Source organism: Schistocerca piceifrons, chromosome 6, assembly GCF_021461385.2.
Source record: "Schistocerca piceifrons isolate TAMUIC-IGC-003096 chromosome 6, iqSchPice1.1, whole genome shotgun sequence".
Classification (NCBI taxonomy): domain Eukaryota; kingdom Metazoa; phylum Arthropoda; class Insecta; order Orthoptera; family Acrididae; genus Schistocerca; species Schistocerca piceifrons.
In genome coordinates this window covers 150374342-150662699 of record NC_060143.1, presented here as the reverse complement: position 1 = coordinate 150662699, position 288358 = coordinate 150374342, and the positions used below count along the sequence as shown (strand labels likewise).

Sequence of the window (288358 nt, the reverse complement as noted above, 5' to 3'; positions counted from 1 at the left end):
TCCGCAATATTTAAACAGTTTTGGCAATTGCTTGGCGATTGCGAAGTCTGGCAGTCGGTTAGTAACACACTCCAGGCTTTTCGGGGCGGAATTGATGTTTACAAGTCTTTCATATTTCTCGATCCGGGAGTTCTTTGGCTACGATTATTTCAAAGATAGTCTACTTGTACAGAAAACTTGTGAGGTATCGCAAGCGCAATCCTCTGCATGGGCGTGGAGCTCTGTTCGTATTTCCGGTTTCTGTAGGCGAGTTTTGTGGCGCGGTGCGTGCCAGCTGACTGACATGCAGAGGGCTCGATTAGACCATGGAGCTACTAGCCACCTGGAAATGAGAGTTGATTAGGCGATAATTAATTAAGGCTGATAAACAGCATTTGTTTCTGTGAACAGTTGAAGGTCTTTGATCTGGTAGGGCTCTCGACCAACGTGGCTTTGAACTGTCACCTGTACTGTCTTTACGCAACATGAAGTTGCAAAGAACCTGTTGGAAGCAATGTACCGACAGCGGTGCTCCTCACAGCTCTACAAGTATTCTGCACGCAATTAAACTACTACAGGGCCTTTTTGAATGGTGTAGTGGCTCTTTTAAAAGTGTCTAGAGGTTGACAGCAACGCAGGTGGCCAATACTGAGACTGTGGCAGTGGTGGAATACAACTTCGCAAGGCTTAGTAGAACGCAATAAATTACATGTGTTCTCGTAGAAATTTGAGAGATATGTTTCTGTGTGTCTCTTTCTCTATCGACTGTGTTCCTGTTTTCTTTTCTGTGGTTATCATCAGCGGTAGTTACGGTACTGACAGCCAGTTGGAGGCGGTGTACTGATCTGATAGCTGTGAATATATCCACTCCTGTGGTCGGATCTTGGAATCTTTCCTGTAAGTAGATAGAAAGCTACAGGACCTTTACCCCTGTGGTGCACATGTCCATTGCAGCGGACAACTGTTAATGTTCAGTGCACTGGCGTTTTGAATCAGTCCCGAAGCTGCAAATGCACGTCGGCCGGTGTGACCGAGCTGTTCTAGGCGCTTCAATCTGGAACCGCGCGACCACTACGGTCGCAGGTTCGAATCCTGCTTCGGGCATGGCTGTGTGTGATGTCCTTAGGATAGTTAGGTTTAAGTAGTTCTAAGTTCTAGGGGACTGATGACCATAGATGTTAAGTCCCATAGTGCTCAGAGCCATTTGAACAATTTGCAAATGCACGCAGGGCGCAGCACTATCAGCGAGTGTCCACTGGAGTGGGCTGCGTCCATTTACAGCCTCAGAACCGATTGAAAACGTCAGAGTAGTGACATTAACAGCTGTCGCAGTGGACAAGTCTACCGGTAAGTTAATCACTTTGTAGTTATAAGAGGTTGAACCCTCCCTCGTCGATCAAATCGAGACTGGAGATCCTTAATTAAAGGGTAATGTAAAGTTGCGAGTTCTCGCCCTACACGGGAAAATCGGGTCCGACCGACCGCCGTGTGATCCTATACCAATGGCGTCAACAGGTGCGTCAAGGAGGGGCATGAGGTGAGCACATCGCGCCCTCGGCCGTTGTCGGGTTTCTTGACCGTAGAACCGCTACCATTCGATCGAGTAGCTACTCAGTTGGCCTCATTAGGCTAAGTTCACCCCGTACCAGTCCTCCCACCACGGAAATGTCCCTGGTAGTGCCGGGAATCGGTCCCGAGTCCTCCCCATGACATTTGGCCCCGCCGGCCACTCGGCGACGGAGGCAGACGACCCTTAATTACATTCATTTGATAATGTAGCAAAGCGGACACGTAACAACTCGTCCGCCAATTAACGTTTCCCATTAAATCCATTTGTCTCGCACGCTTCACATCGCAAGGAGCGCGCTGATTCACGCCGACTGCGCGAGTATGACCTCGTGCGACGCTACGGAAGCTCCGAGGACCGGACGAAATGAATGTATCAGTCGTCAACAATGCACTATTATTCAAATACACTATTGGCCATTAAAATTGCTACACCACGAAGATGACGTGCTACAGACGCGAAATTTAACCGACAGGAACAAGATGCTGTGATATGCAAATGATTAACTTTTCAGAGCATTCACACAAGGTTGGCGCCGGTGGCGACACCTACAACGTGCTGACATGTGGAAAGTTTCCAACCGATTTCTCATACACAAACAGCAGTTGACCAGCGTTGCCTGATGAAACGTTGTTGTGATGCCTCGTGTAAGGAGGAGAAATGCGTACCATCACGTTTCCAACTTTGAGAAAGATCGGATTGTAGCCTATCGCGAATGCGATTTATCGTATCGCGACATTGCTGCCCGCGTTGGTCGAGATCCAATGACTGTTAGCAGAATATGGAATCGGTGGGTTCAGGAGGGTAATACGGAACGCCGTACTGGATCCCAACGGCCTCATATCACTAGCAGTCGAGATGACAGGCATCTTATCCGCATGGCTGTAACGGATCGTGCAGCCACGTCTCGATCCCTGAGACAAGAGATGGGAACGTTTCCAAGACAACAACCATCTGCAACGAACAGTTCGACGACGTTTGCCGCAGTATGGACTATCTGCTCGGAGACCATGGCTGCTGTTACCCTTGACGCTGCATCACAGACAAAAGCGCCTGCGATGGTGTACTCAACTACGAACCTGAGTGCACGAATGGGAAAACGTCAATCTTTCGGATGAATCCAGGTTCTGTTTACAGCATCATGATGGTCGCATCCGTGTTTGGCGACATCGCGGTGAACGCACATTGGAAGTGCGTATTCGTCATGGCCATACTGGCGTATCACCCGGCGTCACGGTATGGGGTGCCATTGATTACACGTCTCGGTCATCTCTTGTTCGCATTGACGGCACTTTGAACAGTGGACGTTACATTTCAGATGTGTTACGACCCGTGGCTCTACCCTTCATTCGATCCCTGCGAAACCCTACATTTCAGCATTATAATGCACGACCGCATGTTGCAGGTCCTGTACGTGCCTTTCTGGATACAGAAAATGTTCGACTGCTGCCCTGGCCAGCACATTCTCCAGATCTCTCACCAATCGAAAACGTCTGGTCGATGGTGGCCGAGCAACTGGCTCGTCACAATACGCCAGTCACTACTCTTGATGAACTGTGGTATCGTGTTGAACCTCCATGGGCAGCTGTACCTGCACACGCCATCCAAGCTGTTTCTGACTCAATGCCCAGGCGTACCAAGGCCGTTATTACGGCCAGGGGTAATTGTTCTGGGTACTGACTTCTCAGGAACTATGCACCCAAATTGCGTGAAAATGTAACCACATGTCAGTTCTAGTATAATATATTTGTCCAATGAATACCCGTTTACCATCTGCATTTCTTCTTGCTGTAGCAATTTTAATGGCCAGTAGTGTATGTTAATATTCTCCCCCCCCCCTCCTCTCTCTCTCTCTCTCTCTCTCTCTCTCTCTCTCTCTCTTATGGCGGCTCGCCGTCGGATGCAAGTCTTTTAGGTGACGTCTTTAGGCGACTTGTGCGTAGGTGGTGATGAAACGATGATCACAACAGAACATTCAGTCCTCAAGCGGAGAAAATGTCCGACGCGCCCAGAAACGACCCGGGCACCTTCGGGTGGTATTCAGCCACGCTGACCATGCACCTACCGAGCCGAATATTATTTCCCTAAAGCACACAAATATCGAGTATCAACGAGGACGACACGGTACTCTTACAGCGACGCACCCAAAGCCCGTTCATACTTTAAGTGGCACGCGTTGTTGGCCGGCCAGTGACACAGTACTGTAAACGCCGTTTCCCTGACAAAGCTCGAGTAGCACATACAAATCTAGGGTGGGCAGCGCATTTAGCTCCGTTAACGGCATTACGATCAGAACGGATGACCGACATTTCTTACTTGGTCGTGCAGCGTCGTCGAGGAAAGAAACGGCAAAAATAGGGAGATCCGAAGAGTCAGAGCATGGCCGAGTGGTCAGGCGCTCCAACAATCGAGCCGTGGAAAGAAACATACGGCGGCGGCAGCGGCGGGAGGAAGACAATGGTGAAGCATGCAGGAAGCTGGGGCCGGACTGCGGACTTTTTAGGTCGCAGGCTGCTGCACCAGCAGTCCGAACCGCGACGCACCGCGGTCCTCGCGCCGTACCAGATCCGCATGCAGGGTTCAAAAAAGCCGTGCTAACTGGCCGGCCAATTTCCCACACGTCAAACTGCTTAAAGCGGGCCGCGAGTGGCGAAGACCGATGCCGCAAAAACCAGGAACCGATCAACAAAAGGGGAGCGAGAGGAACAGCCGTGGCGCAGCACGAGCAGATTTGCATCGCACCTATTGGCTTTTTCCGAAGTCTCTTTAAATGGTCAGCTGACAGCTCGTGCTTAAAACAACTCCTTATCTGCATCGTGCACGACTACACTCCCTACAACAGCGCTTCTTTAACTGGTTTCGTGGAACCCTGTGGATCTGTTGAAATCACTCGAGGTTTCCGAGAAACTTACACGATATCACACAAAAACTAAAAAACAATAAAAATTAACACGTCTTCGAAATTACCAAAACCGAAATACAATTACTGTTGCTTATACTTACTAGTTGATACAAATACGACACCGACAGTGGATATGGCTGTAATTTATCATAGGCCAGAAGGCAACCGCCGGCGAGTTTGATTGCTACTCAATAAATGAACACTTTTTTCAACATGAAGGGGTTGAAATAAGAAAGATATTTATTAAAGAAGCTATTCAGAGTTAAAACGTTTCAAATAAGCTCTTAATAACGATTTTAAAATAGAAAGCAGAGTAAATATAAAAAATGAGTTCTCGATTACAAACCTATTTATTTTCAAAACGTGACCTTCGTCCACGTAGGCAAAAAATACGAAACTTTCATTGTATTATCTGACTCATCCATGCAAGAAACATTTATACTAATGTTATCATTAGTACAGCTTAAAAGACAAACATTTTTAATTGTATTCTTACCACTTGCAACGACATAAATGTGCCAAATAGGATTCCCTGCTCTTGGGTCGACAAAACATAAATAACGCAACAGGTTTGACGCTGTACTTGTCTCAAGGAATCAACTTTGGTCCGTAAAGCCTAACAATGTATGTCTGCAAAAATAAGAACCAGTACCACCGCTCCCAAGGTCATTCAAATTTAGAAGCCATACTTCATCCTGTTATTTTAAAATTAAGAACTTTCGGATTAATTCTGATATAAATTCTTGGAGCAAATAAATATTATTTGAATCAGTTGTCTTTTGTTGCAAATAATCAGTTTACATAACGTTGCATTAAAAACAAAATATAGAAGGAAACCAAGGGAACAACGATAAAACTTGTTTTCATACCAGCCGCCCGGGGTGGGAGCAGTGTTAACAACCAGAGAGCAGCAATATCGCGAAACTATAAACTGCAGTCTCTGTTCATCACGATCCTGTACGTTGTAGTAAATGATTCTCTGTCCTACACAAGGCAAACATGAACTTCTCACAACATCGTTTGTCCCATGACAGTCAACGGAAAAATGATATTTCTATTGCAAATATCCCGTTTTAAAGACAAAATGACATTTAGTCAACAACGCGGTGAACAGTATGTAGATAAAAACAAATATACTACTGGCCATTAAAATTGCTACACCAAGAAGAAATGCAGATGATAAACGGGTACTCATTGGACAAATATATTATACTAGAACTGACATGTGATTACATTTTCGTGCAATGTGGGTGCATAGAACCTTAGAAATCAGTACCCAGAACAACAACCTCTGGCCGTAATAACGGCCTTCATACGCCTGCGCATTGAGTCAAACAGAGCTTGGATGGTGTGTACAGGTACAGCTGCCCATGCAGCTTCAACACCATACCACAGTTCATCAAGAGGAGTGACTGGCGTATTGTGACGAGGCAGCTGCTCGGCCACCATTGACCAGACGTTTTCAATTGGTGAGAGATCTGGAGAATGTGCTGACCAGGGCAGCAATCGAACATTTTCTGTATCCAGAAAGGCCCGTACAGACCTGCAACATGCGGTCGTGCATTATAATGCTGAAATGTAGGGTTTCGCCCGCAGGGATCGAATGAAGGGTAGAGCCACGGGTCGTAACACATCTGAAATGTAACGTCCACTGCTCAAAGTGGCGTCAATGCGAACAAGAGGTGACCGAGATGTGTTACCAATGGCACCCCATACCATCACGCCGGTTGATACCCCAGTATGGCGATGACGAATACACGCTTCCAATGTGCGTACACCGCGATGTCGCCAAACACGGATGCGACCATCATGATGCTGTAAACAGAACATGGATTCATCCGAAAAAATGACGTTTTGCCATTCGTGCACCCAGGTTCGTCGTTGAGTACACCATCGCAGGCGGTCTTGTTAGTGATGCAGCGTCAAGGGTAACCGCAGCCATGGTCTCCGAGCAGATAGTTCATGCTGCTGCAAACGACGCGTACTGTTCGTGCAGATGGTTATTGTCTTGCAAACGTCCCCATCTGTTGACTCAGGGATCGAGACGTGGCTGCATTATCTGTTACAGCCATGCGGATAAGATGCCTGTCATCTCGACTGCTAGTGATACGAGGCCGTTGGGATCCAGCACGGCGTTCCGTATTACCCTCCTGAACCCACCGATTCCATATTCTGCTAACAGTCATTGAATCTTGACCAACGCGAGCAGCAATGTCGCGATACGATAAAGCGCAATCGCGATAAGCTTCAATCCAACCTTTGTCAAAGTCGGAAACGTGATGGTACGCGTTTCTCCTCCTTACACGAGACATCACTACAACTTTTCACACGGCAACGCCGGTCAACTGCTGTTTGTGTATGAGAAATCGGTTGGAAACTTTCCTCATGTCAGCATGTTGTAGGTGTCACCACCGACGCCAGCCTTGTGTGAATGCTCTGAAAAGCTATTCTTTTGCGTACCACTGTATCTTCTTCCTGACGGTTAAATTTCGCGTCTGTAGCACGTCATCTTCGTGGTGTAGCAATTTTAGTGGCCAGTAGTGTACATATGGTTCACACAAGGCACATTCTAATTACTCTCTTCCACTTTGTGTCGCCGCCTTTACGGCAATTGAGCCGTAACAAGAAATTACATATCGTTTGCAATCGTTGTATGACGGTTGCGGCGCACATTTCATTGTAATGACTTTTTATAATAACGCCCTTCCGGGGCTTGGAATGAAGTATAAGCTGTGCTACAAGCACCCATTACTCTACAGAATGAGTGTCCAGTGAATTCCGAGTGCGTAATTCAAGTTCCTATACTTTTCTAAATATTTCATTACGGCAGCGACGCACCACCCTTATCGCTAGACTAATGGAATGTAAGTCATTGACCTGCGAAGCAGCCTGGAAACTTCCTGTGGTCAGAAGTGTAGCCACATATTCTACTTGACAGCAGTCTTCCCAGTTCATAGAAGCAGAGGCCCACTAAGATGAAACGGCGCCAATGGCTGAAGTCCCTATGCTGCGCCACAAATCCCCCCCCCCCCCCCCCCCCCGCCTGTAAAACTACTTTTCTGTACTTTTTACTGCTTAAATTACGCAAACTATACATTTTTTAAATAAGTTTAATAAAAACGAACCATTATTGAAAAACATGTCTTAAATAGACAATTATGCATACAAGATGCTACACGGAACAAACAAAATCAACCACGGTAGTAAATGAATTACAATTTGTGCAAATTTCCTAAAAAAGTCCAAAGTACAACAAAACCTAAAACCTATATCGTGTTGTTTACGGATTTAATATGGTTTATGATAAACAACTGGCCATTTGTTCCTCGTAAGTAACTAATTAGAAATAAAAGATAAAGGTCCATAATTGAGAGTTGACAAAATATTTCCCTCTAGAAATTACATTTGATTATAATTTCGCCGGCCGGTGTGGCCGAGCGGTTCTAGGCGCTTCAGTCTGGAACCGCGAGACCGCTACGGTTGCAGGTTCGAATCCTGCCTCGGGCATGGATGTGTGTGGTGCCCTTAGGTTAGCTAGGTTTAAGTAGTTCTAAGTTCTATAGGACTGATGACCTCAGATGTTGAGTCCCCTAGTGCTCAAAGCCATTTGAACCATTTGATTATAATTTCACTTTGCGTTTCCTGGTTTCGACCGAAGGAAAGTAGTTGATTATGTCACTGAAGTCAGTTTTAGCGCTTCGTCATACTCTAAACACAAGACTATAAAATTTCACTATTTTCTTTCACCCATACCCGATCTTAAGTAGTCTTTTTATCGCCCGTAATTTTGTTGAAACAGTGTTCACAAGACGCCACACTCCATGGCAGTGTCATACATATCCACAGTCCGATATGGATACTCTGACAGCGAAATGACCATATCTTCAAAAGCTCTTTCACTTAGAACTGAAGGCAGCTATTTCGATAACTTGTTCACCTGTGCCAATATGTCTCTCATATTTGTTATAAAAATCAGCTGTACAACTTTTTCGATGTAAGATACAGAGCTTATATTTAAGGCGTTTCCTCCAAAGAAATTAAAATAAGATGAAATGGTGCGAAATATGTGAGATATATTTCCCGTTTCATTCATTTTGACATCAAACTGAAGCCATACGATTAAAAAACTAAATAGTGGTGCTATGTGAATGGCGCGAAATTTGAACAAACCTCATCTTTCTGATGTAGAAACACGTCTACCAACTTTCGTTTATGTCACACAACTCCTCCTTGGTGCTGCGATTTTTTCCGTCAGTGTATAATCTCAAAAAACTCAAGATGCGCCTTCTCTAGATATTCACCTTGCAATGCAGCCAGGTTCTCCCAACGAAGAGACGACTTGGCCGAGAACTTGGCTGTAGATATCTGCATTTTGGCGTACCGGGAAAATTCCACTTCAAAAACACCTCACCTTTATTCTGGAAATGGCTTCTTCATACGGAAAAAGAGAAAGGAGTGACTGGTTGCCACGTCAGGAGAATACCGGTCTGTGACCTGTGCAGAACCAACTACGCCATTTTCTTGGTTCAAAAACTGGCCCTTGGACAACCTCCCGCGGAGCTTCGTCTTGACAGCCTTTTCGCACCCTCGTTAGGAGATTCCATTAGTACGCTCCTGTGACGGTTTGCCTCTTACGAGCATAATTTGTTAGCGCCACATCATGCAAATCCCAAAAAAACACTCTGCATCACCTTCCTAGAAGATTGTTGCGTCTCCGGCTTTTTAGGAGGTGGTGAATCTACGAGTTTCCACTACTATGTTGCTACTTTCTCTGGGGATCGCAGTGAAACACCAAGCACTCGTCTATGCTGACTAGGCGGCTGTGACATTTCATCGATGCCTCGGATCGATGGGCTTTTTCATTGTGCTCGAAAGATCACGCAACACATCGGGAGGTGGCCTTTGCGCCGCGCGGGATTAGCCGAACGGTCTCAGGTGCTGCAGTCATGGACTGTGCGGCTAGTCCCGGCGGAGGTTCGAGAACTCCCTCGGGCATGGGTGTGTGCGTTTGTCCTTAGGGTAATTTAGGTTAAGTAGTGTGTAAGCTTAGGGACTGATGACCTTAGCAGTTAAGTCCCATAAGATTTCACACATATTTTTTAGGTGGCCTTTGCACCGTCCAGAATGTCGTGCAGCATCTTGAAAACTGACCCATGATTGATTTTCATTTTTTCGACTATCGCTTCCGTTATGACTCGCCAGTCTTCGAAGAACTTCTCACGCGATTCTCAGTCCTACAGAGAGAGATGATCTGCCATTGCGTTCTTCGCTATTAAGAGCTGTTTGACAAGAAAGGAACCTTCTGCATCACCTAACCACTGTCCGCCACGTTGGCTGAATGGTCAGCGTGACGGGGTGCCGTCCTCAGGGGCAAGGTTTAAACCTAAATCATCAGGCGGATTTACATGTGTCGGTGTCCGCCCCTACAACTGAGTGGTCAGCGTGACGGGCCCGGGTTCGATTCCCGGCTGGGTCGGGGATTTTCTCCGCTCAGGGACTGGGTGTTGTGTTGTCTTCATCAGCATTTCATCCTCATCAGGCGCGCAGGTCGCCCAATGTAGCGTCGAATATAATAAGACCTGCACCAAGGCGGCCGGACCTGCCCCGTCAGGGGCCTCCCGGCCAATGACGCCAAACGCTCATTTCCATTTTACCTAACCACTGTGTTACAGATTGTCCTTTCACATTAATGTGGTCACCCGTCAGAAACCTTTTGCAGCGCCGGCCGCTAGACGTGCAAGAAGAGAGTCTGTGAGGTTCTGGAATATACCGATAGAGATGTGGAGCCATGCCGATCCCAGTGGGGTGGCCAGCTGAGCTGGATTTCTCGTTTGACGAGGTGGTCCCACAGGTTCTCGTTCGGGTTTCAATCTGGGGAGTTTGGTGGCTAGCGGAATACGGCAAACTCGTCCTGATGCTCTTCTAACCACGCACGTACATTGCGAGCTGTGACACATGTTGCACTGTCCTGCTCGTAGATGCCATCTTGACGTGAAAAAACAGACTGCATCGAGGATTGGACATGGTCCACAAGAATGGATGCATACTTCCGTTGATCCATTCTGACATCTAACGTGTCGTGTCGCCACTCAGTAGATACCCAATTGCTGTACTGGCACGCAAATTCTAGCCTTCGTCCCCCAAGAACAGCAGTCAGCGTGGGTACATGAACAAGGCGCGAGCTGAGGAGGCCCATATGCAGCGAGCAACGTTCGCTGAACGGCCTTGAGGGGACAATATCGGCAGCCCTATAGTCCATCTCAGCTGTCAGTTGCACGTCTATCGGCCGTACGCGTCTCTGCAGCCGTCGTTCACCTCTGTCGTCTATGACTCGTGGTGCACCACAGTTGCTTCAGCGCCGGTTGTGGATAGCACCATTTTACCATGCACGGTATACCTTAACCACGGCGGCACGCGAACGGTTTACAAACTTAGCTGTTTCGGAAATGCTTACACGCTTGGTCCAAAAGCCAATGATCACGCCCTTTCGGACGGCTGCACTGCTTTCCGCAGCTCCCCGACTTGGTTTAGATACCCCCCATCTATAATGCTGCCATCTGCCGTCTGTTGTTGTTGTGGTCTTCAGTCCTGAGACTGGTTTGATGCAGCTCTCCATGCTACTCCATCCTGTGCCAGCTTCTTCATCTCCCAGTACCTACTGCAACCTACATCCTTCTGAATCTGCTTGGTGTATTCTTGTCTTGGTCTCCCTCTACGATTTTTACCCTCCACACTGCCCTCCAATACTAAATTGGTGATCCCTTGATGCCTCAGAACATGTCCTACCAAACGATCCCTTGTTCTAGTCAAGTTGTGCCACAAACTTCTCTTCTCCCCAATCCTATTCAACACCTCCTCATTAGTTATGAGATCTACCCATCTAATCTTCAGCATTCTTCTGTAGCACCACATTTCGAAAGCTTCTATTCTCTTCTTGTCTAAACTATTTATCGTCCATGTTTCACTTCCATACATGGCTACACTCCATACAAATACTTTCAGAAACGACTTCCTAACACTTAAATCTATACTCGATGTTAACACATTTCTCTTCTTCAGAAACGCTTTCCTTCTCATTGCCAGTCTACATTTTATATCCTCTCTACTTCGACCATCATCAGTTATTTTGCTCCGAGTAATTATTGCACGCTGATGTCGAACACAGGCGGTGATCACATTAATGTGACTAGACCGTGTATGATAATGTAATGTTCCACCAACTCAGCACAGATTGTTGCAGCGCTATTCCCCTTGAAACGCAGAAAACGAATTACCACACGACACCTCACTTTATTGACAGATTGCGTCTTTTATGTTGGGTCCTCTAGCCGCATGCAACGGTACGCAGACGTGTACGTGGAAGCAAACAATAAATTAGTTAAGTAATTTTATTTTTGGATAATTAACACTTCACGACTATCCCTCACATTAAAAGAAGAAAAAAACATAGTTTAAAGGGTGGTCAACCACTGTCATGACATCGTTTTACTGCAGGCTGATGTTAAGTATTTACATTAAATATTCGATTGACACGGGCAATAGTTATCTTACAGCACTTTTAGGTCTATAGAAAACTTTCGACATTTTGACCGGAATAGAATCAAAAAAATTCTGAAGGTAGTAGAGACAAAATACAGGGAATAATACGTTTCCTCTACTTTTACAGAAATCAGACTGCAATTTTAAGAGTCGAAGCACATGAAAAACAGCCCTGGTTGAGAACAGAGTTATAGCCAATTCCTTGCGTTATTCAATCTCTACATTTATCAAGTAGTAAACTAGGAAGAAATGCGGAAACTGAATCAAAATTAAGTGCGAAGATAAAGAAAAATGAGGTCTGCCGATGATATTTTAATTTTCAGAAACAAGAATGCACTGGGGAGATTAGATCAACGAAATGGATAGTGTCTTAATATGAACATTAACAAAAGTAAAACAAAGGTAATGAAATGTAGTCGAATTCACGCGATGCTGAGGAATTAGGCGAGGAAATGAGAAGCTAAAAATTGGATTAAAATTTTGCTACCTGGAGCAAAATGGCTGACGATGATAGAAATAAGAGGATATAAAATGCAGTTATGCATTAACATGAAAACCTTTCCTGAAAAAAGAAATATGTTAATATTTACTATAAATATTAGTGTTAAGAACTCTTTTCTGAAACTGTTTCCCTGGAGAGTAATCCTGTACGGAATTGAAATGTGGACGCTCAGGAGCACAGAAGAGATGAGAATAGAAGCTTTCGGAACGTGGTGCTACAGAAGAATACTAAAGATCAGGTAAGTGGTTCGAGGAACGAATGAAGAAGTACTGCGTCTAACTGGAGAAAAAAGGCATTTATCGCACAACTTAACAAAAAGAAGGGATGAGTTGATGGGACACTTGGTGACGCATCACAGAATATTTCATTTGGTAATGACGGGATTGTGTGTGTGTGTGTGTGTGTGTGTGTGTGTGTGTGTGTGTGTGTTTTGGGGGGGGGGGGGGGTTGTAGAGGGAGACCAAGGATCGAATAGAGTAAGCAGGCTGGAACTGATATAGCGTGTAGTAGTTAAGCAGATGTGCGCATCACATCACTGACCTTAATTTTGGGGGATAAAGGCGAGGAGATCTTTTGTGTTGCGAAGCGAAGTGGAACGACCCTTGTCTGAAATCTATGCGAGGCTGCATGCCTTTGAGCCCTCCTGTTGTGAAGGCAGCATAAATCGACACGTACTAGTGGGAACTCCGGACGACATGAGCAGCACAGCCAGCTCGTCCGTTTTTTGGGAGACGGCGAACACGTGCGCCATGGACTTCGGCGTGGGCAGCTGCAGGCATCCCGTTTCTGCAGGAATCAGGCAGCCACTCCTCCTAACGGGTCACCGCCTCTGTGAGCGAGACGCATTTTTCAATAGGAGCCCGACGGGAAAAACGGTTTTTGCATACTGCGAGAGAAGCACTTCTTAGAAAACGGTTCCCGACGCTTCCGTCACGGTGAAAAGGTGCTATATCACTTCGAATTAAGCACGTTCTTTCCACATCTGGGAGACCAATGATCCCTAAAGGACTGCATGTGAAGAGGCCGCGAAAAGCGGCATACGTGCACTAAACATTCCGAATGCTGCTCCGTAGGTGTATCAGTAACTGACTTTCCGTTACCGTTGCATTATTTTCATTTTAGTAAGTCTGTGTCAACGGCAGTTATTGGGCTACAAGTGAAAAATCAATACTTGGAAGAAAGAGCTCAATTAAACTTGTGAGGAAGCTATACAAGCAAGATACGTCACGACAGTTATTACAACACTATCGGCCAGAGAAGAACGGGAACACTTCGAAACCAAAGACGCAGCCTTCTACATTTCTGCGGACGGAGAACAGGTAATTTTTAACGAACCTAACGCAGAAAAGTGACGTAGTAAATATGACAGCCGATAGTAAGAAAATGTTCTTACCATAAGAGAAATAAATCCAGCCTGCAGGAGTAAAACGTTGTTTATCGACGACAGAGATGGGCAAATGAAGATGGACAAGCAGTAGATATTAGACTTATGTTATATATATATATTGATGCAATGCTAAATGCAGGAGACAGTAATGCCGTTTTTCAATATGTGGGAGACAGGAAGGGCGCAAGGAAGACATCAAAGTCGCCCTGGAGCATCTGTGGGTATAGAACAATAAGGTAAGCAACAAAAAAATTCGCCCGTAGATGATGAAATAACCTTACACGTGACACAAAAAATGTAATTCTATCGTTACATTTATAAAAAAAAAACACATACTTGTGAATATGAAGACGACAAAACAAAACTGTTCGCACGGAACATATTAAACACTGTACACGGAAATACAGAATGTCAACAGCGATCGCGAGCTATGTACACTACTGGCCATTAAAATTGCTACACCACGAAGATGACGTGCTACAGACGCGAAATTTAACCGACAGCAAGACGATGCTGTGATATGCAAATGATTAGCTTTTCAGAGCATTCACACAAGGTTGGCGCCGGTGGCGACACCTACAACGTGCTGACATGAGGAAAGTTTCCAACCGATTTCTCATACACAAACAGCAGATGACCGGCGTTGCCTGGTGAAACGTTGTTGTGATGCCTCGTGTAAGGAGGAGAAATGCGTACCATCACGTTTCCGACTTTCATGAAGGCCGGATTGTAGCCTATCGCGATTGCGCGTTATCGTATCGCGACATTGCTGCTCGCGTTGGTCGAGATCCAATGACTGTCAGCAGAATACGTAATCAGTGGGTTCAGGAGGGTAATACGGAACGCCATGCTGGATCCCAACGGCCTCGTATCACTAGCAGTCGAGATGACAGGCATCTTATCCGCATGGCTGTAACTGATCGTGCAGCCACGTCTCGATCCCTGAGTCAACAGATCGGGACGTTTGCAAGACAACATCCATCTGCACGAACAGTGCGACGACGTTTGCAGCAGCATGCACTATCAGCTCGGAGACCGCGGCTGCGGTTACCAAATGGCTCTGAGCACTATGGGACTTAACATCAATGGTCATCAGTCCTCTAGAACTTAGAACTACTTAAACCTAACTAACCTAAGGACAGCACACAACACCCAGCCATCACGAGGCAGGTAAAATCCCTGACCCCGCCGGGAATCGAACCCGGGAACCCGGGCGTGGGAAGCGAGAACGCTACCGCACGACCACGGGATGCGGCGCTGCGGTTACCCTTGACGCTGCATCACAGACTGGCGCGCCTGCGATGGTGTACTCACCGACGAACCTGGGTGCACGAATTGCAAAACGTCATTTTTTCGGATGAATCCCGTTCTGTTTACAACATCATGATGGTCGCATCTGTGTTTGGCGACATTGCGGTGAACGCACATTGGATGCTTATGTTCGTCATCGCCATACTGGCGTATCACCCGTCGTGATGGTATGGGTTGCCATTGGTTACACGTCTCTTGTTCGCAATGACGGCACTTTGAACAGTGGACGTTACATTTCAGAGGTGTTACGACCCCGTATCAAGGCAGTTATTACGGCCAGAGGTGGTTGTTCTGGGTACTGATTTCTCAGGATCTATGCACCAAAATTGCGTGAAAATGTAATCAGATAACAGTTCTAGTATACTATATTTGTCCAATGAATACCCGTTTATCATCTGCATTTCTTCTTGGTGCAGTAATTTTAATGGCCGGTAGTGTAGTAATTCACACAGCGCTAGATGCGATGTGAAAGAGGTGTCACCGTCGCTGTGCAGTAGATCACAGTCAATGTGCCGGCTCGTCACTCGTCAAATCAGAGTTCGGTTCCCATATCTACCAAATGTATACTGTAAGAAAATTCGACGCTCTGCGAAGGAATTACCCGAGTGGAGCGGAAATCGACAGATGTAATGTGATGTACATGTACAGACAAACAAATAATTACAATTTCAGAAAAATTGGCAGGTTTATTCAATAGAAAGACCTTCACAAATTGACCACGTCAACAATGCGTTGGTCCACCTCTGGCCCTCACACAAGCAGTTATTCGGCTTGGCACTGATTCATAGACTTGTTCGATGTCCTTCTGAGGGATACAGTGCCAAATTCTGTCCAACTGCCGCCTTAGATGGTCAAAATGCCGATCTGGTAGACCATGCCCATAATGCTCTAAACGTTCTGTCCGGCGACCTGGCTGTCCAAGGTAGGGTTTGAGAATCACGAAGACAGGCTGTAGAAACCCTTGCCGTGTGTGTGTGTGTGTGTGTGTGCGTGTGTGTGTGTGTGTGTGTGTGGGGTGTGGCATTATCTTGCTGAAATGTAAGCCCAGGATGGTTTTCCATGAAGGGTAACAGTACGGTGTGTGAAATATCGGTGCCGGACCGCTGTAAGGGTGCCGTGGCTGACAACCAAAGGTGTCCTGCTATGAAAAGAAATGCCACCCGAGACCATAACTCCTGGCTGTCGGATCGTATGGCGGGCGACAGTCAGACTGGTATCCCACCGCTGTCCGAGTCGTCTGCAGACACGTGTTCGGCCTGGAATCTCATTGAGTAGAGTAGAATTGTTTTCAGTCATGAGTCCCTCTCCAAACTTAGCTCTAATGACCGACACAGACGGGTCTGGAGACGCTGGAACAGCGGCGGGTCATCATCCTAACTGTGCGGTATGTCGACGGTATTCTACGTCCCCTTTTATTGCCCTTTATGGCGAGCCAACCTGGGCTTACACTTCAGCAAGATACTGTCCGCCCGCATTCGGCGAGAGTTGCTGCTGCTTGTCTTCGTGCTTGCCGGACCTCATCTCGGCCAGCAAGGTCGCCAAATCTCTCCCTAATTGAGTATGTTTGAAGTATTATGAGCAGGGTCTTTTAACCAGCTCGGGATTTTTGATGAGTATAAAACTGGTGCGTATTGTTTGTAGTCTTTACGGGAACTAATGTAGTGAGAGCTAAGAAACTGTATCACCAAACTCACAAAATTTTAAGCGAAATTTATCCTGGTTATTTCAAGGGCACACGTTTAATAATAATGACAGATTATTATTGTTTTCAGGAGTAAGTAATTTTAGATCAATCAGACGTCTAGCAAAACTTTATCTTTTACGAAGCTGCCCCAATGTTAGACTGCATATAAACGTGAGGGTAGGCTAACTTCCGATAGAATACATTAGCCGGCCGCGGCGGCCGTGCGGTTCTAGGCACTGCAGTCCGGAACCGCGGGACTGCTACGGTCGCAGGTTCGAATCCTGCTTCGGGCATGGATGTGTGTGATGTCCTTAGGTTAGTTAGGTTTAAGTAGTTCTAAGTTCTAGGGGACTGATGACTTAAGATGTTAAGTCCCACAGTGCTCAGAGCCATTAGAACCATTTTTTTTGAAGGATACATCAGACTACCACAAGGGAGGTTCGCTGTACTGTGCTCCAAGCATATCGTAACCACTTCACGTCTGCGTCTACCATCCGAGAACTACTAGTGGAATAGCTGTCATCCAAAACCACTAGTCTGAGACTAGCATCAACCGGACTAGGGATGTATCGTAGGCTGCCGTTAAGACCACAAAAAAAAACAGCTGTATGTCAACTGATGCCGAGCTGATAAATGTCGTTTCATTGTATTCAGTGATGAATCCGGGTTTTGCACTATGCTGGATGACCAACATAAGCGCGTATGGCGACGACTGCGAAGAAGTTCTATTCGTCCAGTGTCGATTACCTTAATTGATTTTGGAGAGGCGTGCGGTGTTATTCCTGGGGTCAAGGTGTGGGGACAAATCGGGTACGACTTCAAACCACGGCTGGTGGCTCGTAAACTGCTAAACATGACAAGTATCTAACGGACTTGGCCTGTCTGTTTTGCTAGTCGGTTCCTATCCCGTAAAACACAATAGAGCTACTGCCCAGACATGAAGCAATTTCTTTTTAATTTGTGGTAAGTTTAGCAAGAGTAATAGGAGACAGATTTCAGACTACCTAACAGATCAAAACGAAAATTTCTGTTCCGACACTGACAATGTTGAGTGTTTATGGAAAAAGTTCAAGGCAATCGCAAAATGCGTTTTACACAGGTATGTGCCGAGTAAAACTGTGAGGGACGGGAAAAACCCACCGTGGTTCAACAACAAAGTTAGGAAACTACTGCGAAAGCAAAGAGAGCTTCACTCCAAGTTTAAACGCAGCCAAAACCTCTCAGACAAACAGAAGCTAAACGATGTCAAAGTTAGCGTAAGGAGGGCTATGCGAAAAAAGCGTTCAGTGAATTCGAAAGTACAATTCTATGTACCGACTTGACAGAAAATCCTAGGAAGTTCTGCTCTTACGTTAAATCAGTAAGTGGATCGAAACAGCATATCCAGACGCTCTGGGATGATAATGGCATTGAAACAGAGGATGACACGCGTAAAGCTGAAATACTAAACACCTTTTTCCAAAGCTGTTTCACAGAGGAGGACCGCACTGCAGTTCCTTCTCTAAATCCTCGCACGAACGAAAAAATGGCTGACATCGAAATAAGTGTCCAAGGAATACAAAAGCAACTGAAATCACTCAACAGAGGAAAGTTCACTGGACCTGACGGGATACCAATTCGATTCTACACAGAGTACGCGAAAGAACTTGCCCCCCTTCTAACAGCCGTGTACCGCAAGTGTCTAGAGGAACGAAGGTTCCAAATGATTGGAAAAGAGCACAGGTAGTTCCAGTTTTCAAGAAGGGTCGTCGAGCAGATGCGCAAAACAATAGCCCTATATCTCTGACATCGATCTGTTGCAGAATTTTAGAACATGTTTTTTGCTCGCGTATCATGTCGTTTCTGGAAACCCAGAATCTACTATGTAGGAATCAACATGGATTCCGGAAACAGCGATGGTGTGAGGTCCAACTCGCTTTATTATTCATGAGACCCAGAAAATATTAGATACAGGATAGATAGATGCCATTTTCCTTAACTTCCGGAAGGCGTTCGATACAGTTCAGCACTGTCGCCTGATAAAGTAAGAGCCTACGGAATATCAGACCAGCTGTGTGGCTGGATTGAAGAGTTTTTAGCAAACATAACACAGCATGTTGTTCTCGATGGAGAGACGTCTACAGACGTTAAAGTAACCTCTGGCTTGCCACAGGTGAGTGTTCTGGGACCATTGCTTTTCACAATATACAGGGCTATTACAAATGATTGAAGCGATTTCATAAATTCACTGTAGCTCCATTCATTGACATATGGTCACGACACACTACAGATACGTAGAAAAACTCATAAAGTTTTGTTCGGCTGAAGCCGCACTTCAGGTTTCTGCCGCCAGAACGCTCGAGAGCGCAGTGAGACAAAATGGCGACAGGAGCCGAGAAAGCGTATGTCGTGCTTGAAATGCACTCACATCAGTCAGTCATAACAGTGCAACGACACTTCAGGACGAAGTTCAACAAAGATCCACCAACTGCTAACTCCATTCGGTGATGGTATGCGCAGTTTAAAGCTTCTGGATGCCTCTGTAAGGTGAAATCAACGGGTCGGCCTGCAGTGAGCGAAGAAACGGTTGAACGCGTGCGGGCAAGTTTCACGCGTAGCCCGCGGAAGTCGACGAATAAAGCAAGCAGGGAACTAAACGTACCACAGCCGACGGTTTGGAAAATCTTACGGAAAAGGCTAAAGCAGAAGCCTTACCGTTTACAATTGCTACAAGCCCTGACACCCGATGACAAAGTCAAACGCTTTGAATTTTCGGCGCGGTTGCTACAGCTCATGGAAGAGGATGCGTTCAGTGCGAAACTTGTTTTCAGTGATGAAGCAACATTTTTTCTTAATGGTGAAGTGAACGGACACAATGTGCGAATCTGGGCGGCAGAGAATCCTCACGCATTCGTGCAGCAAATTCGCAATTCACCAAAAGTTAAAGTGTTTTGTGCAATCTCACGGTTTAAAGTTTACGGCCCATTTTTCTTCTGCGAAAAAAAAAAACGTTACAGGACACGTGTATCTGGACATGCTGGAAAATTGGCTCATGCCACAACTGGAGACCGACAGCGCCGACTTCATCTTTCAACAGGATGGTGCTCCACCGCACTTCCATCATGATGTTCGGCATTTCTTAAACAGGAGATTGGAAAACCGATGAATCGGTCGTAGTGGAGATCATGATCAGCAATTCATGTCATGGCCTCCACGCTCTCCCGACGTAACCCCATGCGATTACGTTCTGTGGGGTTATGTGAAAGATTCAGTGTTTAAACCTCATCTACCAAGAAACGTGTCAGAACTGCGAGCTCGCATCAACGATGCTTTCGAACTCATTGATGGGGACATGCTGCGCCGAGTGTGGGAGGAACTTGATTATCGGCTTGATGTCTGCCGAATCACTAAAGGGGCACATATCGAACATTTGTGAATGCCTAAAAAAACTTTTTGAGTTTTTGTATGTGTGTGCAAAGCATTGTGAAAATATCTCAAATAATAAAGTTATTGTAGAGCTGTGAAATCGCTTCAATCATTTGTAATAACCCTGTATATAAATGACCTAGTAGATAGTGTCGGGAGTTCCATGCGGCTTTTCGCGGATGATGCTGTAGTGTACAGAGAAGTTGCAGCACTAGAAAATTGCAGCGAAATGCAGGAAGATCTGCAGCGGATAGGCACTTGGTGCAGGGAGTGGCAACCGACCCTTAACATAGGCAAATGTAATGTATTGCGAATACATAGAAAGAAGGAATCTTTATTGTATGATTATACGATAGCGGAACAAACACTGGTAGCAATTTCTTCTGTAAAATATCTGGGAGTCTGCGTACGGAACGATTTGAAGTGGAATTATCATATAAAATTAATTATTGGTAAGGTGGGTGTCAGGTTGAGATTCATTGGGAGAGTCCTTAGAAAATTTAGTCCATCAACAAAGGAGGTGGCTTACAAAATACTCGTTCGACCTATACTTGAGTATTGCTCATCAGTGGGGGATCCGTACCAGGTTAGGTTGACAGAGGAGATAGAGAAGATCCAAAGAACAGCGGCGCGTTTCGTCACAGGGTTATTTGGTAAGCGTTATAGCGTTACGGAGATGTTTAGCAAACTCAAGTGGCAGACGCTGCAAGAGAGGCGCTCTGCAACGCGGTGTAGCTTGCTGTCCAGGGTTCGAGAGGGTGCGTTTCTGGATGAGATATCAAATATATTGCTTCCTCCTACTTATACCTCCCGAGGAAATCACGAATGTAAAATTAGAGAGATTCGAGCGCGCACGGAGGCTTTCCGACAGTCGTTCTTCCCGCGAACCATACGAGACTGGAACAGGAAAGGGAGGTAATGACAGTGGCACGTGAAGTGCCCTCCGCCACACACCGTTGGGTGGCTTGTGGAGTATGGTTGTAGATGAAGATGTAGATGTAGAAGTTTCTATGGGACCGAACTGCTGAGGTCATCGGCCCCTAGGCTTACACACTACTTAAACTAACTTACGCTAAGGACAACACACACACACACACACACACACACACACACACACACACACACACGCCCAAGGGAGGACTCAAACTTCCGACGATGGGACCCGAGCGACCCGTGGCAAGGCACCTGCATTTAGTCCTTTCGCTTGGCTGTAGCTCGTCGCAACCGCCTCGACGCCTTGGAGACACTACTTGCCATATCAGCAGATAGCTCCCGTCAACTTTGTGGACAAAGTGGGAGCACATTCCAGAGCATGCATTGCTATGTATGGTGATCACACGCCCAATTAAGAACCATGTCTTGCCTTTTGTAACGTCCAGGGAACTATCATAAATCGCGGTGACTTCAGTGTAATTAGTGTTTTTGAATAAAAGTGTAATTTCCTTTCGTCTCTTTACGTATTTCTTTCACTTACTTTATGTACTGCAGTGCAGCAGTTGTTTCTATGTATGGTCCAAGTTTCCACGAGCTATATTACTTGGCAATGATACATCATGCGAAAGTTACTTTCGTCCTTAAGCTTTGCTCACCAGTGTATTTTCATTAATGTTCACTACAATACGCGCGCTAAAATGTTTTGTATGATCGGAGAGTGTCCGGTGTTAGGAGGGGCTCAATTCAATATATTTAGATGTCGGAAGATCAATGGATATTCAATAATGCTCACTTTAAAGATATTTTCTTACCAAGTTATAAACATGAATAGTGCGGTCTGGTTTGCGAGTGTTAAATACGTTAGCTAGCGCTGCTGCACCTTCCTGTCTTTTCTTGTCAGTCAACCTGTTCGCATGGACAGAGATGGGAAGTCCGGGTACCGTTCTTGTCGGAGACAAACTTACAAGACAGATCCCGGAGGTGGATTGACTCTTTGAAACTATATATATGGTTGCGTATGTTAGGGACCCAGGCATTACATCCTACAGCCATTCACCCTAGTGGGTCCTCGTTTGCCAGTAATCGATGAAAAAAAAACTTCCGTAATGATCAGACAAGGTAAGCTTTCGCGGCTGGCACTGACGTCACTTAAAACTTCCGGGCTAATAGGCCGTGGACGATGTTCAAAACTTCCTCGTAACGTTTCCTCTCTGACTGCGGGAGATATCTTCGGAGGTAAAGTGGCACACTGCAACAAGAACTCGAGGGAGCGCCGAATATAGTGGCAGTTTACAGGGCACAAAGTCCAACACGTGACGTCGGCTACGATATTATCTCTGGTAACGCCAATATTCTCGACTGAAAGTAATCGATCGTCATTCTTCTGTTACAATGTTGACATCCAAATTCTACCTAAATTAACACCTTCCTCTCTTCTGTTAAAATTATTATGGTGTTAACGCCTCTACACTGCCCATATATTCGGTGCTCCCTCCAGTTTTGGTTGCAGTTCGCACTTTACCTCTGCGGATGTCTCCCGCAGTCGGAGAAGAAACGTCAGGAGAAAGTTGTATACATCGAAGTTTTAATTGATGAAAGCATTCGTAATTTCGCATGATAGTCTAGAGCTTTAAAAATAGAAACATTGCGCCGGCTAGTGGCATAAGGTAATGATCAGAATACATTCCTCATATGCACATGGTTCTGGGTTCGATTCTCTTAGGGTACCTACAATTTTTTTTTATTTTTAAGTCTTTATGGAAATGAATTTCCACAGTTTTATATTCAATTGATTGGTTTAAATGTAATTTTATTTATTTCTTATCCTTTGTCACGTTATTGTGATCATCGTTTTAACTTTCTCATTTGCTCTCGTTTTTCTTCCTTTCATTCTTCTTTCATTTGGGATCTTTGTTTATGTGATTTTAATTATTATCATGTATTAACTTCAACTTAATTTCTTCCGTTTCATCATCTCATATTTTCGCCCACGTTATTGCATTCATTATTTCTATTCTTCATGTTGCATGAATTTCGTTTGTGCCACTGGAATTTATGTTTTAAATGTATAATGATTACCACCCGAAAAATTACATCTTGTAACGAAAATACATTCCTGACACCACTGCACAGTCGACATGAATACATTACTTCGCGGAGGTTTGTTTTAAATATCACGATAGCTAAATAAAAATAATTCAAGTCACATGAGCATAGGTTCCAAATGAAAAAAGAATGAAAGGATGAAAAGTGACAGCAAATGAAAAGCTTAAAACGATGGTGAAAATAACTTGACTAAGAATTAGAAATAAAAAAATATTACATTTAAACCAATGAACTGAATAAAAAATTTGGAAATTCATTTCGATAAATATCTAAAAATGGAATATTTACAGGTCCCTAACGAGATTCGAATCCAGAACCTTCTAAATATGGGTAATGTACCCTAGCCGTTACGCTATGCCACTAGGCTGCGCACTGGTCGTAGTTTTAAAGTTATAGAGCATCACGCAAAATTACAAGAGGTTTTTTCGTCGATTACTTGCAAATGATGGCACGCTACGGTTAATGGCTGCAGGGTTTGATAACTGAGACCCTAACCTACATTAAAAAAATCGATCCCACTCCTCGGGACTTCTCCTTTTTAGTTTTTTCGGCGGTAAACCAGCAGCACCGTCGCACTACTGAAATTCTACGGGTATAAAACTTGAGCAGCACATGAGACTATTTCATACAGTTCTCGTGTGATGTATGCTTTTGCAGCAGGAGAACTTAAATGCAGAGCGAGTGGGAGTAGAGTTCATGATGAAGTTCAGTGGACAGTGAAGCAGCATCACTGACGAACATTTAATATGATGCATTGTTGTTGCTAAATATCTGCAACTCACGAAATTTTTACTGCACTTAGCTATGAATCTAATTCTTCAACTTCAGGCAGAAACTAAAACGCATTTAATAATTTTATCTAAGATCATCATCTTTCTTTGTGTTTTTACTCAAAATACAATATTCAGCATTCAACTTCACTTCGTCACCGTTTTGACTACATTATTTAGTAATTTGGTGCCATTCATTAACTCACTTGTTTTACTGTTTAATTACTACTGCAGTATTCGCTGATCTTCTTGTGTTCCATCGGTGCTTGCCTAACAAAACCTATCGTAAACAGCTGTGGCTGTTTTAGGGCAGGAACACAGTGGTGGACGACCCTCCCCCGAGACTGTAGAGCCAAACTTTGTCGTCAGGGTCGCCCAATGGCCCGACCCCATTAGTCCTACAATTCTAGTACTAATTTGAGAACACGGACGCGAATTGTCGTGACTACATTCTCAACTAGGAAGAGTCATTTCTCTGCCTCGTGATGACTGGGTGTTGTGTGATGTCCTTAGGTTAGTTAGGTTTAAGTAGTTCTAAGTTCTAGGGGCTGATGACCATAGATGTTAAGTCCCATAGTGCTCAGAGCCATTTGAACCATTTTTGAAGAGTAACTTTGTAGCATTACTTTCTTTTATGCATCAATAACTGTGTGGATAATGCTACTTGAAATCGCAGGACTATGAGTACGCGTCAACCAATAAAACTTTGAGAAATATTCATCGTGTCCGGAAAAAAAATATATCAGCGTGGTGCAAAGATTGGAAACTAGCTCCTAACGTAGACACATAAGCAGCCATAAAAGAGGCTGCTTACACAACGCTCGTGTGACCCATGCTGGAAAGCTGCTCAAGTGTATAGGATCCACATCTGGTTGCACTAGCAGGGAGAGGGGTGTGTACACATAGAAAGCCGACGCAAATTGCTACAGATTTGTTTGGTTGGCAAGAGACTGTAACGGAAACGCAGAAAAAAATTCTGCAAGGCGCTCAGTGTCGTGTAACTCAAGAGAAGCCGCTTAGATAATTCCAGGAGTCAGCGTTCGGAGCGGAACCTGGTAATATTCTCCAGCACCCACTTATGTCCCACAAGGAGATAAAACTACACTGATAACAGCTCTCACAGAGTTGTGTAAATAATAACTTTTCTTCATGTTCCAGTGGTCGTTGCAACTGTAGGAGACATTTGGTAAATGGTGTAACGAATGAAATCTCTGCCATGCAAACTGTAAATGCAGATGTACACCTACCACAGTGAGGTTTTTTCGGCAAATTTCCTAGTGCATGCCATCTACTCTACTCGCCGACGATTCCGAAACTGATAATTCAAGAAAATGAATTCATCATCTTCCTCTATAATATAATTTCCTCTGACGATGTATCTGTGGATAGATTTTAGTGTAATGCATTGCGAATGATGCTTGAGCCAATGCAGGAGATGAAGATCGGAGTTAGAGATTTCTATTTCCATTGATTCAGGATATCAACTACACTTGAACTATAAATAAATGAAGTATCTCGGCAAACGTTAGCGAGAAGTGACTATCGTTTGGTTCTGAAGCTTTGACAGCAATTGTGATTGCAGACTAAATAATGGGAATTCAGGTTTACATTGTTATGCAAACTACCTCTCTTTTCATTAAAAACAACAATAATGTAAATAAGGTCCTACAGAACCTAACAATGTAACAAAAAAGGTAATAATCACAACACACATAAATGTTTTAGCCCTAATTTAGTTACAATTACAATTAGTTAAAACACGTTTAAATTTTACACAACAATACAATTACCCACTGATGTTGGCACACATGTGCTGAAAAAGGTATAGGCATTAAGAAGAAAAGTGTTTGCTTAACAGACGGACTTGAATTCCGGTAATAAGCAAGTAAGGCTAACAGAGTCTGATGACGTAAGCTTTAATCCGAGCTCAGTTAAAAGCAGAAGAAGGATGAATGTGAAGATGAAGACGAAGAAGAAGAAGAAGAAGAAGAAGAAGAGAGACAGCATAACTTTCGTAAAACATGCTGAAATAGGCATCTTTCTTCCAGCAGAGGCAAGATTGTAGAAACCAGAATAAGAACTAATGAGCTTCCACAAAAACTCATTTCATTTCATTACTGAAACTGAATCAATATGTAGAAAGTTCCGAGAACTATTTTTAGTAGCCAAAACTACGTACACTGTCCCGCAGCCCACAAGTCGCTACATTAAGAAATGCAGAAATAAAATACGACTAACAACAGTTCGCAAGAAGTGCTTTAAGTTACTGTTCTTTCGAGCTTCATCACCTAATGAATACGATGGGATATTAACTAACAGCGCAATGTAAAGTATCGTATACTACACACTTCGCAGCGTTTTGCAAGGAGCAGACGTGTACAATGAAAGGAAGGGGAGAGCCTGCGAGGCGTGCGAAAAAAAGTAATGAGACTGACAACATTGCGAGCGATCTGCGACGCAGTGTTGTTCTACTTGTGTAGACCGGTGTGTTCATCCCTTCGACATGCTCACTCCCAGTTTCAACTCCGTACAGCCATCACTTAATTTTCGTGAGCGCCACCAGTGACGTTGTGTTTTTGTTGTGCTTTACGAAAATTCAGAGCAGCGTTAAGCCGACAAGTTTTGTGTTGAAAGGCTCAAGGGTGAATCGAGCGAGACCCGACGTTGCACGCAAGTGGATGTTGCATCATTACAGCGCCCTGTGTGTCCGCCCCAGTAGCTGAGTGGTCAGCGTGACGGATTGCCGTCCTCTGGGCCCGGGTTCGATTCCCGGCTGGGTCGGAGATTTTCTCCGCTCAGGGACTGGGTGTTGTGTTGTGTTCATCATCATTTCATCCCCATCCGGCGTGCAGGTCGCCCAATGTGGCGCCGAATGTAATAAGACCTGCGCTATGGCGGCCGGACCTGCCCCGCGAGGGGCCTCCCGGCCCATGACGCCAAACGCTCATCATCATCAGCGCCCTGTGTCACACGGCCACTTCCACCACGGAGTTATTGACCTCAAAAGGCATTCCTGTTGTTCCACACCCCCTCCCCCCTACTCACCTGATCTGAATCCTATGAGTTTTTTCTTTTTCTTGTTCCGAGACTGAAACAGTCTTAAAAGGACGTCTTTTTGAGATTCTGGAGAACATTTAAACGACTGTGACCGAAACGTTAAAGGGCCTACCAGCGGAAAACTTTTACCGCTGCTACCAAGGCTGGGAACGACGGCTGCCTCAGTGTATAGCTGCCGAACAATAGTGCTTTTGAAGGGGATAGTATTGGTGTTCGAAAAAAATAGGAACTTTGGTAGGTAAAAGATCTGTCCCATTACTTTTCTCACACACCTCGTATGAAGAGAATGACGGCGGTGAATAGATGCTCTTTGCAAAGACAAACCAGTGCTTTGTTGAAAATTAATACAATGATCGTGATAATGACAACGTGTAAATAATACACTGTCCACGATGACGTATTCTATTAGGCGACGGGGATGGGAAGTCGTAACACGCACGGTGACAAGAGGTACTTGAGTCGGCAGGCGGGCCAGCAAATGAAGGCGAGCAGTGCGTGAATAGCGGCTCTAATGATCCGCTCAGCCGGGGCCGGGGAGCGCCTGCTAGCGGCTGACGTCCCTGACAATGAGTCACGAGGCACGAAGGCACAGTCATCCTGCGTGCGGAGCGCACGATAGCCTCCCATGCTGCACGAGAGCTGCCAGAAGGCGAGTGTTTTGCTCTCGTGAGATGCGACTCCACACGGCCACAACAAGTATTAATAACAAGGACCCACGCTACACGTCCATCAGTGTTCTACAGGGGCATCGCGAGACCATTCAACCTGCGGAAATCACACTGACAAGGGGAGGCCACGACGTTGGGAATGCGGATTTACTGCAGACTTCGTACACTCGCAGTACTCCATGATGACAACAAAATGTGTAAGCAGTAGCCGGTATTTCTCAAGCGTTACTGAGAAAATCGCAAGATAATTTCGGTCGTCAAATATATATATATATATATCAGTGCGTGGCCATTTTAACCATGAAGCGGCTTCAGCCGAGTGGTGGCATCACGGTAGCTCAGCGTGTTCGGTCAGAGCGTTAGCTTCCATTCTAATAAAAGAACTGAGCGAACGGATCATCGAAGAAACTGAACGGCTATCATCGGACGTCCACCCTGGATAAATTCAAGGAATAATATAGAACAATATACAGGGCGTTTCAAAAAGAAAGAGCAGATTTCAAACATTTATTTCTCAAAAACTACAAATGATAGAAACACAATTCCAACGGTCCTTCACTCAATATGAGTACCAAATGTTACACAACAAATATCAAAACTGTACCTCAATATGAGCACCATTTGTTACACGACAAATATCAAACCGGTATCTCATTTCTTGCCACACACGACGCAACTGGTCTTTAGTTACCGAATTCACGGCCGCAACAATTCGATGTCGTACCTCTTGAAGAGTAGCGGGCATAGGTGGGACATAAACACAGTCCTTTATGTACCCCCACAAATAAAAATCGCAGGGAGTAAGGTCTGGTGACCTGGGAGGCCACAGACGATGACATTGATCTTGTGCTCCTGCTCTTCCAATCCACCGTCCTGGAATGGTGTTATTTAGGTACCGTCGTACAGGTTCAGAGAAGTGTGGTGGGGCGCCATCTTGCATGAAGATGAAGTGATTTGAATCTTCCTGAAGTTGAGGAAATAGCCAGTTTTCTAACATGTCCAGGTAAATGGTTCCTGTGATAGTTTTCTCCATGAAAAAGAAAGGTCCATAAACTTTGTTTACCGAAATTGCACAAAAGACGTTAACCTTTGGTGAGTCTCTTTCATGTTGAATAACGTCCCTCGGAGTTTCACTCGCCCAAATTCGTACGTTATGCCGATTAACTTTACCAGAAATGTGAAACGTTGATTCATCTGAAAAAATTAATCGTTCGGCAAAATTGTCCTCTTCCATGTCCTGTAGAATTGCAGTTGAAAATTCGAACCCTTTGTTGTGGTCGTCAGGACGCAATGCTTGCAATAACTGCAGTTTGTACGGCTTCATGTGCAGACGGTTACTCAGAACGCGCCATACCGTTGTTTTAGACATGTTTAGTTCGTGACTTGCCCGTGCCGTGGATTTTCTAGGGCTCCTTTCGTAAGCTGCACGGACACGCTCGACATTTTCATCCGATGTGCGTGGACGACCCGTGCTTTTTCGCTTGCAGATGCAACCATCTTCTACGAATCTGTGATGCCACTCATAAATTTGCTTATGACGAGGCGGCTGTTTGTTGAATTGACGGCGGAATGCACGTTGCACACCAACAATGGACTCTAACTTTGCAAATTGCAGCACACAAAATGATCGTTCCTGTGGTGTCGTCGCCATTTTCCTACAAACAAACGCCAGCGCCACTGCGGATTTGCATGGAACTTCTGCGCGGACCATTGAAAAACTTTGAACCTTTCTCTGACAAGAAACGTTTGAATTGTGTTTCTATCATTTGTAGTTTTTGAGAAATAAATGTTTGAAATCTGCTCTTTCTTTTTGAAACGCCCTGTATATATATATATATATTTTTTTTTTTTTTTTTTTTTTTTAAGTGGTTGGCGTCAACCCGCTGGACCGCTGGATCGAGTTCCGCTCGTCGTTTTTTTTTTTTTAATTTTCAACAGTTATTTTCTTTATTATTTATATTACAATTGATATAATGGGGAAAATACGTGTAATCGGATGAACTTTTATTAAATTTACAATGTTATTTGGCAGTCTACTAATGTTTATTATCACAAATAATATAATATTCATAACTATCGACTAGTAAACGGCAAAACGCACAAAGTGATACTCAAAATGTATGCTTGTCCGTGATTTGAGAAATCCCTTATACCTGGAAGGAGCCCGAAACGACTTGCTACCTCCAAGTTTTGACCGGCACAGACGGCTTTCGAAAGATGTACAATTAATCGTCGCTTTCGACTTTACAAGTTGCAGGATGGTATTTTTCGTAAAAATATGGAAAACAAAAAGTTAAACGGCACCAGCTGCATTGAATAAATGCTATGTTTCCGCATACGCAAGTTCCTTTGACGTTTTCCATGGAAAAACAAACCTCGTTAACATTTTCAAAAACCTCTCTTTCAGACGATAGTTTGGAAGCAAACCATGCATAACGCAGCATTTCTCTAAAAATCGGCGCTGATAATTGGTTATGCAGTATCGGGTGTATTTTAATAGCGTCTTCCAAGAAGCAATTTATCGTTCTCTTTCGATTAAATACGAACAGTTTTGAAGACACGGACAAGCATACATTTTCCGTATCACTTTATGCGTTTGGTCGTTTATTAGCCGATAGTTTTGAATATTATATTATTTGTGATAATAAAAATTAGTAGACTGCCAAATAACATTCATAATTTAATAAAAGTCCATCCGACTACACGTATTTTTCCCATTATATCAGTTGTAATATAAACAGTAAAGAAAATGACTGTGTTGAAAATAAAAAAAAAACTTACGAACGCAACTCGATCCAGCGACCTAGCGGCTTGAACGCCAACCACTTAAAAAAAAAACATTTTGTTCTATATTGTTCGCTAAATTTGTTCAGGGCGGACGTCCGATGACACCCATTCAGTTTTTTCGTTCATCCGTTCGCTCAGTTTTTTTATTAAAAAGGAGAGCTGACGCTCTGACCGAACACGCTGAGCTACCGTGCCAGCACCGTTTGGATTGCAGCCGCTTTATGGTTAAAATGGCCACGCACAGATATATATTTGACGACCAAAATTATCTTGCGATTTTCTCAGTAACGCTTGAGAAGTACGCGCTACTGCTAACAGATTTTGCTGTCCTCGTGGATTATTACGAGTGTACGAATTTTACAGTAAATCCGCGTTCCAAACGTCGTGGCCTCCCCTTGTGAGTCGTGTGTATTTCGAAGCCAAGTTTGATGCAGTTCTTCGGGTTAGTCGATCCGGAACATGTCTATTCATCTCTGCATAACAACTGCACCCCAAATCTATTTTAACCTGCTTACTGTAGGTGAGCCTTGGTGTCTCTCTACAATTTTTACCCGCCACAGTTCCCTCCAACACCATTCATTGATGCTTCAGGACGGTCTTACTACCTGAATCCTTCTTTTAATTAACAATATTCGACATACACTAAGAAAAAACGATGTACCATGAAGAAATTACCCGAATGGTGCGGAAATATACATATACGGACAATACATGTGGTGTTCATGCACACCCGTTAAAATGATTACAATTCCATGAAAATGGTTCAAGAGAAAGATCTTCACAAATTGAGTGAGTCAACAACGCGTTAATCCACCTCTGGCCCTTATGGAACCAGTTATTCGGCTTGGCATTTATGGACAAAGTTGTTGAATGTCCTCTTCAAGGATATCGTGCCAACTTCTGTCCATTTGGTGCGTTAGATCCTCAAAATCCCGAGCTGGTCGAGCTAGTTGGAACGTTCTACCCCTAACGCTCCAAACTTTCTCAGTTGAGGAGAGATCTGTTGATCTTGCTGGCCAAGTTGGGGCTTGATAAACATGAAGACAAGCTGAAATGTAAGCTCAGTGTGTCTTGCCATGAAGGACAATAAAACGGGGCGCAGGATATCGCTAACGTACCGCTGTACTGCAAGGTTGACGCGGAGGACGACCAAAGTGCTCCTCGAACGAAATGAAATGGCAACCATCACCATCACTCCTGGCTGTTGGGCCGTGTGGGAGTTGGTATCCCACCGCTCTTCGGGGCGTCTCCACACATGTGGAGCTCACTTCCATGGGGGACGTATCGCTGACGACAGTTCTACACCAGTCAATGAGATTGCAGGCCGAAGAGGGGTATGGAGAGCCTACGTTTCAGCAAGATAATGCCCGCCCACACACAATAAAAGTTTCTACTGCTTTCTCAATCGATCAGTACCAAGCCGAATAACTGCTTGCATAAGGGACAGAAGTGCACCAACGCGTTCTTGACTTACTCAATTTGAGGAGCGCTTTCTCTTAAATAAATAATCCAATTTTTTCTGAAACTGTACTCATTTGTTTGTCTGTACACGTTCCATTCAGATAATTCCTTCGTTTTATATATATATTGTGTGTGTGTGTGTGTGTGTGTGTGTGTGTGTGTGTGTGTGCACGCATCTGTGTGTGTCAGAGTGTATCTTCATTACTTATTTGACCTATTCATCTAATCTTCACCATTCTTCTGTAGCACATTTCAAATGTTTCTATTCTCTTCTTGTCTGAACTATTTATCGTGCACGTTTCACTTCTGTACAAGGCTTCACTGAATAGAAATGAGTTGAAAAAGATGAAAATAAAGGTCTCCTCATCACAAACGTTTTTCGTGTTACTCACAGTCTGCGTTTTGCATCTCAAATAGCAAAACGGGCCAACTCCTTTCGGTGTGTCATTTCATAATTTAATTCCCTCAGCATCAACTGTTTTCATTTGAACGCATTCAGTCACCCTTGTTTTACTCTAGTTGGTATTCATTTTATCAAAACGCTATCCATTCCGTTCAGCTGATCTTCCGTGTACTTTGCCATTCCTGACTGGACTACAATATCAATGGCAAACTTGAAAGTTTATATTGTCTCTCTCTGAAATGTAAAAAAAATGGTTCTGAGCACTATGGGACTTAACATCTATGGTCATCAGTCCCCTAGAACTTAGAACTACTTAAACCTAACTAACCTAAGGACAGCACACAACACCCAGCCATCACGAGGCAGAGAAAATCCCTGACCCCACCGGGAATCGAACCCGGGAACCCGGGCGTGAGAAGCGAGAACGCTACCGCACGACCACGAGATACGGGCTCTGAAATGTCTTCCTCGGCCGGCCGTTGTGGCCGAGCGGTTCAAGGCGCTTAAGTCTGGAAACGCGCGACCGCTACGGTCGCAGGTTCGAATCCTGCCTCGGGCATGGATGTGTGTGATGTCCTTCGGTTAGTTAGGTTTAAGTAGTTCTAAGTTCTAGGGGACTGATGACCTCAGATGTTAAGTCCCATAGCGCTCAGAGCCATTTGAACCATTTTTTAACTTCCTCTCCAAATTTAACGCTTAAGTTAAGCTCCTTGACTCAAATCATTTAGATCACATGTAAGTTGTCATTTCCAGGGGACGCTCGAAAATGTCGATATGTGGACTTGTCTTTTGCGATATTTTCTCTCCTCCCCTCTACCACCTATTTACAGTTCTGAACGGAGACTAGCTCACGAACAGCGTAGTTTCCTCTGCGAACGGATTATTGCGCAGGGTGACTCTCCTGACAGTCGTCACACGATTTTTTATGATGTTTCGGCAATTATTGGGAATTTACTTCTTGCAGCGTGTAGCTGAAGTCAGCCAAAACAAATGGTCCTCTCACGACTCTCATGAGAACACCCAGTATCGACGGAAAGCGTCGGTCTGTTTCACGTTGCGAACAAAATGAATTTTAAAACGGAATTTTACGTGCCCGTTCGATATAGCGGCCCCAAATTAGTCTAGTGCGATATTCAGTTTATCAGTATGAATTAACAGGAACACTAAAACGTCAGAGATAATCGCAGGAGAACTCTTAGCCGACTGCAGAACTGTGCTGGTGGAACGTGCGTGTAGGGTCCTAGACCCAATGCAACGCCGGAGCGGGAATAGTACGCTATCTATATTGACCAAAAGGACAACATACTTAGTGTTGAAGGAGAACTTGAAACATAACTCTTCGATTAAAGAAATCCAAAGAAAACAGCTGCCATTATCTTGGTGCGTACTATGACGAGACGTTTAATTTTCCGTAGCATATAAGCTCAAAGGCAAAGCTCGTAAAGCAATGTGCCAATTAATTGCAGCCGTGACAGCAACACTCCGGCTGTCGCGGGAAGCGATCGGAGATTATCACAACGCTATATTCACTGCCATTCCCACTTTGTATGTATGTACGTGTGTGTGTGTGTGTGTGTGTGTGTGTGTGTGTGTGTGTGTGTGTGTGTGGGCGCACGCACGGTGAATATAAGAATAATTCACGGTGTAGGCAGAGTGGATGCTGCGGAGCCTGACTGGAGGTCTTGGAACCACTCCAATAAATACTTTACCATTCGTATGACTCATGCTGACTTAGAAAAGGCGAGCTGGACAAAGTACGTGGCTAAAGGATATTGGCATTAAACTTCCTTTACTTTACGTCTATGGACATAAATTGTTTTGTAAACAGATTACCGGTTTCGGTCTATAATGACCATCTTCAGATCTGTTTTTATAACAATGTCCTAATGTCCTACAGCCATAGTAGCATCGTCAAATGTTAAATGCAAAACTAGCACCAGCATCGGCAAATATATATATATGACGATGCCACTATGGCTGCAGGACATTAGGACATTATTTCTATAAAACAGATCTGAAGATCTTGATGATGTATTGCAGAATTTTATTTTATGAACTTCTTATGTGCTACCAATTTCGGCATAAAATAAATTTCTACAATACATACGGCTGTTGGTAAATTATTGCTTCAAGAAATACATGCCAGCCGTTGTCCCACGGTCCATAATGGATCAACGAAGATCTGAAGATGGTCATTATAGACCGAAACCGGTAATCTGTTTACAAAAAATTTTGTGACCATTGACGTCAAGTCACTGTTTTATTCGCACAATGTCGCAGCATTTGAAAGAAATTGGCATTGTTAATAAAATCAAGTTTATACGATGGATCCGCGCGTCGGAATAGTGTGCACCGGTCTGGCTCAACAGTACTCTCACTAGTCGCATCGATGTCCAACTAAATCAAATACGCGTCTTATAACAGGCACAATAATGCCGATCCCAACGTATTGGCCACCACCAAGCATTCTGCTCCTCCCCATCTGCGAAGAGAGATATCAGTCACTAGAGAACCCAAAGAGATTGAGAACAACCCTCTTCTACAAATCCATCAAGACATCCCCGACAGTGAGAATATCAAACTCCACTCTAGCCATCCGCACTTAATGAGCACAACAAATTTGGATGAAAACAGATTCAGTTTAGCTGATCGCCGGAATGATGAATGGACCCAAAAGGCTCTCCCTGCCTATCATAATATACCTAGGCCCACCACCACACTACCCGGATTCGACAAATCTCGCAAAATCTGGTCTACCATAAATAGATTACGAACAAGCTGAGGCAGACCTTCTGATTCATGTCATTTTTCATTTGCAAGAGGAAGAGAAGTGAAGACGCATAGGATCGGATCACCAAGTAATAGGGTCTGTAGTCGAAGACGTTGATAGGGCAAAACAGCATCTCCCAAGCGCGATTGTGGAGCTGCTATGCAAACCGTAGAACATGTAGTTTACGACTGCCCAATGACAGCCTTCATTGGTGAACGCTTTAAATTCCTGCATATTACCGAAAAGGCACTAGAATACATCAGAAACATTGACATCCGGCATTTTTGTATCTTTTCTGTACGGGCTATATGTTTTATACGTTATTTTAATGTTTGCATTGTAGAATATTTACTTGTATTTAATTCATGCGATGTATCACTCACATACACTAAATAAATAAAAATAAATTCCTTAAGATGCTGTGGTGCGGTTTGTAATTCAATTATGAACATCAGCACAAAGTCTGATGATCAGGAACTTCGTGCTGTCACTTCTCCTCCCGCTGTCAGCCAATACTGATGAAAATTTCTTCCTGAATAGCGATTCGAATGGGCTGTCTCGAGCCGAGTTCCACCAAATGAGGTTGTGTCAACGTCCTCGACAGCGCAGGCTGGTACCTGGTGCTCTGGTCTTATGTTTTCACTTCTATGTGAACTATCACGAACTCGCGAGGTCGGCCGTAGAGGAGTCTACTACTTGCAGCAATAACATACTAAGTTTTGATGCCAAGTGTTCTAAGTTTTCTAGACTGAATGCTTTTTCTATGACCTTTCAATAATGAGTGGGTAGCAGGAGTACTTGTCTGGGACCGATTCGTATGGATGTGAGCTGCTGGAGCAACGTAGCTAAGACTATAGCTCCGTACTCCACTCTCCCTCCCTCTCTCTCTCTCTCTCTCTCTCTCTCTCTCTCTCTCTCTCTCTCTCTTTCCCTCTCCCTATGAAACAGATATTCCTTTTTTGGTCTGACACTCCATGTACGCCATCTTTTCTTCTGCAACTTGTTAAACTCGTCTAAAAGATAATTTTAGGTAACATCACAACGAGGAAGCGGAGTGTTTCCAACGATGATACCATTATGAGATGGTCAGATGCGTTAACAGTGGAAAAAATAGTTTCTACCTCAAGAACAGAATACAAAAATAATGTATCACTACAGTGCTGCTTTTAAAAGGGGTTAAAATGAGATGGACAGGTCAGATTATCAGACATATTTGGTAACGATTATTACATTAGTAGAAATTAGATATCAGATATCATTAGACATTGTAGATAACGATTTTTTACGCATCAGGCAATCAGTAATGAGCGATGAATTATTCTGCATGAACGCATTTGAGTCCGCTGATACTAGTACGCATTAGAGACAAGACGTGCAATGAGAAATTAGACGTAGGTTTAACTCACTTTCATTTAAATAATTTATAACGCCTATCTTGAAGCAGATAAGTAATGTATTGTAACATCTGATTTCCTTGTCGTGACTGAGCGTCCTCCCTGCAGCTTTTGCCTACGATAGGTTAGTGTTCCTCGAGGAGGGTGGTTTGCTTCAGCCTGGAGTTGATTGGACGAGTTTTCTTACTAATCATTCTAAAATGGGGGAACCGGAACATATTTGGCGGCTTTCACGGGTGAGCATTTTCCCCATGACGGTCGCATTGGCAACATTCGTAGCACAAAACGTTCTTATTGTCCTGTCAGGAGTCAGCGCCTTGTGGAGCAGGAGCAGGAAATGGGCAATGAGAATGCCTACATTCTACTACTCACGCTGATTAGCTGGAAGTCCTATATGATGAATAATTTCGGGGAGCCGTTTAGAGCTCGAGAAATCGACATGTTCGACGACAGCCCTAGTGGGTGCTCTGGGCCGGAGTTTGTGTGTTAAAGCGGTTATTATATTCGATGTTTGGAGTTAGTGATCCTTCGCGATCAACAAGTTTACTTTTCCAGCGTGGAAAGCCTACAAAGATTCTGAAATGCTACGAGCGTCGAAATGTGCTTAGGCACTTTCCTATTTGTCTCGGTGAGAATTGCGGATTAGTGAATGTGGACTTTGTCGGTAAAAAAGTGGCCTCAGAGCAGAGCGTGGAGGCTTTAGCTAGCTGGAGGTGGTGTTCGATATTTCCTTTGTTTACGTGCAAATCTGAGAGAGAAATTTTTGTGCGATTATTTCCCTACTGCTCTTGAACTGTATTCCTGTTTCTTGTTGCGGTAATTATCAACGGCAACTGCTAATAATCATGTGAAAGGAGTGTACTGAACTGTTAGCAGTGGAAACATTCCAGTCCAGCGGCCAAAGTTCGGAACATTTCCTGTAGGTAGTTAGACAGCCGTAGGGCTTTTCATTATTGATTTCTGATTTGTCACGTTCAATCCTGTCTTGCCGATTAAAGCGAAGCTGGCGACCGTTATTTATATTGATTTGATAATTAATCTGGGTTTGCGAATAAACGTCTCCAATTAAATCCACTGAGAAGTATGTCGCGTCGCTGGTCTCGCGCAGTGTACATCGCCGAGAGTACTTCGCGCGACTCCAAGGCAGCTTGAATGTCTGAACTTGTGGAAACATGATTTCTCCCCCCCCCCCCCCCTCCCGCCAAAGAAGCTAACTATTGTGTGCTGTATTAACCGCCTATGAGAACAACTTATTACGATTATATTAAAAACCATCGTACCTCTTATATTTAGTGTTATTACAATTCTACGCGTCTGTGGCACGTTAAATGTGGGAGTGGTGCCAAATTGTGTGGATGTGAGGGGGGAGGGAGGAAGAAGAGAGAGAGAGAGAGAGAGAGAGAGAGAGAGAGAGAGAGAGAGAGAGAGAATCGAAAACCGTGGCGCCCTCTTCACCCCCCGGATCCGAAACCTAAATCCACCCCTGACTAAGTGAGGCAAGTCTTATGCACCACCTACCTGTGAACAGTGTAGACTTTGTTGAGTGTGTTATCGTGTTTTATCTGTTTGTCTACCACATTTTCTGAGGCTGAGACCGGGGATCAGCCCAGCATTTGCCCAAACGAGCGGGAAAAACCGCTGAAAAACCGTACTCACGATGTTCGATATACCGACCGAGGCAGCGTGGTTTCGATCCGGATCCGCCTCAGCACACAGTGTCGCAAGCTAGGGCGCTGCGCGTTAAGCTGTACGGGCAGGTCCACTGCACTCCACCCCTTCTATCTCAAAGTGTCAGCGCATAAACAACACGCAGTTTTCGAGACAACAGAGCGAAGGTGTCTGGCATCGGGCCGCAGCAAACGACGAGTGCCGCAGAGCGGCGCGAATCAGAAAGTGGCGGTGCGCCACAGCCACGAGCTGAGCGCCGGGGGCGGCGTCGGTGGCGGCTGCGGCCGCGGCCGCGGCGTCGGGCCGGCGGAGGGCGAGAGGTCGACGACCCCCGCGGCCGGTGGCCGGCGGCCGGCGCTCCGCTCCTACAGGAACTCCCGCCCCGGCCAGACTCCGGCCGGAGCGCGTGGCGGAAACTGCCGGCCAGCGCCAAGCTGTCCGCCCGCCACAACTGGTGGGCGACGGCTGTTTCCTCACGCAGCATTCACCTGTGGACTGGTCAGGTTTATCATACAGGGCTCTTCCGTTAACGTGTAAAAGCCTCCGACGCGACGTAGATGACGCTGAGTGAAGTAATTTGATTTCGGACACATACATAATAGGTCGAATCGTCCGCCATGTGTTCCACAGCTGTGTGGATTCGGCAATGTTTACCTTGTGGATGGTTAGCGTATTCACGCGGCTTTATACATTTCTTATGAACTATTTGCTATTACATGTATGAAGTGTACCGAACAGCAATTACTGTGGATAGAGATACTTAGAATGCCCTTTTCATATAACAGAAAAACTGAAACGTAATATTACGCGACCAGAGGCCTCGAAATCTACGCTCGGAACTTGGGTGATAATTTGTAAATATTAAAAGTAATGAGTTAAGAACTCGGTACCAACATCTTCAGATAAGGATGTTATACAGTAACAAACTGCCTATTTATTAGAGTTTTCCCGTATAAAGGCATTTGAGAAAGTGGTGTTTATGCTCCCAAACATCTACATCTACATACATACTCCGCAATCCACCATACGGTGCGTGGCGGAGGGCACCTCGTACCACAACTAGCATCTTCTCTCCCTGTTCCACTCCCAAACGGAACAAGGGAAAAATGACTGCCTATATGCCTCTGTACGAGCCCTAATCTCTCTTATCTTTGTGGTCTTTCCGCGAAATATAAGTTGGCTGCAGTATAATTGTACTGCAGTCACCTCAAATGCTGGTTCTCTAAATTTCCTCAGTAGCGATTCACGAAAAGAACGCCTCCTTACCTCCAGAGACTCCCACCCGAGTTCCTGAAGCATTTCCGTAACACTCGCGTGATGATCAAACCTACCAGTAACAAATCTAGCAGCCCGCCTCTGAATTGCTTCTATGTCCTCCCTCAATCCGACCTGATAGGGATCCCAAACGCTCGAGCAGTACTCAAGAATACGTCGTATTAGTGTTTTATAAGCGGTCTCCTTTACAGATGAACCACATCTTCCCAAAATTCTACCGATGAACCGAAGACGACTATCCGCCTTCCCCACAACTGCTCTGCAATGTTATGGCCAAATATTTAATAGACGAGACTGTGTCAAGCGCTACACTACTAATGGAGTATTCAAACATTACAGGATTATTTTTCCTATTCATCTGCATTAATTTACATTTATCTATATTTAGAGTTAGCTGACATTCTTTACACCACTCACAAATCCTGTCCAAGTCATCTTGTATCTTCCTACAGTCATTCAACGACGACACCTTCCGTACACCACAGAATCATCAGCAAACAGCCGCACATTGCTCCCCTCCCCCTTTGTACAATAAAAATGCCGCATTTCTTAAAATACCGGCTAAGATTAAAAAACAGTTTCAATTACAGTGGAACGAATTTTTATTAACAGTTTCATCCAGCATTTAACCAGTATTCATTTGTACTTCATGATAGGTTTGTTGTTTGTTGAGTTGTAGTAAAAACTTTATTCTCTGAAGGTTATGTTACTTGTGCAGAATCCCTCACAATGACCAATCCGCTATGAAGATACCCTAATTATCAGTCGTCCTACCCTACCCATATAGGGAATAGGGTTAAGTATTTTTCAGTTTGTGTATGAACGTTTATCGTAACAACTTATAAATACATCACATATATTCCTCTCCACTTTTCCAATTGCGAAAATATCTCAGGAATTGAAAAATTTTGAGACGAATTGCTTCAGTATATATCCGGCGGAGGGTAGAAACGCAACTGTATACAATTGATTTCACGTTTATAAATACTTTTATTAAATCATATTTACAATACACAACTGAGCGACAGGTCCTGGTTCCCAGTTCTCTCTTTCGCAATTTATGGCCCTGGGCCCTTCTCTTTCTTCCTTTGGGATCACTTGGAGATCTTAATATGCGAAAACCATTATTGCAATACTTAGTACAATACATTTAGTTAGAAATCTCCACTCGCATGGTGAGTGATGTGTTAAGAAGTATATACATCCTATACTTTGAGAAAAAGAAGGTGGACGTTTCAGCTCAGGTTACAGGATTCCTACACGTGCGCGGCTTTAGCGCGTGGGGCTCAGGGTGTTGCGCCTGCCAGGCAGTGCTTTTTTCATTGCGTTAGACAATTATGTGTTTACCACTGAGGAAAGATTTATTGTTTTGTTTGCCGCTCTCGCGACCTCCGCTGGTTAATTGCAAAGTACAGTACAACAAAAACCTACCGCATTGCGTCGGGAGCAAATGAGTATAAGCTTCCGAATTGCGTCGTTATCAGTAAAGGACCCAAACTTTCTTTGCGCAATAATATTTGTAAACAAAAAAAAAAAAAAGAATGGACAAAAGGAAAGAAACACAATTAAGAGCAGTTTCTACTTAGTTACAGCGAGGACAATGATTGTGTAACTTCTGTGTTTACAACAGATCAAATTTACAAAAGGTGTTCAAAATTTGCACCATCTGCTCGAATGCAAGTATTGCATGGCTCAATCATCCCTTCACGCCCAAGTCCAACCGTTGCACGTGCGGCGAGGTACGTCATCTTGTGACGCCACATGTTCAACACTTGTCATTCACATTTGGGCTATTTCCCGACGTTTGCAGCCCCAGGTGTCTCACATTAAATTGCTTGTCTCAGAGTCGTCTATGCCGCTTTGGCAGCTTTTAAACGCTAGTAAGAACCCCCTGTATAGAGTCAGCTGCAGAATCAGCTTATTCGCTGCCGATGCTGCTACCTAACAGAAAATATCGTTATCGGATTATCTTAATCAAAGATTACTAAACCCTCGAAAGATTTACGATTGTAGTTGGTACTAATTCGCGGTTTCTGCCAATCTGGTACTGTCAGTATACGGTGTAAAACCGGACATTTTGTACTCGACATACCACTGCAATTAACTTGTGCATAAACCATAAATTCTGACTTCCTTCGAACAAAATATGGAGCAGTAAATTTTACGATACTTTAGCTAAAAATGTAACATTTTCCCCTCGTTTAACGTTGTTGTGTTAAGGAAAGTTGAAAGACTTTAATAAAATTTCCACTCGAACTGATAAATGACAATTCTCTTTAAATGGGCATAAATGCAAGATAATACTTGTAACAAATAGACGGAACCCCGAATACAACAATAGTAGTTTACACCTTGAGCACGTCAAACCAAACAAGTAATTAGGGGTGATACTGAAAAGCAATATTACCAGGTACCATATTTTTCTTTCCTTTCACTTCCGACTACTTAACATAGCCGTGAAGACAAAAGTCAAGTATGTGTCACAATGTGATAGTAATGTTTGGCCTTATACGACTTCAAAACATCGTTATCTGATACCTTTGTGGAGATAGTTATAAATGTAGTCGGATCAATATAATTCTTTTACAAGAATTTTTTCAGGTATTAATAGTTTTATGGTGCTGTTACTTTTCTTCGCGCGAGGAACGGTACATGCAATGCATCCTCATTAACACATTTAACAACTCCTGTTTTGTATGAAATGACAATACATTTCTGATTTTGTGTAGCTTCAGAGAACAACGTCTTTTTCTTCCCTTATTGTACAGCCGGTTGTCGTCCTATTACCTTTGACACTGAGATGTCGCAGCACAGCCAGTTAAACCGTAAAAACAATGAAGAAACCCATGAATTTTTATCTTAAAATTTCCTTTTCATCTGACTGCTTACTTTTTTGTTATGGTCTTAAGACTGACCTGAAGTTGTAGTCATTTCCTGTGTACAAATTAGCAAACACGCTCTAAGCTTAAGCATCGACTGGAATGGTGCGCAGTCAAAAATCATCTAATTCTCCCACTACTTCTTTACCATCCCCACACTAAGTTTATTCACAAACGACAAAGAAAACAAAAATCTTAACTATCCCTCCTTGACTCTGCCACTTTTCATACAAAAAAATTCTGCTCTTCATGCATTGTCACCCAACAGTAACATAGCATCTCTTCGTCCGAATAGGCCCCGAAAGGCCCAATTGTACCGACTGATCGCCGTGACATCCTCAATCGATGGGCGTCACTGAATGCAGATACGGGGGGGGGGGGGGGGGGCACGTTGTCAGAACACCGCTCTCCGGGCCGTTGCTAGCTTTCGTGACCGGAAGACGCTAATTCTTAATCATGTAGCTCCTCAATTGACATCAAAAGGACTGAGTGCATCCCACTTGGATACAGCGCTCGGCTGACCCAGACGGTTACCCATCTAAGAGCTAGCCACACCCGACACATCTTAACTTCGGAGGTCTGTAGGGAACCGGTGTTACCACTGCGGCAAGGCCACTTGCAAACATAGCATCTCCTAATATAATATTATCCAAGATAAACGTACTCGCACCTCAAATGTAAGCTGAGAACTAAAATAAGGTACCTTTTATATCTTTTCGCGTACTTACATGAAAGAATGCAATCTTGTACATCAACGAATTCGGAAGTCTGGCTTCGATACAAGATTTAAAAAATTCGCATGACCATTAAATATACACAAAGGATAGTATTTTAGCCCTTCACAGTCATTGCAGTAATCGGGCTGTGGCCGTTTTTTTGGCCAGAGTTTCTGGGCACTATGTCTTTGGTGTTCCGGCAGCATCCGTCGTTCACGTTCTCCCTCTGGTAAGTGGCTCTACTATCGTCAAATGACGTTCAGGCATCGCACAGTACATGTAACGGAATAATTACAACTACCATCAACAAACGTCATAAAACATAAATTCAGCCTATTCTTAATTCTATTCTTAAAAAGAAAATAGCCTCTCGACTTTCTGAGTGGTGGAAATGCAGTAATAACACCTTCTGAGATCATCCTTAGAAAGATGCATCTTACAGTAAGAAATAGGACGTTCACGTAACACCAGCATTCGGGAAGACGAATAAATTTGTTTGTAGGTTTCCTGGAAAATGCAGTGCATCTATAAAGCAAATCGTACGCAAGACTACAGTGCGATCGTTCTAGAGCACTGTTTTAATGTTTTGGAGTCCGTACCAACTACGCATCACAGTAGACGTCGAATAAACTCAGAGAGGCACTAGGACCGTAGTAGGTCGGTATAGCCCATAAGAAACATTACGTGAAATGTTCCGCAAACTTAAATGGGAATCCTTGGAAGAAAGACGAAATTGTTTACGCTAAACTCTGTTGGGAAAAGTTACAGAAAAAGTATTGAAAGATCCAGTATGAGATTTCCACTCTGCAGCGGAGTGCGCGCTGATATGAAACTTCCTGGCAGATTAAAACTCTGTGTGCCGGACCGAGACTCGAACTCGGGACCTTTTAGTATTGGAAGATGAGTGCACGACCACAGTCCTGGCACCATCGTATATTTCATGTAGAGATCATGAGATTCCAGTACTTACACAGACATATAGACAGTCTTTCTTCTTCTCACTCAATACGCAAGTGGAACAGCAACGGAAACCAAAGATTATGGCAGGACCGAGCGAGGTATTGCAGTGGTTATCACACTGGACTCGCATTCGGGAGGAGGACGATTCAAATATCCATCCGGCCATCCAAATTTAGATTTTCCATGATTTCCCTGCATCGCTCCAGGTAAATGCCGCTGTGATTACTTTGAAAAGTGCACGACCGATATCCTACCCCAGCCTCTCGTAATTCGAGCCTGTCCTCCGTCTCTAACGACCGCGCAGTCGACGGGACATTGAATTCTAAACTTCCTTCCTGATCTTCTTTGATACTAGTACGATGTACCCTCCGTCCTGCACTCTGTAGTGGCTTTCGAAGTATATACGTAGATGCAGACATGGTTCCGCAAATGCTTTACTTCTACCAGATTCAAAACAATCGGAGCCGGAGGCGGTTTCGGAGGTGCAATTTCAGTCGCTAGTTCCAACCTTTTGGAGTCAGTGGCGAAGTTCCTTACCTCCCGTATCTCTATTCTGAGAGCCAGTGTAAGGTGTGTAACCAGATTCATTTTTCCCTCGCTGAGTTCCATTAACTGGGCGGCGCACGGTAAGAAATATCAGTATCAGCATTTTTGGTTGGGAGGGTGGGAGGGGTGGGGGGGGGGGGGGGTGAGTGGTGGTGCAAGGATAAGGCGGGTGAAAGAACCAAGCATCCAAACTTAAAAATGGTCTGTTTAAGAGTATAGCCGTGTATACACCCGAACTGTTCTAATTTCGTCTTCTTGGTCTTTGCACGTAACACAGAGAAATATACTGATGGTTTTTTTATTATTGTTTTAGTGGCAAACATGAATGAGCACGACACATCGTTTAAATCTTTATACTGATACAAAGATGCAATGTGAACTGAGACGAACACGTAAAATCTGTACTAGGTACGGTGAATGGAAGTCCTAAATTTGTTGGAAGGTTTCTAGGAAAGCATACCACACACACGAAGCTAATGCGAAAAATGGTACAATATTCCTCCAGAGTTTGGAACCCTTACCAATAAGACATGGCAGTAGACATCGAATGATCTCAGAGGCGTTGATACGACGTAACAACTCGGCGTAGCCCGCCGAAAGCGTAACAAAGATGTTGGAGGAACTTGAAAATGAATCTCTGGAACTAGGGCGTTCTGTTACACGGAATCCTGTAGAGAACCGGTATTCGAGGAAGAATGTGCGGCAGTCGCGCTGTCACCATCACACATCTCCCGCTGGGATCATGAGATGAAGATGAGAGAGAAAGAAGAACGTATACAGAGCCACACAGACATTATTTCCCTCGCTCAATACGCCTATAGAAAAGGGCAGAAAATCGCTAATATTTGTACGATGTACCCTCCGCCACGAACCGTACAGTGGTTTCCAGAGTGTAATCTATATTACTAAACGGCACAGCGCCAGTTGCAGGTGGTCTATCAAAATGACTCCAGAGGCAACAAAAAATTTATTTTCGACATTTCATATAATTACTGACCTAATGTAAACATGTAAAATGCGGTCATAATCCACTGGTTAAGAAATCGGTCTTACGTTAAAGGTTTAACACAACATGTGTTACAGTTACAAACTGTGTATATGTCTTGAGGCAGCATAAATCAACGCGCGCAAATAACCCAGACTACATTCATCCAGTATTTGAGAATGAGATCACTTAGTGACTTCCAATAAATATTAGACACAATTTCCAATCTTTACAAAACACTTTTCTCGTTGACACCCCTCACAAAAACATGAAAGAAAAATAAGTTTATTGCTTAGCACGTTTTCGTTATTCGTGCAGCAAAACTGCAGCATCACACATGACGCTTTAATTTATAATTTCTTTAATAATACCTCTATTGCCAACACAGTTTGCAGACAGTATCCACATAAACCACTGAATGTAGCTGCAAAATTGTATCATTGTACGACACAGAGATCGGGAGATATGACATTTTATGCATGGGAGTTACATTATTTACAGAATCGGGGATGGTGGTTACTTGTATACGTATAGTTGGCTGGCAGACCCCTGTGGCCGAGCGGTTCTAGGCGCTACAGTGTGAAACCGCGCGACAGCATCGGTCGCAGGTTCGAATCCTGCCTCGGACATGGATGTGTGTGATGTCCTTAGGTCAGCTAGGCTTAAGTAGTTCTAAGTTCTAGGGGACTGATGACCTCAGACGTTAAGTCCCACAGTGCTCAGAGCCATTGGAACCATAGTTGGCTGATCATGAATAGCACGTCCACATATGAGTTTCACATACGCAAACAATGAGTCAATTAAAGCACATGAGTAAACAAAATACGAGCCTTCGGTAAGTAAATCAGGTCAGGCATGTGGCCGTGCTGAAGACTTTTAGCAGACAGAACTGAGTAGGTGGTTCGCAATGGGAAGACACCGTCCTTAGCGTCGATTGTACTGCAAGAGTGTGCAACAGGAGTTTCACAAATACTTTGCCTCTGTAGCTGAAAGTCAGCACGTCAGAGTGGCACACAGAGTACCCAGCTTCGACATTCAGTGCAGCCAAAGACTTTTTTAAAAATCTTTTCCTGGAACTGGAATCACTGAGGTTTTGAAGGCTAACTGACGAACAACTTGACCTGTGTGACCAGTCATGATTCAAATTTTTTTCCCCGTTTTTCCGATTAGGAACAGTTTCTAGCCCTAATATTTTAACATGTATTCAACTCGCCATAGCTGATCCAGCAAGGTAGCTGCCCTTCGTGTACACTGTTTCCTACAATACCCCTCACTAGCTGCGACAGGTAATACGATGGTACAAAAGGGAAGGAAGTATTCTTAAAGAAGTCTTCTCGCAGTCCTAAGAAACTATTGGTCGCGAGATATTGCTGTGCGACTGTGTTTCGAGCTTCAACTGTGTTCTCACGTTATGACAATTTTCATCGGACTCTATCAACTAAACGACAGTGTACAAGCAGTTCATTACAAACACGCTTTTGCACTCAGCCACAAGAAAAAATGGCGAAGTCCTGCGAGGCACCAGGGAAAACGATATGCAGAAGTAATCTAAGCATTGGAAAAAAGTGACGCAGGTGAGTGTGGACACAACTGGTTTCTTCTTTGAACCTGACTATCCGTAACTGAACATTTGATAAGCTCATAAATTTGGACTATCAGTCTTTTTTACTTTGTGTCACTCCTTGTACGTGATATTTTGCGTTCAGAACGCAAGAGAAGTCGTGTACTAAGACAAATAGTCAATAATGCGAGCAGTGTAGTTACTTTTAATCATCAGACCATTTAGCACGATTGTTTTCCAGCAATGTTGCGCACGAAGCTGCAGCAGGTAGTCCTGAACATGTACGATGCGTATCTTCAAAGGTTCATCTCCCTGCGTGCCAAAATTGTGAGATAAAATTAACAATTTACGCACGGGAATGCTGCGATTCATTAGAAAGACTTAAGGTTCAATAATCGAACAATAATAATTAAAACTAGAGCATTATGATAGGTTCAACGATTCTGACCAAAATGTACGATCACACAACAAGACAGGCTTGGGGTAGTTCCACTAATTACTGCAAATTAGTCTTGTCTCGGGCACCATAGTAACGTACAATGGTACATCAGCCGGCTTAGTAGTAAAATATTTTTGTCTGTGAAATTTCACATGATTTTCAATATGAAGAAGCTATCCATGTGACAAGACGCAGATTCATAAGGTTTATGTTACATTTTCCAAAGAATGCCACTATGTCTGACACTGACCTTATTACAAACACGAACAACGATAGTTTTCATTTAAGAGGGGCTACCTACATCTCCATATTGAATGAGCCGATGTCAGCTACAAACGCCCGATGCTCATATACAGGTTGTCTCTCCTACGAGTCGTCAGGCACCCTTCCTTTTGTGTTTCCGCAGATATCTGCAATTTCGTATTTGCAGTATGTGGCTGGAGACAGCCCAAAGAAATACTGCTCATTACGTCTTTTATATGATGTCCAGTGCCGACGGAAAGCGTCGGTTTGTATCCCGTTACAAAAAAAGATTTTTAATGTGGAATTTTACGAACCTTTTCGACAGGGCGATCGCAGATTAGTCTAGCACGATATTTGTTTTTTATGTATGTTGACAGTGACAGTAAACCACGAAGAATAACCATTATCTCAACAACGATAGCACCGCCCTGACCCGCGCTGACTGCTTCGGCCATGAACCTGGAGTAGTGGTTAGTCTATGTGTTTTAAGGTTCCTGTTAGTACATATCGATAAAACGAATATCGCACTAGATAATTTGGCACTGCTATATCAAACGGACATGTAAAATTTCGGTTTTAAAACTAATTTTGTACGCAACGGCAACCAAACCCACCGTTTCTGTTCACACTAAGCGTCGCCAAGACGCGCTGAGTAATATTCCTTAGGGCTGGCTCCAGCTAAACAATAGAAAACGAAATTGGAAATATCTGCCGAAACACCAAAGAATATTCGCCTGACTACTCTTAGGAGAGACACCCTGTATAGTAACGTTTGTTAGTGAGTTCCCATGTACACTCATGCTCATAAATTAAGGATAATTGTATGTGGTGCCACACAACGTGGCACTACACAAAACTGGCGCTAATAGCATAGGCACATAGGGAACACACACGACACAGACCTGTAAGTCCACGGTATTGGTGATAAGTTTAAAAAACCGTCCCGAAGCACATGTGCTACAAAACGCCACTGTTTACTGCGCATGTTCCCCGACATCAATATGAGATATGATCACCATGCACACGTACACAGGCTGCACAACGGGTTGGCATATTCTGGATCAGGTGGTCGAGCAGCTGCTGAGGTACAGCCTTCCATTCTTGCACCAGTGCCTGTCGTAGGGGTTTGAAAACGTGCAGCGATACATCGACCGAGAGCATCCCAGACGTGCTCAATGGGGTTTAGGTCTGGAGAACAGGCACGCCACTCCATTCGCCTGATATCTTCTGTTTCAAGGTACTCCTCCACGACGGCAGCTCGGTGGGGCCGTGCGTTATCATCCATCTGAAGGAAAGTGGGACCCACTGCACCACTGAAAAGGCGGACATACTGGTCCAAAATGGCGTCCCGATACATCTGACCTGTAACAGTTCCTTTGCCAAAGACATCCAGCGCTGTACGAGCACCAATCATATTCCCACCCCACACCATCAAACCACGACCTCCATACAGGTCCCATTCAAGGACATTAACTATCTGGTTCCTGGTTCACGCCAGATGAAAGCCCGGCGAGAATCACTGTTCAGACTATACCTGGACTCGTCTGTGAACATAACCTAGGACCACTGTTCCAATGACCACGTACTGTGTTCTTGACGCCAGGATTTACGGGCTCTCCTGTGACCAGGGGTCAGAGGAATTCACCTTGCACGTCTCCGGGCGAATAAACCATGTATGTTCAGTCGGCTGTAGATTGTGTGTCTAGAGACAATTGTTCCAGTGGCTGAGGTAAGGTCCCGAGCAAGGCTACCTGCAGTACTCCGTGGCCGTCGGCGGGCACTGATGGTGAGATATCGGTCTTCTTGTGGTGTTGTACACTGTAGACGTCCCGTGCTGTAGCGCCTGGACTCGTTTCCTATCTGCTGGAATCGTTGCCATAATCTTGAGATGACACTTTGTGGCACACGGAAAGCCCGTGCTACGACCTGCTGTGTTTGACCAGCCTCCAGACGCCCTATTCTGCGCACTTACTCGCTGCACCGTACTCTGACATGCACCAACACACCTCTGCGTATGTGGACTGCTGCCAGCGCCACCGTGCGACGACCGCAGGTCAAATGCACCGCATGGTCATACCCTGAGATGATTTAAACCCACAAACCGCCCACCAGAGCGTTGTTTCGCCATGTATCAGCATTATCCTTAATTTATGAGCATGAGTGTACATACAGAAAGACACGCACATCGTAAATGCTTAAAAGGAATTGTAGCTGACTCAACAAAATGTGGATAGAAAATAAAATTAGATCAGTCTAAGCAGATCATAGATTTCAATATTACTGGATTATCCGATTGTCGAATAATCGCTGGAAACGAACGTGGAGACTGTTGTGATTAACGTTATCCATCTGCAAGGACTGAAGGTGGAACGGCCAGATAAATGTCATGGAAGTGAAGCTAGAAGTGTGGGTGATAGCCATTGTCCCAAGGAATGAATATCACCCAAGAAGGACATAGCTTACAAAATCCACGACCGACAGATGTTTAAAAAGTTGGATTAATTGATCAGAGAGAGAGATGATGCGTGATTCATCACAGGTTTGTTTCGTCAACACAATAGCTTTACAGAAATTCTGAAGGCGCACGTGAGAAATGAGATGTGCATCGGGATACAGGAAGGTCTTGGGTAATTACCATATCTAATTAGAGAAGAAGAACGTCCATCGTCCGACGTTCTGCCGGGAACGAACACAATGGAGAAGGCACGACACCGACTGCGACCTTTGCAAGGGAACTATCATAACATTCGCCTGAAGCGACTTACAGAAACCGTGGAAAACCTTGTCTAGACACCCGGATGAGATATTCAACCATTTTCTACTGAATAAAAGTGTAGTACCATACTCATTGCGTCAAATCGTTCGCTACGTAAAACCAACGAAATTCAGTTTCCAACGGTGTCGTTACGATATTTGTTCTTCTCACATTATCTGAGAATGGAATAAGAAGGGAGGAAAACGATACAGGTGCACTGTGTACCGTTTGTGACAGTCTAACAATAGGTCCATATGTCGATGAAATCTGTTAAGTGTGCGCATGTTCGCACAAAACAAATGGATGAAAATCTATGAACGGAAAAGAATGTCCATCACCAGTAGGGATGGTGGTTATCACTAAAACAATCAGTTTTCAGTTACATCGGCTTTCTTCATCTCCAGTTTAACCAGACTGTTAAAACCCGCTCCAAACAACCGGTTTCTGAAATAACAGACTTCCGTTCTTTTATTGTTATTATTTGCAGTAATAAACGTAGACATCGAACAAAGACTGAACAATTCTAAGACTCCTTCAGACTTTTGCATTATACGTTCCAACGTGTGCAGAATCAAAATATCGAATAAAATCGATAAATAAAACAAACCATATTCCGTCCGTTCTTTGTTTTTCGCGAAGAGTAATAAGTAACTGAATACTACACAAAGCATTCTTCTAGTGAGTTTAATTTTTTTGACTCTGTTCAAAAATCATGTGGTAATCGAGGATAACACCGCTATTGGAGCATTATGAATAGTCACTGTTTGAATGTGGAAACTGAGGATGGAGTACTTTACTTACTTTTCGTGTGAAATTATCAGTTCCAAGGGCTACAAACACATTCATTGCTGCTGCTGTAATCTCCCTTCTCTTTTATCATTTCACTCAAATGGCAGGCAAAGCCTTAATCATTTAAAGCAGATAGACCATCCTACTTCTCTGCTACCGCATTTCGTAAAATACTTCAACCCTAGGGTTGGTGCCATTCTGCAAGACAACAGATGTTCGTCGACGACAGTGAGGAACTACGTTATAGGTCAGACGGGAACAAGTTTGCACGCTCCACATACACGCGCCGCGCTACACGCCAGCAGTTACATTACTGTCTCAGCAACGCTATACCAATTCTTGTGGCATGTGTTTGTTGCTCGTTGTTATTAAAATGGCACTGATCGTTTTGCTGTTTCTACAATAACCCAATATTTCAAAATAATGGAAATTTTAGGAATAGATATTCATTTAAAAAGTACTATTAATAAACATAAAAATTTTAGCACTGTTGCTATGCTAAATTTATGTACCGAATTTTTTACATGTTTTTTAGAAAAATTAAAAAAGAGTGTTATAACCGAGACCAATCAAATACCAAAAAATACTTGTTTTTTCAGAACTAGAATACCGGTATCGGTTGCAACCGGTCGATTGGTTCCATTTCTGTTTCACTAAATGCGCTTTCAGAATTAACTTTCTTCATCGGCAATGCGCCAGAACACATACAGGTATTTTTGGCGTCGTGCGGGGTTAACTACCCCGTTGCATGAGAAGTTATTAGAGATTACGATATTTCCTACGATCCGAAAATGTCTCAATTCCGTTCCCACAAGAACTACTTTCTGGTCAAAATCGACTTTTCGTTGTAGGTGTCCGTCACTTTCTTGCCTCTAAATCAAGCGCTACGCCGCGAGTGGGTCATTGACGTCAATTATCACTAATGATACGTTGGTGTGGGCACACGACAGCAAGATCTGTAGCACCCTTACAAGTGCAGTTAAACGGTGCAAAACGATTAAAACCTCAACTAGAAGGTAAAATGGGGATAAAGCTAGAAGGACATACACCCACACCACACAAAACGGCGAAAATTACTTTCAGACTGAAAACGTACAGTAAAAAGGAAAAAGCAAAGGAAAGAAGTAAAAGAATACAGCAGAAAGCTGCGCTTTGTGTGTGTGAAATCTTATGGGGCTTAACTGCTAAGGTCATCAGTCCCTAAGCTTACACAATATTTAACCTAAATTATCCTAAGGACAGACACACACACCCATGCCCGAGGGGACTCGAACCTCCGCCGGGATCACCGGCACAGTCCATGACTGCAGTGCCTTAGAAAAGCTGCGCTTTGCTGATCGCCTAAAATAAAGGTTGAGTCAGACACTCCGCCAGACACTAAAACCTACAGCCTAAAAGCTTAGGCTGGAGTCCGGAAGCTTCATAAAACTTTAAAAGCTTCACCATTCTCGTCTCGTCAACAGCTAAAATAGGGGTTAGTTCCCTCAGAAATTTCCTTATGTCCTCGCATCACAATACAATATGCACTCAGTAAAAATGTGGCGTACAGTTATTTGCACATCACAGGCATCACTGATTGGGTAACACTGTCGGATGATTAGGAAAAGATAGGAAGCCATATGTGAAGTAGGCAGGCCAGTTAATCGCTGAAACAACCGATTTTCAGTTACACCGGTTATTTTCATCTGCAGTTTTAACTGTGGCTGTTAAAACCGCCTAAAATAACCGATTTCTGAAGTAATCGCTTTTCGGTTTTTAATGCTATATTTCCAACAATAAAAGTAATCGCTTTTCGGTTTTTAATGCTATACTTCCAACAATAAAGTAGACAACGCAAAAAGGTTGGAACATGCTCTCCCATGCTTTTGTGTAACACATATCAAGATACATAGAATCAAAATATTAAATTAAATAAGTAAATAACAGAATAATTACACTATAAGCTGCGTTACTCGAATAGCAATGAGAGTTTGCATACCACAAAAAATTCGGCATTGTTGTCCTACTGATTCTAATTTTTTAAATCTCTGTTTAAAATCACCTTGTAATCCACGACTATACCACTAATTCAGCTAAAGGGTGTAAACTAAGGTTGGAGAACTCTAATTCACGTGTAAAAATTGTCCGTTTCTAAGAGCCGCAAGCAGACAACAGCTTATTACGTAGATACAGGCAACAGATCAATTAATTTCTGTTTTTATTATAAAATATGAATGAATTATTATGTTTTCAATTTATTGTTCGTGCCATAACTTCCATTTTTTATTATTTCGTAGATGTGGCACACAAATAATAACCTTTTGTGTAAAATTTGTAGCGTTCTTTTTCTTTGACTATTTCGAATGAAAAAGATTATGACTACTAGAATGAGATTTTCACTCTGCAGAGGAGTGTGCGCTGATATGAAACTTCCTGGCAGATTAAAACTGTGTGCCGGACCGAGACTCGAACTCGGGACCTTTGCCTTTCGCGAGCAAGTGCTCTACCAACTGAGCTACTCAAGCACCACTCACGCCCCGTCATCACAGCTTTACTTCTGCCAGTACCTCGTCTCCTACCTTCCAAACTTTACAGAAGCTCTCTCCTGCGAACTTTGCAGAACTAGCACTCCTGAAAGAAAGGATATTGCGGAGACATGGCTTAGCCACAGCCTCGGGGATGTTTCCAGAATGAGATTTTCACTCTGCACCGGAGTGTACGCTGATATGAAACTTCCTGGCACATTAAAATAGTGTGCCGTACAGAGACTCGAATTCAGGACCTTTGCCTTTCGCGGGCAAGTGCTCTACCATCTGAGCAATCCGCAATATTCTTTCTTCCAGGAGTGCTAGTTCTGCAAGATTCGCAGACGAGCTTCTGTAAAGTTTGGAAGGTAGGAGACGAGGTACTGGCGGAGGTAAAGCTGTGAGGACGGAGCGTGAGTCGTGTTTGGGTAGTTCAGTTGGTAGAGCACTTGCCCGCGAAAGGCAAAGGTCCCGAGTTCGAGTCTCGGTCCGGCACACAGTTTTAATCTGCCAGGAAGTTTCATCATGACTACTGCCCACCGCGATGGTGGATGCCGCTGGGTGTCGGTGCGGCTACGTGACGCTGTAACGAAAGTATGTAAACGGAGCAGACACGGACAGGCGATCGCGCTTGCGACGATATGGGGTGCAAATGGGATGCATCACATTATTACCCAGAGCCTGTGAACGATTATGTCGAAAATGGCGAAGCTGGTCGAGTGTTGACGTGTTACTGTCGTGAGTAGCCCTTCACAAAAATGGTTCAAATGGTTCTGAGCACTATGGGACTTAGCTTCTGAGGTCATCAGTCCCCTAGAACTTAGAACTACTTAAACCTAACTAACCTACGGACATCACACACATCCATGCCCGAGGCAGGATTCGAACCTGCGACGGTGGCGGTCCCGAGGTTCCAGACTGTAGCGCCTAGAACCGCTCGACCACCCCGGCCGGCAACCCTTCACAGAACGGAAGTTCGGAGACCTGTGTGCTCTGTAAGGTAGGACAGATGGCAATCTGTGGCATCTCTGCCGAAAGAGCACACCGTTCATCGTACGTTCTTGAACACCAAGCTCCACAGAGACACCCCCCCCCCCCATGTGTTCATATGTTAATCCATCAACATAGTCAATTACGATTGCAGTGCGCACGGGACCATCGGGATTCGACCTTCGATAAATGGAAACGTGTCGGCTCTTCTGGTGAATCACATTTTTGCTACACTAGGTCGAGGATCGTCTCCACAAACGCCCTCATCGAGGTGAACAGCCGCTCGAAACGCGATGCGCGGCGAGAACGCGGGCTGGTGGGAGCACTATTATGCTATGGGAGACATTCTCCTGAGCTTACATGGGACATCTGGTAGCAATCGAAGACACGCTGCCAGCTGCGAACCACCTGTATTCCTTCATGCTTGATGTCATCTTTCAGCAGTGTAACTGTCCATGTCTCGGAGTCAGGACCGTGCTATAGTAGTTTGAGGAGCATTATAGTGAACTCTCGTTGATGTCTCGGCGACCAAGTTCGCCTGACGTAAATCCTGTGCAATCCATCTGGGTCGCTATCGATCGCCATCACCACGTACGCAAATCAGTGGCCCGTTATTTAAGAGAATTACATTACCTATGCGTAGACCTCTACTGCCACATACCTGCACAAAGCTGCCAACAAACCGTCGGATCCTTGATACACAGAATTAGTGATGTGTTTCTTTCCAAAGACGGACAAAAAAGCTTTTAAGCAGGTGGGTTAATGATTTGGTTCATCAATGTACGACTATATATTTACTTTTTAACGGGAAGTTGAATGCAATTGACTTTTCGTTGACAAAGCCAAAAATGCTCTCTTAAAAAATTTAAATATTAACAATTTAGATTATAGGCAAAATCAGGAACGTAACTGTTGATTTGCAATTTAAAGTTGCAATAACGAATTAATTCAATGGCGAATATTTATTGTCCAGAGTGTTCATATATAAAAGACGCATAATGTAGGTTGCAGTAGGTACTGGGAGATGAAGAAGCTTGCACAGGATAGAGTAGCATGGAGAGCTGCATCAAACCAGTCTCAGGACTGAAGACCACAACAACAATAACAATGAGTTGATCTAGAACAGAGTTCTTTCATCAGAAACAATATCATTCAAAGACGATATCAATATTCTAGAAGCCCCAGAAAGCCTACCACACCAGTTTTTTTTTTTTTTAAGTTTTAGCTAAAACCAAAAATTTTAGCACCATTACTATAGCAAATTGATACATCGGTTTTATACTCGGTTGCCAATGAACAGGATAAATACCTGTTACAACCTAAACAAATACCACAAAACACCAATATCACTTTTAACCGGTTGGTTTTTCCCATCCCATCGCTAGTGTGAGGGGAAACTGGCCATTTCAGAGGCGGGTCAAGGTCACTTCATGCCGCCTCAGAGGTCACGATGAGGTACGCCACGGCCGGATGTGTGAATGATCAATTGACTGTGCTGAATCTGGAGTTCTAAAATCTTGCGTATGCTGCAAACTGTACATGATCAGTAACTGTGACGTCGTCTGTATCCTTTTGTATGTCCATCCTTCTGGAACCGGCCGCTCACTTATTTAATAAAATGGAACACCTGCAATCGTTCTTTCGATGTTATTTATCATATAGCTACCAGTTTCGGTGATGCAGTACACCATATTCATGCCTTAACTGAGGCTGAGGGGGTGAACTCCAATCGTACATACGATCCCCTCAGTCGCCAACATACATGAACTGGTTTTTGTAAACTATAACAGCGATGTTGTGTCTACAGTCGTGGCAGCACGGTTGCAGACACATCATCGCTGTTACACTCAACGCAAACCAGTTCATAGATGTTGGTCGCTGATGGGACCCCTCAGCGTCAGTTAAGGCAAGAAGATGGTGTACTGAATCACCGAAACTTGTAGCTATATAACAAATTGCACCAAAAGGACAGCTGCAGGTGTTCCTTTTATTACATTAACCTATTCTCGCCGAGTTTTTTTCTGTTATGGTAATGGGTTTTGTGCAACTTCTGTCATCTTAATCTTTACTTTGTCGTTTGCCTTATATACGCGACACACAGGAAAGGTTGCACAAAGGTTGGTATTTTTCGTATGAGTGTTCTCCCACAAGAGAGATGAAATATCTGAAAGCAAAATACTATTTACATTCCACAATACCTGGACAAAGAAAAGGCCTACACTATGCATAGAAACAATTTAAACAGATAAACGTTTTTGAAATGAAAATTGTTTCACCAGTGAGAAAGTAAAATCTCTTTAGCGGGGAAAATAATGTTCCGTGTTATTCGGCACTTTGAAAGAAAGAAGATACAATCGATGGAAATACAAAGATGCTATTTACAGCCTTCTAAATACAAGGTATCGCAAAATAAAAACTCCGACAAACTTTAGAGACAGGTCCCCTACACCAAAACAAGAAAAAAGTATAGTAAACAAGAACATGGGCTCTAAAGTGCATACCTCAAGAGATATGGGCACATGTTCATCCTCGATACTCTGAAAAATGGCTCTGAGCACTATGGGACTCAACTGCTGAGGTCATTAGTCCCCTAGAACTTAGAACTAGTTAAACCTAACTAACCTAAGGACATCACAAACATCCATGCCCGAGGCAGTATTCGAACCTGCGACCGTAGCGGTCTTGCGGTTCCAGACTGCAGCGCCTTTAACCGCACGGCCGATACTCTGAAACACATCTCTTCTAATGCAAGCTCCTTGCTTTTCATATTTTGGGAGTTAGTATACACAGAAAAGTCTAGTAAACATGGGCTCTAAAATGCATACCTGAGTAGCTCTGAGCACTTGTTCGATAGAAGAGACGTGTTTCACACAGGCGAAGACTGCACTTGAACTATGCATTTTAGACCCCATGTTTACTAGACATTTTGTTCTTCTTTTGGTTGCACTACCAACTCCCAAAATGGGGAAAGCAAACACCTTGCACTAGAACTACACATTTTTCACTTATTTCTGGATGAGGAACCTGTCCCTAAACTTTGTCGGTGTTCTTTTGGGACATCCTGTATTGCTTGATGTTCTTGTAATTATACAATGAAGAGCCAAAGAAACTAGTACACCTGACTAATATCGCGAGGGGCCACGCGAGCACGCGGAAGTGCCGCAACACCACGTGGCATGGACGCAACTAATGTCTGAAGTAGTGCTGGAGGGAATTGACACCATGAATCCTGCAGGGCTCTCCATAAATCCGTAAGAATACGAGGGGGTGGAGGTCTCTTCTCAACAGCACGTTGCAAGGCATCACAGATATGCTCAATAATGTTCATGTCTGGGTAGTTTGTTGACCAGCGAAAGTGTTTAAACTCAGAAGAGCTGGAATTGCCCAAGTCCGTCGGAATGCACAACGGACACGAATGGATGCAGGCGATCGGACACAATACTTACGCACGTGTTACCTGTCAGAATCGTATCAAACCGTATGAGGGGTCACATATCACTCCAGCAGCACATGCTCCACATCATTACAGAGCCTCCACCAGCATGAACAGTCACCATGGATTCATGAGGTTGTCTCCGTACCCGTACACGTCCATCCGCTCGATACAATTTGAAACTAGACTAGTCCGACCAGGCAACATGTTTCTAGTCTCAACAGTCCAATGTCGGTGTTGACGGGTCCAGGGGAGGCGTAAAGCTGTGTGTTGTGCAGTCATCAAGGGTATACGAGTGGGCTTTCGGCTCCGGAAGCGGAAGCCCATATCGATGATGTTTCGTTTAACGGTTCGCACGCTGACACTTGTTGAGGATCCAGCATTGAAATCTGCGGCAATTTGCGGAAGGGTTGCACTTCTCTCACGTTGAACTATTCTCTTCAGTCGTCGTTGGTCCCGTTCTTGCAGGATCTTTTTCCTGCAGCAGCGATGTCAGAGAATTGATGTTTTACCGGATTCCTGATATGCACGGTACACTCGTGAAATGGTCGTACGAAGAAATCCCCACTTCATCGTTACTTCGGAGGTGCTGTGTCCCTTCGTTTGTGCGCCGACTATAACACCACGTTCAAACTCACTTAAATCTTGATAACCTGCCATCGTAGCATCAGTAACCGATCTAACAACTGCGCCAAACACTTGCTGTCTTATGTAGGAGTTGCCGGCCGCAGTGCTGTATTCTGCCTGTTTGCACATCCTTATATTTGAATACACACGTCTATACCAGTTTCTTTGGCGCGTTATAGTATATTTCCACGAGCAAACAAACGTAAAAGTTCTGAAATGTTTGGAAGACACTTTTCCTTTTCTTTCAATTATCAGATGAGTGGGGAACATACTGTACGACATTCGTCAAGAACATCCACTACGAATTTTGCTTTTATCATTAACTGCAGTATCATTGCACGTTCCTACGTTCTGTTGCCGTATTTCGATTTTCGTAAAATGGATGTTACCTCGTAACGTCACTTTCACCATTCAGGTGGCAATCCGCACAGCAGATAGTTCTCTTAACATACACAGTTTTGATGCTGACGTGTAAACGACAACGACCACTCAAGACAGGCACGACTCAGCACAAGAATAAAATCCCAGGGAAGCTACAGCAGATTCACTTGGCTCGAATAGACTATTCAGACAAGAATGTCGTTCATGTAAATGATGAGTCAGCTGAAGCATATTCCTGATTTTCGTCTGAATGGTGAATTCTTGACAGCACAAAATCTATTCAATTCCCATGTGAACCTATTTATTTACGCAATGATTACAATTTTCCATAGTTTCCTGGGTAGTCCTACTACAATAAAGTGACATCCGGTGGTTAACACTGTCGCTGTGAACACGCCACGCAGTCTGCGGAAACATTCTAAGCAAAAATGTAGCACATCACTATTACTTACAGAAACAATGATAGGAAAAAAAAGTTGGACTTCCCAAATGGTAAGAAATTAACATCAGTGAAAGCGAGATTTTAATGCTGGTATTCTGATTCGTGTTTCAGTGAACTTTGTTACACTCCCTCCTTGCAGCCTTGGCCGAGCAGTAAGAGAATCTGTAATCACTTCAAGAGGTCGAACATGTTGTTGGCTGTGAATATCGACAAGAAAAGGCAACTGTGTTGCTGCAGCAGCATTTTTTGTTACTGCTTGTAAATCACTACAGTCGAAGTATAATGTGGAACTACTGCGTGATTTTGTTGCCTCCCGGACCCTACAACTTCGCATGGAAAATAATGTCAGGATAGCAGAGTTAAACAAAATTTAATATTCATACCTTGGGAGGCTTTCCACGAATCTACTGAACCTCAAAGGATTTTACAGCCCACCTCCAATCCTACGAATATGTCCCGAATTCCCCATTTGAAAATCACTGTCCATCGTTGCTTGAATCGGCCATTATTTATCTGCAACGACTCCTTTTCTTTGTTCTAGTGGTTGGTGTTGCTGGTTATTACAGCATAAGTTTTGGGTTCGATTCCGCGTGACTCAGCCTTTTTTAGTGAAGACAAGTGACATGCTGCTTGAAATAAGTATCCAACGCAATTGACAAGGAAGTCTACGAAGTGACGTTGTATAGAAACGCTTCCAACAGGGTGTTAGATGCACAACATTTATTTAGCGAGTGACGAAACCACTGCAAAATTATACCCTCGGTAGCAGTTTTTATTTGCCTTGTCGTTCTCAGCAATGCTTAAACAACTCTTACACCACAGATAGTGTCGACTTCCACCCAATTCTTGTGAAACTAAGATGCTTTCTGTCTCTAACATGGCCAATAATGCCACAGTGGAGCATAATAATATCTATCTACATCCGGATCCCGCTCCAGCTACTGCCGGGTCTGGGTGCTGACGGGTCCTCTCCATTTGGCTCTGTCCTCCCACCACTTTTCTTCCTCCACTTGCTGCCAGCTCACACCTCTCCTTTTCACAGATATTCTCACTCCCATTTTCCATTGTGTTCCTGGGCGCCCTCTAGGTCTTTTACCATCCATCTTTAGTTTTTCCATAATTTTGGGGAGCCTCTGCCCATGCATCCTCTTAACATGCCCATACCATCTTAATCTCTTTTTTTTTCAATTTCTTCTCTCATACTTTCTTGTTTAAGGTCCTTTCTAATCTCTACATTCCTTACTCTATCCATTCTTGTTTTTCCCTTAATTGCTCTGAGAAATTTCATTTCCCCTGCTTGCAGTCTGCTCCAGTGACTTTCTGTCATTGTCCGTGTTTCTCCACCATAGGTGACAATAAGGAAGTAGTAATTCTCGTACATAAGGAGTTTTGCTTTTTCTGAAACTTCCTTATTCAAAATCAGGTGTTTTATTGTTTGGTAGAAATTTCCTCCCTTCTGCAACCTCCTATTAATTTCGTTAGTTATTCTTCCATCCCTAGATATTTCACTCCCTAAATAAGTGAAACTTTTTACCAATTAGAGGGTTCTCCATTCAAGGTAATATTTCCGTTGATCCCTTTCTCTTCTCCAAATACCATTACTTCACTCTTATCTTTATTTATTTTTAATCCATACCTTATCATTATTTCCTTCCACGCATCAAGTTGTAACGGTACATCTACCTCTTTATCACCCCATATTACCACATCATCTGCAAATTGGAAGCATAATAATATGATCTGTAAAAATTAGAATTGAAATAACATGTTATATAGAAAGTCAGTAAATAACTTCTCACATTCTGGGACGCGAATATTCCGGTAACAACTTCCGGTGAAAGGAAGGAAGTTTCGATTCATGGTAATGTATAAATTCCGCCTTCAATTCCTAAATAACTTTAAGTTACGCAGTATGGCATTTAGACCCTTTTCGATCCACTTTTATGCTCGAAAGAGCATATGATCCGAACTGTCTAAGTGCATAATTTAAATAGTTGTTTTGATGTACATGAAATTACCGTGCCACAGTACCGTAGCATGGGGCTACAATAGAGATGGGAAAAACCGAACGGTTAAAACCGACACTAAATGGTTCAAATGGCTCTGAGCACTATGGGACTTAACTTCTGACGTCATCAGTCCCCTAGAACTTAGAATTACTTAAACCTAACTAACCTAAGGACCTCACACACATCCATGCCCGAGGCAGGATTCGTACCTGCGACCGTAGCGGTCGCGCGTTTCCAGACTGTAGCGCCTAGAACCGCTCGGCCACACCAAAAACCGATAGTAGTATTTTGTGGTATTTCTTTCGTTTCGCTTATAACAGGTATTTTTCATGTTTAGTGATAACCGAGTATGAAACCGATGTATCAATTTACCATAGCAAATTTCCCACAATTCGAATCTGGTGATTTCTTTCGAATGAAAGAACAAGTTTACTGTTACCAGTCACTGTTTATTTACATCCACAACGCGTCTGCAAGGTTTAAACCTTCATCATCAGGCGAATTTACATGTGTCGGTAGAACAAGAACGTGTTGCGTTATTAGTCTGAGGTAACCTGTGGTACTGTCTAGAGGAGAAAGGGAAAAAAAACTATTTCAGAACATGGTTTTGGGGAGGTTTATGATTAAAAACTAAACCTATATATAAATATGAAAGTGAAACAACTAAAATAGAATACCTTCAGTGGTGCACAGGCCCCTTTCTCTATCGTAATACATCACAAGTAGAATGAGATACTTTGTATACAAAAATTGTGTCTGGAAACTATTAGTTGCAAAGAACATAAAATCTTATAGCAAAACAGAAACATTATTTCACTGTACAAAAAATATATAGCAAAACAGAACTATTATTTCAGAATAAGTTTTAAAGGATTGTGAAGGTTTTTGGTTCAACTGATGCATACAGGCCTTAAAATAAATAGTTCGAGTGGTATGCAAAACCATTCTGTGAAGTTCATGTAGCTTAAATTTCATTCTCGTTCATACAATCACGTGACCTGCTTCAAAATCTTAAGTACAATAATTATGCTGCCAACAGTGGTAAAATTACTAATAAATAACAATTCTGGCTGGTTTTCAGAGATAGAGACTGACAGGATTGCCTGAAACAGAGCTAAGTTTTGGATACTTTAGAGCTACAAGATTGTTAAACTTCAATGTGTTATGTGATATAACCAATGCTGGAGTAACATACTGATACTGTACTAAAGCTTTACAGACATATGTACTCTTAATAGTATAAAGAGATATATGTAATATCAGGCTGACTTGGGGTACATACCTTGGTTTTATTTCGGTATATCTATTGAGTTATTGTATCTAAGGAAATACGCAGATAACTAAATTAATACATAGAAAATACTCGTATGAACGGGAGGATGGAGGTAGAGAGAGAAAGGGGGGAGAGGTAAGGAGGGAGGAGGGAGGGAAGGGGGGGAGGGAGGGGAGAGGGGGAGGGAGGGGAGAGGGGGAGGGAGGGGTGAGGGGGAGGGAGGGAGGGAGGGAGGGAGGGGGAGAGGGAGAGAGAGAGAGAGAGAGAGAGAGAGAGAGAGAGAGAGAGAGAGAGAGATTCAGATACAGAGGGTGAAAGAAGTAATTAGAGGACAGCAAAGTTTTTCAGAGAAGGGGTTTCTTAAAATCAATCTGTTCCAGTTATAGGTTGGAGTAATACTTATGCCTTAAAAATAAGCAGATATATATACAGTTTATGCTGTTAATGCGATGGTATATTTGTAAACGAGACCATTCCATTGTTCATTTAGGGAACGTCACGGTAATATAGCTATTTATGGCAAATATGAGCCATCTAAAGTGGCCGAGCGGTTCTAGGGGCTAGAGTCTGGAGCCGCGCGACCGCTACGGTCGCAGGTTCGAATCCTGCCTCGGGCATGGATGTGTGTGATATCCTTAGGTTAGTTAGGTTTAATTAGTTCTAAGTTCTAGGCGACTGATGACCTCGCAAGTTAAGTCGCATAGTGCTCAGAGCCATTTAAAAAGCTGAATAAAGTTCTCGTCGATGATAGTGTGTTTTAAAGATATCATGCGACAACCCCACAGAATTGATGAAGACAAAACGACGGCGAAACAGACAACTTAGGAGAAAAAAAAGTAAGAGAAAAAAGAGAATTTTGCGTACCAAGCAAGCGGCAGTCGTAAACGTTTGTTTCATTGATTTCATCATCACATATACGATGATGAAAACTGCTGAATTTTCAACTGTTTATGGGTCCCAGAAATTTTGAGACGATTGCATGTCATGAACTTTAGGGATGGTTTTCTCAAAAGAGCGAGGAGAGGGATGGAGCAGGATGGGGTGGGGGGGGGGGGGGGGTGATGTTGATCCAAGATCCCTTAGATTCGTACATTTTAGGTTGTGCACGAGCGACCTGCCGAGTAAGAGGCGAATCGGCTGGTCGTGTCTGATACCTTCCCCCTGTGAGATCATTCGAGGCGGAGTGATAGCTCAGTTGGAGGCAGATGGATGAAAGGAAGACATCGTCTGGGCCCTTTCTAAGTTTTCACCCCAGTGTTAACACCCTCGTTGCACTCTGTCAGTTCTGCGATAAGCGCCACCAGTATTTATGATCGTTATATTTTGACATCTATAATTATATATGCTTGACAATGCACTTATTGTGATTGTACACTTCTGATAGTGCCTAGTGGCATAATACATTTACGTACTTGGAAATGCGATTAAGTCTTCCTGAAACATGGTTCAAATGGCTCTGAGCACTATGCGACTTATCTTCTGAGGTCATCAGTCGCCTAGAACTTAGAACTAATTAAAACCTAACTAACCTAAGGACATCACACACATCCATGCCCAAGGCAGGATTCGAACCTGAGAGTGTAGCGGTCGCTCGGTTCCAGACTGTAGCGCCTAGAAACGCACGGCCACTCCGGCCAGCCCTGAAACATGTTTTTTTTTTAAAAAAAAAAAGTTAAATACATAACGTATTTGGATGAGTGGTGCGTCATACCCTCCGTACTGATATCGTAACACAGTTGCGCTATGAATCCACAAAACAGATAATCATCCAAACATTCACGCCAACTGTTTAAGAAAAATCAGCAACAACTTGACATAAGTTCAACGTCCTGAATCGACTGTATCATCTCGCTCGGTTTCATAACACGAACAAGTAAAATAAAGTGAACTGGAGGGTTTCCGTTAAATGGTGTGATTTTCACCTGCTGCTGAGCACCTGACGATGACTCTCATATCTGGAGGCGAGAACGCGGAACTTGCGGGACCGCAGAAAATTGTCCCCGTCAAGACTGGAAGGCCTCTCGGCATGATCCTTGCGAATTTGGCCCTGTCATAATAAAGGCTGCGGAGAAGACCTATCTCCCCCCAACAAAACGCACGTGCGAGACGGCAGGTCCTTCTCTCAGCGGCCGCGTCCGACCGTCACGTGTCTGGAGGTGGGCGTCAGGGGCGGGACATCGGCCCCAAAAAGAGAAACACCCGCTGTCGGAGCTGACCAAGAGGAAAAGGAAAAATTCTCCCTCCCCACCCCCCTCCGGCGCAGACATTGCCCGCGATTGCATCGTCGGCAAAAGGGATTAGCGAGAATAGGTGGCCAAGGCGGCTGGGGGCTTATGGGAAGTGCCAGTGTAAGGGGATCGCGGGCACACCGCGATTGGCCAGCTGACGCCAACAAACGCGGCCCCAACAATGAGGAGCGCACCAACCAGCGAGCGCGTCGCCGAGCGGTTCGGACCCCCACCCCGGGCCGCTCGCGGCGCGCCAAGAAAAGTTGGCGACGCCGGCGCGTCGGCCACCAGTGTGTGTTGCTGCGCCGCGGAGGAGCGCCGACCAGCCCAGCCCAGCCGCAGCCGCAGCCACAGGACAGCCCCTGCCGCATCTCCAGAGTCACGGCCAGCCGCAGTCAGGTGGGTACCGCGTAGCGCGGCGCAGCGCCAAGGTCGGCCGGAAGCGCAGCGGTCGCTGCCCGCCGTCGGCGCACCTGCGCGGCGCCGGCGCCCGTCGCTCCCTCCTCACACGCGCTTCCTTAACTCCCAGCCCGCCGCAGGGCACTGTCTTCCGTGTTCAGTTCGCCCATACTCGCCCTCCCCATCGAGTCTTTAAGGGTCCTACGTGAAATACATCACGAGGGCAAACCCACCCCCAATACCGACGCTCTAAATTCATCCGCCGGCATTTCTCGACAGTTACACAGGCAGATTGTTTTCTGTACACAGTACTGCAACGTTTCAATGTGTTTCACGAACGGCGTTCACAGAACCTATTCCTAAGACATCTGTTTCGGTCAGGTGACAATTACTCTACGTATCCATGACTAAGATACCCAATTCCGATCGTGAAGCCAGAGACTTCAATGCGCGCGTGAGCGACGAACTCTAAATCAGTGCGACGTGAGACATGAATATCTCTCGGTCTTCAGCGAATTTCGTCTATGGTAAATGTAGGCAGACTGTTCTGAGGACAAAACGTGCATTTTTCCTTATTTCTGAAGACGATCGTTTATTCCGCGGTGAAACCTGATACACGACATGTTCTTGTTAGTTTTCAACTCTATTACTGCTATAGATTTTTTTTCTCTGTTAATGATAAAAAATATCATAACATTGCGCTTTAAAATTTTAGATTTCTCAACTGTCAGTGAATTTTGCAAAACGAAGATCTTGTAAATTAATGGGTAATTCCTTTCATTACCGAGTACAAAATGCTGAAATAATATTTTTCCGTGACACACGAAGGTGATTCACAGCTTCGTAAGTGCTCTGTAAAGTCACGCATTAACAGCTACTTAAAAAGGAAAATTCCTTGTAGGCAAATACTTAGTTGCTTGCAGCTGCAACGCAACGACCTGTCGACGTCTGCTATTGGGGGCTGACGAAAATTGTATAAGGCAATAAATGTATGTGTATGTGACTGATGCTGTAACTAAAAACAGTTCTGCATTTGACGCCAGGAACCGTCCTACAACCTGATGTAATGTTAAGCCATGACTTGAAGATGATAGTGTAACCGAAACTGGCCGCCTGTGTGTACATATACATTACAACAGATTTTGTTGATTCCATGACGGCGCTCTTTAAAATTTTACACCCTTTCTTTCACCTACGTTCAGGTTAACTTCCTCAACATATTCTCGTCTTGACTGAAAGGCTTGTTACAACGCTAGCAATTTTCTCGTAAGCCTCTTCACTGTAGCAGGAAATAGTAATGTATTATGTGAGTTTAAAATAACATCATTCATGCCTGGACCACAACTCCTAATAAAGCAGAGTACATGTAGAGTAACAATTTCGCGTGTACACAATTAAATACGAACTGTACTCAAAACTTAAATTTAATAAATGTGTTGTAACGTGCCGCAATATAACAGATACAGACGCTGCTGGCCAACAGAAACACAAGGACAAACGTCAATGGGATGAAGTAAACTTTCGTGTAACTTTCGATATGTCATTGTTACCTGAGGACGTCGAGACACGGTTCACTCGGTTCGAAGCAAAGTCTTCTTTTACCAAAGCCTCTCTAAGGATTTCAAACAGCACACGATTGGCCATATCACCTTCTCGTGTACGTATGCCTGTATAGGACAAATTGTAATCGAGTTGACTTCCCCATTTGTTCGAGTTCCGAATCCCATCGATACGTGTTTCCATCATCGCAGCGATCAAAAACTCAATGCACTGTATCACGAGAAAGTCCTTATAGGACTTCCCTTTTTAGCTGTGTAATACTTTGCCATATTTTCCAGAGTGAGTTTGAATCTCTGTTCAGCCTTACAAAGAACTAAACGAAATTCACTTCCGTGAGTAGAACATACCTTTTCGGAACTTCTACACCATTTGATAAAAATCGAAAAAGTACAAAGCTTGGATGACCCATTTGTAAGTACGTCTGTATTACAAGGTACTTATTTCAATCACCCAGTCTTTGCTTTGTTCATGAAATCATTGTTTTCTACAAGCCATCAGTAGACATCAACACGAGAAGAAAAACCACACCGAACAAAAAATGTTGAGAAAAGAAAATTTCTTCGCCGTTCTTCAGTTCTCACCATTAGGAAAACTTTGAGTGAACAAATTTTACAAATGTTCTTTCTTTCCATTTTTCTCGTACACCTGTACACAAACTGTAAAAAAATCCTCCACATTGCGAAAAATAAGTATTAACCTCTTTATAAAGCAGAGGTCGTAGTTACATCAAAACATACCTAACTAATATTTGTAGCAACGTTTCACAAGAAAAGATACGAACATGTGTACGTAAGTACCTTTCGCATTTCGACATAATTACCGTTTAAGTTTTGAAACTATTCATGTTTTATACAGCATAAAAGTTTATTTAAATATTGAGTGAGTATGTGTTTCAGTAACGTTAAAGTTCTTACTCATAGCTTTTCTTTTCTCTTAGTTCATATATTTTAAAACGTCTTCATTCTTTAGTTCACTGCAGTAGACGGTTAGTGATATTATTCCCCAACCGTTTATTTATTTAAAAAATTCCAGCCTCTATGTAGTTACTAAATACTACGCAGAGTCTAAAATTTCTCCGGGTAATTATTTCTGTGCACAATGTCCTATTACTAAATGAGGATCTTAGGATGAGATATAATCACTACGAAAGAGAAGATAATACAAAAAGAATTCTCGGGTTGCCATAAAAATCGTTACCCACACTTTCACTCATCATTACGTTATAAAATAAGTCAATTCAGAACTGATGTTCCCATGAATACAAGAAGCAACTGCACTGAAACGTAAAATAACAAGAACAACTAGTATATATTCATACGTTCCTACATGGAAGTTAATGCGAGAGTGAAAGAATCAGTTTCGCTCTTGCAGGATGATGTATAACGCTATTCCCCGACGTAACTTAGTTAGCAGTGATATTACTTGTGCTCTCTCCTCCTTGAAAACCACCTCTCCAGTTCTACATCCGCAGGCTATAAAGTCGACTTGCTGAGAACAGGTTTAGCCGGAAATCACCGACGTTTACGCGAAAGTTAGGACGGCAGTTGGATGAAAAGTTATAAGAATGTCTGAGGCTCGCCTGAAGAAAAAAATGGACGGATATCTTTCTGAGACTCTTTACTGTAATAGAGAACTGGTTGAATCGCTAATCACTAGATGCAAAACCGATATCTTCGCTGTAAGATTTGACAAAATTAAGTCCCATTTTCAAGCCCACGGAGACTTTTCTCTGCGTTGTTGTTTCCCTTAACTAAAGAGTTAGATGAACGTTACTTAAAAACACCTATCATGTTCGATACAGGTATAATTTCACCCAAACACCACCATTCGTTGCGCGAAGTATATTGCTCCAGCACACTGAAGTGCGGTGGCAAAGCCGGGGACTTTAATGCTCGCTTGAGAGATGAACTCTGAAGCAGTGCAATGTAAGACACTATTCGGCCAATTTCGTCTATGACCAATGTAGACAGACTGCTCCGAAATAAGGCGTGGATATCTGTTTTTTTCATATATCCTTATTTCTAAATATGATATGTTTATTTTGCGGGGACATCTGGAGAGATTACATTTTGTTCTAATTTCCAACTGTATTACTGCTGTATAGCTCTTTTCTCCGCAGATGACGAGGGGAATACCATAACCTTGCGCCGTAAAATTTTAGATAGCTCCAGTCACATTGAACTTTGCAAAAAGGCTGATGTAAATAAAATCAGTGGCAAATTCGCATCATCAGCAAGACTAGAAAGCTGAAATAATACATTTCTATGACACATGAAGACGATGCACAGCTTCGGCGGCGCACTGTAAAAGGGGAAATAAAATGAGAGGATTTCAGGGAGAGAACGGACGAATAATAGCCAGAGTACTTTACCCGCCATTAACAATAGGAAATTACGGACTATACACCCCCTACACACTGCTAAGTTGAGTCGAAGTGTCGCCTTAACAAGCAGGTCGAAAGCAATTGCAGTAGTGTTGACTACGCCATTACGAAGTAATGACCATGTGGTATGCCACAGCATGAGACACTGACTATGCCTTTTAGAGTTCAAATCCTGGCTCAACCACACAGATTTGGGCGTTACGTAGTTTTTCGAAATTTCTCCAGAACACGAGGTCACTGTATGGTTTTTCTTTAAGCTTGCTTCAAACGAGCTAGTGAAACGTATCGTACGACAGCGATATCGACACGCCCTGTTGCACAAAAAGAGAAAAATGGTAAATTCACGTTTATAGCATTTCCCACGCTGCTTAATCTCCCAGTGAGGCAACAACGATTGGCCGCGTTCACTTCTGCCGTCTCATCACTGACAATGACATAACTGCGAGATGATCTCACGTAAAAATTGACTGTTTCCGAACCGAAAAAAATTAGGTCTGTAGATTAATAAGAGATGATCTCATAGCTGTGTTAGATGTCCTGGGATATAGCTAATGTCCGTCGGATCTAGTATGCACGAGTGCGGTTCTTAGCATGTTCTCAAAACCACTGTCGCACGATTTTGGCTTTGCAGCACGGGTATCTATCCTGATGTAACACGCATTTCCGATGGGGAAGAAATTAGATCGTATCTGTTGGCCAATTGCAAATGTTACTGACCATAATATTATAGGGCTAAGAATGGCACCGGTCAGGTCGCCTGTAAGGTGCCCACTGTGAAACTACGTCCGATAGATTTTAGGTTTATCCGAAGTTCTGTACCTTTGAGAACTATTCAACAGTTAGCCGCGTGTTCTAATTTGAAGCAAGGACCCCAGGGCCTTATTATCATGCATACCAACGGTCTCCGGATAGTTAGAAAAAGCGGGACACGTGGCACATATGGATTCCAAAACGAAAGAATGACGATGCGTAATCGGTTCCGTGATCCAAATGTTGACGTCTCTACGCAAGGTATCAAGAATCTCACCGAATAATTGAGGAGATGACTATTCATCTTCTGTCACTGTGTGGCTTTCCGTTAAAACTGCGTACTTGCATGGGTGATACTGCAACACAGTGCTTTTTGGCAACGTTGAAAGCAAAAGAGACTTGAAAAGTCTCTCATTTTCCGTTTTGCTTCTCGTAGTTGACACTGATCTTCATTTTGGGAACCAAAATAACAGAAAATCTTCAGTTATACAGGGTGCCTCAGGAGAAATGGTCAATATTCATGGATATGACAGGAACAATCATTCGAAGCGAAATAGTCTAGTAAACATGGACTCTAAAATGCATAACGTAAGAGCTACGAGCACTTGTTCTGTAAATAAGGTGTATTTCACAGTAGCGGTGATTGACAAGTGCTCATAGTTCTTAAGTTATGCAATTTAGAGCCCATGTTTACTAGTCTTCCTTCCTTCGAATGATCGTTCCTGTCATATCCCTGGATACTGACCATTCCTCCTGGGACACCCTGTATAGCCTGACAGAGATATCAACTAAATTTTTGTTGTGTTCCTTTAAACATTTCAAAGAACTTATCTTTGAAACCAAGAATGATATCATATGATGTTTTAATTGTTACAATGCTTACAATTTAAATGTTTCAATCATTAATTCATGGGCATTAAAAGTATTACATATATAAAGACATATTATTATACATTAAATATGTAATTTTCATTAAAAGACCACTGAATATGTGATGATGCTGTGTTGAACTAAACTGACGAATAAATGCTGGTTTTTTCCTTATCAAACATTAAAAAATGAAAAATTACGTAAATATACGATAATAGCAGTATTCGTCTGTTCGCTGATGATGCTGCTGTCTACAGTGAAGTATTGTCGCAGGATGATTGCAAAGAGATGCAGAAGGACTTGAAAAAATTTCCACTAGGCATACTAAAGAGAACTGAACTTCATTAAATGTGGATAAATGCAATATTACGCCTATACAAAACAGAAAGAAACCGATAGCATCCGACTCAAAGATTAGACATCTGTAATATTTCTCACCGTTTAAACATTTAGGGGTTAATGATAGGGAGGTATACTAAATTGGAAGAACACACAAAATCAGTATTATGGAGGACTTCGACTTGACTGAACAGTTCCGTGTAAGTCCAGTGCGCATGTAAAATAAATCTCATACCACACGACAGGGCAACCAATTGTACTGTTCCAGTGTTTGGCGTCCTCCTCAAGGAACCGTGACTACATACATCGAATGAATTCGGAGACGAAATGCTGAGATTTTAACAGCTCTGTACAGTCCATGCGAAAGTGTAACATGCTCGTGGACCTTAAATGGCAATATTTGGAAGGATGGCGATGCAGTATTGTGTGGCGTATAAACTATGAGAATAAGAGAATTAGGAGTGAGAATTAGGAGAGAGAATTAGAGAGAATTAGGCTGCGTTCAGAGGCAATTGTTTTCCTCTCGCTCAATTTTCCTTTTTCGAATCAGCCGTCTCATGGCTGCTACAATGCAGCCCGCCACGATTTCCTCTCCTGTGCTAACCTCTTTATCTCCAAGTACCACATGCAACCTACGCCCTCAATTATTTGCTGGATGCATTCCAATCTCTGTTTTCCTCTATAGTTTTTACCTTCTACGGCTCCATCTACCACCACCGAGGTTATTCCATGATGTCTTAACAGATTATCATCCTGTCCCTTCTTCTTGTCAGTGTTTCCTGTATGTTCCTGTCCTCTCCGATACTGCGCACAACCTCCTCATTCCTTACCTTATCAGTCTACCTAATTTTCAACGTTCTTCTGTAGCACCACATCTTAAATGCTTCGAGTACCTCCTTGTCCGGTTTCCCCTCAGCCCATGTTTCACTACCATACAATGCGTTGCTCCAAATATACATACTCAGAAATATCTTCTTCAAATTAAGGTCTATGTTTGATACTATTAGACTTCCCTTGGCCAGGAATACGCGAAAGGAACAAGGCATAAAATAGCTATACTGGTGCCAAGTACCCACGCCACGCACTCTACGTTGGGATTCTTAAAAATTACACTATACTTCTTACTAAGACCTCAAGAATCATTACATCTTCTTTGGAACCCTATTAGTCTGAGAAAAGCAGGCTACCACCATTTGGTCAGACCCCCTTGTATATCCAATTCCCTTGCTAACACACACGCAGAATCGGTTCGCCTGACGGAAGCCCGAGTGAACATACGTCATCCGTTACCAACAGGAAGAGCGCCATTGACGTTCAGTAGGGCGCGTGCCGAATCTCCAGAAACAGAGCCTGTGTGTCTCCCCGATGGGACGTGACACGCGGGCCACGATGGCCCCGTTCTCACGACTGTTTCCTGCGCCCGCCAGCCCCAAGTGGAGCGGACGGCGCTGTCTTAGGCCCCGGAAGACGCAACCGGTAATCCCGCTGCGGCTATTCCAGTCATCGGGGGCGGTTGCGCACTGGCCAGCTATTTAGCCACGAGAGCTCACATGACGCACCAACAAGAGCATTCGTTCGTACGCAGACGAGTTAGTTCAGCCTCTACTATGCGTTACGAGACCTTCATATCGTTACAAAAATTTTGATAACTTGTCACCAAGAGAGAGAGAGAGAGAGAGAGAGAGAGAGAGAGAGAGAGAGAGAGAGAACGATACGTGGCAACAAAAACCCTTATGCTGATGTATCTCTGCTTCTATTAACACAATGACACTGCCCAAGAATAATGTTCAAGTCTAAAAGAGGGGACAAAACAACGACGTACGTGTAGTTGTATGGTGGGCCAGAACCAGAACGAGAAGACACGAGACGGTAATACCTCTTTCGTGCACAAAACACGTTATGTGGAACTGCGGATTAAGCTGCATTTCGAAATCTAGCATATTAATTGTTTTGTGACTATAATTAACTCAAAGCTATAAAATTTAGCCCAGGCCGGTAAAACTTTCAATTTGCTCCATCTATTTAAGCTATTTGGAAGAGTTTGGGCTACAAATTATACGAAAACTATAAATTTTTTAATCATTTCGGTATACATTTCCACTTATGAAAAAAGATGACTATTTATTTTTAGAACGGAATTACAACAACACATTCTTTTTCTCAAATATCTATCGTACTATTACAAAGCTAAATATGTATTTCGCTACGAAAGCAATAACCGTCGTAACTCAAAATTTAAAATTACATAATTCAACAATTCATTGTCTATGGTCTGGTATTATAACTTCAATAAATTTGAAATATTATGAAGATAATAAAACACCGCCATAGACATTGTAAAGAACAAGTAGACAGAGCGCTACACATAGGAATAACTAAAACTATAAGTCAATTATGTATAAAAAGGAAAACAAACATTGGGAAGACCTAAGAAAATGTGACGGGACCAATTCAGAACAGGCCAAAGACCTAACGTACATGATGAATAATAGCAACATGAAAAATGAAACTAATTTCTATATTCGGCAGTGTGAGTCGACAACCGTGCGCAAAAGAACAATTGGAAATACATTGTTGTATTATTACGATACACCTCACGAATGGCCATTCATGTGTAGAATGTGTCTTCCGACTATCTTGTAAAACGGGCGCCGAACAACCAATCCGAACTGCGACGTATGTGAAACCCTGAACAAGTTCCGCGTGTAACATTTTGTGGACTGCGAGCTTTAGGCCAGATACTCGCATTTTGCAAGAAGTCCAAAATCAACTGCAACGGCGGCTGAAACGCAAGCACCACTGTTCATTAAATAATCTCCAAACGTGTGTTAGTAATGACAATTCTCAGATGCAAGGACGCAAGGGGGCTATTTTGGCTATCACTTGTAAGTTTGATTGACGTTCTCACTTCAGTGAAGACAAGTTCTTGGACAGGTAATTAAATGATGTTTCACGGGAAGCAGTGTATTATGGTGTTCATCATTCTCAATACTTCGAACAAGAAAAAAGCGTGCAAACGCGCGCGCGCACACACGCACACGCACACGCACACGCACACGCACACACACACACACACACACACCAGAACGGGGGGAAGATGGCGAGAGACTGATACAGTTTGTATGGTATTTTATCGTTGGAGAACTTGCACTCGTAACACGGAAGGAGATCCCTTAGGATACATAATCATCAACGCAAGTATTTTAAAATTTATCTTGCGCCGGCTACGTAGCTATGTTTATCATCATGTGAGAAGCACCTGTAATAGTCCATCCAAACACGCAACATCATATTGTCTTGGATATCGAAGTCTATAGCATAACATACAAAGCGAGCCTAAGCGCAGCAATTAGCAATTAAGCAAAACTATGTGACACCTTAAAAAGTGTAAGAAGCAGGAGTACATTAAGTGCAAAGAAACGATTCATGTCATATATAATGGCCACGACCTATGACAACCATGAAAAAAAAAAACTAAAAACAAAACGATAGGACCTAGCGGAAAACAAGAATACGAAATCAGGTTTTTAACATTTCGCAAGACAAAATACGTATATTTTGCTTCAGATGACTTCCCGGAGTATTGCCCCTATCTCCTGGTACTCCTTATATACGGCAGGGTAATTATTAAGTCCATTAAAGAAGCCTTCATGATGAGTAAGACTGACAATTAAATACAAATGAAACAGGTTTCTGCGTCATTCACTCACTTATTGCTCTACTACACGTTTTGATGGTTTACACTATCATCTTCAGGTGAAGAATTGCGTGGTTACAGTCTTGGTGCTATTGTTACTGCAGACCACAGAAGCATTTTCACAGCAGCAAGCCGATTGCAACGTAACCTGTTTTGCACTCTGCCTGCTGCTGCGGACAGGCGCCTATGCTCTGCAGTATCACTGCAAATGCAATTTCGCAACTTCCCACCTGAAGATATTATTACAAGGTCGCTGTCTTCTCCCATAAGCTGTACTACTGTCCTGTCTGGCCTGTTACGATATTCCCACGCCACATTATAAGATATCCTTTAATTAATGATCAGTTTAAAACTGTCTGTGACTACTCCTTGACCTTGTACCACCGACCGTTACCTATAGTTATAACTCGTTTTTGCTTCATTAGATAATTTCTTTCTTATCGTTAGGACGGACTGACAGGAATATGATTCATGAAAGGTCCCGTTTGAAAATTTTGAAGCATGGTTAACGTAAAAAGAATGACTGTTTACTGTCGGAAGATAGATTGCGCTAAACTCATCACAGGCAACAGTCGCTACACTCATCAGTATATTATGTGCCACGATTACTGAGCGAACTCTCACACAACTCTCACACTGAAACATTATACGTACGGACGTCATAAAGCCAAGGTTGAAATTTGAACGCAGGTCTCCTGCTTACTAAGGCAGATGTGCTATTTACTACGGCACCCGGCATTGTGGCTAAAACAGATGCATGGAATACTCCAGTCCAATGCCCTCCCTAACACAAACTTCAATTCACAAATGTTCAAATGTGTGTGAAACATTATGGGACTTATCTGCTAAGGTCATCGGTCCTTAAGCTCACACACTACTTAACCTAAATTATCCTAAGGACAAACATACACACCCATGCCCAAGGGAGGACTCGAACCTCCGCCGGGATCAGCCGCACAGTCCATGACTGTAGCGCCCCTGACCGCTCGGCTAATCCCGCGCGGCTTCCATTCACACCTGAGCTCCTATTGATTTTTCTGATTCTTAAACCATCAGTATTGCGAAGGCTCTGATATTGGAATGGCACCTCAGCTTTGTATGTAATGATGGAATCCTGCCTGTATCTCAGGCATAGGTGATATACTGGTCCGATGTAATTACGTTTCCCTGGAGACGTACTGGGTATCAACTGGTGAAGAAGGGGGAAATCGAGGGAAGCCGAGGTGTGAATTGAGAGTAATTTGTACAGCGGTCTTAGTCACAATGTCGGGGGGGGGGGGGGGGGGGGTGCAGTAGATAGCAAATCTGCCTAGTAACCATGAGACCCAGGTTCGAGTACCGGCCTTGACACATATTTTCATTCATTATTTCAGCTTCTATTCTTATGGAAGATAAATTTTAGACTCAATATGTCTCCAGGAAAATTTAATTACATCTGATTAACAGCATGAATGGAAGCTAAATGTATATAAATCATGCCTCATGTGAGGATGCAATTTCTCACGGTGGGAATCATCGAAACACGTAGTGGTAAAGTGTCTGATGCACAAAAGCGAGTACAAGTGTCTGATTCAGGAAAGCGATAGTGTGTTTTCAAGTAGGAAGAAGAAGATGGGGGCGGGAGAGGAGGAAGAAGATTACAGGGTTCGTAATTTGAGCAATACTCGTAAATATTGGACTCAGACTTACGTTAAGCGAGTATTCGCTTAGCTGGAAGTTTGTCACCTGACGAGTACGCGAATCCGGCATTTCCGGCCTCTCGGCTGTTGGAACGCCGCAGCGCTCCCAGCAGAGCCGGGCCCGCCGCTCCGACCGCTCCCAGCGCCGCCTGGGCCGTAATTAACGCGACGGCGCAGGCCGCTCGTTGCGCCATTATGATAATGCCGGCTAATAGCGAGCCCCGCTGATAATGGCCGTGGGCTGCGCTGTTATCCGATTAACTCGCCAAAGGCGGGCCACGCCGCGCTTGTCTAGGCACACGGCGAAGTTCGCCGCTTCCGCTACGCAAACCAGTCGGCTGCATGCGCAGGATAGAAACGCTTGCGGACCATTACCACGCAGCCGCCCAGGACACTTGCAACTGTTACATCCTTATACACTGCCTGGAAAAAAAAACTGAAGCGCGCAAAAGGAAGGAGGAAACGAATCAAACTTTAGGGATTGAACGGGTGTATGATACTATTTCAGCGATCACAAAACACAGTCATATTGGCACAGAAATTGGCAGTACGAATAAACTTACGAGTACAACGTTGCACCCCTTCTCGTCTTGGTGCGTGCACTGATTCGGTCGGGAAGGGTTCATAAAGCCCCGTTGTGACCTCTCCTGAGGGTAAGCTGGCTCACAGCTGTTGCAACTGGTCCTCGACATGTGGATACTGGCACTGGGACGACTTGACGTCCAAAATGGTCCCACCCAGATCTGGTGATTTTGTTGGCCACGGGAGAACCTCAATATGACCCAGGCAGTATATGGGGCACATGCCACTTGTGGAAGAGCATTATCCTGTTGAAATATGGCACAACGACACTGTCGAGTAAGAGGTAACACATGAGGACGCAGGATGTCCGCGATGATCGTTGTACCAGCATAGTTTCCTCAAGCACTACCACCCGTGAACTGCAGTCACACCCGATGACTCCGCACACCACGACGCCAGCAACACCACAGTGCCTCTTCAAAACATTGGAAGAATTTGACCTCTCCCCACGTCGCCGCCGACGATGGTCGTATGAGGATAGTCCAGAGCCGAGATTCACCGCAGAACACAATATGAAACCATTCACCAGCCATCCATACTTCCTGGTCGCAGGACAGCCGTTTTTAATGTGCTGTTACCGGCAGCCTACGCTTAGGGCGGTAGTTCCCTAGCCCAGCTGCTACTAGTCTCTACCAATGGTGTGGGATGGGGTAAAATGTTACAGGGAGTCCATTACTTGTTCTCGGATAGCAGCGGCAGATGTGAAGACGTTACGAAATGCATGGCGCTCAATACGGCGATCCTTCCCTTGTGGTGGTCTGTGGTAATCAGATGTGGTCGATGCGACCCTCGACGAAGAGTATGTCTGCCGTCACGCTCCCACGCATTTCAAGATCCGAATGCCCTAAAAATTTGGATACTGCATGATTCGATCAGCTGACCAAATAGACACACACAATGTGGTCCCTTTTCAAACTTTGTCAGATGTTGCCACCGCTGTCTCACAAGAGTACGCGGTATCTCCGTGTCCTCGACAATTATCACGCAACATCTTAAGCTGTTCACGCCTCTCACGTAACCTAACCAGACCTGACAGCAACACAAAATACGAACAACGCTGATGCACCCTGAGGCACTTTGTCACAGACAACTGCAGCTGTTAATCACTTAGAACACCCGTCAATGGTATGTACCCATAGTAAGCTACAATGACATCCGACACGTCTTCAGTTTCTTAACAATTTTAGGCAGTGCATAATTCTGCATCATTTTATGTGTTGTCGTGCTACAAGACGACTAACATCCACGTGGAAAGCCACTGTTTTCGATATTTAAAAGGCTCTGACGCTTCTGTTTTTCTGCACAATATTTCGACGTCTGATCTAGAAGTGTTGACCAGTGATACTCGCGAAAGTCATACACATCAAACTCCATGTCAGACGAAAACTGTCTTCTGGACTGCGAATCGAACCTGGGACCTTTGCCTTTTGCGGGCACCGCTCTTACCGACAGAGCTACCCATCCAGGCTTGACTCACGACCCGCCGTCATAACTTCTACCATGCCAACATTTCTCTCCTACCTCCAAACTTTACAGAAGATCACCTGTCTGCCATGGTCGACCTGGCACAAAGTTTTAATCTGCCCATGAGTTTCAAAACAGCATACACTCCGCTTCAATGTAAAAGATTCGTTTTCCCCGTCATAAAATCCTGACATTTTCTCCACATTTTGATTTGATGTTCGGGTGCTACATCAAAGAACTGGTTCACACTAATTCAGTTCTGTAATAAGTGGTTTATACTGAAACGAGTTTGAACAAAATTGTTTCGTCGAGGACTTAAGTAGAATTATTTTAAAGTGATCAGTAGATACTTCAAGTAATGACCCCTACCTACAGTTAAAAAAAGAAAAATACGTTAAGCTGTCATCAAAACGAAAGCTGGTTTGGACACTAAAGTGCTTTACTAGGCATGGTAATGTTGAAGGTCGTATGCCAATGTCTCCCTCCGACTTTTTGAGCTGGTACCCAACCAGTTATAGGGGGGATCTACGGTTTTTAATGTAGTCTCTGAACCGTGGTGCAAGTCGACTGTTTTCACGTTACCAAACATTGGCGAGATGAAGTAAGTGATAGTTGACAGACAAAAAATGCCTGGACTGGCCGACTATGGAACCCGAGACTTTTCCATCGTAGTCTGGTACTTTCAACTTAAATTGATAAAAGCGCAACAAAAAGCGTCAGCAACACCACGGGCGTTCGGTTTAGGGCATAAGGCAACAGCGCTCGGAGGCTTCCTAGTCTCGATATGCGTCCCACCGTTCAGTCGCCGTTGGGACGTGGCATCCATACCAAGTCACCGCGAGCAGTCCCACATATCTCACTGACATACGGCTCAACTCCCCTCGGAAGGCACCCCACTTCACAAGAGAATGCAGCCGCTAGTCAGCATTTCACCGCTGTGTACGATGCGTCTGAATTAAAAAAAGTAATCCTATTAGAGATAATTCAGTTCAAGACTACTTACCCACACTGCCAATAGAATGCACCCAACATGTATCAGGATACGTACCTGAAAAAAAAGAATTGAATGCGTTAATAATAGACGTAGCGAATTAAAGCAAGTGCAGTATGTCATAATCTTCTTTACGAGTTTAGTTTCTTAGCCAATCCGATTAATCCCTAATATCAAATATAGGCTCCACTGATGTCGAAATACTCCCCTCTTTAAAGATACCCGTTCCCTGTTTCGTCCAATGGAAATATGTCGTGAGTCAAACAAAAAACAATACCAAATACAAGACCAATTGTTGGAAGAAGTAACCTGGTCGAGAGAGCGCTAATATCCGCGAATTACTTCAGCAGAATTCAATGGGATGAATCTTTCATTTTCAAGGTGAGGCTCGGCCAGCTTATTTTATGACTTCCCCCGTGGAGGTAATGAACTTCCACACACATTCCGTACATGTCGTTGGGCGGTTGAAATCTCAGAACAAAGAAGTGCTTTGTCTAATGTCGGTTAGCGGTACATCCCAGAAATGTGTCGATCATAAATTACTCTACACTTTATTGAACCATACTGTGCATTTGCGAGATAATGTCGATCATTGTGTTCACACGAATAGCCTTTTGTCCGTGTAAGCATGGTTGTGGTATGCATTGCTTGATGTACCGTTGTAACATCCCTGAGAGCAATTTATTTATTCACATGTAGGCCATTTATTAAGTGGCTGGGCGTTCTATCATCAGTCTGGTTCCTCCTGGAAAAGTGCGGCCGTGAGAAATTCTAGCATGTTTTTAGTAAATTTCTTCAGCTCTATTAATTTCCTCGTTTCTTGTCACAAATCGTTTTTAGTGGTGCGTAACCAGGTCTCCTTGGTATACGACTCGTCCTCCTACTATTAGAACCCGTAGAGTGCTACAGCCTCAACGGTACTGTTTCGCCTTTTCATCTAGTAATCATGAAATTATTTTCGTTGTTTCTAGACTGACTATTGTGACTGCCAGAGATCTTCATTAGAAATTTCCTCGGGTCATGTCACATTAACGATCTATATTAGAGAACGGTTTCTAAGTGTATGGGGTTGCAGGGCGATATGTCTGACTAATTCCATGTTTCGCACAAATAGAGGATATATTTATTTTTACTACTGGCTACTTTACCGACAAAGATTCCACACTGGCATTAGTGTTAAAATTTCCGTCTGCCCATTCAGATTAAAGTCTTCCGCCGTATTCCTGAAATCAACTAAAGGGAATGTCGGAATGAGATCTGGGAGGCCGCCATAAACTTGTACAATGTAAGCTTCTGCTTAGTGTCCAATGATCTCAATGTCACCTGCACACTGCTTTTTCCTTTTCTTCAAATTCTCAGTAGGTTGCCAAATTATTACAATGTGACTCGACCATATGACAGGTGTGGCATACATTGAGAATATCAGTACCCGTGCAAATAATGGTTGAGAAGTACCGCGTGTGAATCATGTTTCGGAAACTGATCAGTGTGCGCGGCAATTTCTCTCTCGCGCCTACACCGCCTCCCTCCTCCGGCATTTTCTTGCCTTCTCCAGTGACGCAACTTTAACGTGACTGTGAACCAGATCCTCGCCAAAGTTATGCATCATCACTGCGAACCACCTATACCACCGTTGCCTTATTAGGAGAATACGCGCTTATGGAGTATCAGAAAAGGTATTCGATCAGATTTAAGATTATCTAGCGATCAGATTCGTCAACAAAAGCAAAGCGAGGATAATGGAATGTAGTCGAATTAAGTCGGGTGATGCTGAGGGAATTAGATTAGGAAATGAGACACGTAAAGTAGTAAAGGAGTTTTGCTATTTGGGGAGCAAAATAACATGATGGTCGAAGTAGAGAGGATATAAAATGTAGACTGGCAACGGCAAGGAAAGCGTTTCTTAAGAAGAGAAATTTGTTAACATCGAGTATTGGTTTAAGTGTCAGGAAGTCGTTTCTCAAAGTATTTGTATGGAAGTGAAACATGGACGATAAATAGCTTAGACAAGAAGAGAATAGAAGCTTTCGAAATGTGGTGCTACAGAAGAATGCTGAAGATTAGATGGGTAGATCATACAACTAATGAGGAGGTATTGACTAGAATTGGGGAGAAGAGAAATTTGTGGCACAGCTTGACTAGAAGAGGGAATCGGTTGGTAGGACATGTTCTGAGGCATCAGGGGATCATCAATTTAGTATTGAAGGGCAGCGTGGAATGTAAAAATCGTATAGGGAGACCAAGAGATGAATACACTAAGCAGATTTAGAAGGATTAGGTTGCAATAGGTACTGGGAGATGAAGAAGTTTGCACAGGTTAGAGCAGCGTGGAGAGCTGTATCAAGCCAGTCTCAGGACTGAAGACCACAAAAACAACGACAATAGCCATCAGAACCAAGTACTCCACTCACGATGGAGAGACATAATCAAAAGCGAAAGCAGAGGCTGGTGTAGCAAACCTAAGTGCGAGTGACTTATGACGATATATATCAACGACCTGACGGCGAACATTTTTAGGTGGCCAACGCTGTTCGCACACGATGGAGTTGGTTACAGTAAGTTTACTACTATATCTCTAAAAAATAGTCCATTCCTTCTTAGGATGGTGTTACAGCATCCTTATTATTGCTACTATTTAAAACACAGTCTTAGGTTGCACAACGTTCTTTAGTAACTCAAGAACGACATGTTTCGCCCGGATAGGGCATCGTCAGGTTATCGCGACGACAGGCACAGCAGCGCAGAACAGAACCTCGCTCTCAATCTGTAAACACAGCCGTACAATATAACAGCGCCGGAAGCTCGTCCGTATTCACATGTGAATACACCAGCCTTGAGCAACCAAGATCACGCTTTACACTACTTAAAGCGGCGCTAATCTTAGGTGGTGGTATAAAAACCCACTTCATATCCTTTTCATGCAGAATACCACTAATCCGTTTGGCTATATACTTAGAGCACCACGTTAGTCTCATCGCTTACCCGATTGACGGTTGATCGATAGCGCAACGTCCCTTTGATTTCTTCACTATTACCGTTCTGGCGATGTTTGTCACTCGGGGTGGGCAAACTCAGCTGACAAACTCTCGAGGTCTGAAATGGCCTGGACCGTATGAACCAAGAAACAAAATAGTCCTTCATGCTGAGCCAGATGTTGACAAGTATAAATTTGAAAATACAAATTAGTGTGAGTGGCTTTATAAAAGTGGCGTGTGCCAACAACCTTCTTCCTGACTAACATATCAAGGAAGGGAACGCAGTCATTCTTTTCCACCTTTATAGTGAAGCGAATATTTGGGTGGGTTGGACTGAGATATTCCAAAAATCTGTTTAAATTATTACTGCAATGAGGCCAAACAAGGAAAGTATTGTATACGTATCTAAGAAAGCAGACAGGTTTGAATGCCACCGACTCCAGGTCACGTTCCCCGAAATCAATCTGATTACTGCAACGTACGCTGTGCAGAACACAGCCTGGTAGCTCGCCATGTAAAGCTGCACGTCGCCGTCGTGACGCCCTGCTGAAACTGACCCCGAGCTGCGCACGTCGTGGGCGTACGGCGGCCGCGAACCTTGCGCTGAAGGTCGGGCCGCAGTGACGCGCCGCTGGCCTCGAGGTGCGCTCGAGTGAGCGAAGACGCGCGTCGCCGCGGGGAACAGTTATCCGGGCAGGGTCAACACTCGCCCACGGCGCGTTTGCATAACAGTCGGTGCTGGGCGGTGCGTCTGACGTGAGTCACAGACCCGCTTCAGCAGGCGGCACGTGGGAGGCTGGCCGGCCGCGCCTCTGCTAAACCCTAGCCGCAAAATCGAATTCTGCTTCTGCTGCCGACGACGCTACCTGCAATGCTTAGAGCATTCTCTCATTTCACACGGGATCCCTACAACCAGAGGCTTACCGATTTTGCACATCATGCGCATGTTTATAGTACATACTTCGAGGTACCAGAAGTTGCTGCAGTATGATGTGCACCTTAAGAGTTGTCGAAAAACCAACTTTTTCGAGCCTTTGCAATAGCCGGCCGACGTGGCCGAGCGGTTCTAGGTGCTTCAGTCTGGAACCGCGCGACCACTACGGTCGCAGGTTCGAATCCTGCCTCGGGCATGGATGTGTGTGATGTCCTTAGGTTTAAGTAGTTCTAAGTTCTAGGGGACTGATGACCTCAGATGTTAAGTCCCATAGTGCTCAGAGCCATTTGAACCTTTGCAATACCATACGACGGCGCCAGCCTTCGAGCGGCGGCGTTAGCTTAACCGGGGAAGCCGGAATATTAGAAGTCTACCGTACTGCTTTCCAGTCGCATTTTTTTTCTAATCTTCCGCAAAACATTCTTATTACCACAACTAGTCGTTTTTCTGCGAAAAGGATAATTAATTATAATTATTACGGTACATGTGTGGCATGATACACTGAAGCTCCAAAGGAACTGGTATAGACATCCGTATTCAAATACAGATATATGTAAACAGCCGGAATACGGCGCTGCGTTCGGCAACAGCTACGTAAGACAGCAAGTGTCTGGCGTAGTTTTTAGATCGGTTAATGCTGCTACAATGGCAGGTTATCAAGATGTAAGTGAGTTTGAACGCAGTGTTATAGTCGGCGCACGAACGATTGGACACAGCATCTCCGAGGTAGCGATAAAGTGTGGATTTTCCCGCAAGACGATTTCACGAGTGTACCGTGAATATCAGGAATCGGGCAAAACATTAAATCTCCGACACCGCTGTGGCAGGAAAAATATCCTGTAAGAACGGGACCGACACGACTGAAGAGAATCGTTCAACGTGACAGAGGTGCAACCCTTCGGCAAACTGCAGCAGATTTCAGTGCTAGGCTATCAACAAGTGTCAGCGTGCGAACCATTCAACTAAAAATCTACGAAATGGGCTTTCGGAGCTGAAGACCCACTCGTGTATCCTTGATGACTGCACGACACAAAGCTTTATGCCTCGCCTGGGCCCGTCAACCCCGACACTGGATTGTTGATTACAGGAAACATGTTGTCTGGTCGGACGAGTCTCGTTTCAAATTGTATCGAGCGGATGCACGTGTACGGGTATGGAGACAATCTCATGAATCCATGGACCCTACATGGCAACAGGGACTGTTCAAGCTGGTGGAGGCTCTGTAATGGTGTGGGGCGTGTGCAGTTGGAGTGATATGGGACCCTGATACGTCTAGATGCGACACTGACAGGTGACACGTAAGTCAGCATCCTGTCTGATCATCTGCATCCATTCATGTCCATTGTGTATTCCGACGGACTTGAGTAATTCGAGTAGGGCAACGCGACACCCCACTCGTCCAAAATTGCTACAGAGTGGTTCCAGGAACACTCTTCTTAGTTTAAACACTCCCGCTGGCCACCAAATTCCCAATACACGAATATTATTGAGCATGTCTGGGATGCCTTGCAACGTGCTGTTCAGAGGAGATCTCCACCCCTCGGACTCTTGCGGATTTATGGACAGCCCTGCAGGATACATAGTGTCAAGTCCCTCCAGCACTACTTCAGACATTAGTCGAGTCCATGCCACGTCTTGTTGCAACACTTCTGCGTGCTCTCGGAGGCCCTACACGCGTGTACTAGTTTCTTTGGCTCCTCAGAGTATAATCTATATGTTTATCTATCTATCTTCTTCTTCCATCTACACATATAAACAATTAAAGTCCCCCTCCACACTGTGTGTGCAGTTCGATTCATCTCAGGAACTACTGAATGCATTTTCTTGCGGTTTCACCACTTCATAGACTGTTTCATGACGAAGGTTTGTGTATGTAATTTATAAATACTTCGCGCAAAATGGCTAAATTATGATGAACTTAAGTTCTCTGTCACTTTGAAAACGACGCCATTACAATCTTTAGCGATAGTGCTAACTTCCTACACAACCTACGACGCAGTACGTATCTGATATTAAAATGATATCAAGAGATTTTTCGGTATGGAGTTAATGTTTAAGGGATGTGAAGGGAAATGCTCGAAAGGGTCACACAGAAGATGTAGCTCGCGCCAGACTGGTGCTAGAGTCAGCTGCCGGCAGGTGGGCGTAGCCCGTAGCCTGCGTCCAATTTCGTTGTTGTCAAATGGACCGCAACATACAGGCGCTCCATTCGACCGTCTGTCAACTAACAAGAAAATTGAAATTTGCAAATGAAAACTGACAGAAGCAAGTCATGTGAATATGCCCCCATTTTTGTGTGTACTTCTAGAACTTATACTTTCGTTACTTTACCTCTACACCACTGTGTTCCCATTTCGGGGAGACAATATTGTGTACATTTACATACAACTAAACAGTCGATAATGGAATGAAGGAGAAAGTCTCAAAAACCATCCTAAAAATGCCGCATTCATTTCATAAACCCGTGGCGTGCAGCCCACTACGAGTAAGATGCACTTTTACATCTGTCGGATTTGTTCCGTTACGATCGAAGTGATGAATTATATTTGCAAGGAAAATCCAGTTACAAATTTGGTGTACGTTGATATAACTGGCGGTCCTCGTAGTGTTGCGCGTACGAATGCAGCAGCTACGGTAAGCAGTAACGAACTGACTGCTCATTCACTGTGCCCTGCGACAAGTGAGAAACTGCTTCAGTCGCCCCGGCAAACACGGCCGGAGGCGAGTTTCGTGCTGCAGACTCCTGCCACCTCCCCGAGCAGGCAGCCACTCTCGGGAGCGCCGGAAGCCGCGTCTCCGAGGCGCGCTTTACGGCGCCCATCCTGTTCGTCGATGCCGGCGTATTTGATGCACGCAGTAAAAGCAGACTTACGGCCGGCAGCGCCGGCCAAGGAGATGGCGCTATGCGCACTAACCCCTCCCCAACCTCGGGCCCAGGCGGAGATTTAACCTGGCAGCCCGACGCCGCCCGACGCCGCCAGACGCCTAATGCCTTTCCGTTACGCCGACTATGAACAACCTAACACGGGAACCACCAGCTCAGCGCCGTTAGTTTCGACTCAGGTCGGACTCGGCGCATACTGCTGCCATTCTACACAGTGCTTCCTTATAAGCCACAACCACGGTTCCGAACTTTTGCTTGCGCACTGCATCCATGGTACGAATTCCAATTTTCTAAAATACAGAAAAAGGAAGCTTTGGTGCTCACCATGTACGAGTAATATGAGTAGTACTTATATTCAATGTATTCATATTTTCCGAGGTTCATCCGTCATCTTAATTTTTTTTAATTTCTTGAAAAGTGTTCAACTTTTACTTCAACTCACATTCGCACTCGCAGCGATACACATGTAAAACGACTCTTCGCCACAATCTCATGACATAAACGTATTAACTGAACGTTGTCTGTCCCAAATGTCTTCATATACATCATGCTAGTGGGCGGACGTACTGTCATGGGAGTAGTCTTCATAAACTGCTCGGAAGCCAAGTCATAACAAAATTAAAGTATATGATGAGCAGTGGAATACGTGCTCATACTGGTTATGGTTGTTATGTCGTTTATACATTGGGTCCCAAGAGGAATGGCCAATATTCAGAGATATAGCAGAAAAGTCTAGTAGTCCGCAGCTCGTGGTCGTGCGGTAGCGTTCTCGCTTCCCGCGCCCGGGATCCCGGGTTCGATTCCCGGCGGGGTCAGGGATTTTCTCTGCCTCGTGATGCCTGGGTGTTGTGTGGTGTCCTTAGGTTAGTTAGGTTTAAGTAGTTCTAAGTTCTAGGGGACTGATGACCATAGATATTAAGTCCCATAGTGCTCAGAGCCATTTGAAAAGCAGGAAATTTGTTTTGACTACTGACATGTAAACGTTATCGAGGGACAGATAAGAAGTTATAGCAATATTTGTAACATATTATAATGAAATAACTTTTAAAAATGTTTATTAGCTTGTTAACGGTGGATATTACAACTGCATTTGAAAACAGCTGATCCATTCCGTTTGTCAAGTTGCGCCATAAATTACTTTCTTTCCAATCCCATTCGGTACTTCTTCTTTAGTTACTCGACGTAAACTATGTGACACCCACAGAAACATACGTTTTTCATATTAGGTTCATTGTGCTGCCACCTACTGTCAGGTACTCCATATCATCAACCTCAGTAGTCATTAGACACCGTGAGAGAGCGGAAAGGGGCGCTCCGCGGAACTCACAGACTTCGAACGTGGTCAGGTGATTGGGTGTCACTTGTGTCATAGCTCTGTACGCGAGATTTCCACACTCCTAAACATCCTTAGCTCCACTGTTTCTGATGCGATAGTGAAGTGGAAACGTGAAGGGAGACATACAGCATAAAAGCGTACAGGCCGACCCCGTCTGTTGACTGACAGAGACGGCCGACTGTTGAAGAGGGTCGTAGTGTGTAATAGACAGACATCTATCCAGACCATCACACAGGAATTTCTACTGCGTCAGGATCCACTGCAAGTACTATGGCAGAGATGGGAGGTGACAAAACTTGGATTTCATGGTCGAGCGGCTGCTCGTAAGCCACACATCACGCCGGTAAATGCCAAACGACGCCTCGCTTGGTGTAAGGAGCGTAAACACTGTACGCTTCAACAGTGGGAAAACGCTGTGTGGAGGGACGAATCTCGATACACAATGTGGCGATCCGATAGTAGGGTGTGGGTATGGCGAATGCCCGGTGAACGTCATCTGCCAGCGTGTCTTGTGCCAACAGCAAAATTCGGAGGCGGTGGTGTTATGTTGTGGTCGTGTTTTTCATGGAGGGGACTTGCACCCCTTGTTATTTTGCGTGGCACTATCACAGCACGGGCCTATACTGATGTTTTAAGCAACTTCTTGCTTCCCACTGTTGAAGAGCAATTCGGGGATGCCATTGCATCTTTCAACACGATACAGCACCTGTTCATAACGCACGGCCTGTGGTGGAGTGGATACACGAAAATAACATCCCTGTAATGGACTGGTCTGCACCGAGTCCTGACCTGAATGCTATAGAACACCTTTGGGATGTTTTGGAACGCCGACTTCGTGCCAGGCCTCACCGACCGACATCGATACCTCTCCTCAGTGCAGTACTCTGTGAAGAATGTGCTGCCATTCCCCAAGAAACCTTCCAGCACCTGACTGAACGTATGCCTGCCACAGTGGAAGCTGTCATCAAGGCTAAGGGTGGGCCAACACCATACTGAATTGCAGCATTACCGATGGAGGGCGCCACGAACTTTTAAGTCATTTTCAGCCAGGTGTCGGGATACTTGCATATTAAATGTTAACAGGCCCTTCTTTTTTTTTAAAATGTTTTTCTTGCTACAACCAGTCTGCAATATCCTCTTCACTTCGGTTTTCACCATCTACAACAAAAACAAAACAACAAGTAAAATATGTGCCTAGGCCTAGCCTCACTGAAAACACCTGCTTTCATTAGATCACTGAAGCTAAGCAACGTCGGGCGTGATCAGTACTTGGATGGGTAACCGCCTGGGTAGGCAATGTGCTGTTGGCTGCTTCCCCTTGCCTTTACGACAAAGAGAAGGACAGTTGGTGGCGTTATGTCTCTGACCATCAGTATTCTCGCCATGTCCGGGATTAAATTGCAAACCTTTCCGCAGTATCTCAAGAAGCGATAGCATGTGGCACTGCTCATAGTGATCCGTCGGGCGCGGACTTCGAGCTTGGTGGTTCCCTTGGTGCTACTCGGGAGGAGTACGCTATATTCCGGAACCATGTTTGACTCTCTCCCTTCTCTCAACATCACACAACACAAGCGTGGCGCCGTACTACACACACACACACACACACACACACACACACACACACACACACACACACACAAACAAACAAACAAACACAGACATCAGAGTCACTTACCAGATACACTTCAGCACACAACTCGCACACTTCGAGAAGGCAAGGCGCCAATATGCATGAAACGTAGCAAATACCTTTATGCTTAGGTACCTGAACCTACCCTTCAGCGCCAACCATGCCATACGACTTTTCTTTTTTTACAATGTATGTAGAATATATGCAAGTGAATCATACAGTCTAACATTAAATGAAGGGGTCGATGGAGATGAAATATATGAAGATACGATGAAATTGAATGAAATCGGTAGAATTCGTTCACAAGCGTTGTATCTGCAATCTACCGAATACGACATGATAATAGGAAGTTTGACTCTCCAGTCACGAAAAGATTTTCATTTGTTGTTATTAATACATTAATTAAATCACGGGTTCTGTATTTCTGAATAGTTAACGCTGATATCATTCCATGTCACTGTTTATTCACTGATTTCACACCCAGAGACCCATTCGTTTCATTTCACAGCGTTTAATTCAACTGAGACAGATACGAGAGGTAGGGAAAGAAAAGGCGTTTCATTCATAGCTCGGTACAACATAACAATTAGTACAAGCCGACAAGTAGCAAACGTTGACAGATATAGCAGGGAGCACGCAGCGTCACGGTAGCAACATTTCTGCACGCGCGGTCGTCCTGGGGAGCCCTTTCCCGGTAGTACTGGCACCCCTCCACACACGGCCCACGTGAACAAAATGGCAACGAGGTGCCCTCCTCCGTAGCCGTTAACACTCGCCCGCTGGCCGGCTTAGCGCAACGCGCTCGAGCAGAGTCAATCGGAGCCCCCGGCACGAGAATGCTGAGCCACGGTCTACCTGGGCCCGCGTCCGAAATCCGAGATAGGAATTCCACGGAGCGCGCTCGCCCCGCATTGATGTTTTCAGCCGACTGGACCTCATCAATGGTGGCCGCGAGGAATTCGGAAGGAGCGCGCCCGTGACGTGGCACTTTGCCGACCCCGTTTCTTTTTACAGCTCCTAGTTTACGGTACACGGCGAATAGGAGCCGTTCCGAGAGCGAGCGCATGCGGGAACTGCGCATCACCTGATCGATCGTACGGTCGAGCTCGTAAACTGCTGCGCCATTATCTTCAACGAGGGTAAGTGCGGAAGCAGCGCAATGGGAGACTATTTAACCCGCGTCCGTGGAATACAAGAGCGACAGAAACAATTTGAATATTGGCACTCGTAACACTCGAGGACTTGCAAGAGGGAAAACAACACTTTTCCTTCAGCTACAAGATGTTTCGAAAAGATTCATCCGACTTCACTAGACCATATTTTCTACGCGAATGAAGATACAAACTTACACTAAATTTTAAGTTATGCATAGGAATACAAAGTTTTTATTCGAAACAATCATCAGATTTTACAAGGGTACATCTATTACATGCATGTACATACAACTTTGAAGTATTTTTTACAACTGCGTTCAGGTTAAAAGATTTTATTTACCTTTCATAAATATTTAACGAGTGTTACATTCGAAGCAGGGCAAACATTCAGACGATTGTCAAACTCATCCCATACTTTCGGGAGCATGTCTGGAGTCAACTGCATTCACTGTTGTTGCTGTGCGACACTTCACTCAAAACTTCCACATAGACGGAGTCTTTTAGAATCCCCCAACATAAAGTCACGTACCGTGATACCAGGCGACATTGGGGGCCAATGATGAAGTGTGAAATCCACACACTCCATATGGCCAATCCATTGTTAGGGCAGTGAGAATGGGCAGGTCCGTATTCTCAACGAAAAACACGCCGCACAGTATCAATCCAACTCCATTGGTTGCAAGACAGAACACAAGACGCCTTCTGTTCTTGTGCTATCATCTTCACTCGGCGGACATTGAGTAATGAACAAACGAACTAGCAGCTCCAAGGAGACTCCTTTTTTTATGCCACAGTGTGCTGTCTGTTTTTTTCCATAGAAAGTGCTAATTGAACATCAATACAAATACTATCAGTCTTACAATGTGAGAATTATGCATCACTACAAATTGTACACAAAATGTGTTCTTCAGACAGTTGTGTATGAAGCACTGTTTTACACTTACAGAAAACGAAAGTGATTAAAAAATCATTAAACGCAGTCTTTCACATACATAACACCTCCGTGATGAGAAGCGGAAAAATTAAGTGTTAAATTTCTTAAACGAAAGTACAATGACAATACCAAAAATAATCAATCAATCAATGAATACAAAACTTGGTTTGTACACCAGCAATGGAGTCCGCAGCTCGTGGTCTCGCGGTAGCGTTCTCTCTTCCCGAGCACGGGGACCTGGGTTCGATTCCCGACGGGGTCACGGATTTTCACCTGCCTCGAGATAACTGGGTGTTTGTGCTGTAGTCATCATTTCATCATCATCACCTGCCGAGTAAGGTACCGTGCTCTACCTATTTATTGATAATCTCGGAGCATAAATACCTTTCCAAGTACAGAACAAATCATTTCCAACGCCATCTGCTGCAGCAATTAAGTTATTTTCCGAGTGTGGAAGCACTAAAAGTACGCCACGTGTTCCTCCAACGCCACGGCGAACTGGAAACACTGAGAACGCTGGCACTATTGGATTCCAATAGAGTCACAAACGGCGGGGCGCACGTTCTATCTCCGGTCACTTATCTAGAATCTGTTTCTAGATATGATATCGATAGACGGTTGCTCCGTCCTGAGAAGAGAGACCGATATCACGGTAAAAAAGAGTTGAGAGGTTATAGGCCAAGAATAGCTCGGGCAATCGTAAGGATGTTGGTTCGCGACGAACATGGTCTGGTAGCGACGTTTGCTGCAGAGTGCCGTTTGTCCACTCCGAAGGCAGAAAAAAAAATCTGCAACCAAGCCATATGCGGGCTTCTGGGCGAACTCTCGTTAAAGGCGGCTGCGACATGTGTCATCAAAATTAGAATCTGGCCAGGTCATCTGGGTAACGGATAACATTACAATCAAGTGCAATGCTATCATGGGGGTCAAAGAAGCGAAGGAGACATGTTAGCGCTCTACGTCCCACCACCATCGAGGTTAGTAAAAACAGAGCCGCCAGTTGGAAGTGGGTAACAAAGTTCAAGTGTGGCTTTGCGAACACGAAAAATTCTTGCCTTCCAGAGAAAACTTATCTGGAGGGCCGGACGTGAATTTCATCCACCTCTCCTCCAGCGTCTGTCACTTTTAAACCACATCTTTTTGTAGCAAATTAAAATAAACACATACGTAGCGAGTGTTTAAAACTTCATTCGAACATCGTCTTTACTGTAGAACGTTATTTTATCCGTGGTGCGTATATGTGAGCTCCGTGCTTCTCATCTAGTCCAAGATTTCTGAAGCGCACCAGTAACAGCCACGAAAACCGTACGTATGCATGGGTCTCATGGTGATATACTCGAATAATTTCATCTCGAACTTCCTGCCACGTCAAGTGTTTATTTATGAGAATATTTAAAGACTCGACACGGACGGAATTTTTTCAGTTACAAATACCTTTGCAAACCTTTTATTTTAGCGCCATAACGGCTTCTGTACCCCTATGTTCATCTTCATTTGAATATATTCACATTGTACACCTACAGAACATCTATAGCAAAGTGTCTTTTGCTGCTGTTCTGAACGATGAATATTTGTGTGTTTAGCGGAGCTTACGGTCGGTTATAATGATTCAAAAAAATTGTTCAAATGGCTCTGAGCACTATGGGACTTAACATCGGAGGTCATCAGTCCCCTACAACTTAGAACTACTTAAACCTAACTAACCTAAGGTCATCACACAACACCCAGTCATCACGAGGCAGAGAAAATCCCTGACCCCGCCGGGAATCTAACCCGGGAGCCCGGGCGCGGGAAGCGAGTATAATGATTCAAATGAATTAAAAAGTTGCTGCGTTTGCACCTTATGGAACTTTCATTTCCGGAAGACAGAAAAAGCGAATTTTGATTCTTCAATGTTCTGTTTTTCTACTGTTCGAATGAAGCTGATCCTCTAGTAAAGAAGATTTGCGATAAACAAGCTGAAAGCGTGTAGGAAGATTACGGAATTTCTGGCACCCTCTAACGGTAATAATGCTAGACCACGAAAGTCGCTGAATTTCATACATGTTAATCATACAAGAGAGGAAAGTAAGATTAAAGTTAAACGTGAAATTCCTGTTGTTCACATTAGAGACAGAGCACTAACTCGGCAGAGCAAGAGGGGAGAAGCAGTTTTAAGTAACCATTTCGATTCTCGCATGGAATTATTTAAGGAACATCTAAATAAATATCACCGGAGGGGATTTGATGCTGCTTTTCTTCAATATGATTCTAGTGCCTTAATCACTACACCACAGCGTTCGGTACATAATATTATTTCTCAGAAAAAGGACAACAAATAGACGCGATCACTACTTATTTGTACGGAAGCTATTTTTACGACTCCATAGTGCGTGGAAATTTGCCAGTGAAGTGAGTCCAGGTACGATGCCGGCACCATTAGAAACACATGGGACAGCCAGTTCTTCCTCGGCGACACTGATGCGCCCCAAATAACAGTAACAAACCAGTTATGGAGGGCGTTAGTGGGGACCTGTATCAGGAGGGCAATTTAATAGCCCCACAGAAACAGAAAAACGAGACAAAAGCAGCAAGAATGTGCGGCCCGTAAAGTCGCCTCTGGAATGAACGCCGATGAATAAAAATCATGTGTCCGTCTACCGTTAGGCGGTCCCGTAAATACCCAGCAGACATCTCCAGTTAATGGACGAGCGCAGGTGGCCACTTAATGCATTCTGTGGGTCAGTATGGCCGGACGGAAGCACCGTTACCACCTGACCTTGACGGAGGCATGTGACGACGAGGCTCGATGGCTGACTGACACACAGACAAGCGCCCACACCACATAGAGGACGAGTCAGGAGGGAAGATACATGCTTTGAGGGATGACAGCGATTCTGAACAATAAAACTTCGTATAGACATACGCCTTATTCCGAATGGTTCCCGAGACAGAACACGTTTAACGTACGTTGATATTTACTTACTGTATTACTCAAACATTGTCACTGTTTACAGCGTACGACTAGTATACAGGAAGTTGAGACAAATAATCTGATGCGGGAAGCTACCTCAAACTGGCCCTAAGTAAGTTACAGCGCGTGCGGGCCGCGCTAGATTTTCAGTATTCTCCCGCTTTCTTCGCGCAAACCACTAGTCCTAGAGAAAAAATGAACAGGAACTTGTTGGAAGAAATTTAATGTAGTTTAATTTCGTACTGTGACATATTTTCGCTGGAGGGTGTGGTTTTCTAGTTAATCAAGAAAAACATGTAATAGTGATATTAAATGTGTTCTATCACGGAAACCATTCGGAACAGAGCCAACGCCCATGATGTTTTTTGTTCAAAATCACTAATACTATCACACCTCAACGCATGTACCTTTCCTCCTGCCTTACCCTGCATATATATTATACTGTGGATGTGCACGCTTGTGATAACGTTGGAAGCTCCATGAGGCTACTCGTAGATGATGATGCTGTTGTATGCAGAAAATCAGCTGTGAAAAATTGTAGCGAAATGCACGAACACCTGCACAAGAGCTACACCTCAACGTTAACAACTGTAATGCACAGAGCATAAATAATCGGAAAGTCCCGTTACTGTACGGTTACACGAATGGACAACATAACCAGAGACAGGAAACAGTATTAACTATTTGAGCGTATGGGTATGGGTCGATTGAAGGTGGAATGACCATATAAAATTAATTGTTCCTCCTACGCATCACTCGCAAATGGAACAAGAAAGGAGGGTGCCTTGCAGAATACTGACGCAGAATTATAAGACACTGACTGCCACGCAATTTCTCAATCTTAGATTAAGTACTTCAGAATCAGCGGACAAAGAAGGAAACATATGTCACTCAACCGAATCAAAAACACAATAACATTGTCATCCACGTGTGAGGGCAGGGAACAATTTTACATGGCTCTATAACAAAGATCATCATTTTAGTAATGGAGCGCTTAGTGTTCCTGATTGCTAACGCACAGGTGTCGGATAGGACCTCCGAAGACGATCCACAGGTTTTACGAGGTGCGAAAATCTTTGGGCCGGCCGGGGTGACCGTGAGGTTCTAGGCGCTACAGCCCGGAACTGCGCGACCGCTACGATCGCAGGTTCGAATCCTGCCTCGGGCATGGATGTGTGTGATGTCCTTAGGTTAGTTAGGTTTAAGTAGTTCTAAGTTCTAGGGGACTGATGACCTCAGAACTTAAGTCCCATAGTGCTCGGAGCCATTTGAATCATTTTTTGGGAAAATCTAGGATGGGTTTATAAAGGGCAATCAAAAAGTTTCCGCTCGAAGGCCGTACAGTCCAGAATCGGCATGCCAATAAAGTAAAATCGGTGTGAGCATTGAGGCAACAACGCCACGGACGCACCAGATTGGAGACACCCGGTTGGTAAAACAACGTGTCTTGCTGTGACAAGAAGTCCCTAACTGCTTGCTGCACACTCGTGTCCGACAGGAATCGTCGACCCTTCAACGCCTTTTTTAAGGGGCTCAAGTTATGACAATGGCATAGGAAGAGATCAGGACAACAGGGCGGATGCTCAAATGTTTCTCACTTGAGTTGGCCGGCCTCCGAGATCGACATGGCGTGTCGTATCGAACAGCGACCGGCATGGGACTTGGCACACCGTTTGACAATGGTGGTTTTCGACAGACATGCTGCCCAGCACACCATTCTCCGATGGATGTCTGGCGGTTTATTTGCTTCGCCAGACACGACAAGGATAACACTAAATTGGACCTGTTTGGGTGTATTTAGTATTAATTTCGCCATAGTTCACGTTTATGCATTTAACACACGCCTGTTGGAAATACACAAATGTCACACAAAACCTTGCATACATGTCGGTGGTTATATTCTCGCGCTGGAGTTGAGCTACGTTGCATATACGCTGCAGCAACGCCCTAAAACGGGAACTTTTTGATCAGCCCTTATATTTTGCCACGAGGAGTCAAATGTAAAGCTGCTTCAATAAGTAAGCATGTGACCTTGATAAGCAAGTCAATAAAATAGTGTCGAGTAGGAAGAAATGAAGATTCCGGTTCGACGGGCCATCGATGACGAGATCGTTACAGATGAAGCCCCAGTTCGGAGAGGGGAAGGAAGTCAGCTGTGCCCTTTTCAAAGCAACCATACCGGAAATGCTTTTAGGCGGCTAACGGATCTGAACCCCAATCCTCCCGAATGATAGTCCAGTGCGCTAGGTAGTATCAAACAGAAAGGCTTGCACCAGTTAACAAGTCACAATGACATTATTTTAAAAATATTTCTGCACAAAGATTACCAATACGTCAGTAGAAGTAATGTCAGAGAGGAGATGGGTCAATGTTTCATTAAACAGGGCGTACATCATCATTCTCCAGATTTTTTTTTAAAGAGAAAAGAGTGCGCAAAGTTTGTGCAGCACACCTTGAATCACGAATAAAAACGACCGCGCGTGGACGCCCACCGCGACTTTTTTGAAATGAAAAGATGGACATTTCTTTTCTGAAAAAAAGTCATCAAGGGTGACGAGAATAAGGGATATCAATGCGAACCTCCCAGAAATCGATAAAGTACAGAAATTCATAACAAGAGTCAACGCTTTGGCGACATATTCGACATTCCAACCAGTGCCACCCGCGAGCTGAACGACATCCGAAATAAAGACTTTTCTGACAGTTTCACATGGTTGAATGGACATTATGTGCCTTCTACTCAAGTGGAGGGAGACTATGTACAGTATCTGAAGCGTTACACATTTCTCTATTTTTTTTATTAATCCAATCTCGAAACTTTTTAGACTGACGGCGAAAATTCGATATTTTGATAGCTGAATATATTTGTGAACTTGATATACAAGATGAAATACAAAGCGCGCACCATGTCCACGAACAGGAATACGCAAACTATGCTTCCAACCACAGCAGGTCTCTTCTGAACCGCAACACGAACTATGCAGTACCACACGTTCCTGTGTGATTGACGCGCTGTCGTTGTATGCATCCGTTGCAATGTTCAATTTTGCGTAATTGTTCCAATGAAAACACTACAAATGTAGAAGCGAATTATTTTTGAACTGCCAGCAGACACAAGCGGACATTCCAAACGCTCGTGCAACATGATTAAGCAATCCTGTCACAGCACAGGGAATGATGACGCAGCTAGAGTCATAACAGAGAGTGACGCAGCTACACTATTTCGTCCACGAGCCTAAAGCGAGAGTACTGGAATACCTAGTTTCATGTACAGTGCGCCAGAGAGGCAGCATTCCGCCAGGGAGAATTAGCCAGATCTGGTCACTGGGCAGATGTATTCCACATCAAACGGAGAGGAGCGTTTCACTGCGTTCCGCTACTTCACTGATCATCAATCACGATATCAGATCTTTGTTATAAAACTTGCCGAATTTTCTTGGCCTCTGAGATTTTGCAAAGATTCTCAGGCTCGTAAATGATCCCGTCGCTAGGCTTCAGCAGGGTCACTAGGACTCGACAAACGGCACGGCGGCACAGCAACATCGCTGGAAAGCGAAAACCGAGCCTGGTAAAGGACGCACAGCAGATATCGCCGTGGCCGCCTTATCGCTGCAAGGTCACGTCGCTCTCTAGCGAAAGCTTTCCTGCGTGCCACTGAACTGCCTCCGCGGTTCTTCCACGTTTCACTCTTCATTCGCAGCCATCTGCAACTTCTAGCACCATTTGCTCTACGGAACAACAGCAACCGCGGCGTATTCAACCGTATACTACGATGCTCACGTTTCAGCTGTCCAGCTATCAAAAATATATATATATATATATATATATATATATATATATATATATATATTTATGTGTCGTCTACCGTATAAAGAGAGCCTAGTAACACGGCCAGTTCAGCGTAGGGGACTTCCAATCGAGCGAAAATTTGCCACGTAACCGAAGAGGCCACTATATGTCCACCAATCAACGACGAGTAAGCGCAAGTCAAGACTCGTGTAGAGTCAGTGGTTGTAATTATTCTGAGACCAAGACGGTCAGTCACTCCTAGACGGTCAATCACTCGCGCTAAGAGATTTGTAGAGTGCGACCCAATCATTTCATCACCGTCATTAACTTTGTAGCGATGTTGGAGGTGAACTTACGACCATATGCCGGCAAAAATATTTTTAAAAAGTCTGTTTTTATCATTGCCTTAGTTTATATAGTTCGTGACCTAATAGCTAGAATAAAAATGCATGCTCACTAAACATTTTAAAAAATGAAAAAGACATGCTCTTTAAATTTCATTATTAAAATCATCGCATCAGAATTTATCGATTGCTTTACTTAAGTGCTGTTTTTTCGATGTTGAAAGCAAACACAGTTTGAGAGATTGAAAAGCTGTATCACTGCAACTCAGACTGCTCGGACACGCTGCCAATAACGACAGAAGGTAATTTCATCTCGTATTGCAACTCGAATACACAGAGAATATACTGTAACGTGTCGTACTTAACTATTGAAGTTTCGTTTAGCAAAATCACTTTCTCGCATTTGTTGATAGCCTTAGCACATTCGTTCTGAATGCATGTGCTGGCAGCTGTCACGACTGAAGAGCTGACGTTTACAATAACGTCTTCCCCTCAGAGAAGACACACACACACACACACACACACACACACACACACACACAGACAGAGCTTATGGAAGCACGCAATTAATGCTTCTAGTATATAAAACGAACTGGAAACTCGAAGCTTTAAGCCGGCCGGGGTGGCCGAGCGGTTCTAGGCGCTACAGTCTGGAACCGCGCGACCGCTACGGTCGCAGGTTCGAATCCTCCCTCGGGCATGGATGTGTGTGATGTCCTTAGGTTAGTTAGGTTTATGTAGTTCTAAGTTCTAGGGGACTGATGACCTCAGAAGTTAAGTCCCATAGTGCTCAGAGCCATTTTTTTCTAAGTTTTAAGTTTCAAAATTACTTTACTAATAAAGTTTTCGCAGATAGAATGGAAGCCTCCTTGTTGGAAATAACCCGCATTCGCTTGATCAGCTTTAGGTACGAAGACATAAGATTACGATTTAAAGTCTAGTTGACCACGAGCTCATTAGGGAGACAGCGTGAGATGGATTTGGTGGACAATACAGAGAAGTGAAATTAGCCGAAAATCTTTTTAACGGAATAAATTCTTTTTAACGGAATAATTCCAACATGTGCTTTAAGCAGTTTAGGGAATTCACTCGAAACCGAAATCTGGACGGGCAAGAGAGGAGGGAAGATTTGAATCGCCGCCTTCTCAAATACGACCCCAGTTGCGAGACCACTGCCTCCCCACTATTTTCTTTCTACTTTTTCTTGTTCCTTTGCACCGCATCGCGGAATATGTGTACCCCAACTGCCTGCGTCTAGTGTTATTCATGTGAAAGTGGGCGAAAGTTTTCTAAATGTTTGCGAATCGTGTAGGTAAGGCGAAACTTGGGTACCACCGTGGTATTCACCTAGTCGGATGTGAGAAACCACCTAAAAACCACATGCAGGCTGGTCGGCTTACCGACCCTCGTCGTTAATCCGCCGGACGGATTCGATTGCGGGTCGGCGCACCTCCCCGTCCCGGAAGAGGCGCTTTAACACGCACGGATATCCAGGAGGGTTGCCTTCCCACTGCTTTTGAAGGAGGGAATACGAAATTAAGAAATCAGAGCAGGAAACTGAAATAAGTTCGTCTCTACTAGCATATACCTCGGCATAGTAACTGTCAACTCTGTCCGCCTACAGCGTACCTCTTGGCCACAAAGACGTACGGTCCTCCCTGCAGGGACGAGGCGCCGTGCCGGAGCTTCATTAGCCGTTATTTACCACCCTCGGCTCAATTACACTTTGATTTATCGCCATTTTCTCTTAACGAGCATCTACTCGTTACTCCCGCGTCGCCAATATCACCGGCGTGGCTTAATTCCTCAGAGGTAACGCCCCCGCTCTCGTCTGGTGCAAACAATCTATATCATTAAACGGCGAAGACGACCACAGGTCACGTGGTCCCAGTTGCAGGATGCCTACCTAAGTGCTTCCACGGACAATAAAAATTTTATTTTCAATACTTCGTGTAATTACTGGTCGCATTAAAAATTTATGATGCTTTCATAATCAACTCATTAAGAGGTATTATCTCACGTTAAAAGTTTAACACAGTAAGACAAGTATAAGTTGGAAACTGCGTATGTCTTGAGGCAGTATAGCTCATGGCGGGCAAATTATCCAGACACTATTTATTTAGAATTTGAAAATGAAAGCACTCACCGTCTTACAGCAATCTTCACACTTTTCTCGCTAACACCTGTCACACAATAATGAAAAGAAAAAAAGTGTTGCTTATCACAGTTTCGTTGTTCACAAAGTAAAACTTCACCATCAGGCATGACGTTTTAATTTACTGCTTATTTACTACTAACTCTATTTGCTACACATTTTGCAAATAGTATCCAAATATACCAGTGAATGTACCTGCACTGTGCGCAACATAATGAAGGAGATATGATGTCATAAAGATCGAGAAGCGTGAAAAAATAGCTTCTCCTAAAACGGAGCTGCCTTATACGAGTACATGGGAGCCCGATTCTTTAAAAAATCGGGGGTAGGAGTAACTGGTAACCAACTATGCTGTAAATGAGTGGACTTGACCAAATGCTGGATATATTCCGTAGGTGCTACTACTGCACTTATTTACCGTCCACAAGTCGTCATTCCTTCAAACGTTAGTTCCGAAGAACGTAGGAACAAAGGGCTATGTTTTTAAGGACGATTTTTCTTGGCGTAGATCAAATTTAAGTAGCGTGGAGCAAGGTGTGGTTCTGACGCAGGCTATAGAACTTCATGTCTACTCGAATAACGACAGGAACGTAAAGCTCTTTGTGTATTACTGACGTGGCTGACAGCTTCGAGCAAATATTTCGTTGTCTGTTAGTGTCAATGGATAACAAGTTAAGGTCTGTCATCAGCTCCCACCAACCAAGGTGGCGCAGTAATTATTAGAATGAAGTTCAAATGGCTACTTTCCATGCTATCCCAAAAATCTCTTCCATTGAATCACCGGATGATTCGAGTCGACACGGTCATGGATGACTTCAGTCCCTACTCTTTTTCCAAAGCAGTGAATGCTACGCACACAATGGCGTTGATATCGACAGACTATTTTAATTGTTAACAGGAAAGGCCCATTCCTTCATTTGTTTTCCAAGTACCTAACTTCACTACGGGGTATATAGTCGAAGTAATCCCATACTCAAGACAATCAGTGAAGGGAAGCAGATGCAGATACCCTGAATCGCCATTCTAGGCAAACTCCTAGTGGAGGTGGTTAATATTACTCAACGGTGGCCGACGAATGCGTCTTAGAACCGATCACGTATCAACTCACGAACCCTTGGATTGGGAGTCCTACCATGATTAGCCACTGGGCCATACCCTAATTTTTAATTACACTCCTGGAAATGGAAAAAAGAACACATTGACACCGGTGTGTCAGACCCACCATACTTGCTCCGGACACTGCGAGAGGGCTGTACAAGCAATGATCACACGCACGGCACAGCGGACACACCAGGAACCGCGGTGTTGGCCGTCGAATGGCGCTAGCTGCGCAGCATTTGTGCACCGCCGCCGTCAGTGTCAGCAAGTTTGCCGTGGCATACGGAGCTCCATCGCAGTCTTTAACACTGGTAGCATGCCGCGACAGCGTGGACGTGAACCGTATGTGCAGTTGACGGACTTTGAGCGAGGGCGTATAGTGGGCGTGCGGGAGGCCGGGTGGACGTACCGCCGAATTGCTCATCACGTGGGGCGTGAGGTCTCCACAGTACATCGATGTTGTCGCCAGTGGTCGGCGGAAGGTGCACGTGCCCGTCGACCTGGGACCGGACCACAGCGACGCACGGATGCACGCCAAGACCGTAGGATCCTACGCAGTGCCGTAGGGGACCGCACCGCCACTTCCCAGCAAATTAGGGACACTGTTGCTCCTGGGGTATCGGCGAGGACCATTCGCAACCGTCTCCATGAAGCTGGGCTACGGTCCCGCACACCGTTAGGCCGTCTTCCGCTCACGCCCCAACATCGTGCAGCCCGCCTCCAGTGGTGTCGCGACAGGCGTGAATGGAGGGACGAATGGAGACGTGTCGTCTTCAGCGATGAGAGTCGCTTCTGCCTTGGTGCCAATGATGGTCGTATGCGTGTTTGGCGCCGTGCAGGTGAGCGCCACAATCAGGACTGCATACGACCGAGGCACACAGGGCCAACACCCGGCATCATGGTGTGGGGAGCGATCTCCTACACTGGCCGTACACCACTGGTGATCGTCGAGGGGACACTGAATAGTGCACGGTACATCCAAACCGTCATCGAACCCATCGTTCTGCCATTCCTAGACCGGCAAGGGAACTTGCTGTTCCAACAGGACAATGCACGTCCGCATGTATCCCGTGCCACCCAACGTGCTCTAGAAGGTGTAAGTCAACTACCCTGGCCAGCAAGATCTCCGGATCTGTCCCCCATTGAGCATGTTTGGGACTGGATGAAGCGTCGTCTCACGCGGTCTGCACGTCCAGCACGAACGCTGGTCCAACTGAGGCGCCAGGTGGAAATGGCATGGCAAGCCGTTCCACAGGACTACATCCAGCATCTCTACGATCGTCTCCATGGGAGAATAGCAGCCTGCATTGCTGCGAAAGGTGGATATACACTGTACTAGTGCCGACATTGTGCATGCTCTGTTGCCTGTGTCTATGTGCCTGTGGTTCTGTCAGTGTGATCATGATGTATCTGACCCCAGGAATGTGTCAATAAAGTTTCCCCTTCCTGGGACAATGAATTCACGGTGTTCTTATTTCAATTTCCAGGAGTGTAGGTGGGTTACCATGGCCACATTTACGCGCAGGCTATCGAGGCTTCAGGCTAGGAGCTCGCACCTAAGATTTTAAGTAACAAAATTTCTTTGTTGTAATAATGTGGTGACGGCACTCTTGTAACCGTGAAAATTGTCGCAATGGCTCCTGTTCAAACCCGTGTCATTTCAGTTGCTAAAATGTTGAGACCTTTACGAGAACGCTTTCAGGAAAATTGCAGTCTACACTGAAGTCAATTTCCTGGAAAGCCGGTTTCTTCCATCGGTAATTATATCCAAACAGGAGCCGTAAAATGTTTTACTTACTGTCGCCAGAATGGATTCGAACTCTGGAAGCTTAGGAAAACCATTTCCAGATAACGAGATACTGCGGGAGAGTAATTTGAAGTCAATGTATTTAAAATTTAATTTTTTGTTACGTTCCCTTCGGTAACTCGCATCTTCCTAACGAAAGTGTTAATATTAAAAACATTATTGTGAATGTGGAGATGTACAGGCAGACTTGCTTCAATGCGTTTATATGGTGAGAGTGAGGCGAGACTTGTTCCCCTGCTCTGCTCCCCTCCTCTCGGGGGTTTAAGTTCTCGTTTGTTTAGGCACAGAGCCGACTGCCACATTACCGTGTAGTTACGGGTTAAACTGTGACTTTCCGACAGCAGTGATTTCTGTTAGTGTTACTTTTCCGTCTCTCGTATTTTTTATTGTAATTTTTCACACTTTTCAATAGCATTTTAGGATATAACAACCTACATTCCGCCGCACTCCACCAACGTTACACTCCTCCTCGTGTTATTTATAAGCATAGCTGATACACTGTTCAAATGGGTCTAAGCACTATGAGACTTAACATCTGAGGTCATCAGTCCCCTAGACTTAGAGCTATTTAAACCTAACTAACCTAAGGACATTACACACATCCATGCCCGAGGCAGGATTCGGACCTGCGACCGTAGCAGCAGCGCGGTTCCGGACTGAAGCGCCTAGAACCGCTCGGCCACAACGGCCGGCTAGCTGCTACACTGTGATTAGTAACACGCACTGGGAAGTATATCTGCTAACTGCTGCATCTGGCCAGGTGAATTGCGTCTACGCAACGGGAGTGATGTGTTCTCGCCTGCAGAGGCGATTACTTGTCAGGACTAAATCTTATCGTTTTCTGCAACTCAACTGAAGAAGAGTTATGTGCGTTCGTTCTTCCCTTGGCGTGAACTTCTTAAACAAGTACAAAAATTTTAATAGTATGATATTGAGAATCATGACATAAACTGGTACAAAGTACAGTACGAGTTCGTGTTCAGAATACGGCTTTCAGCTGCGTTGTTTTGTCGCAGGTGTCTGAACTAAATTTTCAGTCACTCGATATAGAGACAAAACAAAATACCATTGACAGCTGAATTGGAGAATTTGCCACTGCTCCTTTAGACCATCTTCGTCTAAAGAAATTAATTTAAGGCAGACTATTTATTGGAACTGTGAAGACCTGTCGCAGTAAGTTGCTTTCATTACCTGAAATTTTAGCAGTCGTACACTGCAAATAACATTGACAGTAATCAGTTATAGTAGAAAAGTTTAATAAAGCTCATGATTTTTCAGACACAGTTCCCACTCTGATTATTGGCTGTCCTACATATCCATCCACGTTTAGGAAAGATAATCGTGAAGATACAAGATGTATATCGACAGCGTGAGACGCAAGGTACTTAGAACGCAGTACGAACGTTAGTCAACAGATGGCAGGCAGCGTTGAATGTTATAAAGCTATTTTTAGCTGTTTTTTGTAACTTACACTGTTCACGAGAACAGTCGCAATAAAATCATAACAGTAGAAACATCATATGACTTCCATGCCAATACGAATGTCGTAAAAATGATGGCGCTCAGTATAGTTATGACTGAAATCACAACCAAATTTATTGTGAAAACTGTAACTTATCAGTCACTTGTGATTTGTAGCAGCTACGTTATTTCTCGCTCGCCCCTATTATAATGCCCGCATCAAGAAATAAAGCGACGTCCGGTTACTGATCTTCTTCTTATAACATCGGTGACTGCAGAAGGTGAAAACGAAAGTGAATATGTGGGTGAGGTGGGTTTTATGAGGTGCGTGAATCCGCGTGACACGGCCAATGAAAGCTGGCTGTGAGGGCGGCGCTCAACTGTCGTAAAGTCGGCTGGCGTTGCGCGCGGCGCGTGAGCGCTGTGCAGAGGGTAGGAGGAACGGGAGCGTGTCAGCGTGCCACAGTGCCACCTGCTTGGCAGCGGACGCACGCGCCCGGTACTGTTACCGTCTTCCTGCGTCTGGAGGGGAGCCAGCCGTGGGCGCTTGCTCTACTCCGCCTACTCTGGCTCTCATACCGCCGAGTCTGGTGTCCCTAACGCCAAGCGCCGAAGCAGCGAAAGGCCGTACTCTGCTGAGGTCACTGTAAATCTCTTCTGCGGCTAGCCCCTTCTCGATCAAAGCAGATGTGACTCCCGTCAGCCACCGAAGAGTTATAATATATCATTTCGTAGGCGCCCACGTGTTCCAGCTCTGTTCGGTACCGTAGTCGCCTCAGCTAGTTGCCGGCGGCAGGGGAGCGGGGTTTCTGTTCGACCTGAAGATGGGCTGGATATTCCCTACTCATCCTGTGTGCCTGTTAGAGCCGACTAGGCTGCCTTACAGGCACAGTAGTTTCTCCACGACGGCCGTTATAGAAAGAAGTTCTTGTCGTCCTGCCAGGACGCAGCACCTTACAGAACCTCTGTAAGCAAGAAATGAGAAATGAGACTACCTAAGATTCTGCTCGTGATTCTGATTGGCTGGAAAGCCTGTACGTTGGAGCGATTGGGAGCTCGCGAAATCGAAGTGTCGGCCGAGAGCCCTCAAGTGTTTGAGGTGGAGTCTGTGTCTTATATAAGCGGTTATGACACTCGAAGAAAAGGTTGGAAGTGGTAAAAAGAAGCACTTGATTCGAACCTAAAAGAGACCAAACGAGCAAGTGATCGAAATGGCTGATGATGATGATGATGGTGATTAGTTTGGAAGTCTCCTGTTACTGATCCTTCTGATCAACGGAGCTACCTTTCCGGTACGGAAAACCTGCCAAGTATTCGGAAGTGCGTTCCCGTGCGAGGGCGTCGATTTCTGTTTAGGTACTTCCTAGTTGTTCTCTGCGAGGGTTACAGATTAAAGAATGTTGACTTGTTTGACAAAAAAAGGGCTCAGAGCAGAGTGTGAAGACCTCAGCTTGCTGCAAATGTGATTGAATGAAATTGAAGGCCTTGGCTAGTGTTAACTGACACAAATAAATGTCATTTCTTTCTGTGCAAATTTGAGCGCGGTGTTTTTGAGTGACCTTTCCATCTTGAGTTCGCCTCCGTAGCCGAGTGGTCAGCATAGTGGTTGCCATGCGGAGGACCTGCATTCGATTCCCATTACTGGCAATGATTTTTCCTCATGATGTCAAATGAGATGCTTCTTGACCGGGTAGCAGCGGCTCCACGGCCGGAAGTGGGGAGTGCTTACCACGTGCCCCTCCATACCACATCCGCATGACGCCGCAAGCAGGTGATGACATGGCGGCCGGTGGGCATCCCTTTGCCTTCACGGCGTTGCGAGGAGCTCTATATATTTTTTTCATGTTGACCTGGATGAACTGTGGTCCTGTTTACTACTGTAGTAATTATTAACGGCAATTGCTGATAGCCTTTGAAGGTGGTATGTTAAGTATTAGCGGTGAAAATAAACGGTAAAGTCGTTAGCTGTAGGAATCTTTCCTGAAAGTGGTTAGAGTGCTATTTCACTTTCAACGAACGGTTTTTGAGCTGCGAAGCTGAATGCCGACTCGTGGTCAAAGCAAAGCTGGCGACCCTTATTTTAGACTGATTTTACCTCTGCAACATTGTAGGATATTGGTTCGGATCTACCAGTAAACGTTTCCAATTAAACCCGAGGAGCAGTAAGTGATGTAATTTGTCTCACGCGTCGTGCGTGGCAAAGAGTTCCTGCATTCAGACCGCGGCCGCTAGTGGCGCTTTGCCCGGCGACACGGAAGCTCCTGCTCACGGACGAAAGGAAGGTTTCACCCTGCGTATGAAACTGTGGCTGGATCTCTGAATCTTTCCTGAAAGTAGTTAGAGCACTACTGCACCATTAACTATCGTTTTTCGAGTTGTGACGTTGAATCCTGACTCACCGCCAAAGCGAAGCTAAAATGTAAGACGGTCGTGGTCTGCAGTCCATCGTCTAAATGATGGAACCATTTTAACCACCGTCGGCTGTCAGTTTTATTCCGTATCAAATGTATGATATTGGTCACGTGTGTGCCACGTTTAAAAATGTCTGTTTCGTGTTGTGTGAGCTGTGGCTGTGGGATAAATCTCTCCATGCTAATCCCTTTTATCCTAGGCAAGCCTCGCAATAACGACAGTAACCTAATCTATTTGAACTTGATGACAGTACCCAACTCTTTGACTCACTTTACATTTTTAAGCCTAAACCCTCCCCTTCCCCTTCTCCCTAATTCGCCTGCAGTCTGACTCACTGTTCCTTGACGTCATAGGACGTGCCCCATCAATCGATCCCTACTTTGGTCAAGTTGAGCAACAACACACTTTTCTCCCCAGTTCGATTCAGAACCTTTTCATTAGTGATCAGATCTATCTGACTACATCACTCTTCTTTAGCACCGTATTCCAAAAGCTTCTATTCACATTTTATCTATATCGCTTATCCTCCATATAGCACTCAAACAGCACTACCATATTATGCCTACCCCAGATAAACACTTTCACAAAAACATTTGCTTGGAACTAAATTTATATTTCATTTAAAACATATCTCTTTTTCAGAAACGCCTTTCTTGCTACTGCCAGTTTGTATTTTATGTTCTCTCTTAATCTGCCACTGTTAGTTATCTTACTGTCCCAATAGCAAACTATTCTACCACTGCATATATCTGAGCGGGGTCTGTTCTGTCACCCATGTCTGACAGAACAGACACCACTCAGATATACAGATTTCTGAAGAAAAAGGGGGACGGCTCCTCGACGTTTGTTTCAGTACTAATACATAAATATCATCCGAACTACAACGGGAATCGAGATTTGCGAGTGGTGAGTTTAATGGACGAGGGATGCTGCTCTGCAGCTTGCGGCAAGTTGGAAATCTGAGTCGCTCATGAACCGTGCCCGGATGGCCGAAGCGGTAAGGGCAACAGCCCATAGTAAATGGTGAACACGGGTCCGAGATCCGGTACGGCACAAATTTTCAACTTTTCGCCACTGCATTACCACAATGCCCTGTGCGGCTACCCGTCACGATTTCCCACCAATTCTTTCCCATTCCTTCCCTTGTGTACATTTCTTCTTTATATGTAGTCCACCACCTTTAGTGGCTGACTTCGAAGTCTAATTTGCCGCGGCCGGCCAGTGTGGCCGAGCGGTTCTAGGCGCGTCAGTCTGGAACCGCGCGACCACTACGGTCGCAGGTTCGAATCCTGCCTCGGGCATGGATGTGTGTAATGTCCTTAGGTTAGTTAGGTTTAAGTAGTTCTAAGTTCTAGGGGACTGATGACCTCAGATGTTAAGTTCCATAGTGCTCAGAGCCATTTGAACCATTTTTTAATTTGCCCCGAATCACCTGTCTTAATTTCACAACACTTCCCCTGGCCTTGTTTTACTTTTGGCTGATCTTCATTTTGTAATTTAGATACAAGACATTATTCATTCCGTCCAAGAAATATTGTTAGGACGTTTGTCCTCCCTGACAGAATTAGAATGTGATTGGGAAACATTAAAGTTTTTACTTCTTCTCCCGGAATTTTAATCCCCTTTTCCAATTTCTCCTTGGTTTCTTTTGAAGCTTCCTCAATGTACAAATTGAATAAAACGAGCGGTAAACTAAAGTCCTGCCCCACTCTCTTCTCACTTGCTGCTTCCCTCTCAAAGCCTTTGGCTCTTATAACTGTAGTCTTGTTAGCATTTTAAGATTAGAGAAAGCTTGCGGCGATGTTGACTGGAAGTGCTCAATGTGCGGACTGAACAACTCTACTACAAGCAGGACGAAGTAATTTGGCAAAGAGCGAAACGATCTATAAACATTGGGCCTAATATCTTTACCTCGTACGCTCAGTTTCTAGCACCATACCTGATATACTCAGTTTCTAGGCCCTAGAATCGGATCTGATGTATGTATATGTTGCTCAGGCCCCCGCTATGTATCAGATGTACTGGAGTAGTGAGAGAACGGCGGCACTGAGCCGGCCGTGTGGCCTAGCGGTTCTAGGCGCTTCAGTCTGGAACCGCACGACCGCTACGGTCGCAGGTTCGAATCCTGCCTCGGGCATGGGTGTGTGTGATGTCTTTAGGTTAGTTAGGTTTAAGTAGTTCTAAGTTCTAGGGGACTGATGACCTCAGATGTTAAGTCCCATAGTGCTCAGAGCCATTTTGGCGGCACTAATGCTTTTATCGTTACGAGCTGGTTAGCAGTGGCGCTGGCACAACAGACCGGGGTCGCTGGCCCGACCTCCCGGCGGGGCCAGTGCCAGGTGTCGGTCAGACCGCGCAGTGCCGAGCAGAGTGGAGGCGTGTTACCGGTGCGTGGCCCACTGACCCGCCGGGTGGCAGCCGGCCATCTCCCAGCCAGGGTCACCACACGCCCCGCCTCCCTCCCACCCCCCCCCCCCCCCCTCTCTCTCTCTCTCTCTCTCTCTCTCTCTCTCTCTCTCTCTGCTCCCGGAACAATCAGTCCGAAGCGTCTCTCATCTGTCCGCCAAGACGTTGTGTTTCGGATTCTAGTTGTTCAAATGGTTCAAATGGCTCTGAGCACTATGGACTTAACTTCTGAGGTCATCAGTCCCCTAGAACTTAAAACTACTTAAACCTAACTAACCTAAGGACATCACACACGCCCATGCCCGAGGCAGGGTTCGAACCTGCGACCGTAGCGGTCGCGTGGTTACAGACTGTAGCGCCTAGAACCGCTCGGCCACCCCGGCCGGCTTCTAGTTGTTCTTCATTGCAGTCATCTCGTTCTGGTAAGGAAGAGAGTTGGTGCGACACTTGAGGCACTGCGCTCGCATTGCCGAGAAGTGGGACCAAATTCCACACCGGCCATCTGTGTTTAAGGTTTTTCGTAATTTATCCGATTCGATTAATGTGAATCTCTATCAGTCCTGCCTGATAGGGATACCAGATTCATCAACAATACTCAAGAATCGGGCGAACAAGCGCCTTATAAGCCAATTCTTTCGTGGATGAGTTACATTTCCTTAAGATTCTTCCGATGAATTTGAGTCTGGTGTCTGCTTCTGCCACTATCTGTTTTATATAGTTATTCCACTTAAGATCGCTCTGCATAGTTACGCTGTCTCTACCTGACAGTAGTTGATATCTTTTCGTATGTATGGGCAAGATCTGGTCTGCACTCAACAGAATAAGGACAAATAGTGGAAGATGTGGTGATTCCATGTACGAATGGAGATTAACAACATCGCCCAGTTGTGAGTGCAGTGCAGAACGACAACCTGTTCTGCACATCATACTTATGTGCCAAAACTGATCCTGGCAATACAGAGAGTTCCTCTTAGCAACTAAGTCATCAACTGTGTATTGAAATAAATGGTTGTGGCTCCGTCATGAGTTGCACTGAGAATTATTTTCATTTTATTTCTTGATGGTGAGTAGCTTCGGAAACCTGTATCCATTTTCAAATCACCCGTATCGTGTGACAATACAGACGATAGCCTATGTACAGAAACTGCCTCTGCCATGAAGATCAAAGGGGCACAATAGCCGACTCAACAACAGTAAACAGACCACATAGAAAGAACATTAGAGCTGCAGCACGCTGCAAGTTCGCATATCAATTGCGTATGTTCAGCAGTTGGACATAAGCCTGTGACCTTCTGTGCTTTGTAAATATTGTAAATTTAATCAGCTCATAATCGTGACTTTCTTTGCTATATGTTGAACAGCTGTACACGTATTGTTAAAGAAAAATGTTTCCTTGTGTGACGTGATGCTAGCCGTACGCTAGATAAAGAAATTTTAACATTTAGCCCATTTAAGCCAAGCAGTCTCAGAAGCAGAAACACGAGCATTTCATCCGTCAGTTCCTACTATCGCTAAGAGAACTGCTGTAGAAGGTGGTGCTTACTGTCAGGCCTTTCAGAAGTTCATTTCCAAAATATGCAGGAAAATTACTGCCACCACAGAAAAGTCTCTAGTCCTTGAGCAAGTGAAGTAGGCCCCAATCCATTTAGGATTACAGAAAGACCGAGCTATCAATTACGGACTGGAAATGGCTCCTTCCTTCCTTCCGGACACCGACAATCTGCTCCGGCTCCCACGTTAGTCAAGAGGGCGAGACACGGAGGCGACCTGGACTAATACGATTACGTACAAACAAGCCTTCTACCAATTCCCGCGCTCTTAGCGCCTAACGTGAGAAATGTCGTCCTATAACGTGGGTATAATATCGGTAATAAACGTAAGACTCGGAGCAGCTCTGCAGGTTCTGGCCTACACGCGGAGAAATGCAGGTGCAGTGGCTGCGGCAAGGCTCGGGGCAGCAGGTTGCGGGTAGTTCAGTGCCAAGTAACGCGTAAGGCGCGATGTACGTGGTACAGCGATAGCTGTCGGCTGGTGGCGGCGCGGCTGGAGGTAGGTGTCGGGGCCGCATTCCGGTTTCCCGTTACGCTACGCCGGGGACGCGCTCGTGGTGATGCGCCGCTCCGTGCTGCAGCCTCCGCGCCCCGTTTTTGCCGAAATCTGGCAGCGGCCAGGCAGGCCAGGGCAGGGGCACCCGTCCCGTCCTCCTGCGGTCGCCAGGCCCGCTAGGGTCTTTGGCCGCCCCGCTATCGAGTCGCCACGCCACGCCGTCCAAACACGCTCCATTCCCTCACTCTGGCGCGCTTTCGTCCTTTTGTGCTGGGGGTGCTAGGGCCGTCGCAAAACCGCAGACCGGCTCGCAGTCGCCTTTAATTAACGTCGCTACGTGCGTTACGCTCGCTTCTTGCACCTGTCGCTGCACCCCTGCCAGTCGTGTTCGACAGTCGGCTCACTCAATCGGTTGTCGCTGAACGCTTCACCGTGGCGACACGTACGCTCACGTTCCTCAACTCTACAATAAACATAATACGACGGCTATTTTTTTCCATTACCGATCGGTCGCAAAATGGAAACCGCAGTGAAGATCAAACGTGTTTTATTAGCAACACTCAACTACACATTCCTGCTGTTTCTCTACATAATCGCCGCTCCAATTTAGACATCTGCGGTAGCGTGGTACCAGTTTTCCAATACCCTCGTCATAGAAAGCAGCTGCCTATGGTTTCCGCCAGTTCCATACAACTGCAGCTCGTTGTCTGAGCCACAGTGCTGTTCTCGTAGCCATCAGTTCGTGTGAACAAAGAGATGAAAATCAGAGGGACCGAAGTACGGGGCTGTATGGTGGGTGATCGAATATTTCCTATCGAAAACGTTGCAGGAGCGTCTTCATTGCACCTACAGAGTGCGGCCCAGAATTGTTATGAACGTATGACACGTACGTCGTATGGGCTGAGGCATGTACTTCACGCTTGTCCTCACTGCGCACTTAGAACTGAGGAGTGCGAGGGACGCGATACACGGATACACTAAATACACAGGGCAACAGATTTGCGCTAAGCTTCAGCGGATTTTCACTTTATTTTTAATTTCGCGACCGATCAGAGGTTGAAAGAAATAGGCCTCTTATCAGCAAACACATGACAATCGCCAGATGTGCTCCCCGACAGTGTGTCGGGAGTCCTCCTGTTCTCGAAGTAGACAAACAGTTTTTCGGATCGACTGAGCCGCAATCTGCAACTGTTTGCTGGTGACGCTGTTGTGTGCGGCAAAGTTCAGTAGGTGTATGGGCGCACTGTCATGAAAATTTCAACATCTGAGTTAACCAATTGGTTTCTGTTCAAACACTTTACCACCAGAGGTGACGGAGGTGTGTAGCCACTGACATCCCGTACCATCACGCCAGGTGGTGGAACCGTATGACAATAACTACCGCAATGTGGTAATGTTCCTTTTCCTCAAGTCGTCCACCCATGGTTATGTTCTCCGTGGTGCAGTAAGCACAACCGCAGCTCGTCTGAAAAGACGACGTGGTGCCACTCGTGTGTCCAGTTTGTCGCCTTCTCTGCTACCGCGTCAACGGAAGCCTTAACAATGGACGCCTGCTAGCAGTCCCTAGTGCTGTAGACGTCGTCACACTCTTAGTATAACTACTTGTCTTACTGCATTGAAGCCCTATTAAAGGTACATGATGTGGCGATACAATCCTGTGCAGCTGAGCGAACAATGTGTCTGCCCTCTCGGGCGCTATTCGCATGAAGCAGTTGACATCCTGCATGGCGTGGAGTATGGCCTTCCTGACCTCATAAATCCCATACTGATATGAAACTCGTAGGACACCGAACAATGAGAAAACAATACTGCACAACCAAGCTCTAGTCTATATACGCCATGATCCTTCCACTGTACAATTCTAGCACATGCTGACAGAGTAGCCTTCTTACACGAGGCATAACACGATCTCACACAGATCGAATATACAAATGCTATTTCTCAATGAGAAACCGGCTTCGTCAGCTTTCTTTATATGAAGAATGTAGAAGACTTTACTCCTGCATACCTTGTGCAGTTGTGCTGACATGCCAATCATTTGCATGTTCTTGCATGTACGACACTTCATGCAGTTAGTCCTCGTTGCATACCGCCTGCATGGTGTTGCAGTTTTACTGGCCAACAGTGTATGCGAATGCTACCAGAAGAAGAAGGACACGTGTTGAAGAGCCAAAACGTCAAGACCGCGAGATTGCCGCCTGGTGGCCTTGCGGCACGTCACACGGCAGGAGAGGATGGCGAATCACTCTAGCGACGAAACGCGTCAAAAATAGGGGAAATCCATTGATATAAGCGACTCTGGCAAGGTGCAGATTGTTATAGCCTGGCGACTTGGAACGAGGGTCTCGGTAATGGCGAAGCTCTGCACCTACTACTATCGTGAGCATGTATGGAAAGTGGTTGAAGAATGGTGAAACCATGAGATACGACTAATTGTAGGAAGTCCATACCTCGCCACAGAACGATAAGTTTGGTAGTTTGGCCGGTCTGTAAAACAGAACAGGCGGTACTCTGTGGCAGGTGCGGTCCAGAGTACGATGCTGGCACAGGTATTTCACAGCACACTGTTCAGCACACATTGCTGAAAATGGGGCTCCGCGAAAGACGACAACCACTGCGTGTTTCTACGTAGACAAAACATCACGGACCGTGCATCAGTGGAAACATGTCGCTTGGTCGGATAAATCACGTTTTTTATTACACCACGTCGATGGTTGCGTCCACATACGTCGTTATCCAGGGGAAGGGCTGCTCGAAACATGTACTGTACCACAAACGCAGGCCGGTGGTGTCGGTTTCTTGCTGTAGGGGAACAATTATCTGAGCTATCATAAAACCTGCGGTAGTAATCGAAGTCACCGTGACAGCTGTGGGCTTCTTGAACATTACTGCGAACCACCCGATAATCTTGTCTTGATGTCTTCCCCGACAGCGATGGTATCTTCCAGAGAGATAACTGTCCGTGTCACGAGGCCAAATCGCATTGCAGTGGCTTGAGGAGCAAGATACTGAAATCAGACTGATGTTCAAATGGTTCAAATGGCTCTGAGCACTACGGGACTTACCAGCTATGGTCATCAGTCCCCTAGAACTTAGAACTACTTAAACCTAACTAACCTAAGGACATCACACAACACCCAGTCCTCACGAGGCAGAGAAAATCCCTGACCCCGCCGGGAATCGAACCCGGGAACCCGGGCGTGGGTAGCGAGAACGCTACCGCACGACCACGAGCTGCGGACTCAGACTAATGTCTCTGCCACCAAATCAGCCTCGTCTGAAGGCTACCGGGAGCCATCTCCGCCCTTACAAATCACCAGCCCCTGATTTACGCGAAATGCATGACCTGTGCGAAGATATCTGGTGCCATGTAACTCCGGAAAACTACCCATGCAAACTTAGCGAGGTGGCGCAGTGATTATCAAACTGGACTCGCATTCGGGGGGACGACGGTTCAGTCCCACGTCTGGCTACCCTGATTTCCCACATTCGGTTCAGTCAAATACCGGGATGGTTCCTTTGAAAGGGCAATCCGACGAGACCAATGACCTCGCTGTTTGGTCTCCTCCCAACCCAACCCCACGCCATGCAGAATTACTCCTTTTTCATTTCCAAAGCTAGACCAGTACGTTAGTACGCAGTTTATCACAATTGTTTCAGCTCATCACTGAGTGCGCGTGAAACCGGTGAGGGCATGAATAAAGAAGTAAACCTTTATAAAATAGTTACTGCTGGCTTTTAATTGTTTTCCACTACATGCATCTACATGAATAGTGCGCCTGTGCCCGTCTCACTCACTAGCATGTGTCCGCGGCTCGTGGTCTTGCGGTAGCGTTCTCGCTTCCCGCGCACACGGTCCCGGGTTCAATTCCCGGCGGGGTCAGGGATTTTCTCTGCCTCGAGATGACTTGGCGTTGTGTGTCTTTCATCATAATTTCATCCTCATTCACTCGCAAGTCGCCGTAGTGGCGTTAAAGAACTTGTGGAGCGGCGGCCGAACCGACCCGCGAGGGGTCTCCCGGCCACCAATGCCATACGCTCATTATTACTAGAATCAGTGATTCACTTGAACACGGTTCCGTCTAGTGTTCCTTATCGGAACAGAACCCCCCACCTACACACACGTCGAATCGACGACGAGTATGGAAAGAAATCGGCGCCGGGGAGGCAGGATGGCTGCAGCGCGTCGAACAACGGTACAGCAGACTGCGGGGCTGTGAGGCCGGAGGAATCTCGAGCGCTCGTAAAGTGGAGTGCAAGAGGAGGAGAGTGCGGAAGGGCTGCACAGTCGTGCGTCGCGTAACGGCGTCGGCGTATACGGCTCGGCAGAGGAACCTGACCTGCCTGCCGATGCCAGCCCCGCTCTCCGGTCTCGGCAGCTGCTCTGAGCGCTGCGGCATTAGCAACCGTAAACATCAGCACCACCTAATGGAGTGCCGCACAGTTGCGACGCGCCACAGCTGCGAAGCGGAACGCGTACCCTCCCCGACACTGTTTGGGTTTCTAGCAGTAATGTCCGCGAAAAATGTGAAATAGAAATGCATCGCTCAAAAGCTGTTTCGGCACCGTATTTACCAAACAATGAGGGGAACTGCTTTTCTTGTACACCTTTTCACAGGCTGGAGCCAGTATGCCTGCCAGAGCAGGAACTCCATGATTCGTCACGGGTTCTGTGGCAGGCAGCTTGCTCTCAGTGCTGTAAGAAGGTTGTGAATTTTAAAATTGTCCCGGCGAACTGACTGTTCAAACAAATTTTGGGCTTGCAGCTGGTCGTCGTTCAATATTTCGCACGATATTTCAACTGAGCACCTGCCAGTCATCTTCAGCTGAGCCGTCGCAGACTGGCGAAAACGTCCTCCGTTCCGCAATATATAGCGTACTGTTAAACCGTGACAGCAGCTACCAGCTGGACAGTGCATGGAATCCCATCATCTCCACGATTTGCTCAAATCGAAGACGACAGAGTGCGTCGACGGCCGTGGCAAACAGCAACGCAGAGGGCGACTGAGTTCCGCTATTCCAACAGCGAAGGCACTGTCGGCGGGCAGTGTGGTTCAACTACCAAGTTTTCGACGCATGCGCAGAATAGTTACAGTACGCTATATATTGCGGAACGGAGGACGTTTTCGCCAGTCTGCGACGGCTCACCTGAAGATGACTGGCAGGTGCCTAGTTGAAATATCGTGCGAAGTATTTAACGAGATGGTTGTTTAGGTTTTTATGCTAGTAACGCACGTAGCGCTCTATATGAAAATCACTGCCTGTGCTGTGTGCAGTCTGTGGCCGGTTTGCATTGTTGTTTGCTATTGTAGTGTTGGGTAGTTGGATGTGAAAAGCGCGTAGCGTTGCGCAGTTGGAGGTGAGACCCCAGCAGTGGTGGATGTGGGGAGAGAGATGGCGGAGTTTTGAGAGCGGATGATCTGGACGTGTGTCCATCAGAGACGGTAAATTTGTAAGACTGGATGCCATGAACTGATTTATATATAACTTTTGAACACTATTAAGGTAAATACATTGTTTGTTCTCCATCAAAATCTTTCATTTGCTAATTATGCCTATCAGTAGTTAGTGCCTTCAGTAGTTAGAGTCTTTTATTTAGCTGGCAGTATTGGCGCTCGCTGTATTGCAGTAGGTCGAGTAACCAAGATTTTTGTGAGGTAAGTGATTCATGAAAGGTATAGGTTATTGTTAGTCAGGGCCATCCTTTTGTAGGGATTATTAAAAGTCAGATTGCTTTGCGCTCAGAACATTGTGTGTCAGTTTAGTGTTGATCAGAATAAGCAAAGAGAGTAATGTCCCAGTACGTTCAGTTTCGCTCAGCTGTTCGAAAATCAAATAACGTAAGGGGTTTACCAGCACAGTAATCCAATAATTTTTCAAAGGGGACGTTCCAAAGTCCTCCACTCCTTCACTCTGCCTCTGTAGTAGTCGAGGAGGGAAGCTGATGGCCGCATTTCCCTTAGCCTGACGAACTGATACGGCCACCACAGGTTGTCAAAAGCCCCGTATATGCTGATTAGTATGGCGGCCACGTATTTGTTGCTGATGCTATTTATTACTGTCAATGCTTGGTTGATGGCGTCTTCTATAGATCTACCTTCCCCGAAGCCGAATTGATTGAAAGTCAGATTGCGTTGCGCTAAAAATATTGTGTGTCAGTTTAGTGTTGATCAGAATAAGTAAAGAGCGAAATGTCTGAGTACGTTCAGTTTCGCTCAGCTGTTTGAAAAGCAAATAATGTAAGAGGTTTATCAGCACAGCAATCCATTAATTTTTCTAAGGGGACGTTTCAATGCGAAGAAATGTAACGGAATGCATCTGAGGGGGGAAAACGATACAGTGCTGCTCGAATACAATATTAGTGCTGTGCTGCTTGGCATAGCCACGCCGATTAAATGTCCAGCTTGTCTGGGCGTAGGCCGGTAGTAGGGAAGGTGAATGGTCGACTTCGGTTTGTTGCGAAGTTCTAGGAAAGTGTAGTTCATCTACAAAGGAGACCGCTACTAGAACGCTTGTGCGACCCATTCTTGAGTACTGGCTCTGAGCCTTATGGAACTTAACATCTGAGTTCATCAGTCCCCTAGAACTCAGAACTACTTAAACCTAACTAACCTAAGAACATCACACACATCCATGCCCGAGGCAGGATTCGAATCTGCGACCGTAGCGGTCGCGCGCCTCAAGACTGAAGTGTCTAGAGCCACTCGGCCACACCAACCGGCTCTTGAGTACTGCTCGAGTGAGATCCCCCCCCCAAGGTTGGATTAAAGGAAGACATAGAGCTAATTCAGAGGCGTGCTGCTAGATTTGCTACTCGTAGGTTTGGTCAATACGCGAATATTACGTGGGTGTTTGAGGACATCAAATAGGCATCCCTGGGCGGAAGACTTATAGAGAAACGCAATAGAGAAAAGTTAGAGAATCGGATAACTGCACTACAATTTCGCTGCCGCCAACGTACATTTCGTGTAAGAACAGGGAAGACACGATAAGAGAAATTAGGGCTCGTACGAAAACACATAGACAGTGGCTTTCCCTCGCTCCATTTACAAGGCAGCAGGAAAGGGAGCAAATAGTAATGGTAAAAGGTATTTCCCTCCATGCACCGTTTCGTGACCTGAAAGTATGCACGCAGATGTAAGAATAGTCTCTCTTATTCTTCTTTGAACTGAGATACCAAGCCAGTTGCAGGTGATACACAATTTAAATTGGAATCTGAACCACGAAGTAGTTTGCTAAGTTTTACGTATACAAAGAATTGCCAAAAGCGAAAGAAGCGTTGACTGACAGAAAACAAATATCCTAGGGGCACCACGGGTTAACCATCGAGCCTTTCATTTTCAAATCTGAGATTCACCCACAGAGTCCTTGCAGAGTTGTATTAGCACCCATCAGTAGCATCCCAGTCTGTTGGGGGAAGTTGTTACACAAAGCACTACCACGAATACGAGTATATTCTGATGAAGACGACGATGTGTGTAGTCGTCATGTCTCCATTAAAAGAAACAAAGCAGCCGTCAATCCTGAATATCCACCGTGTTGTTGAGTGAACTGCAGTTAAATATGAACAAACAAACGCGCACACACACACACACACACACACACACACACACACACACACACAAAACAGACGCGCCTTTCGCGTAACGCTGAAGAAACAAGTTTGCTGCTACTGACTAAGGATCGGGGCTCCGTTCATTGTCTTCGTTCTCTGTACAAAAGTAACAAAAATATGTTCCCTCACCGCCATCGGAACTCATTTTTGTTTATGGAGGTCAGCTAAAATACTGGTAAAGTAAATAACGTGTGGTTGCCAGAGTGATGTAAAGGATTTGGATTTGAAGTCACTTTTGCTGCTTGTTTTACACTGTTTACTTACTAAAGCGGTGAACATCGTTCCAGTTTCCACTGCAAAAAGATCTCTGCTGGTCACCTAGTATCGAATTCAGGACTTTCGCTTTAGTGGTTGCCGATACCTCTGGACCATAGATGCGGTTAAGATAACGGTAGACAATATGGTTAGATTCTCAATACAATCCCAGTTTTTTATTAAGTTGTGGAAAAAATTGAGAGATTCAAACATGACAGTTTCAGTTTTTTATCAGACAGCACGTGCGACGTTCGATTCCCAGTCGGTCCAACGATTTTTATTGTCACCTCCGGCGAAGATGTATTTGAGAAAAATATTAAGTACCTATGTCGTTGATAATCCAAGCTAATGTGTAAGCTGGGTAAGTCAATTTACAGGGTGGCGAGGCCATACAGCCTCCCTTAAGCCCACACTTAAGGCAAACTGTTGTCTTAAAAAAAGGCGTCAGATTCAGACAGTAATACTTTTATTACCAACAATGTATTCAATTTAGGAATAAAAGTGATACAGTTTAAAGAAAATGCCAATAGTGAGTAAGAAATAAGTCCTAAGGGTCGCAAGAAATTTACTGTTTAGAGTGTACAAACGTACAGTAAATATGACCAAAATATATTTCAATGCAGTACAATGTAAACAAAGCTGAAGCTACATCTCATCGTCTGCTTTCGACGGTTGCATTAGCACCCATCAGTAGCATCCCAGTCTGTTGGGGGAAGTTGTTACACAAAGCACTACCACGAATACGAGTATATTCTGATGAAGACGACGACAGAGAGAAATTGCCTTTGTCCACCTGACACCAGTTCGTGATCTTACATTCCGTTACGGCTAAAATCGTTTCTCATGAAACCCCACTTTGTTCCTGCTCAATAACTCGACAATTCGTGTGCAGTTTATACTGAAGAAAAAAAAAAGTCCACCGCGAGATTTAGCGTTTCAGCCCGCGAAACGGAAATACGATTTAGCGAAAAAGAGGATTGGAGACGTTCTTATTTAGCCGTGTCAGGCGACGGCATTGTGTGGATGCTCCGTGCGCGGTTAAACGTACCGGGCGACCGGCGCAAGAAGCAAACGGACTCGCGGAAGAAAAGCTGGACACTTCTGCGGTCAGTGCAGGGCGATTGCAGAACATGCCTTTACGCCCTCCCCCCCCCTCTCTCTCTCTCTCTGTCTCTCTCTCTCTCTCTCTCTCTCTCTCTGTGTGTGTGTGTGTGTGTGTGTGTGTGTGTGTGAGAGAGAGAGAGAGAGAGAGAGAGAGAGAGAGTGAGAGAGAGAGAGGGGGGGGAGGGAGAGAGAGGAGGTAAGGAGAGGAGGAGGGAGAGGGAGAAAGAGAAACAGAAAGAGAGAGAGAGAGACGGTTGGAGGAGGAGGAGGAGGAGGAGGAGGACATGCGTTATTAACAAAAATTTGTATCGGACACGGACGCGAACCCGGTATTTCTGCTGTTGGCAAGCAGTCGCCTTAACCATTTACGTTATATGAGCACGCGTCCAAACCTGACTCAAATTTTCGCTGTTACAAATGTTTTCTCATAATGGAATAGGAGCACAAAGGATTGATGGAAGAAAGGAGAAGTAAGATCTAGCTTTCCGTCGACGACAAGTTCGTCGGAGCACCAGCTCGAATTAGGGAAAGATGAGGAAGGAAATCGTTCACGACCTTTCAGAGAACTCACACCAACATTCACCTACGGAAAACAATCATGGATTGCTGGACTGGAATTGGACCTGCCACCCCTCGAATACGAGTCGGGCCGATATGGGATCAGGGCTTGCTCTGCCACAAGGGATCCATACATTGTGTCAAATTTATCTAGACCATCCCAATTAACATGTTGACCAGAAACAAAACAAAAAACATAACAATCAAATATTGTTTAGCTAGCAGGTGGACATTAACCAACATGATTACCTATCTTGTAACTTTGTCATGCTGACACAATGAGTCATCGGCTCTGAACTGTTTCTCTGCTGTTCGCAGTACACAGCGGGAAGTCACACCCACGTACTCTCGGCGAGGCACTGTGAGTGAGACCAATGAAGCTGCAAACTGCTCCGCGGACTTAATTCCAAACGTTTATTGCCAGACCTGGTTAATTGTTTCCACTGCTACATTACTGTGTCAGTATAAACAAGGGTCGACAGCCTCGCTTTCACCACTCAAAATTCAATATTGAAAAGCCCTTTAGCTGTCTAACTGAAAGAGGCGATCAAAAAGTTTCCGTTCTAAAGCTGTACAATAGAGAGTCGATATGCCAAGGAGGCAAAATCGCCGTGATCATTGAGGCACAAGGTGAAAGATACCCGGTTTGGCACTAGATCGTCTCCTGCTACGTGAAAGAATTCCGTAAATGCCTGCTGCACATCCTCGTCCGACAGGAATCGTCGAACCTTCAGGGCCTTTCTTGAGGGACTGAAGATGTAAAAATCACATGGGGAGAGATCAGGGCTATACGCTATGGGTTCATATTTCTCCCACTTGATTGGCGTAACTTCTGATCTCTCCCAGATCGACAGGCCTCTTGCGTGGTATCTCAACATTCCACACCGACAGTTTCCGACAGACATGCTGCCCATACTCGTTCCTCAATCTCCAATGGATGTATAATGGTGTTTGTCCTTCGGCAGTCAGGAAAAGAATAATAGCGCGTTGGTTCTGTTTGGATGCATTTGGTAACAACGTCGTCGTAGTTCTCCTATCCGCATCTACCGCATGCACGTCGGAACGACACAATTGCCACACTAATCCTTTATCTACATGCCGGTAACTAATACCCGGATCGCAGTCGCACTACTTTGCATACACAGTGCAGCAACATCCTCAGACGGAAACGTATTGATCACCCGTTATACTTCCCGGAAAGATTGCGTGATTTGATCGCTGGACTGGAATGTCTTCACCGCTGACAGTTCAGTACACCACTTCCAACGAACTATTCGTAAACTGCCCTTAACAAATACCACAACAACAAAACAGGAACACAGTCAACATGGATATCCGTCAGTAAAAAAGACACGCTCAAATTCGCACAGAGAGAGCGCCGGCCGCGGTGGTCTCGCGGTTCTAGGCGCGCAGTCCGGAACCGTGCGACTGCTACGGTCGCAGGTTCGAATCCTGCCTCGGGCATGGATGTGTGTGATGTCCTTAGGTTAGTTAGGTTTAAGTAGTTCTAAGTTCTAGGGGACTTATGACCACAGCAGTTGAGTCCCATAGTGCTCAGAGCCTCGCACAGAGCGCAAGGAAATTTAAAGCTATCAATCAACACAGTGTGTCACTTTCGTCTAAAACTACCTCCAGTTAGCTAATGGCTCGACGCTCAGTTCTCCGACCTCTCTTTACGGAAAAAGTCCACGCTCATTATTTCACAACAATAGCTGATAAAAGCAGGAAGGCGGCAAAGTGGTTTTGGCGCCCGTGCACGCATTTGCACCGTCGAATGCTTCGTAAGCTTTCCGTACTGGAAAAGTAATCTCGATGACCAGGGAGGATCACCGACTCCAGAGCTCTGAAATGCTAACCACTTCAATACACAAATTCCGGCCTAGTAGGCTGCCGGCCGACCGCTCGATTTCGCGGGTTCCAGACCAATGTACGAAATTAATTAACATGTAGACCTTTCAACCAGTAGTAATCAGCCGCAGAATGTACACCTTCTCATTGGCCATATCCTGCTCATGCTTGCAGCGCTTCTGTAAGGTGCTGCCTCGTAGCAGGACAAAAAGAGACTTTTCTGCAATAGATGTTGGAGACACTGGTCAAGCTGGGGATGGCGCTTTTTACAAGAAGACGTACTGGTGTGACGAACAAAGCAGCATATGTGAGGGAATGGTTTGTGAGCAATAACATTCCTGAATTGGACTGGCGCGCCGAGAGTCCCAAACTGACCCATAGAACTGGTTTGGGACGAGTTAGAACGTCGACTTCACTCCAGATCGCAGCGTGGCTGCGGCTCTTCAGGAAGAATGGGCTGCCTCCTCCAAAGAAATTCAGACAGCTCACTGAAAGTGTTCCCAGCCATAAAGGCGAATCGTGCACGCACCCCACATTAATGACCGCTAACAGTGTGCCCTGATACTTTTGATCAGATAGTGTTTGTAGAGCGAGGTACAGCCATCGCGACGCTTTGAAAGCAGAATGCCAGGTACACTACGAGGATGTCACAACTGGCGGCACTGACTTTTAGTGATCGAGCCTTTATCAGAACTCAGCTGCATCCCACAGTAGGGGATAGGGCAAAGGTACGCGGATACGAAGTGCAAATGCTTTCAGTCTCGAAGACTGAGAGAGAGGGAGGTTAGGCGCAGACAGACAGACAGAGAGAAAGAGAGAGAGAGTTTTAGAGGCGTGACGAGCGGCTGGGACGTGACGGCTGACAGAGGTACTGCTACGTAAAGCACGGGGTTGCCGCAGACACAGGGCGCTGCGTACAGTTAGACCCGCGCGCCGGGCGGAACACGGTAGGTAGCGGCCGCCCTTCACACTCCGGTGTCTGCTGCAGCTGTCGCATTATCACTCGCATCGACACAGTGAACCACTGTCACCTCGAGGAGGCAGATTAGTGTGTCATGTCCCGTCGACAACGAGGTCATTAGATACGGAGCACAAGCTCCCATTCGGGAAGGATGAGGAAGGCAATCGGCCGTACCCTTTCAAAGCAACCATTCCAGGCATTTGCCTGAAGCGATTGGGGGAAATCACGGAAAACCTAAATCAGGATGGCCGGAAGCGGGTTTGGACTGTCATCCTCCCGAGCGCGAGTCCAGTGTGCTAACCACTGCGCCACATCGCTCGGTACTGTCACCTTGAGAAAGCATAATCTGCCAAGAACGCGATCGCAGACACAGAATGTATACGCAGTCGCAAAAAGAGAGTTGCGAGACGAGACGTTTGTTTTTCGTGCTTGACACGCACAGTGCGCTGTGGCAGTGAGGGGCCTAGAGTACTAGACTCCGGTCGTGGAGGTTCCAAGTCCAATCTCAAATAGGAGCAGGAATTTTTCCACGTCCTCGTCCCTCCAGTATGGTCCTATGTCCACTCAACCTGGTATCAAATGAGAGCGGGAAATCTTTACCAGAGTTAAGAGGCGGTCGGAGCGGTGTGCCAGCCCCCCCCCCCCCCCCCCCCGCGCTCTCCCAGTTCCCAGTGTTCGGCCAAATCAGATTTTTTATGCTGTAACAGGCGAGTGTAGCGTCGGTATTCCGCGCAACGTTCTCGAACTGTACATAAACTCTGTATGGTATACGACAAATTACATTGATGTGGAATATTATACACGCCTCACGCCTGTTTTCCGCAGAATCAAGTCACCCTTCAAAGAGCCGACGAACGTGGGTATCTTTGGTGCTGCCGTGTTCTCATGAACACTTGGCTCGCACTGCTCGTACAAATGTAAGGTGAGCGGGAGATCTGTCAGTCTTTCCGGCTCGCTCTGACGATGGCTGAATGGGTTACAACAGAGCAGGCAGCAGGCAAAGACTGTTTATGGCTGAAGTCTCGCAATTTTATCGATCAAGTGAAACGCCACGAGAACATAAAGATTTACGTGTAAAACAATGCTTTGCTCTCGTCCATGAGACAAAGCTTAAGCTCAGACTGAGGAAGACAAGGGAAGAAAATTGGCTGTGACCTTTCGTAGGAATCATCCTAGCATTCGCCTAAAGCTATTTATGGAACTTGCGGGAAAAGTAAACCAGTATGGCTTGACGGAGTTTTAAACCTCCGGCCTCCCGAATGCAGATCTTAACACTGCGCCAACCCGTTCAGTTTGTAAGGCGAAAATGGTACGCCACTGTGGATGAATTCCTATTCATATCATTATCTATCTGATACTCTGTATATTTCTTAGGAGTCTACATGAAAGGGCAATTAGCGTATAAAGTAACATTTCGATCCTACTAGAAGGAATTACCCGACGCGGAATATAATCATTGCACCGATTTTAGGCTCGTTTGTGCATAACCCGATAGGCAGACATGATCTTAGTTGTCTGCGTCGGTTGGAGGTTCTAAAGAAACGTTTCTAGGCGTCTTGCGCAAGGAAAGGTCGCTTTTGTCCTCGTCTCGGAAATGATGGGCTTGTTTTTCCTAATTTGTGTAATGAGTATTATCAGGGGGATTCACAAATCATTCTTAAAGTCGTGGTCTAAGTCTGCTGGGTTTTCTTAAAAGTTAAAAAGACTTACCTTGGACGTCAGGCATTTAACGCTAATTGGGAAACCGTAACGAGAGAATCGTTAGTAAGAAACAGGGAATAATTAATGAGAACATCCGTATCGAAGTCAAATGTTGATCACTGAACTTGACAGATTGAGAGGCCTCAATATTATACCATTTCTGGAGTTACTTGGGGTTCGTGAAGTCGGAAATCTTTGCGCAGCGAGTAGTCAGGTCTTTGGGATGGGCGTGGTGTTTTGAAGTCGGAAGTCAATAATTCATAATTATTTACAAAGCTGTTATTTCATTAATAATAACTGCCTGTGGATCAATGACCGGGTGAAGGCCCCTCAATTGGACGTCACTTTGGTGATTTGCAAGCCCTTAATCTACCCCACACAACGGAGGGAAAGATGACCTACAGTTTAACACGGAATCCCAACCATTTGTCGTTCATGGAGACTGCTGAAATGGTTGAAAAGCGAAGGCTAGATTAACAGCTGACTGCAAATTTCAGTGATCTGACTGGGATTCGATACCGCGACCTCTCGGTTTCCAGGTACGTGCTTTACCGCCAGTCTACCAGCCCGATTTGTTATTTCTATAAGGGAAGCTTGCAACATCTCAAGCGCCTTTCATGTATATGGGTATGCAGGAACAAAACTTATGAACAACAATTAGCAAAATTAGGCATCCTAGAATACTTGGTAAAAAGCTGTCTTCAACCCAAAAGGTTGTTTGAACACCATAAGCATGCTTCTATTCGAAGTAGTATGCCGTTTCCTTCCTCCGATCTTTCAACTGAATTGCCCAGCCAGTTATAGTGGGCCGAACTATGGCGCAGTTCGGCATTTTACACATTAACAAACATTGCCAAGGTCGGGATAGCTAAATCTCATTATCGAGAGATTAGTTGTGGTGGTTGACCTCGCCGGAAACCCGTGCTCGTTAGCACATCAGTTCCTAGATTCGGCAAGGCGCTGCGCCTCTGGATCGAATCCGCCCAGCGGATTAACGGCGATGGCCGATTTTTAGGAGGTTTCCCACATCCGACTAGATAAATACTGTGTTATAATCACGTCTTCACTCAGTTACGCGATTCTCAAATATTCGACAACGTTCTCTCAGTTTCACATGGACATACGCAGACGCAAGCAGATGGGATATTCAAATTCTGTTCCGAGGGGGAGGGGGTGAAGGGTGGCGAAATGAAAGGTATCCGGTCATCCACTAGCACTAACATTGCTAAATCGAGATTGTCACGTCGACCGTGTGATTCGCGACCCTGTGATAAGGCCAGCAGGAGGAGCAGGAGAAAGGAGATGAAGAAGAAGAAGACTGCGTGTATAGTAAAAATATTTTCAGATTATAGGAAGATATGGTGGGGACAATAAAATCAATCTAAGGACTCATTTATTTATTTGGCTATACAGACATTATAAAATCTTTAGCCAAAAATGTACCTGCATTTCCACAGCATCGGCGTGTTCATAAAAGGCCGACGCTGTTATCTGTTTTTGATGTTTATGAAGAAACCGAAAATCGCTCTGATCAAAATCATTGGCGCACAGCAGACGTGTCTGCGATTCCTAGCACAACCGCTTTATTGCGGTGTGCGTTTATTGCGGCGGGCAGAGTGTCGAACAGGAAGACAATAGCTGAAAGTAGGCAACAGCTCTCGTGCCTAATGTGCGACTTCCACCATCACAACAGCTGACAAAGCGGACTGAGCGAACCACGCATTTCACGACGCTGATTCATTTCCCACTGCCTCGGCGTAAGCTGTTTCAAGGATACGCCTACTCCGCGGTTATCAACCGTGGTAGTCAGCAATCGTCCGGCGACGTGCCTGAGTAACGTGAATAGAACATTCGGCTAACGGACTGTTGCGCTGGCTAATGGGATTGCAGCGAGAACCCTCTGATACCGCGCTGCCACCTTCCGAGCGAGCATTGGTTGCATTGCGCTCACACACACCGCAGTCGTGTGCCGCAAGCCGATAGCAACGGAAGCTCTGCTGTGTGTGCCCGCGCTGATGATTAATGGCTGCCGAACTTGCACATGACACGCTGTGCGGTGTCCTAAGATGACTCGGGTAAGTCCAGAGGAGCTATTAAGCGTTAAGCAAACCTATCATGTGCACTGTGTCGCTTGTACCTGGATCGTGAATAGTTGTAAGGTATTGTTTGCACCGCACAGTTACTAAGAATGCTTGCAGTCGTCGTTGTAGGTGTAAAATTGTTGTTTTTCGTACTTCTAATTGCAAGAGATTTGAGGACGGGACATCCTAATATTTACAATACAGGTTTCCTCATGAATCTCATATATAAGAGTATGACATAATACAATGCATAAACAATATTAGAGCCGCCTCATTACATTGGTGTGATAGTTTTTCTGTCAATTAGCCGGCCGTGGTGGCCGAGCGGTTCTAGGCGCTTCAGTCTGGAACCACGCGATCGCTACGGTCGCAGGTTCGAATCCTGCCTCGGGCATGGATGTGTGTGATGTCCTTAGGTTAGTTAGGTTTAAGTAGTTCTAAGTTGTAGGGGACTGATGACCTCAGCAGTTAAGTCCCATAGTGCTCAGAGCCATTTGAACCATTCTGTCAATTAAATAGTAAGTAAGTTGTATACTAACACGTCGCAGGTTTCAAAAGAAAAAAACGCATAAGACATCATTCCCTCCAGAGCGTCAAACAAGTGAGAACCCATGTTGGAGGTAAACTGCATCAGGTAACAGCCGAGAATGATGAGAATGGCGCGAAAGGATGGGTTTCGTATCTCCCACTCGCTCTGTAGCTGTTTCGAGCCGATGTTTCATGACGCAAAATCAGGTAGAATTTTATACGGTCTGCATACCATTCCACCTCTGCTTCGATTAATCACGGCTTTCGTAATCCGCTATGAATGCGCTTTAAAAAGAAACATTCCAGCAGTCGACCTAGTGTCGTCTTTTCTCCATGAATTCGGTGTATCACTACAAAACGTATTTCCATACACGACGAGCCAACGCCATTTATTTCCTGAAGACAAACAGTACTATGGAGAAGTACTTCAAGATGACACTTCACGATAAGCTGGAAGACGAAGATTCTTATGGTGAAAACATTCTATTGATTAATTTTTGTATGAAACGATCGGTGAACCTCTCCTATTTCGCCCAAAAACGTTACCCCCAACACGACCTTATTTAAGGCTGAATGAGGTGGTGAAAATAAGGAAGGAAGAGAGAGTTGACTAGAGTAGGGGAAGGGGTGGAGGAAGACACGGTTGCACCATAAAACGTACACTCATGGTAGGCAGCGAAAACCTCGTAATTCCGTTTTGTTAAATTTTGCAGAAGAAACAAAAACGGTTTCTTAAAAAATAAAGTGATATAGATGAAATTGCTACATGCGTAACTAAACAGTGGAAGCCTAGTTATTGACATATTAGACAAAACTTTGAAAATGAAGTTGCTGGAATTGCCAGGTTTTCATTGTCTACCATATACATACATATTCGCTCCTGAAGGGAAAGAGAATGAAGGAATAGTGGTAGTACAGGGTAGGGCATTTCCAATCTTCCCATGACCTCAGTGAGACTGAAGTGAAATACGTAGACCAAATGACCCTAGTGGATGTTTATGTTAGCCAAGTGAGGTGTCACAGTGATTAAAGACAAAGGGCTAGTTTGTAGGACGAATGACAAAAATCCCCTACGTCTGTTCCTCTCCTGACTGTACATAAAGCAAATGCCAGTAAGGGCCCTTTGAAAATACCACGGGAGACATTAAGTCCCAACCTTCAAATGGTTCAAATGGCTCTGAGCACTATGGGACTCAACTGCTGAGGTCATTAGTCCCCTAGAACTTAGAACTAGTTAAACCTAACTAACCTAAGGACATCACACACATCCATGCCCGAGGCAGGATTCGAACCTGCGACCGTAGCGGTCTTGCGGTTCCAGACTGCAGCGCCTTTAACCGCACGGCCACTTCGGCCGGCAAGTCCCAACCTTGTCGAATCAGAGCCAGTGCACCTAATGACATCGACGTCGACGGCACGTCAAATCATCTTTCTAAACCTTTCTCCCGTCTGTCAAAACATTCGACAGAAACGCGCCCTCGTAACACACGGTGTTATGCCTTTGCAGTAGAGGAGAACCGGATTTAAGCTTCTGCTGTGGGCGAAGCTACATCATACCGAATGGGAGGACACACTCCAGAAGTCGCGACTGCCTGTCCCAGAGATAAACAGCTGGCGCTGGCAGGTTTTCACTCCGCGAGGCGTTGAGAACGCTGCTCCAGGTGCGGCCCCGCCGGCTCGTTATCATATTTCCTCTTATTTAATTCATCACGCCGCGCGCGGCCGGGACAGCAACCTCGACTCCGCTATTCACAAATTCTCATTAAGCGGCGCTACCGCCTTTGCGCCGCCATTTTGCTTCATTTGCACATTCTTCTCTCCTTCAGCGCTCATTTTTATAAACTTCCAACGCCTTAGTGCGCGCCAAGTTCGTCAACATATTTCTTCGAGAAACACGAAATGAGGCAAAAAGAACAAAACAGCTGATGTCTGAAAACAGACACTCTTTAAAATATTCATTCCGGAAGTTTTGGATATCTCTTGACTTGATATTAAAGTTGCTTTGAGTGTTTCTTACTGTTGTATCCGGCTATCTATACGCACCACACACTTCGAGCGTTGTCAGCATACAATACCGGCGGCGCAGAGGTCAAAGTATTACGTTGTAGTGACGCAGATGCAGTCATTTTTTCGAAGCCGAGTTTGTGGTGTGATAGGCTTCGTAGGTAGTCAAGGCGAATTACAGGTGAGTGCATTTAAAGGTGATTCTCTTTGAAATAATTAAGCTCCACTGCTTCAATCGCCAGATCTCCGATATGGTAACGGACATCGGTTAAGCGAATTTTACATTAGTATTTTCTGCGCCAATATTTTCCTCGGTTTATTTTGTATGAACTTTCCTCTAATAATATCATATACTTTCAGATTTGTTTTCCGACGGGGTCTGCGTTAAGCAAAACACAATTTTATGCCGCACGGAGTGGCCGCGCGGTTTCAAGCGTGATGTCAAGGATTGCGCGGCGCCTCGCGCGGGAGGTTCGGGTCTTCCCCCGGGCGTAGGTGTGTGTGTTGTTCTTAGCATAAGCTAGTTGATTTCTAAGGACCGATGACCTCACCAATTTGGTCCCTTAGGAATTCACACACATTTGAACACACAACACAATTTAATCTTTTATTTCTCAGACATGTTTCGCTGAAGTTTCAGCATCATCATTGGCCTTCTATTTTCTTTATTGTTTATTGTTACCACTTTCTGTGGTTTTCCTGGGATTTTGTGTACTTCATTGTGCTTATTTTCTTTCACAGTGGGTCATTTTTTTCTGGTTTTCCCACTGTGAAAACCTGCAGTATGTAACTTTCATTGCCACTGTTTACAAACCGCGAAAAAGGGAGGCGGGACCTGAAAAAATTACAAACTGTGAAAGAAAACAAGCGCAATAAAATACACAAAAAGCCACGAAAACCACAGAATGTGACAACAAGAAAGAAAATAAAATCCCATTGATGATGCCGAAACTTCAGCGAAACATGTCTGGGAAATAAAAGATAAAGAAACGGTAAAATTGTATTTTTCGCTCAATGCGGACCCTTCCAAAAAGAAATATATTTGTAAAGCAAACATGGACAGAAGAGCTTCAACCTTAAGACGAGTATCACCATCTTTCATTATTAACGAACATAAGTCAATTTCCCATCATTAAATAGTTTTCTGTCTTAGCCAATTTCTGACAAAGTATCCTTCGTCACATGCCTAATTTCTAAATCGAACACAAACGCGTATTTCTGAGCAAGACATCACTTACTCGAAAAACTTAATGTGATACATTGTCTATAATTTCAGTGTTATCGGCACAGATGGCATATTTTGTTCATTGCGCACAATATTTCCATCCATGAATAAAGATACGCTGCAGCGTAAAACTGATGACAAATAATTGAGATCTAACGATTGTAGCTGCGATGCGGCTATTCCGACTGATTTATTCAGTAATTCCACGTCTACCGGAATGGATTCTCCTACAAAGCCACGACTAGTTCTCTGTTAGATCCTTGGTGTGTATAAAAAAAGTTCCTGTCATTGGGGCAAATTTCCGTTCAGGGACACTGTATAATATGTCTCGTGTTAATTCGTATGAACATTATGCTATTACCTTTCTTCCACCTTTTTTGTGAAAGTAGCCTACCTAATAAAAACAGTCCTCGCTGATCATTCGAACTATACTTTGCTGCAAGTAACCTACGTACTTGCATTTACCCACTACGAACTATTAACAAGACAAATAGACTGGTGTGTAAGGAATACGACAAATTAATAGATTACTTGACAACCAACATCCACAAATAAATAGAAGTAATGTTTTCGTATGTATGTTGGGCATCCGATCTAATTTGTGGAATTATAGAGGGAAAAGCGAGAAAATTATGAATATGCCAAAGGAAAAATCCAACGTTTGGAATTTATTTAGAGTAGCAAACTGAGACGTCCGACAACGTACAAAAGTGGTTGACATTAAGCGACGTACTGTTATGTTGACATGGTTATGTAAAGTTGAAACACGACTGATCGAGAAAGAGATTCTTAGAATGGAAGCGGGGAAAGATATAATAAGACCCAAAGAAGATACTCCGCGGTGAGGTTGGACAATCTGAAAATGACTATGTTGCAACGTAGTTTTGTGATCCCACAAGATAACTACGCGCGGAGGCGTTGAGCGGAGGCCAAAGCTTAATAGTGGACGCGGAATGGCTCGGTAATGACGCCTGGGAGTGCTGAAGTTAACTCAGCTGCGAGACACCTAGCGTATCAAGTCACGCCAACAGTAGGGTCGGATGCCTCCGTGTAGGCCGAAGAGAATGCTCCCACTTGGCAACGGGACAGACCGACAGGCTGGCTGGCTACCGCCGACGAGGGCGGAGCGGTCCCACTCATTGTTCCGGGTTAACTGGGCTCGCTGCCTGCGTACAGTTAAGTTGGCGCGAGCCGCCTTCCGCGTATCCCACGCTGACTCACACCGAACGTCGACGTTTGCTGCTGCTACCCGGCCATACACCGTGTGAAAATGCTGCGGGATATCTTATCTGACGCCTGTTCAGCAGCGGGCCAGAAGCGAAAGTACCGAAAGAGCTGGCTCGTTTCTGGCGCACCTTCCCCGTCCTATCTACGACATCGTGCCTTTCCTGCTGCGCAATTAAGATCCGTTTCTCACGCGATCGACGCGCTGTCGCGCACTGCGCTTTGTTAATGTGGCGGGAAGACTCCGAGCTCGAAAACAGACTTCCGCGTTAATTGAGATTCCTCACGATGATTAACACAGGGATTGCTTAACAGCGCAGTACACACTCTAATAATGCAATGAGATTTGCAGCAAAGTAAGGGTATTTATCAAGTCCACATCAACATGACTATGCACGAAGCGAGGGGAAATAGCCTATTACCGATAGGGGAGGTGTACTGTGGTGAGTGTAACAACATGAGTGAAAAACGAGAATAAAGTACCGGATGTAACACGTTATGTACTGCACAACATACAAACGTCCTTAGGGTTATCAGAGACAATAAAATATTTGGGTCATTTCCGAAATAAATCGCGAAGCTATTTAAAATTTCGCATCTATAACCAGAGCACATTTTTCGTCCTATCTCAAATACAAGATGTTCATAAATGGAAACTTCGTGGCAGATCAAAACTGTGTGCCGGACCGAGACTCGAACTCGGGACCTTTGCCTTTCGCGGGCAAGTGCTCTACCAACTAAGCTACCCAAGCACGACTCACGCTCCGTCCTCACAGCTTTACTTCCACCAGTACCTCGTCTCCTACCTTCCAAATCTTACAGAAGCTCTCCTGCGAATCGTGCAGGACTAGGCACTCCTTAAAGAAAGGATATTGCGGAGACATGTCTTAGCCACAGCCTAGGGGATGTTTCCAGAATGAGATTTTCACTCTGCAGCGGAGTGTGCGCTGATATGAAACTTCCTGGAATATTAAAACTGTGTGCCGGACCGAGACTCGAACTCGGGATCTTTGCCTTTCGCGGGCAAGTGCTGAGCTACCCAAGCTCGACTCACGCTCCGTCCTCACAGCTTTACTTCCGCCAGTACCTCGTCTCCTACCTTCCAAACAACGCAGGAGAGTTTTTGTAAAGTTCGAGTCTCGGTCCGGCACACAATTTTAATATGCCAGGAAGTTTTGTATCAGCGCACACTCCACTGCAGAGTTTAATTCTCATTCTGATGTTCATAAATTCCCCCTACAAACTGTTGGACGTGCAGAGGGCATTGTGCCAAATAATAATTCGAATGATAATCCATATACACTGAAGAGCCAAAGAAACTGGTATATCTGCCTAGTATCATGTAGGGCCCTAGCGAAGACGCACAAGTGCCGCAACACGACGTGGCATAGACTCGAACGCCTGAAGTAGCCTGGCCGGCTAGCCGCGCGATCTTAGGCGCTGCTTCCCGAGCGGGAAGGCGTGCCAGTCCCCGGCGGATTAGTGTCGAGGTCCCGTGTGCCGGCCAGTCTGCGGATGGTTTTTAAGGCGGTTTTCCATCTGCCTTGGCGAATGGGGGCTGGTTCCCCTTGTTGTTGTTGTGGTCTTCAGTCCTGAGACTGGTTTGATGCAGCTCTCCATGCTACTCTATCCTGTGCAAGCTTCTTCATCTCCCAGTACCTACTGCAACCTACATCCTTCTGAATCTGCTTAGTGTATTCATCTCTTGGTCTCCCTCTATGATTTTTACCCTCCACGCTGCCCTCCAATACTAAATCGGTGATCCCTCGATGTCTCAGAACATGTCCTACCAACCGATCCCTTCTTCTAGTCAAGTTGTGCCACAAGCTCCTCTTCTCCCCAATTCTATTCAATACCTCCTCATTAGTTATGCGATCAACCCATCTAATCTTCAGCATTCTTCTGTAGCACCACATTTCGAAAGCTTCTATTCTCTTCTTGTCTAAGCTATTTATCGTCCACGTTTCACTTCCATAAATTGGTACACTCCATACAAATACTTTCAGAAATGACTTCGTGACATTTTAATCTATACTCAGCCGGCCAGAGTGGCCAAGCGGTTCTAGGCGCTACAGTCTGGAACCGTGCGACCGCCACGGTCGCAGGTTCGAATCCTGCCTCGGGCATGGATGTTTGTGATGTCCTTAGGTTAGTTAGGTTTAAGTAGTTCTAAGTTCTAGGGGACTGATGACCATAGCAGTTAAGTCCCATAGTGCTCAGAGCCATTTGAACCATTTTTGAAATCTATACTCGGTGTTAACAAATTTTTCTTCTTCAGAAACGCTTTCCTTGCCATTGCCAGTCTACATTTTATATCCTCTCTACTTCGACCATCATCAGTTATTTTGCTCCCCAAATAGCAAAACTCCTTTACTACTTTAAGTGTCTCATTTCCTAATCTAATTCCCTCAGCATCACCTGATTTAATTCGACTACATTCCATAATCCTCGTTTTGCTTTTGTTGATGTTCATCTTATACCCTCCTTTCAAGACACTGTCCATTCCGTTCAATTGCTCTTCTAAGTCCTTTGCTGTCTCTGACAGAATTACAATGTCATCGGCGAACCTCAAAGTTTTTATTTCTTCTCCATGGATTTTAATACCTATTCCGAACTTTTCTTTTGTTTCCTTTATTGCTTGCTCAGTATTCTGCCTCAATTACACTAAGTCGGCGATTGCTGTGCAAAGAGTCTCCACGTACGCGTACACCCGTACACCATAATTACTACTCTACCACGCAAACATTTAGAGTTACACTCTTCTGATATGAGACATTCCCAGGGGGTGTCCACTGAGGGCTGAACCGCACAATAACCCTGGGTTCGGTGTGGGCGGCAGTGGGGTGGCCTATTGTGGGGTTGTGAATCACTGAGGGCTACGGCGGGGCGAAGCCTCTCCGTCGTTTCTAGGTCCCCAATTTAATACACACACACTCACAATGTATGAATTAGTGCTGGAAGGAAATGACACCATGAATCATGCAGGGCTGTGCATAAAACCGTAAGAGAACGAAGGGGTGGAGATCTCTTCTGAAAAGGTCGTTGCAAAGCATCCCCGATATGCTCAATAATGTTCATGTCTAGTGAGTCTGATGGTCAGCAGGAACGTTTAAACTTAGAAGAGTGTTCCTGGAGCCATTCTGTAGCAATTCTGAACGTGTAGAGTTTTGCATTGTCCTGCTATAATTGCCAAGTCAGTCGGAATGCACAATGCACATGAATGCTTGCAGGTGATCAGACAGGATGCTTACATATGTGTCACCTGACAGAGTCGTATCTAGACATATCAGGGGTCCCATATTACTCCAATTGCACACGTCCATCCGCTCTATACAATCAGGCAACATGTTCCCAGTAATCAACAGCCCATGTCGGTGTTGACGAGCGCAGGCGAGGCGTAAAGCTTTGTGTCGTGCAGACATCGAGGGTACACGAGTGGGCCTTCGGCTCTGAAAGCCCATATCGATCATGTTTCGTTGAATCGTTCGCACGCCGATACTTGTTGATGGCCTAGCGTTGAAATCTGCATCATTTTTCGGAAGGGTAGCACTTCGGTCACGTTAAATGATTCTCTTCAGTCGTCGTTTGTCCCGTTCTTGCAGGATATTTTTCCGGCCGCAGCGATGTCGGAGATTTGATGTTTTACCGGATTCCTTATGTTTACCGTACACTCGTGAAATGTTCGTACGGGAAAATCCCCACTTCATCGCTACCTCGGAGATGCTGTGTCCCATCGCTCGTGTGCCGACTATAATATCACTTTCAAACTCACTTAAATCTTGATAACCTGCCATTGTAGTAGCAGTAACCGATCTAAGAACTGCGCTAGACACTTATTGCTTACATAGGCGTTGCCGACCGCAGCGCCGTATTCTGCCTGTTTACTTCTCTCTTTGGTTCTTCAATATGCTAATGGTACCCTGTTTCCTGTATGACTTCATGCCCATTTATATTATGGAAATTGAAGCATTGTCGAAAATATTGACAGCGATATCTTGTCAGTATCAATCTCAATAACAGGCAAAAATCGTCGAGATTCTCGGTCCCCGGAATGGATGATCTGTCTATATACCCACTAATCAAGTTTGTACGGAACCGTCAGTGAGAAAGTTCTTCACGCACCTGGTCAGTTCTTTTTATTTTAAATATAATCCATCTCTGATTTCCGTTTCTGAGTAAAATCCACATAAAAATATTAACTAACGCCTTTCTCGTCTTAATGTGAGTGCATATGCTGCTTATGAGAGTTGTTTCGTCGTCGAACGCAGGATAAACAGTTGGTTCCCCCTTTCTAATTTCGGCGGTGCTTATTATAAAATTAGCGGAATGCGAACTGTCTCAACTGCTGCATGTGATACATGCTCCTCGACAGTCATCATTCATTCCATTCTGATGAGTTCTACACGCGACTTCCTTATCCCCTGCTAATATTGCCCAATACATTCCTTTCTGAGTGACAACTAAGACCGCAGCTCATCGGCTCCGGCAACTACCCCCCCCTCTCCGTCTCTCTCTCTCTCTCTCTCTCTCTCTCTCTCTCTCTCTCTCTCTCGCATCTCTCGCAACCTCATCCTCCCGTGTGTTTTGTAGAACCGGTAGAGCCAGTAGCAGGTGTACGCAACGGCAACTTCGGAACGTGACGTGAGCGCCTAATTTAGCGCCTGATTTGGTGGCATTCATCTTTTTAGAATAATTTATCATCTATTAGGGCTGGCCAATTTACTACTATCTTCAGTGTGACTAGACAGGACTTAAGCTTTTGATGATTTGCAGCTTCCGCATGACAGAGCCGAATATTTTACATCTTTTAGGTTCTGAAACGCGCGAATTTTCCTTAATGAAACGAAAATGCGCCGAAGATTCAGCTAAGGAAGCCGATTAATGAGAATTACGAACAAAGTCGTTTCGTCGTTTTCACTGTACAAGCAAATGAATAACTGAGATGATGATGTTTACACGTAAGTGAATATGAAGTGCGATCGACACTTAATGAGCAGTTAAGACTCTGAACCGCACCTGACCTCGAACGGTGATCTCCGACTTTCGGGGCAGTACACTAACAATTATCGAACTGCCTCCCTACACCTGTAAGGCTAGGGTTTTGAGTATGCCAGTCAGTCAGTCCGCGTGCTCGGATACCGCAATCGGTATCGCAGTGGTAACGAAAGCTTCATCCACGTTCGAGTCTCGAAAGAAGAAAGGAAGGAAGATTAGGTTTGAACGTCCCGTCGACATCGAGATCATTAGAGACGGAGCAAAAGTTCAGAAAGTTTCAAGCTTGGGGAAGGAATTGGCTGTGCCCTTCCAAAGAAACCATCCCGGCATTTGCTTGGAGCAATTTAGGAAAACCACGCAAAATCTAAATCTGGATGGCCAGACGCGCACCGGCCAGACGCGGATCCGAACCATCGGCCTTCCGAATGCGAGTCCAGTGTACTAACCACAACACCACCTATCTCGGTTTCAAAATTTCGTTCTACCTAATTTTCATATAGTGATAACCAAAGAAACCATTCAGATTGTAGATACATAAAATAGGTTCAGACAACGAACAAAAACAAGTGTGTGCTACCAGTTTTAAAGTCAGCAATTTTTTAAAAAAGAAGATAATAATAAGTTCCTAACCTTCTTGAAACACAGTAATGTCTCGAACGTTGCGCTCTTTCACGTTTCTGGTATGCGAAGAACAAGTATCTGTCAAAGTACTCAAAACAGCTTTGCGAGAAACAGTACTAATACATACACCTGTTTAATATTTTAGAAGCATTATGTATAGTTAACGGCAGCCTAATTCGTCAATGTCACATCGAAAATGATTAGTTGACTTGCATTCCGCATTCAGTAAGCTGGAACGCAGAGAGTTCATTATTGCATTGTATTATTTTGCTTGGCTAATTCCGAGCACAAAGGCACATAATGCCTGAGTTGTTAATTATGGGACAAGTTCTCGGAACTAACAGTACTTCTGGAGTGAAACTGGGGACACGGTGACACCGCCGGGTATTCTGGCATACATTACACCAGACGCGTAATTGCTGTTACGTGTTAAAGCCGTCTGAACGCTTCGCTGCGGAGCGAAAACTGAACGGTATCACGACAAGTGCACAAAAAGGGTGTAATTACAAACCAGCGAATGCAGCGTAATACAACCCTGGAGCTGTGCAACGCGCTCTATTACTTCGAAATGATGTTATCCAGAGTGTTACACATATGAAAAATTTCTTTTCTATGGCTTGATAGTTCCGCGTGTAAAAGATCAGATATCTATGTACGTGGGCTACAACCCCAGGTGTGTCCTACGAGTTTTTTCCCGTGGTAACTAACGAATAGCTAAACCCCTGCAGTGTGAAAAACACTTAGCGAAACATTTCACATTAAACTGCAGGTCCTTCTGTTGCTAGCTGTGAGAGTGAGTTGTTAGAACGAGGAAGCATACAACGTCCAATAGGCCGTTGCCTAATGAAATAAACGGTTATTCTAATCTAACCTAACCTAAGTACATTCAGAGTTTCAGAAGACGACTCCACCAAAAGTACAAGACATAGAGAAAAATTGGCCAGGTGCGGGAAGGAATCACGCTCTGGGGGTTTCGTACGAACTTAATTAGGTACATAGACAGTTCATCCATAACGCGAAACCAGAATCTCAACAATCGACACTGATACTGGCACGTCATTGGTCTCAGTAATTCCAAGACTTTCGAGAATGTTTTAAGTTGGAAGCCGGATAGCAAACAGCAAAAGAAATATTTTTCGTGTTATATAATTACTAATTAATTTTTTAAATTTTTTTCCTTTACTTGTATTGCGAAACATGCTTTCCTGCCTTCTAGGTCAATGGGTACTACCCTACAGGTTTTGATAAGTGAGTTTGCGAGTATCAAAATACGTGGCATAAACGGCCATATCTTCTGATTTCATTGACTTAGAAGCTTCAATTTTTTACACCGTCATGGGGCCGTAGACCTGAATATCTGACATATACTTAGCCTGATACGTCTACCCACTCCAGAGAAAAACGGTCTTTAACAGTCGGTTGGCCAGACAGACACACAGATAGACCGACAGCGAAGAAATCCTATAGACATTCCGATTGAGGTATGAAATAATAAAAATTATATACATCAGTGGATAGAGTATCTCTTAAGGTTTCGATTCGCGAGACGAGCCGTGATGTAGTTGTACTCGGTAGGAGGCGCGTAACAACATGGAGGCAAATGATGTGCTTCGTACTGTCGCATCGAATTAGTTCGCACATGCGTATATACAACGCAAGGAACAGATTTCTAAAGCGGGCTGCTGTCGTGCCTTCCTGGGACTTTCGTATCAACGACTTCAGCGAATCGCACGTTCACATTGAAGTTTGCTGCCTACCAGTAAGTATCCATAGTGAGCACCTGTAATGCGCGTTAAAAACTTGGGAGACAAGCTGTATCCACTGAAATGTGGACATTTTCTGGCTTGTTGTTTTCGCACAATCGTCTTTGAAACCCCGGACGTAATTACACACACACACACACACACACACACACACGTGTACGACCTTACTGGCGAAACTGTGACTTCAACAAATGTGTATGTAGTAGAGACGCATCAAACCAGTCAGAAGACTAACAAAAATAAAAAACTTACGTGGCACTCATGGAAAAATGGTGGTCAGAAGAAACAAAGCTATTTCTTGGCATCGATTTCAAAGGCGGAACTCGGTAGCTGTTTTAAACGAAAACTGGCTTTAGACCGAACTGAATTCTTCAACGATGTTTTTTCTCTCTCGTCTATAAGTTTTCCACATATCCAGTTAATTCCATTTGAACACGAAAATACGAGGGCTTGCCACCGAAGTTTTTATATGAAAACCCTTAAAGATTTTTGCATAAAACAGACGATATTAACTTTCTGCATCTTTATTCTTTATGTCTATATATTTGTTTCTCAACATAGTCACCCTGGCGACGAATACATTTCTCGCAACAAGTGACCATTTAGTTGATACCGTCACTGTAGAATGTCTGACTTTGTTGAGGGACCCACAACCTCACCACTGCTTGCACCGCTTCATCACTGACAAAGAGAAGTCCTCAGAGGTGTTCTTTAAGTTTTGGAAACAGACTGAAATCGGATGGGCCCAAGTCGGGACTGCATGAAGGGTGATCGATGGCCGTGAACCCAAGGTGTTGCAGATCTCGCAGCGCTCGTGTGTTTTCTTTCATGTCATGCTGAAGGAGAGAGTCTTCATGTGTGGACGAACTCTTCGAATTCGAAACTCGATTGTAGCAAGCTGTTTCCCAAGCACCGGCATATTTACGTTGCACACCGGCTTTGTTACACGATACAGTTCCCTGTAGCGGCAGTGGGCTGCAAATATGTTGATATGACGACAAAAGATGTAGAATATTGATTACGTTTGTATTATTTCAAAAGCTTTAAGAGTTTCCACATAAAAAACTCGAAGCCATTACTTTTCAGCATTCCGTCGTAGCTTACAAAACACTCGTTCGACCAATACTTGAATATTGCTCGTTAGTCTGGGAGCCATACCAGATAGGATTGATAGAGGAAAAAGAAAATATCCAAAGAAGAGCCGCGCATTTCGGTTCATTTAGTGCGCGCGAAAGTGTCACGGAGGCGCTCAGCCATCTGCAGTCGCAGCCGCTGCATGAGAGGCGTTCTGCATTATGGTATGGATTACTGTAAAAAATCCGAGAGTGCACGTTGCCAGAGGAGTCAACCAATATATTGCTTCCTCTTACGCATACTTCGCGAGAAGAATGTGACGGCAAAATTAGAGAGATATGAACTCACACAGCTGCTTACCAACATCATTCTTCCCGCGAACCATTCGTGACTACAACAGGAATGGGGAAAAGTGACAGTGGTACACAAAGTACCCTCCGCCACACACCGTAAGGTGGCTTGCGGAGTGAAGATACACCTTGTACAGTTATTAAGTTCTGAGACTGAGTCAATCTCTCTCGTCCCAACAAGAGACAGTAAAGTGCATGCACTGTGAGCAGAATTAAGGTGTTTGTTGTGACAGAGATACGACAGCGCGCGCGGAACCCGAGTATGTCGCAGTTTGAAGAACAGTCAAACATCCAATTCTACAGACATTAGGGAAAAAAGCTTCCAAAATGTTGCATATGATGCAGAAAGTTTGTGGCGACGTTGTACTGAGTCGCAGTGTCATTTTATACATGTATCGATGTTTTCCGCAAGAAAGAGACAGTTTTGAGGAGTCGGCCACAAACGGTTGGAACTGAACGTGCGATAGAAAAGGTTGCAATGTTGGAGCGTGCCAGTCGCTTCCAAATGGTAGACGATTTCTCAGCAACAGTAACGGTGAGCCATGGTACGTGGTACAAAATTTTGACCGATGGTCCGTGGCCGGCCGGTGTGGCACTATGGGACTTAACATCTGAGGACAGGTGTTGCCGAGCGGTTATAGGCGCTTCAGTTTGGAACCGCGCAACCGCTACGGCCGCAGGTTCGAATCCTGCATCGGGCATGGATGTGTGTGATGTCCTTAGGTTAGTTAGGTTAAAGTAGTTCTAAGTTCTAGGGGACTGATGACCTCAGATGTTAAGTCCCAGCCGGCCGAAGTGGCCGTGCGGTTAAAGGCGCTGTAGTCTGGAACCGCAAGACCGCTACGGTCGCAGGTTCGAATCCTGCCTCGGGCATGGATGTTTGTGATGTCTTTAGGTTAGTTAGGTTTAACTAGTTCTAAGTTCTAGGGGACTAATGACCTCAGCAGTTGAGTCCCATAGTGCTCAGAGCCATTTGACCCATTTTTTTGTTAAGTCCCATGATGCTCAGAGCCATTTGAACCATTTGATGGTCCGAACATATCGCGTGCTACGCAGAACGTGTGCCACGCATCCTGACGCAAGACCTGAGTGATGGTCGGATCATAGTGACTTGATCAGTAATGCTGACGATGATCCGTCGTTTCTCAACAGGACCATAACGAAAGTGTTTCCGGTGCGATCCGCAACTGAAGCGAAAATCCGCCACCTGGAAAATGGGAAAACGCCAGTAACAGAAAAAAACGTTAAAAGACAGGTCAAAAGGCACTGTACTGTTAGAACTGTGCCGGCCGCGGTGGTCTAGCGGTTCTAGGCACTCAGTCCGGAGCCGCGCGACTGCTACGGTCGCAGGTTCGAATCCTGCCTCGGGCGTGGATGTGTGTGATGTCCTTAGGTTAGTTAGGTTTAAGTAGTTCTAAGTTCTAGGGGACTGATGACCATAGATGTTAAGTCCCATAGTGCTCACAGCCATTTGAACCATTTGTTAGAACTGTTTTCTGCTTCAAATAGAATTACTAACAAGGAATTCATCCCAGATGGTGTAACATGAACAAAATCCACTACAAAGAGATCCGGCAATCTACGCGATTAATTTCGCCTTCATCGTCCTGATCTTTGGCGTGGGAAAAATTGGCTGTTGCTACACGACAACGCCCTGCACATCGCTCTGTGCTCGTTCAGGAGGAACTTGGAAGGTAACATGTCAGTCTCTTGCTGCACCCTCCGTACTCACTTGATCTCGTACCATGCGACTTTGTCTCATTTTCCCGCACGAAAGAACTCCTACATGGGCGTAAATTTCGTTCAGCCAAAGAGGTCGTGACTGTTGCAAGAGAAGCCGTTAAGTACCTCCCTGCCACCATGTTTCAGCGGTGCAAACAGCAGCTATACGAACGCTGGCAGAAGTGCTTTGCAGCCAACGGCGACATTTTGAGCGAGGATGTGGATCTGTTTAAGTCACGGCCTCGCCTTCTGGCCTTCAGGTCGAAAGACAATTTTAAACAGTAATAAAAAAAAGTATACGCCTTGTTACGCGCCATCTTGTGAGACACTCAGGTTCTTGTGGGTGCCTACATTAAAGGCGCTAGTCTCAAAACTTAATGACTGCAGTAGCAGATGTAAAGTTGTGGAGAGCGCTACAGCTGCCCTCGTGTGCTGACGCGTTGCGTGCGCGTGTTTCAGATCTCGACCAGCCATGGGTTGCACACCGCCGCCTCTGGTGCTGCTGCTGTTGCTCCTGGTTCCCGCTGCGCTGGCTCAGGTGGAAGAGGAGGAGACGGTTCTGGGGATGACGGAGGCCGCTCCCGAGGACCCGCCAGCGCCCCTCAGTGACGACGCCGACAACGATCTAGACATGTCCGACCTCGCCGCTGAGAATGGGTGAGGCTTCGCACGTGGCGCAATTTGCCAGCGTACAACCGCATCTAGCATCTCCTTCAGTGCCCTTCCGTCACGGGAACGAGGACCTCACAAACTTTTAATTTCTTATTTTCTCTACTTGGGGGATTATTGTAGACCTTTCGCGTTTCCTGACGAATACTATGAAGGAAAAGTTCTCGGGCGAACGACCGGATCATCGTGTCAGACATTCGCGATATTTCCAAAACAGTAAGAGTTGCCTGTCCAGCCTCCAGGCATCACCTCATCGGCGCACCCGACGAAAGCACCTCTCATTGTCGAATTCTTGTGAATGTCAAATACGACGATCCCGCCGTTCGTCCATTTCGTGGAGGATTGTTTATTCGATGGTCTATCTTAGCATTTTCACCACCACTACCACCACACTTCTTCGAGAGTTACTGATTAGTTAAACATTTGACCACCCAGCACATCCACCTGCTGCGACAACTCTTTGCACTTCAGTATTCTTTTTCTTTATAACAAACAGCTGGCACACTTTCCATTTCAATAACAGCCCGAGTCAATTCCTATTCACATTCGGCGACCAATGCTACGTCTTCATCGAACTGTAACACGCTGTCTACAGTCCGCGAGAAACTACTCCCACGTCGAGATAGACCTTTAAACATCAATGATGACTGGGAGCAACCTTAGTTTATACTTTTCCTGATTTTGATGTATTTTATGATTTCCTCCGACCTTACTGCTCCAGGTTGCTTCGCATAAAAAGAACGAACTACTTTTCTGTCTCTGTACGTAATTCCACACTGCCTAAGCATTTAAAAATAATATTTTGTTTTTCATTATCGTAAGTGTTCTCCAAATTTACGGCTGCAATGCAATTTTCCTTGTTTTTCCTTAATCCGCCATTTTACTATCAACTGCAATGCTAAAACTGCACCTAATCGTGAAGCGAAACGTGTCTTCTTCTCCCATCCTCTAAGGAAGGAAGGAACATCACGGTTTAACGTCCCGAAGGCGATGAGGTTATCAGAGACGGAGCACAAGCTCGGACTGGGGAAGGATAGGATACGAAAACGGCCATATTCCCTTCCACATAACCATTCGGGAATTTGCCTTAAATAGTTTCAGGAAATCACGGGAAAGTAAATCTGGAAGATGGCGATCTGAACCTTCATCATCGTGAATGCGAGTTCAATAACCTGACACTGTGCTACGTCCCTCGGCCTCATTTCTCGATAAAGTAATCAGTCTTCTAATTATTATTGATGCATGTGATAGTTAAGTGTGAAACCACTCACACATGTCCACATTAAATTAAGAACACTAGCCGATACTTCATGGAAAAAGGAAATCTTTGTAAATGCAAAACAGGATGTGGCCTCCCAACATCGGTCGAAAGTGAGAGGTTATTATTATTGTTGTTGATCTTTTCTTCAGTCCTAAGTCTCGTTTGACGCATCAGTCCACTTTAGTTTATCCTGTGCAAGCCTTTCATCTCTCGATAACCACTGCAATCTAAACGTATTTGGAGCTGCTTACTGTAGTCAGTTCTTGGCCTACTTAGAAAATTTTTACCGACCTCACTCTCCACCCCACAGTACGCTCCATACACAGATTAACTATTTCCTGTTGCCTCAGGATGTGTCCTACCAGCCGGCCTGGGTGGCGGCGGTTCTAGGCGCTACAGTCTGGAACCGCGCGACCGCTACGGTCGAAGGTTCGCATCCTGCCTCGGGCATGGATATGTATGATGTCCTTAGGTTTAAGTAGTTCTAAGTTCTAGGGGACTGGTGACCTCAGAAGTTAAGTCCCATAGTGCTCAGAGCCATTTTTTGTGTCCTACCAACCCTTCTTTTAATCAACTTGTGCGACAAATTTCTTTTTTCTGTGATTCGATTCGGTACCTCTTGGATCTAGGCATCTAATCTCGAACATTCTTCTATATCACCACAATTCGAAGGCTTCTGTTCTCTTCTTGTCCGGACTGTTTATGGTCCACGTTTCAATTCCGTACAAGGCTACACTGAAGACTTTTACGTCTATACTCCGCAAGCCACCGTGCGGTACGTGACAGAGAAGAAGTCCCAATACTCAAATTTACATTCCACGTTAAGAAATTTCTCTTCAACAGAAACGCTTTTTCTGATATTAGCAGTGTGCATTTCATGTCCTCCCTTCGATGGCCGTCATCAGTTATTTTGCTGTTCGAATAGAAAAACTCATCTTCTAGTTGTAGTGTCTCATTTCCTTCTGTAATTTCCTCGGCATCATCTGATTTAATCTGATTACACTCCATTGTCCCTGTTTTACTTTTGTCGATATTCATCTTATAACCTGTTTTCAACAGACATCTACATCTACATCCATACTCCGCAAGCCATCTCACGGTGTGTGGCGGAGGTTACCTTGAGTACCTCTATCGGTTCTCCCTTCTATTCCAGTCTCGTATTGTTCGTGGAAAGAAGGATTGTCGGTATGCCTCTGTGTGGGCTCTAATCTCTCTGATTTTACCCTCATGGTCTCTTCGCGAGATATACGTAGCAATATACTGCTTGACTCCCCGGTGAAGGTATGTTCTCGAAACTTCAACAAAAGCCATTACCGAGCTACTGAGCGTCTCTCCCGCAGAGTCTTCCACTGGAGTTTATCTATCATCTCTGTTACGCTTTAGCGATTACTAAATGATCCTGTAACGAAGCGCGCTGCTCTCCGTTGGATCTTCTCTATCTCTTCTATCAACCCTATCTGGTACGGATCCCACACTGCTGAGCAGTATTCGAGCAGTGGGCGAACAAGCGTACTGTAACATACTTCCTTTGTTTTCGGATTGCATTTCATTAGGATTCTTCCAATGAATCTCAGTCTGGCATCTGCTTTACCGACGATCAACTTTATATGATCATTCCATTGTAAATCACTCCTAATGCGTACTCCCAGATAATTTATGGAATTAACTGCTTCCAGTTGCTGACCTGCTATATTGTAACTAAATGATAAAGGGTCTATCTTTCTATGTATTCGCAGCACATTACACTTGTCTACATTGAGATTCGATTGCCATTCCCTGCACCATGCGTCAATTCGCTGCAGATCCTCCTGTATTTCAGTACAATTTTCCTTTGTTACAACCTCTCGGTACACCACAGCATCATCCGCAAAAAGCCTCAGTGCACTTCCGATGTCATCCACAAGGTCATTTATGTATATTGTGAATTGCAACGGTCCTACGACACTCCCCTGCGGCACACCTGAAACCACTCTTACTTCGGAAGACTTCTCTCCATTGAGAATGACATGCTGCGTTCTGTTATCTAGGAAATCTTCAATCCAATCACACAATTGGTCTGATAGTCCATATGCTCTTACTTTGTTCACTAAACGACTGTGGGGAACTGTATCGAACGCCTTGCGGAAGTCAAGAAACACGGCATCTACCTGGGAACCCGTGTCTCGTGGGCGAATAGCGAGCTGGGTTTCACACGGTCGTCTTTTTCGTCTATCAATTCCGTTCAACTGTCGTATTCCTTTGCCATATCTGAAGGAATAACAACGTCATCGGCAAACTTCAAAGTGTTTATTTATTCTCCACGAAGTTTAATTCCCTTTCCAAATTTTCCCTTGGCTTCCTTTACTGCTTGCTCAATACAAAGATTGAATAACATCAATAAGAGGCTACAACCTTGCCTCACGCCCTGCTCAAATACCGCTGACACACTTCCACGCCGTTTGACTGCAGCCAGATTTCTGTACCAGTTATAGATAACCTTCGGCTCCCTGTGTTTTATCCCTGCTACCCTTAAGGCTTGAAGAGTGTGTGAGGACCGAGAATAGACGCGAGTAAGGCAGCAGCTGACGGCGTTATGCAGGTACGGTGCACCGGAGGAGTGCGACCCCGAGCTGGCGGGCTTCGAGCTGGTGACGGGCTACGTGTTCTCGGCGCCGAGCGACCTGCTGGACTCGCTGCCGGGCACGCTGATGCTCACCGACTGCCTGGACGCCTGCCAGGCCAACGAGTCGTGCCGCGCCGTCAACTACGAGACCGGCCTCTGCGTGCTCTTCAGCTCCGACGCCGACATGTACCCAGGTGCGTAGGCAGCGGTCATCGCCTGCACCGACACGGTTCGACCGTGGTTTACACGACCCTCACACGATCAGCGTTTACTGCGTAATAATATTGTGTCAATATGTTGTTGTTGTTGTTGTTGTTGTTGCGGTCTTCAGTCCTGAGACTGGTTTGATGCCGGTCTCCATGCTACTCTATCCAGTGCAAGCTACGATTTTTACCCTCCACGCTACCCTCCAATGCTAAATTTGTGATCCCTTTATGCCTCAGAACATGCCCTACCCACCGGTTCCTTCTTCTACTCAAGTTGTGCCACAATCTCCCCTTCTCCCCAATTCTATTCAATACCTCCTCATTAGTTATGTGATCTACCCATCTAGTCTTCAGCATTCTTCTGTAGCACCACATTTCGAACGCTTCTATTCTCTTCTTGTCCAAACTATTTATCGTCCATGTTTCACTTCCATACATGGCTACACTCCATACAAATACTTTCAGAAATGACTTCCTGATACTTAAATCTATCCTCCATGTTAAAAAATTTTTCTTCTTCAGAAACGCTTTCCTTGCCATTGCCAGTCTACATTTTATATCTTCTAGACTTCGACCATCATCAGTTATTTTGCTCCCCAAATAGCAAAACTCCTTTACTGCTTTAAGTGTCTCATTTCCTAATCTAATTCCCTCAGCATCACTCGACTTAATTCGACTACATTCCATTATCCTCGTTTTGCTTTTGTTGATGTTCATCTTTACCCTCCTTTCAAGACGCTGTCAATTCCGTTCAACTGCTCTTCCAAGTCCTTTGCTGTCTCTGACAGAATTAAACGTCATCGGCGAACCTCAGAGTTTTTATTTCTTCTCCACGGATTTTAATACCTACTCTGAATTTTTCTTTTGTTTCCTTTACTGCTTGCTCAATATACAGTTTGAATAACATCGGGGACAGGCTACAAACCTGTCTCACTCCCTTCCCAACCACTGCTTCGCTTCCATGTCCTTCGATTCTTATAACTGCCATCTGCTTTCTGTACAAATTGTAAATAGCCTTTCGCTCCCTGTGTTTTACCCCTGCCACTTCAGAATTTGAAAGAGAGTATTCCAATCAACGTTGTCAAAAGCTTTCTCTAAGTCTACAAATGCTAGAAACGTAGGTTTGCCTTTCCTTAATCTTTCTTCTAAGATAAGTCGTAGGGTCAGTATTGCCTCACGTGTTCCAACATTTCTACGGAATCCACACTGATCTTCCCCGAGGTCAGCTTCTAGCAGTTTTCCCATTCGTCTGTGAAGAATTCGCGTTATTATTTTGCAGCCGTGACTTATTAAACTTATAGTTCGGTAATTTTCACATCTGTCAACACCTGCTTTCTTTGCAATTGGAATTATTATATTCTTCTTGAAGTCAATATACTGCGCGGAAATGCGGGGCCAAAACCGGCGCAACACTATTGCGCAATATTTATGCCCGCGATGCATCCCTATTAACATGTTCGTGGCCCCCGCTCCGCCAGGTGGTGGTGGTGGTTAGTGTTTAACGTCCCGTCGACAACGAGGTCATTAGAGACGGAGCGCAAGCTCGGGTTAGGGAAGGAGTGGGAAGGAAATCGGCCGTGCCCTTTCAAAGGAACCATCCCGGCATTTGCCTGACGCGATTTAGGGAAATCACGGAAAACCTAAATCAGGATTGCCGGAGACGGGATTGAACCGTCGTCCTCCCGAATGCGAGTCCAGTGTGGTCCGCCAGGCGTGGTAGTTCGAGGAACGGCAGGTGGCCTATGCCACGCTTACAAGAGAACCTCCCCATAGCACCACCCTCAGATTTAGTTATAAGTTGGCACAGTGGATAGGTCTTGAAAAACTGAACACACATCAATCGAGAAAACAGGAAGAAGTTGTGTGGAGCTATGAAAAAGTGAGCAAAATACATAAACTGAGTGGTCCATGCGGAGGATAGGCAACATCAAGGATAATACAAGTACAAGAGCGTCGTGGTCCCGTGGTTAGTGTGAGCAGCTGCAGAACGAGAGGTCCTTGGTTCAAGTCTTCCCTAGAGTGAAAAGTTTAATTTTTTATTTTCAGTTTATGTGACAAACTATTATGTTTTCATCAGTTTCTTGGGCGTGATTATCATCACATCCACAAGAAAACCTAAATCGGGCAAGGTAGAAGAATCTTTATACCCATTCGCCAAGTGTACAACTTAGGTGGGTCGACAACAAATTCCTGTCATGTGACGCACATGCCCTCACCAGTGTCGTATAGAATGTATCAGACGTGTTTTTCTGTGGAGGAATCGGTTGACGTGTGACCTCGCGATCAAATGTTTTCGGTTCCCATTGGAGAGGCACGTCCTTTCGTCTACTAATCGCACGGTTTTGCGGTGTGGTCGCAAAACACAGACACTAAACTTATTACAGTGAACAGTGGCGTCAATGAACGAACGGACAGATCATAACTTTGCGAAAATAAAGATTGTAAATTTTTCACTCGAGGCGAGACTTGAACCAAGGACTTCTCGCTCCGTAGCTGTTCACGCTAACCACCGAACCACGGCGCTACTGCGCCTACGGTTTCCTTGATGTTGCCTATGTTGCACATGGACTACACAATTTGTATATTTTGCTTATTTTTTCATAGTTCCATACAACTTCTTCCCGTTTTCTCGATTGATCTTTGTTCAGTTTTTCAAGGCCTATCCACTGTGCCAACTTATAACCAAATCTGAGGGGGGTGCGATGGGGAGGTTCCCTTGTTAGCGTCTTCTGACTATCGGCGCCCTCTAGACTACAGTATGTTTGTTTACAGTGCGGGTCGGATTTGTCTCAGTCCGTGCCCGGGCACTCCGCAGTGAATGTCGGTTGCGATTTAGCTGTTGATTTATCCTTCTACCATTCTGTGGGGAAACTTGTGCAGATAAGTGCATTTTCCTTTTTTCAATTTATCGTTCTTTATCTATAAAATAATTATTTTCAGCGCAAATACCCACAAATTTTATATTTATAGAAACATCTCAAAACAGACGTGGACGTAAGAGGAAATTATTTCCTGTTGAAGGCAAATTATGTGTGTAATTACGCCGGAAATAATTATAGATTACAAGCGATAAATTGAAAGCAAATGCACTTCCCTGCACATGTTTCACCACAGAATGGTAGAAAGATAAAGCAACAGCTAAATCGCAACCGGTACATTTCATTTCATTTATTTCATTAACAGGACACGGTATGCCTCATTCACCCTTGGAACAGATAACTGTAGATTATATACAGGTCATTCTCATAAAGGCGACTCATCAGTCACCCTTTTGTGTTTCGAAACAATGGCCAACGGATTCTAACTCTAATGTCTGAGCTAATGATAATGATGGTGACTATGGTTACGACTATGTCAAGGCTAACATGATGAAATAGAAGTAGCCTGAATGTTAATAACTCAAAATAAAATATTGTTGAATTTCTAGAGAATTTCGGATCTATTTCTCTATATGCTGACGAACACAAGAAACCAGTCTAAGAGAATCCTTGCATCATAAAGGTAACTGGTAGGACCATGTACTGTCATGTTTTTAGAATGTCAGTGCTTTATTCAAATAGAGACACGTATATCCATCTGCTGAATAGAATGAAAAATCTAATACGTACAGAATATCGAGAGTAAATCGAAGAAAGAAGAAGTAATGAGAAATAGCAGAAATGGGAATAGCGAGAAACTTAACATCTGGATCGATGGTCACAAAGTAGATGAAGTTAACGAATTCTGCTACCTAGGCAACAAAATAACGCATGACGTGCAGAGCAAGGAAGACACCAAAATCAGACTTGCACTGGCAAAAAGGGCATTCCCGGCCGATATAAGTCTACTAGTATCAAACATAGGCCTTAATTTAAGGAAGAAATTTCTGAGAATGTACGTCTGGAGCACAGCAATGCATGGTAGTGAATCACAGACTATGGGAAAACGAGCAGACGAGAATAGAAGCACTTGAGATGTGGTGCTACAGACGAATGTCGAAAATTAGACGGGCTGATAAGGTAAGGAATCAGACGGTTCTGTGCGAAATCAGATAGGAAAGGAGTGTCTGGAAAACAGTAAAAAAGAAAAAGGGACAGGATAGTAGGACATCCGTTAAGACACCAGGAAATAACTTCCACGGTACTAGAGGGAGCTGTAGAGGAAGACTGAGATTGAATATACATCCAACAAATAATGCCGGATGCATGTTGCAAGTGCTACTCTGAAATGAAGAGGTTGACGCAGGAGTGGAATTCGTGGCGGGTCACATCAGACCACCACAAAAAATAAATAAAAAATCCATTGTCACTCATGGAACATGCGTCATGAAACTGTGGCGCAACCACAATATTTCTGGCAGACGGGAGATGCGGGAGGAGGGGAGGGAGAAAAAAAGACGCTTGCTTATAGAGTGGCAGGACTCATGACCCTTCGATGACGGGTACGATCAGGGAAGAGCATATGCCCTTGCAAGTTTTGAAATCCTATCGAGAATACACGTTGCCGCGACTACGGCGTGGGAGAACAGCAGTTCATCTCTACAAAGAGAAAGATGTGAAACACAAAATACTCCAATGTACAGAATTTTTTTACTCACATCGTTGATTTGTAACACAAGCAGACAACAAAGTAAGCGTACTTCTCACAGTAATGTAAACTGTTTGCAAGCCCTCACCGCATTGATGATAAATGAATTAATATCGAATGACAAACGAACAGATGGAACCGGAACATTAATAAAACGGTATGGATGTGGGGCTCCGACAAAGGAATAAAACTGACTATATTTCAGTCGATGTTTATTCGCGTCGACGCGTCCAATATGATTAGGCTATTGTGTAGCTTGATGCGGTTTACAGACAAACTTTGCAATCATTTAAAAAGAAATACAACTCATAACTACAAAGTACAAACACGCTTTGTGATGAGAAACAAGAGCCCAGCAGAAGATGACTAGAATTAATATATTTACCAAATAACAATAAAAACATAACACCATATGAACAGTCGAGAAATGGCATTCTCTAAAGTATGAAACGAAAAAAGAAACTTATTCACAATTTGGATCTGAAACTTAAGTTTCTTTCGCTCGCAACGTTGCTGTTAATGAAGCTTTGTACCATTTCTCATCCACTCCCACGACTGTTATATTTACAAAAGTCCTCGAAGTCGCAAGATACCATTGTGCATATTCTTCGCGAGAAAGGCAATAGGTGCCTAAGCTATGGTCAATGTCCACAACACAAAATACAAGGAGGACGGGAGAAAAAAAAGATCCATGCACAGCTGAAAGGTATTCTCTCCGTCGCGCGCGCGCTTTTGTGTGTGTGTGTGTGTGTGTGTGTGTGTGTGTGTGTGTGTGTGTGTGTGTGTGTGTGTGTGTGTATTTCTATCGAATAGTGACAAAATAAGTAAATTCGGCATTTTCAGGTGCTGTAGAGACAGCAGCATGTGCTACAACAGGGGAACGTTTGTTTCATTATATCGCAAACAAACTGGTGGTATGCCAGGGAGCGGTCACTATTCTAAAAAGGCTTGCCTGTCACCTACAGTTCTAGTCCTAAACGCTCCCCTCGGAACGCAAGCCCCGTATCTTCGCGCTGATTTGCACACAAAGGCGAAGGGATAGGCATCCAAATTTACCCACGGCACTGCTGCGTCATGTCATGTCTCATTTCGAGTCACAAACCTTACGAGTGACTCACGAAAGGTGACATCTAAGGAAAAAAAAACACACACATCAGTAATTTTTATGTTCATCGATGTTCTGGTCTAGCACCATAAACTATTACCATTCAAAAACTGCAATATTTTAAGATGTATAGTTTTAGTTCGATGTCTGACCTGCTCGTATTGCGAACGCGCAGCGCACTAGCTTGCGAGACGGGGAGATGAGCCAGGCCCGAATCGAATCCGCGTGGTGGCTTAACTACCGTCGCCTGGTACACCGGGCAGCCTGAGTGTGTTTTTAATGAGGGCTGATCCCCAAATTCCGCCTCAGAGAATACCAAACACAAGCAGGTAAAATACCATCACATACAGGACAAAGCATATACGATTCACATACAAATGGTGCACACGACTTCGCACCCCCGTAAGTTACCTTGAAGACTGCGACGTCAGTAAGTGCATCGAGCCACAAACTTAAATAACTGAATAAAAATCTGCCAAAACCTTTAAAAAAAGACCCCCATAGAAGACTGGATAAACGCTAGGGAGAAGAAAGAAAGTTCACTTTACAAGGTTTGACACGTACAACAATGCAATCAAACGAAATTTGACAGCCGTCGGAATAATTTGGAACTTCAAGCATTACTAGTACAGTAAGTCCAAAAAAGTCTCTTGGCCTGACTGCAGGCAAAAAGCAGCTTTTCTTCGCCGCGACACTAGAGGGGCATGGTGGCTGGTCCGTTGCTCCGGCCCCTATTATCCAAGGGAAAGATCCCGGTACTCACTTGATAGCAAGCCGAATGGATCTGGGGCCGTCCTGGAGGGACTGGAACGAGGAAGAATCTCCTCTCCTACCGGGATTGAAACTCGGGCTTGGAGGACAGGAGTTCACTGCTCTACCCGGTAGCCCGCTAAGGCCACGCAAGTGTTGCTGCGACGATGAAAGCTCGGAACACTCTCAGAATGCGCCACCACCAAAGTGCTCACCAACATGAGAGTGGACGTCGATAAGACACAAAAATACAGTACAACGTATATTCCAACAGCGTATATCCCAACACGAATTGCCTACACAACAGAAAGACTACGCGACTTGATTGATAAAGCACTTGTACAGTCATTTATCGTAAATGTTCCTGTTGCTGAGTGTAAGTGGGGTTGCTGAGTGTAACTGGTGCTGACTGCTTTTGAAGGACCCGGGTCCGACAGCCGGTACTGCCAAAGATTTTGCCTTGGTGGGAGGGCCGGAACGGGGTGTGCTCAGCCTCGTGATGCTGATCGAGGAGCTACTGTCCGAGTAGTAGCGGCTCCGGGTCACTTAGAACGGTCGGCAGAGCGGTGCGTTGGCCTCCACGCTCCTCCACACCGCACCCAATGACGCCAAAGGCCGAGGATGACAGGGCAGTGATCGCGCAGAAACATATCTCACTCCACCAATCAATTCCTCGAAAACGTCTGATGTTTGTGTTCCAGTTACACAAAGGGATGAACGCCACAAAGAATTTATATCGAAGCGGAGAGCCTCCGGCGGTCTGCAAGAGCTACAGTGTTTTAACTCATCATATATCGGCCCACCGTCCTTTAAGTGAAAGACTCCAGTGCACATCAGCACAGTTGTTTGCAGAGAATATGAACCGCGGGTTTTTGCCAACGCTGTCACAAAGGCAGAAGTAAGTAAACAATTCGCCGTCGGCTAAAATAAGTGCTACACAGACTCTCTGACAAGACACGGCAATCAGCGGTCCACAACAGGCATAGACAAGCTTTGTCGAGCGGCGGGCCTGATTCAAATACTTTCAGATAGTAACTATTACCTTCTGAAAAACTACATACGAAATTTCAAGAACATGACTAAAACCGTGTACGTAGGGACGATCATCAAAATTTGTAATTATATCATGAATATTTCTTGTTTCATTCCATTTGTAAGTGAAAAAATGCCATACGGACCAAACCCATCCTCTCCTGGGGACTCCACAGAGATTTATATGGTCACATATGGGTATACTCTCGATCTCTGTAGATGCAAACTGGAACCTACAGAAGTTGTAACGGAAATTTCCAGCATGGGGTTGCCACTAACTTACCAGGTGATTGTGTAAGTTTCGTAACGAACACTATATATATATATATATATATATATATATATATATAGAGAGAGAGAGAGAGAGAGAGAGAGAGAGAGAGAGAGAGAGGCTTAAAATATACCATCTAGTCGAAACTGGTGTCACTGTTAACTCAGTTGGACGAAGATGGTTTAATACCAACTTCTCCATAGTGCAGGCAACTGTGTAAATGATGCACTCCAGTAGATATTTCACATACGAAAGATATGGATTAATTCTTCCTCAACGTCCAGGTCGCCAGGTCTACGAAGATGGAGCAATTAACATGGATGGGAGACGGAATTGATAGTGGTCTTGGGCAATAAACCACTCCACTCTTAACATGCAGGCTATTTCCCTAGTCATGAAAATTTTAAAGCAAGGTTAAGAAGGATTACGATTTAGAGATCCATTGACAACCGGGACATTAGAGGTGACACACAAATTCACAGTCGAACAAGATCGAGGAGGAAATGCCCTGGGTCCTGTTTGAGGCAGTCTTCCAGGAGCCAATCAGAATTACATTATGAAAAAAATGTATATATGCTGCGAGTCCGATACCATAATCAATGCGCCACGTCGTTTGTTAATATTCCAAGTAAGTAGATTAATCTTCAACCCTAAGTTTGGTTTGTACATTGCACTGCTTTACTACGCATAGTCCTATTGTAGGAGGCACGTGACCTCCTTCTTCTGACATTTTAACTAACTTACCCCGTCAGGTAATCTATAGTTAAACGAGGACACCGAACTACTTGACCTTTTTAAACATTAAAAATAACTAGCACATTTCGAAATTAATTCTTATTTAATGATAATGCAATCCTCTGAATAGTGGTGACGTTTATAATCAATGGAACAGGTCTGTAAGGTAGAATGGGGAGAAATTTCGAACTTTATAATCTTTTCCAAATCATACCTACGGACCATACAAAAAGAAAGTACCGCAATAAGATCGTTTTTAAGAACAAGAAAGGAAGAGGGGGTTTACCGTCCTGTCCGCGAAGAGGTCATTACGGACTGAGCACAAGCCCGGATTGGGAAGTTTGACGAAGCAAATACGCCGTGACATTTACAAAGCGACCACTTTGGAATTGGTTTATCAATTTTGTAAAACCACGGAAAACCTACATCTGGATGGCTGGTAGAACATTTCAATCGCGGTCCACCCGCATGCAAATCCAGTTTTCTAACGACTACGTTAATCTCTCTCGTTTTGCATAAAATACGTTCTGAGCACATGTAAAACCGCCGTACAAAAAATTTGTCACCAGCGACAGACATCAGGCTAATACTGCGTAACACCCATCCAATATCGACACAGACCTCTATTCAGCTAGGAAGAAAGTTCATCCGGCTGACGTCACCTGCTGCTGGTTAGATCCCGTACAGCTACCGAAGCAAGGAGCTGATTGTCACGTTTCGCCCGGTGTTCTAAAGCTGTGGATATTTTCTATGGGACTAAAAACAGGTGATTTTGTGGCCCAGAGGCGGGGGGGGGGGGGGGGGGGCGATAGAGTGCCCTAGTATTTGTCAAACCACAAAAGTAAGTGTGCAGCAACGTCAACACGGCTGTTGTCACAATGGATGTCACGAGTGTCCAGAATTTAAAGTTCCGTCGACAGCAACGTTATCAGACACGGAACAGAAGTTCGGATTACGAAAGGATGGGAAAGGAAATCGACCGTACACTTTTGAAAGGAACCAACTCGACATTTGGTCGGAATGATTTAAGGAAATCACGTAAAACCTACATCTGGATGGCCGGACGGGTATGAATCGTCGCCCTCCCGAATGCGAATCCACTTTGCTAACCACTGCGTCACCTCGCACGTTTATTGAAATGTACAAGAGACAGGAATACTTGGTCGTCAAGAATCATAGGTATTGTTCCACAAGTCAAAATCGCTCTTTCTGAACACATACTAACCGTACAGGGATGTACGTGATATCTTTAGAAAGGTTTTTTAAGCGGTTTCAGACACTGCATACCGATTTTGCGCTAAAACTTACTGTTTCTGGATAATTCACTATAAAAAGACTTTTACTATCATAGGCAAAAGGGCGTCAAATGGTTCAAATGGCTCTGAGCACTATGGGACTTAACATCTTAGGTCATCAGTCCCCTAGAACTTAGAACTACTTAAACCTAACTAACCTAAGGACATCACACACATCCATGCCCGAGGCAGGATTCGAACCTGCGACCGTAGCAGTCCCGCGGTTCCGGACTGCAGCGCCTAGAACCGCAAGACCACCGCGGCCGGCAAAAGGGCGTCATGGATGCCCAGCGTCATACCTATGTTTCACGAAGCTACGTTATTAATCACGAATAAGGGACTCCCTTTTCACATTTTCTTATTACAAATACCATTTTATTTGTATTAAAGTACTTATTAACTGGATAATTTGTTACGCAGCGCGTTGCGGTAGTCCGTAATCTCTGCTCTTCGAGCAGTTGAATTTCCCCTCAATGAATATACTTTCATCCTGTAAGATTCTTACAGTCATTAGATCGGTCAGGATTACCGACAAATAAACTTATAATAAAGAAAAACACTATTGCCATGTTGGTAAGAAACTTGAGCGCTAAACAGGGCTTAGTCAACGCAGCGCCCATGGAAATAACAAAACTCAATGAATTTGAAATTAATGCACTGCTGGCTGACAACGGGAAATACCAAGGATAACAATTATCACTGTGTGATACAAGCATGCCTATTCAATTGACAAGAAGACGCCTGCCTATTAAAATCTCATTTCGGATCACTAAAAATGTGTCGCAGGGATAAACATTTCAAAAATCAGGAATGTATCTACCCAACCCCGTCATGACTCGTGGACAATTTTATGTACCCTATTCAGGAGTAACTAAATTAACTAACATTCGGTATCCTTTAAAGAAAATGAAAAACAGAAACTACGTCAAAATTCGTTTACATCGAGATGTTGTAATGCTCTGTAGAGAATATGGTTCAAAATTATGTGCATGGAAATGTATATCCAAGGATGTATCGTATAGCCAAGATTATTATTTCACATCGTTCTGTTGACTTTTCAATATGTTTCTCTTCATTCCCACAACTATCCTTACCCCAACGACTACACTTATTCCAAATACTGTCATTATTAAAAGTTATAAAAGAGCGACAGTTTTGCACCGATCGCCTGGTGTTGAGATAAACGTCCTGGTTCAAGTCCATGGCAACGTGGTCCACCCAAATAACGATATGAAAAACACGATCAAAACACTACATAACGACCTGCAGCATTTAATACCTTCCACACAATGTGAGTTAAACGCCCCATTGGGCATCGGACGCCACTTCAGGCCTTCAATCGGCTACTGACGAGCTTCTGTGTTGTATGAGTCACTGAAGACGTGCAGCCAGAACATTATGACCACCGACCTACTGTCGGTGTAAACCCGTCCGGGCGATAGCTGCGCCACTTGGCGAGGAATGACTGACAGACACACGCACAGTGCATGCAGCATCAGTGAGAGTGCTGCCTGTGAGTAAATGGGGAAGAGCGCGCGATCTATCTGAGTTTGACGCAAGGGCAGATTATGATTGCCCGCAGGTTCGACACGAGCATTTCGAAAAGTGCGCGACTTGTTGGGTGTTCGAGGAGCGCTGTGGCGAGTGCCTTCAACAGGTGGGGAAATTAACGTGAAACCATGTCCAGGTGACGTAGGTTTGGCCGGCCACTCCTCAATACAAATGTCGGACATCGTAGGCTGGGCAAACTGGTACGACAGGACAGGCGGCGAACTGTGGCGGAACTAACATCAGACTTTAAAGCTGGGCATCGTACAAGTGTGTCTGAACACACAGTGCACCAAACTCTCCCAATGATGAGCCTCCACAGCCGACGACCCATGTATGTGCCATAGTTAATACTACGACATCGCAACTACGACTGAGTCGAGCACGTGATCATTGGCGTTGGACGTTGGGCAGTGGCAGAGCGTCGCTTGGTCTGATGATTCCCGATACCTTCTTCATCATGCCGATGGGAGGTGCGAATCCGTCGCCTTCCAGGAGAACAGCTCCTTGACACATGCACTGCGGGTCGGCGACAAGGTGGCAGCGGCTCCGTTATGCTCTGGGGAACAATCACTTGGGTATCCATGGGTCCAGTGGAGCTCGTGCAAGGCGCCATGACGGCCAAGGTGTACCGGACGTTAATCTCATACACTGCTTCATGAAGATCATGTTTGCCGACGGCAGGGGCATTTTTCAGCAAGATAATACGCCATGTCACAATGCCAGGAGTGTAATGCAGTGGTTCGAGGAACACGGTGGCGAGTTCCAATTGATGTGCTGCCCCACTTCGCCAGATCTGAACCCGATCGAACACATCTGGGACGTGACTGAACGTGGGGTCAGAGCTCATCGGCCCCCTCCCCGAGCTTTACTGCAATTAGTTGACTTATGTGTGCACATATGGTGCCAACCGCTTCAGCGACCCACCAAGGCCTCACTGCTTCCATGTGACGACGCGTCGTCGCTGTTATCTGTGCTAAGGGTGGGCCTACCGGCCGTTAGGTAGATGGGCGTACCGCTCTGGCTGATCATTGTATATGTGCCGCAGTGAGAGATGGCCTCTTGCAGTGTATCCGACTCCGTATGTCCGTTGCATGCAGTTCCCTTCGCAATGTTCATTCGGCAGTGGGTGAGATTGACCTTCTGCAGCAATTGCTGTCGAGTTTGGAACAGATTATCGTCGACAAGGCGTAACACACGTCGGTTAGGATGTTTCTGCGACCAATTTTCTTACGCCATTTTACTTGTGAACAGTACACCACTCCTTGTAGACACGTTGGGCATTCCACGTTGATACATCAAAAAACGGGCAACTGGATTCACGGTGTGGTCATGGGCAGTTCCAAATACGGTAGCTGCCTCCTACGGTTCTATCACGACTCCACGTCTACCCATCTTACTGCATCGTTTCCGTACATCAGACAACGCACACTCCGCTTCAGTGTCATGACTGAAGCCGTCCTCACATGGGACAAGACAGCTAACGTTGACGTGGACGCGGACAGGACATCCGATCTCGCGAGAGACAGCGCCTTCCGCACACGGGACGAGCTGGTCAACGTGATTTGCGCTCTCAGCGCTCTCCAGCGGCCGTTGTCGGCTTTATTTGGCTCGCAAGTCACACAGCTTCTTCACGAAAATGGATGCGCGTAAAATAGGTGCGTCAACTCTGTTCGCCATTGTCGAAGAAGAGCGGAGAAAATCGCGAAGAAGATTGTGGACTCGTTGATGAATTGAACAGCGAATTGCTGGTAGAAGAACACTACATAATACTGTAGAAAGATCTGAGCTACATACTAATAGAAGTTACTCATTAAATCGATTGAATTTTCATCCGATTTTCGATTTGAAATTGAATATAGCGAAAGTATAGTGTCTAATGTCAGTTTGCGCTTGCATAATATCCATATTCTTGTGACTACCAACACTCTGAACTAACGTACTTCATCACATAGAATTCAAAATCGACATTCGTTTCGCAATTTTATTCGGACGGAAGATGAGATTTTTTCGAAGCTGCTGACCATCATTCAAAAAGATGTTTACCGGCAACACACAAACAAGAACCAGTCAATTTACCCAGAGATAGGTATATATATTTTACAGAAAGTTTCAAAGTAGTAAAAGCTTTCAGTGTGTAACTTGTGTCTACTTTCAGACGTAAACTGGCAGTCACCTTAAGATTTAGCGAAACATTCCAGTCGTTGGTCTATCGACAAGAATTGCAGCAAATTCGTTATTCATAATAAATAACATCAAGTTTTGCGATAATACTTCTGTTAAATGAAAAAGGAAAACCTAGAGTCTTTTAAAAAATAAAAGATGACAAAAATAGGAAGGAGGTGGGGCGAACCTTCTGCCTACCTCTTCACAGCTCATCAGCTCACGTCGCTATCAAATGCCCTACAGTTTGGACACAGTAACTGGACCTCGGTATATGACATACAGTGTTCAAAGAATTCATCTACAAATGTCATTATTTGATATATAATATGCAAACTGTACAAAAAAGACGCGATTTGGACATATGATTGTGCTAGAGCGTCCGCCTGCTTAGCTATAGGTTACATACTTGCCTCCCATGCAGCGGGCCCGGGTTCGATTCCCGGCCAGGTTGGAGATTTTCTCCGCTCGTGTGCTGGGTGTAGTGTTGTCCTCATCATCACTTCATCCTCATCGCTGGCCCACGAGTCGTCCAATGTGGCGGCGACTGTAATAAGACTCGCACACGGCGGCAGAACTTCCCCGGATGGGGCCACCCGGCCGGCAATGCTATACGCTCATTTCAGTTTTTTGTGCTATAGCACTGACGCAATACATTTTCGTAGCGCACAAGTTATAACACAAAAAACCTCAACTACCGGAAGCCTTTACCTACCGACATCTAGTTCCCTGTCATCTTATTACAACAAATCGTAGCTAAAACGACGCGTTTTCGAGAAATCGTCAACTTAATTAAGCTTTGAAACAGCTTATATTCATACCACGTACTCTGTGAGAAAGAAAACCGACCAAATACGCTTTTTAACGCCATACAATAGGCGGCTCCTATGTTCTGCTTATGACGTAAAACAATGTCGCTGCCACGTTCCTCTCCCCGAGGCAAAAATCAGACATGGCAGGTTCTTACTTTCACTTTTCGCAGTGTAGTGAAATGTAGAATTCCACGCTGCGATGTCACCAACCAACCCTCGTCCACGTGCGTTTTCACGTCCGGTGGGACGACAGCTTTACGACAACGGTGAAGGGCCACGCGCCAGCTGGTACCCCTTCCAAGCCATAAGCAGCGCTCCAAATCGATCAATATGCTCTTTTAAGGGGGTGACTAATAATCTGTCTGGCGAACTTATACGGATGGCTTCACACTGCTTCACGCCGTTTCTGAACAGTCAGTCGAGTACGAATTAACGTAATCTCCGCGGGAAGGACGCAGAAGGCACTTCGTGGCTTTGCACGAAACATGTCGACAAAGACTCCCGGAGCGGAATTGGCGAAGGTTAACTCTGCGGGCTGCCTACACGAAGAACAAAATAGGCAGGCGCGGTAAGTTGGCAAACAACTGGGTCTGCTCCGAGAAGCGGGATTACGCAATCGTGAGTGAAGTAAGCGAGACATTCCACAATGCAGCGGTAAATACACCAAACTCAGGCTGAGGATCTGAAGGCAGGAGGAAGGAAGAGGCGTGGGAGTGCGAGGGGGACGGGAAGAGGATTGGGAGGAAAGGGGGGGGGGAGGGGGAAGAGCGTAAGGCGCCGACTTCGTTACTCATCTCAGACACAACAAGGGGACGACTAATTACCGACCGGCGGCGGCGTAGCTTTACACGCAGCGAGTGAATGCCCGCGCCCAAGCAACGCTTCTGCCCGTGCGAAACTTTTCCGAGCGACTGCTAATTAAGTTCCGGCGGATCGCGAGAATATGACGGCGCCGGTGGCGCCATGGTGGTGGTGGTGGTGGTGGTGGTGAATGCTTGGATCTGCGGACTCCGCTATCCCGAGAAAAGCGGCAGGGAGCAGCGACAGGGGAAGAAAGAAAGAAAGTAAAAAAAAAGAGAAGAGGAGCAAGGCAGCGACTTATCTAGTATCGCCGGCATCGTGTAATTAAACTACGTCGCCATCTGCATTCTTGCCTCCTGAAAGGCGGAGATCTCCGCGGAATTTGCATGCGAATTGCCCCTCGCTGCGATCTCTCACGCCGCCCTTGCTTCCGGGGGGGCCATAAACAACGGTGGCGCCGCTCGACGGCCAGTTCACGAAAAGCTACTGGCGGACCAGGGTCTCGTTTCGGAGAACGAGGACAGGATTAGCCAGCGATGCAGGGGAACCTGCCTGTACCCGTGGGAAAGGCACGTGAACTCGTTACAACTGCAGACGATCTGTACGAGGGTGGTTTGGTAAGCCTGGCAAATTTCCATGAAAGAATGGAAGATTTCTGTTGCGCCTTCATGATCGGTAAGCCCGATTATTCCACATATTATATGAAGAATTTCAACTATGTATAGCATACAGTTCATTTATAAGGTGCCAGGACATGCGCACTTACACGTTAGCTTACCAGCATTAGTATTAATAATAAAGGAACTGGCAAGGGCATCAGATCATGACTCTATTGAATTATGATAAATATGAGGCACTCTCGAGCAATACTCCCTGCATGTCTCCATGATTCAGCCACTAACTTAAAGCGTTGGTGAAAAGCGTCGGAAGTTGAGAATTGTAGAATGTAAAGTCTGCAGATGGCCGTAGCTCGCCGGGCCGCCGTGGGCGGCAGGTAGCGGTCACCGGAAACTCGGGACAATACGGCGCTTTTGGAGGTAGCCCGGCAACCGGAGCTACCTGTGCTGGGCAGCATGTGGCGAAGACCGAAATTTCGTTGGCCTAGGGGCGTTATAACCTACTCGATCATTGGGCAGAGCTCAGTGGAGCGATTTCGGCGATGATAGAGCGATCGACATTGGCCGAAACTGAGTATTCTTCCGCCGCGTTTTCGTACGCATGGGAGACGAGAGAATTGTGAAGGGACTTCGACTTCAGCCATCGAGCGGTACGGACTTGGAGACGGCGTCTTGGCCATCGTCTTCGAAGGGAGATATACGGTCTGTAGCGCAGCACTGCACCAACGCGTGTTCCGTACAGAGTTCGGCGGTTAGAGCTCTTTGTGTCCCCAGAAGTGAGACTTTCACCAACTCTTAACCACTTCCGACTACTTACCTAATATTCTTGATCTGGTAGTTACCCTTGCGAGGTGCCGACTATTTATCAACGCAGCTGCCGGTAATAGGGGCGCGTAATTGCAAATTGTTAATGTGCCATTCTCAGGAGTGTGTGGGTGGACAAAGAGATTCACATTTTCTTTGTAAATTTGGTCATTTGTGGGGAATATCAAATTTAAATGCCAATATTACAATCGAGTTATCGACTTCATTGCAGCTAGCTTTTACCCTGTCCCAGTAAGCTTTACATGTACTCTAGTCACACTGCAAAGCTTGCCCAGACGGGAAAGAAAGAAGGTTTGCTGTCTTCTATGTCAGCGACGGACAAATAAGCTTACACATTATCGACAGCCGTCTAAATTGGTTAGTATGTCGACTGCGTTTGAAACTGGAAAAACTTAAGTTTCGTACTGACATTCAACATTTTTATTTGAAGGGTTGGACTTCTGCATAAATAAAAAAAAAATTGGATGAGGTTCACACCGATTCCGCATCATCATTGAAAACCATTTACTTCTGGGTTAATGACTTCAAAGGTGGTCGGACACGAACTGAAGACGAAGCTCGCTCCGGCCATCCAATTGACGTCACCAGAAAGCAAACCATAAGCAAAATTCATGATATGGTAATGCAAGACTGTTGAATAAAAATTCGTGGGACTGATGAGACTGTAGACATCTCGACTAAGTGAATGCATAATATCCTGCACGGAAAATAAGCTATGAAAAAGTTGTGTGCGAGGTGAGTGCTGCGGTTGCTCACAGTCGACCAAAACCGCAAGACTGTTTGCGCCAATCTGTGACGACTGATGAAACTTGGATCCATTATTATACAACAGAGTCAAAACAGTGCACAAAGGCTGGTGAAAGTGCACGATTTTGTCAGCTGCTAAAGTGATGGCTACTGTTTTTTGGGATTCCCAAGTAACTACCCTCATGGACTACTTGGAAAAAGGCAGAACCACAACGGTACCGTATTATGCTTCATTGATGAATCTTTTGAATATTCCTTTCGTTGGAAAAAACACCAAAGTTGGCACGCAACGAAGTGCTTTTTCACGAGGATAATACACCATCCCACACAGCGGCGATGAAAATGGCGAAAGGGCATGAATTGGGCTTTGAATTCGATCCTCTTCACCAGATTTAGCCCCAAGTGACTTTTTCCTTTTCCCCATCTTGAAATTGTGATTTGCTGAGAAGAAATTTTCATCAAATGAGAAAGTGGTAGTGGCAGTCAACGAGTATTTTGTAGGTGCAGTCAACTAGTATTTTGCAGACTTTGACACAAACAATTTTTCCGATGGGATGAAAAAAGCTACAGAATCGCTTGACCAAGTCTATATCCCTCAAAGGAGACTATGCCAAGAAGAAAGATGAGTTGTTTATGAAACAAACATTTTTTTCTTTCTTTTGTATCAGACGTATAAAACCGCTCTCGTAACATTTGCAAACAGCCTCTCAAACTCCTAAATCACGTATGGAGGAGAACAAGCAAGATTTCTAAATTACGCTTGTCGATCGACATCGTATCGTGTTGACTGCGCGTACTACGTTTCGTAACTCGCAACTCAGTGCAGTGAATCACTGAACTCAGAGGAAAGAGAGAGAGAGAGAGAGAGAGAGAGAGAGAGAGAGAAGGCCAATTCCTTCAGCACAGACACTGATAAAACACAAATAGGCGTTATTTCCTCATTTAAAAAAAATGTTAAGCTTTTCACTCAATTTCCACCGGGAGCATTGAGTTTCTGAAATGGTAACTCAGTTTAAAGTATCCCATCAGGCCACAATCAACCTTGGCTGTCTGTTAAAATTTATGAACACGTTTTCTCGGTGACCGCTACCACTAACAATTTGTGACTGGTAACAAAAACAGTACTTACCGCAGCACAGCGTAAGCGGAAAAAAATCATGAGTAGGACGCTGCGGCAAAGAAGAAAGGCACTTATTTTATACGCAAATTGCAAGTGTTCCTGCCGAACCACTAAATCAACGGTTTTACTAAGTCTATGAAAAGGTTTTACAAAAACCGCTACCAATGAAAATATTTGTTAACTACATACATTATTAAATTATCAACTAGTTTCGAGATAGACGTCAGCAGGCTACAGTGGCATTATAAAACCATTTAACACAAGTGCACATAGACATTAAAAGTTTTGTTGTATAGTCTAGATCGTGTGAACACGGTGGACGAATTAAAAAATACTTTAATCTCTATGTGCACTCATCGTAAATGTTTCTGTACTGCTACCGTAGCCTGATGTTGAGGCCTAACCTCGAAACATGTTGCTAATTAAATAATTTCAGTAGTCAACCGATATTGTCAATGGTAACAATAATCGTAAAACCTTTTCATATTTGGAAACAGTCACGGTCGATTAACAGTCCCTGTCGATTTAACCTGTTTAGTAATTCTAACCACACGCCCTCAAAATCGTTTCTGATTTTTTCTAGCAACATTTATTCGACTCTCCGAGAAATAAGTTATGGTATTATCCACTCGATTGTGTAACTTAAAATGTCTAAGTTCCATCTCCCCCACTCTCTCTCTCTCTCTCTCTCTCTCGCGCGCGCGCGCGCGCATGTGTGTGTGTGTGTGTGTGTGTGTGTGTGTGTGTGTGTGTATCTACCATGGTTTAATTACATATTACCCGCACAAATCAGTCGTGTGAGCACGAGGGAGAAATTTAAAAAAATACTGATCTTTATCTTGCCGAAGCACAAATATCTCTTTCGTCTTACATATTTAGCAACATACGCAACAACAAAAAGGTACAAGCATACGAAGATCAGCACGAAGAATTTTAGAGTCACATCGAACACTTATCAGACACAAAAGTAACGTGTCAAGTGCAATTTGTGACTAGATCGAACCCAATTTGCATATGTATGAGTATACATAGTAGAGTTACACACTCAGACGTGTGCAGGAAAGTTTCACCATAAATTAAATGTGGATACTGCTACATAACAGGAATGATTTATAGAGAAACTAATTATCGCAGGGTAACGTTTCATAGCGATATGAACTGGCCTTTCATATCTACATCTACATCGATAATCTGCAAATCACACTTATGTGCTTGGCAGACGGTTCATCGAACCACCTTCACAATAATTCGCTATCATCAGCTCTCGAACAGCGCGCGGAAGAAACGAACTACCACATCTTTCGGTGTGAGCTAAAATGAACTGCAGTGAGGGCATACTGGCGACTTCGATTTATGACGCCGATGCTAAAGACGCTGATACTTCAAAACAAAATAAATACAATGGCGGTTTGAGGCACAAACCACTGGGACTCAAACGGTTAAGGAATAAATTTCCATCGCCAGTTGTACAGATGTCAGAAGGGTTTTTGTTTCAACACCACACCCGTTTCCAAAACTCAGCATTAGTTAACGCGCCGCGTGAAACTTCGATATAGCAATGGCTAATGGTTCAAATGGCTCTGAGCACTATGGCACTTAACTGCTGTGGTCATCAGTCCCCTACAACTTAGAACTACTTAAACCTAACTAACCTAAGGACATCACACACATCCATGCCCGAGGCAGGATTCGAACCTGCGACCGTAGCGGTCACGCGGTTCCAGACTGTAGCGCCTATAACCGCACGGCCACTCTGGCCGGCTAGCAATGGCTATCAGTCAAGAGGGACTGATTCAAATCCATACACAGTAAGGCAAATTTGCGTTTATCCTAACTATTCGTAAGACAGTATACAAGAATGGTCGAATGGTGTCTCCGAAAAAGTTGCACTGCACTGTACTTGCCTCTAATAATACCGATGTGAACGGGACTCTGAAAATCAACATAAATAGGGACTTCGCATTCGAGTTCTGAGTCGCAACGAAATGAAAATTTCTTCCACACCTGGAAATCTCATTACTGTATGGCAGCATAACATTACGATCCCGATCATGAAATTTCATGTAAAAACCTGCACCCAAATGGGCTTACAAGTACCTAATGGAACGCGTGTCATATTTAAGAATTAATCCGACGCTCCTTGGCAGATAATTTCATATTTAAGAATGAGAACCGCGAACTGTGAATGTTCAACTACATTAATTCTTTTTGCTACTAACTGGTTTTGTGATCGTAACTACGTCATTAAAGAAAACACCTCCTCAGATACACGTTCATAAACTTACAGATTCTCGTACGACGTTCGGAAGCCTGATACGAGACCATTAGTTCGTTTTCTGGTGGTTTCCAAAATTAAATTTTTTTAGTCATTGTCGTTTTGAGTGGAAGGTCACTCGCCAGTTTTGAGACTACGAGGAAAGTCTTGATGCTAACGTGGACATTAGTGTTAGGAAACATTTAGAGGAAACGTATCTTCTCGACATCAAACTCTCTTGTCCCGGTTCCGTAACTATTTGCCTTTAAGTTGGCTCCGCCTAAGCAGCAGTTGTCGTAGTCTCACATACGTGGCACTAAGGAACTGAATAGCAATGACTTTTAACTCCGTCGAATCCACAGACTAGAAAGTGTTGAACGTACGCAAAGTAAGGATTCATCTGTGTAAATTGGAGATCAGTCTGGATACAGCGTCAGAGAGAACGATGAAGTGTAAGTCTCTACCTCATCAAGCAAGCGCATCAGATAGTGAAATTGACAACGCAAACCATGTTAGTGTGCTCAGGACGTACAACTTTGTAAGTAATTAACCATAATTCTATAAAATATTTCCTTGCTCTTCGCATCTCTCTCTCTCTCTCTCTCTCTCTCTCTCTCTCTGGTACACAGGGAATTGCTTCATGAAGGCGCACGGTGATTATCCAGGCCTTCCCCTTCACAAAGGTGCCATCGCATAATAGGGCTACAAGAAAAGGCGCTGACGGCCGTGGCGTTCAAACAACAGCGGATACAGCGGGTTTACAATGCTAAGCTAAATGAGTGTACGCCTCTCTCGCCTCTCTGCGTGTACTTCCACCCCTCCCCATACCTCTATTCGTGGGTGGCCTGCTGTTGGTGAAACGGTTTTGTACAAGTTTTCATTTCCGCTCCAGCGACGGAGAATGAAATCAGTGTTATTTCGTGCTAATACAAAGTGATTGTTTTTCAAGAAGAAAAGCACTGAATGGAACGAAAAAGTTATTAAGTTTCCTCGCGCCTGATTCATCGCGACCTCTGCCCAGTAACTTACTATTGTAGCAGTTCTTCGCATATAATTTGTCTCACTTTCATCCAAGCACACTCTCTGTCTCTCCACAAGGTAAGATACAAACATATGCCGTGTGGATAGCGGCCTGGCTCAAGTCTGCTACTATGACGATATTCGCAGCTCTGAGTGTTCATTTCGCTGTTTATTTTATTCAAATAACTTCTCTTACGGCCTAGTAATGACTGAGTGGACTCTCAACGCAAACACATAAAAATTTATGGTTGTCATCCGGAATCTTCGAACGAGTAGACAGTGACGCTAACCACTGAGCACAGAGGTGGTTATAAATACGTGGCATGAGTGTGTGAAACTGATTCATAAAGAATAACAGCGCGTATTCGACGCGACCTTAGGAACTTACGGACCCGATCTCTCCCCAGGCGATTTCCATATTTTTGGATCCATGAGGAAATAGTCAGGCCGTAGATTTGTTTCGGGAGACGAAGTAGACGTCTGGGTACAGTCATGGTTCCCTAGGCAACCCAAACATTTTTCCATGAAGGCACTGACAGTCCTGTCTCACAGTGGGATAAATGTATTAACGGTTATCGCGATTACTTTTGATATAACACATTGTTTATTTATACCTGCCCATCTGTCTCGTTTTCATTTGACTGACCTTTGCATAAATACAGAAACTTTCCGGCAGATTAAGACTGCGTACCAGACCCGGACTCGAACCTGCGACCTTTGTCTCTCGCAGGCTACTGCTCTGCCGACGAAGCTATCCAAGGATGACTCACGACCCGTGCTCCACAGCTTTAGTTCCGCCAGTACCTCATCTCTACCTCCAAGCTTCACGGAAGTTCTCCTGCCACCTTCCGAGACTAGCACTCCTGGAAGAAAAAATATCTGAGAGACATGGCTTAGTCACGGCCTGTGGAGTTTTTTCCAGAATGAATTTCCACTCTGCAGCATAGTGTGTGCCGATCTGAAACTTCCTGGCTATTTACAACTGTGTGCCAGAGCTTGCGTTATGTGGCGGAGGATACACTATGTACCATTGTCACTTCCCCCTTTCCTATCACAGTAACAAATGGTTCGCGGGAAGAATGATTGCCGGTGAGACTCCGTGTGGGCTCGAATCTAATTATATCTTCATGGTATTTTCGCGAGATATACGTATGAGGAAGCAATCCGCCAGGTTATCTTCCAGGACCCGGGTAAGCGCGCCGCCCCGGATCGAATCCGCTCGGCGGATTAAAGACGAGTGCCTGTGTGCCGGCCAGCCTGGATGTGTTTTTTGGCAATTTTGCACATCCAACTAGGCGAATAACGGGGTGGTCCCCATGTCCCGCCTCAGTAACACGACTCACAGATATTTGAAAACGTTCGCACTATTTCATGGCTTACACAGCTGGGGTACACTAATTCCGTCCCGGGGGTACCGGGTGGCGAAATGAAGGGCATCCGACCACCCTCCGACACCAACATCGCCAAATCCATAGTAACAAGGCCGACCCCGCGTTGAAGTGGGACAAAAGCCCTAGAAAATGATGATGATACGTAGGAGGAAGCAATATATTTGTTGACTCTTCTAGAAACGTACTCACTCGGAACTTTCAACAATAAACCATACCGTTATGCAGAGCGTCTCTCTTACAGCGTCTGCCATTGGAGTTCGTTTATCGTCTCTGTGACGCTTTCGTGCTTACTAAATGAACATGTAACGAAATGCGCTGCTCTTCTTTGGATCTCCCCTATTTCCTCTATCAGTCCTATCTGATACGGATCTCATCGTGACAATATTTAACTATTGGTCGAACTAGTGTTTTGTAAGCTACTTCCTTTGTTGATGGACTGCGAAATATTTCTAAACTACATACGAAAATTTGTCTTGGACCGGGACTCGAACCCGGATTTCCCGCTTATTGCGAGCGGTCGCCTTAAGCACTTCAGCCATCCGTGCACGGTCCCTGGAGTGACCCAAACTTCCATACGTAATAAAATGAAACACCTGCAGACATAGTTTTGGTGTTATAATACTGTAACCAGTTTCGATTACTCGATGCACCATCTTAAGGCCTTAACTGACGCTGAGCAGGTGAACTCCAATCGTATTCACTATCCTACCAGTGGTCAACATCTGTGAACTGGCTTCAGTAGAATACCGTAAAAGCGATGTTGTGTCTCAAACTACCAACTCTGATACGTCACTCTGTTTACATCTTAGCATAGTAATCCAATGAATTAATGAATAATGCTGGCACCATTACTTGGATTCCCGCAACAAGGAGAATGAGACAACGAGAACAGAGGCCAATGTTGTTGTCGTTGTGTGTCCGCCTGTGTTTGTAACACTGAGATGAGTATCTGAAATAACAGACACTGTTGACGATCCACTGTTGTACCAAATATTTCGAAATTAATTCGCTGATTGCGAATTCCTTGACATCAGCTGTATTAGGTAGGCCTATAGATAATACTACACAGCGTTATCAGCAAAAGTAATATACAGGGTGTATCGAAAAGAATCATCCGATTTGGCGCGTCCATATTTCTGAAATTAATAAACATTTACCATGAAATTTGTTTTTTTATTAACGAGAAACTCAAAAAAGATTCTTCGTACCATTTCATAAGTGTTCAATATGGCCCCCTTCAGATGCATGACATACGTCAATGCCGTATTCAAATTGTTCCGACACTGCAGCGAGCGTGTCTTGAGTTACAGCTTCCACAGCTGCTCTTATGCGGTGTCTCAGTTCATTCATTGTTGTTGATAACGGAGGCACGCAGAGAGAGTGTTTTATAAACCACCACTAGAATAATCACACACAGTCAGGTCCGGTAACCTTGGAGGGGCCGGCCGCGGTGGCCGAGCGGTTCTAGGCGCTTCAGTCCGGAACCGCACGACTGCTTCGGTCGGAGGTTCGAATCCTGCCTCGGGCATGGAAGTGTGTGATGTCCTTAGGTTATTTAGGTTTAAGTAGTTCTAAGTTCTAGGGGACTGATGACCTCCGATGTTAAGTCCCATAGTGCTCAGAGCCATTTGAACCATTTGACCTTGGAGGTCAGTAATGTAATGCTGAATCACTTGGTCCAGTACGACCGATCGATCGTTCAGTAATCCTTTGATTTAAAAATTCCCACAGTTCCAAATGCCAGATCGGCGGTGCGTCATCCTGTTCGTACATGAAGTCGCTTGATTCAACCTCTAACGGTGAGAAAAGAAAGTTCTCAAGCAGATCGAGATACGTGCTTCCTGTAACAGTGTTTTCGGCGAAGATAAATGGACCATACACATTTTCCCATGAAATTGCACAGAACACATTAAATTTTGTAGTCTCCCTCATGTTGTATAACTTCAAAATGGTTCAAATGGCTCTGAGCACTATGGGACTTTACTTCTAAGGTCATCAGCCCCCTAGAACTTAGAACTACTTAAACCTAAGTAACCTAAGGGCGTCACACACATCCATGCCCGAGGCAGGATTCGAACCTGCGACCGTAGCGGCCGCGCGGCTCCAGACTGTAGCGCCTAGAACCGCTCGGCCACCCCGGCCGGCGTATAACTTCATGTGGTTGTTCCGTGTCCCATATTTTCAAATTATGACGGTTCACCTTTCCACTTAAATGGAATGTTGCCTGGTCACTAAACAATAAGCGTGGAAGAAAACTGCCATCCTCCATCTTGCCAAGAACGAAATTACAGAACTCCACACGTTCTGGTTTGTCATCTTCATGAAGAACTTGCAATAGCTGAATTTTGTATGGTTTCATGTGTAAACGTCGACGCAACACACGCCAGGCGGACATCGGGGGCGTGTTGAGCTGTCGAGCTGCACTCCTTGTGAAACTATGGCGGATGCGTTCGATGTCTCTGTCAGACACTTCGGGATGGCATGGCGATTTGCCTTTACACAAACAACCTGTTTCTCGGAATTGTTCATGCCATCGTCTAATGCTCCGTGCTGTAGGAGGATCCACACCGTACCTAGTAGGAACGCAACGCTGAACAGTTATTACTGACCCTCACTGCGCAAAACTTAGAGCACAAAACGCTTTTTGTTGTCCCGGCAGCATTTTTCCTCGAACTGAAGTGGGCGCACACTGCTGCTGCCTAGCGGGGACCACGTAAAACTCGAGAGTTTGCTGTTTCGGAGAGTACGTTGTTCACGCGCATATGGTTATGATTTTTCAAAAATCGGAAGATTCTTTTTTATACACCCTGAACACAATTTACTAAGGAAATCACGGCCGAATTAGCGACAGAATCTATCCCGGCTACTACCAACACAAACCTTTCATTACGTTAGACCAATTCCAGTGGTCGCAGCAAAGCTCTAACATAATAGTGCCTGTAGCGGTGAGGCTTTACATCCATCAGGAGTTGTGATTTCGGGAGGGAGGTAACATTAGCAGAGTGCTTCGTCACTCGGCTGTAGTGATTCGGCAAATGTGTGAAAATCGGCGAAGTGTGACGAACGGGCGACAAGTGGACGCTAATGGAAGCGAACGGCGGCGGGCCGCGTTCCCGGTCCGGTCCGGGGCGGGCCGACCCGCGCGCTGTCGCAGGCGCCGAGCCGCGCCGCGCCGCGCGGGTACAGTTAGCAGTGGGCGGGCGCGACCTATTTTCGCGACGCGGAGGCGGGGACGCTTCGGCGCCCGGTGCCCACGTTCACCCCGGCGCAGCCTCCGGCCTAGCGTGACGGGCACTGCTCCCTGCCGCGCGGCGCGAGGGGGAGCCACGACGCGACGCGCTCCGGTCGCGGTGCACACGCGTCACCGCCGCTGACCAAAGTCAACGAACGTGCTGGCCGCTGCCGCTCTCACCCTCCGTGTGTGCGCTGCCTTAGCCGTCGGCATTCGCACCGTGCCGGAGACCACTGAGACGCACGGGCCCTGAGATGAACTTGTGACGTCACACCAGTCGGCTTGTCCGCCACACTTCGGGAACGCTCGGCTGTGTGCCGGGCCTCGGGAAATAAATACACTACTGGCCATTAAAATTGCTACACCACGAAGATGACGTGCTACAGACGCGAAATTTAACCGACAGGAAGAACATGCTGTGATATGCAAATGATTAGCTTTTCAGAGCACTCACACAAGGTTGGCGCCGGTGGCGACACCTACAACGAGCTGACATGAGGAAACTTTCCAACCCAATTCTCATACACAAACAGCAGTTGACCGGCGTTGCCTGGTGAAACGTTGTTATTATGCCTCACATGTAAGGGGAAGAAATGCGTACCATCACGTTCCCGACTTTGATAAAGGTCGGATTGTAGCCTATCGTGATTGCGGTATTTGTATCGCGACATTGCTGCTCGCGTTGGTCGAGTTCCAATGACTGTTAGCAGAATATGGAATCGGTGAGTTCAGCAGGGTAATACGGAACGCCGTGCTGGATCCCAACGGCCTCGTATCACTAGCAGTCGAGATGACAGGCATCTTATCCGCATGGCTGTAACGGATCGTGCAGCCACGTCTCGATCTCTGAGTCAACAGATGGGGACGTTTGCAACACAACAACCATCTGCACGAACAGTTCGCGGACGTTTGCAGCAGCATGGACTATCAGCTCGGAGACCATAGCTCCGATTACCCTTGACGCTGCATCACAGACAGGAGCACCTGCGATGGTGCACTCAACGACGAACCTGGGTGCACGAATGACAAAACGTAATTTTTTCGGGTGAATCCAGATTCTGTGTACAGCATCATGATGGTCGCATCCGTGTTTGACGACATCGCGGTGAACGCACATTGGAAACGTGTATTCGCCCTCGCCATACTGGCGTATCACCCGGCGTGATGGTATGGGGTGCCATTGGTTACACGTCTCGGTCACCTCTTGTTCGCATTGACGGCACTTTGAACAGTGGACGTTACATTTCAGATGTGTTACGACCCGTGGCTCTACCCTTCATTCGATCCCTGCGAAACCCTACATTTCAGCAGGATAACGCACGACTGCATGTTGCAGGACCTGTACGGGCCTCTCTGGATACAGAATATTTTCGACTGCTGACCTGGCCAGCACATTCTTCAGATCTTTCACCAATTGAAAACGTCTGATCAATGGTGACCGAGCAACTGGCTCGTCACAATATGCCAGTCACTACTCTTGATGAACTATGGTATCGTGTTGAAGCTCCATGGGCAGCTCTACCTGTACACGCCATCCAAGGTCTGTTTCACTCAATGCCCAGGCGTATCAAGGCCGTTATTACGGCCAAAGATGGTTGTTCTGGGTACTGATTTCTCAGGATCTGTGCACCCAATTTGCGTGAAAACGTAATCACGTATCAGTTCTCGTATAATATATTCGTCCAATGAATACCCTTTTATCATCTGCATTTCTTCTTGGTGTAGCAATTTTAATGTCCAGTAGTGTATTTACTCGAAATGGTACCCGCTAAAGGTCTTAAATTTATCGTTTGCTGTCTAGAACAGGCATGCATTTAAACACGCAATCAAGTATTATTAAACTCGTCTAAAATAATCACTCGCTCCCCGACGGAGACTCGTAAGACCTGCAATGTCGCGCGCTGTGACCTATGCGTTACGGCCTGTCTTTCTCGTGGGCCTCGGACTGTGCTGTCGAGTCACCGTTGGGCGTAAGTTTTCAATGTGCTGGTCAACGCTCAAAAACGGTGCAACTTGTGCATACGGAACGTGTGCCCTAATGTGGTATATGCGATCGTAGCGCGCTCCAGCGGCAGTAGTCGACTGTATCTGACTCTCAAGTCAAACTGTGTGATACGTATGGTTTATTCGCCCGGGGACCTGCGAGGTACATTCCACTGACCCCTAGTCACAGGAGAGCCCGTAAAGCCTGGTATCAAGAGCACAGCACATGGTCATTGGAAAAGTGGTCCCAGGTTATGTACACGGACGTGTCCAGGTATAGCCTGAACAGTGATTCTCGCCTGGTTTTCATGTGGCGTGAACCAGGAACCAGATACCAACCCCTTAATGTCCTTGAAGGGACCTGTATGGGTGTCGTGGTTTGATGGTGTGGGGTGGGATTATGATTGGTGCTCGTACACTCCTGCATGTCTTTGACAGAGGAACTGTAACAGGTCAGGTGTATCGGAACGTCATTTTGCACCAGCATGTCCGCCTTTTCAGGGGTCCCACCTTTCTCCTGATGGATGATAACGCAAGACCCCACCGAGCTGCCGTCCTGCAGGAGTACCTTGAAACAGAAGATATCAGGCGAATGTAGTGGCCTGCCTTTTCTCCAGACCTAAACCCCATCGAGCACGTCTGGGATGCTCTCGGTCGACGTATCGCTGCACGTCGTCAAACCCCTAGGACACTTCAAGAGCTCCGACAGGCACTGTTGCAAGAATGGGAGGCTATACACCAGCAGCTGCTCGACCACCTGATCCAGAGTATGCCGTCCCGTTGTACGGCCTGTGTACGTGTGCATGGTGATTATATCCCATATTGATGTCGGGGTACATGCGCAGGAAACAGTGGCGTTTTGTAGCACATGTGCTTCGGGACGGTTTTCTCAACTTATCACCAATGCCGTGGACTTACAGATCTGTGTCGTGTGTGTTCCTTATGTGCTTATGCAGTTTTGTGTAGTGCCACGTTGTGTGCCACCACATTCTACAATTATCCTTAATTTATGAGCATAGATGTATAAAAACTTCACTAGTAAGTGCACTCATTACAGTTTTCACATGAATGAGTGCACTCTCTAGAACACAGATACTGCTTCATAACAGTGTGCATTGTTATGCTAGTAAAAACAATCATCGTCTCTGAGCTGCTGATCCTAACCATGCAGTACACAATGTTTTGAAAAGTATTCACATTCTTCCGTTTTCTTAAGCGCATTAACACTAACCACGAAAAACGTCCCCTCACTATAACCACCTCTTCCGTATTTCACTGTTGGCACACCCGAAGACGGCTGGTAACACTCTCCAGGCATTCCCCAAACCCAAACCCTTCCATCGGACTGCCACAAGGTATAGCATTATTCACCGTTCCAAAGCACTGGTTTCTAGTCATTCACTGCCCAGTGGCTTCAGTGGCTTCACTCTTTACATCACCTTAAGAGTCGCTTGGCATTGGTTACAGTAGTGGACGGTCTCAAAGAAGTAGCTCGACCACTGTACCCCGGTCTTTTTAAAACGCTGCGCACAGTCAAGTGCTGGCTGGACTAATGGTAGCACTTTGGAACTCATGCGCGATTCCTTCCGCTGATTTCATGCGGTTTTTTACGACGACCCTCCGCAATGTTCGACAGACCCTGTCCGTCTGTACGTACAGTCAGTTTAGTCTCGGTTTAGTTGCGGTTGTACCTTCAGGTTTCCACTTTGATATCATTTCATCAACAGTCGACTAGGGCAGCTTTGGAAGGGTTGAAATAAACCTGATGGAGGTGACATCCGCTGACCAGTCCACATTCTAGCTGAACTCTCTCGACTGATCGATTCTACTGTTTCTGTCTCTCTGTTGACCACACACAAGTGCCTTGAAGCTGACAGTCAGTCGACATTGCGGCTTATGTCAAGGTACCGCTTGCTGAGAGAAAATCGTGAATGAGGCCACACTGACGGTCTGCACGTGTCGCTTTTCTTCAGTCTCGGCAAACGCCGCACCGAACTGCTCCAGCATGGTGTGGGAGTAGCGATCCGTTAAGTGCTTGGCCTGGAGTCCGCGAGTGCTGCCGCAAGAACAGCCAATGGGCTTCTTGTGTATCGCAGCGTGAACTCAGCGCTGCACTAAGACGGTGCAAACAAATGGAACATTCCTGGTACCCGGTCAGAAGAAATATTCTTTCAGGATGGCGTTAAAGATCGATTAAGGCTGTTCTCATCCGAACATGGAAATGTTCCCGTTACATTACTTTCTATTTCACATTCTAGAACGACAGAAATACATTTCACATCTAAGATACCTGTCTCTGTAGCCGTGGTCGCTAAACCACACTCACATGGTACCATTCGACTTCGGGCGATCAGTTCACCGTCCTTATTTCGCTGAAAGGAGAAAGAAGTGAGTGTTTAAGGGAGAGGGAGAGGGAGAGGGAGAGGGAGAGGGAGAGAGAGTGTCAGGTCTTCACCGTACAGACCGTAAATTTAAGTGTGAATTCCACTTGGACAGAATCCAACTACCAACGAAAAATAAACTACAGTTGGTTGTTCCTCATGCACTGACTAACGTTTTATACAGCCATCATGCTGCCATCTCGGCGGTATGTTGTGAAATCTCACAGATGTGATATTCGCTCCATCGCTCTGACAAGAATGGGTCGTACCTACTACAGAAGCATAAATTTCTTGCCCTTTGCTTCTAGCTAGGCCCTTTCGTGGCAAGGATGCAGCCGACCGGAGTGGCCGAGAGGTTCTAGGCGCTACAGTCTGGAACCACGCGACCGCTGCGGTCGCAGGTTCGAATCCTGCCTCGGGCATGGATGTGTGTGATGTCCTTAGGTTAGTTAGGTTTAAGTAGTTCTAAGTTCTAGGGGACTGATGACCACAGAAGTTAAGTCCCATAGTGCTCAGAACCATGTGAACCATTTGACAAGGATGCAAAATAAAAGCTGTTGCTTACATTGTGACGGATGCTGGTGCTGAGTGCGTTGCCGCAGTTTTCATCTGCACCATAATAACATTCTTTCTAAGCACTATTTCTTCCTCAGATGTGTCGTCAGTACGCTAGCTAAGAAGTCTCCATATAACACCACAAGAACAACCGCAGTATCCTATGACTACAATATCATTAAGCGACAGCTGGACTTGGTCACCTGATAAATACGTGGGTGTATCAATTTTCAGGGACACGAAATGGAACGATCACTTATGCACAGTGGTGTGTTAAGCCGATGGCCGGCTTTGTTTCACCGATAGGATAATGGGAAGATGTAGTCAGTATATAGAGAAGGTTCCTCACAAAAATTGCGTACGACCTATCCTAGAATATTGTTTGTGGGACCCGTACCAAATAGGACTAACAGAAGATATTGAACACATACAGATAAGGATAGCACGAATGGTCACAGGCTTGTAACGGAGATGCTGGAGAAACTGAACTAGCAGACACTTTAAGATAGTATGCGTCTATCTGAGAAAGCCTACTTACAAAGTTTCAAGAACCAGTTTTAAATGACGACTAGGAATATAATATTCACGCAATTTTTTTCCGATGGCGGCCGCATCAGAGCGTTGAAATTAAATCAGTGATGCGAGTGAAAATTTCCGCTAGGACCGGGACTCGAACCCAGATGCTCCGCCTGTCTAGACCGGTTGCCTTAACCGCCTCGGCCATCGGGACACGCTTCTCGATCGAATTTCCCAACTCGTCCTACGTCAATGGGACAGGGACGCCGCATTGGCCTATGTCGAGTTGGGAAATTCGATCGGCCGAGAGGCCTGTCCGGATGGTCGAGGCTGTTACGTCAACCTTTCTAGGGAAGCAGAACATCCGCCTTCGAGTTCTGGTCCGGAATGCAGTTTTCAACTCGCACCATTGATTAATTCCTAACGCTGCCGCTGTCAGAAAAAAATGCCCGGAATGCTGACAAAGATATAGTGTGTGGTGTCTGTTCTGTCGGACATGCAATATTTCTAGGACTATATACTTGCAGTCCCCGACGTATCGCTCCCTTAGACGCACGATTCGACCAATTACAACGGATCGGATTGCGTTTGAGGTATCATTCTCCCGGCGCTCCACGTATGAATGCAACCAGAAGTTACTTTAATGACTTGTATAATGTTAAGTACTCTCTGAAACGCATATTATCATGTTTACACAGTAAAGTTGTACACGCAGTATGAGATACATTCGGTATCTACAGTGAACATCCGTCACTTTTTCACGGTAGGCAGCACGAACGCGACTGCGCTAGACCTACACCTGCATTCAGCCCTCTACTAGTTCCGCGTTCTATCAACCGTCTATCGCTCTCCCTGCCAGCCAACATACGCACTCTCGCGTCGGCGCTGCAGTCGCCCTGCGTGCGGCTAACCGCCTTTCCGTGCGCGGCGCTCGCGGCGGCGTCGTGAATGAATTACGCCTGACATCCTGTCACGAATTAATTAGTTGACTGATTAATTAGTTAATTAATAGCGAGGCGACGAGATGCTCAGCGTTCCAGCGCGGTAATCAATGTGACAGACGCGCCAGTGTGCCGCAGCTGCGACGCAAGAGCGGCGGCGACCTCGCCGGATGCCGGGCTTTGCTGGAAACGCACCGACTGGGTGGCGTCGCCGTGCACGCTGCCGAGCTGGCTGGTGTCTTCACTGCGGAAGGCGCCCTGACACCTTAGCGAGATGAGCGCTTCACCTGAGGCGTCGTAGGCAGCCCACTATACACCTGCGCTACCGTAGCAAAAATTAAGCGTTCCTGCTCAACACTGCCTCGGCCGCCCGTTGCCTACACGCCTTTACTGTTTCATTCTCTGCACGTATATTTGGATGACAGTTTTTCCTTTATGATGCTTTTTCCAGCAATTCTCCACCCAAAATTACTGTGGTGTTGCTCAAAGTGGAGACGGTTAAAGAAAGCAGGCATTCCATCGCAAAAAAGAAGGAAGCAGTACTTTACTCGATAAATAGTACTATTCTCAAGGCTGTCAATTCAACTAAGTACCTGGGTGTTAAAATTACGAACAACTTCAGTTGGAAAGACCACATAGATAATATTGTGGGGAAGGCGAGCCAAAGGTTGCGTTTCATTGGCAGGACACTTAGAAGATGCAACAAGTCCACTAAAGAGACAGCTTACACTACACTCGTTCGTCCTCTGTTAGAATATTGCTGCGCGGTGTGGGATCCGTACCAGGTGGGATTGACGGAGGACATCGAAAGGGTGCAAAAAAGGGCAGCTCGTTTTGGTTTTATCACGTAATAGGGGAGAGAGTGTGGCAGATACGATACGCGAGTTGGGATGGAAGTCATTAAAGCAAAGACGTTTTTCGTCGCGGCGAGATCTATTTACGAAATTTCAGTCACCAACTTTCTCTTCCGAATGCGAAAATATTTTGTTGAGCCCAACCTACATAGGTAGGAATGATCATCAAAATAAAATAAGAGAAATCAGAGCTCGAACAGAAAGGTAGAGAGATAGTATGATTGTGGTTCGATGAACCCTCTGCCAAGCACTTAAATGTGAATTGCAGAGTAATCATGTAGATGTACTGAGAGAAAGTGCAATACTACGAGAGAAGCACGATGTATACTAAGGACGTGACTTTTTCATTGCACTGTTACAGAACACCAGAGAACCTGAAAGTTTCTGACGGATTAAAATTGCGTGCCGGACCAACATTTAGACTCGGGATCTTTGCCTTTCGTGAGCAAGTGCTGAGTCACCTGCGCTACCTAAGCACGACCCGCGACCCGTCCTCACAGCTTTACCTTCCCCAGTAGCTTATCTCCTACCTTCCAAACTTCACAGAAGCTTTCCCGTGAAACTTACAGCACTCGCACACCTGGAAGAAAGGAAATTGCGGAGACGTGGCTTAGCCACAGCACGGGGGATGTTTACATGTTCACTCTGCAGCAGAGTAAGCGCTCATATGAAGCTTCCTCTACCAGAGTACTTGCTCGTATGGCGTAATGCGCAGCGCGCTAACTTGGGAGACAGGGTGTCGAGTCAGAACCGTATCTAATCCGAGCGGCGGTTTGACGATTATCGGCTGATACATTGGCCAGTCTAAGAGCGGTTTTGAGGTGGTTTCCCAAGCTCGTTTAGGCAAATTCTGGACCGGTCCCCAAATTCCACCTCAGAGAATACGATATAAAAAAAGTTAAAATTCCATCACACATAGAACAAAGTTTACACGATTCACAGACAGGTGGTGCACATGACTTCCCTCTCTTAGATTACCTTGAGGTTATGCCGTCAGGAAAGGTATTCGGCAACAAAGTTAAATAATAAAATAAAATCTGCTAAATCCGAAAAAAGCGCTGTACTAGACGGAATAAACGTTAGAAAAAACAAAGAAAGTTACAAAATACCAGCGGGGTGCAGTCAACAGCTACGCCACCAACACAAATGTTTTCTTTGGACAACTTTTTTTTCTGTCGAATACGGACACCTATGATCGACATAGAACAAACAATTTAAAAACATAAAAGAAAAGCTCTCATCAAATAGAAGATTCCTTTGAACATTACAGTCTTTTTACTAGGTATATTCCTATTGCAGGTGGTACGGAGCTGCCTTCCTCCGACCTGGCTTGCCAATTCAGTTATAAAAAGGACCTATAGTTTAAATCGGATTGCGAACCACGGTGTAACTGGGCATGTTTTACATTTACGAACATTACCGTAGGTATGAATGCGTGGTCTCGCGGGAATATGAATTAATAAAATCTTCTCGGGCTTTTAGCTGCGTCAGGAGGTTAAAATCCCACGAGCTTTCGACTGATCTCTCTTCGGCCATTGACAAATGGTCAATGACTGCCGTGTACCTATGGCCGAGAAGATTTTATTAATTACCATAGGTGAAAGAAGTGATAAGTGACAGACAAAAGTCCTAGGAGTGATCATGAGTTGAAACTGAGACCCTTGGATCCGAAGTCGATCACTGTTACCACCGGGCCACCAAGCAGACAGAGAATTCGGCTTTCTTATTTCAGTTGATGTTTCCTTTTTCTTTCTTCATAATATTTTCCACTCTCTCACTATGCTGTGTGCAGCTCAAAAACTTCAAATATATCAGGAGCTTACGTAATATCGGACAATCTTTGTCACAGTACTCGGAGACTGTTAGAAACAACACGTCTGAACTTCATGAGTACTTCAAGGAGTGTCACAGGGTCACTACTGTTCACGGTAAATGAGCTGTTGCAATCGTCGGAAGCTCAGTGAGATTGTTCGCGTGTACTTAATTTCGTATAGAAAACTTGCAACGCCTCTAAGGCGTCGACACTTCGCACAGTGACTGACAGTTTACCCTCAACATAAATTTAGCGTACTGCGCGTAAAGAGCGAGGAAGGCCCGCTACTTTTCGATTATATTATCGACGATAAATCATTGGAAATAATAGCAGCAGTTAAATATTTACGAGTATTCGCGTGGAGCGACCTACATTGGGACTAGTTGCAGGAAAACCAGATACCAAGCTGAGACTGATTGTAACAATCCTATCTAAATGTAATTTACCCACGAAAAAAGTATCTTACAAACCTCTTGCTCGACCGATGCTCGAGTATCCTCGTTAATCTGAGACCCTTCCATCGTAGAATTAAAAGAAGAGACAGAAAAGCTCCAAAGAAGAGCGGCGACGGGGAATGTCTCTCCGTGCGACGTCACGGATGTGTATCCCCGAGGTACCGACAGGAGGAGATTTTCAAGTAATACACGAAGTTACTTTCACATAAACCTGAAAGTGCTTTGCTTAGTACAAACGGACATGTTGCCTAAAGTTTCGGAGAAGCAGGGGCTTGCATTTTTTCTCCAAAGTTTTCGAAGCGACTTCGGCTGTATTATAGCAAATCCTTCATTCCCTGGGTAAGAAAGTAAAATACGATAATACTCAAAATCATGGTACGGTGTGAAAAACGGGAAAACACAGCAAGAGGCGAAATGCACCTGAGCAATCAACTGCGGAAATTAGCCTATCGATGGGCAGTGCTGTTATATGAAAGGCACGTCAACTTTCCAGAAAATAACCAACAGTTACCAAAACAGGTTGCCGTGGCGGGTTTCCAGTAAGCTGAGATGCGCCATCGGCTCAGAGCGAGCCCAGAAGCCGACGTGGAGTCGTGTTACACGTATACGTCAATACACGTCAGCCGCGCAAGAGCAACATGACCAAAACGCTGGCGGAACAACAAGGCCACAAAGGGAACAGGAAAACTCCCGCAGAGGCTCTGGTGTGCTCAAGTCAATGCACTTACAAAGCAAAGTCCAACTTTAATTGCCTGCCCTTACAACACACCGGTGGGAACCAAAAGGGGCTCTCAGAATGTGCAGCTAATTATTTTGCGAAACGCTACAGAAATAGAATAAGAAATTCTCAGAGAATTTATTCGTCTCTATAGGCCAGTGGCTCCCAACCTTTCTCAGACCATTAACCCTGAGTGCAATCAGATATTAGCTAATACCCCCCTCACATCCCTACCATCATCAACGATAGCGGCTAATTAAACTTTATAATGAAACAGTATTTTCTTTCAACACTTTTATTTTTACAATGACGAAAGGTACATCATCATCAGTTTTTCAAGGCATTTTATTAAATCACTAACATTTGAATCCAATGAGACAGTTGGTGCTATTTACTACTGACATTCATTTTTACTGAATGACGAAGAAATTCTTAGTGCATGGCGAATGCTAACCACGACTCCTCCTCAGAAAGAAGAGCTAACGGTCCACAGTGAGGCAAGACACTTGCTACAAAAAATGCTTCTTCCGCATCGCTCTTCTCCCTACTAGCGACACTACTTCACCCAGAGGCCGCCATATTGTGCGGCCCCCTCCGCCGGAGGTTCGAGTCCTCCCTGGTCATGGGTGTGTGTGTTGTACTTAGTATAAGGTAGTTTAGGTAGTGTGTACGCGTAGGAACCGATGACCTCAGCAGTTTGGTCCCTTAGGAATGCACACACATTTAAACTTCACGCATACACTGCCCCCCCCCCCCTGTTCAAAATCTCTTATGTTAAAATGTCTGCGCTATACCTATACTTGTTTGTACACCATTTGATTGCTGGACCTCTGAGCTGGCAGGAATTGAAAACTTCAGGCTGTCGATGCTTGGTGTCTGACCACTGTCAATAATAATAATAATAATAATAATAATAATAATAATAATACTGTCTAGGCCCTACAGCAAGGTATAGTCCGATTAAAATTTCTTGAAAGTTGACACTTCAAGCTGGTTTCCTATATCACAGCGCTCAACGCCAGGCCAGAAACTTTCGTTTTTGTATGTCCATCCTTGTGACTGGAGATCTGGAGGACTTACGTATGAAAATGAAACACCTACAGCCGTCCTTATGATGTCATTTATTGTATGGCTACCAGTTTCGGTGCTTCAGTGCACCATCTTGGGACCTTAGCTGATGCTGAAGGGCCGGCCGGAGTGGCCGAGCGGTTCTAGGCGCTACAGTCTGGAACCGCGCGACCGCTACGGTCGCATGTTCGAATCCTGCCTCGGCATGGATGTGTGTGATGTCATTAGGTTAGTTAGGTTTAAATAATTCTAAGTTCTAGGGGACTGATGACCTCAGAAGTTAAGTCCCATAGTGCTCAGAGCCATTTGATGCTGAAGGGGTTAACACCATCACCATTCACGATGCATCATCATAACTGGTTTATGCAGACTACCTGTATTCACGATGTACTCTCTCCAAGCATAAACTACAAACTGACTGAAGAAACATACAAAACAGAACCTTGTAGTAGGTAAAAAGTTTGCGTTAATTAGCACTAAAGCCGTCGGCACACGGGACGATGCAGCAGACGAGAGATCCACCGTCACGAGAGACAGCGCCGTCGGCACACGGGACGCGCTGGCTAACATGATTTTGCACTCTCTCCAGCGCCAGTTTTCGGCCTTACTTGGCACGCAAACAATAAAGTTTATTCACGAAATTGGACACGCGTAAAATTCCTCCGTTAGCTCTATTAAAAAGAAAATTTCTTCCGTCGTCCTTATGCTAGTCATGCTGTTCTGTCTGTGGTATACACAAACAAAAGCTTCAGTATCCGTGAACATGTAAAAAGACAAAAAGGAAAGATACAAGTCCAGCCAGTACGGACATCAGCTAATAAATGTTCACCGAACCGACGAAACTTACTTCCGGAAAGTACTTATATTTACATAACGTCAAATACTACAGAAATTACTTCTACAAATTTCGTACGAAAGTCCCACAAAATGCGTTTAGCAAACGCGAAGGTGAAAAAAAAGTTTAGATACAGCAGGACTCGAACCCTCTGGCGACCTAACCTGTTCCACAGCGTGGTGCCTCTCTTCATCACCACGGTAGCTACTTCGTTAACGACTTTTAATTTTGTGTTATATCCTTCTACAGGCTTTAATCGCCGAAAAGTTATTAATGTACATTTAGTTATAACAAATAATCTTAACAAGAACTACAAGTTTTTCATGAATCTTCAATATGCCATTGCCTTAAATCGGCCCACTCTCATAACACGCGAGTTGGGACGCGATAACAATTAAATACGAAAATTATTTAACCACTAATATGACGTTTCCCATTGTCTTATTTCCACAAATAGTAACAATAACGATTCGTTCTCGAGACATTAAATGTGCTGCTGCTTAGAAACAGCATATATTGGTTCAGTAAAGAAAATGGCTCTGAGTACTATGGGACTTAACTTCTGAGGTCATCAGTCCCCTAGAACTTAGAACTACTTAAACCTAACTAACCTAAAGACATCACACACATCCATGCCCGAGGCAGGATTCGAACCTGCGACCGCAGCGGTCGCACGTTTCCACACTGTAGCGCCTAGAACCTCTCGGACACCACGGCCCGCACAGTATATATTAACTGGGTTTAAGGTATAACATAAAACCCACAATATACGGGCTTCTACTGAACACGACAAATACAGGGTGTATCAAAAACAATAATTTGTTTTGGCACGTCTGTATTTCTAGGAAACTAATAAACATATACAGTGAATCCTGTTTTTCGATGAACGGGAAACTAAGAAAGCTTTTATTTCATACCTTTTCATAGGTGTGCAATACGCCCCACTTGAGATGTACGGCATATATCAATGCGGTATTCAAATTGTTCCCACTCTGCAACGAGCATGTCTTGAGTTACAGCTTCCATAGCAGCTTTTATGCGATGTCTCAGTTTATTGATTGTTTTTGGTAACGGAGGCACATAAAAAGAGCCTTCTCTAAACCCCCACTAGAAATAATCACATACAGTCAAGTCCGGTGATCTTGGAGGCCAGTAATGTAAGGCTGAATCATTTGGTCCAGTGTGACCGATCCATCGTTCAGTAATCCTTTGATTTAAAAATTTCCGCACTCCCAGATGCCAGTGTGGCGGTGCCCTATCCTGTTGGAAAATGAAGTCGTTCGTATCAGTCTCCAACTGTGGGAAAAGAAAGTTTCCAGCGTATCGAAATATGTGCTTCCTGTAACAGTGTTCTCGGCAAAGGAAAATGGACCATACACCTTATCCCGTGAAGCTGCACAAACCACATTAAATTTCGGAGAGTCCGTCTCATGTTGTACAACCATGTAAAACTCGAGAGTTTGCTCTTTCCAACAGTACGTTGTTCACGCTCATATCTCAAATATCATAACAGCTTTGATTTTTTTAAAAATTGGATGATTCTTTTTAACGCATCCTGTATAATATGGTGTCTTGCTATATGCAGGCCTCAGGCTTTCTGTTTGGGACCCAGGGGGCATTCCTACTTCCCGTCGGTTATACTTTAAGTAACGCGTCACCGAAATATCACAGAACTTATTTTGTGTTTTATGTGACGAAACAGTTCCTCAACGTGGATATCAGGAAGTGATGTCACAAGACTCGTACAGTGCCACGTCGACGTTAAATAATCTGTGCCATGTGCCAACGGCTTAAGGTCCAGATGATGTTTCCACAACTAGGAGACGAAATGTGAAGCCCAGCGTAATTTCCGTAAAAAAAAAAAAAAAAAAAAAAATAATCTCCATAGGCAGATGCTGTTCATCTCCCATTAGTAATTTAATTTTTATTTGATTACTTTGGTGTTTTTCAAAGAAAATAATTACCTACAGCTGTGAATACAGAGTTCTGTTTACAGTGGCTCACTGCATGTTATTACGAATTTTTACGCGAGACTTACCAAGTAGAGAATAATAGTTTTCAGTTATTGAATCTAGATATTCAGATTGTTGGGTGTGAGGTCTGCCAGTTATGCAGAACAGCGTTTTTCTCAGTACCCAAACATGTTTCGGCACCACTGTGCCATCATCAGTGGGTTTTTATTTATTCTGCGATGCGAACATTTTTGTTAAATGATTTTAAAATCATGCGCATTTTTAGTTCAAACAACAGATCGTTTCTTTTTGTAAATACCTTTACATTTGGTGTGCATGAATTTTCTGGATCACTTGTGTGTTAATTACTACAGGTAGGTTGTCATTTGCAACCAAACGATGTTGATGACGTTTTTTTCCGCTGGGAGTTAACCTATCTTATAGGATGTAAAAACTGTGATTCAGTTTTTCACCATGTTTTCGCACCTATATTCGTTTTGCCATCCTAGAAGATAGGTTAACTCCCAGAAAAAAAATTGTCAACGTCGTTTGGTTGCAGATGACAAGCTACCTGTAGTAATTAACACACAAGTGATCCAGAAAATTCATGCACACCAAATGTAAAGGTATTTACAGAAAGAAACGATCTGTTGTTTGAACTAAAACTGCACATAATTTTATAATCATTTAACAAAAATGTTCGCATTGTAGAATAAATAAAAACGAAAACCCACTGATGACGGCACAGTGGTGCCGAAACATGTTTGGGTACTGAGAAAAACGGTATTTTGCATAACTGGCGAACCTCACATCCAACAATTTTAACTGCAAACCCGGCCAATACATAGAGCTGCAAATGAAAATGATGGCTAGATATTCAGGTTTACTTCATGTCAGACGGGAGCTTGCCAGAGGACGGAAGTCGACTGAGGGTCGGCGCTGTGTTGTGTGACAGGTGCGCTGACGCGGTCGCAGTTCCCGGTGTTCACCATTTACGCGCAGAAGCTGTGCCTGGAGGAGCGGCCGTGCGAGCGCGCGTGGTGCGCCGACCGCGTGCTGGGCCACCGCCTCGTGGGTCACGCCCGGCGCACCGAGACCGCCTCCTCGCGCCACCACTGCCTCGGCCTCTGCCTCTCCGAGACAGAGTTCGTCTGCAGGTGCGTCACAACGCCGCCTCTGCTCTAACCTAGTCTTACTGTGTTGTGATTTGGAAGAACCACACAATGCGGCTGGAGCGACCCCGGAAGCGACTTGAGCACGTACTTCTATTGTCCGATTCGTCGTCTGTTGCCCTTGTAATGTCGTGGTCTCCTGTCCGAAGATTGGTGTCATGCAACTCTGCACGCTAAGCGATGCTCTGGCAGTCTCTTCATCTATGAATAACTACTGCGAACAACACTCAGTTGAAGCTGCTTATTGTACTCGTCCCTACGTCTCCCTCTTCAGTTTTTATCCCCCACCCCAACGCTTCCTTCCATTTGACGCACCATTACGCGATCTATTAACTAATCCCTTCTTATAGACAAGCTGTGCCCTAAACTTCTTTCTTACCCAATTCATTTCATTACCTCGACCTTCGCAATCAGATCTACAGATCTACACGTCAGCATTCTTCTGAACCACCACATTTGGAGAGCTATTCTCTTCTTGTCTGAACTTCTTATCATCGACGTTTCACTTCTATACAAGGCTACACTCCAGACAAATACCTTCACAAAACACTTGATAACACTTGAATTTATATTTAAAAAATTCTCTTTTTCCGAAACGCTTTTCTCCATGTATTTTAATTACCTTACCAAATTTCTCCTTGGTTTCCTTTACCGCTTGCTCAATGTACAGACTCCATAACATGGGGGATAGACTATAATCCTTTCTCATTTCCTTCTTAACAACAGCTTGCCTTTCATTGTAAGAAAATGAAACACCCACAGGCGTCCTTATATCTTAATTATTGTGTAGCTACCAGTTTCGGCGCTTCAGTGCGCCATCTTCAGGCCTTAGTCGATGCTGAAGGGATTATCACGATCCACATACACGCTGCATCAGTGCCTAACATAAGTGATTTGCGCAGACTATCTGTAACTATCATGTCAGCACTCCAACCATCAACTGCCACCTCAGGAATATATATGGATCGTGATAACCCCTGCAGCATCAGCTAAGGCATGAAGATGGCGCATTGAAGCGCCGAAACTGATGCTACACAATAAATAAGATCATACCGCCTTCTGTAGGCTTTTAATTTTCTTACCCTAGTGAACGCCCGTGATCCCCAAGACCTCCAGTCAAAAGGATGGACATACAAAAACTTCCCTTTCAGTCCTTCGACTCTCGTAACTGCAACCTGCTTTCTGTATGAGTAGTAAATAGCTTTCCACTCCTTGTGTTTTATCTTTGCTATTTTCAAAATATCAAGAGACTTCAATGCAGTCAACACTGTTAAAAGCAATATCTAAATCTACAAATACTATAAACGTAGCCACGCCCGGGTTCCCGGGTTCGATTCCCGGCGGGGTCAGGGATTTTCTCTGCCTCGTGATGACTGGGTGTTGTGTGATGTCCTTAGGTTAGTAAGGTTTAAGTATTTCTAAGATCTAGGGGACTGATGACCATAGATGTTAAGTCCCATAGTGCTCAGAGCCATTTGAGCCATTTTTATAAACGTAGTTTTGCCTTTCTTCAACCTATCTTCTCAGATAATTCGTACGAATATATTGCCTCGCGTGTTCCCACATTTCTCAGGAAATCAAATTGATCTTCGACGAGATCAGCTTCTACTATCTTTTTCCATAACTCGCGTCAGCATTTTGCAACAATGACTAGTTAAACAAAGGTTCGATAGTATTCATACCTCTGAGCCCGCGGCTGCATTCGTTGCTAAGCCACGTGCGGCTATTGCAGTCCCACTTCCCGATCGATCCAAACTTAAGTAGTCTATACCACCGCGGCAGAGAGAATCCTGTGTGCTCCGCTCGTACAGTTGATACTGTCGGTCTGCTCTTCGTGCGTTGCACGAATAACTAGCGAGAATGTGCTGTGGAATAATATATATAAAAAAAAACAGGTATTGCCACAACAATTGAGGACGCTTCGAAGAATATAGGCAGTGCAATGAAGATGCCAATTCAACTAAAAAAGAAAATAAAGTCTTTACTGGTCCCCTTGCAAGTAATTAGTTCTGGAAACTGGGTGTCAATTTTCCTTTTTTTTTTCGCTCGATCATCACGTTTAACTGTTCGATACCCGGTAAACTTAACTGTATATTCCAAAACTTCGAAAGTCATGTCTTGCGTAAGTCTGTTACCACATTGCTTTCTCCTATCAAACAGTACCCTTATACACAGAATCGCCTTTATCACATATTCATTAATCCCTTTTATGACGTGTTAGGGAATCATATCTATAAGCAAAACAGATAGATAACGAACCATTTCCTCAACTACCAAAGCAGTTTTAGTTTTTATTTTCTATTGTTTTCCGGGTTACAGCGTTTTTAAATTACAGAAAGCAATTTTTCTCAGTGGACGTCTACATTTCATGTCTTCCTATGTTCATCCACCTTACAGAATCTTGATTCTTATTTATCACTGTTACAGGCCTAAAAATTTTATAGCTGTTCAACTAGATATTCTCTTTTCCTCTGTTCTTCATGACACACGATTAAGAAAAATCAGCTGCTGGCCTAGGACCAAGAACGTTCATATACAGGAGCTACGTCAAATCTAGAAATGACTGTTTTCGTATTCTAGAAACATTCTCAATTCTGCCACTGCTTCAAGTTTACTCTTCATTCACAAAGTTCATCGTTAAGGAAACGTATAACGAGGGACTCTCCTTCCGCCGCTGTTATCGAATTTTGCGACATTCTACCGCGCTGAATCTGCACTTTGACGTCTATTGGGCGATGTATTGGAGGATTATAGACGCTGCAAAATCCTTTTTGATGATACCAGCCTCGTTCTGCAGCTGACGTCTGATTATCTCGTTTATCGGTCTCGTAATACTCCCTCTCGGCCTTTCCTATCTCCTTCTCGATATCCCCCTTGAGAGGGCAATAGGCAGAAAAATTCTATCTAGACGACAAGGGACGAATCATGTGCCATAAAATCGACCATTTTAAGAACACTCGTAATAAACAGAAAGAAATCTACTTACGGCTGTCAAGACACAACAACTGCGTGGTACGCGACACTGTTTTACTTATCCATCCTCAAAACCGCTGTTGCCCATTTTGTCCCCCCACGTCCGATTCCCCACATAACGAGCAAATTCTATACACGAAGTGCTTTCGCTTCACCACACTCGCGTATCCTACGTTTCACTCCTAAAAACTGCTGGCCAGGCGATGATAAATATGCACGTCATTTCAGTGAAAAAGTATTTCACAGATAAGAAACACGGTAATTTCTCAGCGCCTTCTCATTTCACAGGCTCCAACTGAATAAATTCCGCAACTGAAGAAGAAAAAGTTACACAACATAGCCGATGCAAAAAAAAATGGTTCAAATGGCTCTGAGCACTATGGGACTTAACAGCTGTGGTCATCAGTCCCCTAGAACTTAGAACTACTTAAACCTAACTAACCTAAGGACATCACACACATCCATGCCCGAGGCAGGATTCGAACCTGCGACCGTAGCAGTCGCACGGTTCCGGACTGCGCGCCTAGAACCGCGAGACCACCGCGGCCGGCGCCGATGCAAAGAAACGACAAAAAAGCAGCTGTGCAGGGAAAGAAAGATCTCCGACAAAAGAAATCTGGCAGTTCAAAACAATGCGCACTTGGAGCAATGTTGTGGACAGTAGGGTAAAACGGGATATGTGGATCTCAATGGGTACTCACAGATCTCAGTGACTATGCTGCCATTGGTCTGGTAACTCTCGGAACTACTGGCAGCCGCTGTTCCGGGGAGTCATAGGTAACCGTTATTAGCGCGCGCATGTTCCTTTACCCTCTACAACTTCTTAAATTTTTGCTTAAATTTTCTCCGATGTTGGCGCTTTTTAATAGAGTCATTACCTGGTAAGAAATAGCTAAGTAACTTTTCGATTAAGCATGTTTTTCGGTGTATTTCGGTGTTAGTATGAAGCACATAATGTGAATGCGAACTTTCCAACGTCGCGTTTTCTTCAGTTTTGCACTATGGACCAAAACCGGGTACACAATGTAGGACAAAACCATTCCAATAGCACTTTAAGGAGAAAAAAAAAGAGAACCACGAGGCAAATCATCCCAAGGGGAAGTATCAGACGCTTAGACATCTCAAGACAACGCCCCTAAAACCAATGTGCTCCAAGACAAAGTTTCCCAATCTTCTACAACCGAAAAATTTCCTGAAACACAAGATTATTTGGCGGCTGCTCCTGAGACTTCGGAAATGAAATAGATTGGACTGGTTGTAGTTACTGGAGCTTCTGGTAGTCCATCGTCAATCCGTGTCACCAAAGTTTTCGATACCTTCTCCAAACGTTGATTTTGAAGAGTGTGGAAAGCCTACCACCAACAGGAAGAAGGGCGAAACAGTAATATTGACCTCCTCTGCACACAAAAATGATTCTGAAAATGAAGAAAAAGCCAGGAAAGAGAAGGAAGAAAAGAAACTCGACACAAAACGTTTTGTGGGGAAGAGTCACACGGGCCAAGCTTTAAAGAAGGTAAAGAGGGAAAAAATGACAGTGGGAAAGATTAGACAGGCTAAAAAAAAAAATAAAATAAAAGTTTCTTCGACCTCATCAGGCGAGGAAGACCTAGACGAAGCATGCATATTTTGCAATAGGCTATATTCATACTCGTTATAGAAGGAGGGATGGATCCAGCGTCTATTATGTCGTCGCTGAGCTCACGAATAATGTCCGAATGCAGAAGAAGACGACAGCTACTTTGTCTGCGTACCTGGTTTTAATAACGAATGGTTTTTTTTATTAGGACCAATTATTGCAAACTTTGTCTACATTAGAGCAACATTTTGAAAATTAGAAGTTCTGTGTTAAAAATCAGTTTTGGTCTTCAAAATTTGATAGGGCATTGTTTGGTTAGTATTTTTAAGGACTTCTATATGTTTTCATATAGTTTTTGTAGCTGAATCTTTTTTCCTTATTTTCAAGTTTTTTTCTATTCATTTCAATGGGTATCCAATTGTACACCACAGGTGGGGCATAACCGGGTATTTTGTACCTAACGATGTTTTTTTATGCTGAGATAATTTATTTTAAGCTGAAACCGGACTTTATCATGTTGTTGAACATATCAGCGAGCTGAATACTCTAATTTACCTACTGGCTCATCACTGTAAATGATTTATATGACTTAAAAGTTTGGGTACTCAGTTTAAAGAAACACACTGAAAATCACTACCGCTGAAATATATCTTAAGACACCCTGGGTTAGTGAGCGACACAGAGAAAACTAAACTGGCAAAGTACAGGACTGTGATATGCTCCATAGGTTACTGAGTGACAGGTGTGCAGTGTTGAAGAGATTAACAGAGGTTAGGAAGAAACTGACAACATCAAAATAAGCAACAGAGTAAAGACTATAAAAAAACTAAAAACAGATTTTTGTGATAGAAACGGCGTGTGCCTGTAGCGATACAGCTGTACCCGCAGTGTATACAGCATAAACTGTAGGTCGGCAAAGTAATGTAGGAAACAGAAAAGCGCAGTCGGCGGCCAGGGTGTTTCTGGCCCCAGCTGTTCACGGAGAGTTGCTCCCGCGCGTTGGCCGGAAACGCGCTTGGCGGGGAAACGACTGTAACCATCAACGTGGGGTCGGGTGACGGAGGCGGGAGCGCAAAGCGTGAAAGACGCAGTAAAGCAAGACGACGGCCACCGTCACGCCTCTAATTTCATTAGATACCTTTATTACTATTTCTAAGGGCAGAAGGCCAAGTTTCGGCCGAATGGGACCAATTCAGGGAAAGAGTTAGGAACTTAAGGCAGAAGAAAGGTAACCGAACTTCTGTAGCAAAGTTACTGAACTGTGAGTAATGCCTCCGTAGCTGGAAACTATCACAAACAGGAGTTAAAGTCATTTCTTTGATAATTCTAAAAAGAGGGGCATAAAATCACTTCTTTGATAATGCTAAAAAAAAGGGCATATATTGCCGGTTTGTGTGAGCCCTGCTTTATTTTCCGTGCAACGAGAGAAAACTTATTTCCCGCCCACTTTTAAAGCGACTGCTAGAATAGTATACAACTTTGTTCTCAATCCCCTCCTTCTGGAATATACAGAATGTTGTTTCTCTCTCTCTCTCTCTCTCTCTCTCTCTCTCTCTCTCTCTCTCTCTCTCTGGACCTGCGTGTGTGAGGGGAGGGGGGTGGGGGCGCCCGATCGTGCGCATGTGTGTTTTGTGATATGAATGAGGCAGTAAGTACTGGCGTTGGTACAAGAACAAGTGTGACGTAAATGAATGATGGGGTCAACTGACTTTCACTTCACAATATATCCAACAAATACAGCTCTTCTTCATCTCCGAAGATGTCAACACGAGGACGGTAAAGGTGCCCGATGACACTCGCGGCAACTAAACAACTTCGACCGAAAAGAATAGTGTGGACCAGGTGAGTGCCCCGACAAGAAATGGAGCACATGATTGTCAGCTCCAAACATCGATGAATTAGGTAGTCTCCTCTAGAACTGATACATTACAGTAATTGCAAATTCTTCTAGGTATTTTGCATAGACAAATAGACAACTCTGAATAGTTAATCGTCCTGAAATTACACCACAATGAGAAAGTGAGTCTACTGTAAAACAAAGTTGGTCTAATTCTACAGGAAAGAGGGGAGCATAATATGAATTACTCCCCTAGCGTTCCAAAGACGCCAGTAAAATGATCTCGTCAACTTGATGAAAGGTTGTTCTGTCAGTCGAAGTCTTACCAATTGATGAGAAAAATAGCAGAAAGTAAACGGACAATTGTAGTGCATACTCTTGAAGTTCCTATAAGACATCTCGTTTGTAACAAGGCAAATAGTTCGTTAACGTCGTTCTTCACAGCCATGTCTATACTACTGATTTTACTCGCCATGTCTCACTTATCATCCGCCGCTCTCGGAACAAGATACTTTGCAGACGCTGTACGCAGGGGTAAAATACAGGGAGCGAAAGGCTATTTACAATTTGTACAGAAACCAGATGGCAGTTATAAAGTCGAGGGGCATGAAAGGGAAGCAGTGGTTGGGAAGGGAGTGAGACAGGGTTGTAGCCTCTCCCCAATGTTATTCTATCTGTATATTGAGCAAGCAGTAAAGGAAACAAAAGAAAAATTCGGATTAGGTAATAAAATCCATGGAGAAGGAATAAAAACTTTGAGGTTCGCCGATGACATTGTAATCCTGTCAGAGACAGCAAAGGACTTGGAACAGCAGTTGAACGGAATGGAGAATGTCTTGAAAGGAGGATATAAGATGAACATCAACAAAAGCAAAACAGGATAAAGGAGTGTAGTTGAATTAAGTCGGGTGATGCTGAGGGAATTAGATTAGGAAATGAGACACTTAAAGCAGTAAAGGAGTTTTGCTATTTGGGGAGCAAAATAACTGATGATGGTCGAAGTAGAGGAGATATAAAATGTAGACTGGCAATGGCAAAGGAAAGCGTTTCTGAAGAAGAGAAATAGTTAACATCGAGTATAGATTTAAGTGTCAAGAAGTCATTTCTTAAAGTACTTGTATGGAGTGTAGCCATGTATGGAAGTGAAACATGGACGATAAATAGTTTGGACAAGAAGAGAATAGAAGCTTTCGAAATGTGGTGTTACAGAAGAATGTGAAGAATAGATGGGTAGAACATATAACTAATGAGGAGGTATTGAATAGAATTGGGGAGAAGAGGAGTTTGTGGCACAACTTGACTAGAAGAAGGGACCGGTTGATAGAACATATTCTGAGGCATCAAGGGATCACAAATTTAGCATTGGAGGGCAGCGTGGAGGGTAAAAATCGTACAGGGAGACCAAGAGATGAATACACTAAGCAGATTCAGAAGGATGTAGGTTGTAGTAAGTACTGGGAGATGAAGACGCTTGCATAGGATAGGGTAGCATGGAGAGCTGCATCAAACCAGTCTCAGGATAGAAGACCACAACAACAACAACAACAAATAACTTCCTGGTCGCTCCAGTAGTAACACGTTTCCTTCAGTCCACACACAATCACTTCAGTCATATAACGAATATTTTAAAATGCAAGTAGCAATCTGACAACTCTGTCACGATTCCAACAGGGCAATGAGTTAACATAGAGAGATAATCAATTATGGGACCTAAAAGGCAGCAGTTAATCTCATATTTCCTCAATCGATACTGGCGTGTTCATATGCCCAATCAGAAGCAGTACCAGGAAATTAATTTGCGGAAACCGTATTTGAGAACTCGTGTGAACATAGAACATAAAGAAGAAATGGAGGGAGCTATAAGGAAGTAAGGCTCAAGATTTAGAAGAGAAACAATCGTTTCGAATTAGTATAGCAGTAAGAATTGTACACACTTCGTTGTGTGCTAAAAACAGAGAAACATGAAATTGGTTGCACAGTGGCGAGTTACAGTCCCACACGCGTCACACGCAGTTAAAAATTGGATCAAGCCGAAGCAGAGTGTTTGATACATACGGCACAACAAGCGAAGTACATTCAGCGATGCAGCACAGTACTGTTTTCTTCGGGGGACAGGGGAAGCAAATTAAGTAGTTCGTGTAATAAGAACAATTACAAAGTGGAATATTCGACATAGTAGTAACCCGTGTTTTTCCTCTCTCTGAAGAAGGAATACGGGATAATCCCGACCAAAGTCTTCCAACACAAAAAGCATCTGAGGTAACTCCAAAGTTTCCTTTCAGAAACGTATTCCTCTCGGCGGGGCTTCCGTCCAGTGAAACAAGCTTCTGCGTGTTACGGGTCAGGTGCGAGGCCAGCCACGGCTCGCTGCGGGGCCACAGCGGAATCCACCGTGATTCCTCGCCTGCTACCCCATCCGTGACCACACCACTGCCAATATTCGTGCGCGCTTCGATCAGCGAAGGAGAACAACCGGTCGGCATTAACCGTAATAAGTATTCCTGTCCGCACGGAAGAGTAAGCCAAATATTGAAATATGCTGCGCCATATTCACTCGGCTGTGCCAATCCCGTTAGTTGCCGCGCGGTATTCAAAAAATCTCGCGATACATGAATGATTCTGTACATTTAGCATTGTCACTTGTTCTACACAATACCCGCACCGATATGAGAATGGAAATATGTACTCGCGCTCCGAAAGCGCAGAGTACTTTCTCCTCGGTTTTTATTTGATGTGACGATAACCAATAGCGTGGAGCGGCAATGTGAAGTGATAGGAAACGGGAGGGCTGGGCAGCGCGCTACGAGTAAAAGCAATACACCATATTAATTTCCTGCAATGGAAACACGCGGAGCCATTCGTGTCGTTCAAACAGATTGGCAAATGCAAAACGAATTCTGCGAAACAAGAGAAACAAAGAGAGAGACGATAAAACGTCACTGTTAACGTAAAGCAGATATTTCCTTTCGGGGTATGCAAATGCTGCAGTACCGCTCGACGAAATAATATGACTCACGAATGCGCACAGTCATATTCATAGCTATACCAGCTTAACCGATCTCCGGACACAATTTGGTACTCGTTCCATTTACTTATCGTGTGGCATACGACGTTATTTCTAATGTATGGGATGTCTCGATTTCTCTGTTCTCTTCAGAAGCAAATAATCGTCTTTAAAGATAGCGATGTATCGATGTTCAAACTTTAGATTTGCCTTTAGTCGAGATGTAACCATTTCGCAGCCTGTGGCTACGAAAAGTCGGAGGAGTGATTGTAATATTTGTATTTTAATTGGGGAAGAGATTTTACGTTCATTTGAGTCCTACACCGAAGTCGGCGCTTTTGGACGAGATTTGTCTCTGAGGCAAGGGCGCAGTTTCCAGGCCCCCTGGGCTCGGCACGCCGGCCGCTGTGGCCGAGCGGTTCTAGGCGCTTCAGTATGGAACCGCGCTGCTGCTACGGTCGCAGGTTCGAGTCCTGCCTCGGGCATGGATGTGTGTGATGTCCTCACTTTAGTTAGGTTTAAGAAATTCTAAGTCTAGGGGGCTGATGACCCCAGATATGAAGTCCCATAGTGCTTAGAGACATTTGAACCATTTAGCTAGGCACGCTTGCCTTGACTGTAGCTGGCATCTGCTGATGTAGTCTCTCTGCGCTCATAGTGTAGGCTGTTGAGTAGATTCACAATGCTGGAGGCGGAGGAGGAGGGGAGATTAGTGTTTAAAGTGCCGTCGACAATGAGGTCATTAGCGACGGAGCACCAGCTTGGATTATGGAAGGACGGAGAAGGAAATCGGCCGTGCCTTTTCAAAGGAACCGTCCTGGCATTTGCCTTGAGCGATTTAGAGAAATCACGAAAAACCTAAACTGGATGGCAGGACGCGTCATCCTTCAGAATACCAGTCCAGTGTGCTAACCGTTGCGTTACCTCGCTCGGTTACCATGCTCAGTGTCGTGCTCGGAATCTTCTAGGCTAGCTTACCAGTCTGACAAGAGGACCATCAGACCTCTTAATAATGGATTTTGATGAGTCTTAGGTATGTTGTAGAGTGGTGCTCCCAACCCTTTTCAGACTATTACCCGTGAGTGCAATCAGACATTGGCTAGTACCCGTACCCATCCCCTTTCCTCCCTCACCAACAACATTAGCGCCTAACTGAACTTTAGAAAGAAAAATAATTTTCTTTGAACGGATATTCTTTACATGGTGGAAGATAAATGATATTTAGTTTTCATAAGGGTCTTATTAAACCCCCAAATAATGATTCAATGGGACAATTGGTAGCGCTTAATTCTAACAACATTTTATTCATGTTTATAGAAAGATGAAGTAACTCTCCGTGCACCGCGAGTGTTAGCTAAAACTCCTCCTCAGAAAAGAAACCTAATTATCCACATCGATTTTAGATACTTATTACAAAACATGCTTCCTGTGCACCATTCCCCTCCCTAGTCACACTTGGTTCACTTAGACCCTGCAACCCCATTTTAAAATCAACCAAGTCAAACGGTGTATACTATGCCAACTGCTTTTATACCGCTAGGTTCCTGACCACTGCCGCATAGCAATGTAGCAGCCATTATATAATTACTGCTGTGTTGCGATCTGAATTACATCGTTTATTGTAGCGAAATGAATAATGCAGAAGTTTCTGGTCCATTGTGGGAACTACATACAACTCGGAGAAGGTATTTTCATGAGATATTTAAGCATATATGTATCAATTTTATTACCACAAATGGATGATAAAAAGTATGTGTGCAATAGGTGCTGTATGTGAAGAACAAGTAAGATATCGTTCATACACTCGTTTCACACTATTTAACCTCCACCACATTGCCTCACGCGTTAATGCGACTATTTGAAATAAAAAATTTAATTATTGGTAACTTAAGTAATCAGTATTACAATCTTACGAAATACTGATGATAATATTAATGATTTTTTTAAGATGTTCAGTTTCTAGACCCGAACACTACTAACACCCCCTTTTTTTACCCCTTATAAAATTTTATTTTTCTTCTCAGGGGTCATTATCCCAGGTTGGGAACCACTATTGTAGAGGGTCCTGTCCAGAATTGGCTTACTCGCTTTCGCTTGCTGTGCTAGAACAGAAGTCATATGGTATTTGTCGTAGAAGCAGCTGAAACATAAATTCGCAGAGCAACATGCATATTTAATGAAAGCTACTGCCTTGCCGGCACACGGATTTTTCAGAAGCGACGCCGGAAAACATAGTTCCTTTAAATTAAAAAATGCTGTGCTTTCTTTCATCAGCTTCGATGCGAAACACGTGTATTTCTCATTCCTGTGAAAGCAGGTGCACTAAATTGATGCAGAATTAATTAATGTATTATTATGAATCTTTCCTCGACGTGATAAAATTGAGAAACAAAAGTACTCGGGCAAGATTTGTAGCCGTGCTGACAGTGTGGTAGCCAGAAACCGTAACCGCTGCACCACGCTCGCTAGATCGAAACTTAACTAGCACTACAGACATAGGGCGTACGCATAAAACTTCAACACCAATTTCGTCGGGAAGTAGGAGGCGTCGCATGAAAGGCCTCTACGCACGTACTCAGGGCAGGTCCCTGTACAGTATGCCTAAGGTTTATCAAAATTCATGATTAATAGGTTTGATGGTCCCCTTATGAGGCTTTCCGGTAACAACTGGTATTCCCCCGACAGCAGCAAATGGGAAATAAAACTGAGATAATTCCTGCCACGAAGCAGTATTTACCAGAGAACCACTCTTAACGGGACAAAGCTCGTATCTGAGTGCACTTGCGGTACGACCGTCTTTAAATCATTTCTGCCGCTGCTTGGGGCACGCGACATCTGAGATTCACCCGACAGTCGTCTTTGGTGAAGCAGGTGAGTCATAAGCCCTCTGGGGTGGAGGTTGGTTTGATAGTATTGCTTTAATCTGATGCCGGTAGATGGTGACCCACAATGATCGATAAATTTATCCTTTCAGCGCGGAAAGCATACAAAAATTCTCAAATTCGTTCACATATGTAGTCGTGGAATTCCGAAACGTCATTTCGGATTTTTTAGATATGAGTGCAGCTTAGGACGCGCGCAAGTATTTGGTTGGTGTAGACCTCGTACAACATGGCGAAAGTGTCGCTACCTGGACACGTATCTGGCGAGGTTTGATTAAAGCTTACGAACTGCAGTGGTTTCAGTGGGAATTTTAAGTATCATGATTCTGGTGTGGCTCCTGGTCAGCGTAGTTTTTAAATGTTGTCCGCTTTTTCTTGGTGAAGAAGATTTCCGCGGAAGTTGCAAGAAACCAGTTGAAGGTCGTGCGTTCACTGTTAGCAGAGTACGTGTTCAAATCTAGTGGTAGTCTCTTAGAATCTTTCTGACTGTATTTACATTGTTACAGGCACGTATCTTGCTTCTTAGGACTATTTTAGAAGTGTAGCAGTACCGAGGAGTCATTTGGGTTCACCGAAAAACATTCCGGTAGTGGATGCACGTGTGACACACTACACTTCTAAAATCGAGGTCGAGGAATGTTGCAAGATCATCCACATGAACACTACTCATAATAACTTCCACAATGGATGGAGTTCAAAACCGTCTTGAAGCTCCCAGCAACTAGGAGGTGAGATAAAATTTCGAAAAAGAATAAATGAAACAGAAACGGTAGCGTCAAGGACGAGAGTATATACGGAAGTAATGTTGCAAAATACCGACTAAAAGCCTAGATTTAATTGTTCCATATTCTACCTGAGTCACGTTATACAGAGTCATCTTGGCCCCCTTGAATATGAGTCGGAGGCTTTAACCACTGCAAAACCTTGCTTGGTAGAATATAGTTTGGCAGCCCGTGGGGAGGTAACAATAGGTGCGCGAAACAACTCTCTGTCTGGCCTACCCATCAGCAATTCTATCGTGCAGTATGAATTCAGCTAGGCCTGTCAAACACCGCGTGCTTGTAGATAATAGTGGTAATAAAGGTGCAACAATTCAAAATAAAGAATGGCCAAGCGTCGATCCTAATCCGTGAAAAAGCACACGTTTATCAACGCTTCAGTTCGGAGATGCTTTTCTGCTTGAACCATATTTTTCTCACTTTGTTGCTTTTCCCTCATTACAAACGTACACGTCTTGCACTGGAGCGCTTGTATCTATCCAGGGAACAAAAGACAACGAATCCTCTTCAAATGTAGAAACTTATATGAATTTTATAATGAGAATTGCGAAATTTCGTTCTCTCCTCTTATCGTACACACTATATTCGCCTAATGTGGGTTAAAATTTGAAAGCATGTCGCATTATTCGACAGACTGCCGGGGGACCGTGTAAAGCGGATATACACTTGCATCGACTTCTTGATTTCATATTGCACGTTCACAGCAAGTAGAACTTCTCGCAGATTTTGGTCGGTAGCAATTTTTTATATACTGTTTTACAATTACAAGATAAAGACGAAGACAATGGTTCGAAAATGAACAGACTCATTCCGAACTAGTCGCCATTAAGGAATAAGTATGCAACTGTAACAGAAAACGAAATAAATAATAAAATATAGTGTCTGGCCCTTTACGTCAACGAAGTGTTGGAACTGCACAATATCAAGCAACAACCGTAGAAAAACACAGTACGGATCATTAAACACAAATACGCACACACACAGATATGCGCGCGCGAGACGGTTACAGAGTTTCGTAAATACTCTCAGCAAACACGCTAACCATTACCACCCGCTGGCATTGTCAAATTAATATCCCCTCTCTGCGTACAAATGGCGAGTCACTGCTTCGCTAATGCCCACTTTCGTCGACAGTTACGAATGCTCATTCCCTGTTAGACCGTGCGTCATCGAGTCAACTACAACGCAAGTCCATTTACACTATTCACCGACCGAGTATTACAGTTGTTACGTCTGCACAGGCGAGAAATTCTCGCTAACGACTCTCTTTCGGGCCATTCAGTAACGCTCAGATCCTCGAATTCGGTTCTTGCTACAGCGCCTGGCTTTCAGTCGTAAATTAGTCGATGACAAATCTCTTCTTCTGCAAATTGAAGATAATAATTGCACAGTAATCCAGAAAAAGTACTGCCTTGGATGTAAAGCATTCAGGGCATTTATTTGAATCCATACGAAAGTGCACGTCATTCCTCTACAACATGTACGAGAAAACCAATACAAAGCACGCATCTGATAAATGATTCATTTTGATCATTCGGATGTTCAGATGTTAATTCAGCGGAAGGGGACAGTACTCATTGGAACTTCGTTTTTAAACATTTCATCCTCACACACTGCGGCACAGAATGATAAATAACCGGAGAGCTGTTATTTTCGATCTTGAAATGTGCATTCGCAGATGCACTTCGACTGCGCAACTCAGCTGCAACGAATACGTTTCAATAGCATCGCGTGATCTTCGGCAGTAACTTGACTTTCAAATAACGGCCAGTCTCGTGTGTGTGTGTGTGTGTGTGTGTGTGTGTGTGTGTGTTCGCATGTACTAACATTCGTTCCACAATTCGCGTCTGTTGCACAAAAGCAATAAATTGCTGTGTCGGTTGCAACTGCCGCTGGGAGGAATCTCACTTGTTAGTTAACAGTTTTGAATGCTGAATGCTATGACAAGAGGATACTGTACAGGAACGTCCAATGTCGCCATCAGTATTATTAACCAATCTTCATGAAGCAGAATACTTAAACGAGCATTTTCTTTCGAAATCGATCAGCAGAAATCGAAGCTCAACAAGATATTTGTGTATGGGACAAAATACTGCTACTATACACCTCACGAATTAGTGTAAGGCATTCGTAGATTCAACAGCGCGCATCGTCTCCTGATTTAAAAAATGCTGACGTTTCTACGCAATACAATAGGAGAATCTAGACTGTTTAGAGGCTAGAAATGATCCTTGCAGAAAAGAAATTCTATGCGGCTACGAGAAAATGGTCGCAACGAACGTTGGTCTGAGGTATCGGCAAGCCTGATTTACATCTGGAACCTACTTTCGATATACTTTTACAAGAATATTGTGTTGTCTCGTCGCTGTCACCTCTAACTTCATCATACAAAAATGATTTATCAGACAATTATAGAACAGAGGTGGGGATTTTCCGGTACGACCATTTCACGAGTGTACCGTGAATATCAGGAACCCGGTAAAACATCAAATCTCCGACAAAGGTGCGGCAGGAAAAAGATCCAGCACAAACGGGACCAACGACGACTGAAGAGAATCATTCAACGTGACGGAAGTGCAACCCTTCCGCAAATTGCTACAGATTTCAATGCTGATCCATCAACAAACGTCAGCGTGCGAACCATTCAACGAAACATCAACGATATAGGTTTTCGGAACCGATGGCCCACTCGCCTCGCCTCGGCCCGTCAACACAAACATTGGACTTTTGCCTGGTCGGACGAGTCTCCTTTCAAATTGTATCGAGCGGATGGACGTGTACGGGTATGGAGACAACCTCATGAATTCATGGACCCTGCATGTCAGCAGGGGACTGTTCAAGTTGGTGGAGGCTCTGTAATGGCGTGGGGCGTGTGCAGTTGGAGTGATGTAGGACCCCTGATACGTCTAGAAGCGACTTTGACAGGTGACACGTACGTAAGTATACTGCCTGGTCACTTGCATCCATTCCTGACCATTGTGCATTCCGACAGACTTGGGCAATTCCAGCAGGACAAAGCGACACACCACACGCCCAGAATTGCTACAGAGTGGTTCCAGGAACACTCTTATGAGTTTAAACACTTCCGCTAGCACACCAAACTCACCAGACATGAACATTACCGAGCATATCTGGGATGGCTTGCAACGTGCTGTTCAGAAGAGATCTCCACCCCCTCGTACTCTTACGGATTTATAGACAGCGCTGCAGGATTCATGGTGTCAGTTCCCTCCAGCACTACTTCAGACGTTAGTCGAGTCCATGTCACGTCGTGTTGCGTCACTTTTGCGTGCTCGCAGGGGCCCTACGCGTATTAGATATGTGTACCAGTTTCTTTGTCTCTTCAATGTAGACTACCCGTATGTAATACTCTGTTACGCACACATAGCAAACATACCGGTGTAGCAATGACTATCCATTAACTACTTGTAATAACGAAACACTCCCTATTTTAATTGTTTAAAGAGCTCATTTTCCGATTTTGGCTGCAGAATAGAAAAAGGAAACTTCTACATCAATAAGCGGAAAACGACGCACTATTGACTGTTGTAACACAGGGAAGTGTTTGTAGTAAACTAGTAAATGTCGATTACAAGGATTACTAGTTGACTAGCCGGTCGGAGTGGCCGAGCGGTTCTAGGCGCTACAGTCTGGAGCCGAGCGACCGCTACGGTCGCAGGTTCGAATCCTGCCTCGGGCATGGATGTGTGTGATGTCCTTAGGTTAGTTAGGTTTAATTAGTTCTAAGTTTAGAACTAAGAATCCTGCCTCGGGCATGGATGTGTGTGATGTCCTTAGGTTAGTTAGGTTTAATTAGTTCTAAGTTTAGAACTAAGAACTACTTAAACCTAACCAACCTAAGGACAGCACACACACCCATGCCCGAGGCAGGATTCGAACCTGCGACCGTAGCAGTTGCACGGTTCCGGACTGAAGCGCCTAGAAACGCTTGGCCACCGCTGCATACGGTAAAACAGAAAAAAAACGAGTAAGATGGATGACGAGGAGCGCCCCTAGAAATCCTGGGGCAATGAAAAACAACTAAGGGCACACAATGAATTATTCTACTCACCAGGAGTAAAGCTGTGCCAAACAGTGATGATAGGTCCGGTAAAAGACAGACGGTATCGAGGCTTCGGGCCAGGAGAGTGTGATTTGGACTGCTGGAAGTTGCCGGGGCAGACGCCAGACGGACGGTCGGCGATGGCCTAATGGGCTATGCGGGATTAGCTAATGAAGCGTGGCTGGTGATAAAGCGCCTCAAATGAAAGAGGACCCGCGATGGACCTGCCGTAATACCGGCTTCCCGGTCCTGCTGTTTCATTAATTTACTTCCTTTCGGCTGCGAAGGCAAAATGCGGCGCAGAACAAAGTCAGCTGAAAATTGGTTCGTCCATCGGGCTCCATCACTTTACGCCATGTGCGCAACAAATCGCTCGCGAAGATGTAAGACTTTGAATGGTAGGTATGAAGCTGCACGAAACATTGGAGATATTCCGCAAAATCACGTGCTTTTATTTTACCAATTACGTCTGCGGCCTAAAGTGTGGAATTCTCTCCGTGGTGGAATGCTGTAAAGAATCATAGTGCGAAGGTAATTGTTTTCGATCAGACTAAAGGAATTAATTTTCAAGACTGCAAATAAGCGGCGTAGTAAGACATGATGACGTAGAATACCTGACACTACATTGCTTGCTGTTCCGGATTGTATTCATAATCTCCTAGCACTGAATTGAATGAGAACAAAGAATCCGCCAGTTCTTTTCCTTTACTTCTCCACCCATCTATAGTACGTACATAAACAGAATACTATAACCGAAACACTCTCACTCCAAACAACGAAAAGATACAGTTAAACATCTGACAAGTAATAAACGCTGTAAAAAGGCAAGAGCACGCCCTCCCTATAAGATCCTGTCATGAGATCAAAGTAGAGATTAGCTCGCACTAACCATACTCAACCACCGAACAGATTAAGACGCACTTAGAAACGGGGGCAGCATGGCGATAGGTACTGGTGAAATTTGGTTTGTTCAGGTAATTTGGTTACATATGGTAAGCGGATCAGATGGGAGAACTGTCTCAGAAGTTTAACTATCGTCGCCGCAGGAAAACTACAACATAGCCAGCCCGCCCGGTTAGCCGTTCCATCTAACGCACTGCTTTCCGGGCGGGAAGAACCGGCACGAATCCGCCTGGCGGATTAGTGTCGAGGTCCGATGTGCCTGCCAGTCTGTGGATGGTTTTTAGGCGGTTTTCCATCTGCCTCGGCGAATGCGGGCTGGTTCCCCTTATTCCACGTCAGTTACACTATGTCGGCGATTGCTGCGGAAACACTTTCTCCACGTATGCGTACACCATCATTACTCTACCACGCAAACATTTGGGTTACACTCGTCTGGTGTGAGACGTTCCCGGGGGTCCCACTGGGGGCCGAACCGCACAATAGCTGTAGTTTCGGTGTGGGGCGGCGGTGGGGTGAGTGGACTGCTGTAGCCTGTCGTGGGATTGTACCACTGCGGGCTACGGCGAGGACGAAGCCTCTCCGTCGTTTCTAGGTCCCCAGTTCAATACAATACAATACAATACCACAGTCAACGAACACATAGTGGAGACTGAAACACGCTATTCGGCGAATTGAAAAAATAAATAAATCAAGTTTCCCATCAGGATTCACAGTAACTCAAGGCCATAGCGCTATTTTCACAGTAGAAAGAAATCCCATCACTACTGTACGAAGGCAGCTTGAACTACGACTGTAACTATGTAAGGTTTCTCGAAAGAGATCACGATGAATGCCCCCGTCATGCCATGTTATGCTGAACACTAATAATCCTCTCTTTTTGTACCTATGAGAGTGCCATTTTGTGCCCACATTTTGCTGAGAAACCTGCATAACAGTGTTCTCGGGGCCACCAAAAGCCAATTTATGCTTGTTCTTTTTATTATAATGTGCACTACGTCTCGGTGAATAAGTCAGTAAGCGTGAGATTGCAAAGACAAGGGTTCAGTGTTCAACCCTCGGTCATCCTGGAACGTTTTCTGCCACTTACCGCGTCTTTCATCTCTGACAATGATTTGATGATGTGAAAAACGGTTTAGTAGGTTATTTAGATATTAAAAATGAAGGACATTGGCTACAGCCCTAGTGACAGAACCCTCTCCATCGCCATTTCGCTTGGCAGAAGTGGGTTACAGAAACCACGGAAAACTAGATGGCTCCACGCATAAGCGTACTTAGCCATTGGGCACCGAAGGGAGTTGGAGAGGGGGAGGGGGGGGGGGGGGAATGCAGCTGCGCTCACACACCCTCTTCCCCATTTTGCAAAACTGTTCCTAGCAAACCGAATATGCTTCAATGAAAGGCTATACAGACAGCCCATAGAGATTGTTAAACACCCCAGGAATTTCATCAAGAAGGACGAGAGCGTGAAACTGAATGACATCTGGATCCCGGTGCTGAAAATGATGTGTACTAGTCTTCCGCCGTGAGGTGATAGCAACAGCGGATGGCGGCAACCGATAACGGCCAATTACGGTCCGCTATTCAAAGCATGTGACATCACAACACTGTGCGGAAACAGAATTTTGCTGCAGTTAGTAGCGAGTGTAAATCGGACACTCAAAGAACGATTTCTTTTGAAAAGTCCTCCACAGATGGGGGTGAAACGTTGGGTTATAGTGTGAAATCCATCCTATCACGGCATAATAGCCCGGAGTATTGTATAAATTTTGAAAAAAAGTAAAGCCCGCAGAAGGGGAAGAGGGAACGAAATGAAACTTTAGGGGTTGAGAGGTTGGTTGGTTGGTTGTTTGGGGAAGGAGACCAGACAGCGTGGTCATCGGTCTCATCGGATTAGGAAAGGATGGGGAAGGAAGTCGGCCGTGCCCTTTCAGAGGAACCATCCCGGCATTTGCCTGGAGTGATTTAGGGAAATCACGGAAAACCTAAATCAGGATGGCCGGACCCGGGATTGAACCGACGTCCTCCCGAATGCGAGTCCAGTGTCGAACCACTGCGCCACCTCGCTCGGTGGTTGAGAGGTAATGTGAAGTTATTTAAGTGTTTAGAATATCGAGTCAAATTGACAAAGAACTTGGCAGTATGAGCCCACTTACCATATGACGTTGCACCCTCTCTAGCCTGGATGCGTCACTGATTCGGTTGAGAAAGGTGTCATAAAGCCGTTATATCCTGTCTTGAGGCAATCTGGCCCCCAACAGTTGTAATCGGTCCTGGATTCTGGCACGGGACAGAGTTGACTTCCGAGCTGGTCCTCACGTATTCTATCGGGGACAAATCTGAGGACATCACGTACACAGCTCATAGGCACGTCCAATGTGTGGCCGAGCATTGTCCAGTTGAAAATTCGCACAATGGTACCGCCGCACGACAGGTGACTCATGAGGATTCAGGATACCAGTGTCATAGCAATGTGCCGTCAGAGTTTCCTCAGCCACTAGGAGCCGTGACCTCAAGTCATCACCGACAGCTTTCCACACGTGACGTCAGGAGTAACGTCGCTGTCGCTCTCCAAAACAATGGAAGAGTGGGACCTCGCCCCAGGTAGCTCCCATACTCGCCGACGATGGCTTTCCGGGGCAGTGCAGAACTGCGATTCATCGCAGAACTCAACGCGACGGCATTCACCAGCAGTCATGCTTCCCGGCCACGATACCACTACAAACGCATCCGTTGATGTGGTGTTAACAGCAGCCTACGCAAGAGTCGGTAATTTCTCAGTCCCGCTGCTGCTAGCTTCCGACCAATGTTGCAGGAAGTCCAGAAATTGTTCTCGGATGGCAGGCGCAGATGTGGAAGGGTTACGATGCGCTTGATGCACAACACGGCGACCCCCCTCCCTTGTGGTGATCAAACGTTGACTGGAACCTTGACGACGAGTATGGCTGCCCTCACGTTCCCATGCAGTCCAACATTAGGCCACTGTGTCATTCGAATACTCCACAAATCTGGATTTTCCGTGATTGGACCAGTCGGTCAAATGAAGAAGCACAATGAGGTCCTTTTCAAACCGTCTGATGCTGAGAAGTCTCCCTCACATGATTAGGGGGCGCCTCTGTGTCCTTCACAGTGACCACTCATCAGACACCGGTCACACCCCCTTTATACCCTACCAGGCATGGTAACAACACTAAACAGGAACATCAGTACACTCTGGTGGCCGTTCTACCAGTCGTAGAGAAATGGAAGTCTGATCATCTCCACACTCATCGATGGTGTGTTTGTTTACGAAGTCACAATCAGATCTGACCGTGCCACCCTTTTTGTCAAGCACTGTAGCAAGCAAGTGTACCCCAGAACCTTTCGTCTTGATATTTCAAAAGCATTTCCCGTGCCCCTACCTCGGATCACGGGTACGCCTCTGGCTCCAAGGAGTTTTGGCCTCTGCTCCTACCGTACAAGATTCCAGAGTCGTAAAGACGGCGCTTTCTTGCACTGGTGCACTGAACAGAGCGACTCTGGTTAGATGTGTATCCTGTTCTCTGTGTTGCTCCCATCCATCAACGTTAAAGCACCCCACCCAATCTCCGGCGGAAAGGAATCAGCTGAATTTTCTCCGCCATTGTGGAAAGAAGAGAACCGTTACGACAATATCACAAAATCATTAGGAACAAGCAGCGCGGTAGCAGCGAGAGCTGAGTTAATATTTACACAAGACTGCCCAGCGTATCAGCGGGCGCGGCCCTCTGCCCGGAGCTTCATTAAGTAAGACCACATGATACCCGATAGTCCGCTCTTTGGTTCGTTAGGGGCCCGTCCCGGCAGGCACACACGCAGACTTGTTCGGGAATCGCGCGCCGCTGCCCGCACCCGCGTACAGACTTAATTAAGCCGCGTCCGGCGAGGAGACCGCGTCCATTTACACGCTCTGCCGCCCCCGCAGCCTTAATAAACGTGACAGGAGAACGCACTGATTAAATTCCTGCCCACAGTATCGGCGCTATCGGTGCACCGCGATCGTTAGACGCTGGCAGAGCTTTTACGCGGAAAATACTTCTTGATGCTCCGGTTTCCCAAAGATCTGCGCGTGTCTGAAAAGCTCTTCACGGTGGGGTTAGTTCAACCGCTGCTATATATCGCGGCGGTCTCCCTACTTTACGATGCTTTCAGGAACCGCTTCCTCCCCAGATCGGAAGGGCCGTAGCAGTTTTGCTGCTTACTCGAGAAGTGCTCCTTTTGAGATATGTTTCGCTAGGCAGGCATCTCACTCGCTACTGATGGGAGCGCTATTCCAACACAGCACACCACAGAATACACTTGTGGTCTTTCATTATACTGTTGCTCTATCTCTCTTTCGCTTTAGCCATGTTTTTACTCGCTTATTCGAGGCATGCTGCCACGGAATGGTAGGTCTACAACTGTTCAACATTGAGGAAATTGGATAAATTTTTATTTCGTACATCTGGGTTGCATTGATATAAAATTTTCTGCTGCAGTGGCTACCGGCTTAAGGCCGAAACACCCAATCTCAAACGACATATCTTGTTTTAAATCGTAACTAGTCATACAATATGTTGCCAAAAGGCACGAATAGCTTCTGCACAGAAAGATATACTGTCGACAAGTACTCTCATTGACATTATCCCACGTGTGCGTTGCACAGTCAGGTGGGAATTCCACTGTTAAATGCAGATGAGAGAGCAGATAGGGCCTCTATGACGGGGTGATGGGGGGGTGGGGGGTGGGCAGGGGAGGCATCTGATAACTTGATAGAAGAAGCAGGAGTCGACAGGGAAGACGCAGGGGCTCCAGTGTTATAATCACAATGTGAAAGAGCTTTCTACGACTTAAGGTGAAACAAGGCACAAGGGATAAATAACATTCCATTGGAATTTCTAAAAACACAGGAGAAGTGGCAAACGGCTATTTGAGATAGTGCGTAGAATCTTTGAGACTGACGACGCACCACCAGACTTTCGGAAAATGTCATCGATTCAATTCCAAAGACAGCAAGGGCAGGTAAGTGAGAAAACTATCGGACAATCCGTGCTTCTAAGTTGCTGACAAGAATAATATGCAGAAGAATGGAAAGAAAAATTGAGGAAAAATTAAACGACAATCTGTTCGGCTTTAGGGAAGGTCAAGGCATCAGAAAGATAATCCTGAAGAAGCACTTTATAATTGAACAAAAGCTGAAGAAAAGCCACGACGCATTCATAGGATTTGTCGACCTGCAAAAAGCGTTCGACAGTGTAAAATGGTGCAAGATGGTCTAAATTCCGAGAAAAGTAGGAATAAGCTGTAGCGGAAAGGCGGAGAGTATACAAACTGTACAAGAGTCAAGACGGAAAGATAAGAATGCAAGACCAAGGACGAAGTGCGCAGATTAAAAATGGTGTAATACAGGGGTGTAGTATTTCGCTCCTGCTGTTCAGTCCATACATCGAGAAGCAATGACTGAAACAAGAGAAAAGGAAAAAGAGTGGGATTAAAATTCAGGATGAAAGACTATCAAAGATTAGATTCAGCGATGACATTGCTATCCTCAGTGAAGAAGAATTACAGGACATTTGAATGGAATGAAGAGTGTAATCAGTAAAGACTGTGGGCTGAGAGTAAACTCTAGAAAAAATGGGTCAAATGGCTCTGAGCACTATGGGACTTAACTGCTGAGGTCATCAGTCCCCTAGAACTTAGAACTACTTAAACCTAACTAAACCTAAGGACATCACATACATCCATGCCCGAGGCAGGATTTGAACCTGCGACCCTAGCGGTCGCGCGGCTCCAGACTGTAGCGCCTAGAACTGCTCGGCCAGACTCTAGAAAGACAAAAGTTATGGTGAGTAGCAGAATGAGATTACCGAAAAAATTAGCACCAAAATTGATGACCATGAAGCTGACGAAGTTAAGAAATTCTGGTATCAAGGAAGCAAAATAACACACAAGGTACGAAACAAGGATGCCATTTCTGCTAGTATCACACATCGGCCTTAATCTGATAAGGAAATTTCTGAGAATGTACGTTTGGAGGACAACAGTGTATGGTAGTGAACCACGGACCGTGGGAAAACCGGAGAAGAGAGTCGGAGTGTCTGAGATGTGGTGCTATAGAAGTATGTTGACAATAAGTTGGACTGATAAAGAATGACGAGGTTCTCCGCGGGATCGGCGAAGAAAGGAACGTATGAAAAACACGAACAAGAAGAAGCGACAGGATGATAGGAAACGTGTCAAAACATCACGAAATAGCTTCCATGATATTCCAGGGAGTTGTAGAGGATGAAAGTGTAGGGGAAGACAGGGATTTGGATCTATCCAGTAACTGAGGACGTAGAGTACAAGTGCTATTCTGAGATGAAGAGGTTGGCGACACAGGAGAGGAAATCGCGGTGGCTCGCTCAAACAAGTCAGAAGACCGATGACTAAAAGTGCGCTTCAAAATATTTTACCGGTGTTCATGGAAGGGCAGAAACGATGGGAGTTCTCATTTCAGACTGGTCAGTTTTAGATACGCAATCTCGTTTGCCGGCGGGAACAAACGAAAACCAGGACGCTGACAAGATTCCACAAATTTGTTCTACAGTGGTGCGTCACGCAGCTCGCCCATTGTGCAGTGGGATCAAGAAGCGTGGCGCTGTTTACTCTAAGACTGACATCCAGCAGGCAGACGGGCAGGCGGAAAGAGGAGGCGGCCATTGCCCCGGCCGGCGCATCGGGCTTCGTCCCGCTTGCAGCGCCGCGCCTTTTTCCTCGCAACGCGTGCAGCAAGAACGCCCACAAAAGAGTAATTAACGGACATTGTTCGCGCGGGAGCTATGCTAACCCGCGCCGCTGCCGCCTGCGATTATCTCAGCAGCGAGAGTCCTCGGATTCACTCGGCTGCTAACGCCGCGGCAAAATCGGCAACGACCGTCTCCCGCTGCGACTGCGAGGACACGCAAATGAGCCAGCGGCGCGCGCATGGAGGGGGCCGCCGCCGCCGCCTACCCGGAAAGGGCCACCGCGCCTGATGAGTATTCGCCTGCGACACTGGCGCCAGTGACGCGCAGTGGCAATGCCTCGCCTACCGACGTTCTCCTCGGGTGACCGAGAAAAGAATTCAGCGCCACACTCACAATTTCGCTCACGAGGGAGAATAACCGGTCCCCTGAATAGCTTCCGTTACCTTTCTCCCGGGGGCCCTCCTACGCTGTGCGTAGGGTTACGTCGTTGTAAATGAGCGGCTGACGTGTCCAATAACAGTCTCACGCAGCGCGGGATTAGCCGAGGGGGTAGGGCGCTGCAGTCATGGACTGTGCGGCTGGTCCCGGCGGAGGTTCGAGTCCTCCCTCGGGCATGGGTGTGTGTGTTTGCCCTTAGGATAATTTAGGTTAAGTAGTGTCGAAACAAGGCCCCGGTAGTAGAAAACATTTCATTAGAACTACTGACAGCCTTGGGAGAGCCAGTCCTGACAAAACTCTACCATCTGGTGAGCAAGATATATGAGACAGGCGAAATACCCTCAGACTTCAAGAAGAATATAATAATTCCAATCCCAAAGAAAGCAGGTGCTGTCCGAACAATCAGTTTAATAAGTCACGGATGCAAAATACTAACGCGATTTCTTTACAGACGAATGGAAAAACTAGTAGAAGCCGACCTCGGGGAAGATCAGTTTGGATTTCGTAGAAATATTGGAACACGTGACGCAATACTGACCCTACGACTTATCTTAGAAGCTAGATTAAGGAAAGGCAAACCTACGCTTCTACCATTTGTAGACTTGAAGAAAGCTTTTGACAATGTTGACTGGAATACTCTCTTTCAAATTCTGAAGGTGGCAGGGGTAAAATACAGGGAGCGAAAGGCTATTTACAATTTTTACAGAAACCAGATGGCAGTTGTAAGACTCGAGGGGCATGAAAGGGAAGCAGTGGTTGCGAAGGGAGTGAGACAGGGTTGTAGCCTATCCCCGATGTTATTCAATCTGTGTATTGAGCAAGAAGTGAAGGAAACAAAAGAAAAATTCGGAGTAGGTATTAAAATCCATGGCATTGTAATTCTGTCAGAGACAATAAAGGACTTGGAAGAGCAGTTGAACGGAATCGACAGTGTCATGAAAGGAGGGTCTAGGATGAACATCAACAAAAGCAAAACAAGGGTAATGGAATGTAGCCGAATTAAGTCCGGTGAGGCTGAGGGAATTAGTTTAGGAAATGAGACACTTAAAGTAGTAAAGGAGTTTTGCTATTTGGGGAGCAAAATAACTGATGATGGTCGAAGTAGAGAGGATATAAAATGTAGACTGGTAACGGCAAGGAAAGCGTGTCTGAAGAAGAGAAATTTATTTACACCGAGTATAGATTTAAGTGTCAGGAAGTCGTTTCTGAAAGTAGTTGTATGGAGCGTAGCCATGTATGGAAGTGAAACATGGACGATAAATAGTTTAGATAAGAAGAGAATAGAAGCTTTCGAAATGTGGTGCTACAGAAGAATGCTGAAGATTAGATGGGTAGATCATATAACTAATGAGGAGGTATTGAATAGGATTGGGGAGAAGAGAAGTTTGTGGCACAACTTGACTAGAAGAAGGGATCGGTTGGTAGGACATATTCTGAGGCATCAAGGGATCACCAATTTAGTATTGGAGAGCAGCGTTGAGGGTAAAAATCGTAGAGGGAAACCAAGAGATGAATACACTAAACGGATTCAGAAGGGGGTAGGTTGCAGTAGGTACTGGGAGATGAAGAAGCTTGCACAGGATAGAGTAGCATGGAGAGCTGCATCAAACCAGTCTCAGGACTGAAGACCACAACAACAACAACAACAATAAAAACAACAGTGTGTAAGTTTAGGGACTGATGACCTTAGCAGTTAAGTCCCATAAAATTTCACACACATTTGAACATTTTTGAACAGTCTCACCGACGAAGACTGAGGACAAGCTAGAACTATGTGCCGAACCGGGACGTGAACCCAGATCTCTTCCGCAGGCAGCGCGACACATAACTGCACTCTCCGACTTCTTCTCCCGTGCAACATTCAGAGCTTCACTGTCTGCCGCTACCTCTTCTACGTGCCCCCCAGACCTCACAGAGGTTGTCTTGAGCAGTGCGGGGGCACTAGCAGTGGCTAGCTGAAAGGACCCTGCTGAGCGTTAGACGTAAGCGTAAGGGTATTAAGTATAACTGCTTACAACCTACCACAGAGGTTCACGTGAAGTCGAGACGAACAAATTGAGAGAAACAGCCTCCAAAAGCAACGTAAGCTACAGAACATGGGCGCCGGGTAATATTTTTGCTAAAATCGCCCTCGAATACTGAAAACCGCTTGTCCTTGCACTTACAAAATGTAAAATTGACGTCAAATTTTAAGTCAAAATTTTGTGAATTTTAGCAGCATATAGTTACGAATTAAATCTTTTGTTTCTCTGGCTTCCTTACTACGAAACTATTGCGCTTGTAACGGTGAGTTTAGATCGAATTTTAAACGTAACCGGTTATTGCATGAAGTTTACAAAAGCATTTTTTCTTTCATTATCCCCACGGGAAAGCTTAAACTAATGATGTTAGCAAAATAGTCGACTAAGCCGGTGGCGTTAGAGGGCGAGAGGATATTGAAAAACTCGCGCAGCAAGCATGCGCTGTAGCTTAGGTCGCTTGTGCAAAACAGTTTGAGGCTGTTTCACAGCTGGATGGATCGCAAGTGTCCTTTATTAAATTGTTCGTCTCGACTTCCCCTACACCACTGTGGTACGCTGTAATGAATTACTGTTTACACCCTGTACGCGTCTTTCACAAGCTGCCTTACGGCGTGTGTCGTGAACGATGTGTGGGAAGAATAACGGTCTGTATGAGCTCTAATTTCTATGATCTCCTCGTCGCGGTCATCTTACAAGTCACACATGGGAGGAACACACGCATTCGAAACTTCCTGTGAAACACAATGCCTTTCTTCTAATGTCTGTCACTGGAGTTTGTTGAGCATTCCGTAACGCTCTCCGAGTTAATAAACGATACCATGACAAGAAGAGAATAGAAGCTTTTGAAATGTGGTGCTACAGAAGAATGCTGAAGATAAGGTGGGTAGATCACATAACTAATGAGGAGGTATTGAATAGGATTGGGGAGAAGAGAAGTTTGTGGCACAACTTGACTAGAAGAAGGGATCGGTTGGTAGGACATGTTTTGAGGCATCAAGGGATCACAAATTTACCATTGGAGGGCAGCGTGGAGGGTAAAAATCGAAGAGGGAGACCAAGAGATGAATACACTAAGCAGATTCAGAAGGATGTAGGTTGCAGTAGGTACTGGGAGATGAAGAAGCTTGCACAGGATAGAGTAACATGGAGAGCTGCATCAAACCAGTCTCAGGACTGAAGACCACAACAACAACAACAACAACAACATGACAAAACGTGTTGACCTTCGTTGTATTTCCTCTAACTGTTACATAAAGCCATTCGGGTCAATCGGGTAAGAGTCACATAATGATAAGGGATACGCAAGAACGGTCATACAAGTGTTTCGCAAGCCACTTCTATCGTACATGAATTTTTTCCCCGAAAATTCTTCCAGCACATCTCAGTCTGGTATCTACCTTTCCCACGATTTGTTTTACGTGGTCATTCCACTTTAAATAGTTCCGTACGCATGAGGCTCTTCATCCACTTACAATGCATGTTGGAACGTGGTCTTTAAGTTCTTGTATTGTTAGGACCGAAAACCGTCGTAGCCAACGTTTTAGCACACTTTAAGGAATCCTGCCTTTGCTCGTGCTTTCTTGCTGGAGGAGAGCCACGTGTGATAACCGAAACACAACAGCGAATTAGTGCTGTATTTTGATCTCAGTATTATGGAACAACGGAGGACTTGTTCATTTAGGGAAGTAGGGGGAGGCCTTTTTTGTGGAACACCACCAAAAATAAATGTCTCTTCAAAATATAATTCAACCGTCAGTTGTACGATTAGGAAACTATTTCGCTTCACCAGTTTCAAAAGATGTACTTATCCTCAGAAGCTTCATATTGGTTATGTTTAACCCTCAATATCTCGAAATGAACAAAACTGAAATAAGGCGTTCATATAATATGAACGTTTTTTGACATGTCGTGGCATTATATTTCTGTGAAGAAGATACTGACATCTACTAAACCAATATTAAGCTTCAGAAGATGACAGATTAATCTGTTGAAACCGGTAAATCGAAATAAGTTTCCTAATTGCACAACTAACGACTGGATTATATTCTGAAATATATACTATAGTTACTGAGAAAATAACAGCTATGAATAAAATTATAAAAAGTAAATGTCGTTTGCCGTCACCCTGTTTGAAACCCTTATATTTCTTGCTTGCTTATTACGGTGCTCATTTATTCAAGCGGCTTCTCATTAGGCATCACAACGCTGAGTGCACCTCGTTCCAGACCTACCTACCACAAAACCGGGTATCGAATTCGGAACCTTCGCGTTAGTAGCCAGCTAACTACTGGACCACGAAGGCGGCCTGTAACATTCTGAGCAACAGGCGACTAATATGGAAATGTTCATTGAACTCAAATGGGACTTCCTGAAGGAAAGTGCTAGTTTTTTCGCGAAACACTACAGAGAAAGTTCATGAGATCGGCATAGACTATAGAACGATTTTACTGCCAGAAATACACATATCGCGTAAGGACCGTGAAGCTAAGATAAATCAGGACTCATAAGGGAGCATGTACACTAAAAAAAAAAAAAAAAAAAAAAAAAAAAAAAAAAAAAAAAAAAAAAAGACTGGTACACCCGTCTAACTGTCTAATATCGTGTAGGGCCCTCGCGAGCACGCAAAAGTGACGCAACACGACGTGGCATGGACTCGACTAATGTCTGAAGTAGTGGTGGAGGGAACTGACACCATGAAACCTGCAGGGCCGTCAATAAATCCGTAAGAGTACCAGGGGGTGGAGATCTCTTCTGAACAGCACGTTGCAAGGCATCCCAGATATGCTCAATAATGTTCATGTCTGGGGAGTTTGAGGGACATCGGAAGTATTTAAGCTCAGAAGAGTGTTCCTGGAGCCACTCTGTAGCAGTTCTGAACGTGTGAGTATTGCATTGTCCTGATGGAATTGCCCAAGTCCGTCGGAATGCACAATGGACATAAATGGATGCAGGTGATCAGACAAGATGCTTACGTACGTGTCACCTGTCAGAATAGTATCTACACGTATGAGGGGTCCGACATCACTCCGACTGCACATGTCCCACACCATTACAGAGGTTCCACTAGTTTGAACAGTTCCCTGCTGAAATGCAGGGTCCATGGACTCATGAGGTTGTCTCCATATCCGTACACGTCCACCCGCTCGATACAATTTGAAATGAGACTCGTCCAGCCCATGTTTCCAGTCATCAACAGTCCAATGTCGGTGTTGAAGGGCCCAGGCGAGGCGTAAAGCTTTGTGTCGTGCAGTCATCAAGGATACACGAGTGGGCCTTCAGCTCCGAAAGCCCATATCGATGTTGTTTCGTTGAATGGTTCACACGCTGATACTTGTTGATGGCCCAGCACTGAAATCTGCTGCAGCTTGCGGAAGGGTTGCACTTCTGTCACGTTGAACGATTCTCTTCTCGTTGGTCCCGTTATCGCAGGATCTTTTTCCGGCTGCAGCGATCTTATGTTTTACTGGATCTCTGATATTTATGGTACAATCGTGAAATAATCGTACAGGAAAATCCTCATTTCATCGCCACCTCTGAGATGCTGTGTCCCATCGCTCGTGCGCCGGCTAGAACATCGCGTTGAAACTCACTTAAATCGTGATAACCTGCCATTGTAGCAGCAGTAACACTTGTCTTATATAGGCGTTGCCGACCCCAGCGACGTATTCTGCCTATTTACATATCTCTGTATTTGAATAAGCATGCCTATACTAGTTTCCTTGGTGCTTTTGTTTATACTATATAGTCCTTTTTCTTTTGGCCCATGTGAGAGTCATTTCACAATTTCTGCACACTGCAAGAGAGAACTAAAAAAATAATTTATTTTACATAATACCTTTACGGGCCTTCAATATAATCTCCATTCTTGATTATGACAGCTTCTCAACGTTTTGACAACGTCTGTATTCTGGATAGAGCGCCTTCATCGTTGAGGTGTCTCATTACTCGGATCACCTCACCGGAAGCTTAATCAGTTTTATCGAAACGTTTCTCACGTAGTTGTTCCTTCAAGTTGGGAAACAAAGAGGAGTCTGCTTGGCTCGTATCGGGACTGTATGGTGGGTGGGGGAGTACTTCCCATCCACATTTGTCGGGCGTTTCTCTCACTGGTAGGGCAATATGCAATATTGCATTATCGTGCAAAATGAGGACACCATCTGCAGGGGCGTCAGACCTTTTTCAACCAATTTTCGGGCTCAAAAGAATTTACAGGAACAGCTTGTAGTATGCGCCTATTACAGACGTCCCCTGCGGCATTCTATCTGTATCTATGACTCAATTCATTCCATACGTACAGATCATCGTCAGTTTTGCCTTTGACTGTCTGCGGCGGTATTTTTTTGGGATGTGGAGAGTCGGAAGTTTTCCACTGAGACGACAGACTTCAGTTCTGACTCAGAACCTCATATTCAGGTTTCACCAAGGGCAACAGTCCTTTCCAGAAACTGTTCTCCTTCAGTTCGATAACGCTGAAGCAATTCTTTTGCGATGCTTTCGCGACTTGCTTTCTGCTCTTCACTCAGATCATGCGGAAGTTATCTGGCAACAACTTTCCTCTTCAATAACTTTTCATTTATGATGCTGTGAACTGAACTAACAGACAGTCTGGTCTCACTTGCAACTTCCTCACATGTTATTCGTCGATCCTCTCTCAAAATGTCATTTACAATAACCTGAGTGGTGTGCTCTGTTGCAGTTGATGGTCTTCCGCTTCCTGGGTTGTCCTCAGTGTTTACCCGACCTTCACGGAAATGAGCAAACCACCGTGATACTGTGCTACGATCCACTACGTTATTCCCGCACACCTCTCTGAAAGTGTTCTAAATTTCTGTTGTTCTTTCCAAGTAGGGATTTGATTTTGATGTAGGAAAACTGGTCACTATGTGGTATTCGACCAGACTCGGTTTCATCATTTATTTTGAAAATGAATTACGACACAACGGCGCGAAATACGAAAGACACAGATGACCGTCACGCCTGAAATCTCGCTCACAACTGACATGAATTTCAACTCCATCACGCACCGCAATGGTCGCGCAGGCGCAGTAAGCACGACTTTAGAAATGAACCTCTCATGAAAGGGAATGACGAGTGGTGCAAAGCGCCCTCCGCCAGGCACCGTGTGGTGGCTCGTGGAGAATTTACGTAGGCGTTGACGTAGATCTGGAGCCCCACCCCTGCCCTCACAGGGCTACTGAGACGGCCTCAGTTCCAGTGCCCCCTCGGGCAAGAGACTTGCCGATCGCAGAGCCGCCCACGCGCGTGCCGCCAGACGTCCATTGTGCCTGGCCAGAGGCTCAGCGACTGGCGGCGATCCATTTATCGCCTTCATAAAGGCCGGCGCGACCGGCCCGACACGCCTCGTTTCACTCCACAACTCGCGGCATTTCGGTTGACGTCTTCACTTATGCGCTCGCACTCGTCGCACAAAAGGCCGGTAGAATATTGGGCGCGGTCCACAATGCGTTCCGCCGACCGGAACGGAGACTGCCTATTGAGAGCCAGGGTGAAGCGGAGATGACACAAATGGACGTCGACCGCTGCTGTGAAAGGCGGCAATTAAAAGGATGAGCGAGCAACGAGCGTTAGGCGGGTTGCAGTACACTGCCACTTTACTTGTCCGGCCTCGCAAACCTTAGACTGTCATTCCTTTCCCATCTTACTATGTTTTCTTCGGATTATTAGTCTTTATTATTTCGTCAACACTGACCTCTCGTGTAGGGTAACGCGCAGCGTGTTAGCTCGCGAGTCATGCAGGTGAGCCAGACACGGATCGAATACGCTTGGTGGATTAACGACCGTGCCCTGGTACCCCGGCTAGTCTGACAAGGGCAACTTACGGGCTCGGAAACTCGATTCGGGATGAGGCTTTACAGGTTAGTAGTATACCTCAAGGGTAACCTCCCACAAAAGTTGTAAAGCGCACTAGCCAGAAGATTCCGGGGAAAAAGGGCTCTGAAGTTAAACGCATTACTCATATTCCTGTCAATTTATACGCTATGGCAGCACAGCGAAATGGCTGCGCCTAAGTTGGACTCGTTTGTCACGCGGGCGGTCCACGTTAGATCCTACCTTCGGGCAACTTTTAATTTTTTTAACTATTTTAAAAATTATAAAAACTTTTCAATAAAGGTAATAACCTAAAATATTATTAGTTACATCATAAACAGCTTTATTTTATTGATCAAATGACTTTTACAGCCAATTAACATAAAATGCGAATTACAATTAATAGTGCATCTAAACTGTCATCGGCAGTTTTTAACGAGATGATCCGTTACGCCTGGTACGTTTGGAGGCTTTCTGATGAAAGAGAAGTTTTCATAAATGTTAATAGAGTATGTTTCCGAACAGATCTTTAAAAGAAATGTTGTTCATGTACACAATCGTCCTTCATAAATTGTGCAAGACGTCTAAATGTCTTTTGTTTTCAATGTTTTTCTGATAATTATCATTCTGGTGCTTGTACGTAAAATAGAAAATTCACAAATAAAAACAATGTTGTAAAAATACTTTATAGAAGCAAAACCTATCTGAAAATTTGTTACAGTGCTAATTAACGCTTTAAACCTCCATTAAAAATAGTCATTTCATAAACAAAATAAAATTGTTTATGATTCAATTAATAATATTTTAGGTCATTAATTTCATTTAAAAGTTGTTATAATTTTTAAAACAATTAAAAACCAAATAAAATCTTACCTGAAGATAGGATCGAACTTCGATCAATCGAATGGTAAGCGAATCAGCTAGAGGCGTAGCATTTCGTTCTGCCACCACAGTGTGTAATCTGACCGGTATATGAGCTGTGCCTAAAACTTTAAGAGCCATCCTCATTCTGCTGTCATTTCAACGCTCCTGTATGGCTGTGGAAAATTGACACTCTATCGCCGTGATATCAAAAAACTTGAGCGCATATACCAACAAAAAAGAGATAAATCTTGAACATTAAGTGAGAGGACTATCCAATCAACACTGCGGTTATGGAGAAAGCGCCGGCCGGAGTGGCCGAGCTGTTCTAGGCGCTACAGTCTGGAACCGCACGGTTAGTTAGGTTTAAGTAGTTCTAAGTTCTAGGGGACTGATGGCCTCAGAAGTTAAGTCCCATAGTGCTCAGAGCCATTTGAACCATTTTTTATGGAGAAAGCGCATGTAAACAACACTGAAGCAACCATCATCGTTCATCAACTGAAGTGTAGTCCCTGTTTACAGAAATGAGATACCATACTTCGCTGTCACATATTTTATGGTGAATGCTCTGGCGGTATACCTCATGGAAACCCTCTTAAGCGCTTTACGGAGAAGCACAAACACATCATGAAGACGACTGGTGGTTGTCTTCAGCCCAAAGATTTGTTCGATGCAGCTCACCATGCTACTCTATCCTGTGCAAGCCTCTTCATCTCCGAGTAACTACTGCAACCTACATCCTTCTGAATCTCCTTACTGTATTCATCTCTTGGTCTCCCTCTACGATTTTTACTCCCTCACTTTCCTCCAGTACTAAGTTGGTGTTCCCTTGCTGCCTCAGAATGTGTCCTACCAACCGATCCCTTCCTCTAGTCAGGATGTACCACAAATTTCTCTTCTCCAAGATTCTATTCAGTATCTTCTCATTAGTTACGTGATTTACCCATCTCATTTTCAGCATTCTTCTGTAGCACAACATTTCCATCGATCACAACCCTGCCCTTTCCCAACCAACCAGCACGATCTGTGAAGACGCATGCTTTATGCCAGAATTTGGCTGTTCATTCATCGAAATCACATCCATCGTCTTGAGTTGGAATGCTCACCCCATGCAGGAAGAAGCTGGGAATGACGACGACGATGTAATCAGTTTGGGGTTATTCATCACTATATAACTGTGACCTTAAGGGTTTGTAAAACCCCATATAAAGAAATCATCTCACCGACAACGGTGCGCTTAACATTGGCGAAACGAGAACTGGCAGCAAACCACATTTTAGTAGAAATGCAAAAGGGGTAATTTCTTATAGGGGTCAGGGAAAGGAGGAAGAGGGGCGGGGAAGGGGTTTGGGACGAGACGGCCCGTGCTGAGCGGTCCTCACGACTCGAAGCTCCGGGTTCAGCGACCGGCAGCTGGCGTTTTTGGTAGGCCGGCCACACGATGTCGATGGAGTGCCGTGCAGCCGTGGACTTGCCGATACGCACGGAAAGCCTTCGGCGTGAGCAGCAGGGCGAAGAGGCTCCGCCGGACTCTAAAAACCGGGCCGAAGCGCTGCAGACACACGTAAAAGCGAAGCGTTCCGTCGGCGCTCGATAGAAACACGACACATTCCCAGAGCCGCTGTCTCCGTGAACGGTGCACACGCGCCGCGTTCTACGAGTATTAAATCTTCAGTTCCGTGCAGTGCTAATCCCTGCTTGACGCCCGCCACAACGCCTTTCTTCCCCATCGCCAGCTCGTGCGCACGTCTCGCAGCCAGCTGGTTGTCGACGCGACGTGAAAACGAGATGCGGAAAGAAGTGCTTTCTTGTGCGCCGCCTATATCCCGTAAAAGTGTAGCTGAAAAGTTAATTGCCGTTCCGCCCTTCCACAACAGCGTTCGGAGTACCGTGGCGATTGCGGATCAGCGTAAATGGACTGTGAAGTGAAGGGACTGACATCAGATTGCATTTTTCGTCGTGCCTGGCCCTACTTCACACATTTTGTGCAGCGTATAGCATGTAAAATTATTTATATCGGAAAATGAATGAGACGTCTAGCCTACAAGAAAGCCGACGACTTGTGTCCAATACTCAGCTGGGGTACAATGTAGTCAAATTAATGAATACAATACCCTGTCCCTTTAACTCGTCTTTTCAGTGAACTTTCTGAACAAGCTGTTCACCGTAATACATTTGCAGTTTTTCCACACATTAGTATGACACATACTGATAAGCCAAAACATTATGACCACTCCCACCGCGATGTTGGATGTTACCTGTTGGTGTTACAGGTACGTGACGCGGTAACAAATGAGTGTAAGCGTAGCAGACACGGACGGCGGATCACACTAGCGAAGATATGGGCTACAAATGAGGAAATCCACTGAGATAAGTGACTTTGTCACAGGAAGATTATTATTATTACACTACCACCCATTAAAATTGCTACACCTACAAGAAATGCAGATGACAAACGAGTATTCATTGGACAAATATATTATACTAGAACTGACATGTGATTACATTTTCACGCAATTTGGGTGCATAGATCCTGAGAAATCAGTACCCTGAACAACCAGCTCTGGCCGTAATAAAGGCCTCGATACGCCTGGGCATTAAATCAAACAGAGCATGGATGGCGTGTACAGGTACAGCTGCCCATGCAGTTTCAACACGATACCACAGTTCATCAAGAGTAGTGACTGGCGTATTGTGGAGAGCCAGTTGCTCGGCCATCATTGACTAGACGTTTTCAATTGGTGAGAGATCTGGAGAATGTGCTGGCCAGGGCAGCAGTCCAACATTTTCTGTATCCAGAAAGGCCCGTACTGGACCTGCAACAAGCATTATCCTGCTGAAATGTAGGTTTTCGCAGGGATCGAATGAAGGGTAGAGCCACGGGTCGTAACACATCTGAAATAGAACGTCCACTGTTCAAAGTGACGTCAATGCGAACAAGAGGTGACCGAGACGTGTAACCAATGGCACCCCATAAGATCACGCCGGGCGATACGCCAGTATGGCGATGACGAATACTCGTTTCCAATGTGCGTTCACCGCGATGTCACCAAACATGGATGCAACCATCATGATGCTGTAAACAGAAGCTAGATACATCCGAAAAGATGACGTTTTGCCATTCGTGCACCCAGGTTCGTCGTTGAGTACACCATCGCAGGCGCTCCTGTCTGTGATGCAGCGTCAGGGTAACCTCAGCCATGGTCTCCGAGCTGATAGTCCATGCTGCTGCAAACGTCGTCGAACTGTTCGTGCAGATGGTTGTTGTCTTGCAAACGTCCCTATCTGTTGACTCAGGGATCGAGACGTGGCTGCACGATCCGTTACAGCCATGCGGATATAATGCCTGTCATCTCGACTGCTAGTGATACGAGGCCATTGGATCCAGCACGGCGTTCCGTATTACCCTCCTGAACCCACCGATTCCATATTCTGCTAACAGTCATTGGATCTCGATCAACGTGAGCAGTAATGTCGCGATACGATAAACCGCAATCGCGATAGGCTACAATCCGACCTTTATCAAAGTCGGAAACGTATTGGTACGCATTTCTCCTCCTTACACGAGGCATCACAACAACGTTTCACCAGGCAACGCCGGTCAACTGCTGTTTGTGTATGAGAAATTTGTTGAAACTTTCCTCATGTCAGCACGTTGTAGGTGTCGCCACCGGCGTCAACCTAGTGTGAATGCTCTGGAAAGCTAATCATTTGCATTTCACAGCATCTTCTTCCTGACGGTGTCCACTTTCAGCAGTATGATTGTCCGTGTTTCGGAGCCAGAACCGTGCTACAATTGCTTTAGGAGCATTAAACGTAACTCACGTTGATGTCTCGGTGACAAAATTCGCCTTACATAAATCCCATGGAACCCATCTGGATCACGCAGATCAGCGGCCCGTTATTTACGCGAATTACATGACCTGTGCGTAGAGATCTAATGCCACATACCTCCACAAACCTACCGACAAACTGTCGCATCCGTGATACGCAGAATGAGTGCTGTATTTCGTTCCAAGGCCGAGCAGGTGCATATAATTTTTTGGCTCACCAACGTATAACCAGTCGACAATTGCAAATGCGAAGCAGGTAAAAAAATAAGCAGCTGTTCTCAACAACTGGACGACAACGCAACGTCGCATGGACTCCTCCAAATGTCAAAGTTCTTGGCAGAAAAGAACGTAGGAAAGAGGGTTGGTAAGCTGGGTTTTAACGTCCCATCGAGATTAGTCTCATTACAGACTTGGGAGTGGCACATTTGGAGGAGGAGATGGTGGGCGGACGTTGGCCGCCGGTTTGTTGAATAAACCATCTCGTCATTTGCCTCAAATGGTTTAGGGAACTAAATGAAACATGGGAAACCTTGCTGCATTAAAATAGCATTAAACAGGGAAGAAGAACAAAAATACAGTGAAACCGGATCTGAACAATCCGGCTCGCAAACAGCATGTACAGTGGCGCAAAACTTCGCGGTTTGCCACGGAGCAGCGTGCAGAACGATCACACAACACACTAAACCACGAAGAGGCGGTGGCTGCATGTAGCGACCAAGCACGTAAAGGGTAAACGCAACGCCAAAGAACCAATAGGCTCGTACAGTCGCATAAAATACAACATCAACATAAGAACGTCTGTGACCGAGACCGCTGGAACCACTCTGAACATTTAAACGACCACGGTCTGAAGGATTTATGGCTCTGAGTCAATTCTGAACTTTCCTATTCTTCGACGTCCAGTTTTATGTTATCGTATTTACACACTAAAAGATGCAAACGAAAGCGTTCTCCATTCACTTCTACACCTATGACTACAAGCATGTGCTTTGCCGATAAAGAAAGAAAAAAGCTAAGATCGGTTGCAACGTTTAATTGAAGCAGTAAATTCATTTTCTGAATCATTTTCGTTCACATAATTGGCAATACGAAAGTAACTCATAAACAGCAATCAGAACATTCATATTACCTAACTACTTTTAGTTTACAATACAATTCTAGCAGCAAACTTAATTCAGTCTAATGAAAACGAGACAAAAGTAAGTAAGCTGTTTATTACTTCAAGTAATCGCCATAGATGTTAAAACATTTATCCCAGTGTGATACAAGACGGTCAATGTCTTCATGAGAAAATGTTTGCGGTTGCCTGCGGAACCGTGACTGTACCTACGCGTGCACGTTTTCGTCCTACGCAAATCGACGGCAGCAAATATCTTTCTTCGGCGCTAAAAAAAAAAAATAAATAAATAAATAAAAAAATACAAAAATGGTTCAAATGGCTGTAAGCAGTATGGGACTTAACAGCTGAGGTCATAAGTCCCCTAGAACTTAGAACTACTTAAACCTAACTAACCTAAGGACATCACACACATCCATGCCCGAGGCAGGATTCGAACCTGCGACCGTAGCAGCAGCGCGGTTCCGGACTGAGCGCCTAGAACCGCTCGGTCACTACGGGCGGCTGCTCCAAAAATAAGGAAATCGCAATGGGGAGAGATCGGGACTGTATGGAGGATGGATGTGTAAGGACTTCGCAGCAGAACTTATGTATCGTAGTCGAAGCAATCTTGGCACCATTTGGGGGGGGGGGGGGGGGGGCATTATCCTGCAACAGAATGATGCCGTGCGTCGACATTCCTGGGCGGCTGGACGTTATGGCGCGCTTCAGTTTTTGCAGTGTGTCCATGTACCGCTGTGCGTTAAATGTGACTACCTGTTCCAGAAGTCAATGAGCAGCGGGCCCTTGCAGTCAAAGAAAAAGGTCATCATGACTTTCCGGAGCTGGAGTGTTTGTTGGTTCGACTACGCTGCAGAAGTTTCGCTGGGAAGCCCTTATACATCCTCCACATATGTTCCATCTCTCCCCATGCAATTTCTGTGTTTTTGGAGCCTGAAGAAAGACATTCGTGACCGTCGATTTGCTTCGGACGAAGAAGAGCAGGCCTGGGTACAATCGTGGTTACGGAGGCAACCGCAGACGTTTTTCCATCAAGACACTGGCCGTCTTGTCTCACAGCGGGTTAAATGTGCCAACTTATGGTGATTACAAGTGAAATAATAAACATAGTACTTACTTTTTCCCGTACACCTCGTTTTCATTTGACTGTCCCTTATAGGTATAATGATACAGATTATTATTTAAAACTATAATCTCGATTTTTGTATGTTGTGTTCATTGATCTTGAAAAGGCTTTTGACTGTGTCAGATGGGACAAACTGATGGAAATCCTAAGGAAACATGGAGTTGACTGGAGGGATAGACGGCTAATTAGAAATTTATATTTGAACCAGAGAGCAAGAGTAAGAACAGGAAGTGTGATGAGTAAAGAAACAGAACTGGGAAGAGGTGTAAGACAAGGTTGTTGTTTATCATCAACACTGTTCAGTATATACTGGAGGAAATTATTAGTGAAAGTTTTGATGGAAGGAGAGGAGCTTGTGTAGGGGGTCGGAGAGTGGAGTGTATAAGATTTGCAGATGACATGGTTGTGAGGCAGAGAGTGCAAGAGAGATGAACAAATGTTAGATGATCTAAACACAACATTAGAAAAATATGGAATGAAGATTAACAAGAAGAAAACGAAAAGCATGGTAACTGGAGGAAAGGGGAGAAAATGCTGTATGAAAATAGGGGGAGAGGAAATACAGCAAGTGAATAACTTCAATTACTTGGGAAGTGTAATAATGGATGATATGTATTGCTCAACAGAAATTACGAAAGGAATTGCAATGGCAAAAGAAGGATTCAAGAGGAAACAGAAATTACTTTGTGGGCCACTAAATAAAGATCTGAGGAAAAGACTTGCCAAATGTTACATCTGGAGCGTTGCACTATATGGTGCGGAGACCTGGACATTGAGGAAGGAAAATGAAAGAAGATTGGAGGCACTAGAGATGTGGGTATGGAGAAGAATGGAAAAGGTGAAATGGGAAGACCGAGTAAGGAATGAAGAAGTGAAGAAGTATTAAGAAGAGTTGGAGGAGAAAGAAACTTGATGAAAGCTATCAGAAAGAGAAAATGGAACTGGATTGGACATTGTTTGAGGAGGGACTGTTTATTGAAGGAAGGAATAGAAGGAATGGTGGAGGGAAAAAAGGGGAAGAGGAAAAAGAAGATACCAAATGCCGGACAATATAAAATGAGACAAATATTCAGAAATGAAAAGACTGGCTATGGACAGACAAAAGTGGAAGAGGAGCAAAGGAGAGATTGGACTGTAGTTTCCACTGATTTCCGTTACAGCAGTGTGAATGAAGTTTTCAGGATCTGAATATTGTGTGTTAAATATACTGAAGCCTGTCTCCTGTGATCAATCCAGACATTAACAGGTCTGAAATATAATGCTAAATCAATTTAAAAGATACTCTAAGATTAAGTAGTATACTCGTATGCGGTGCTACATATTTAATAAACACCAATACCAAAGTAACACTAAGGACTAACAGGCTGCTGAATGCAGTGTTCCCTGATATCGTGATTTGGCTAAAGTGAGCTACAGACGGCACGTAAACTGTAAATGGAAGCGATCTCGTTGTTGCGCAATTGCTCTCCAACATTACCTTCTGCTCATCAGCTGCGATGGGGCGCACTAAATGGATTGCTATCTACCTGCTTCGTTTGCTCTGGCTACTTTAAATGGTTGGTTTCTCACATAGTCACTTGAGAGGTATTTGCAGCTTATGTTAACAGTAACATCAATGGAACTTGGCGCTGTTTGTGGTCGTCTGAATACATAGTGACAGCAACAAAATGTGCGATACATCAATTTACTTTACGAAATGAAAAGTAAAATAACACTTCAAGATATGGCTCTGAGCACTATGGGACTTAACTTCTAAGGTCATCAGTCCCCTAGAACTCAGAACTACTCAAACCTAACTAACCTAAGGACATCACACACATCCATGTCCGAGGCAGGATTCGAACCTGCGACCGTAGCGGTCGCGCGGTTCCAGACTGTAGCGCCTAGAACCGCTCGGCCACCCCGGCCGGCACACTTCAAGATAGTAGGATACAGTAGATACTACTGCAAAGAATACGCACCTGAGAACAGCCGACTAATAAGGAGACATATCCTGTAGGGTTACATTTGGAAAAATGAGTCTTGAGGCAAATACTGCAAACAGCCGCTCTTTTGCTCAACGCAGATCTTGTCGTTCTTTACTGAAATACGCGAAGTTGATTAAATTCAAGTCATGTTACGCTCATGTGATTTCTGTTGCTTTCAAACGTTCTGGCGTCCCGTTGTAAATTGTGTGTGAATGCGCACTTACTCAAGTACGAATGAAAGTGGCAGTTACTTTGGCTGTATCTGTGAAGTTGTGCACGTATTACCAGAGACTGAGATCGCGTCCTGTTATAAAGTAATAGTACTCCCAAGATACGAGGAAATTGCTCCTTTCCTGACAGAAAGTAGTCAGGAACAACGGTCTAAGCCTCGTAGCCACCACGTCAGTCTAATCGGGCGATTAAACATAAACGAATTGGATTAAGGAGCCGAGCTACTATTCACAAACAAAATGACTGCATATGGAAAGGAGGCTGTCATCTGAAAGGCTAAACGCCAACACGAATACAGTGGCCAAAGAAGTTAAATGATATGACGCACACTTTAAAAATATCAGGTTACGTTGTAGTCGCAAATTTTCACCTTCTCATCCGTGCCTGCCTACTTGTTCTGCAAATTACAAACGTTAAGGAAACAGTTTAGAGGCTCTGTGTCAAAGGCAAGGAAAAATAACGGTAGATAGTAGTTCGCTAGTAAAGCAAGAGAGTTGAGGACTCATTTCGTGTAAAGACGATCTGCAAACATACTCTAAGCTTGTCCATAGTCTTTTGGAGCACCGCTGCGCGGTAGGAGATCCTTACCAGATAGGATTAACGGAGTACATCGAGAAAGTTCAGAGAAGAGCAGAACATTTTGTATTATCGAGAAAGGGATGGATATCATTAAATCAAAGGCGTTTTTCGTTGCGGCAGGATTTTCTCACGAAATTTCAGTCACCGACTTTCTCCTCAGAATGCGAAAATATTTTGTTGACGCCGGCCTAAATAGCGAGAAACGATCATCATGATAACATAAGTGGAATCAGAGCTCACACGGAAAGATACAGGTGTTCGTTTATTCTGCGCGCTGTTCAAGATTGGAATAATAAGAATTATTGTGAAGGTGGTTCGATAAACCCTCTGCCAGGCATTTAAGTGTGATTTGCAGAGTGCCGATGCAGGTTTAGATGTAGGCGGCCTTCACTTAACAACCGAGAGCAGTGGCGTTTGCATAAAGTTGTCAGTGCTGACAGACCAGCAACCCTGTGTGAAATTACCACAGAAATCGATGTGGGACGGACGACAAATATATCCGTTAGGACAGTGCGACGAAATCTGGCGTTAAGGCGCTATGGCAGCAGATGACCGACGCGAGTGCCTTTGCTAACAGCACGACATCGCCTGCAGCGGCTGTCCTCGGCTCCTGACCATAACACTTGGACCGTAGACGACTGGAAAATCGAGGCCTGGTCGGCTGAGACCCGATTTCAATAGGTAAGAGCTGATGGCTGGGTTCGCCGCGCGGGGTAGCCGTGCGGTCTCGGGCGCCTTGCCACGGTTCGCGCGGATCCCCCCGTCGGAGGTTCGAGTCCTCCCTTGGGCATGTGTGTGTGTGTGTGTGTGTGTGTGTGTGTGTGTGTGTGTGTGTGTGTGTGTGTGTGTGTGTGCGTGTGTGTGTTTTGTCCTTAGTGCAAGTTAGTTTAAATTAGATTAAGTAGTGCGTAAGCCTAGGGACCGGTGCCCTCAGCAGTTTGGTCCCATAGAAGTTACCACAAATTTCTAATTTGGCTGGGTTCGAGGGTGGCGCACACCAAACGGAGCCAAGGACCCAAGTAGTCAACAAAGCACTGTGCAGACTGGTGGTGGCTCCAAAATGGTGTGGGCTGAGTTTACACGGAATGGGCTGGGTCCTCTGATACAATTGAACCGATCATTGACTGGAAATGGTTATGTTCGGATATGGCATTTGAAGCCGTTCACAAATGGTGCAAATGGCTCTGAGCACTATGGGACTTAACTTTTGAGGTCATCAGTCCCCTAGAACTTAGAACTACTTAAACCTAACTAACCTAAGGACATCACACACATCTATGCACGAGGCAGGATTCGAACCTGCGACCGTAGCGGTCGCGCGGTTCCAGACTGTAGCGCGTAGAACCGTTCGGCCACTCCGACCGGCCCCAGTGAACATTTATGGGACATAATCGAGAGGTCAATCTGTGCACGAACTTCCTTACCGGCAACAGTTTCGTAAATATGGACTGCTACGGAGGCAGGATGACTCAATATTTGTGCAGGGGACTTCCAGCGACTTTTTAAGTCAATGCCACGTCGAGTTGCTGCGCTATGCTGGGCAAAAGGAGGTCCGACACGATATTAGGAGGTATCTCATGACTTTTGTCACCTCATTGTACAATGAAAAGAAGGGAGGAAGTGGAAACTGATGCCTACAGTTAGCCGACACCTCTCGAAAATCGAGGGAGATGCCGAGCTTAACTACTCTATCTGTCGTACAGATGCCCACAAACAGCTTCTCCGTTACGAGAGAAATTTCTCAGAGACTTGAGAATTAACCTAGCAAATTAGCGCGCAGACTGGTCAACGGGAATTGTGCATCATTTTGTCTTTTGCCTGTGTGGTGGTGGTGATTTTTTTTCCGTCAGCTACGTCTGTGTTGATTGCCACCGCACTAAACGGCTACGGATGGGATCAAGCGCGCCAACACAGACCGAGGAGCACGCTATTATACTGGGTAGCTCTGCTCCGAGGAGGGCTGTCGTGGTGCTCGTGTCACGCACTGGAAGGACCGCAAGGGCGCGCGAGAGCGACGAGTTTTTCGCGGCAGGTGGGAAAACCGCGCTCTTACGGAGCCGATTTTCCACACGGCCGCGGGTGGCTTTTGCCGGCAGGGCATCGTGGGAGCCGTGCATCCGGCACAACTCCTTGTGGAACCTGTTTAGACTTCTGCTTTGCAAGGGAACACTGGTTGTGCCCACAGATCATCTCAAGAATGCACCATACAGTTGGTAATACTTGCACGTCATTCATAGGCAACGTTGCATACTTGAGGAAATCTCACAATGCTCTGAAAGAGACGTGGCTTCTGACAAAACGACTTTAGCTGGAGCAAAAAAATGGTTCAAATGGCTCTGAGCACTATGGGTCTTAACTTCTGAGGTCATCAGTCCCCTTGAACTTAGAAGTGATTTACATTAGCACGGCATTTCTCTCCAACGAGGACTAATGTAGACACGCTTGGAATATCCAAATATTTAAGAACGTGATATGACTTGCTGTCATACAGAGGAAACGTACCAGACAATATATTTGAAAACAGATAAACGTCTTCCTCACAGTGACGGACGGGAATGCCTAACTGAAAGAATGTTGCACACCTGCAACGACAAAACGCTACATTATGTTCGGAACGGCAAACACAGGACAGAATTGCTAAAATTACATGCTTTGATTATGACGTGTTTTACAACGGTCAGTCACGAGAAGCAAAAGCAGCTAGATTAGTTGAATATGAGCACAAATTGGAGGTCGCAGATGTTTGACCTTACATTTGCTGAACACGTACAAGGTCAACGGCATCATAGGTTAGAGACATAGTACCATGTACTCTAAAAAGAAACCGAGCAAGGTCGCGCAGTGGTTAGTACAGTGGGTTCGCAAGCGGGACGATGACGTTTCAAACCCTGTTCGGCCATCCTGATTTAGGTTTAGGGTTACATCCTTAAATCGCTCCTGGCAAATGATCGGATTATTCTTTTGATAGGGCCACGCCCGATTTCCTTCCTCATTCCTTAGTAACCAGAGCTTGAGCTCCGTATGTAATGAATATGCTGTCGAAGGAATGTTGAACCCTAATCTTCTGCCCTTCTTCCTTTTTCCCACTGCAGGCAAGAAGCCCTTGATGTCAATAAACGTCTGACAAATGGCCCAAACTTGAAGTTTAGACGATCAGACTCCACTTTGCACTTCCCCTCTCTTGAACTTCACCGTATCATCTCTTTCTTCTATAGTCTCTGCCCCGTCATACCTATCCACTTTGCTATCTATTTATTCTATTGGATCCAATACGTACATTAAATTGCTAATTTTTCTGCTGTTTTACCGTATGTTTGTTATTCGCTTATGTTTATTTTTTAAACTTATATGTATCTACTTTTAATTTATTATTTCTAACATGTAAGTAAGTGCTTAGTCGATTTAAATGGAACACAATTTGAGGGTAAAATCTCAATTCACACACGCTGTACAAACCCTCTCCCATTCAGCAGTGGTATATATACGGGTGATTCTTATGCACGTTTAAAAACCGAAATGACGCAGATGACGCTGAGAGAAATAATTTAATATAAGACACATGGGGTCGCAAATATCGGGAAATACCCCAAAAGTGGGCGACAAATGTTGAATATGTCACGTCACCAGATGACGTACCTCGCAGCACGTGCAGCGGTTGAGCCTATTGGTCTGCCGCACCTGATCAAATGGTTAAATGGCTCTGAGCACTATTGGACATAACATCTCAGGTCACCAGTCCCCTAAAACTTAGAACTACTTAAACCTAACTAACCTAAGGACATCACACACATCCATGCCCGAGGCAGGATTCGAACCTGTGACCGTAGCGTTCGCGCGGTTCCAGACTGAAGCGCCTAGAACCGCTCGGCCACCAGCGGCCGGCTCACCTGATCATACCAAACTAAGTCAAGTATTGACGTCAGTGTGGCTCGGGGCCAGCGAGCACGCCTTCAGCGCGTGTGGCTCCGGGTTTAAGTCCTGCGTCTGCCACGTAGCGTTCTTTTTTTCCATTAATTTACAAAACTGAGGGTTTACACTGAGGCAAGATTTCTTAGTTTATTTAGTGACCTTGCGGTCTCCTCTGGTTTAATGCAAAGTACTATCACATGTTAAACATTTCTCATCCGTTTTTGGGATATTTCCGGACATTTGCGACACCATATGCCTTAAATTACTTGTCTTAGAATCATTGCCGCTTCGGAGCTTTTTAAGCGTTAATAAGATCACCCTTTATGTCAGCAGTTGACTACTATACAGCTGGGGTCAAGATAAGACAGAAAAGATGGTTCAGAGATTAAAATTATGTCGGCGTTAAGTTCATTTCGACTACAAAAGATGAGGTTTGAGGAAGACGACAAGGATGTGGGAGGTAAATAGACGTTGATTTATTGTAGACATTCGTCTCAAAAGGAAACCCTAACGAGGACCGGGATTCGAACCCAGCTCTCATAATTAACAGAGCAATTACGAAAATATATCCAGTCGGTTCCAACTTCGCCAAGAGTAACTGTGTGATCCCAACAAGCTCAAATGCAAATGTAACTCGTAACACTAGGATTAGTCATGCCCTCGTAGGTTGCAGCGGAGCAAAATGTCTCGGTCAGCGCGGCCCATGTTAACACGCTGCCAACGCGACAGCTGTGCTTGCTTTCTCTCTCTCTCTCTCTCTCTCTCTCACACACACACACACACACACACACACACACACACACACGACGTGCGCCAGCTAGTGGCTAGTGCCACAGGTTGTCCCCACACCCTACCTTGCTCTGGCGCGGACAATGGCGCCGCCAGCGGTTCGTCTCGCTTTTCTGTCGAACCCGCCCTGCGACTTCGCCGCAATTCGTCGCGACACGGAAGGCAATTGCCGAGAAAACGGCAGCGCTAAAGCGAGAAAAGCCGCGCCGCTCCGAGTCTCATTGTACGTGAGTGGCCCGACACCACCGGATGCAGTCTTCTGCGGTCGTCGCCCGGGACTTGGCTGCCTCGGCGGTACATATTTCGGGAATGCTTGCCTTGCGTGGAAGGCTCGGCGACGGACAAGCAACACGTGCACAAAAGATGAGGTTGGAGGAAGACGACACGAAAAACAAGCGCAATTGCTTCCTGGCTGAAAATCGCCTGTGAACACGCTGATGGCTACCAGTACAAGAAACCCTCCACTCTTCTTTTTGTTGAGTACTTGAATTTCCCGCGCACGAAGCAGAAAGAACAGTGGTTTCCCACATGAAAGTCGGGACTGATATTGTGGAAATACATTAAAAATAACAGTACTATCGCTTGTACTCTCATTATACTGATGCTACGAAAAGATTTGGACCAATTTTGTCATCTAACCGAATTAACAGAAGTGCTGTGTCACTCTTTTGAGTGTCGCGTCACGTACATTGTGTCCCTTAATTCTAGCCCAAGGCCTTCGCCCAAGATAGCACCATTAGATTTTACAACAAAAATACTATTTGTCGAAATACACGATTCGCCGTTTGCGAGAAAACCTCTGATTAAGATCTTGATGTGGTAACACCACAGAACGGTGTAGCTCAAGACTCAGAAACTGCAGACAGTTTGTTAACATTCCTCCTTGGTAACGTCGTTCCAATCACCGAACCTTATGAGTCCGAATATCGCCAATCCGAATAGTTCGCGGGTTCGATCCATGGCTGGTAATATTAAGCCACAAGTAGCTAGAAGAACCAGTTTCCAACTCTAATAAAAGCAAAAATACCAGCCACAACACGACCTTCAGCTTGATGACTGCTTTACCTTCTATGTTTCTTTTATGCTTGCACACTGATAACCATAATCATCATCATCATCATCATCATCTTCTTCTTCTTCTTCACGTTGTGGATTAATTTTTGCACCGATTCCAGCTTCACAAATTGGCAACATATCTCTTCTTAGATTCTGCTACATGTTTCTAACATGAGGTTTTCAAGTTTGTGCTTATTTGGAAAGTTTTGTTTCTTTTATGCATTGTCAGTGTTTTGTATCAGCTATCGTTGTTCTGATTTATTCCACTTTCATCTGGTTCAGCTAGCAGTTCTTGCTGGACCGTTTCGTTTGTTACATGGACTGTTTTGGGTGATCTCTCTATAAACTTTACCCTTGAACGCCCTGGAAGCACAACCGCCTGGAACTTTCACTGCGTACTATTTATTTCGATGAAACAACTTTCAGGAGGGAGATAACATTCGCTTTCCTGAAGAAGGGATGGGAAACCAATAAGTTTATAGAAGTTGCAGGGACGATGGAGAAGAGCAAATGTATCGCTTTGAGGTTATCCTGGCCCGGAAACGAACGAGTCGAAAGCTATAAGCGAAAATCGTTCTGATATTTCTGGAATACATGTACCAATACTGCTCTCGCTAAGACTGTAGGGTAGGCAACTTTCCGACGCGGTGGTATGGAGAAAAACAAGAATTCAATCTCCAATAAGAACGGACTCCAAAACGCCTAACTTACGAGCTTTGAGCACTTGCTCATCTTCGCTACTGTCAAATACATCTCTTTTACTGCACAAGTGCTCACAGCTCTCAACCTATGTATTTTAGAACCCATATTGAATGGGCATTTTTCTTGTTTTCTTCCATTCAAGCTCCCCCAAAAATATGGAAACCAAGCAGCTTGCAATATAAGAGATGTGATTCATAGCATCGAAGATGAACAATCGCTCATAGCTCTTAAGGTATGCATTTTAGAACACATACCTAATGGACTTTTTTATTGTTTTGGTCCTTACACCCACCTCTGAAAGTTGCCTACCCAAGAATCGTAGCAACATCAGTACCAAGTACATGTATTCCACTGTCAGAGGTATCAGAACAGTTTTCACTTATAACTTTCTACTCGTTCGTTTCCGCTACATGGGCTCTTTCCTCAAATTGATACATTTATCCTTCTCCGTCATCCTAGAAAGTTTGTAACATCATCACGGAAGCACTCCGTACATTATGAGGTCTAACAAATGGCAACAGTTTGTGTGATAACCTGGTTCGTTATCTGAAAATAATCCAAAATAGGCTTCCGAAACCCTGACAGACTGTACGACGGGTAGTCATAAGGTATTAATTATCAACTCTAGAAAAATTTAACCATGTAATTTATGTTTTGTTTGTTTGCTAGCACATGCCTGCAGTCCTGATACACACTGAAATCCTCGAGTCACAATACCTTATCATGTCTCTACAGGAACGAAAACGCAGCTCACTGATAAAATGGAGTATCGTATGGTCAATCGTTTTCGAAAGCAGCGGCAATGTGTCACTCCACTCATGCGGATAAAGTAGTCATCTGGATTCTTCTTCTTCTTCTTCTTCTTCTTCTTCTTCTTCTTCTTCTTCTTCTGTTTTCTGTTGCTTTTGTCCTGTAACTACGCAGGGTCGGCATGGTTATTTATCGTAATTGACATGGATAATTAAGTGGTGGCCGGATGCCCTTCCTGCCGCCTGGGCGGAATACGAGTACTCCAAGTGTAGTGGTGTCCAAAATTAAAGCAACAAGCCACTATTTCCCCGTCCTGTGTCTAATTCACCATATATTCATACAAACTGTCAACAAATGTCCGTATGTTCGTGTTCTGCACGGAAGATGGCATTCCAGTCAACGGACAACACCTCAACGATGAAGTCAGGGCACCTATCAAAAGGGGCAGCGTTTCCAAGGTACTCCCACATCCACAATCACTGTGTACACAGTCACAGACGGTGCAGTATGGCACAGACAGGAAGCCTACCAGACTCCAGGAGTGGAGGGCCATAGGAAGAACGGAAGCAAAACAGTAGTAAACTGATGTGGACCGATGGCTTAATGTGAATCGCTCTGTTATTTCTAAGGTGTGGCGACAGTTTATAGATACCGAAACTGTATCCCTAAGACTATGACAGGGCCACTACGTGCGAAATCAGAAAGGGAGGGCCGTTTTTTGGCTATAAGGGCATGACGGTACCGCCTTAGTACTGCACGGCAACTGGCATCTAACCTCACAACATCCACTGGACGTGTTTTATCGAGGCAAACGGTGAACAGAAGGCTTCAGCAGAGCGGCCTTTATTCTTGGAGAGCTGCTGTCTGTTTACCTCTTGGATGCCTTCACAGAATAGAGCGTCTAGAGTGGAGCCGTCAACATGCCACCTGGACGGTCGAACAGCGGGCCAGAGTCCCGATTTGGTCTGAAGAGTGACTCTTGACGGATTCGCATATGGGGGGCACGTGGAACACGATTTTGGAACACAAAAATTGTGGAAAAAGACCAATATGGAGGAGGATCCCCAAGGGTGTGGGCAGGGATCATGAAACTGTACGGATGAATCGGCAAGGTTTAACTGCTGTCAGGCATCGTGACGAGATCTTGTGACCTCATGTGCGGTTGTTGCGAGGCGCTGTGGACGCAGATTTCGTATTGATGGCCGGTAGTAGTCGACCTCATAGAGCACGGGTGCTTGATGTTTTCTTGGAATCGGAAGATATTGCATGTTAGGGGTGGCTTGCTCGCTCTCCCGATTTGAATCCATACAGCATGTTGATGATGCAGCAGGGAGATGGGTTGCATCTAATAAGCATCCATCAACCACTCTCCAAGACTTGTGAGCAGCTCTGCCGGAAGCATGGGTGTTATTGCCTCAACATGAGATTGATAGCATTATTCACAGTATTCCCCGTCGTTGTCAGGTCTTTGTTGCTACCAGAGTTGGTCACGTCCATACTGAGCACATTAACCAGTTGTGGGAATGTGTGTGCAAATCTATTAAGTTAGAAAAAAATGAAGAACATTTTTGTCTACCTTTATGCATATTGCAGTTGTTTACATTCTGTATCCTTTACATTGTTTCTACTTTACTGCCACATGTTTGTACCGTTTTGTGACAAAATAAACGCAACCTTGCAAAATTTCACTTTGTTGCTTTAATTTTGGACACCAGTGTATCCGCATATAGTGCCATTATGTGCAAGTGCATGAGCGTTTGCTAAATGTTCGCGAATTATGTAACTGAGGCGAGCCTTGGGGACTAGCCCATTATTCACCAAGTCAGGTGTGGAAAACCGCCTAAAAACCATTTCTCGGCTGGCCGGCACACCGGCTCTCGTCGTTAACCCACCTGGCGGATTCGATCCGGGGGCGGCGCAACTGCCCGAATCCCGGGAACAGGCGCGTTTAACGTGCTCAGTTATCCGGGCGGGTTAAGTATTCATCCGGATTAGCCCAACATAAATGTATCATTTCTGCTTCTGCTGATAACGAATTACCGCACGTAGGGCTAACAGGTATCCGGACATGTCCGGCTCTTTATGGTCACGTTCGGCCGAATATTTACAGTTCCGATTTTTCTTGGGCTTATTAGCGATGAAGTACAGAACGCCGAATTAAGGCCCATTCCGACTAATGACGTAAGCGCAGGGAATAATAAAATACGGAATAAAGTGATATACCAAGGGATATGCATATGTATAAAAAAATGGTTCAGATGGCTCTAAGCACTATGGGACTTAACATCTGAGGTCGTCAGCCCCCTACACTTGGAATCCTTCGTACCGATATTCTCTCAGTATCAATGTCGATAACAGGCAATTTTTACTGTTTAATGAAGAACTTATTAGTTTTATCCATATAAGCGTGTCTTAGGAAGAATGCAGCAGTTAAGAGGACTGAGCATTTAGTATCATAATTGCCAAATTATAATGCTCTATACCGATTTTTTTAATTTAGGCACTTGAGGGTTGATCTCGCCAAAAAAAGACAGTAGTTAATAGTTAATAATTATTGAAAATACCCAAATTCCTACATTTGTATCCGCACGAACATTCCCCTTATATCAATCGGCGGCGCCATTTTGTTTCGGATCCTCTAGCGGCATGCTACGGTGTTGTGCTGCTGGAATTTCAACGTGTACCAGGACTGCAGACACGTACTTGCAATCAAACTAATATTAATCACGTAACTTCATTTTTCGAGGTGATAATTAAACTAGTATGACTTCGCCCCCGTATTACGTAGTTCATATTGTCGAGTGTCTGAGCTCACAGCTCGGTTGTGGCTCCGTGGAGCAGCGACAAGCCCGTCTTGGAACGCTCTTTGGGCCGCCTGGAGAATACTGTTTCCCAGAGCGAGACCACCGTGTGCCAGCTTGCAGGCGCATCGCAGCGGCCGTTTGTCCTCCCAGCCAGTTCTCCGTCGGTGGGCCCATTCTTCTGTAGAGGCCATTGACGCGCTGTCCCCCTCCGAAAGACTCCAGTTTTCACGGCCTCGCCATTCTCTCTCTCAGCAGTTAACCGGGACATGAAAAGGGTGGTCGCCTTTTGTTTCCCCCTGCGACTCGATTCCTTTGCCAAAGGGTGACGAAGCCGCAGAGCGAGGAGAGGCGGCGACGATGGGAAAAGACGCTGAGGAAAAAAACGGGCGCGGATGCGACAGGTCGTTCTGCAAACTCTACGGTTCGAAGCAGACTGAGAGGCGAGAAGAAGCAGACCGGGAGCGACGGTAATCCACACAGAATGACGCGGGAAGATGGTTGGATTGCGTATCTACGACATAGGGGTTACATCTCCATGGATAATTTGGATGTAGGCGTGCAAGGACTTTCTGGTGCTGCGTCTGATGATCTCACCAGAACTTTCCAATATGTCTATCTAGCACTTGTCCGACACAAATTTCAAGCTATGATGCTGACAGTTGACGGACGCACTGTACGAATCATTGATGATCAAATACACATGCCACAAGTAACCTCTCTACCTAGCCAGTCAACCTTTCAGTGTTTCGCTCCTTAAATTTCCGCATACAATTCAAATCGAATAGAATCAATAACCTACAATGTACACTATGAATATTAAGTATGGGGACAAACTCCAGATGATTCCTGACGGAAAAGGGACAAAAAGTTCATAGCGACATATGTCCGGAAACGGACAATGAGTCTGCAATAAAGCAATTAGTACCATTCCACACGTGCTGCAAACTAACTGATTTCAGTGAAGACGAAACACAATGTTCCATTTTTCATTTCAGAAGCAAGCAGAGATAGTTTTTGTCTACTGTCAAGCACTTGCAAAAGGCCGAGGTGCCGAACAGATTTATCAAGCCGGTTTCCTGGTAGACAGCGCTACCCAACTCACGAAACCTTTGCACCGACCGCCTATGAGTCTTGGACGGCGGTGGGATATTCGTGCACCAGCTCTGAAACAATAGGTTCTACACGATATTCAGACAAGCACCCTTGATTTTTATGCACGATGGCATCTGAGAAGTGTTTTGTATGCTGGCCTAGTTGCTGATGTGCAGACCCTTCAAAAGCGTGTCCGAACAGCCTGTCACGCTATAAGGTCACAACCTGGACCATTCGAAAGACTGAGGCAATCCGCGATGCCACGTGTGAACGCTTGAACTGCTTCCCGCGGTGGCCGCTTAAAACGTGTTCCGTAAAATGGAAAAATAAATATCACGTAATGTGTAATTTAATGCAGCAGTACTAATTGCTTTACTGTACAATCATCATCGTTTCCAGATTCCAGACATATGTTGATATGAACTTTTTTTCTACTTTTTCCTGCCAGAAGCTACCTCTTTAATTTGCTCTCTTAATAATCTTCAATTATGTGACGTTCGTATCGAACACATTACACCAAACTAATAACGTCATTTGTGTCATACAAGCATATTATTATTTCGTTACGTAAGCTAGAATGAAATGTTTAGTTCCAAAAACGGTATCAATTATGCGACGTTCGTATTGAACACATTACACCAAACTAATAACGTCATTTACGTCATACAATCATATTATTATTATTTCGTTACGTAAGCTAGAACGAAATGTTTAGGCCAAAAACAGTGAAGACGGTAGTGCAGTTTTTCTCCCCTCCTGTTCGGTCTGTACATCGAAGTAGCAATGACAGAAATTAAAGAAAGGTTCCAAAGCGAGAATGAAGTTCAAGATGAAAGGATATCAATGGTCAGGTTCGCTAATGTCAGCGCTATCCTCAATAAAGTGAGAAGTAATTACTGGACGTTGCATGGAATGAAACGTCTAATAAGTCTCAAAGTAAACCGAAGAACGACGAAAGTGTGAGGATCGGTAGAAATGAGAACAGCGAGAAATTTGACATCAAAATTGGTGAAGTAATTCTGCTGCCTTGGAAGCAAAATAGCACATATTGGAAGAAGCAAGGACATACAAAACTGACTGCCACAGGCAAAGGAGCATTCTTGGCCAAAGGAAAGTCTAAAATTTCTGAGATTGTAGGATTGATTCATAGTATTGTATGGAAGTGAATAAAGGAAGGTGGAAAAAACTGCAAAATAGGAGATTCTAAGAGTCTGAGATGTGGTATTGCAGAAGAATGTTGAAAAATAGGCGGTCTGATAATAAATGAGAGATTTTTTGCAGAATCGACGAGGAGAGGAATATGTGGAAAATACTGACAAGAAGGAGGGACACAGTTATTGTACCTGTGTTAAGACATCAGGGAATACCTTCTATGGCATTAGATGGAGCTGTAGAGAGTAGCCGGCCGCTGTGGCCGAGCGGTTGTAGGCGCTTTAGTCCGGAACCGCGCTGCTGCTACGGTCGCAGGTTCGAATCCTGCCTTGGGCATGGGTGTGTGTGATGTCCTTAGGTTATTTAGGTTTAAGTAGTTCTAAGTCTAGGAGACTGATGACCTCAGATGTTAAGTCCCATAGTGCTTAGATCCATTTGTAGAGGGTAATAACTCCAGGGAAAAGGAGAAACTGGAATATATCGAACGAGTAATGGAGGATGTTGGGTGTAACTGCTGCTCTGAGATGAAGCGGTTGGGGCTGGAGACGAAATAGTGGTATGCTACATCAAACCAGTCAGAAGACTGACGATGCCTCGAGAAAATACATTTAATGTTATGAACTTTGTATTCACTTGGTTATGCGTACTTTGTCATATTATTATTATTTCAGTGGGAAGACTGGGTTGCTGCAGTTCTCCACGCCAATCTATCCTGTACAAGAGCTTTCATTTCTTCGATAAAGATAGAAGCTGAAGAAATGAATTAAAATTGTGCAGCGTTTGTAGGATACACAATGTCTCACGGAAAATGTAACTCGACCAGCCTTCATTTCTGTATAAGTACCGCACACTTGATCCATTTGAACCTGTTTGTTGTATTCATCCCTCAGTCTTCCTATAGAATTTTTACTCACAGAGTTACCTCGATTACCAAAATAAGCATGCCTCCACGCCCCAGGACGTGTGCTACAGCCTGATCCCTTCTTCTAGTCAGATTGTGGAAGAACGTTTTTCTCCAATTCGATTTAGCACCTCATCAGTTCCTCGATCTAAGCATCTAATCTTCAGCCTTCTTATGTAGCACCACATTTCAAAAGTTACTACTCTCTTCTTGTCTGAAGACAAAAAGATGTTACAATGGTTTTTCCAAGGTATTTTCCAGACATTCCTTTCACTTGCTCTTCCAATTCTTTCCTGTCTTTGGCAGATTTACAACGTCCTCGGCAAACCTGCACGTTTTTATTTCTTCTCCCTGAACTTTAAATAAGTTTCCAAATTATTCATCGGAACAAACTCTGGTAGCAGTTACTTCTGTAAAATATCTGGGAGTATGCGTGCGGAACGATTTGAAGTGGAATGATCATATAAAATTAATTGTTGGTAAGGCGGGTGTCAGGTTGAGATTCATTGGGAGAGTCCTTAGAAAATGTAGCCTATCAACAAAGGAGGTGGCTTACAAAACACTCGTTCGACCTATACTTGAGTATTGCTCATCAGTGTGGGATCCGTACCAGGTCGGGTTGACAGAGGTGATAGAGAAGATCCAAAGAAGAGCGGCGCGTTTCGTCACAAGGTTATTTGGTAAGCGTGATAGCGTTACGGAGATGTTTAGCAAACTCAAGTGGCAGACTCTGCAAGACAGGCGCTCTGGCATCGCGGTGTAGCTTGCTGTCCAGGTTTCGAGAGGGTGCGTTTCTGGATGAGGTATCGAATATACAGGGTGTCACAAAAAGGTACGGCCAAACTTTCAGGAAACATTCCTCACACACAAAGAAAGAAAATATGTTATGTGGACATGTGTCCGGAAACGCTTACTTTCCATGTTAGAGCTCATTTTATTGCTTCTCTTCAAATCACATTAATCATGGAATGGAAACACACAGCAACAGAACGCACCAGCGTGACTTCAAACACTTTGTTACAGGAAATGTTCAAAATGTCCTCCGTTAGCGAGGATACATGTATCCACCCTCCGTCGCATGGAATGCCTGATGCGCTGATGCAGCCCTGGAGAATGGCGTATTGTATCATAGCCGTCGACAATACGAGCACGAAGAGTCTCTACATTTGGTACCGGGGTTGTGTAGGCAAGAGCTTTCAAATGCCCCCATAAATGGAAGTCAAGAGGGTTGAGGTCAGGAGAGCGTGGAGGCCATGGAATTGGTCCGCCTCTACCAATCCATCGGTCACCGAATCTGTTGCTGAGAAGCGTACGAACACTTCGACTGAAATGTGCAGGAGCTCCATCGTGCATGAACCACATGTTGTGTCGTACTTGTAAAGCCACATGTTCTAGCAGCACAGGTAGAGTATACCGTATGAAATCATGATAACGTGCTCCATTGAGCGTAGGTGGAAGAACATGGGGCGCAATCAAGACATCACCAACAATGCCTGCCCAAACGTTCACAGAAAATCTGTGTTGATGACGTGACTGCACAATTGCGTGCGGATTCTCGTCAGCGCACAGATGTTGATTGTGAAAATTTACAGTACATACTGACGAAACTTAAATGAGCTCTAACATGGAAATTAAGCGTTTCCGGACACATGTCCACATAACATCTTTTCTTTATTCTTGTGTGAGGAATGTTTCCTGAAAGTTTGGCCGTACCTTTTTGTAACACCCTGTATTGCTTCCCCCTACTTATATCTTCCGAGGAGATCACGAATGTAAAATTAGAGATATTCGAGCGCGCACGGAGGCTTTCCGGCATTCGTTCTTCCTGCGAACCATATGCGAGTGGAACAGGAAAGGTAGGTAATGACAGTGGCACGTAAAGTGCCCTCCGCCACACACCGTTGGGTGGCTTGCGGAGTATAAACGTAGACTTAGATACCTTTACTGCTTGCTTAATGTACCGATTGAACAATATTGTTGACAGGTTACAACCTTGTCCGCAGTCCCTTTTCATCTACTTCTGTTGTGTATAATCTTTCGCTCCCTGTATTTCATTTCTGTCCCCTTCAGAACTTCAGAGAGTTAATTAGCCGATAGTGGAACAATAAATAATTAAGTCGTTTTGGTGAATATGCTTCCTGACATAAGTGAATGTTGGGCAGGTCCGCCAACTACGAGTCGTCGACGGGCCGGTGCGAGCTGTCGGACATGGACCGCGTGACGGGCGGCGAGTCGCTGTCGGCGGCGCCGGGGCAGGACTACCTGGAGAACCAGTGCGCGGAGGAGCCGGCGCGCCTCTGCGAGTTCCGGCGGGTGGCCGGCCGCGTGCTCAAGACGGTCGACGCCGTCTACCAGGACGTGCACTCGGCCGACGAGTGCCGCGAGCTGTGCCTCACCTCGCCCTTCCGCTGCCGCTCCTACGACTACGGCGAGACGGGGGAGCTCGTCTGCCGGCTCAGCCACCACTCCAGGACCACGCTCACCGACATACAGGTCAGCACATTCCGCCCTCCTCCAGCTTAACACCACTCTCGTCTCATCTCTACCTTACATCTCTTTCAGTACAGCCTCCATTGCGTCTCCTCTTACTTACGATTGACATCAAACGCGATACATCTGTAATGGAGCAGGTTACAAGGCGCTTGTGTGACCAGTTCTAAGGTACTGATGTATCTTCCTGTTTGTATGGGCGTGGTCCATTATCCTCTTTTGCTCCTGACCTGCCAGGAAGTTTCAGCCAGCGCACACTCCGCTGCAGAGTGAAAACTTGATTCTGGCAACATCCTCCAGGCTGCGGCTAAGCCATGTCTCTGCAATGTCTTTTCCTCCAGTAGTGCTAGATCCGCACGGTCTGCGGGCGAGATTCCGTGAAGTTTGGAAGGTAGGAGACGAGGCACTGGCGGAATTAAAGCTGTGCGGACCGGTCGTGAGTCGTGCTTGGGTAGCTCAGGTGGCAGAACACTTGCCCGCGAAGGGCAAAGGTCCCGAGTTCGAATCTCGGTCCGGCACACAGTTTCAATCCGACAGGAAGTTTCAAAGAAAACATGTCAAGCTCTCAGATCTCCGAAGTATAGCGCCCTCCTCTGGTGGCATGTCACTGATAAGCCAGGACACTATGAATACTGCCCACCACGAGGTTAGATGTTGCCTGATGACGTTTCAGGCATGTGTTGCCTATGAAAAGTATGTCAGCGTGGCAGAGATGGATATGGTATCACCCTAGCGAAAATATGGACTGCAAATGGGGAAATCCAGTGAGATAAGCGACTTTATCAAAGGACAGGTTATTATTAACCAAGGCCTTTGAATGAATATCTATGCATGTCCAAAGGAACAGACACAGCGGCGAACTACTGCCGTTGTGAAATACATTAAATGAATTCTCAATTACGAATGAGAACAACCATTGGCATGGAGGTCCAAAGGAACTTTGCATCGTAATGAGAATAACACAATAACTGCAATATCGTATTTATCTGCCGATACCGAGAAGCGACTTCGAAACACAACGTTTGACCTGTACGGGAATATACATAATGGATGTACGAGTACAGGTCGCAGAAGCATGGTTGACGGCATATGGACGCTTAGGTCTGGCCGTGAGTCGTGCACGGATAGCCAAATGGTAAGGCGGCCGCTCGCGATCAGCGGGAAATCAGGGTTCTAGTCCCGGTCCGGCACAAACTTTCATTGTCGTCATTTCATTCTACACCTGATGGTTGTCCTCAACAACTATTAAACATTCAATTCGCTGTAACCTTAGAGAAATGTTTATATTACGTTCTTTATATTGTTTAAAAAATGCATTAATAGTTGCATACCAATAACATTGCAATACTGTCAAGTGTGTTCCTGGTGGATTCAGAAGTATCCGACCCACCTTACATTTTAAGGTGGTGGGATACTCTGTACTGTTAATGAAATAAATAAATGTCCTCATTCGCAATTGCGAATTCATTTTATGTATTTTATAACGGCTCTGTTGCCTCAGTGCCTGTTCCTTTGGACATGCACGCATGTCCAAAAGAATTTCCCATCGTAATCAAAATAACGCAGGCACTGCAATATCGTATTTCTATCAGATTGACCTCAAATTTTAGACGTATGATCGCAGGATGTACGAAGGTTGGGGAAGGAGGTGCCTTTCTCCTGGGCACTAGGGCACTTAGGTACTGCGGGGAACGTAAGGGCAGATGTAGCAGCCAAGGAGGCGTGTCGTGACTCTCAGCTACTTCAGGTGCCATCCCGCTATATGCTACCGCCCCGCTATTGAGTAGAGAGTAATGCGTCGATGGGAAGAAGAGTGGCTGGAAGTGACAGACAGTGAGCTGCGTCTGGTAAAGTCCACAATGCGGCCGTGGCATACCTCCTTCCAATCGTGCAGGCAGGATGATGTCCTCATTCGACTTCGCGCAGATCAGAGCCCTATGACTCACGGCTTCTTCCTCCGGCTAGAGGATCCTCCAATGCATGGTGCTTGTGCCATACAGATCGTAGTGCGCCACACATTTCACTAGACTATGTTTTTTTCAGACCAGAGGGCAGCGACTCACTTGCCCTCTACTTTAATTGGCATTCAAACGAATGTGGTGCGTCTTTTATAGTCCCGTACATTGTCCGCATTGTTCCCCAAACTTGTAGGGAGAAGTTTTTAATGTGTTAACAGGGTGTCTGACTCATCCATGTTTCTTGTAAGCGCTCGGCCAGTCATATTTCCTTGTCTAGTTATTTTAGTTTTTTTATTGTTTTACTTATGTTCTCATTACAGTTTTAGAACATTTCAGGAATTTTACGTTATCTTAAGGAATGTCAGATAGTGTGCTTGTCGGGGGCGACGTGAGAGGTTGGGAGAGAGTGACTGTAGTTCTGTAGGTTCACTCTTCAATGTTTGCGAAATTCTTAGCCATTTTAACCACATTCCTTCCTACTAATTTTCGTACGGGAGCTGATAACCTTGTCGTTGAACCGTATGTAGTGTGTCTTTTCAAAATTTAGCGTCAGAGAATTGGCTAGGCCCATTAATTGCTCCTTCTAAAACTATACTTGATTTTTCTCTTTATTGCAATGTTCGTATCAACTGTAAACGAAACAAGCATAGCATCTAGTAATGTTACTTATGAAAGCTCATTAATATGTGCAGACTGTGCTTGCAATTTCTCTCTGAGTGATACGATCATCGTCTTGAAGCAATCGGTCAACATTTTGCTTGTGAAATTCGGTGGTTGCTGTCACATGACGTCCAGCTCATTGTTTGTCACGCAGGTCAGATGTTCCCGCCTCAACGTCTTTAAACTTACTCGCCCAACGACGCACAGTACTCACATCAACACAATCACCATAAACTGCTTTCATTCTCTGATGAATTTCCTTTGCGGTGACACCTTCTGCTGTCAAGAATTCAATGACTGCACATTGCTTAAATCGCGTTGGCTGACCGTCTGCGCAGGGTTCCATGCTTTACACTGTAACAACACAACCGTTCAATGCCAAGGCTTCCCGCCAACTGGAACTGTAGAGAAGGGGCTACGGAACAAGCCAGTACCTGCCGCATACCAATGCTGCCAACTGTTGAAGAGTTATGAAGGTGGAGGCATTACTTTTCAGTCAACCTCGTACATAGCTGGATGATGACTGACACCTTAATACAACATTTGGTGTTTTCTGTCAGAGAGATACGATTAGAACCATTTTGCGGCATTTCTTGTTAAGCAACCCAATTTTGGTTTGAATACCACAGAGGTTTCCTAGGCATTGTCATAGCAGAGATGGCGTGCCCATATCTTCCTCCCAACTTTGAACTGCCTTAGTTATAAGAGGAATTATTGTTTAACATGTACACCGAACAAAGGTGCAACTCAGCATTTTACACACTAATTTATCACTGCCAGAGGTGAAACAAGTAATGAATGACAGATAAAACCCCCCACAACTGATCGAGGATGAACCCCCAAACCATCGGGTTCGTAGTTAACCATCGAACCGCACTACATTCCCTTCTAAACCATAATACTTTAATGAACTTAAAACATTTTGATTTTTACACAGCCAAACGCTTTTGACAGATCACAGAAGATTTTGAGTTGTGTATAATTTACTGACTAATGAATGAAGCCCATTCTCGTTGTGCGAGTAATTAGCCTTCTCAGTATCGGAACATTTTATAACTCCAAATAATGACTTTGAAAATATATTACTTATAGTTATATGGTAGGATATTGATACAAGCGACTTCGACGCATCAAATAATAGTGAATTTGGTAATGGAGGAACTGTGGAGGGGAGGGGGAGGAGCTTATAGAGGAAGACCAAGGTTTCGGGCAGCTTCAAATGCATGTAAAGTGCAGTAGTTACGCACATATGTTGAGACTTGCACAGTACAGACTAGCGTGGAGACTTGTATCAAACCAGTCTTCGGAGTGAAGACTTCCACAAGAGTCAAATGGTTACGAAGCTGCTTGTACGCGACTACGTCAGCTGAGACCACAGGAATGCTGTCCTATCTCGGTTACCGTTCAGCTCGCAGGACTAGCAGTACTTGGCGCATACACTGCTGGCCTGCGACAGCTGACAGCGCTCATATCCTTAAACGCCTGTACAGCAACACGGCGCCCCACACGTTTTCCCGCAACGCTTCCGTTAGGCGCTACTCAGGCGTGCAGAAACCGCGTCACAGATACGGTCGTCGCTAAACTCTGCGCCCCACACCTTTATCTGTCCTGCGGTGCTTTACGAGCAAACGTTTAAATGATGTATAGTATCTCCCTGCCGATAACAGCAAGACTATGATTAACTGTGCGTAGGGTGATGTGGCTAGCACTGAGTCGAACTACATTTTACGAGGAACGAGATGAAGTTAGTTACCTGTATGCTCAGGAAACATTTAAAAACGTAATAGAACGCCAAGAGTAATCATCCATTCTCCGAATTATGGTGCTCTCTCCAAAAGGGATACAAAAGAATAAGTAACAAATATGTTCTGTGCACACAGGGTCTCGAATACTTAACAGAATGTTCTGCTATTCTTCCACGCATATACTTCTCTTTTCTCAGACGATCTCGGTCCATGCGTCTCATTCTTGCCATTCACACAGTTATTTTGCATTAAAAATTGCTAATATCTGTCGTAACGCCAGAGAGAATACGTCTGACGTCTCTTAGGAGGGTCGCCCAGCATGTTCACCGTAGGGAACACGGTGGATAGTTTTTTATACCATTATTATAGATTCTCCGGTTCCATTCGCGCGTTGGGCGAGGGAAAAATTCGCCATTTATACGTGTCTGTACGCGCCCTAACCTCTCATTCGTGAAATACACGATGGCGGCTGGAGAATGGTCGCACGGTCTTCCTCGAATTCAGGTTCTCTAAACGTATTCAACAGGCTTTCACGATAACTACGTCGTATTTCTGGGGATTCCAATATACATTGAAATGCCAAAAAAACTGGTACACCTGCCTAATATCGTGTAGGGCCCCCGTGAGCACGCAGAAGTGCCGCAACACGACGTGGCATGAACTCGACTAATGTCTGAGATAGTGCTGGACGACACTGACATCATGAACCCTGCAGGGTTGTTCATAAATCCTAAGAGTACGAGGGAGTGGTGATCTCTTCTGAACAGCACGCTGCAAGGCATCCCCGACATGCTCAATAGTATTCTTGTCCGAGCAGTTTGGTGGCCAGCGGAAGTGTTTAAAACTCAGAAGAGTGTTTCTGGACCAATACTGTAGCATTTCTGTACATGTGGGGTGTCGCATTGTCCTGCTGGAATTGCCCGAATCCGTCAGAAAGCACAATGGACAGCCGGCCGGTGTGGCCGTGCGGTTCTAGGCGCTACAGTCTGGAACCGCGTGCCCGCTCCGGTCGCAGGTTCGAATCCTGCCTCGGGCATGGATGTGTGTGATGTCCTTAGGTTAGTTAGGTTTAAGTAGTTCTAAGTTCTAGGGGACTGATGACCTCAGAAGTAAAGTCCCATAGTGCTCAGAGCCATTTGAGCCACATTGGACATGAATGGATGCAGGTGATCAGACAGAATGCTTACGTACGTGTCACCTGTCAGAATCGTTTATAAACATATCAGGTGTTACATATCACTCCAACAGCACATGTCCCACATCATTACAGAGCCTCCACCAGCTTGAACAGTCCACTGCTGACACGCAGGGTCCATGGATTCATGAGGTTGTCTCCATACATGTCCATCCGCTCTATACAATTTGAAACGAGACTCGTCCGACCAGGCAACATGTTTCCAGTCATCAACAGTCCAATGATGGTGTTGAAGTGCCCAGGCGAGGTGTAAAGCTTTGTGTCTTGCAGTCATTAAGTGTACACGAGTGGGCCCCTCGGCTCCGAAAGCCCATTTCGATGATGTTTCGTTGAATAGTTCGCACGCTGACACTTGTTGACAGCCCAGCATTGAAATCTGCAGCAATTTGCGGAATGGTTGCACTTCTGGCCGCAGCGATGTCGGAAATTTGATGTTTCACCAGATTCCTGATATTCACGGTACCCTCCTGAAATGGTCGTACGGCAAAATTCCCACTTCGTCGCGACCTCGGAGATGCTGTGTCCCATCGCTCCTGCGCCGACTATAACACCACGTTCAGACTCACTTAAATCTTGATAACCTACCATTGTAGAAGCAGTAACCGATCTAAAAACTTCGTCACACACTTGTTGTCTTGCATAGGCGTTGCCGACCGCAGCACCGTATTCTGCATATTTACATATCTCTGTATTTCAATACGCATGCCTGCACCAGTTTCTTTGGCGCTTCAGTGTATATTCCCAGTGCATTTTTCTTAATCTAGCATATGCAGCATGTAGCCCTGTTACAATCATGGCAGCCCGTTTCTGAAATCGTGCGATATTTGCAGTATTGTCAACCTGACAAATTTTCCAAATCCTGGACCAATACTCTAGCGTCTTGTACGGCGATTTCATTTACAGATGGACTGCACGCTCCCAGAACACTTCCCACAAATCTAATTATTCCATTCGCCTTCCCCATCACTGGGTTTAAGTGTTCGGCTAATTTCACCTCGCTTCTTATTTATTTATCGTATGGCACACATAAGACGTTTTGAATCACCTAGATATGTATACCTAGACAAAAATTACTAACCTACTACATATCAACAGTTCAACACATTTCCCCAGAATCATATAACACAGATGACAATAAGTACAGATGAACACAAGGTCTTTTATACAGTTTATCGCACCACTAGTCACTGTCAGGAAATGTTTGCAGTCATATGCAGGACATATTGACACAACATAAGCACTGTCTGTCGCTCCGTACCCGAGTCACAAGGCGGTGACGAAAATTTGCTCTACCTTTGGAGAGTGTATGCACATCTTCCATGGCCCATTCGAATGCATTATCACTTATTATTACTATTAGAAACTTACACAATGTAATGACCTCAAGATGTTTAACACTAATCTCGTAATCAAGTACTATCGGTATCACTGCCGATGTTATACGCATTATCTTAGACTTTGCCACGTTAAAGATTGCTTCCATTCATTGTAGCAAGTGAAAATTTTGTACAAGCCTCCCGCCCTTCCTTATGATTGTCCATGGACAATACCTTAATATGGATAACAGCATCCTCTGTCATACAATTTTCTGAACATGTTGTTCCTTCCTAACAAATCATTTTTGTATTTCCAGAACAATACAGAATCTTTTATTCTTCCTTGGGGCAACTCAGAGTAACTTTCGTTTTCGGTTGAGCGCTCTTCGTTCACTATAACGACATGGGTTCCGTTGGCTAAAAATCCATCGAGAGGATCGCATATATAAGAAGACAGTCCACGTGATGGTAAGCTCACCGTAGAAAATATTTGTCATCCCCACAGAAGAGCACATGGTCACTTTGGAGCACTGAAGATGATGTAGAACTGGTACCATTTGTTGACGTGACCTTCCACTGCTGATTTATGGCATTACAGTGAATTGGTGTGTATCTGATGGTTGGTTGTATGGAATGAACGCAGTTAGATGAGTCAACTTGTAGACCTGACAGAATGGCATAAAGGAGCTATAATGCTTGGACGTCCCTATGACCACACCATGAATGACGTTACCCCGATTTGCAGGTGGATCAACGTGTACCGTCCAAGTGTGTGCAACGAATGTAACATGGCATGAGAACAGATGTCTTAATTTGACAGGAACTGTTGCTGCCAGTGAGTGCTGGCCCATCTCAACCATTTTCCAAGGAAATGTTGTTACGGAAATTGCATGTAACGGACAGTGGGAGTCGGTACTGCACAAAGGTGATTATACACTACAGCACATAGAGTTGCACGTCTTCAGTGGACCAAACAACAAAGAAACTGGACAGTAACTGACTGGATGCATGTGGTGTGGTCGCACGACTCGCAGTTTTGCGTCTTTTCAAATGAAGAAAGGCATTAAGTGCACTGATGTATTTTTTTGGAGGTGTAGTCCAGGGTGGAGATGGTACTGTAATTTGTTGGGGTGTTTTTCGTAGCATTACTTCGGCCTACTCATTCAGGTTTCTGTGAATATGAAGGAGGAAGTTTATATCAACATTCTCGTTGACTAAGGGTTGTCCTTTTTTCTACATCTTCGTGATGAGTGTACTGCGGACACTCCTATCTTCCAAGATGACAACATTTGTGTTCAACACGGCCGCTTGGTTTGATGAACACTGAAACACACTATTGCACCTCGAATAGCCTGTAAAATCATCCACTCTGTATCCTGCAGAAAATGTATGGGATTATTTGGAACCATAGGCGAAAGATAGCAATCAACATCCTCTAAATTTGGTACCTGTGCAGGATTTAATCATCTCTGAGTGGCTTCAGCTGGATACCGCGTAACTGAAGAAACGTGTGGACAGTCTTCCTCGCCGAATTGAAGGAAGCAAGGAAGATTAGGGTTTAATGTCCCATCGACGACGAGACCATTAGAGACGGAGCTCAAGGTCGGACTGTTCCACCGATAGAGAAGGAAATCCTGCCCTTTCAAAGGAACCATCCTGGCATTTGCCTGAAGCGATTTAGGGATATCATCCGACGAACTGAGGCAGTTATCGAGAGAGACGTGATGTTATGTGGTACACTACCGGCCATTAAAATTGTTAGACCAAGGTGAAATGCAGATGATACACGGGTATTCATTGGACAAATATATTATACTGGAACTGACGTGTGATTACATTTTCACGCAATTTGGGTGCATAGATCCTGAGAAATCAGTACCCAGAACAACCACCTCTGGCCGTAATAACGGTCTTGATACGCCTGGGCATTGACTCAAACAGAGCTTGGATGGCGTGTACAGGTACAGCTGCCCATGCAGCTTCAACACGATACCACAGTTCATCACGAGTAGTGACTGGCGTATTGTGACGAGCCAGCTGGTCGGCCACCATTGACCAGACGTTTACAATTGGTGAGAGATCTGGAGAATGTGCTGACCAGGGCAGCAGTCGAACATTTTCTGTATCCAGAAAGGCCCGGACAGGACCTGCAACATGCGGTCGTGCATTATCCTACTGAAATGTAGGGCTTCGCAGGGATCGAATGAAGGGTAGACCCACGGGTCGTAAACCATCTGAAATATAACGTCCACTGTTCAAAGTGCCGTTAATGCAAACAAGAGATGACGGAGACGTGTAAACAATGGCACCCCACACCATCACGCCGGGTGATACGGCAGTATGGCGATGACGAATACACGCTTCCAATGTGCGCTCACTGCCTTGTCGCTAAACACGGATGCGACCATCATGATGCTGTAAACAGAACCTGGATTCATCCGAAAAACTGACGTTTTGCCATTCGCGCATCCAGGTTCGTCGTTGAGTAGACCATCGCACGCGCTCCTGTCTGTGATGCAGCGTCAAGGGTAACCGCAGCCCCGGTCTCTGAGCTGATAGTCCATGCTGCTGCAAACGTCGTCGATCTGTTCGTGCAGATGGTTGTTGTCTTGCAAACGTCCCTTGACACAGGGATCGAGACGTGGCTGCACGGTCCGTTACAGTCATGCGGATAAGATGCCTGTCATCTCGACTGCTAGTGATACGAGGCCGTTGGGATACAGCGCGGCGTTCCGTATTACCCTCCTGAACCCACCGATTCCATATTCTGCTGACAGTCATTGGATATCGACCAACACGAGCAGCAATGTCACGATACGATAAACCGCAATCGCGATAGGCTACAATCCGACCTTTATGAAAGTCGGAAACGTGATGGCACGCATTTCTCCTCCTTACACGAGGCATCACAACAACGTTTCACCACGCAACGCCGGTCAACTGCTGTTTGTGTATGAGAAATCGGTTGGAAACTTTCCTCAAGTCAGCACTTTGTAAGTGTCGCCAACGGCGCCAACCTAGTGTGAATGCTCTGGAAAGCTAATCATTTGCATATCACGGCATCTTCTTGCTGTCGGTTAAATTTAGCGTCTGTAGTACGTCATCTTCGTGGTGTAGCAATTTTAATGGCCAGTAGTGTATTTCTGTTATGTACCTAGGGACGCCGAAATTTTTAGCCCAGCTTGCAAGGTACTAATATGTTCTCCTAGGTTTCGGAACGACAATATGTTGCAAAGCGTCTCAGGTAGACAATACTATGGGTTGTCTTCTGCACAGGTACTAGCACGCATCACGAGCTTGGTCCAACCCACGTTTCTCAGCTTCAGTCACTGTTGGCACGGCAGTAACTCTTTGCCCGATTGTCCCGCAGGAGCCGTACCTGGTGGTGCCCGAGGCTGCGACGTACGAGCTGCGCGCGTGCTATAACGTGACGGTGGAGTGCGGCGCCGGCGACATGGTGGCGCGCGTGCGCACCAGCTCTCTCTTCAGCGGCCGGCTGTACGCGCGCAACGGGCCCCGCGCCTGCGCCACCACTGTGCGCTCGTCGCTGTTCTTCGAGCTGCGCATGCGCTACGACGACGTCGAGTGCGGCGTGCGCCGGCTGGCCGCGGGCCGCTACGTGGCCGACGTCGTGGTGCAGCACCACGCCGCCGTCCTCACCTCGGCCGACCTGGGGCTCGCGCTGGCCTGCCAGTACGACCTCACCAACAAGAGCGTCAGCAGCGAGGCCGACCTCAGCGTGCGCGGAGACGCCAGGTGCGCATCACACCGCCCCTTACCTTGCCCTGCGCCTTTCGCACTGTACTTTTCTAGCTTCAACAGTTCTTCTTTTATCTCGCCTCTTCTACCTACCTACTCACTGTTGTGTTCCTGTTCGTCTATTCGAGGCCCTCACACGCCAGCGATATACCGCTGGCAATCTTGACAGCAACATCGCGTCCAGTTAATCGCTCTCTTCCAGCCTAACGCACGCGAGCGATTTGCTTAGCAGCGTCTACCAATATTCGTGAAGTATCTTGAAACACTGATACGGAATAATTAACTGCTATGTTCAATATAAGTGGCGCTTGATCAGCATATGCCAAGTAATGCTCGTAAAAAAAGACAAAAAAGAGAGTAGAAATTTATTATATTTGTTTTGGAAAGCTCTTCTTGTTCACAATGTTACTGAATATATCACATTTTTTAACAACGCCAAGTGCGTCAGTCTGTAATTCTCAGATATATCTTAAAGTCCTCCATTTATTTTTCATTTACTAGTCTCTTTAGTTTAACTAGAAGATGTTTTATTATTCATGATGGTTTGACAAAAGCGCGGCTGTCTTCGTTAATACCGCTGGAAAAAAATTGCAACCGGTCAAGAACCTCCACGTTCTGAATGAATGATTTCGTGGTAACTAGTTTCGGGATTAGATACGTCGTCAGACGGGAGCGAAAATTATTCCTACACATTTAAAACCCTTGCCGCCCTCTGACGACGTATCTAAATTCAAAATTAGTCAGGATGAAATAAATCATCCATTTAAGAAGTGTGTGTGCCTGGCTGGTTGCAATTTTTTCTTCAGTAATATTTTATAACAAGTATTTAAGCCAATTGGCAACGGCCTTGCCGCAGTGGATACACTGGTTCCCGTGAGATCACCGAAATTAAGCGCTGTTGGGCGTGGCCCGCACTTGGATGGGTGACCATCCAGCCGCCATGCACTGTTGCTATTTTTCGGGGTGCACTCAGCCTCGTGACGCCAATTGAGGAGCTACTCGACCGAATAGTAGCGGCTTCGGTCAAGAATACCATCATAACGACCGGGAGAGCTGACCCACGACCCTCCTATCCGCATTCTCCTCTGAGGATGACGCGGCGGTCGGATGGTCCCGGTAGGCCACTCCTGACGACGGAGTGCTTATTGAAGCCAATTATATCTACATCCACATACATACTCCGCAAGCCGCCGTCCAGAGCAAAGCGGAAGGTTCTGGTAACTCTGTATAAGGGAGAGAGAGAGAGAGAGCTCGAAACTGCAGGGGACTGGAATACATTTCATAGAGAAGCATGATTTTGTAATCCAGTTAGTATTACCCCATTCACTACAGAAGTTAAAAAGGTTAATAAAGGGTTAAGTAGTTTAATGACTAACTCACAATCACCAGCTGGAGCTCTGTACATTGTCATTATACCCATTCACTTTCTATGGATTTCCGTTCTTCGGTACAAGCTTCAAATTGCTGGTCTCTGAATAATCCGAGATTATCAACGCTTTTATATCTCTATCAATTCTTAATTTGATAGCTTCTGCTTTGACTTTATTTTTCAGGCCGCTTCATAGTCCTGGAACAACTCTATTAATTCTAATGTGGAGTCTTCATTCCATGGGGTCATTCGTGAACGAAACATAAGTACACGACACCATGCTTACTGTACAAACGGATCGCAGCCAGTCAGCAATATTGTTGCAGGCGGGCGATTAGTCACAGGCGATTCATCGGATCACCTGGGAATTTCCTGCGATCAGAGATCCAAAGCTGTGATTTGAGCAAACACACGCTATCTACCTTAAGATAGCGAATTTGTTATCCGAATGCTACAGATGTGTCGACTGTATGTGGGGCCCTTCCACTAACACTCACCAACAGTATACGTTCACTTCTCCACGCAGTCTTCTACTAATCTCGATCTTATTATACGTAAAAAAAAAATCTAGTCTGAGGTGATTCCTGCAGTTTGCTCGATGTGACTGACAGACATTATGCTTTCAGTATGTTTATGTTTGGAGTCAAGACAGTTACACCACTTTAAAACTACCAAACACCTCATGAACAACTTCATTCGTTGAAACAAGCGCGCGAAATGGAATTGTCAAGTCGGCTATCACTCGAAAAGTACTGTTAAGAAACAAAATGTTCAAATCAATACAGAAGCTAGAGATTCTCTTTGGAATAGAAACATATGATCGCTGACGTCAGCATTGAGATACAGCAAACCAACTTCAGAGTCGCCTCCGTAACCGAGGACACTAACACACGCCTGTATGTTGGCCCTCGACTCGGAGGTACGCCGGTTCGAATCTTGGTGGTAGAAAAATTTTCACTGCCGGTATCTGGCTGGGAAGAGTAGGAAAGGCGTGGCGCAAAGTTGTTGATCAACAGTCTGTGACCCAGTGCCCTGGGTTAAATTGCGAAACCTCTCCGAAGTGTCTCATAAAGCGACAATATGGTGATACATCCTTCGGATGGTGACATCCAGCTCGGCGGTCGGCCTTGATGCTATTCGGGAGGAGTAGGTTGTTGCCGGCACCAGGTTTCACACTCTCCCTTCCCTTCATCCCCAAGAACACGAACCCAATACAGGCATACATCACAGTCACCCACACGACACACGTACACACTTGATACTTCGTAACAGATCCGAGGAAGGCAATGGCAAACAACTTCCACAAGGACCACGTCTAGTGCGGCATACAAGATTCCTGCATCTACTCTCCTATCCTCATTCCGTGAGTGTGGGCAACTTTGATTTCGAGGCCAGTTTCAGTCAACTGATCAATAGGTAAGGCAGGTTAACTGGAGACATACAGTACACTAGTAAGTTAAACGTAGCACATAAACCACGAGCTACAAGAGCTAATAGGCGTCAAGAATCGTAAAGCGTCAATGGTCCAGCAATGTCCATAACAAACTGAGTACACCACATGTTCTCTTCCTGTCGGTCTATACGTACGACGACAGCACCTGGCCACAGATGACTAGATAGTTTTATGTAATTGTTCTGACAATAGATGTTTCACAGCTACACATCGAATTTATTTTATTTTATTATATTTCTTTTTTTCGATTAGTTACGCTCGCGTATGCAGCCAATCCAAGCAGCTTGAAGGCACTGCTGTGTACACGAATGAGCTCTTGAGATTGAGGCTTCGACTGAGAAACTAATCGTGAAATTATTTAATATAAATAAATAAACAAAGTAAAGACGAAGTGTAAAAAGTAAGGCTGTGAGGACGGGGCGTGAGTCGTGCTTGGGTAGCTCAGATGGTAGAGCACTTGCCCGCGAAAGGCAAAGGTCCCGAGCTCGAGTCTCGGCTGACACATAGTTTTGATCTGCCAGGAAGTTTCATGTCAGCGCACACTCCGCTGCAGAGTGAAAATCTCATTCAAAACGAAATGTAGACTGAGGTTTTATATTCCCAAAGCAAATCCCTGAAAATTGTTGCATTCAGGAATTTGTACGAATTGAATGCTTCCAGTTGTGGGTCACTGATAATTTAGTGGCAGGTCTGTATGATTCTTCGTTTCTTGGGTTGGGTTATTTGGGAGTGGAGACCAAGCAGCGAGCTCATCGGTCTCATCGGATTACAGAAAAACGGGGAAGGAAGTCGGCCGTGCCCTTTCAAAGAAACCATCCCGGCACTTGCCTGGCGCGATTTAGGGAAATCACGGGAAACCTAAATCAGGATCGCCGGATGCGGGATAGAACCGTCGTCCTACCGAATCCAAGTCCAGTGTGCTAACCACAGCGCCACCTCGCTCGGTTTCGTTTCTTGAAGTGCACAGTTTTACATTTCTGAACGTTTAAAGGAAGTTGCCTCTTTTGCAGCACTTTGAAATGTTATCAAGATCTGATTGGATATTTATGCTGCTTTTCCAACACTACTTCATTTTTATAAATAACTTCGTCAGCCACAAGCAGTCTGAAATTACTATTAATACTGCCCGCGAGGTGATTAATACACAATACGAACAGCAAGGATCCCAACACACTTCCCTGGAGCAGGCCTGGTGCTGCTTCTGCTTTTGTCGATGTCTCTCCATACTCCCTACCGAGAAGTCCCCAGTGCAGTGAGGAACGCGTGCTGTCGGCAGGCCGGCGCTGAGCGAGGACGCCGTGGTGGAGTCGCCGTCGGTGGCGATGCGCGTCACGGACCGCCGCGTGTCCGACCGGCCGCTGCCCGCCGCCCAGGTGGGAGACCCCCTGGCGCTCAGGTTCAGCATCCTCGACCCCAGCTCGCCCTTCGACATCTTCGTGCGCGACCTGGTCGCCATGGACGGCGTCGGCAACAGCGAGATCCTGCTCATAGACTCCGACGGCTGCCCCACCGACCACGCCATCATGGGGCCCATCTTCAGGAGCATGGACACGCAAAAGGTACGCAGTGCGCGCCAGAGGCTACTTCGTGCCGCTACTGGGGATTTTCTAGCCTGTTCCAGTCGCGGGCTGGGTGTGAGAAAATCACTGCCCCTTTATTCTTGTGTGCGTGCTTAAAATCATTGTGTTTGTTCTTTGGTTTATCTGTCTTGCGACAGGCATGTCTTGTTTCCTACGACCTGCGCTTCTTCCTTCGCCTGCTGCTAACTTCGCCCATGTTTTATATCGTCCAGCATTCAACTCTTCTTGCTCCTCTTCCTCTATTCCCTGAAATCTTTCCTCGCAATATATGTCTCAGTCAAGATGTTTTCCCTTAAGTTCTCTTTCTTCTCCTATTGCATGTTCTGCATCCTGAATGAACTCCTCTCTATGGATCTACTGGAACTAACAGTAAACGTAATGTAATCCGATCTACACTACTGGCCATTAAAATTGCTACACCAAGAAGAAATGCAGATGATAAACGGGTATTCATTGGACAAATATATTATACTAGAAATGACATGTGATTACATTTTCACGCAATTTGGGTGCATATATCCTGAGAAATCAGTACCCAGAATAACCACCTCTGGCCGTAATAACGGTCTTGATACGCCTGGGCATTGACTCAAACAGAGCTTGGATGGGGTGTACAGGTACAGCGGCCCATACGGCTTCAACACGATACCACAGTTCATCAAGAGTAGTGACTGGCGTATTGCGACGAGCCCGTTGCTCGGCCACCATTGACCAGACGTTTTCAATTAGTGAGAGATCTGGAGCATGTGCCGGCCAGGGCAGCAGTCGAACATTTTCTGTATCCAGAAAGGCCCGTACAGGACCTGCAACATGCGGTCGTGCATTATCCTGCTGAAATGTAGGGTTGACGAATACACGCTTCCAATGTGCGTTCACCGTGATGTCGCCAAACACGGATGCGACCATCATGATGCTGTAAACAGAACCTGGATTCATCCGATAAAATGACGTTTTGCCATTCGTGCACCCAGGTTCGTCGTTGAGCACACCATCGCAGGCGCTCCTGTCTGTGATGCAGCGTCAAGGGTAACCGCATTCATGGTCTCCGAGCTGATAGTCCGTGCTGCTGTAAATGTCGTCGAACTGTTCGTGCAGATGGTAGTTGTCTTGCAAACGTCCCCATCTGTTGACTCAGGGATCGAGACGTGGCTGCACGATCCGTTACAGCCATGCTCCTGTCATCTCGATTGCTAGTGATACGAGGCCGTTGGGATCCAGCACGGCGTTCCGTATTACCCTCCTGAACCCACCGATTTCATATTCTGCTAACAGTCATTGCATCTCGACCAACGCGAGCAGCAATGTCGCGATACGATAAACCGCAATCGCGATAGGCTACAATCCGACCTTTATCAAAGTCGGAAACGTGATGGTACGCATTTCTCCTCCTTACACGAGGCATCACAACAACGTTTCACCAGACAACGCCGGTCAACTGCTGTTTGTGTATGAGAAATCGGTTGGAAACTTTCCTCATGTCAGTACGTTGTAGGTGACGCCACCGGCGCCAACCCTGTGTGAATGCTCTGAAAAGCTAATCATTTGCATATCACAGCATCTTCTTCCTGTCGGTTAAATTTCGCGTTTGTAGCGCGTCATCTTCGTGGTGTAGCAATTTTAATGGCCAGTAGTGTAATATGATAATTACTTCTTCATTCGTTATTCTGTCAATTCATTTCGATTTTGGCATTTTCACCCACAAACACATTTTAAAACTATCCAAGTAGTTTTTCTCTTTCTTTCTGATTTCCCATGATAAGCTGCCATTCAGTTCTCTACATCCCATATCTGGGGAATATGTTTCTTAGTTCTATTGGAATTCTTTTTGCTGTCAACAAATCTTTCACCTTTCTAAAAGTTCTTTTACTCATATACTTTTTAATTACTTCCTTCATACAGCTTCCATTTTCAGTTACAAAACATCTCAAGTAGCTAAAATATTTCAGCAGTTCCAAAGACTTTCCTTCAGATCTTGACGAACCTGCACCTTTTTTGACTCTCATCACTTTAGTCTTTCGAGTGTTTATTTTCATTCCATACTTCTTTCCCATTTTTATAGTCCTCCTCGTCATAAATTGTAGTTCTTCCTCTAATTCATCCAATACTGCTTAATGATCTTTTGCCGTTCATCTCATACTATTCACGTTTTTTCTGATGCTCTGTTAATTTCTCAGCATATATATATTGAAAAGCATTGATGAGAAACAACTTCTTTGTCAACCATCTCTTCCAATGCCTATCTCATCCGTTTCCTCATCGCCAGTCCGTATCATCAAATACTGTCTTGTGTAGAGTTCTTTTATAAGCCTTCTATCTTTCCAGTGTATATCAAATTATTTTAAGGTCTTCAGGAGGACACTCGAGCACAATGTTTCAAACGCTTTTATCTAGTCAACGTAACAAACGTATACATTCCTGTCAACTTGTAACATTCTTATCTTATCATCTTCAAATATCCAATAGTATATTGCCTTCCTTTTGCTTTGCCTTTGCTGAATCCAAACGGACCTTCCCCTACGTTTCCTTCATTTTTCATTCTAATCTTCTAAGTAAAAGGCTATCGTAATGTGGAATACGAAATTAATTGCCCCGTACTCTTTGGATTGTTCGGGTCGTATTTCTATGGTAACGGGACTAGTGCAGTATTCACTAGATTTTCAGGCCAAATTCCGTCGTCATAGATCTCAATGATGAGGTTGGGTTTTCTAGATATCGTTCATTTTCCTAATAACTTTAGAAATTTAGCTGGAATTATATCAGAACCCACCGCCATCCTCTTTCTGAAGTCCTTAGTGGCCTCTCTAAACTACATCTCAGTATCATTGGTCCACAGTCAATTTAATCAAATTTCAGTTCATGTTTCAATCTTAGTCGTCCAGTGCGTCGTAAAGCCTCTTATATTAGTCTCATTACCCTCAAGCGAAATGTAGGATAGTGGAAGGGGAGTCGTCGCACAACCTTCTTTAAACATTGGTTCTTTAAATTTACCAAACAGGATTTCACGAGAATAACTTTTCTTTCCCCCCAAAACGTTGCACTTACGTTTTCCAAGCGTCTATATAACATTTAGTATTATCCATACCAATTTGTTACTATCCCAGTAGGTGTACCTGAATTCGCCAATGGCTGCTGTCATATTCGTTTGAGGTGGACTCCAAATGCTGAAGCAGAAATCTGTAATTGATCACACTATCGTCTGGTATGTGGCTTCCTTTCACTTTCCTGGTTAAGAGTATTTAATCATGGAATGCTCCAGTATGTGCATGCAAACAATAAGTATGGGTAGATTTGTATCTAATACGCATCAGAACTCCTTCAGTTGCGTCTGCAATGAAACAAGAAATATATTTCAAGTAGGTGGATCTTCATGTCCCCAACCTCCCTCAAGCTACTTGAATTTTCTCAAAATTTTATCTGTTACATTCTTCTTAAACCAACAGAATGTTTAAATCTGAAACTAAATTTGTTGCATTTCGGTGAAGCGTTGCGGTTTACCTTTATACGAGGTGTAATCAAAAAGTAAGGGGAGTTTTTATTTTTCTTAAAGAATCTCTATTTCTTCATCAACATTAACTTTGTCCCCTTCAAAGCAATCACCCTCAGATATAACCCACTTGTGCCAGCATTTTTTTCAATCTTGGAAGCACTTCTGGAACCAACTTCTCAATATGGTGTTCAGCTCCTTCAGTGATTCTGTTTTCATGTCGTCAATGGTGGCAAAACGACGTCCTTTTATGGTTATCTTCAGCTTTGGAACAGCAAGAAGTCACAGGAGGCCATGTCCGGCGAACACGGTGGGTGAGGCAACATAACGGTTTCGTTTTTTTGTTTTTTTTTTTTTCTTTGCCAAAAATAACGAACAGGCATTGAGATGTGAGCGGGATCATTATCGTGATGGAATTTCCATGAGTGGATTTGTCACAATTCTGGTCATTTTCTCCGAATTGCTTCAGGCAGACGGCGCCTAACTTCCAACTGGTATTCCTTATTGACCATGCGACCATAAGGCAGGAACTTATGATACACTACCCCATACAGAGAGGAACATTGACATGTGATCGAACTTGTCGAGTTTTTTCGGTCTTGGCTGTTCAGGAACTTTGCATTAGGACGATTGTGCCTTGGTTTCAACGTCATATCCGTATACCCATGTTTCGTCACCTGTTAAAATCTTGTTTAGACGTTTTCCTGAATGATGTCTACGCGCACTCGTTTGTAGTCGAAATTCAACAATTTCAAAAGAAACTTTGCTGCTACACACGTGTCATGCCCAAAACATGCGAAAAAATTGTTAGCGTGAGCCAGAGGATATGCCGACATTATCAGCAACCCCTCTGATCGTGGTTCGGCGATTTTCCAGAACCATTTTCTTTATTTCTTCCACATTGCCGTCAGTAATAGATGTGCTAGGGACATTGCCGTCAGTAATAGATGTGCGAGGGCGTCCAGTCCAGTCGTCGTCTTCAAAGTCTTCTCGACCCTCTTTGAAACGGTAACACCACTCGTAAACTCTTGTTTTACAGCAAATTCGCCAAAAGCCACTGTCAAAATTTCGAATGCGGTGCTGTACTTTGTTTCCTCTTTCGAGCAAAGTTTATTGCAAATTCTGTGATCCATCTTTTTCGAAAGTAAAAATCAGCCGACTACTCGAAACACAACCTTTTCGACTGTCAACAATATATTAAATGTTCAAAACAGCTGAAAATGCTAACATACACCAGGAACAAGTGTGCTAACGAGATAATAAAAAATTCAGACAACAGGACGTATGAATCCCGCGAAATTAAAAAAATCCCGTTACTTTTTGATGACACCTCGTGTGTCTTGTATGGTAAGCGTACTGATAAGATAAATACCTGTCGCTGCTATACTCGTTAGATCTTATGATGTCTGCAGAGCTTGAAGTGGTCATGAGTTTTACGAAACTAATATTCGACTAAGATACTGGTTTATATAATTTGGTTCCTTAATAATTCGAGCGGGCTCGCCTGTTTAGCGCAAGCTACTATATAGCAACCTGATTAGGCAACCAGTGATCGAAAATGCGCTCTAGTGGCGGCAAGCAGTACTATTGAAGCACTGCGGCTCTTATTATAGATGTAAAACTTCTTTCCTCTACAGTAGACGTATTTTCCGTACTTTACGCCAACAGCTCTATAATTGAATTTGAACCATTTCAAAGGGCTGCCGGCTGAGAGTATCAGTTAATTCGGCGAAATTATGCCGGAGCAATAAAAGAAACTAGATTCACTAGTCGAATTCTGTCTCCGAGTTGGCTGCCCCAGAAGCATGACGGGACTTCTTGCAGAAAGGGAATTCGACAGAGGCTCTAGAGGAGCCTCATCACGGCTAGGGCGGCACGGCTAAGGCGTAATCGCTGGCTCCTCGGCGCCACTAACAAACTGCTGCACGTGAGACGGCCAGAGAGACCCGGGAGGACTCCCAATTTGCGGCAACAGCTGGCCGAGCTTCGTGCAAGCTCGTGCTCGTTATCGCAGTTGCCGGGCGAGAGCTGCCTGCACAGCTGCGTGACTCGCAGTAGAGACGGCCACGCAAACGGCAGGGTCACGCAATTACACCCAGCATCGGCAGCACAAAGGAATTGGTGCAGCTGGCTTTGGGAAATAGACAGCCGAAAATTGCCACCAAATTCTTGCGCCCGGCCAGTGCCGGTCAAAGCAGCGAGCTCGTCACGTACGGTACGGTCTCTGACTCGTATATTTCTTGAGGGCGCACCCATTCGTAATCCTGTACAATTGTGAAACCCACGGGAGTCAGGTGCGAGCAGCGAAAGCTGGGCACGATAAACAGCACGCCTGCCGAAAAAGAAAATGCCTCGGAAATTGTAAGAAAAACAACCAGAGCCGTCGATGACCAGAGATGGGTACTCCTGCATTTGGTGCCACTCGTTCAGCTTACGGCGCTGCCAGCATTCAGCAGAATAAATTGCAGACAAATTATTTCTCGAACAACGTAAATATCCTTTACATTTTCACTTATAGGGCCTCTTTGTCAAGTCTATTAAGTAAGATCGTGGTCGGGTTAATCAGCAAAAAAAAACTTTGTTGGCAACAAACTAAAACATATACATACAACACGTATGAACAAAGAATTCAATTACAGTTAATAGTAGCCCAGTCACCCACAGCGTCGATATTTGTTTGGCATCTTCAAGGCATGCTTGAAACCAAGTTTTCCGCGTATTCACGTGGAAGAGACTGCCAAATGCGTCGAATCTGGTTGACAGCTGTTTCGCGTCGAATCTGGTTGACAGCTGTTTCAAAATGAAGCTCTTATTTCCATGCAACTTCTATTTGATTTTCATTTTCGGACCTTTGGGGTGGCGACGCGTAAGCTGCACTCTCTTCTCGTGTATCTCAGTCAAGAATTCAATATATTTTACCATTTGTGTGTAACGCTGACCACGCTTTTACTCATCAGACTGTATGTGGAAAGACAGAACATACTTGGCATTAGCACTCACAACCGCTAATTGCAGAAAAGGAATACTGCTGAGGTTGGACATAAAAACAGCATATTCTCACGGTGTATACAATATGCAAGAATACAAACTTATCAAAATTGTCTTACAACGAAACCCATCAGCAATCGGATTTTTGTAATTTTTTATATTTATGGTACGTGAAGTTGGTTGGTTGTTTGGGGAAGGAGACCAGACAGCGTGGTCATCGGTCTCATCGGAGTAGGGAAGGATGGGGAAGGACATCGGCCGTGCCCTTTCAGAGGAACCATCCCGGCATTTGCCTGGAGTGATTTAGGGAAATCACGGAAAACCCAAATCAGGATGGGCGGACGCGGGATTGAACCGTCGTCCTCCCGAATGCGAGTCCAGTGTCTAACCACTGCGCCACCACGCTCGGTATGGTACGTGAAGTTCAGAACTAAAATGTCAACCACTCAAAGCAGTTCGATGCAACTCTACACAATTCTCGAAAAAAATCGACTTTGAAGTTTTCCGAGCAATTTTAATTCAATAAAATTAAATCGATTTTCACACTGGACATCATGGCTCACCCAGTAGCGTCGGAGAATGGTAACGGTAATGAACGGATCGCTGGTTCGAATCTCGATATTGTGTTTTTCTTTCATTTTAATTGTTTCATTCTTGTCGAATACCTACATAATTAAAATGTAACATTCATCAAATATATGCTAATTAACATATATCAAATATATGCTAATTAACACATATCTAATCATCATTTTTTATGAAAAATTCGTGTCTTCTTGGTTCCAATTAAATAATGCACACAGAATTCAAGTTTTCATTGCAAATAAAAAATCTTAATTATCGATATTGCATAAAAGATTGTTTATAAATTTGTAATGTTTCCTTTTAAACTGAATAATCTTCATTAAGAATCGATCATTAAGAACTTTTGGTTGCTATATGTGTGATACGTAATTAGAAGCAAAAAGACGTGCATTTTTCATAAAAACAGATGATTAGATGTGTGTTAATTCGCATATATTTAATGAATATTATATTTAAATTTTGTTAAATTATGTAGATTGTAGGTATTCGGAATGAACGAAAAAATTAAAACTATAGAGAAAGACCTTACCGACATTCGAACCAGTTCATTATCCAATTACAATTCACCGACGCTACAGAGTACGACGTGGGGCCTATCGCGTAAATCATCTTAACTGTAGTGAATGGAACTTCTTCAGAAATTTTAAAGGGCGATTTTCTCAAGAATTTGTGAGAGTTGCATCGAAATGCTTGGACTGATTGATACTAGAGTCCTGAATTTCACATACGAGAGATACAAAAATTGCAATAATCCTATTGCCAAGTGAAAATAGTTTTCCGAATAACACTTTGATGCGAACACACAAGATATCCTACGTAACTAGAGACATCTCTATTATACCGTTCTTCGGACGGGGGGAGGGGGGGGGGGGGAAGGAGGGGGGGGGGGTTGGATGAGGAAACGCGTGGATTTGAAATACGCAATAAGCATAACTTTTTTTGTATACTAGATACAAATGCAGTCATGGATATTCGTCCATACAGTTAAACATAGGAACCAACGAAGCTATCCATGCCTTTAAAACAAGCCTGCGTAGCTGAGTTGGAATATTTCCGCTTCCAGCGATACACCCATCTCAAAACCATGCTTTTATTGCATCCACTCTGCAGTACACAAAGGGGCAAATATTTTGCTATGCTTCGTAGACTTTCCGCATTTTTAAACACAATTATTTTATTTTTAAAGGCATCGAGAGTTCTAGAAGAGAGAAGTCTGATGTTAGAAAGCTGACAATGAAACCTCCCGGAAAGAAACTGGTGAGAAATGTGCTATGCATTGAATCCCATGGTGTCAGCATAAAGCGGGATTCGCCCGTTATCAGATGTTTACGTTGCAAAGAAAGTAAAACTCAGAGCTCCGGGCAGTATGGACTTCATAACTGACTTATTTTCCTGCCCCTTTTTGCGAAAATATCGACTGCGTAACATAACAAGTGTTACCTGTCACTGCCTCGAAAACGCTATCAAAATCATATAATAACTGCCGACAGCTGGCCATAACAAGTGAACCTCGATATTTATTCAGGGGGAACAGACAGAGACTTTAGTGTGTGCACGACTCAACCTCAACATTGAATACTCGCGTGCGAAGGGAAGGAAATGTAACACAGTAATCGGTGAGCCACAAAAACACTTCTCCGAGGATGCTACGAAGACGGAGACACCAATCCAGAGGTGTGGAGCCGTTAGCATGTCTTGCAGCGCATGTCGCGACGGCCAATTATTACACTCGCCGGATGCAGCTGTTTGCGAGTCCCCCGGAAGCAATCTTGCAACGACAGGTCTCGCGGCAATGGCTACGGTCTTTCACAACCTCGACCATAATAATAACTGTAACATGTCGAGTACCTTCTGAAGAGCAACAAAAAAATTCAGAAGACCCACGAAAATGGCAAGGTTTGTGACTTAAATTATAAAGGTATTAAATGATGATAAACTGTCTCAGGTCCCAATATGTTTTTTGGTTTTCAGATGTTCAACACGTTTCAACGCTAAAACTCCACTTTTAATTACTACATACACTAGGCAAAGGTAAACAACTGAAGAAAATGTTAGCTTTAAATGTGAATGTAGTACTTGAAAATGGAGTTTCTGCTCCGAAACGTGCCGATCATTATACAAACAATAAACGTTGAGAGACACGAGACCATTTATCGTTATTTAATAGCTTAACGCACGAGTTGCCCGTTGCAGTACGTCCACAACAAATACGTCAGTTGATAACGTAAAATTCGAAAACCTCGAACAATGGTGAAGATCATGATATTGTTATACGTCGGTATGGTAATGACATACACATATTAATGTTAAAGATACTTTATTTCTATGATGAATGGAAGAACACTTATGTCACAGATGAAATATCGCTTTGACCCATTGCAGCTCGTTAGTATGCACTTACAGCCGCTCATCCTGCATGGGTCACCACACTTCCTCCTCAACTGTGGGCGGTAACAGAATTTTTGACTGAATAGTCAGGCTGCACATTTTAGAAAATCAACAGTTCCTAGGTACCCAACAAAATGGTACACATTTCCTTCGGTGCTCTGAAAGTGAATCATGTCCTTGAGAATCGTTATCACAAACTGTTCGACGTCCACAGCTGGACAAGGGTCTCCTCCAGACTTTTCCATGCATTACGGTGTCCAGCTATACGTATCAGGCTGTGCCACAAATTTCTTGTCTCATCGATTTTGTTCAGTACTTCCTCATTAGTTACGTGATCTACCAATCTAATCTTCAGAATTCTTTTGTAGCACCACATTTCAAAACCTTCTATTCTCTTTTTCTTTAAACTGTTTATCGTCCCGGTTTCGCTTCCATACACGGCTACACTCCATACAAATACTTTCAGAAGAGTCTTCCTCACACTTAAATCTATACTCGATGTTAACAAATTTCTCTTCTTCAAAAACGCTTTCCTTGCCATTGCTAGTCTGTTTTTTATATCCTCTCTACATCGACCATCGTCAGTTATTTTGGTGCCCAAATAGCAAGTCTCATTACTACTTTAAGTGTCTCGTTTCTTAATCTAATTCCCTTGGCATTACCTGATTTAATTTGACTACATTCCATTGTGCTCGTTTTGCTTTTGTTGATGTTCATCTTATATCCTCCTTTTAAGACCTGTCCAATCGGTTCAGCTGCTCTTCCAGGTCCTTTGCTGTCTCTGACAGAATTACAATGTCATCGGGAAACCTCAAAGTTTTTTTTTCTCCTCCACGGGTTTTAATTCATACTCCAAATTTTTCTTTTGTTTCCTTTACTGCTTGCTCAATATAAAGACTCAATAACATCGGGGATAGGCTACAACCATGTCTCACTCCCTTCCCAACCACTGCTTCCCTTTCACGCCCCTCGACTCTTATAACTGCCATCTGGTTTCTTTACACATCGTAAATAGCCTTTCGCTCCCTGCATTTGGCCCCTGCCGTATAAAGCTGACCCCTGACCTGCAGGGTAAAAAGTATTTAAACCGACAATCTCTGGAAGGGTGTAGGAGACATCAAAACAAATATTTTTCTCTACTGTCATTTTTTCCTATGAGGATTATTTAAACCGGTGGAGGCCGTATTATGCTCTTCAGTTGTTAGACGCCGTATTACGATGTTCAGCTGTAGGCAACTGCTGTCCACCAGTGTAGTAGTGCATTGTCTCTGTTTACTAATGGAGCGATACACCTGTAGTGAGTTCACTGATATGGTTGGTCCGTACTACGTAGCGCACGACAATGGACAATCTGCACAGCGGGTTTATCAACAACAATATCCTAATCGCCGAATCCCGCGTCATACGACCTTTGCTGCCGTGTACCAACGTCTGCGTGAGACCGGGTCATTTAGCAGATTGCCTGGACAGGGACGCCGTCGCACGGTAAGAACGCTGCAATTTGAGGAAGCTGTCTTGCAGCATGTGGAGTAGGATTCTTGAATCAGCACTCGTGCAATTGCACGTAACATGGGGACGAATCAGACGAATGTAAAAACAGTCCTTTGAGAGTAACTGCTACGTCCATTTCACTTAGAGCGCGTCCACAACCTGGAACCAGTTCATTATCCACCTAGAGCACAGTTTTCGCAGTGGTACCTGGAACAGTGAAGTTCGGTGGCAGGAGGCAAAAGACTTCTGGTCAGGTGACTACAGGGTTATAAACACAAAATCAAATAGGGGTAATGCAGGAGTAGGTTTAATAATGAATAGGAAAATAGGAATGCGGGTAAGCTACTACAAACAGCATAGTGAACGCATTATTGTGGCCAAGATAGATACGAAGCCCACGCCTACTACAGTAGTACAAGTTTATATGCCAACTAGCTCAGCAGATGACGAAGAAATTGAAGAAATGTATGATGAAATAAAAGAAATTATTCAGATTGTGAAGGGAGACGAAAATTTAATAGTCATGGGTGACTGGAATTCGAGTGTAGGAAAAGGGAGAGAAGGAAACATAGTAGGTGAATATGGATTGGGGGACAGAAATGAAAGAGGAAGCCGCCTGGTCGAATTTTGCACAGAGCACAACATAATCATAACTAACACTTGGTTTAAGAATCATGAAAGAAGGTTGTATACATGGAAGAACCCTGGAGATACTAAAAGGTATCAGATAGATTATATAATGGTAAGACAGAGATTTAGGAACCAGGTTTTAAATTGTAAGACATTTCCAGGGGCAGATGTGGACTCTGACCACAATCTATTGGTTATGACCTGTAGATTAAAACTGAAGAAACTGCAAAAAGGTGGGAATTTAAGGAGATGGGACCTGGATAAACTAAAAGAACCAGAGGTTGTACAGAGATTCAGGGAGAGCATAAGGGAGCAATTGACAGGAATGGGGGAAATAAATACAGTAGAAGAAGAATGGGTAGCTTTGAGGGATGAAGTAGTGAAGGCAGCAGAGGATCAAGTAGGTAAAAAGACGAGGGCTAGTAGAAATCCTTGGGTAACAGAAGAAATATTGAATTTAATTGATGAAAGGAGAAAATATAAAAATGCAGTAAGTGAAACGGGCAAAAAGGAATACAAACGTCTCAAAAATGAGATCGACAGGAAGTGCAAAATGGCTAAGCAGGGATGGCTAGAGGACAAATGTAAGGATGTAGAGGCCTATCTCACTAGGGGTAAGATAGATACCGCCTACAGGAAAATTAAAGAGACCTTTGGAGATAAGAGAACGGCTTGTATGAATATCAAGAGCTCCGATGGAAACACAGTTCTAAGCATAGAAGGGAAAGCAGAAAGGTGGAAGGAGTATATAGAGGGTCTATACAAGGGCGATGTACTTGAGGACAATATTATGGAAATGGAAGAGGATGTAGATGAAGATGAAATGGGAGATATGATACTGCGTGAAGAGTTTGACAGAGCACTGAAAGACCTGAGTCGAAACAAGGCCCCCGGAGTAGACAATATTCCATTGGAACTACTGACGGCCGTGGGAGAGCCAGTCCTGACAAAACTCTACCATCTGGTGAGCAAGATGTATGAAACAGGCGAAATACCCTCAGACTTCAAGAAGAATATAATAATTCCAATCCCAAAGAAAGCGGGTGTTGAAAGATGTGAAAATTACCGAACTATCAGCTTAATAAGTCACAGCTGCAAAATACTAACACGAATTCTTTACAGACGAATGGAAACACTAGTAGAAGCCAACCTCGGGGAAGATCAGTTTGGATTCCGTAGAAACACTGGAACACGTGATTAAGGAAAGGCAAACCTACGTTTCTAGCATTTGTAGAGTTAGAGAAAGCTTTTGACAATGTTGACTGGAATACTCTCTTTCAAATTCTAAAGGTGGCAGGGGTAAAATACAGGGAGCGAAAGGCTATTTACAATTAGTACAGAAACCAGATGGCAGTTATAAGAGTCGAGGGACATGAAAGGGAAGCAGTGGTTGGGAAGGGAGTAAGACAGGGTTGTAGCCTCTCCCCGATGGTGTTCAATCTGTATATTGAGCAAGCAGTAAAGGAAACAAAAGAAAAATTCGGAGTAGGTATTAAAATTCATGGAGAAGAAATAAAAACTTTGAGGTTCGCCGATGACATTGTAATTCTGTCAGAGACAGCAAAGGACTTGGAAGAGCAGTTGAATGGAATGGACAGTGTCTTGAAAGGAGGATATAAGATGAACATCAACAAAAGCAAAACAAGGATAATGGAATGTAGTCTAATTAAGTCGGGTGATGCTGAGGGAATTAGATTAGGAAATGAGGCACTTACAGTAGTAAAGGAGTTTTGCTATTTATGGAGCAAAATAACTGATGATGGTCGAAGTAGAGAGGATATAAAACGTAGGCTGGCAATGGCAAGGAAAGCGTTTCTGAAGAAGAGAAATTTGTTAACATCCAGTATTGATTTAAGTGTCAGGAAGTCATTTCTGAAAGTATTCGTATGGAGTGTAGCCATGTATGGAAGTGAAACATGGACGATAAATAGTTTGGACAAGAAGAGAATAGAAGCTTTCGAAATGTGGTGCTACAGAAGAATGCTGAAGATTAGATGGGTAGATCACATAACTAATGAGGAAGTATTGAATAGGATTGGGGAGAAGAGAAGTTTGTGGCACAACTTGACCAGAAGAAGGGATCGGTTGGTAGGACATGTTCTGAGGCATCAAGGGATCACCAATTTAGTATTGGAGGGCAGCGTGGAGGGTAAAAATCGTAGAGGGAGACCAAGAGATGAATACACTAAGCAGATTCAGAAGGATGTAGGTTGCAGTAGGTACTGGGAGATGAAAAAGCTTGCACAGGATAGAGTAGCATGGAGAGCTGCATCAAACCAGTCTCAGGACTGAAGACCACAACAACAACAACAACAACCTGGAACAGTGTGGAATGCATCCTACATTTCCATCCTGATTGTTGTTTACCGATGAAGCAACGTTCGGGCGTGATGGAGTCTTCAACATGCACAACTGGCATGTTTGGAGTGAGGACAACCCACATGCCACAGTTACTAGCGCTCATCAAGTGCGGTTCTTCATTAATGTGTGGGTCGGCGTTGTTGGGGACTGTTTAATTGGGCCGTATCTGCTACCTAGGCCATTAAATGGCAGGCACTATTACAATTTTCTTGTCAGAGCATTGGAAGAATTGCTGGAAGGCGTCCCGCTCCCTACAAGACAACATGACGGGGCGTCGGCACATTTGAGTTGTCGTGTGTGTCGATTCCAGGCAGAAACGTGGAGTGGCAGAGGTGGTCCTCTACCATGGGCTGCTCGATCCCCAGACATGTCCCCTCCGAACTTTTTTGTGTGGGGAGAGATGCAAAACCTTGTTTACCCAAGTCCTGTTGCATCAGAAGAGGATCTGCTTGCCCGAATAGTAGCAGCAGCATGAACAATTCAGGATACTCCTGGGGTTTTTGTCCGTGTGAGACAGAACATGACCCGACGGAGTAACATTTGTTTACGTGTCAATGGAGGCATTTTTGAAAATCTGCTGTAACTGAAATTGGGTTGTGTTAATGTGTTGTATCTTGGTCATAAAAAAAATGGAAAAGTGTTTGTTGGTTCAATTAACTTGCCGCCAGAGAAATCTTCATCTACCGGTTTAAATACTCCTCCCAGGAAAAAATGATCTTAGGGAAAAATATTCGTACAACCTCGCAGAGTTTGTCGGTTTAAATACTTTTGACGCTGTATAAAGCTGTAAGTAAAGCGAATTTTTTTTTACCGAATAAAAATATGAACCAAAAATTTCATGATGTGTGTCAAGAAACATCAGTCTATAATAGTTTTTTTTTTTTTTTTATTTCTATATATGCAACACCTTTGGGGTTCCTGTGGCTAAGTTCTGTGACCAGAACCTACGAGTTTCTGTGTGAGCAACATCTTTACATCTGCTACATCCAAGTTCTTTGACCACAGCCCACATGTTTGTATGTAAACATAGTGTATTTCACGAGTGCACATCAAAATAGTGTAATATGGAGCTATACCTGATATATGGGCGTGAAAATGACCATAAGTGTGTAACTAAGTGGCAAAACTATCATCGCAGCATAACTGTAATAATGGTGCTTCATCTTTTTGTAAGTACAGATACATTTTCGTCAAATGCTGCCTTACCACTTATAATTGTCCCAGTTGTATTTGTAAAGTCATCAGCAAATAATTATTTGTATTTATACAGTGACCTGCAACAGTACAAACATGTAAATGAATGTATAAACACCTGAAGATGGGCGCAAGGCCGGAACCGGTCGTGTGACGAATAAACAACCTTTTATTGTGACTGGTAGAGGATATTCTTCTACAACCCCATAAAGAAACAGTCACGGAGTTCGACAGTATCCACTATGGATAAAATTCATTTTGTAAAATCGTTTGAGAAAGATTGCTGGGTGCGCGCCTCGATTCTGTCATCGCTGACCGGCCGGAAGGTGGAGAACACTTAACGGCCTTCCCTTCTGAACGAACTAATGAACTCGTCCAGCGTTTTGGACGAAAACTGGTGATTGTATCCTGCGCGAGCTATAACACGAAGTACTCGCGTGGGGAATAACCGTACTTGACGGCTTTCCTCAGGAGCTGGTGTCGCACTTCGACGCCTTCAAGTTCCCGTCGTCGGACGTGGTGCAGTTCCGCGCCCTGGTCACGCCGTGCGTGCCGTCGTGCGAGCCGGCGCACTGCGAGCTGGGCGGCTCGATCGCGGTGGAGGCGAGCGACGAGGACCCGGCCGCCTACTCCGTGGGCCGCATCGAGTCGCTGGGCCGCCGCCGGCGCCGCCGCTCCACCGCCGCCGCCGGCCGGCACAACGCGAGCGCGCCCGAGGACCTGCTGCTGGTGCAGTCGATCCGCATCGCCGACAAGTTCTTCGGCTTCGAGCGGCAGGGCGGCAACGCGAGCGGCGACTCGTGGGGCGACGGCGCGGCGGAGGCGACGGGCGGCTGCGCGTCGACGGCGGCGGTGCTGGCGGCGGGCGCGGCCGCGCTGTGCGCGCAGCTGTGCGTGCTGGGGGCGTGCGCGGCTGCGTGGCGGCGCGCGCGCAGGCACGACAAGCTGCGCGCCGGCGCCAGCGCCGACAGCGTCGCGCACCTCTACGACTCGGGCTACGCGCGCCGCTTCTGAGCGCCCCGGGCCGCCCGCCGAGCGCCGCGCGGGGTCGACGGGCCGCGCCCCGCCACCCCTTGACCCCGCGCAGCCCCGCCACCCGTGCCACGACGCGCTACTCGCTCCACTTCTCTCCGTCCGGAGGGGTCTGCCGCTCGCAGCACACCGTACTGTCGCACCTCACTGCGCCTTCGATACAATCACTGTACATCTTCACTCTCTTCTTCTGCGACATCCGTACTGCACTGGGTGGTTCGTGTACGGGACGTATACCGGCACGAGATGGGCCCCGGTAGGGACGCGGTCTCCGATGCTTCAGCCAGAGCGCTGCACGTTGTCAAAATGAAATTTAGTAGCTTGCAGGAGACCGTTATTGTGGCATTTCATTGCGCCTTTGACACAACTGCTGTCTATCTTCACGCTATACTGCGGCATTCTTACCGGTAGGAAAGTGGTCTCCAATGCTTCACCGAGAGTGTTGGTCTGTTGCAGCAAGTCAAAAGCAAATTTCGTAGCTAGAAGCATCCCGTACTGTCGCACTTCATTGCGCCTTCGACACAATCGCTATACATCTTCGCGCTCTTCTTCTGCTGCTCCTGAACCACACTGGGTGGTTCGTGCACAGTAAGTACACCGGCACACCGGTAAGAGCGTGGTCTCCGATGCTTCAGCCAGGGCGCTGATATGCTGCAGCAGTTTCGTCAAAAGGAAATTCAGTAGCTCGCAGACGACCGTTACTGTGGTATTTCATTGCGCCTTTGATGCAACCGCTTTTCACCTTCGCGCTATACTTCTCCACCGTCTGTACCGTACTAGTTAGTTCGTATATCACCACGAAACGCACCCTGGCAGGAACGTAGTTTTTAATGCTCTAACCAGTCTGCCAATCTGCAAGCCCGTCAAAAGTCAATTTAGTAGCTCGTGGCACAGAACACTGTCACACTTCAAAGCACCTTCGATATAAACAGTGTAAACCTTGACGCTCGCACTCGGACAGTTTTTGCCCTGTTGAAGAAACCTTGTCGAAAAGTAGTTTAGTATCGATTCGCACTGGATGTAAGTAACTGGGAACTCCTTCACCCGTGTTCGTTAAGCCACTGCCTGTCGGAGCTCTGCGTAGTACTTCTCTTTACTGCATTTGCGGAGACTCGTGCAGAACTTTCGCTCTCGCGGGCGAGTCAGGCTGTGCAGCTTGGTGCTTTCTGGCTCTCTGGACATCTGCATAAACGCCTCACTTTTGCCATCTACTTCTCGCCATCTGCATAAACGTCTCACTTTTACCATGTCCGTGCAGTGAGTAAACTAGTGGAACAGCTCTGACGAGCCGTAAACACGAAGCATTGTAGAGAGCAGGGACAACAGCCAACAAGACAGTATTTAAGACACTGGTATTTACGATCTACCATCTGTCGTTAGTCAATTCTCTTCTAGAAGTACTGTTCACTTGGATCTTCCTCTTAAGGTCTTTCCTCTCCTATCCCTTTCTCCAAAATTACAATCACCCCATACAAGTCATTGCCTCGGTCGTGTTTCATTATTATTATCAATTTTTGCCATGATAATTCCCCGTTATTGTTTATGCGTTAGCCTAGCGTCGATTGTGGAGAAACGAGTCCACACACAGCTGACGCAAAAAATTCACGTTCTTCTCTCTCCCACTTTTGCTAACAACAAGCTGTTTTGATAGTATTTTGCTTCCAGTCACCTAAAGCTCGACTCCATGGGGCACATTTTTTCATGTTACAGCGGCATGACTTTGTGCAGATGGACGTTTCAGGTCGTATTTTGACTTTACGGGCTTCCTGTCTTACAACGGCGTAAATTGAAAGAACGTTCGACAAGTTTCGAAAGAAAAAAAAAAGAACCTTCCTCCCTGTCTTCCCCATATGACGTGGTTCGTAATAGGAGATGCTTTTATGAATCGGCAAGGCTGCCATGTCTAGCGTCAAGGATACATGGAACAGACGCAGTCACGAGGTGTGAGGAACAGAAAAGAAAATGTGTCAAAAAACAAAACAAAAAAGATGAGAAAACAAAACACACAGTGTTTCAGTCGTATGACGGTAATGAGGTCACTGGGATTTGCTATTTCTTTCCACACAAAATCTGCACATTAATGAGATAAACAGCGGTCCACTGACTGTTCAATCGATATCTCGTACGGCGTACGCCCCGCGTAAAGTACTGTGCAGTTGGCGCTGTACCACAAAAGGAGTCACTCTTGACAGCTTTAAAAACGTACATCATTCTTGTCCCAACGACGGACACTTAAAGCGCAAAGTGTCAGAAAGAAGAACTATCGGTGACTCAGGAACATCGAAGACGACACTGCTCATCCCAATTGCGCCGCGCAGCAAGAAATTCGCAAGGTTCCGTACGATAAACAACAGGTAATGGTTTTCCGTGGACGTTTAACAGCCGAATGCTCGACGCAACGTGGAATAGCTTGAAATAGGCAGAGTTCTGAACTGCGATAAAGCTGCAAATATTACGCGTATCGCTGATGCCGAAAACTCGAGGCACAAGGTATCTGCCGTGAAGGCAAGCGCACAGCAAGGGGAACGGCCTACCGGCCAGCATCTGGCAACGGCAGCGCATCGACTTTTGGTTTTGGCACGGACTCTCGGATTAGCTCAAGTTCGGCCATTATCCCGTAAGTTACACGATCCGCTCGGAAGCGCTAATTCCCAGGCCGGCACGATTCGGTTGCAAGTAGAGCTCTAAATCGTGAGGCAGTTTACACGCGATTCGATGAATTCGATATTTCTGCAAGTAATTCCATAATTCAGAGTTTGCTGGTGGGTGCAAGACGGCGCCTCCGCCAGAGAGCCTAGCCTACACCACATACCTCTGCAGTAGTCTGAGTCATTTCGAAACACTGTTGTCATTACCAGTTAATATTTACGTCATCTCGATGTTCAGCGACCCGACATTTTTCGACGGTCGCTAAAACCACACACTTGGTGCCACAATAAGGTGCAAGCTAGAGAGGCAGCAAGCTTTTTCACGTGCATCTGTAACACGGTTCGCCAGTAAATTGTTCTAGAGTCTCTCCTGTCCCTGTGTGCGGGGCGCAAAGTAGGTTGTGAAAGCTGTGTATACACTCACTACGGTTCGCATTAGGAACAGTGGCAGTTGAGTGCGACTGTGTGACGGAACGAGGACATACACTACAATACTTCTATCTAATAAATGAACTGTCGTTTGTGTACATAAAACTGCAACGCCGACTCTTAAGGCACGCCCTCTAGTTCGACTGGAAGGCCACCTGGGGTGCTCAGTTGGTGGTGGGAGGTATTTATTCGCAGGCTTCGCCGCTTCTTCGTGTTCTGTCCGTATCGCTGTGACCGGCGCTGTGCCACAGCTCTCGGTGGTACGGAACTTCACGGTTGCACAACAGATGAATCCATTAAATGAAGTTCCTTTCCTCACGCTTCGGAGCGAAGGGAAGGTAGAATTCACAGCTGTGCTACGCGCTCGGCCTCTTGTCCACGTAGGCTGACTGTTTTACTGTTAGAAACCGAGAGAGGCGCGAGATTCAGACTCTCAATACATGTAGCGCTTTCTCACGCTTCAGTCCGTACAAAGGAATCCTGTCTTGTTAGCCTAATAAGTTTATCATCTAACATTACCTCCAAAAATATTTAACATTTAATATTATATACATGCCCAGTATTGTTTTGTAGACACGTATTTAAAAAATAACATTTTAAGTACTTGTTAAGATTGTGAGATTTTAAGACGCGCGTGCGCGCAGACATTGAATATTATTCATTTATGGTCGTAAAGCTTAAGTCAATCACTGGAAATAAGAACTACAGGCGAAATAAGAGAGAATTTGGAAATTTAAGTGACCTTTTAACAACGCATCAAGTATGTACAATCGCTTAGTTCTTTGCCTCAATGTTAAATTTGTAAGTGATGTAATCTGGTTATTTTTAAGTTAGATGTTCAGAACTTAATTAGTAATAAGCAGTTTATGCTGCCGTGCTACTGGAGGTGTTGGCGAAGAAAGCGTACAAGTCCTCGGGACACCATACCGAGCCGAGCTGTAGCTTATTTTATTTGAGCAGCGGCAGCCTGGACCACCAACCGAGGACTTGCACGCTTCACGGGAAACGGGGGCGTGGTCGATCTGGCTCCGATCGCTCGCCCAGTCCCCGTTGACTACTGCACAGCAGCCTCCAATTGGACTTCTTGTTATGTAAATACAAGCCTATGCTTAAATAAAACACTTTAATACAAACTGTATCGAACTTTATTTTACTTATTTACCTCTACTACACTGAACCTATCTGCCAGAGAGACAGTATCGTGTAAGTTGTCATCAGAATCTTTACAATACGGGTACAGCACACACTGAAGAAAGGCAAATCTACGTTTATGGTAAATCTATATTCAGAGAAAGCTTTTGACAATACTGAATGGAATTGCAAAGGTATGTAGCAGGCGAAAAAGAGGAAGGGAAAGGTTCTCTGGAACTGGTACAGGAGCCCCGACTGCAGTTATGAGAGTCGAATGGCATGAATTGGAATGGGGCAAATCTGTAACATCTCCCCGATGTTATTCAATCTGTATATCGACCAAGCAGTAAAGTGAACACAGGAGAAATTTGGAAGGGGAATTAAAGTTCAGGGACCAGAAATAAACATTTTGCGGTTTGCCAATAATGTAATTCTGCCAGGGACGGCAAAGGACTTGCAAGATCAAGTGAACGGAATTGATTATGTCTTGAAAAGAGGTTAAAGATGAATGTAAGCAAAAGCAAAACAAGGGTAATGGAATATAGCACAATTACATCAGGTGATGATAGAATTATATTAGGAAATGAGACACTGAAAGTAGTAGATGAGTTCATATTTGGTTTCTAAAATAACTAACGATGGGCGAGGCAGAATGGATATAAATATAGATTGACAATAGCATAAAGAAAGACGTTTGTTAACATCGAATATAATCTTGTCGGTAAACAGTTCAGACAAGAAATCAGTAAAAACTTTTCAAATGTGAAGCTACAGAAGAATGCTGAAAATATGATGAGTAGATCGGATAAATAATGAGGAGGTAGTGAATCGGAAACGGAAAAAGAAATTTGTGTCACAATTCGACTAAATCAAGGTGTCAGTCGATAGCATATACCCTGAGCCATTGAGGAATCGTCGATTGCCAATGGAAAGAAGTGTGGAGGGATTATCCAGAGATGAAGAGATTTACACAGGGTAGACTAGTGTGGAGAGCTGCCTTAAACCAGTCTGCAGATTGAAGGCCACCACCGCCACAACCATAACAACAACAATAATAATAATAACAACAATAAAAACAACAGGTACAGCACACGAATCCACTTCATTTTACGAAGCTTAGTCATGGTAACGACAGGTTCAAAATGGTTCAAATGGCTCTGAGCACTATGCGACTTAACTTCTGAGGTCATCAGTCGCCTAGAACTTAGAACTAATTAAACCTAGCTAACCTAAGGACATCACACACACATCCATGCCCGAGGCAGGATTCGAACCTGCGACCGGAGCGGTCGCTCAGCTCCAGCTGTAGCGCCTAGAACCGCACGGCCGCTGCGGCCGGTGTAACGACAGGAAAAGGTGTCATATTTGGTTTACAAAGAGGCATTATCGAAGCTTTCGCCTGAAACCATGGAAAAACCAGATCAGGGTGGCTAGATAACGTAAACAAGACTGTATATCTACACATAACAGTGTTTGTCTGAACCGCTACTGTGCCCATTTCAGCTCTATAGCCTTCTTCAAGTTTACATGTCTGAGAAAGCCGGGATGATTTTGTAGCGAATACGTAGATTTCCAGGAGATACTCACCCATCTTGGATTTGAAAACTGTAACCAACAGTACTCAACTCTTGTGGGTGGAAATGTATGACGTCGTAAACTGCCACAGATTTTTTTTCTCCTTTCTTTTTTAAACACTGCTTAAGGATGTACGCACAACAAAGATCATTTATGTGTCTTGGTCGCTGAATGGATGCTGGTGCTTCTTTCATGGAAGTTGACATCAACCAGAAGTATGACAGGCGAGTGGACCTAGTGCACTGTCAGTGTTGAGCGCCGAGGTCCGACAGCCAGCCCCACCAAGCTTGATGGGGCATCCAGACCCCCTGACGACGAACTTTATCTTGACAGTAGGCAATGTGCTTCTGTCGAGAACATACACATCTCGCCTACATTGGTATGACGACTACAACTTTTTTCTTCCTTCAACGACAGTGGGTAACAAGGAGGGGCATCTGGAATGATGAGCTCTATAAACATGGTAAAATGTTTCGGCCAAAGCAAACAGCGCCTGCACCGTTGGTTGGATCCGGGCATTTTAAAGGCTCACATAATCCTGTAAAGTGGCCAGACCGTGTATCATGAAAGGGTTGGCATTATCTTGGTACAGTTTGCCAAATCAATACGGATCTGCCGCCAGCCATAGAAGCTAGCATGAAACCTACAGATTCGTAAGTTTACCCCGACGATAACCATAACCAAAATGATCATGCAAACGAAGTGGAAACAATACGTCGCAGTAAACGTTAGTGTACTAGCACAATTCAGTTGTTTTAAATTCAGTTTTATTTTCTAAATAGTGGTCTGCTCCAGCTTTGCGTGGGAAGCATAAGTATGAGGGGAGTTCAGTAAGAAATGCAACATTTTTTTTTCTGACAGCAGGTTGGTTTTATTCAGGATTCTAACACACCATATCATTCCATCAAAGCCCTATTTTTCAACATAATCTCTGTACAATGCGACGGCCTTACGCTACCTTACTAGGGGTCTGTATACCCACATGGTGCCACTCTGTTGATCGATGTCACAGCAAGCCTCTTGCCGCATTAATAACCTTCCCATCATGCAGTACTGCTTCCCGTGAAGTCCAATCTTCACTGGACCAAACAGATGGTAGTTGGAAGGTACGAGATCCGGGCTATAGGATGAATGAGGAAGAATGAAGTTTGTGAGCTCCTCCCAGGTGTGCAGACTTTGTGAGGCCTTTCATTGTCATGGAGGAACCGAGCGAGGTGGCGCGGTGGTTAGCACACTGGACTCGCATTCTGCAGACCAGCGGTTCAAACCTGCGTCCAGCCATTCAGATTTGGTTCTCCGTGATTTCCCTAAATCTCTCCAGGCAAATCCCGCGTTGTTTAGTTTGAAAGGGCACGACTGCCTTGTCCTTCACACTATCCGCGCCTGTATTTTGTCTCTAATGACCTCGATGTCGACGGGGCGTTACATGCAATCTTCTTTCCTTCCTTCCTTATCATGGAGAAGTGCAAGATCGTTTGTATTTTTGTGGCAACGAACACGCTCAAATCGTTTCTTCAATTTCCTGAATGCAGCACAATACACTTCATAGTTGATCGTTGCACCATGAAGAAGGGCGTCAAACAGCATATTCCCTCCAGAGTCCCAGAAGACTATTGCCATGACTTAACCGTCTGAAGGTGAGGGTGAGGCTCTGAACTTTTCCTTCGGAGGAGAGATAGAGGGGAGCCAGTCAATGGATTGCTTTCGTTTCCGCTTCGAAGTGATAAACCCATGTTTCAGCACCTGTGACGATGTTCCATGTGAAATTGTTACGATCGGCCTCGCTATGCGCAAGCAATTCAGCATGATGGTCCTTCGTTGCTCTTCATGGTCTTCTGTCGGGAGGCAAGGTAAAAAAAAAAAAAAAAAAAAATCAACAGATATGGGCATCTCCTCCGTATGGAAGATAAAGCACCTGCGAAAAAAGCTTTTCTCTACAAACCAACTAGTCGAAGAGCTGTTGGGCACCCGACAAAGAGACGAGAGGACGACTTTGGGATTCCTATTTGAATGCAACGTATGACATTGTCTGTCTGTAAGATGACGATGATGATGATGATGATGATGATGATGACAGTGTAAGTGTAGTATATCATCTTGTCGGTCTGGTGTTTGTGATCTTTGATCATACGCACAACTTAATCTACCGAGCAACACGTGGAGAACTTGTTGGTGCAGCAATCGCCGACATAGTGTAACTGAGGCGGAATAAGGGGAACCAGCCCGCATTCGCCGAGGCAGATGGAAAACCGCCTAAAAACCATCCACAGACCGGCCGGTTCACCGGACCTCGACACAAATCCGCCGGGCGGATCCGTGCCGGGGACCAGGCGCTCCTTTCCCGCCCAGAAAGCCGTGCGTTAGACCGCACGGCCAACCGGGCGGGTTAATGGACATTAGTATGTGGTGTGTGTCCATTCTTGAATTCTGCTGGGAACCTTTCAAAAAGATTTCTGAATGTCTGTGGAGGAATGGCGGCCGATTTTTGTTCAAGAGCTGGAACCAGAAAAGGTAGTGATGTTGAACAATGGGGTCTAGAGCAAAGTTGAAAGAAAAGAAGGAAGATTACGGTTTAACGTTCGCCTATATCGATGTTATTGGAGACAGAACATGTGGTACGAATGTTTCAAGGATGGGGAACGAAATCGGCCTTGCCCTCCAAAGGAATCCTCCCAGCATTTGCCTGCAGTGACTTAGGGAAGTCACTGAAAACATAAATCTGGATGGGCAGATGTGGATGTGAACCA

General features: G+C 44.9%; 1 protein-coding gene across 1 annotated transcript; it reads left to right on the top strand.

Moving 5' to 3' along the window:
- Window positions 1-65624: 65624 nt before the first annotated feature.
- Window positions 65625-279810, top strand: LOC124803203. The gene is made up of 8 exons (XM_047264385.1): window positions 65625-65727; window positions 144449-144646; window positions 148498-148715; window positions 190038-190239; window positions 248313-248643; window positions 258885-259270; window positions 263372-263654; window positions 279268-279810. The coding sequence occupies exons 2-8, from the start codon at window positions 144462-144464 to the stop codon at window positions 279808-279810; spliced, it is 2148 nt and encodes a 715-aa protein (XP_047120341.1). The 5' UTR covers window positions 65625-65727; window positions 144449-144461.
- The last annotated feature ends 8548 nt before the right edge of the window (window positions 279811-288358 follow it).

Bases quoted from the DNA above. Each gene is read 5' to 3' on its own strand.
- LOC124803203 (XM_047264385.1), top strand. From the start codon at position 144,462: ATGGGTTGCACACCGCCGCCTCTGGTGCTGCTGCTGTTGCTCCTGGTT. The intron at 144,647-148,497 runs GTGAGGCTTCGC...GGCGTTATGCAG, and splicing joins GACCTCGCCGCTGAGAATGG to GTACGGTGCACCGGAGGAGT. The intron at 259,271-263,371 runs GTGCGCATCACA...TGCTGTCGGCAG, and splicing joins AGCGTGCGCGGAGACGCCAG to GCCGGCGCTGAGCGAGGACG.